Consider the following 245,719-nt stretch of genomic DNA (forward strand, 5'->3'; position numbering starts at 1 on the left):
GAGCGGGTAAACAAACACGGACGTGCACGCGCCCGTGACTTTTAAGGTCAATGCGCATGCGCATAAGCTTAATGCGCATGCGCATTGACCTTAAAAGTCACGGGCACTGCAAGGAATCGCCACGATTCCTTGCAGTTAGATAAAGAGTTGATGAGCCCCTATAGTCTCGCTTGCTCGATGCGCATGCGCATCGACAGGCGAGACCTAAAAATGATTAAAACGTTTCGGAAGAACTTTACCCTTTCCTCTCTCTCTCTAATCAAAGAAGGTGGGTGACATTTAAGAAAGTACAAAATTAAAACTTGCATTGTGTGCCAGATTAGCACCCCAAAAAGGCAGGGACATTTCACCCCAAATACCTCTCACTCCCAAAGGTAGTTCCAAATACTTCAGTCACAATCCAGGCAAGTCAGGCAATCCCTTTATGAAACTCACAGGAGATTAGATACTAAACACCTGACAATACAGAGCTTATATAACCAAGGTGTGATGATTGAAACTGAGTCATCGGTCAGTGTTCTGCCCCATTGTACCCCTCCTCGAGCTGTGCATTTAGCCTTCTCTCCCTAGTGCCCAGTCCTCCTAGACCATGGGTACACGCAAACATTTTGCCAGAGGCGAAACATAGGGCCAGATGCATCAAAGGGTTTGGCCCATTCTGTGTCTATGGGAAAATGTGTTCATGCATATGGCCCCAAGGTCTTTAGTGTGACCGAGGGCCGCACAGAGACCAGCAGGGTGTTTGGGGATACAGCGGCGTAAAGTTGGTGTAGGGGAATTGACGCACATACATCTAGAGGCTGAACTGAATTGCACAATATGGAACCTGAAAACCTGGGATGAATCCCGGCTTCCCCACTTGACCAAATTACGTGATCCTGGGCAATCATTTTATTTCAATTTCCCTCCCTGTTCTTTATTACCACGTATAAGAGACCTCGAAATACATGACTTCAGGATGTGTGCTGTACAAAACCTTCTCCTGGGTTTGAATTTAATTACTAATGGCATTGCTGTCAGGGTTTTGGGGGGGGGGGTAGCATGAATGTTTCTAAATTCATATTTGTAAACTAGAACTTATACAAATAATATTTCTGAATGGACTGCTATCATCTGATTTATTAAGGTGACACGGTTCTGCAGGTTAATGAAACACACTTTAGGAATTTTGAAGAGTATTATATATTTACACGTTTGCTGTCTTTAAAAATGAAGGTGTTTCTAAAGTTAAGGGGTGCAGTACGTCCTAGTTGCCTCCTTTCTTGAACTGCAATTAACGTTTAAATAAATACTTGCAGTTTATTTAATTTTTTTAAATGTTAATGCTGAGTTGAGTAAACAGCAGCCCAGTGCTGCTGCTGCCCAGGGGGGTGCATGTAAGGGTCAGGAGGGCCACATGCGGCCCCTGGGGCGTACGTTGAGTATCACTGTCCTAGACCTTCTCGATGCGGACCCCATATTGACCTATCCAAAGATTATACCACATCCACACTCTCTGACTCATACTTCTTCCTCCAGACTACAGTTCTGCCCCATGTCTTTTCCCAGTTCCTTCCTCCTTGCCCATGCCCTCGTTTTTTCCCTCTGCTTCTAGTATTTTCCTCTCCTGGGCCTGCTATTTGGGGGCACCCCAATGTCACTGACCACATTCTTCCCCAAGTATCCCTGCTCCCAGTTTGTAAGTTTTCCAGTGGCGGCCAACACAATGAAGAGGGGGTGAGGTGGGTGGAGGGGGCACAAGGAGTTCGGGACGGAGAGCGCATGGCGGTGTAATAATATCAAAAAATATAAACCACTTACCTGGAGCTTACGACTGCCTCCCGCCTCCCACATAGTGCGCCTTGGTCTTCCTGGTCAGCAGGCAGTGGGGCAGCATTAGACTCCCTGTGCAATCCCTGCACTGCTCTCATGCTATGAGGGCAGTGCGGGGATTGGTGGCCTGAGTGGGCTGAAAAAACGCTCCTCTCAGACCAAGGAATCTGTGCTGTTTCTCCAGCCCGGCTGTTCTTTACAGCCATCCTTGTGAATCCTAAGTGCACATGTGTGCTTAGGTCGGACTGAGACGGCCGGCCAAACACACATGCACTTAAAAGTGCACATAGCACTCCCCCTCCCATGCCCCAGCCCTCTCTGCACACACTTCCGCAGAGACGGCAAATGGAAAATAAAATGATTATAGGTAATCGTTTTATTTTTCACCTGCTGGCTCTGAGCCAGTGGGGCGACGCTCCCCTGAAGTTTGCACCATCTCCTGAAGTTTGCACCATCCCTGATGCCTGGCCTCCTCTATAATGCGAGGCAAGAACTGGCTGCAGGGCTTAAGTGACTGTGATAAGTGCAATGTCCCTCGAATGGCCTTCGGCATCCCTAATTCGACAGCACCGTTTCCTGCTCCTTCCGGGCTCCTTACAATCCCCCTTTCATCCCAAACTTATGTTTTCACCACCTCCTGCTACTGTTCGGCTTTCTTGATGTGTTGCCTCTGTGGCCCCTGTTTCGAATCATTGCTTAGGCCCCCATTCTACATCACTTCCTTGCCCAATCTACTTTTGCATGCTGCGCATCTCAACTTTAAGCATTTTACTAGTTACATGTCCTCGGAGCGTTTCTCTCAGTTGTTTTAAATCTCTCTTTAACCCAATCCAGTTAAGGTTCATATGCAATTGCTCTAACTTGTGCTTGCCCCGTCAGTGAATTCAATAGCCCTGTTAATATTATTATTATAGCCTTATAGCCCGCCGAAGAGGGCTATACCCGCTATTAAAGGCCCTGTCTAGTGCTAACAAAGGAGAGGGACTTTAATAGCCGGTATATCCCAGCTACGAAGGGCTATAAGGCTATTAGAACATTCTGACACTAGAGGGCAGAATGTTCTAACAAAAAAGAAGAAAGCCTTTTGGGAGAGTGAGGGGATTGGAATCCCCTCAGGTTCCCTGAAGCCTTTGTTCACAGCCAGAGCTGTGAACAAAGAAACATTGGAATGTTGGAGCTCCGGGCTTATACCAGCCATTATAAGCCCAGAGCACTCCATTGTTTTCAATGGAGCTCCCAACATTCCAAGGTTCTAATATTCTTTATATTTCTGTTTTACTGCATTTTCTGTTTTATTACGGATGAAGACCGTTTCCTCAGCTTTTTATAACCCTTATTACAATGGGCAATGTTTCAGAGAAAATGTACTTTCATCCAGTCATCTGTGACACAGCCAGTCACATCTTCAATGAAATATATTGCAAAAATATTGGTTTTTTTTTATGTCGCTAATGATTGAAAAACAATCAACTTTGCCCTGTACTGCGGGGAAAAACAGAAAGTGCAAGACTACTAAAGCTGCACAAACAATGTACTCCTTCAGAGCCCAATGGATCCAGACAGGAGTGTGTTAATATTGCAGCTGGGTTGTCGCTTTGCAGATAAAATAAAAATTTTGCTCAGTAGTCCGAGAATGTGGTGATGAAGGCTCTTTGTCTGTGAGACCTGTGAATCATGAGGTGAATGCTCAATTACAGAATCCTCGGTCTCCAATTGTTGTTGATAAATTGAATGCTACAGCTGAAAACAATTAAGACACAGATTACAATAATGATATCAATAAATTAGTTACAAATGATTCTAATAGGTTTGGGCCCCCAGAAAAAGAAACAATATATTTTTATATAGTTGACTTTGGGAAAGATTTGCACACTGTTATTTTTTACACTTCCGGAAAATCTATGTTTAATCCGAATTCTAGAGAACAAGTCCTTGTTGATCATGTAGATCAGTATATGGACACATATGCTCCAGATTAAAATCAGAGTGCCATTGTCCCTCTCTGTCTGTTAACATCATAGCTACTCATTGCCAGGATAAATTGGTCCCTGGGCAAGAAGTTTGAACATCGCTGAAGAGGTGCGATTAAAGGGCCCTGTGACTGTGACTAATCCTGATGACTTATCAAAGTAGAATCAGAGAATAATATGCCTTTTAGATAATTCTAACATTCCAAATGCATATGAAAGCTGAAATGGTCTTCTTTTGATGATTGACTCAAAATTAGGAGTGAGGGCTCCGAACAAAGCAGGCACCACCATGGGACCACCAAAGCACCGCCTACCTGACCAGGAGAAAACTGTAAATCTGGCAAGCGGTCAGTGGTTAAGTTTGGTGGTGTGAGAGCAGGACGCTGGTGTGGCGGCCCGCTTCCACACCGCCAAACTCGTAATCAGGCTCTTTGTCTCCAGAGCGCAATGAGGACATTCCAGTAACTCTAACTCCATCTTCTGCCACCATTTCAAGATGGAAACCATTCTCCATCTCGGAGACTCTGTATTGCTGGGAGACAGTGTGCCTATCTGGGGCTGTATTTCACAAGCGCCCCGGAGGTGCAACAGGCGTTTGTGCCTGCTTTGTGGGCCCCGATAATGGCTCAATTCTAATGCTGAACATACAAACAAAACAGGGTCCAGAGTCTGGGTACTTTAAGATGCCTTAGGGGAACTGCTAAGTTGGCCCTTTCCAATAACCACACGCAAGGTAGTTGTATGCTGGGGTTGTCATTATTTGAATATCCCCTAGCTGCCAGTGAGAGTGCTTTTTTGTGTGGATATTTGCTGAATACTACAATTTTAGTTTTATTCTGGTTCACCAGCAGATTGTTCGCTTGATTGTAGCGTTGGAGTGCCTTGAGGGCACTCTGTAGACCGAACCTGGTATGGTCCATGATCGCGGTTTCGTCCGCGTACTGCAAAACTGAGATATGTAGTCTGCCCACCCTTGGTGTCACTAGACTAGCTTCTTCTAGAGCTGCTCCCATATCTGCAGTGTAGAGATTTGTTTGAGGCCATTGAGAGTGGGCACTCTTGCTTTGGCTATGGTGGACTTGTTTTTACCCTGACCCGTGTTCCTTGGTGTAATGATGAGATTGCCCTGAAGAGCTGTGATGGAATTTCCAAAGTGATTAGCTTCCCTCAAAGCCTGCCCGATCCACTTTGTCAAAGGCAATACTATGGTACACAAAGCAGCAGAATAGGAGGGGTTGTTTCCCCCTAACGGCCTGTGTGGAGAGATGCGCCAGGGCCAGGATGTTGTCCATTGTGGAGCAGTTTGGTTGAAAGCCTGATTGATATAATGAGAGAATGCCCTTTTCTGTGGCCCAAAATTCCAGTTCTTTTAACAGGATGTGTGCATAGGCCTTGGATGGGGAAAATAATTGAGCCCCTCCAGGAGGCAGGTATTGTTGCCATTGCAAAATCAAAGTTATACAGAGGGATAAGCATTGTCCACCAGAATGAATTCTTGCACTGTTTTGAATATCATGGCTGAGATTCTGTTGGGCCCTTGTGCCTCGTCGTTCCTCATTTCCTTGATTATGGTGAGAACTATAGTTTCTGTTGTATTGGTTGCAGGATTAGTCGTGGCTAGTTGTGTATAGCCGGCTCACATGACTTAGCCAGTTCTGTACAGCCACTCCATTCTCTCTAGTGGACCCAGTATTGTCTAGGCAGTTATTGTGTCTCCATACGCTGGTTTGTTTTTTGTCTTTTAGTATTGTAAAAATGTTGACCCGCGCTTCTTTCTCGAGTTTCTTTTGGTGCTCCCATACTTGCTTCCTTTGGGCTGCCCTGAGCAGGATGATAGATTGGTTGTTTCCTAATTTGGAGCCTCTACTCCTGGTGGCTAGGGCCCTGTTGAGTGCCCGTTTGCTGGCAATGATCTCCTTTGAGTAACAGGAGCACCGAGTGGATGGTAGCCGATGTGGGGTATTTCATTCGCCATTGCCCAGCGCCTTCTAGAGACCCGCCTCAAAACCCTCCCAATGATCAGCTACAGTTGTAGAACTGGTTGGATTGATGGCAGACTTCCTTACTTCAGTCGATGCAGAGGGTTTATCCCCTAGCTCGGTTGACCATTTGATTCTATGTAGCACTCTGTGTCGCTCTTCCCCTGTGGGTTCCTCCAGCATAGGTAGTGAATTGGTAGAGGCTGGCTGCAGTGTTGTCCCTAAGGGTCTATGATCGCTTTCTTCCCATTTGTCTATTTCGAAGACGAGGGAAGTGAGGGCCAGCCCATCACTAACAAACATATAGTCAATTATGGAGATGTTCCTGAAGGTTTGTCTGAGGCTCCAGGAGGGAGAGCTGGCTCCCTTGATGCTTTGGAGCGAGAAGATTTGGTAATTAGCCAGGAGTGCCTGTATATGTGTAGCCGTTGCGGGCGTCTCGGGGCTGTTTTTTTGCGTAAGTCCCTAGTGGTGAAGTCCCCTTCTAAGATTGCCTGGTGTGACTTGTATTTGTTCAACAGATCATTTATGGTGTTTGCTAAAAGGTCCAGAGCCTTTCTCTTCAGGAGCGGTGCTGGATTGATGTAGCAGTTGCTTAGCAGCAGGAGAAGGGGTAGTGAGTTTAGGTTTGTGCCTTTGATGAGCAGGGCTTGAAGTGAGTTGGACTTGATGGGAATTGCTGTGGTCACTATTTTCCATGCATGTTTAATGAAAATGGGAAGTCTGCCAGATGGCTGGCTGAACAGGTTGTTTTTCATGGCAGCGGTCTCGAACACGTAGTATCCAGCCATATAGTTTATACTGGGTTTTGCCTCTCCAGGTAGGTGTTAGGAATGGCACCCAGTGGGGCTTTCGAGCCTCCAGTGTTCCTCTTTAGGCGGACTGAAGTAAGCTACTTGTGAGTTATTGCTGCATGTTATTTGGAGGTCCTTAGTGATCTTTGGCGGAGCATGGGGACTACTCCCATGGGTTTTGGACCTGTGGGTACCAAGCACAACGGATTGGACTTCCTTCCCTAGCGGCGGGGAGTAAAGGACATGTGGATATTTCTCTAAACATGTGGGCCTGATGTCTATGACCCATTCTCCGAACTGTGGCGCTTCCATGAGAACTGCTGCTGTTTGAAAATGCTGTTGGCGGAACCACACCAGCGTACATTCGCCAGAAGCACTGAAATCTTACCCACTCGAGGCTCTCTGATTGCATGTGGGCCAAAGATGGCATACGTTTGAAAAGACGCAAAATATTGCTCCTGTTCAGAATATCAAGGGGGCCCTTTGGCAAAGTACCTCAGGTATAGCACTACTTTGTACATGATATCTGCTGCTTTGAGGCAAGTTGAAATACTGGCTCCTGCCTGGTTGCTTGCTGTGGATTGGGAGAACTAGGCCCTAGTTGACCTGTTAGCAAGGGGCCTGTTAGGCTGTTGGCATGCTTTCCATCGATGTTTAGATGCTGGTGAGGTCAGGCTGGCGATGTACTAGAGTGGGTGTGGCCCACGAGTGCCAGACTGGGGCTACGTTTCCCTGATGTTTCGGGAGAGAGCTGTTTGAGCTTCATGTGTCCAGGATAGGGACATGCCACTTCCGGGGCCGGTTCAACAGTGCTTTCATGATGGGTGGGAGAGACTTTGTTCCTTGGGCATTGCCCCCGGTTGAGAGTGTTTGTTATGGGGGGTTTTAGATGTGAAGATTGGGTATAATGGTGCTTGGGAGATGGCTCTCTTTATAGGACTGCGGGGCAGGGGTCTGCTCGGTGGGGGTATCTGCTGTTCTACTTGTTTTGCTTTGGCTTTTTTGTGTTGCTTCCTCAGCTTTTTCTTGGCTCTTATGTACAGGGGGGGTCGAGAATTTCCCCTCGCCGGGTGGCGCCTTATTGGTGAGCGCGGCTTCTGGTGAGGCTTCAGGAGGAGGCTAGCTGCCAGTGAAGAAGATTTTAATGTTGCCAAATCGGGTTAAATTTCAAGATCATGTGCAGTAAATAAGCAGAAAAGTGAATTAGTGAGTGAGGTAGGGGGTGCCTCTACTGCAATTATTGGTGAATGGGCAAGAATGCCTCTACTGCAATTATTGGTGAATGGGCAAGAATGCCTCTTCTGCAATTATCGGTGCTTGGGTACCATGGGGTTCCAAGTTGGGGAATTCTGGATTGACATTTTTTCCCTTGACTATGTTTACTATCTCGCCGAGGACCTCAGGTAGTAGTGCCCAGTCGTCAATGATGGTGTCACATAGGCAGAAGCACCTTTTGAAGTTCTGGGTGACTAGGATGTTCTCTATGATAGTATCCATCCTAATGCTTAGGCTGACTAATGGCTGTGCTATGGATTCCAGAAGATCTATTTGTAGTTCCATTTTTAACGCTTGCAAGAGGAGTGCTCTTTCCATGGAGTTTTGTGTTGCATTGAAGGTTGAGGTGCATTAGTCCTCGATTCTTGTCTTGCGTTTCTGGTAGGGTTTCACAGGACTCTTCCTGAGCTCTAAACAGCTTTGGTAAGTTCCAGTGTTCTTTCTATTTTCATCTCAAGACTTTGTAGAAAGGAAGCTGTAAGTTTGTTTATTGGTGTTTTCGGCGGTTGGGCTGTCTACCAGCAAACTTGGTGTGACAGCTGCAATTGGAAGATGCGACTTCAGCTCTCCAGGGCCAGAAGGGTTGTGATGGTGAACTTGTGCTTGTGTGATCTGCGCTTTGTCCACTAAGTTCAGCTCATGTGTGCCCCTAGTGCCCGGGCAGGAGGTTGATCTGTGCTTCACATTAACGGACGTAGAGTTTGTGCTGGTCCTGTCTTTACTCAGACTGTTCTAATGGGTTGTCACTACTAGGGACCCCGAGCCCCCTGAGATAGGAATTGACAGGAAATGATGCATGATTGACCTATGTGAGGTTCCTTGGGTGTGGTTTTCAGTGAGGGTGGCTCTTGGACAGTGGTTTGCGTAGTTCGTAAGAGCGGAGTAGCTATCCCAATAGGTGCGGGCTTGGCTGTGGAGTCAGAGCTGATGCCAGACTTCCTTTCTGGGGTCATGGTTGGAAGCATTAACCACTTGATTAAGTCTGCTGTGTTTTTCCGGTCCGAAGTCACTTTTTTTTTTAATGAGGGTGCAGTTATTTAATAGTGTTGGCCTTGTTGCAGGCTTGCAGTGCTACTGGACTCCCAGTGTTCTCTCAGTGATCTCCTTGACCTCTGTATCGTCTAGGGTCTAAGGAGACCTCTAAGTAGGCAGGTCTCGCCTGAGGGATAGAGGTCTGGGGAGCTCTGTAGGAATAACCTTGGACTTGTTTGTTGGGCTTGAATGTTGACCTCTTATTTATCGGTTGCACCTAACCTGGCGGACAGGACTAGTGGCCCTGGAGGAGTGTGGTCCGTCACCAGTCCGAGCCCCAGCTAGTGGCTGGCTCTTTCACACCCCTGCTGGGTACGTTTTTCACGAAGTTAATTCATTTGCAGGCTGTTGCAGTCCGCAGTTGCTGTCGCTGTTACTTATGGCTTGTGGGTAGGATTTAGCTGGCATCACTGTGGTTCGATGAGAGGAGCATTTGTAGGTAGCGGCGGTAGGACAGGTAACCCCCTGTGGTGCAAGCCCCACCTGCCTGACACCAGCCGCTTCCATACCATGGGGTAGGACGGAGTACCGCGATGTTAGCCTTACCTCTCCGCAGCCGTTCCTGCTCACTCTGGCCAGCCTATAAGGGGTTCCGGTGTTGCCCTCGGGTTCGAGTGGATCAATCATCTTCATTCCGCTAAAACGGCTATCATGCCCTCCGGGGCACCGCGCTCCAGCGCTGTATCAGCCGAGTCTGTGCGGTATCTTTCGGCTTTGGCATAGAGACGGGGGGACACTGAGCTCCTGCTGCAGTGCCCCCCAGACGTTGTGGGTGCGACTGTAATTGCAGCAGTGGGAGGCTGAGGATTGTGTTCTTCGGCAGCCACAGTGGCACAGCACCTCTCGTCTCTCTCTGCAGCAGACAACGAAATGCCCTACAAGGCCTACCTTCTCTCTGGAAGTCGCCCCACTTCAGTAACCAAAACACACATTCGGTCTGTCCTGTATCACTTACTATACAGTATTGTAGGCGAGTGTAAGCTGCAAGGTAAAGGAGGTGGTGATGTGTCTTTCAAAGAGTATATGTGGTGTGTGAGAGGGGATGGATAAGAGTTAGGAGTGTTTGTGTTAGACTTGATTGCTGGAAGTGGTAATATGTGTGGTGGAGTGGAGTGTAAGGGTTGTGTGGTTGTATTTTTTGGTAAAAAGAGGAGGGTGTTGGTGGATGAAAAAATTGAAGGTTGAGTATAGGCTTGGTGGTGACAGAAAGGGGTCTGTTAGGAGTAATTAGAGGGTAGAGCTAGTGCTTTGCATGAGCAGGGAGTGTGTGTCTGGATGGGATACAGTTACGTATGGTATGGATTTGGGTTGTGTTGGCAAAAATGGATTGGGTAGTGGTATAGGATAGAGTGGTGTGTTGTGTATGAGTGAAGGTGCCATTGTGTTGTTGTTTGGGGTAGAAGGGTGTATAGGTGTGTTTAGTGAGGTTTTATAGTGAGTGTTGAGACATTGAAACATGTGAAGGGTTTGTTTGCAGTAATTGTGTGGAGTGAATTTGCTGTGAGTGTATTAATATGTTTGTGGATGTGGATCGGTTAAGGTGGGAGCTGGTGAATGGAAAAAAGGGCAGCACCTCTGGCCCTAGGCCTGACCAGCCACAAACAGGCGACCACCCTAGTCCTCTCCGCCCTTAGCTGAAATTCCAGGGCTGAGGCACCCTGAGCCCTGACCTTAAATAACCTAGTGATCAGGTGACCCATTCAGACAATAGGAACCCTACCCCTAGCCCTAACCAATCACACCACTAGCCCTCAACCCAGCCAATCAGAGACCAGACCTGTGAAAGGCAGGGGCAGTAGCGATATATTTGGCTTCTCGCCCAGTTTTTGCCTGCCTCCACTTCTCTTTCCATTGTGCTTTTTCTCGTTCATTCGGAGTGTTTTTTGCCTATTTTCTAAGCATGGGCGAATTTTGCGAATTCGCAATACGCAAATTTGCGGATTTGCGAATTCGCAATCTGCAAAATTCACGAATTCGTGCGAATTTGCAGATTTTTTTATTTTTGCGAGTTCGCGGGTTGTTCGCGGGGCACTTTGCGTGTACGCGGGTGTTCGCGAGGCGCTTTGCGTTTTTGCGGGGGGGGGGTTGCCTGGTTAATCACTGCCACCCTAGTTTTTATGCCCATCTGCCCTCTGTACCTCTCGTTTCTGTGCCCTTCTGCCCTCTGCCCCACTAATTTTTTGTCCCCTTCTGCCCTCTGTCCCACTTTTGTGCCCTTCTGCCCTCAGCCCCACTTAGAATGGCGCTGGCAAGCTGCCAGTGCCATTCTAAAATAGCTACAAATAGCTTCAACAGGAAGCACTAATAGATAAAGTAAAGCAGGTGCTCGAGTTGAAGGTCAAATTAAGTTACGCAATCATTAATCACCCCAAGTTTGGGGTGATTAATGATTGTGTAACTGAATTTGAGCAGCACCTGCTTTACTTTATCTATTAGAGCTTCCTGTTGAAGCTGACTTTTGACACTATTTTAGAATGGCTCTGGCAGCTTGCCGGCGCCATTCTAAAAGAGTTACAAAAGTCAGCTTGAACTTTTGACCCAATCCGTTCCGCTCGCGGATTTTGCGGGAAAATTCGCAAATCTCGCGGATTGCGAATTTACCGAAAATCCGCAAAATCCGCGAGCGGAACAGATTTTCCACCCATGCTTACTATTTTCTGCCCTAGTTTAGATTGGCTGTGTTTTGCTTTCTTTGCTTGTCATTCTAGTCTGGTTTTCCTCCATTTCCTTCTCTGTGCCTTTTTTTGGGCGCAGCTGCCCCTACAGCCCCTCCCGTCTTCCTGCTGTCACCACCCTCCCCTACCCTTACTTAATGGCAGCAACTGTGCGGCCACGCCGAAGACGGGCCAAAAACAAGCCAGTCTACGCCCGTCCAACCTTCCTCCGGTACAGCTCCTTGACTCTCCACGCACTCAACATCGACAAGAACAACTGCAGGCTCTCCTCCCCTCTCGACACCCACAGACCTTTCACATGCTGAAACTGCTGCCACTACTTCAATCGCGCAGAGACCCAGAATCCACCTTCACTGTCCAGCAACAACTCGATCGCACCACAAACTCTGCATTGCATCCTCCTCAACGTCCAGTCTCTCCACAAACACGCCACGGAAATCTATGACTTTCTGGACAGCACCACTCCCAATGTCGCCTTCCTTACCGAAACCTGGACGAATGCCAACTCAGGACCAGACATCGCAATCGCCATCACCGAAGGATACAATATCACCCAGAAGGACCGACCACATTGCCCCGAGGGAGGCATAGCCAATTTCCCTCAAAGACAACCTCCGTCTGAACACCTACACCGACTGACCCTCAGACCTAATGGAACACCTGCACTTCAAGATACAGGCCAACTCGTCCACCATCCTCTAAGACACCATCATCTACAGACCCCACGCACCTTTCTCCGACTCCATCACGGACATTATCACCCCACACGCCATCACCTCCAGCGACTCAACTTTCACCTCGACAGCCGACAAAACCTCAACTCCACCTCCCTCCTGGACAACCTCCACATCATCGGACTCAAACAGATTGTACCAGAACCTACGCACTTAGCAGGACACATCCTCAACCCCATCTTCACAGTAGGAAACTTCACCACCTTCAGTACTCCAATGGACGGACCACTGCTGCGTCCACTTTACCTTTAAAACAAACTTCTCGGGGGCGTGGCCAAGATGGCGGGCTGAGAGGACGCACTTGCCGAGAGCTCCCGAGCCCCTGGAAACCCTGCACCGCTTACACCCGCTGATCTCCCCCAGATCGAGCGACTACCACACCTGGCGATCCCCGTGGTGGTGCAGAGCAGTCGGTGAGCCCTAGTTGTCCCACTGAGGCGGTGGTTTCGCTCGGGTACCGACTGAGGCGGTGCCCGCTGAGAGATCTACGGGAGGCCCGAGAGCCGCAAGACCTTTTAGGCCTGCCGGCGTGCCCGTGCCGCGGTGCCTGGGTGGGTGCCGAGGCGGCCTTCATCGACGGAGCGGAGCCGAACAGACGGTGGCGGCGGAGGCGTAGCCGGCCTACGGCAACTACGCAAGACTGGGGCTCGAGAAGGCCTACCCCACGTGACTGCTCCGGTCCCCCCCTGGCCGCAACGGAGTAAGGTCGCGCTTCCAGCGTATTTGCACATCCCGGCGAGCCGGCCCTGGTTGCCTCGCGCCCTGCGAGCCTGCCCTTTGACTGTACGCCCTGCATGTGGTCCCGTGACGGGGGTCGGCCTCGTTCCCTGGGCGTTGGCCCCATTGACTGTAACAGGCGGCCATTTTGCAGAACTTTGAGCAGCTGCCCGGCCTCGACCGAGGTCTCTGAACTGCAGTGCCCCCTAACCAGCGACAGAGGGACCGGCCGGCTTCTGCTGCACGGCTGCCCCGACCTGTGGCGCCTGCTTGCCGAGCTGTGGACGTCGGTGATTCCAGCCTCTCCAAGATGGCGAATGCCAGGGGGCAGAGGAGAGGCGATCGGACTTTGCCGGACATGTTGGGGCGCGGTGCCCTGCGCAGCGGGGGGAGCCAGCCTGCCCCGAGCCCCCCGGCCCACTCCAGGGGCGCTGACGGCGGAGAGCCCCCAGTGACCCGGTCGTTCCTGGAGTCGCTGTTTAGCTCCTTGAGGGAGGATTTTCAGACTTTGAAGCAGGAGGTGGCCGGAGAGGTCCGGGAAGTCCTGAGAGAAGTGGACTCCCTGGGGGAGCGAGTTAACACTGTGGAGGCGGCTGGTCATTCTAGAGATGAGGAGATCACCCACTTGCAGCAGGAGGTCCTACGCCTGCGGGAACAACAGATTGAGTTACAGGCCCACGCCGAGGACCTTGAAAACCGGTCCAGGCGGAACAACATCAGGGTCCGGGGTGTTCCGTCCAACGAGGAGGGTGAGGACGTGGCCGCCTACCTGGGAGCCCTATTCCGTGAAATTTTGGGGGAGTCTGAGGACTTCCAAATACGTATCGACAGGGCGCACAGGGTTGGCCGTCCTCGCAGGGCCTCGGCGCCCCCGTGGACATTTTGGCCTTTCTGCCGGACTTCCCCTTGAAGGAGCGGATTTTCCGCGCGGCGGCAGCATCCTTTCCGCTTCAGAGATCACCCGGTGGCTCTATATCAAGACTTATCCACGATCACGCTGCAGAAGAGGAAAACATTTAAAATTGCCACGGACTTCCTTCGGGAGCATGAAACGCAGTATTCGTGGGGGCACCCCTTCCGATTGATTTTCCGGTGGAATGGAACATTGCATCAGCTTCGGTCCCTCCAGGATGTCTGCGGAGTGTTGGGGATCACGGCTTCGGACACGGACACCCCGGCGCCGCGCCGCAGGATAAGCACTCGAGACGGCTGGCAGCAGATCGGAGAGAGGCGATCACCGCCTCCTGTGAGGCCTGACTCGCCCACGATTCGAGCGGACATGTCGAGCGCTATCCAGGAGGCCTCCAGAGCGACAACGAACGGCGATGTGGCCTTGACGGCCTGAACTTACTCCGGGGGGAGTCTACATTAGCTTTTCATCATCGCAGGTGCGGGGGTTCTAGGGGTAGGGGGGGCGGGGGTGCTGGTGGTGGTGGCTGGACGTCCACTCGATCGACTTTCCACGGCCTTGTCCGATAAGGACCGGACTGGGACAATGACTTTTTTGAATGGCTTGGGGAGCGGGGGGGAGGAAGGGGAGTTGCTGGGGGAAGTTTTGAGTTGGGGGGTCTGTTGGGGGGAAGGGGGTTGGGGGGAGTGTGGGGCTGGGTGTGCGGGGTTCTGGGGAGAGGGGGGGTTCACACAGTTGGGGTGTTTTGGGGTTCGGGGACTGTACTGTGCCGTTGGGAAGATTGCTTTCGCTGTGAGATGATGTTTCTTGCTGTGGCCTCTGAGTTTTGCCCGGTGGGCCTTGCCCGCCTTCATGTGCGTTTCTGGTGTTCCCCTCCATGATGGCCCTTAAAGTTGTTACTCTGAATGTGAAGGGGCTGAATAATCCGGTTAAACGGCGGGCTGTCCTGTCCCTATTAGAGAACTCCCAGGCCGACATCTGCCTACTGCAGGAGACCCACCTGCTGGCCAAGGATTGTTCCAGAATGCGCACCCCTAAGTTCCCCACGCAACTCTTTTCTTCCAGTGCTTCTAAAACGGCAGGTGTGGCGCTCTTGTTCTCCAGAGGGTTCAGAGGGGAGGTTTTGCAGAAGGTAGCGGAGCAGAAGGGGAGACTTCTGGCATATAGGATCAAGGTGGGGGGCTTGGTGTTTACTGTAGGCTCCATATATGGCCCCAATGACCGTCAGGACCAATTTCTGCACAGGGCGCTGGAAGACGTGGCATCCACTCCTGACAGGCACATTGTACTAGGGGGGGACTTGAATGTGGTCTTTGATGCGACTCTGGACAGGTCTGTGCAGCGGCGCCACCAGTTGGGAGAGCTTTCAGGCTCAGTTCGTACCCGACTGGAGGAGCTTGACATGCACGACATGTGGCGCCGCCTCCACCCCGCGACTCGCGCATATTCCTATTTCTCCCATGCCCACAAGTCCTACGCGAGGCTGGATCATCTTCTAGTGACGGGCCCGATGTTCGAGCTAGCCTCGAATGCCGACATGGGGGTCCTCTCTCTCTCCGACCATGCGCCGGTGGAGGGCACCTTTCGTCTACCTCCGGTGGCTCGCCCGAGGGGGGTCTGGCGTCTGCGGGACACGTTGCTACACAGGCGATCGACGGTGCAACAGATTCGCGTGGCCATAGCGGACTTCCAGCGTGTAAACGATAACGGCGACACCACCCGAGCGACGCAATGGGCTGCCCTGAAGGCTGTGCTCCGTGGCAAATTTATCTCTATCTCCTCGGCGGAGAACAAGGATCGCCAGCTCAAAAGGGACGAGCTTACTCGACAGGTGCGGGAGCTGGAACAGGTACATCACAGAACGGGCGCCCCCAGAGTCTGGAGGCAATTGAAGGCCGCCAGGAAACTCCTGTCTGCTCTTGACACTGACCGCGCGGAGTACGCGGTGCTTCGCTTGAAGCACAAGTATTACACCGGTGGGGACAGGTGTGGCCGGCTCCTGGCGCACAAGCTCAGGGTGCAACACCAACGGCACCGGGTGAGGGAGTTAGTTGCCCCTACCGGAGGGTCGGTCACGGAGGACGGGCAGATCGCGGAAGTTTTCCGCAACTTCTACGCGGACCTCTACGCTGGCGAGGCCCCCTCTGCACGGGCGGAAACGGACTATCTAGATTCGGTGTCGCTTCCATCGTTGACGCCGGATCAGGCCCAATATCTGGAGCGGGAGATCCGGATTGAGGAGGTGGTCACGGCAATCTCCCGGCTCAAGACCGGTAAAGCCCCGGGACCTGATGGCTTCATCCCTCTTTTCTATAAAACCTTCTGTCAGGAACTCGCGCCTATGTTGACGCGTCTTTTCAACACATTTTCGGTGCGGGTGCCATTCCCCCTGAATTTCTTCAGGCTACGGTCTCTGTGATCCCGAAACCGGGCAAGGATTGAACTGCTTGCGGGTCTTACCGCCCCATCTCGCTATTGAACACAGACCTGAAGATTTTCACTAGCATTCTGGCGGCGCGTCTGGCGCTTCATCTCCCGGGCATGGTCGACTCGGATCAGGCCGGCTTCGTACCGGGCAGGCAGACTGTGGACAACACGAAGAGGGTGACTCATATCCTTGAGAAGGCCTCGAGGATTCCCGGGGAACGCATGCTCCTCTCCATTGACGCGGAAAAGGCGTTTGACAGGGTGCACTGGCCTTATCTGGAGAAGGTCCTGGGAAAGTTTGGTGTTGGCGAGAAGTTCCGGCACCTGATTTTCAACTGCTACCGTTTTCCATCTGCGGTGGTCCGGGTGAACGGGGGCGCTCTCGGCACTTTCCAATTGAGCGTGGTACAAGACAGGGGTGCCCACTGTCCCCCCTGCTCTTCGCTCTTTATATGGAGCCGTTCGCTCAAAGGGTCCGCCAGAACCCCGACATCATAGGGGTCCGGATGGGAGAGTTCCATCATGCTCTCAGCCTCTACGCGGATGATGTCATATTGACACTCGACGACCCGCGGAGGTCCCTGCCTGCGTGTATTGTGGAGCTCGACCTCTTCGCCACGGTGGCGGGCTTCAAGGTGAATCTCGGGAAATCTGCGGCCGAGGTGCAATAAATCATCAACCACTCCTTCGAAACCGCCTCCTTCCCTGAAGACTGGAAACACGCCCAGATCAACCCTCTCCTGAAAAAACTCTCGGCAGACCCCACTGACCTCAAAAACTTCATACAGATCTCTTACTTTGGTACCCGGCGAAAGTCATGAAAAAAGCGGTCAACAGCCAACAGCCAACTCGCCCCTTCATGGACTAAAACAACATCCTCAACTCCTCACAATCAGGCTTCAGATGTAACCAACGGCTGGGGGAGATTGGGGTTAAAGGCAAGGCTCTAGCCTGGTTTGAATCTTTTTCGTCTTTGGACTGGGTAAGAGTGGTCTGCTTAATTCAGACACTCTGTTCATCACCACCCCCTTTTCTGAATCATTTTGTCCACCATAAGCGTGGAAGGGTATACTCAGATGTGAGTCCCTTGCTCATTGCACCATCAGGAGTCAAGCAAGCCGGGCCGACGACGGCTGAAATGCCAGCAACCGGTCCCCGGAAGCTTGCTTCCTTCCCAGTATAAGAATTGGCTTGGTAGTTTGGTTTGCCCTGTTCCCATCATGCACTGGGACAGGAATAGACTCATTTGCATGTAGCCAGGTTCTGAGCTGGGATGGTGCAGTGAGCTAAAAAACGGTGATGGATCAAGCCCTGATCTTTGGACTGGGTAAGAGTGGTCTGCTTAATTCAGACACTCTGTTCATCACCACCACCTTTTCTGAATCATCCAAGCGCACCTTTCAGCTCCACGCCACCCTATCGATCCAGCGTCTGTCCCCTCAGCTGTGGTGTCCCGCAGGGCTCTGCCCTGAAACCCATGCTGTGTAATGTATATGTCCGTCCATTGGCCCTCTTGGCGAAAGCACAGAACATCAAGATGGTATCATATGCTCATGATACCCAGCTGGTGTTTACCTTTTCCAACAACATTAAACAGGATCAAGTGAAATTCTGGCCATCTCAGACTGGATGGCAGACAACTGCCTACAATTGAACTCCACCAGTCTGAGGTGATTTTGGTAGGTCGGAACATCCATCAATGGGACAACCAATGGTGGCCGAAGGCTCTAGGCACTCCTCCACAACCAAAAATGGCAGTTAAGAATCTAGGGGTCCTGATGGACAATGCCCTTTCATTCAAGAACCACGTGAAAAAAGTGACGGGGACTTGTTTCTGCCTCCTACGCGGTTTGAAACCCATCCTTGGATTCTTTGATGCATCTATCCCCCAAACGATTGTCCAATCAATTTTGCTGTCCCGTCTGGACTATTGTAATGGGCTCCTACTTGGAGTTAATAAAGCTGTCATCAAAAGACTCCAACAGGCACAGAATGCGGCAGCACGTACCCTTTTTTTCCTCCCAAAGCACTGTCATGCTTCCCATCTCCTTCGCTGTTTTCCCTGGCTGCTGATTGAACAGAGAGTCCAGTTCAAGACTCTTTGCACCACACATATGATCCTACATGGCCAAGTCTCTCAAATCCTGCAAGGGCTCTGTCCTTTATACGTTCCAGGGCGGGCTCTGCCAATTTTCACCTGGCTAGCACTCCAAGAGTGCGCAGGCAGAGAGCGGGTGGACGCTCCTTTAAGGCATTGGCCCCCCCTTTGGAATGCCGCACCTCTTGCTGTGCGGAGCACACAAGATCATTGGGCATTCCGGAAATTAATTAAAACTTGGCTTTTCTCTTTCATTTAGCTCATCCTGCTCTGACCTCCCTAGTTTGCTAGCACTGTGACGCCTCGATGTTGGGGTAGCCATGCGCTTTATATGAATCCACCTGACATAACATAACATAACATAACATAACATAACATAACCACAGCAACGAAACCCCCCTTATCGCTGTGACAGATGTAATCCGCTCCCTCCTTGACAGAGGAGAGACTGTTGCCCTCATCCTCCTTGACCTCCCTGCAGCCTTCGACACAGTCTCACACTGCACTAAAGCCCACAGACTCCACGACGGAGGAATCTGATACGAAGCCCTCAACTGGGTTCGCTTTTTTTTCCCTGGCTGAACGCAGCGAGTCAGACTCCCTCCCTAACTCTCAGGTCCTACACAGACCACCTGTGGATTTCCCCAAGGATCCTCCATCAGCCCCAACCTGTTCAACATCTATATGGTCTTCGACGAACCACCGTGAACGTCCACAAGCTGCGCACCCCCGCTCCTCCCTCGGGTGAGTAGTTGCGCCTAACAAACCCTTGATTGATTGATTGATTGACCCTAAAGCCTATATCTAATAGAAGCCCTAGCCCTAGGAACCAATAAGAACCCCAGACCTATCAGCCAATTAGAACCCTAACTCGAAGTCCAATAGAAACCATAAATATAGGAACAAATAAGAGCACAGATGTAACAACCAGTAGGAAACTTATATAAGGGGCATGTGACTTTCAGCTCAGGCTGCTGGGCTAGGGGCCGGGAGCTGCTCCTCAATCCAGAATCTCTTTGGAGACAGACAGGCTCAATCCACACTCTGGAGTTCCTCTTCAAACCTCTGCAGGTAAGGGCCAAATGCTGCTAACAATACTGCATTTCCCACACTTAAACAACTTACTCTCCTAGACAAAAACAAGTGCTATATACACTTTCCATTACATGTGAGGGAATACCTGGATGAGCAGTTATGTCCCTGTGCTTGTAAGTCCTATTACTACCAGTGTAAGTGGACAGGAAAGCCATTATAAAGCATGGGCTGGGCGCTGGTGAAAACAAGTTCCCCAGCTACACGAGTCTTCACTGCAAATAGGGATGTGTGGTATCAAACATCTCGTATTGGTAAATCCACACTGATGCCAGTGTTGGATTTATCAATACATGCACCCGGAGGGCCCCTTAGAGGTGCCCCCTGAAACCCTACCAGCTTTTGGTGTTCTTGCTGACTGGTTTCAGCCAGCCTGCCACCCAAGATGTTGTTCTGACCTCCTAGGGTGAGAGCCTTTTGCTCTCAGGAGATCCAGAACAAAAGCCTGTCTGGGAAGAGGGTGCAACCTGATGATTCCTTGGGAGGCAAGCTTCAAAGGGCTACTGCTATTGAAATGCAAATCTGACTCCCCCTGACTCCCCCTCACAGGATAAGAAGTCACTCCTTTTGTCCAGGAAAATTAGCTAGTCAGGTAGGTGTGCTATCGCCAGGCTAGTACCCTCCCTAAAATGGGCTACTGTGAGGTGGACATGATTTTTTCAGAAGTAGCCTTCTTTGTGAAGGCATGTGTAGGTATTCTGGGCAGTGTTATGATCACTTCCATACACTCCCCTAATGCCCCCAAATTCAATATTTAGTGTAGAGCCCCTGGCACCAGGGAAGGAGATCCTCAAGACCTACAAAGAAGGACACAAAGAGTCGCGAAAGCAGAAGACTGGAGAAAGCACCTGACTTGGCCACAACCCGGCTGTTCTGTTTGTCGATACCTGTCAAACCTGTACCAAAGAAAACTCGTCCTGCAGCTGTGTGCATCCAAAACCTGCCTTCAATAAAGACCAAGTCCTCCCAAAGGACAGCGGAACTGTTCCCTGCATCCTGTAGAAACTCCAAAAGAGAAGACTCTGAGGCCTCCAGACACCTGAAGCCACCACTGCACCCGTTGCCTCCGACCAAAGTTTAAGTGGGCCACCGGTGCCCACAAGGTCCACCAGCCTCCAGAGTTCGTGTCTAACATGGTTTTATCCCTTGTGGACTCCCTGATGTCGCCTGCAGAATCTGCATGTAGGCCCCCTTGACCGTGACTGTTCCTGGTAAGAAAACCCAATGCTTAACCCGTTGCCTGCGCCGCAAATTCCGCGCTAGTGCGGAACGTTCCATTGAGCGGATGGGATAGGAACGTTCAGCGGACGTGCGCAGCACTAGCGAGGTACTGCACGCGACGTCCGCTGAACGTTCCCCGCACTTAAGGGGTTAAGGACACCTCTGCATCTGTCACCTCCAGGCCTTGGAGAAGAGGGCCACAGGTGCCCTAGGTCCTCGAGCATCACAAGCCTTGAACCCCCCCTGTTGGTTTACTGTGACTGGCCTTCCAGACAGAGCCTGCAGCCTCTTTTTGCAGTGACCGATCTCCAAAGAAACCTATTGGGTTTCTGATGCTGTTTTGCACCCTATACCGGCCGCTCTCGTGCCACTGGTGGTCTGCTGTTGGTGCAGCCATGGACCTTGCCCACCACTTCCCTTAACTCCTGGAGATTGGTGTTGTAAATCGCTGTACTATACATAATTGCAGAAATTGTCTTTCTTCCGTAGGATAACATTGCAGAACTCAGAAATTGAACTGTATCCACTTTTTGAAGTGAAAGTAATTTATATTTGAAAATGTACTTACTTGAACAATTTTTTCTGATGCCTAAACATAAATAAAGGTGTTTGCTATTTCTATACATTGGTGCGGGCATCCGTCTTGAGTCCTATGTGTCATTTATTGTTCATTGTGTGTTTTTGCTAATATCTTGCACTTTTCTGTATTAAGCCCAAGGCTGATTGTCCACACTACCCTCTAATAGAGAACCTTGAGGTTACATAGAAAGCCCCTGTGCACTCATAAGGGAACCCTGGACTCTTTACATAGAATATCAACTTTTTCATATATCACATAAAGAGCCAACTTCCTACAACCAATTTGTGTTTTTTTACCGATTCTTATTTCACAGCAGGATGTTTTTTTATTTGCAAATGTAACTTTATAATACAAATACTTTTTACGTGTTCTGAAACAATTTAGTGCTTTGCCAATGCATTGGCTCTTAATAAAAAGTGTTATTAGTTTTTAAAAATGTTAGTAGTACATTTCTCACATTAAATAAATATTTCTCCAGATAATGAACCCGTCATTATGGTTCCTTGGTTGAAAGGCTGACTCTTTACAAATGGATGTAACCATTTCTAGTGGACTCCATCAAATCTTTGTTCTGTCAAAGACCTGTGATGAAATTCAGAATTTTTAAGTCAATAGTTACTCTTAATGAAATTGTCTAGACACTTCTGTTTATCAAGTTTTATCTGCGTGTTATGTGCTGGGGTTATTCCCAAGTAACAAAGCTGCACATTTTTTTACATTGTCCTAATTTTGCACAATAACATTTTGACTGTGACCTTTTGCATATATTCGCATGCTTGACAATGCTAGATTAGTTTCTGTTTACACATCTAGCTTCGCATAACATTATCACAATGCCTCAAACACTATGTACAAGGCCTTTTATGCACAATGTACATATGTTGTTCTATCTTCATCCACGGGGCGACAGGGCTATATGCATATCAATATCATTGCTAATCTATACGTCCATCACAAGGATGCTTTCTATTATAAATAATGAGCATCACAAAAGATTATGAGAGGAGGCACTTCAGCTGACACCGACGATCCCTGAATGCTGATACTTCACCACGCACCAGTCTGACATCTCCGTGAGGGGGTATCAAGTTTGTGACCAAGACAGGCTCCTACATTCTCTCCCGACAAGTAATGGGGGTTGGATCGTCCCTTGGGGGGAATCTTAGCTTCACACCTACACACACTCTTTGTACACACAGAGGAGGGTTTGCATAGTAGGTGTATTCCTGATTAATGCCTTGTTTATATGCCTGCATATATACACTGTTTTAGCACTATGGTAGAACTATATCTACTATTCACTCTTTTGGTGCTTGTAATCATTTTCATCTGCTTCCGTCTACTGATTATCGCGGCACATGTATTCTATTCAAGAATAACATTAGTTCTATAAACATATTGAAAACGTCCCAGTGTGTATTCTCTGTATATTCATCTGAGCTTAAGTAAGTACGAGTGACCAGGCAAAAGGTTCTGATCTGTTACCATGATATCTGAGGGGTTAGTGTTGTCATGTTCAGTGGTTGCCAGAAACCATTTACTCCCTGGTAGGGTTAGGGGGGCTTATGGTGGCACTGTGTGCCAGCATGCCTCTAGGCCAACGTATCCTGTGGAGGTGCCCGGAATTAGTTTGGGCACCTCACCTAAAGTTTATGTTATCCAGGTCCTACGGATTATTGGGAACAACATGACATGGTGCCACCAACATTGGTTGGGTTCTATGTAAAGGTTTATCTGAGTAGTTCAGTTGTGCTTTTTTCAGAGACCCCTACTCACCTCCAAACCGGAGATGTCTGTGGCAGTAAGAAAATCCGCCTAAGCTGAGTAGGTATACTCTGCTATTGGCTGTAGGTTATTTAAGCTTATAGGATTCAATTTTCCCACACTAAGCTTACCCTATCTCCATAAATAATTTTTTTTTAAATTCCTTCTTCATTTAAAATAATGTCCGTAAATTGAGAAAATGGAGATAACAATGGAAAAGAGGAAATCGCTCTAAATATTTCAGAAAATCGCAGACATGCAGTTACTATGAAATTACTACAATAGGGTCTCCTGGCAACGGGTGGAGACGTTACCTTCGTTGTTGAGGCACAAGAAGCATTCAGAAAAGAGGTTTTCTATTTTTGGGTTAAATTCTCAGCTGCGGATGCACGCACACAATTGTTTCACACTTACATTGAAGATGAAACACCAGAGGAATACATTCCATATGTGGACATAGAAATTCCGTTAACTTACCAAGAACACTTAAATTGGTTTAAAGGCGCCCTCTCCCACAACATAGGAAATGTGAGACTCGGTCCACTCAGTAAAGAAGGAGTGGCTTGGCTAGTCTTAGCTGCTTATACACCGCATCCTAATATTGCTCATTTAGATGAATCAGAATTAACAACACTGTGGGCTGGGGGTAGGTGCGGACCGGAATAACAGGCGTGGAGGCCGTATGTATTTCGCTATGGTAGCTGTTTTTATTCAAAGTTTTTATCCGGGGAGTCAAAGGGATTAAGAGACTGTTGAACCCTCTTGAACGGCCGCTGGCTGGGAGGTCTTCGGGCGTCCTCTGGTCACCAGGTGGATCCAGTGTAGCCTCGGAGGGAACAGAGAGATAGGGCAGTTAGTCCTTAGGCATGAACTGTCGGAGTACCAACACCAACACCCGGGTCGTGATGGAATATAGTCAGGGTGGAATCAGAGGTATGGGCAAGCACGAGAGAGGGGGGGGAGAAAGTGTCTAGGCGGGTGAGGGGTGATGGGCTCTATGGTACAAAGTGAGGTGAAATGACGCTACTAACTATAATACAGTGCTCAGTGCGATATCAGTGTGCTTCTACTACTTTACAGATACTTACAACTATCTACAGAAGGGCACGGAGAAAAGGTGACAGTGTACTCACGTGCCCCGCCGCAACTCTCCAGTGAGTTACGGCCGCTCTCCAGCCACCTCCTGAGGACTCCACCACTCCTCGGTCCAGACGTCCTCAGCTTCCTCCTCTACGCTTCTCACGCTCTTTCCGCTTTTCGCCTCCGGTGCTCTACGCGATGTCTCCTGCCACGAGTCCGGTGCTTGAGAGAGTTCCCTCCTGTTGTGGTCGTTTTTTCTGTGTCTCGGGCTGCTCTTGGGGGCGGGACTTCTGGGTACGCGGGAGGCCACTTCCGGTTCCTGACTTCCGGATCCTCTAGGGTCGCAGGGAGCCGTTTCCGGGTCAGTGTACGACCCTGCCGGTCTGTTGGTTTCCTGCAGGGGGAAAAAGAAAGGAGAAGTCCTGGTCGTCAGGGACGCAGGAGGGTTAGTGTGTATGGAGTCCCTGCTCGGGCGCCACCCGGTCGAGGTGAGTGGCTCTCCCCTTCCACATCCCCTTTCCCTAGCTGTCTTTCTTGTGGGGGAGATAGGTGGGGGATACCGGAAAAGATAGTCAGCATTGCCCTGTTCTACTCCCTTTCGGTGTAGTGTTTTGAATCGGTACGGTTGTAGGGACAAGAACCACCGAAGTACACGATCATTGTGTCCCCGGTTTCTTGCCATCCACTCGAGGGGAGCGTGGTCAGTATACAGCAGAAATTCCCGCCCGTCTAGATAATACCGAAGGCTCTCTATTGCCCATTTAATGGCCAGGGCTTCCTTTTCTACCACTGCGTAATTCATTTCCCGCGGGAAAAGCTTTCTGCTGATGTATAGGATAGGCCTCTCTACCCCTGTCAGATCTTTTTGGGATAGAACGGCTCCCAAACCATGGTCTGAGGTGTCTGTTTGCAGGATAAAGGGTTGTGTATAATCTGGGCTGATCAGGACTGGTTCTGACACTAGGGATCGCTTGAGGTCATGAAAGGCCTGCCTCATCTGAGGAGTGGGTTGCTGCAACAGGGCTTCTGTTCGGGTGCTTTTCTTCAGCAGATCTGTCAAGGGTACTGCGATTTGGGAAAAGTTGGGGATGAACCTCCGATAGTATCCTAATAGCCCAAGGAAGGCACGGAGGTCCTTTTTGGTTTGGGGGAAAGGGATGGTCTGGATAGCCTTTACTTTGTTGTCCTGAGGTCTAATAACACCCTCCCCAAGTAGGTACCCCAGGTATTTCACGGATTGGGCAGCCAACGTGGTTTTTGCGGGGTTGATAGTGAACCCGTATTCCCCCAGGGAGGTGATAACACGCTTCAGGTGGGACAGGTGCTCTTGCCAGTCATTGCTGTGAATGACAATGTCATCCAGGTAGGCTCCCGCGTATTGGGCATGGGGTTGTAGGACTATGTTCATGGCCCGCGGAAAAGTTGCAGGAGCCCCATGAAGCCCAAAGGGCATAACTCGAAATTGGAACAGGCCATCTGGCGTGGAGAACGCTGTTTTCTTCTTATCCTCGCTCTTCTGGGGAATCTGCCAGTATCCCTTGCAGAGATCTAACGTAATGATGTAGCGGGCCTTGCCTATCCGTTCGATCATCTCGTCTACTCTCGGTAGTGGATATGTATCGAAACTGGACACTTTATTGACCTCTCGGAAGTCAATGCAAAATCTCGTGGAGCCATCGGGTTTAGGGACGAGGACGATAGGAGAGTTCCAGCTGCTGATTGACGGCTCTATGATACCCATTTGTAACATTTGTTTGGTCTCTTCCCTGATAACATTTCGCCGTGCTTCTGGGACCCGATAGGGGCATTGCCTCACGGTCTTTCCGGGTTCTGTATGTATGGCATGCTCTATCACCGTTGTATGCCCGGGCAGAGAGGAAAAAACCGCCTGTATGTGCGACAGAGTGTTCCTTAGGTCTTGTCGCTTGTCTTCGGTTAGATCAGGGTCCAAACAACACTCAAATTGTAGAGCTTTTTGGCATTGTATACTGGCTAGTACCGGCTGTGGGCCTTCCCACTTTTCTAGAAGGTTTACGTGATATATCTGTCTCTGGTTGCGTGTGTGGTCCAGTTCAATCTCGTAGGTGACAGGGGTCACTTGCCTCATTACCGGATATGGCCCTTGCCATTGGCCTAGCAACTTGTGGTCAGAGGAGGGAATGAGGAGGAGAACTAGGTCCCCGGGAACAAAGGTTCTCGCTTTGGCTCCGCGGTCGTATTGACGTTTTTGGTGGCTTGGGCGGTCATCATGTTTTGTCTCACTATTTCTCGGATCTGCCCCAGGTGGGTTTTTAGATTTGTGACATATTCTGGCAGGGGTCGGGTACGGTCAGGCTCCGCCTCCCACGCCTCCATGGCCATGTCTAAGAGGGTCCGGAGAGCCCTCCCATATAGAAGTTCATAGGGGGAGTAACCCATACTGCTCTGGACTTTGCAACGTATCGCGAATAAGGCTAAGGGCAACATTTCCTCCCAGCGTCGGCTCTCTAAACCCAGCAGCTTCTTGAGGGTGGTTTTCAGGGTGGCATTATACCGCTCCACCAGCCCGTCGGTCTGGGGGTGGTAGGCAGAGGTCCTTATTTGTTTAATGCCCAATTGGGAACACACTTGACGCATAAGGGAAGAGACAAATGGGGTGCCTTGGTCTGTCAAGATCTCACGGGGAAAACCCACCCGAGTGAAGATGGTGATGAGAGCTTTTGCTATGTTCTGGGTGGTTGGGTGGCGTAACGGAATGGCCTCAGGGAAGCGGGTGGCATAATCCACGAGGACAAGAGCATATCTACACCCGCTCCTTGAGGGTAGCATGGGGCCTATGAGGTCCATTCCGATCCTACTGAACGGGTCGTCAATGAGAGGGAGGGGTTGAAGGGGTACTCTTGGGGGTCGGTACCGACTGTTCTTTTGACATACCGGGCACTCCCGGCAGTACTGGCTCACTTGCTTGTACACACCGGGCCAATAGAATTTTTCCAGGATGGTTTGTCCGGTTTTCTCATCCCCGAAATACCCCCTAACAAATGGCTATGAGCTAGGAACAGTACTTTATTGTGAAAGGGACGGGGAACGAGTAGTTGTGGGTCTTGTTAGGGTCCAACCTTCCTGTACAACAGACCGTTCTTTTTGAAGAAGTAAGGACATACGTGGAGTGGGTCTTCGCTTTCCAATGCACGCCCCCAGGCATCCTGTAGGACCGGGTCCTCCTGTTGGGCAGCTCGAAATTCTCTATCGGATTCCCAGGGATGGTTGTCCACCTGGACAGGATAGGCTGTGGTGTGAGCCCTTTTTTCTTTCTTCCTCTGTCCTCTCGACTTTGGGACCTTGGTTGTGGGTTCCAAGGGGGGAGGGTTACGAGAAAAGGGTGCCTCTGTCCACCACCTCTCCAGGGAGTCCGTGGCGTTATGTAGCAAACAGGGAAGACCGCTATAGTCACTACCCAGGATCACTTGCTCCGGAAGATTCGGCACCAGTCCAACAGTAAGGGGACTTTCTTCCTCCGAGGTATGCTGGACGTGGACGTGTGTAGTGGGATACCTCTTCGTATCACCGTGCACACATTGGATGTCCACTATGCCGGTCACAGGCCCCATAGGGGTGGGCATCTCCTGAGGCCATAGAACACTCTGCCTGCAACCGGAATCGGCGAGGGCCATCATAGGGTGACGGTCGATGTTCACAGGACATCGGAAAGGAGGAGGGCTGCCATCGGTGGTGAGACACACATAGTTCCTTACAAGCCCCACCTCCATGGGTTCCTCCTTCTGCGGGCAAAACCGTGCGATATGTCCATGTCCTCCACAGTGGTAGCATTGAGGGCCGGGTATAGGGGGTCGCGGAGGTACAGGGAACTGAAACAAGGGGACGGGTTCCGGTTTTCGGGGTACGGCAGGCCTTTGGGGTCACGGGTGACTTCCATGAGGCATCCGAGGTGGGTGTTCGTCTTTTTTCGGGAAGTCTTGGGCTCGGCTGTAGGCACTTGCAATTTCTACCGCGCTGTCAAGGGTTAGTCGGGCGTGTTGTCGTACCCACTTCTGGGTGGCGGGGTGCAGGGAGGCCAGAAATTGTTCTAAATAGATTTTGGAGAGGATCTCCTCCTTTGTGGCCGTGGTAGGCTTCAGCCAGCGGTTGGTGAGATCCTGTATGCGGAAAGACAAAGCCCGGGGCGTTTCCTGGGGCCTTCTCGGGCTTGCCGTGGGCGGACTCTATAGGTCTCATCGTCGATCCCCAACCTCTCCAAGATACAAGTCTTTATGTCCTGGTAAGGGGTTTGTCCCTGAATATTGGCCTGCTGGTATGCTGATTGTAGTTCCCTCGTCAGCAGCGGGCCCCAGTAGTGTCCCCAGCGATCGGCAGGCCATGAAGCAGCTTGGGCCAGACGCTCGAAGTTTGTAAAGAAATAATTCGGGTCTTCCCCCGGGACGTATTTCTGTAAGACCTCTGAGGGCAAGGAGGTCATTGGTCGCTGTTGTCCCATGACATCTGCTAGCTTCCCAAGGGCTTGATCCTGTGCGGTGCCCTGGTCCTTTAGGACATCGTGGAGCTGGCCTCGGTCATTTTCGGCCGTTTTCAGGAAGCGTTCCATCATTTTTCCTAGCAGCTCCTGGCTTTCTGCTAGCTGTTTCACTGCGGCCTCCATGCTTCCGGTTGATCCCACTTCTGACAGCAAGTGTGGACTGGGGGTAGGTGCGGACAGGAATAACAGGCGTGGAGGCCGTATGTATTTTGCTATGGTAGCTGTTTTTATTCAAAGTTTTTATCCGGGGAGTCAAAGGGATTAAGAGACTGTTGAACCCTCTTGAACGGCCGCTGGCTGGGAGGTCTTCGGGCGTCCTCTGGTCACCAGGTGGATCCGGTGTAGCCTCGGAGGGAACAGAGAGATAGGGCAGTTAGTCCTTAGGCATGAACTGGCGGAGTACCAACACCAACACCCGGGTCGTGATGGAATATAGCAGAACGTGAGGGCGGGGACGGTCAGGGTGGAATCAGAGTTATGGGCAAGCACGAGAGAGGGGGGGGAAGAAAGTGTCTAGGCGGGTGAGCGGTGATGGGCTCTATGGTACAAAGTGAGGTGAAATGACGCTACTAACTATAATACAGTGCTCAGTGCGATATCAGTGTGCTTCTACTACTTTACAGATATTTACAACTATCTACAGAAGGGCACGGATAAAAGGTGACAGTGTACTCACGTGCCCAGCCGCAACTCTCCAGTGAGTTACGGCCCCTCTCCAGCCACCTCCTGAGGACTCCACCACTCCTCGGTCCAGACGTCCTCAGCTTCCTCCTCTTCGCTTCTCACGCTCTTTCCGCTTTTTGCCTCCGGTGCTCTACGCGATGTCTCCTGCCACGAGTCCTCTGCTTGAGAGAGTTCCCTCCTGTTGTGGTCGTCTTTTCTGTGTCTCGGGCTGCTCTTTGGGGCGGGACTTCCGGGTACGCGGGAGGCCACTTCCGGTTCCTGACTTCCGGGTCGTCTAGGGTCGCAGGGAGCCGTTTCGGGGGTCAGTGTACGACCCTGCCGGTCTGTTGGTTTCCTGCAGGGGGAAAAAGAAAGGAGAAGTCCTGGTCGTCAGGGACGCAGGAGGGTTAGTGTGTATGGAGTCCCTGCTCGGGCGCCGCCCGGTCGAGGTGAGTGGCTCTCCCCTTCCACAAACACTATACGAAGATCTTGTAAAGATTTACAGAAATCTTACACAGTTCATAATGTGAGCATTAACAATTAACCCTGCGTGGACTGTTTAGGCTGCACAATCACAATTGGCTAGCATAGGTATCATACAGCAAATAGGGGTGGCTCCCCAGGTGGAAGATTTTGCCACTTGGGCTATAGTCTTTGCTGCAGGTTACACCAGAACTCATAGAATCCCTTCACTGAACGTTTTACCTGAAGTACTGAAACAGGTACAGAATTAGTATGGGGCAGCACCTGCCCTGGACTTGCCGATGAAACTGATGGGCAATTTCACTTCAGTATCAGCCATTATGTTAAGTAACATAAAGGGGGAAGCAGCAGCATAGGCTATACACCAACACCTGATGGAGTACACTCCTGCACAGCAGGAACGGTAATTGCCTAGAATTATCGAAGAAACCTATGCTACATTAGGTAGAGATCATTTGAGAGCCAGACCTGGGAAACCACAAGTTGAGAGTTATTCTGAAAAGGATAACTCTAAGCAAGCACTTGATTCTTTAAGAAGAAATTGGACAATAAACAAAAAAAATATCAAAACAAAACACAATTACAGGGTGGGTCTCCTCAACAGGAAACTCCTGAGAAGAAATACAATTTGAGAAACAAAAAAATTATTAGAAAGCCTGATAGGTATCAGGATACTGATACACATTCCTCTTGTTCCTTTCAAGATTCATCCAATACACGCATGGAGAGAGGTGGACGGTCAGATCACAGATCAGAAGAGCATGTGAAACCAAAAAGGGAAACACATCGCATCTTTGGACTACTGCCTTAAAAAAGAAGAGAAACTAAAGACTCATATACCTCAATTCAAAAAGAAGACGGTAGCTGGGCTAAAATAAGACATGCACAGGCTACTGAGGGCTCTGCTTCTTAACGGGAAATGGCCTGTGACGATACTAGACAGCGCTACAGAAGTCACAATAGCTCGCTGGAACCTGGATGGATTATTTGGCGGTAGTAGAACTGAGTGAGCATATAATGGTGGAAACACCGGATACAAGAGTAAGTGTACCTGATTGTTTATACAAAATTACAGTCCAATTGGAGGGGGACATACCCCGGAACATCAAGGCTCTCTTTTGGGAGAACCTGACATATGGTTACGATATTTTTTTGGCTGAAAAAGACTGGCCACCTGAGTTTGTAATGGAGTGCCAAATGGGGGAAACAGTAATTGGACCTGCTTTCTCTGACCTTGTTCCAGAATCTATTAAACATTCATGCGCCAAGGAGTGGGCATTAGCGCTAGCTCCAGCACTTTATTGCAATCATGTTGGATGGGATTATGAGTCACCTCATCACATGATCCCATTAAAATCAGTTCCTCAACCCCAGAGACAGTACCCAATTAAACATGAAGCTAAACAACAAGTTAGGGAAATCCTAGAACAACTTGAACACCAAGGTGTAATTGAAAATTGCACCTCATCCTTGAATAATCCCATGTTTCCCGTAATGAAACCGGACAATTCATACCGTCTGGTATTAGATTACAGACATTTAAACACATCCACATTTGCAGAACAAAATGCTCACAGTGTTGCACTAACGAATAACATTATGCGAAAGAAACACCAAATATCTCAAATGGATTTTTCTGCCAGAATGTAGCGCTTGAAAGCAGATATTTGACTGCATTTTCAGCACTAGGTTCGCAGAGGCAATTTTACCCTTCACCTCAGGGGTATAAGAATAGCCCTGGGCTACTTTCAGCCAAAGTAACAGAGTTACTTCAAAATTTTGAGGAGGAGGCATTGTCCTATGTAGCTGATAGGGACGATGAATTAATGGAACATTTGGACAGAGTGGATGGTATAATGTTAGGGTTTGCTCACTTAGGCTACAAATGTAATTTAAACAAAAAAAAAAGTGCCCATCTCAATGTCCGGTTTCTGGTAAACAAGTTGTCAAGTGAAGGCAAAAGCCTGGCAGCACATTTTTTAGAAAAATGCATATTGCTCCATTCTCCACTATCAAAAGACTACAATCTATATTAGGATTTAAACATTTTGGTAGAACATACATTTTGGATTATGCAGAACGAGTAAAACAGTTCTATGATTTAATTAGACCCGATTTTTCAGTCATCTATTGGACACAGGAATACAAACATTTCACTTTCCTTACAAGCTGCTTTGATAGCTTCAAAAGATTTACACACACATGCAAACTCAACTAACCTGCTGTTCCACGCAGTCGCTGGACCAGCGGGTACACCTATATCACTTTCAATGAAGGTGATACAGTAAGTACTCATTGCAGACATATCACATTTGTACACAAACGCTGAAAGGTGTTTTGCACCCACTGAGAAGATTCTCACAGCGGTACAGACAGCTGTCGTGAGAGGAAGAGCACTAGCCCAGGGAAAACGTATAATTGTTGTCACCTCGGTACCGAACTTAGATACCATTACCAAAGCGAGCGTTCCAAATGTCAAAGCATTACATCTGACATGGATTCAATGGGCTAACTCTGTCACTGCAACATATGTAGAATACAGATTCAATTCTACATTACAAAGACAAGCATTCCCGCAGTACAAACAAAAATATCCTCTGCTGAATTAAATAGTTCATCTAGATCAATATAATTACATCATTTACACTGATAAATCTACTCTACCTACCGTAGGGACGGGGGGCGTGGCTACGAGCCGAACATGGCGGACGTGTGGCGATCGAGCTCCGTCAATAGCCCAAAACACTAGCTAAATATCCTGCTTCCCTGAGGTCCCATCCACCCGACTCAGGCCCCTGAAAACGCCGTAGGTGTGAGAGACCTAGCGACGGCGATAACGAACCCTGTAGCACCAGCTGGGACCGTGTGAGATTACCGAAGCTGCTGCGGGCTGCACCCCTGGGCGGAGCCGCGACCTAGATTTTGAGCGCGGTCCGGGCCGACTGAGGACGACTGGCGGTGCGCCCAAAAGACATCAGAGGTGTGCGGTGCCGCTGGAGCCCGCCGTAGCACCCGGAGAGCAGCGCCCACTTATCCTGCACCTACGCGATGCACCTTGGGCGTCCCGAGGCACACGCTTCCCCTAGCCCGACCCCGGACGGCAGCTTAAGGTGACCGGGCTGGGCGTCGGAGGCGCTGCCGCCGGGGGGAATACACCCGCACACAGACCTTGGGAGCCTGCCGGTATCGCGGAGGGCAAGACTCGCACAGAGGCGGGTGCCGGGCATACCACACGGCACCCGGGAGTGCACTGCAGCCGACTTGGACAAGCCACTTGGGTCTGCGCCCAGACAGTGGCGTGCGGCGCCATATTGGTACCGCCGTACCGACCGGATCGTGCGGTGGAAGCGAGGCGACCTCGAGGCAAGTACACCAAGACACTGCCCACAGTGTGAAACATAGCCATTGCACAATTGCCAAACCAGCACCGGCAAGACGACTGCACACAGCAAGGCACAACCTGGAAGGGGAGGCACACGAATACAGGCTGCGTACGGAGTTGCCGCATTGAGGGCTGACAGCAGTGAAGAGTGAAAGAGCGGCGGCCCCTGTCTGGACTCAACGCAGCCCCCGAGAGTGCGGTAAGCGGCAACTGCCCGTACCACCGAGAGCCCTGCCGCGACTGAGAGAGGGGATAAAAACTGCGCCACTACACATGAGCGTGGGCCCTGCAGCACCAGTAAGATCCTCCGGCCTCACTTGAGATTGCGCTACCCGCAGCCCCTACTCTACTAGACGAGCTGATATAGGAACTACCTACACAGAGTAGGAGGGGAGCTGAAGATACACAGTGCCTGCTAGAGCGCCAGAGGGGCTGCTGAGACCAGTCCACCGCCAACCTGCAGACGAGATCCATGGGAAAGCACAGGGTCAAGGCCCAGGACCAGGGCATGAATGCGGACATGCAGTCGACTGGATCGGACGATCCACTTGCCTCCTCCAACGTGGATATTATACCGCCGACGGGAAAGGGCACACAAGATGCCAAACTGGACCTCATACTGACTGAAATAAGGGCCACGAGAGAAGCGCTGAAACTACGGATAGACAATATGGCCACTGGCCTGTTGCTACTTAGGGCAGATCACAACAAACTGGCTGAGAAGGTCTCGGAACAGAAGATTGCACTAGATGATCTGATACCGCAGCAAACGGACCACTCCTCAAAGATAGAAGGCATGGAAAAACAGATTAAATTACTGTGGAACAAGATGGATGATGCGGAAGGGCGGGCCCGCCGGAACAAAGTAAGAATCTTGGGAATTCCGGAGCGCAGTGAGGATAGAAATCCCACGCAGTTCGTGGAAGACTGGCTCAAGACAGTTGTTGGCCCGCAAGACCTAACCCCGCTGTATAGTGTAAAACGTGCGCACAGAATGCCTGCGAGACCGCCGAAGCCAGGGGCGCCACCACGTCCATGATAGCACGTCTCCTTCACTATAAGGACCGCGACTCAGTACTACGTGTGGCGAGAGAGAAGGCGCCGCTAAGGTACGAGGACAAAACTATATCTGTGTATCCGGACTTCACCCTGGCGGTGCAACGAGCCAGGTCTACATTTTAGGAGTGAAACGTAAACTACGGGACAGGAATTTGAAAAATGCCCTGCTATTCCCTGCTCGCCTTAAAATACTGTACGAAAATAAATCGCACTTCTTTGACACTCCTGAGGAAGCAGAGGAATGGATGGAGGTGACACTAATGCCGCCGACCACACAGGACCCGTTTGAAGATAACCGGAGTGACGGACCCTCACGTCAGACGGACCATCATCATCCTCAATCCAACGCGGGAAAAGAGCACGCGGCACATTCAACAGCGAGTGAAAGTCGACTAGGGGCCGCTCTGGGAAACAGGCGACGGTGGTCCAACTGACGGAAGCAGCACTGGCCGCAGGAAGCGCAACTGGCTTGGTCAGCACTTCGTGTACACACACGGAGGTATCCGGCTCTGCGATAAGCTTGCAGCTTTTTCCCAAAATCACAGCACAAATGGCAGAAGAACTCCGACTGCGCCCTTGGCGGACTCCAGGTGGTAACGTATGAACCTGTGTGTAAGAAAGAAGGGGTATCCCCGACTAGAGTTCCTAATTCGGGATAGGTATAGTATTTGGAAGAAAGGTAATTAGGAACTGGTTTTAAGTAGAGGACAAAGACGGACAAATGACAGCAAGAACTATAAGGGAACAAGGTGTGTGGTACAAAATTGTGGCTTTTATTTTATTCAAATGTTATTCTGATAAAAAGCATCATTATTTTATTACAAGTAGTTATCGTGTGCATGCCTCCACTATACATGTGACTTTCAATCTACATATATATACACATATTGTTGCATCCTATACACATTTTAAAGTAGTTCATTTAAACTTGAAAGTTGTGTGGAAGATTGTTTCAGCACACTGTACATAAAAACATGGCTAAGTATGACATCTACGCGCGTTTCGGCTGAGGGCCTTCATCAGGGAGCCATGTGAGTATCCAAATGGACCTATACATATAGAAAGATATAAACAATAGCAGTGCTTGTCAATGTCCGTGAAATGTCCTGAATATTTACATGTTAAAATACAGAGAGAAATCTTGTGATACATTTATACAGTGATACAAAACATGACAATAATGTCTGTGAAAATTCTTAAACCTGTCCTATTATTTACAGTTATATACAATTGGGTGCTCATTTATACTGGTACATTTCTGGTCTCGTTATATTGCTAGGCAGCAAGCTACAATACGGGGGCAATGAGATGGGAGAGGACACATGGGATGATTATTTAAACGACATTCTAAGATCTAAATGCTACCTACAGAAAGACACAATGCGCTAATGTTGTGCAGATCGGAATGAGCGGTGAAGGTTTGGAAAAGTGCGAGTGATAACGGAGGATGAAAGAAAAAGATTGTGAGCAACAAAGGAAAAAGGGGGAAAGGTGGAGGGTGAAAAGACAGATCAGTTGGGGACATAAGGAGAGCCATGGTTGTACCTGAGTAAATAGATGGTGCCGATTCTCACAGGAGGGAAAGGATAGAGAAATCTGGACCTACAGGATGCTTTGTCTTTGAGACGTGAGCGCTGCAGACGGACATGATTAAAGTGCGAGATTTAGTAATTCTAAACAATGAAAATTCAAAAGAGTATAGCAAGAGAATTACGTAATGGAAAAGTACCTGTATTGTTAATTATTATGTTTGTTATTTTCTTTTTCAATGGGTGTCCTGTTAAATAAGGGTAAGCTTCGAGTTTTTGAGCTGTTGAATGAGAAGGACATTGGGAGGAATTATATGGGTCATATTAGTATCATGAGACTCAATGGGTGGGACAGCGCAGCAATATTACCTGTAGAGATGGTGTTGTACAGTAGCAAGGTTACGTGCACCTGGCGCAGGAAAAATGTCATGCAGGTAACCTAAATGTCAGGAGACATTCATGGTAAACTGTTAGTAGTGGTTATCAAAAAAAGGGGGGGTTGCTGCTGGTCATGATAATAGAGGCCCAATAAGTACCTGTAAGGTAGGTTCATAAGTTCTCTGGGTGGGGGTCTCTGGACGTTTCTTATGGCGCTGACAATCTGTATGTCAGAAGGAATATAAGCAGTGACACTGCTTATATTCCTTCTGACATACAGATTGTCAGCGCCACTAGAAGCCCACAGACCCCCATTGTAAACACAGTGGACGCAGGCTAAAGGTAATTAGTTGTAAATAAATACCCGTTTTATACCACTGCTATAGAACAACACGCCATTCTAAAACGTTGTCACTGCTTATATTCCTTCTACTAATATGACCCATATAATTCCTCCCAATGTCCTTCTCATTCAACAGCTCAAAAACTCGAAGCTTACCCTTATTTAACAGGACACCCATTGAAAAAGAAAATAACAAACATAATAATTAACAATACAGGTACTTTTCCATTACGTAATTCTCTTGCTATACTCTTTTGAATTTTCATTGTTTAGAATTACTAAATCTCGCACTTTAATCATGTCCGTCTGCAGCGCTCACGTCTCAAAGACAAAGCATCCCGTAGGTACAGATTTCTCTATCCTTTCCCTCCTGTGAGAATCGGCACCATCTATTTACTCAGGTACAACCATGGCTCTCCTTATGTCCCCAACTGATCTGTCTTTTCACCCTCCACCTTTCCCCCTTTTTCCTTTGTTGCTCACAATCTTTTTCTTTCATCCTCCGTTATCACTCGCACTTTTCCAAACCTTCACCGCTCATTCCGATCTGCACAACATTAGCGCATTGTGTCTTTCTGTAGGTAGCATTTAGATCTTAGAATGCCGTTTAAATAATCATCCCATGTGTCCTCTCCCATCTCATTGCCCCCGTATTGTAGCTTGCTGCCTAGCAATATAACGAGACCAGAAATGTACCAGTATAAATGAGCACCCAATTGTATATAACTGTATATAATAGGACAGGTTTAAGAATTTTCACAGACATTATTGTCATGTTTTGTATCACTGTATAAATGTATCACAAGATTTCTCTCTGTATTTTAACATGTAAATATTCAGGACATTTCACGGACATTGACAAGCACTGCTATTGGTTATATCTTTCTATATGTATAGGTCCATTTGGATACTCACATGGCTCCCTGATGAAGGCCCTCAGCCGAAACGCGCGTAGATGTCACACTTAGCCATGTTTTTATGTACAGTGTGCTGAAACAATCTTCCACACAACTTTCAAGTTTAAATGAACTACTTTAAAATGTGTATAGGATGCAACAATATGTGTATATATATGTAGATTGAAAGTCACATGTATAGTGGAGGCATGCACACGATAACTACTTGTAATAAAATAATGATGCTTTTTATCAGAATAACATTTGAATAAAATAAAAGCCACAATTTTGTACCACACACCTTGTTCCCTTATAGTTCTTGCTGTCATTTGTTCGTCTTTGTCCTCTACTTAAAACCAGTTCCTAATTACCTTTCTTCCAAATAATGGTAACGTATGAACCTAACACACGGACACGTAAAGGGGTGGATGGAAGCGGGGACACATTAGCTAAGGGCTCGCTGTAACACCACCGACAGGTACAAGACAGGTGTACGTGGACTACACCCCCCACCGTATAGACATTTTCTGGTTTGACATTTGCCCACGTTGGGCAATTTGGTTTGGACCTCAGGTCTTTTTGCTTGGGGACCTTCACGTTAGGGAGTTACATGTTTACATGGCACTCGACTCCTCACATATGGTACGCATGACCTATTTGCCCAGAGGTCTGATGGACACACGCATCACGAACAGACATGGGGACCCTTAATACCTACAAAATGTGCACCTGGAATGTGCGTGGAATGGGGTCTATTCACAAGAGACACAGAATATTCGCACAACTCAACCGGAGAGGTGTCATGATGGCCTGCCTCCAAGAAACCCATTTGAACAATGCGGAGAGCACGAAGCTGCTAAAGAAATGGAAGGGACACATTTTTGCTACCTCTTACTCTGTATTCTCAAGGGGGGCAGCCATTTGGCTCCGGAACTCAGTACCCTTTAAGGCAGTGGAACAGAGGATAGATAAGGAAGGTAGATATGTCTTTGTGCGTGGTCTGCTGGATGACTCCCCTGTTGTGCTTGGTAGTGTGTATGCACCGAACTGAGGCCAGTCAGACTTTTTAGCCAGCGTAAGTGGGGTATTGGCTGACTGGGCAGAATGCAAATGGATCATAGGCGGGGACTTTAACGCGGTATTGAATACCTTACTTGACAGATCGCATCCACCCTTACACGCCACCGAGAGTAGAAGACAGGCAGATGCGCTGGCGCAGTGGGCAGAGGGTTGGGATCTGGCGGACACATGGCACAGTAAATACTTGTTCAGCAGGGAATACACTTTTTACTCCCCGCCCCACAATTTACACACTAGAATAGACCGAGTTTTCTGCTCCAAGCCCTTATTAGAGGCAGTACTCACGGCAGAACATATGGGTAAGACACTCTCCGACCACAACCCAGTGGAAATAACACTTCAATGGGGCAGGGTCCCAACACCGATACCGACGTGGCTGTTAAATGCGGAACTGCTAGAAGATACTGTCTTTAAGACGTCGCTGGCAGATACCATTGTCAATTACTTTACCGTAAACACAGACACTGCTAGTTCCAGGGAAGTGGAATGGGACGCATTTAAGGTGTTAATTAGAGGGGAAGCAATGGCCGCTCAAGTGGGCATGAGACGTGAGGTGATCGACAACCTTAGAGAGGTTGAGGGTTGACTAGCAATATCGGAGAGTGAGGCTGCGGGTACGAACTTGCCCTTCACACCATTATAGGAGGCACACATACGTCACGCTGAGCTACTAGAGGAACTAAGATTACTGGACAATAGGGAGTACACCTGCAGGCAACATACACAAGCTGACAGATCGGGACCCCTGCTAGCCCGCATTATACGTGATACCCTGACACACCTGCCCATCTTAGAGGTTATAGACCAGGGGGGCTTAATGGCCACGACACAGGTAGATGTTAACACTGCTATTAGGGACTACTATGCCACGTTATACGACCCACACCGACAACTCTCGCATACGGCATTTGAGGAATTTATGGGGGACCTAGACCTGCCACAGCTTGTGGACAGACAATGGGACGGCCTGAAACGCCATATCACGGTTGCAGAAATCCGACAGGCCATTCACGCTCTCCCGAGGAACAAAACCCCTGGGACGAACGGCCTCCCGGCAGAGTTTTACGAGGCATATATCGACCTGCTTGCCCCGCGCCTACAGGTTATCTATCAAGAGGCGCTGCGAACTCAATCATTACGGCAGTCGTCCCTTCAGGCTATGATAGTTTCCCTCCTGATACCAGGCAGAGACGGAATGCAACTGGCTAACTACAGTCCTTTATCTTTACGAAACACTGATTATAAAATACTGAGCAAGATACTGGCGACGAGACTAGCCCGACCAGTGTGGGTTCGTACCCGGCAGGAGTACGGCTATGAACCTACGGAGGTTGGCCCAACTCATGCTGTGCGACCAGGCAGAAGAAGAAACGGAGGGCTGTGTCTCCTTGGACCTAAAACAGGCTTTCGACTCCCTCAGATGGGATTTTATGTTTGCAACATTTGCAAAATTCGGGATACCACCCGAATATGTTGCCTGGGTCAGATTACTGTACACCCGCCCAACGGCACGGGTACGTACGATCAGGTGCATATCGGAGACCTTGAACGTTGCAAGAGGTACCAGACAGGGCTGCCCGCTGTCCCCGCTCTTATTTATTTTAGCACTTGAGCCATTGCTCTGTAAACTTCGGACATTGGCACCTCACAGGGGTATAACGAGAGACGGGGCAGTCCATGTGGCGTCTGCATATGCAGATGATATCATTCTGTACCTGCGGGATCTGAGAGGTGACTTAGACCCCATACCCAAGATATTTGAAGAATTCTGCACGTTGTCGGGCCTCACCATTAGTGAGCCTAAGTCATACGGATACTGTTTTAACGCCACTGGTGCGTCCACCCCATTGCCCTTTGCACCACATAAATTTCAAATGGCGGAAACCTTCCGTTACCTAGGGATACCGGTATATAGAGGAGCCGGGGACATGATAGACGGCAACCTGGGTAGATCACTGGTAGCACTGAAGTCGCAGATACAATTCTGGACAACACTACCACTATCTGTAGCGGGAAGAGTGGCTATCTCCAAGATGGTTGTACTTCCCCGCCTACTTTACTACTTCACTAGCCTACCAATTCTGATCCTGGCTACATTGTTTCAGGCGCTGGACACGACCCTAACGGAACTCATCTGGGGCTCGGGACGGAGGCGTATAAGTCTTGCCAAGCTACAGCTCACCTCGGAGGCTGGCTGTATGGGAGAGCCGGACTTCCGGGCATACAACTTTGCCTGCCAACTACAATGGCTTGCCTACTGGCTGGCGGGTCGGAATCTGCATGGAATTGGCATGTCAGAAGAGGACTGGTCAAGGGGGAAAATCCATACACTGCTATTACCTCGTTCGGAGATTCCAATGGCGTCATCCCCGCTATTCCGACTTGCAATAAACTATTGGAGGAAAGCGGTGAAATACATGACACCGACGACCTCATACGCCCCTACAATCCCACTGCTGGGTATCCCACTGGGGACGGGACTGTTATTAAACCAGACACTCACTGCGTGGCACGATGCAGGAGTAACACAAGCCAGGGACTTATTTGCAGATGGCCACATGATGTCCTTTGAGGACTTCCGAGCCACGCATCATACTCCGGGAGGATCGTTTCTCCTACATGCCGGTGTGCGACAGTACATAATGAGGACATGGGCGCAGAATGGGGACGAACCACCTACAAACCCACTGTTAACAATGCTGTATCTTATGGGAACGGGCAGCCATCTAACTAAATGGATTACAGTTGGTATTAGAACAGGAAAAGCGACATCGCTACAACCTCTAAGAGCGAAATGGGAGGGTGACATTGGTAGACCGCTTAGGGATAAGGAGAGGGAACGCATCCTTAAATTTCCAAAGAAAGTGGCTAGGAACTCGAAGTTCAAGTTCATACAACTGATGGTTCTACATAGGGCGTATCTTACACCTCACCGCATACACGCTATGTTTCCTAACACGGCTGACACTTGCCCCCGATGCGGAGAAGATGACGCAAGGCTGTTGCATATGCTATGGGACTGCCCAAAATTAGGCTACTACTGGAACACAATACATGAGGCGCTGACTGGTGCGGCTACCTCCAAGCCAACAGATACCATAGAATATGCCTTACTAGGACTAGGGCCAGTGGAGCGCAAGAGAAGTGTGGCTGCTCGTTTCACTGATATGGCTTTGTTACTTGCAAAACGCACAATAACAATGCGGTGGAAATCGGCCAGACCGCCTGACCCGGAGCTATGGAGGGCGGAGGTGATGCGCTGGGGTAAGGCAGAAGGTGAGGCACTACAACGCGAAGAGCGCAAGGGACTTAGGAAAACCCCGATTTACCTAGATTGGTATGCTACTCTGGGGTCATTCGAAGCGGGAGGGATCAGCGGGTCCGACCAGTCATCAACTGTCGGTTGAGGTGAGGAATGTATAGCTGGAGCTACCCCATACCTACATGGAAATTTACGATTCTAGGTGCAGCAACTGGAAACCTTATACAATTATTGTTTATATGGCCCCTGTACGAATGTGATAGAGTCTGACAAAGGTATAGACTGCAATGGGTGAAGCCATGTACTGAGAACTTTGAACGCAATAGCTTATGAGTGCCGGGGGAGGGAGGGCTGGGAGGTGGGATGTTTTTCTAGGGTGTTGTTTACATGAAAATAAAATTGAAAATGTCTAATACTTTATCATGACACTGTAAATATACGAGCATATCAATATACGGAACTCTTGAATGTAAAGTGTTGCATACAAATGTATTTACTATACCGGTAATAAACAGATTTTCCAAAAAAATAAATGCCTACCGTAGGGACAAGACAGCAATATTCGGCAGCATGCACAATAGTAAAAGGGTGAATGCATGAAGGAAAGTTCCATCCTGAAAAAAAGATACACGCAGTCCCTAGTACAGCCCAACTGGTTGAACTCAAAGCCCTGATACTGGCACTCCAAAGTACGAATCACAGATTCCCCACACTTATAGTGTGCGATTCATGTTATTGTTTTCAGTCCTATAATGAATATCTTCACTACTGGGACCAGAATGGATTTTGAGATCCCAAGGGTTGCACAATAGAGCACCAGCTGCTTTGGGGACAGGTGGCAAAGCTGAAAGAGTGCTTGCCACAGGCTCATGTTACCTGTGAAACTCAGATACCACTGCCTCTCTCTTAAAGGCTACAAGTGCATGCTCTCTATCTTTGGCTGAAAAAGACATACTTTGTTACTCCTTGGATACATCTCTGGATTACAATTGGATTACTCTTCCTGGCCCTCAGATTGGTTTGGTAACTGTCTTTTTCCCACTTATGAATGGACACTATCTCCCGGAATGCTCTGCAGTACAACTTGTCAACTTGCTTCTGAAACCACATGGACCATTGCACCAGGAACTAAGGCCCTGGCCCTGGTGAACATTACCGCAGTTCCAGTTTCAAAAGGAATAGTGTAGGACAGGGTATCATATGATGTGTATGGTCCTACTGAACCTTTACAAATACCATATTTGTTTAAAATGTCCTTAAATTATATCACCTCTAGTACTTTCTCTGATGATTGAGACATTGAAACTGTGCACAATTTGCTTGCAGACTTAGAGCAATTGGCTACATTTTCTTCTGATGAATTGTATGATGGTACATCAATTTTGGTGATATGTTTTGCTATCAACATTATGGTCACCAGTTCTTACACAAAGCCAGTATACCACGCGCTGTTTATAATTACACTCAATGGGAACACTGTCCAACATCACCGAAAGATAGTTCAAATACATTTGCAGAAACATTTGCTCCTTTTTCTGGTTTTGACATGTTAGACCCAGCCTCTTACTACTATAGGCTTGTACCTACACCTGCGATGAAAAATATGCTAACAAACACCAAGCTGATATACTCTGCTTCCTTTATTTCCCAATTGTCTGCACAAGGTTTCAACTTGTGGAGGACACGAGAGACACAAAATCTGTCTGGGGGGCAAACGATTGGCAGGTTGAGGGAACTGAGGCGTTATTCAGAGCATGCCTCATAATACATCAATTTTCCTGACCAAAAAAGTGCAACAAACTTCGTGTTTTGGAATAGCCAAGATGAAGGATTTGAACACCCCCCATATTGCTGCATTCTCACGCTTTGATAACTGGCAGCATTTCACACAAACCAGTGACGATACACTAGATCAGAGGTCTTCAAACTTTTGTCGGCCGAGCCCCCCCATCTAAACCTTTTTACACGTCAAGCCCCCCCACCGCCACCACCACCTGATAAAAAAGTTCTGGAAGCTGGTACTCTGCATCATTGATGGCCATTCCCTCCTACACAGCCCAGGTTTTATAGGGCAAATAATATTAAATAAAGTAAGAGTGTTTAGTAAACTGAAGTTTTTATAGTGCGTGTGCTTATTCTAAACTTCTAATGAAAAGAAAACAATTAGCACAAGAAATTTCATTGGTGCCTTATTTTTCACATAAAACACAAAATGTAGGATAGATTAGCAAAAACACTCCCAAAACACAGCTGTGGGAGTGCATGTTTTTCTCCACAGAGACAATGTGTGGATGGATTCTTGCTTCTGCCAACCTTAGGTTGTGCTCCACTTCCAGTCTTGAGCAGTGCCTGGAAACGGGTGTGCTCACAAAATGTTATAATATATTTTTTTCCGTTTTATGTAATGCGAACAAGACCCAAAGGTATTGGAACACTTTACAGGAGCATCTTTTACATTGCACAAGCACATATTCATTTTTTGTAAGCACAGGGAGATTTAGTGATTTGCCCAGAATCACAGGATGTTGAGCAGACATCAAGAATTGAGCCTGGTTTCCCAGCTCTACAGTCATCAGCTCTGGCTGTTGTGCCACATCCTTGCCCCTATATAAGATATCAGAAAAAGAAGTTTCACAAAACATGCTTTCTGACACAATTAAAAATGCATGATTATGTGGCTTTGCTGTTTTCTACCCCTTCTTAGAGCCCCTGAATCTCCACTCTTCCTATCACTGGAAGATAAACGAAAAATCATAATTTCTTACATTTCCTGTGACAGAAAACACACACACGTTCAGTAAAAGGCAAAAGTAGCACCATCCAATGATCTCATACTTCTCCTGATAAAAAGGGTACTCAGTGTGTGTGGATGGGCCTATAGCACAGAACATGGATATCCCAAAACGTAGGCATGTGACTCCCATCTAGATTGCATAGGAACTCCACACAGTCCCACTTCTTGCCTGTTATTGCCCATTATGGCACACTCCCCACACATGCGAGGTACTGTTTTTATGAGTAGAAGTGTTTGACACTGTGTGGTGAAACTTGTGATGCTTCCCAGAAATTCCAGAACATTCCAACGCAGAAATAAAGGGTAATTAAGTGACAGACAGTTTTGGAGCTGCCAGCCGCACCGAGTACTTCACAGGTCTTTCAAAGACCATTTACGCTTTAATGAGGCTTTGTTGTTTTTCATCCCTTCTTAAGAGCCCCTGAATCTCCACTCTTCGTATCACTGGAAGAATTAGCCCCCTCCCTCTCCCCAACCCCTCTGAAATCTTTCCGCCTCTGGCCTTTAAAGACCTGTGACTCCAGACACTCAGCCGACCTCGGAGCCGCTGGAGCTGCAGCAGCCCGGGCAGAGATGCACGACTGGCGCCTGGCACCTGAAAGGAACAATAGAAGGTGAAGTGCGCGCTCCCCCTGGAGGGATTCTGCGCCACTCCATGGGGCGCGCCCCACAGTTTGAAGACCTATGCACTAGATACTATGATACAAAATGGTTCTTACAACTCATCAGACCCCAATTGAAAGGGGTGATTGGTTTTGCCTATGGACACAAAAGGGTGTCAATCTAGATTCCTAGGCAACCCCGAAAAGTTTAAGCTCGATAGGCTTGATTAGCAATATGTACAGTCAGAACACTCTGGTGGTGCCATCATATAGTGTTGGGAAGTTGTGTCCTGATTGGCTAGAAACCTCAACACTTTCTCTGGTGAAGCAACACTTGTGCCTTTTTTCTGATTACATGGATCTCAGGGATTTCTTGTTAAGTCCCAGGAACCCAGATCAAAAGTGCTTCTTGTATACAGTATACAATGAGTTGTGGAAAGTTTCTCAAAAGAAGCTGCTGAGAGACTGCCCGAGATTGATAGGGCTAATTAAGAAAAGGCTTTGGCTATGGTTGACAATGGTATTACAACATTAACATCCAGAACATATTCACTGGGCAATGTAGTATCATCTGCAATTAACATAATACAGAAGAATATGTCTATTTTACTATGAACACAAAAGAAGTAGGTTGCCTTTACCAAAAATATGAATAGGAGCTCCACGGTTGGATATGAATGCTGTCTACTGCAGGTCATGTGAGGTCTTATTAGACCCAGGAGGCCACACTTAATGGAAGAGGATGCCTCACACACAATATTCTGCCATGCTTCATCATAGGCATCGTCTCTCCACCCTGGTAAGATGGTACTACCAGGGCGGACTCAACCTCCGCGAAGATTGGCGGTAAGAGGGAGTTCACTTGAAGGACAAATTTGGGATCCAGTTTAATTAAAAATACCTTTAGGTGCCTCAGCTATCACCTTCATTGATGAGGACGAGAGGTACACTAATAACAAATCCAATGATGGAACCTTAAGAGAATAATGTCTCTAGTCCATCTTACAGTCTGATAACATGTTGCTGCCCAAACGGTAGGGGATGGGGGAAGAGGGCAAACAAAACAAGGAAAGGGGAAAGGAGATGTGTCACTGTCGTATGCCACGAATATTCTGGTAGAGCGAGATGTATGCAATTCCTGGGTAGAAACAAAATATGTGTTACCATGTATATACATGTGTTGAGTCCATTTACCCGTCACTAGTGTTATTTCCTCTAAATATAACTACCTGGGTAGAGTCCCTCTTCCCTTGGGCAGTAAATAGAAAAGCAGAAAACAGATACAGGTTGATATATCTAGAAATAGAAGAACCAACGTTTAGATAATGTACTTAGTATAACAGCTCAATAATACAGGTAGAAATAAGTAGTGTGACTGACCTCAAAACATATCCCCAAAAAAATCCAATCAAGCCCACTTAATTCATATCCAACGCATATTAGGAAAAAAAAAAAAACATATTTTCCCATACTTGATAAAAAAAAGAAAATAATACATAAAAAGGTGCAGGTCCGGATATATACCCAATCAGCTCCTTAAGATATCATGAAACTAATATGTATATACATTGTCTTTTTCAGGCATCAAGTAATGCCAGCACAAAAATAGAATCTCCACTCACTGAGGAAAAGACACATCAGAAAAGTATTTTCAACAGAACACACAACTTTCAAAATCAACGTACCGCCTTTTTATGAGGGGATTCTTTAAAGCAAATCTGCTTTTTCTTTGTCTTGCAGGATAAACTAGAGGTTTTTAACCACGATGGACGCAGTTACAGGGACCCGAAAGAGACTGCAGTTTGGGAGCAGGCTGCCTAAAGATGGAAACGCTGAGCAGCCATGAGACCAATTAGAACCGGAACTGAAAGACGGACGTCAGACAAGGGATTGCCAACACATCCATGATCACAAGGGAAATCAGGTAAGTGCAAGAGGAGCAGGGTGAGGTTCAAGGAACACATTGGTCGGACCTGAACGCGAAGAGCTTCTTGCAGAACTCGCCCCCTTTTATTCTTGTTTGACTCCGTCCCGCGCACACTTGCAACAGGGAGCAGAGCAAGTGGGACAGCAAGAACCAAGTACAGCACTTTTGCCATCGACGTGATGCATCACCTACAGCTTCGATGCACCTCTGACTTTGCACGGCTTGGAACTGATGCATCACCTACATCCAAAGGACTGACAATGACGCATCTCCTCCTATGCTCCAAGCATTTTTGTCAACGGCGCGAACCAGGTACTTTGCAACGGGATAAGGGTTGTCCATGTATCCAACACACGCTCCATCGTGGTGGGCCTGAACCTTTGGGTTTGACCGGATCTAGCATGACCAGGTAGCCCCGGTTGGCGCTTTATGCTTTTAAGTACTACATTTCAGTATAGTCTCTGAAAACTCCAGTTATACTTATTGGATTTTGTTGTTTTGGTGTTGTTTTGTGTAACAAATAAGTACGCACAGTGGACAGGCACTGAAGTTCATATTAAGCAGCCTCTTATACTAATGCTTCAGTATTTGCCTGAAAGTTCCAGTCTAAAACATCAGTGTGATCTTGGTAAGGAAAGAAGTTATTAATCAATGACAGCACCACCATCTTGGATTGGGAAACATTTCAGAATGATTACTGGTGACTTCAGACTTCGAACAGTGTATAGGACCAGTGGCTCTGGTATCCCCTTTGATGCAGTGACAACCTTAAGTGCCTCTCACTGCAGCCATGTCAGGGAATGCCAACTTTCTGATGTGGTTTAATATTTTGTGTTGCTCTTATATGAGTAGTACTCTAATTGATTGGGGAGAATTCACATAGTTTCAGGCATGAAATACATTTTTCAAGTTATTGAAAACAAGTTATTGGCTATGAAGGAAGCATTCAAAGAGTGGCAACTTTTCTTTCTAGGAGCTCCACTTCAGGTGATGGGAAGAACAGGTCACAGACATGAACAAGTTACAACAAGTGGAATTTTGAAATAGTTGTCAAGCCAAATGGGCATATTTTTATAGCAATACGACTGTCATTACCTGTATTACTGGATCTTAAAACACAATGAATGTATGTCTAGAATGCACCCAGAAGGAAAATACACATGGATTAAAAGAAAGAAAAATGTATTCAAATCTGAAGTAATGGTTTGTGTAGATACAATTTATTTGATCTAAGGAATTGTAAAGGTTGTTTGTACAGCTAAGTCATGATTCCTTGATGGTAGGTAATATATTTCTACTGATTGTATAGTAGAGTTGCCAACATTTGAAGAATGCACTACTATAATGCCTACCATGGACTCAATTACTAAATCGGCAAATGTTTCTCCTTTTTACAAGATACCACATTCTGTTTAGATGGTAACATTCTTTTTTTCTGACATTGATCACTTGCATGTCCATCCTAGAAATATATTGTATTATTGAGGGGTCATATACATTCAAATTTTGGACACAGTTGTGCAACACACTAGGCATTCAAAGAGCTTGGTGCTCGGGCACATCAACAAACCAATGGACAAACAGAATTATTAAAAAGAACTTTAGAAGAATACATACGCTGTTTTGCAGATCCTGTGCAATCTAATTGAACGCCTTTATCAGCAAAAGCAGAGTTTGCCATAACGTTATATTCTCTTCCAGCAGATATAGATCATTTTTGCAAACTACAGCTATTATCCTAGAAAAATGGTCTTCAAACTTTTTAATGTTGTGAAACCATCATGCTAATAGCAAATCATAAGGCCCACCAGAATTACAAACATATGTTCTAATAATTCTAATAAATTGGCTGTTCTGAACAGCGGGCCCGATTCACAGAATGAATGTACTACTTTTGGTATTCACAGAATGCACTTACTACTTTTGGCATTCACAGAATGAACTTACTACTTTTGGTATTCACAGAAGTTAGGATTTTGTCTTAAGTGTGTCTTAAGACAGACTTAAGACAAAATCCCAAAAGTAGTAAGCTCATTCTGTGAATGCCAAAAGTAGTAAGTGCATTCTGTGAATACCAAAATAGTAGTAAATTTAGGATTGAGTCTTAAGTTCATTCTGTGAATCTGGCCCATAATTAGCAATTCACTAATTCCAGTTATCCCTTTTAAAAATGCAACTGAATACATGATTGCCAACAAGCTAATGGCAGACTGGACTACCCAAAAGTGTAAAAGTATTCATAGTGTGATCCGGCCACAGAAATGGTGATTATTTGGAGCCCTCCATCTCCCAATTTTGACACCTACTTCCAGCCAGGACCCATTTGAAGAAATCCATAAATGAGGCCCCAAAAGAGTGTGGCTCACTAAAATTCAGCAATGTTTTAAGCACAGTGTTTGTCTCTGTTCCCTAGGAGCATAACAAATTACTCCTATTGGCCAGAGTCTTGCTCTCCCCGAGATCAATTCTGTCTAAGCATGGGCGGAAAATCCGTTACGCTCGCGGATTTGGCGTATTTTCGGTAAATTCGCAATCCGCGAGATTTGTGAATTTCCCGCAAAATCCGCAAATTCGCACGCAGCGGATTTTTTTTCTTTGCGGTGTAAGTTCGCAATTGCGAACATGTAGGTGCGGCGGGCAGCAACAATCTCGCAATCGCGAAATTACAAAAATTGCAATTCCGCACAAGAAATCTACTAGCAAGCAGCATAGACCTTCTGAAAATGATTCTTTTTATCAGAATAACTCCTCAGGTTGACATTTGCCTGCACTTTTTTAGATTTGAGGCCTTTTGATTTTCTTTGGATAACTTTTGGATTAGAAATCAACTTTCTCATATAAACTTGGTGGGGCATTAAAGTTGCTGTAATGCTGCTCTGCAGAAAAACGAGTTTTGCAAAAGTGAAAGCAGGTTCAAAAGTTCAAACTCATCATTAGTAACCGTTCCCTGTAGTGCTTCCTGACAAGGGCCCCTCCAAAGTTCAGTTGCTAGTTGCAACAATTGTTCAGTTGCTAGTTGCAACAATTGTATGACCCTGCTCTGACCCTCACAGCAGGCTCATAGAATAGCTACAAGTAGGCCACAAAGGTCCTGGGAAAAAAAATTGCACTGCAACAGAAAGCAAATTACAGATAAGGATGCAGGTGCCAGACAGGAATTTTCAAACAGTGACACATTAATAAATCAACCCCAAATTAATTCATGTCAGTTGAAGCAGGCAGGTGTGCTTGCTTTTTCCCCCCATAATCTACAGTGATGATGAACCAGAGGGTGGCATAAGGCATTGATGTACCAGAGGGTGGCATGGGTAAAACAGAGGGTGGCAGGGGTGAAAGAGAGGGTGCTGGGAACCTATGATGATGAACCAGACGTAGAAACAACATAATCGTGACCGTTGCGAGCCGACATGTAAGTTCGCGATTGCGAACTGTTACAAAACCCTCGCGAACTGTCAGAAATCCTTGCGAACTGGCAGAAATCCTTGCGAACACAAAAAAACCAAAAATCCGCAAATTCGCGAGAATTCGCGGATTTTGCGGATTGCGAGTTCGCAAATTTGCAAAATTCGCAAACGCCAGATTCGCAAAATTCGCCCATGCTTAATTCTGTCCCCCTTTGGGGAAGCTAACCCCCAGCTTGAAGAACTCTGTCGTACAACTTATCCTTTTATTTCAGCTACAAACATCTCTGCTCCTCCAGTCCATAATGTGATTCACATCATTAAGATGAAGCAAAGTAATCTTTCTATTTCCAACCTACTTGCATACTAGGAGAGAAGGTTTGACTCTCTTCTAGACTTTTTTCCATTTAAAATTCATAGATCTAAATTGTCCCACAGTATTATGGACCATTTACGATAATGTGTATTCTAGCCCAGTTACAGTTTACCACCCGTAAGGCAAATTCATTCAAGTTTTCAAGAGCCTTTGCTAGGAGGAATCATTCTGCGAGGCTGAGGGGAAATAGTTTTTGTCACATGTTTTGTGGGTGTTTTGATTCTTTGCGGGCTGGTGTGTGGTCCAACATGGCGCAGACTTTTGCTGCATATCTTCTGCTTCTTCCCACTGGCCAATGGATATTTTAGGTGGCATCAGAGACTAGTGGGCATTCTGTTTTGGCTTCCTTCAGTACTCAGTTTACTTGTACGCCTAAGATTCTGGTTTGCCTATCCCTCGGGATCATGTTCACGCTATATAAAACTTTATAAATAAATGACTTGGGAGTGTCACAAATATTGGGAAAGATCACACTGGTACCGAATATTCTCCGAGGAATGCAGGGCTCAGGATTAGAAGAGGTCAGGCATGAAGAAGATGGAGAATAGGTTAGTGGAGGTGAGGTTAGCATTGAGAGTACCTCTCTACAGTGATGGGGACGGGAGACCCATGACCTTAAGTGTAGACAGCTATAAATGATTTTCACAGGCACTGGATAAGTGCCTGACCACATCTCCCAGTTATTTTGGCTTGCTCCACTCTCAACAGTTCATGACTGAGCTGCTGCGTTCCCTCACTTTAATTGTGTTCCCATTGTTCCTTATTTGGTTCCCTGCCACTTTGACTCATATTCCTCAAAGAATCTCTCATCTGATTCCCTGGTGTTTCAATCCTACATTCTGCCAGAATGTGAGCTCTCTTTCCTCATTGCTGCTCTGCTTCTAGAAGTACTGACTGTGTGCTACCTCTCTCCATCTGTCTTTACCTCAGTGGTTGTTGCATGCGGCCATCCTGCTACCACTGCAAACACATTTCAACATTGGCCTACTACCTTCATTTCACCTTAGCAGTTCTGAATTCTCTACTCTTCAAATCTGGCTCCAGGCCGGGTTACTGGAAGGGCTGGGGCTAGTCCCAGCACTTTGATCGTGAGCAAGTAAGCTAATAACACCACCTGTGCTAGACATTATGAGGCCTATTCACATTCTGTAGTACATTTAGTCAGATTGTTCTACAAAATGCTATTCACTAACCTTTGTACAGATTCAACGCTTCTGTCTCTCCTACCACTTATGAGGAGAAATCTCTGTCCCAACTGTGGAGATCTTTGCACACATAGGAATACAGTTGAATAGTAAATGTGGAGAAGTGGCAGGAAAATGGGGACTATCTACAACTAAAGGGGAAGGGTATTGGGCGAAGCAAGGAAGGGTTAAGTGAGGGCAAATGAAGAATTTAGGGAGGAACATGCACCCACCTACAAAAGAGTAAGCCTATTCTGTATTCACCAACTGAAGTTCTGTAGTGACTACAGCCAGAAAGCACCCAAAAAAGTCGTACATGCACTCCAGGTCAGAGCTGAAGCAGGTCTAGCACCACCCATGGCCACCCACAAGTACCGCAAAACCCTCCCATAGAAAATAATGGAGGTAGGGACTTAAAGTAAAACCACGTAGGAAATAAAGGAAATTAACTCATTCTAATTAACATATATATATAAAATATTATATATAGTGAGAACATTTTAAAGTACATATTAATTTATTTTAATATCATTTAATGACATTTTTATTTTAAAAATAATTGTAACTTAAAAAAGGAAATTTGAATGTATTTTATACACCATTGGCCCGATTCACAAAGGTAAACTGAGATGAACGTCTAACTTTACAACTTTCGGTATTCAAAAAGGGCATTTAGGAGAGATAAAGTTAGACCTTTGTCACATTTTACCTTAAGTTTTGTCTCAGTTAGACTTAAGACCAAAACGTAAGTTAAACTGAGACAAAAGTCTAACTTTACTACTCGTAAATGCCTTTTTTATGAATACCATAAGTGGTAAAGTTAGACTTTCATCTCAGTTTACCTTTGTGAATCGGGCCCAATGTTTAGTAACATTAATTACATAATAAATAAATGTGAACATTTTACTTGAGGAGTGCTATTTTCTAAATAAATCTTAAAAACTATTTAGATTAATATACTTTAAAAATTACATTTTTAATTTAATGTTTAGTAATTAGTGCTGTAGCATATTTTCTGCACACACTTAACTTACAAAGATTTATAATATTTTTTAAACTTTAATAAACTATCAAATGTTTACCTTTACTCTTTGCTTTATCATGGGGTAATCTCTCACTTGTAATCTGGTCCTATAAGGGCATTTTGCCAACATTTTCTTTTTTTTATAATTCTTTTTATTATTGCCAACATTTTCTAAATGAAAGTTACAAGTTCTGAATTAAGATAATATTTGGACCTAGGGTTCACACGCAGATTGGAATTGTTTGAGTGCCAAGTACTTGGAGTGGCTTTCAGACTCCAAGGTAAATATGAGCAGAGCCATGAGTACTAGTCCTAAAGCCTCCTGAGACTTAAAACCTTTAGCTGTGTTATTCCATATTGGTACATATACTAATGAGTTACATCTGATGGAAATAGAAATTAGTGGTAGCTAAGGGAGAAGAGAAATACCCCAGCAGATGTATAGCTTTGCGTAACTCTGAAAACTGCAACATTAATATCAATAAATCACCTCTAGAATTAAACAACCTTGAAAACATAAACAGTATTTGGACATGAACCCTTGCTCTTACCATCTGTTGGACTTGGCCCTTTTTGCAGGGTCATCCCTGAACTTTTTGCTTTCGCCCTATATGTTTCTGACCTGTTGTTGGCTGTTTTATGACTCTGTGCACTTTACCACTGCTGACCAGTGCTAAAGTGCATATGCTCTCCCTATGGTAAATTGATGTATGGATTGGTGACTCCATGATTGGCTGGTTTGGATTACTTGTCAGACCCTAGTACAGTGCACTCAGTGTGCCCAGGGCTTGTAGACCAAATGCTGCTAGTGGGCTTGCAGCACTGGTTGTGCCACCCATAGAACCAGCCTTGTAAAATGTCTCTAAGGTCTGCCATTGCAGAGCCTGCATGCAGTCTGGTACTGTCATGCTGACTGGGCAAGTGCACCCACTTGCCAGTCCCTAAACCTTCCCTTGTCTTCATATTAGTCACCCCTATGGTAGGCCCAAGGGCAGGGTGCATTGTAAGTATAAGGTAGGACAAGCCCTGGTGTGTGTGGCATGTCCGAATATGAATTACAGCCATTTTTGTTTTTCACTATTGCAAGGCTACCTCTTCCCCATAGGACAGAATGGGCAGTTAGATTATTACATTTTATAATCCTAACTGATTCAGGGAACTAGGTAGAAATTTGAGTTTAGTATGCCTGAACTCAGAATGATAAAATGCATCTTTTAGTGAAGTTTGTTTTAACATTCTGTGTTTGAAAATACCACTTTTAGAAAGTAGGTATTTCCTTGTCTAACTATCCAAGCCTGCCTTTTCTGGTGTTTGAGTGACAGGGCTGGGGGATTCCAGGAGGCAGGGTGAGTCAGCCCAGTGGTGAATAGAGAGATCTGCATCGAGATGGGAGGGAGGAGTTGCACCTGGGACCTGAATAGGACTGTGCCTTCCCTCCACAATGCTGACTCCACCTCCTGTGGTGTGTCTGATGTCTCTGCACTGCACTGTGAAATGAAAGAAGGAGTAATGTAAACAGAGTGCTCCAGGACTGACCAGTACTGGTTTGGACTAGGCAAAGGCCCCTCTGCCCTCAGAGGACAAAGGATTTTGGGGTATAAGTATTGGGACCTTGATCCCAAGAATGTAGATCACTTTTGGACACCAAGAAGGAACCTTTACTGAGGAGTGGAACCTGAAGAAACTGAGGAGAGACTATCCCTAAGCTGAAGTGCTGCTTGGGGGATTGGCCTGCAGAGGTTGCCTGACTGCCAAAGAAAGGAGAAAGGAACTTTGTGTGCTTTATTCAACTTGTGAAGGATCTCCAAGGGCTTCAGAGAAAAGCTTGCCTCCTGCTGAAGTCTCAGGGAAAACAGACTTCAACCACCAGCTCCCCAAGAGTTATTTGGAAGGGCCTGCAGCTGTTTTGGGCCTTCTGAGGGACTGCGTGTCGCAAGGAGCTGGAAGCATGACTCATGAAAAAGAAGCGTGTCGCCGCCGCTGCCGTCGCATCATGGAGATGTCGCCGCTAAAGCTGTCGCATTGCACCGCATCACAAGAAACGTCTCGCAACATCGAAGAAGCATGTCGCTGTTGCAGCCGCTGCATCACTGAGTAAGGGTGTTCCCGCTGTACCTGTCGCATTCCACCACAGAAGCGCCTCGCAAGCACGGAGAAGTGTGCCGCCGTTGCAGCCGCTGTCGTCGCATCACTGAACAAGGGTGTCGCCGCTGAAGCTGTCGCATCGAGCTGAAGCATCTTGCATCGTCAGAGAAGAGTGTCGTCGCCAAAGTCACTGTCGTCTCATCACGGAACAATGTTGTCGCCGCTGCAGCTGTCGCATCGAGTCGAGGCGTCTCGCAACATCGGAGGAGCATGCTGCATCAAGACGAAGACGCCATCTTTGTTTCTTTGCACCGGATCTTCAATGCATCACGTCTTTGTGTGTAGGGAACTACCACATCACCATCCCTGCAACACTTTCTTTGTAGAAGCGTTACGCATCTTAAGGTACAGTGACTCAAAGTGTCACATTTTAAGATCTAAAGAGAACTAACCTAATTCTACCATTTTAAGTACAGTATTGTGGATTTTGTCGATTGTGGTCTTGAGTTAAATCTATATAAAGAATACTTATTTTTAACATACAACTGGTATGGTGCCCATCTGTAGTGTTGTCCCTTGATTACTGTATGTGTTCACAAATGCTTTACACACTGCCTTTGAGATAAGCCTGCCTGCTCGTGTCAAGCAAGGAAGGGGGTGAGCAGGGGTTATTTTAGGAGTGTACCTCCTTACCCTGACTAGACTCAAGGGTCCCTATGTGTCACAGGTACCTGCCTATGCCAACTATAGACCCCCAAATCTAATACCATCCATGAAGCTAGTGATTGTTTGACCTTCACAGGTGGTTGTGAGGTGCAGATGGAGAAGCACTTGAAGTCTTGCAGGAATTAGACCTTTAGAGAACTGGTATATTTATTAGGGCAGAATCACTGAGGTAAAGTAAAGGAAAAAAACATAGAGAGGGCAAGGGTAAACCTAAAAAGGGAAAACGCAGGTAAAAGCTTTACTCAGAAATGTGGTTGTGAACTGGCAGAACAAGGGGGATCCACCAACTTGATGTTGCAATGCAGAAAATCTCTTTCACTACCTGCCTTTTAAGCATCACTGCCACGTATGACCTCGAACCAGAAAGCTTGCTCTCTCTGATTGGCTAGCAGGGTGAGTCACCTGGAAGTAACCTGTCACAATCTCGGATTTAGTTTTGACACTTAACTCAAAAACCCAAATAACCACCAAGCCTCCACTGTTCTCCGTAGAGACAAATCTCTCACTGCACATTGAGAAGACCTGACTACACTGCTAAATTGTTTTTGCATGGATCATGGGTAAATGACACAGGTTCCCACAAATGATCTGCTGAACCATATTCTTTCCAGTTAATTAAATAATGTAATTGACTGTTAACTGACCATGAGTAAACAATCACATGGACTGGATACTCAGGCATACCCCTAAGATAACTGGAAAGGAAATTAACTGAAGGTTTGATCAGTGAGACGTGAAAAGGTGGATGGATGCACCAGTAAGAAGATAACAGCAATTTTGTTAATAATTTTCTTCATTAACAAAGGACCAACAAATGGAGGTTTGAATGTATTATGGTACCCTGGAAGAGAGAGATAATATGTGGATTGTAAGTAAAATCTCCAACCTGATATTGTGTGGTTGCAGAACAATGTCTATCAGCAATTGTTTGTATACATCTGTGGCAGTCTTAAGGTGATTAGTGATCTCTTTATGGATTTGCTGTAAAGGCAGTATTAGGGCGGAGGCAAGTCGGTAACTTGATAAGAAGCATTTGGTAGTTGTTTCGATAAATGCAGTAGAAGGGTGAGAGTTTTAGAGAACAATGTTGGGAATTTTTGTATCAGCACTCCAAAATCAAAATCAGGCATAGCCAATCATACTGGTATTCCATTGAAAAACAACAAATGCATTGTTCAATTGTCTGGTTTACACTTTTAGTATGACCATCAGACTGAGGATGGTAGCTACTTGATTTGTGTCCTGAGATACCCAGAACAGATAACAAAGAGGACCAAAAAAGAGCTGTAATTGAGATCTCCTATCTATTCTGGTAAAGTATGGTAGATCATTCAAGTATAAAATCTCTTTTTAAAAAATACCCTACTAGTTTGGGAGCAGAAAATAACGTTTTCAAGAAATTAAAATGGCCTCATTAGTTGAATTCATCTATAATCACCAAAATGGCTGTGAATGAGGAGAATGGAGGCAGATCCACAGATAAATTTGTTCAAATAGCGGACCAAGGACCTGGAGGAGTGGGCAAACGGTGTTATAGGTCGAACGGTATCACATGAGAGGATTTAGCTTGTAAGTATACAACACATATCTTTACATAATCTTGTAATCTGTTATGTTATGTTAACAGGGTTTTTTTTTATAAAGCGCACAGCTACTCTACTGAGTGTCCCGGCGCTGGGAGAGTGAGACTGACATAAAAGGGAAGGGGTAGTATGCATGAAAGCGTAGTGCTAAGTTATTGCTGAAACATCCATTTCTTAAGGGCTTTTCTGAAGGGAAGCAGATCCTGAAGTAGTCTCAAAGCAAACGGTAGGTTATTCCATGGTTTAGTCACTTGTAGCTGAAAGGCGGGTCCTCCTATTCGGGAGTGCTTCATCACCGGAGTACGGATAAGCGCAAAGGAGGCGGAACGAAGAGAGCGTTGTGGATGGTAAAATTGAACTCTCTTCCTCAAGTAGGGGGCTCCAGAACCAGGTAAGGCCTTGAAAGCCAACACAAGGGCCTTAAACTGTATCCGCTTACGGATAGGTAGCCAGTGGAGAGAGTTCAGATGAACAGACACCAGAGTCTTGGGGCCAAGAGATAGGATAGCCCTGGGCGCAGCATTTTGCACTACCTGCAGGAGGGTAAGCAGATACTCTGGGAGACCAAGATATAGAATGTTCACATAGTCCAGCCTAGAACCAATCAAGGCCTAGACCACAATTTTCCTGCATGAGATCTGAAGTAGTGGCAGAAATTGTTTAAGCATTTTCAAAAAGCCAAAGCACTGACCTGCCACAGTCTGAACCTGTAGCTTCATACTCAGGGAATTGTCCCGCTTACACTAAGGTTTTTACGCGCAACACCGAGTTAGCCAGAGGGTGCATATCCTGAGGCCACCAGCTCTGCCACAGGTTGTTAGATGGGCAGCCCAAAAAAATTATTTCCGACTTGTCGGAATTACATTTAAGTTGATTCTGTTGGAGCCAGGAAAACACTGCAGACAGACAGGTCTTAATCGCTTCCCTCTTGAACTCAGTATCTTTGTTGCATGTAAAAAGTAATTGAGTGTCGTCAGCATAGAACGCTATTTTAGTTCCATGCGACTCAGCTAGACTAGCCAGAGGAGACATATACAGATTAATTAAGGTTGGGCTGAGAACCGAGCCCTGAGGTACTCCCACCTCCAAAGGGGGGATTAGTGCTGAAAAAGGGGGAGCCCAGACAGTTTGTTGGCGCCCTGACAGAAAAGAGGCAAACCATTTGAGGACCGTCCCTCCAAAACCAGACTCCTGGAGTCTCATTAGGGGTCGGCTATGGGGGACGGTATCATAGGCTGCTGAAAGATCTAATAGTATCAGCATAGCCTTGCCGCCCCTGTCCAAAACGTCCTTGATAGACTCCAAAATTTCCAGGAGTGCTGTTTCGGTGCTAAATTTTGGGGCAAAACCCAGATTGACTTTGGTGCAAAATGTTGTTTGTCTCTAGAGATCCAGAGGTGACTGAGTGAACGTATTTTTCCAGTACTTTGGAGAAAGAAGGCAGGAGGGATATGGGCCTATAGTTAGCGGGTGTCTCAGGATCCATATTAGTTTTTTTCAGGAGGGGAAGTATGTGTGCTTCCTTCCACTTGCCAGGGACAAACCCCTGCTGCAAGGAGGTACTCAATATCTGATTAACATAGGGGTTAATGGGCGTAGCTATTGCTGCCAAAATACACGCAGGACAGGGATCAGATGGAGTGCCTGATTTCAGATTCTTCAGAATACCTAATGAGGTCGCCAGCAGGAGAGGAGGGAACTCCGTAAAGAGAGGCACACTGAGCCAAGGGGAAGTATGGAAGGGGACCCTGTCCACATTTTTAGCTCAAAGGGAGAAAGGGAATGTACCCTGGATCTTTCTGATTTTTTCAGCAAACAATAAGGCAATCTGATCAACCCAAAGTGCTGAGGGGGAGAATGTCCTAGTTACTGCCTTGGGGGATGAGAATTCCTTTACTATTTTAAAAATCTCTTTATTGGTATTCCCGGCTGCCTCTATTCTTGATGAGAAAAAAAAATTCTCCTTGAGGATAAGTTTGTGATGCGACTTAGGTGCTTGTTTATACATAGGTTTCTCCCTAATCTCTCCTAAATCCTTGCCATCAGAAATTATGGATAATCAGTTCTACAAGCGTGTCATTATCCCCTGGGTCCTGGCACTTGAATGTCAGAGGACCACTATAGAAGTGGCTACTGCTATATTTCTTTGGATTTTAAATATAATTCATTTTCCTGAAATTAAAGACCTTGAATCAGTCATTTATTAGGTTCCACTTTAATACAGCCGTTATAATTAATGTCTCTGCAATGGGCAATGGAAGATATCTCACACCTATCTGGGATTTTCTTATGATGTTATTGCTATAAAAGTGTGTGGGAAATGCAAGTGATGGGATAGAGACACAAAAATATGGATCCTCTTGACTGTCCAGGATCTTCTTCCAACTTGTCTTTCAGAACGTCTGTGGATTTCTGCAGATCCAATTTTACCCTCAGAAAAATAAGACAGGAAAAGAGACTTTAATAATTGGTTCTTCATACTTTAAGTAAAGAATCCATCACCACACCGTGCCTTTCTTGCAAGTCTTGGCCTGATTAGTAATTACTGACATCCATCCGAGTAATTTGTATTATCAGGCTTGGGGCATAAAAATGTGCACAGATTAGGGTTTTTTCCCCCTGTGCGTCAAAGACTCCAATTGTGCCCGGTGCTCCCTTTCCCTCCCCTGTGCCTGTACCAATCAAATGGACCAAGTGAGCTTATGAACCCACTAAATAACCCTGTGAAGTGACCCACAAAATCATGTGCTACAAACCCAGCAGTGGCACTTGCCTGAAGCCGTGACTCAGCCTCAGAGTCACAGCAAACTCATCCTCCTTGCCTTTCCTTGGAGATCCCTTGCCAGCCTCCTCCTCTGCCAGTTTTTCCCTCTTCTTCAATAACTGTTGAATTTCCCTGTCCGCGCTCGGTATTTTCTCTGGGTTGGTGGTCGTCCTGCTACTCCTGTCATCCCAGGCTTCTTCCGGCAGTCTCTGTTCGGTGTCTAACTCCACGTCTTTCTGTACTTGCACCCTATAGGCTCCTGCTCACGGCCTGTTAAAGGCCACGTCTCTTCGTCAGAGGCGGGTTGGGAATAACAACTAGAACACGAGCTTGCATATCAGCCATGACCCTGGGGTCCCCGCTGTGGCTGCTTATTGTTCCATTTTCAGTTTCCTGATCACAGTCTCTAAATGAGGCCCATAGACATATCTAGAAGTAATGGCTTTAGTGTTGTTAATACCGACCCATGCAATCATCCCTCCACAGAAGGTCATAACTTAGGAACTATAAAAGGAGCTGTTTGAACAGATTCATCCTTTCATATTCTGGACAGGACATCTGTCTTTCCACATCTATGACCAGGCCTATATTTCTTGGAAAAGTTAAATCTGGAAAAGAACACAATTCACCTAGTATGATGATTATTTTTCCAAAGCACAGACTTTTAAAATCCCACATTCTTATGGTTGTTACATATGGTTACTTTGTGATTTGGTCTTTCCAAGTAATGCCCCCATTGATCAAATACCTTCTTGATGGTAAGAAGCTCTCTATCATAAAAAATTGTGTAATGCCGTTCCGCTAAATAAATAATTCTGGAAAAGTAGGTGATGGTATGTAAGACCTCACTACCTGCATCTCAGATGGCAAAATGGCACCAACTGCTGCAGCAGAAGTGTCAGTTTCTACCACAAAAGGTTGTGTGACATCCAGATGACAGAAAATCTGTGCAGAAGTAAATGCAGATCACAATACCTGAAAATCATTATCTTTTTCTGTTTGTCAAAAAAAGACTTATTTTTTCATTAACTCAGTAATGGAAGCACCAAATATCAAAAACAATTGAACATATTTTCCATAACAATTTATGAAACCAATACATCTCTGAACATCTTTAATCACCCTACATGGGGCCAACTGGAGGACAGCTTTAACTTTGGCTTGATCAATACTGAGAGACGAGATGTACCCCAGGAAGGTGGTTGAAACCCTTTATTCACAATTGGACATATAAGGAATTCTCTTGTACAGATTATAGAGCTGTGTTACATGTACTGATCTATGGGTAGTTATCAGAATGTCATCAAATAGGTAACAACAAACTGGTCTAGGATGTCTTGAAAAATGTCATTATTGAAATACTGTTAAGCTGCAGGCTCATTCACTTTACACACAGCATTACAGTGCATCTATAATACCTAAATTTTGTGTTAAATGCCATTTTCCATTCATCACCATGTCTTATCGTTACCAGATGATATACACTTCGTAAATCTACTTTGGAGAACCAACATGCTTTACACATCTGATCCAGGAAAGAACAGACATGAGCTGTAAAGTATAGCAATTTCTCACTGTAATTGTATTCAGTTCCCTGTAATCAATGCAATGTTGTAGTTCAACGTTAGCTTTGGAAAATTAGAGCTACTGCTGGCAATGAAGAAGAGCAAATAAATCAATTGCACACATTTCTTTCAAAATATCTTTTGGTTTCTGTGTTTTTATGCTGAGTCATTACATATATTCTTCCACAGGGATTAGAACCAGAAAGTAGATTGATGGAGCATTTGTAAGGCATATGCAGTGGTAATTGATCAGCTTCTCTGACTTCGAAAAAGTCAGTGAATTCTTGATAACCCTGGGTGAGTTTATTTTATTCCTTCACAGAGGTTTCGCAAGTACAACCGAATAATTCAATATTGTCTTTCCAGACTTCTGTTGTGTCTTTTTGGGTAGCAAAGCAGTTGCAACACATTTTGTAAACAAAATATGCTCCTGGATGTGTTGTCAATGTCATGGAGTCCATTATATGATTAAAAAATCAGGGCATCTTTAAGATTGAAATATACCACTTCTAGAGGGCCATCCTCTGTGGGCATGGGAGTTTGAATGGTGTCATGGGTAACATGACCAGAAGATAGAGGTTGACCATCTATGGCACACATGGGTTACGAGATATCTTTCTTAATCAATAGTATATTGTGCTTTTGAGCAAATAGCATATCCATAAATATTTCGATGACCCTTAGTCTAATAAAACCAAAACTTTCTAATGTGCCTGTGGAACCACCAAGATCACTGAAGCATATAAATGTGCTTTGCTAACAGCAGGTCTATTTTCAAGTTTAGCCAAAACGTGCCTGCTGTTTACGGCTGAGTGTGAGTGTTAATACCAGACAATTGTGCAAAATCAATCCTGATAATCCACAATACAGAGAATTCCTTTTCTTATCTTCCTCTCTCTCTTAAGGTGACAACTTAGGGCATACACTATCAACTTGCATGGGCTCTGTGGATGGGTTAGGTGTAGGATTAGCCTTAACACATTTTAGAGGCAAAAGTCCCAATCTGCAATTAACTTGCTTTTTAAAAAAAATTCTTGCTGTTAACTGTTATTCAATCTGAAGTACTGGTTCAATAAGAGTGAAAGTAGGTCTGCTTCACATCATAGAGATGTTTTTTATCCTCCCCTCAATTCTTGATATGTGGCTGCTGCTGACTTCTCAGCCTAGGCAGCTTTAGAACTTGGCCACTGAAAATGTGCTACATAAGAGATAATGTTTTTGATTTCCTTGGTGGAGAGTTAATAAGCCCAAGTGGGCTTCATGTGACGTATGCTTTTTCAGCCTGGAATTGGGTGACCAAGGCATCATATTGCAGTAATATGAGATGCAGTTTGAGGATCAGTAGAGTCGCCCAATTCAGTACTTCCTTACCTAGGTATCATAAGATAAAGGTTACTTTCGGCACATCCATTGGGAACCGATGGGGAAGACTGGGAAAATGCTGCTGTGATTATGCCATAAATTCAGCAAAAGTATTTTGCTCTCCTGTATATTTATGTGAAGATGCCATTATTTTTCCAAGGGATATCTTCAGTACAGCTCCTTGAGGTATGATATTGGGAAGTACTGGTTGGCCTGGAATAGTACTACTTCAAAAGCAATCAATTGCGAGGAACCAGGCAAAGGCACATTCCAACTTTAAAAATTTTGATTGATCTGTTAAAGTAGGTTGACTCTTTCAGCCAGTGCTGTTTGCATTGCATCTTAAAGAGCTTAAACAGCTTGAGTCAGGACAGCAATGGGACTGTTGGTAGGATCCGTAGTGTAGGAAAGTAGGACCTGCTTGGATGGTTATCCCCACTTTTTCCCTAATCAGGACCCCAGTCTCTATGTTTTCTCCCCTGAATTGTTATGTTTAGTACTTAGGTACATCCAAGATTGGATACTGAGGTACCCTGATCAGTCCCTAGTATATGGTTCTAAGGTACCCAGGGCATAGGTACCGCAGAGGCCCCCCATGGGCTGAAGAATGTATTATACCACCCATGGGAGACCATTCAAACTGTAACTACAGGCCTGCCATTGCAGCCTGTGCAAGCTGGTGTTAGCACCACTTACAACAGATATAGGTTTCCTATATCTAGGGTCACTGCACTTAAAACCTATAAGTCACCCATACAGCAGGCATTTGTAATCCTGAAGGCAGGGTGCTTGGTTCTAAGTGTGAGGGTGCCCCTGCATGAGCAAGACACCCCTACAGCTGTTGTATTTCTATCTAGCACCCTAAATCGATATTCCTGATTCATGCCCTTATGTGGTTATAATTAATAATATCCCTATAAAGGCATAAGAATCATATCCATATTCAGTAATAGCCCATGCAGTCCAAAACACAGCACGGCTACTCCCATCGACTCCTAGAAAGCACAACGCGTTCTTTAAACAAACCAAGCCTCCAGCAGCCCGGGAAATCCCCCCTGCTTTTGTTTTGATTTGAACAAGAACTCCTGGAGTCCTGAAAGACCAGAAAGAACTGTTAGTTCTTGGTGACGTCTTATGTACAACCTTACGTCAACCTCGGCACATTTCAGGTATAAATATACCAACAGTTGCCTTAAGCAGACACACAGTGGTTTGGAGCAGAGCGGCTGTCTACTTGCCCGAGAGCCCAGCTGATGCGAGAGCCCACGGAAGCCTCCCCTCCCTTTTGACGCACTGAGAGAGATGCTGTCTTTTTCTCCAGCCGAGAAAATCCAGCTCCGGTGTTTCCAGCTACCCTTGCGGGTTGCTGGGAGATTGAGTCCTGAAGAAAGAGATACCAGACCTCCCGCGTTCTATTACCAAGGTACGGAGCTGACTAAACCCTTAGGAGAATTCTTGATGCAGATTCTTGGCAAAACAATCTTAACCAACTTAACTTAAACTGCTACTTACTTACTCCTTCCCAAGTATTAGGCTTAGGTCAGGTACACCGGGGTAGGCGTAGTTAGAAGCACCAGTTGAGTACGTTAGTTAATGTTTTTATATATGTATATATTTTATCCATTTTAAAGTATCATATGGCTCAGAAACCATATCAAGGCTTTTACAGTATTATTTCATAATACTACTTTTACTGTACGCACTTTACTTTATATTGAGTATTGCAATTGTGGCAATTCATTTCTCTTGCATGAGAAGGAAGACTGCTCAATAAATAACACCTTTTTATTGAAAACGCCCGTCTCTCTATTTCTCTGCATTCTGGTGGAACTAAGCATGCACGATTGACTGAGTGAAATAACTGCCTATTGTTTTCACACGACTCTAGAGATACACTCTTTATTCTGAGGGAGCAAAGTTGTCATGTTTATGCTGTTGTCAGAAGCCGAATCCCTTCTTGTCTAAATCAGGGAAGTTCACTCCTCCCTGTTCATTCAAGAAAGTTTCTAGTGACCTCTGAGCTAGCTGGCAAACCTAAATTAAGTTTAACATAGTCAGTAGAGACCTAGATGACCTCAGTCCTACGTCTACACTGCTGTTTATGTTATTCCAATGCGCAGAGCCTATTGGGAAAATAGGAACTACACTACATGGCGCCCAACGTTTGGTAAGGCGATAATCTAACGCAAGACACTAGAGTAACTCAGTCGTGCTTTTCACACAGACCCCTTTTTCCCCGTAAAAACTCCAATAGACGTCTGGAGTGGGTGAAAGGTTAATATCCGCCGGAACTTAGTAGGATGAGAATCCTATGTATTAGTTTTTGGTTTAGTCAACGTTGAAGGATACAGTGTTCCAAAATATTATGCACCTAATCTTTGTTTCCTTGAAACTTGATCTGCAACAAAACTTTCTGTCAGTAAAATGGGAGAAAGTGACGACGAAAGGGAAAGAGCTAGAATAGCAACTCAACTCTTAGCGGAAGACACAAGTCTCCAAGAAAATGACCCGAATGCTATACTCATTCCGGTCAATGTAAGGAGAACTATAACTCTTAAACTTATAGAAAATGGACTGACATCACGAGGCGGTACACTCATATTCGTGGTAGAGGCCCATGAATATCGGCAGACAGAGGTATTCTATTCATGGATACATTTTCCAGCAGCACACGATGTGACAAAAGACTTCCACTATTACAAAATAGAGGAACCTCCGGATGAATACACTCCTTTCGAGGACGTTGAAATCCCACTAAATTACCAAGAGCACCTGCTCTGTTTTAAAGGCGCCCTAAAACATCAAAATCACATCACCAGGCACGGTCCACTAGGTAGACCAGGAGCCACGGGCCGGTTCTAGCCAGCTACGCAACACACCCAGACATTAAAACAATGTCAAGCGAAGAACTCCTGGTTAAACTAAAAGAATTAACAAAGGCATATAGAGAAAAACGGAGAGTGGGCCCAGACAATGCTAGACAGTGCAGCAGAAGTGACCATAGCTCGCAAGATCCTGATGAATCTTCTGGAGACAGTGGACACAAATGAATACATTCAAGTGGAAACTGCAGACACACGAGTTAGTGTGCCCCACAAACTATATGAAATAACATTACGTATAGAGGGAGATAAAACTAGGAAAATAAAAGGTCTCTTTTGGGAAAAACTTTCTAAAGTCTATGACATCCTGTTAGCTGAAAAAGACTGGCCACCAGAGTTTGTCAGGGAGTGCCCTCATGACGAAAAAAATGATTATGCCTGCCTTCTCAAATCATATTCCGATTCATAAAAAATACACACTAGCAAGAAAATGGGCAGTGGCTCAAGCTCCTGCTTTATACAAAAATCATGTAGGAGGGGTTGAGGACTCGCCTCACCACAAAATACAGTTAAAAATTCAGCCCACTGCACAAAGGCAGTACCCAGTTAAACAAGAAGCTAAAAAGCAAGTCAGGGAGATCTTAGATCAACTTGAATACCAAGGGGTGATTGAAACATGCACCTCACAAATGAACAATCCTTTGTTTCCTGTCTCCAAGCCAAATGATTCATATCGTCTAGTTTTGGACTACAGACACCTTAACTCCTGTTGTAAAACATTCGCAGTACAAAACTCACATAGTGCAGCACTAATGAATAACATTGGGCGCAAAAAATATAAAACAACATTAGATATCTCCAATGGATTCTTATGTCAAAACATTGCACCTGAAAGCAGGTATTTGACCGCTTTCTCAATAATGGGATCGCAAAAACAATTTTGCCGACTCCCACAGGGATTCAAGAATAGCCCAGGATTATTCTCAGCAAGAGTAACAGAATTACTCCAAATATATGATGATGAGGCATTATCATATGTCGATGACATCTATCTGACAGACGATGACCTGGAGACTCACTTAAAAAGAGTGAACACCATAATACTTGGGTTCGCATCAGAGGGTTACAAATTCAACTTTAAAAAGTCAAGAATTGCCCATCTAACAGTCCTGTTTTTAGCATATGAATTATCAAGTGAAGGCAAAAGCCTGGCAGACACTTTCTTAGAGAAATGTGCTGTACTCCAAGCACCAAAGACGCTGAAGAATTTACAATCAATAATAGGTTTCCTGAATTTCGGAAGAACATACATTCTAAATTATGCAGAGAGGGTTAAACCTCTCTATGAATTAATAAAACCTGATTTCAAACCCATACACTGGACTCAAAAACATACAGACATTTTGAGATCATTACAGACAGACATGTTAACTAAAACAAAATTGCAAACTCGCGACAACGTACGCAATCTTGTAATCCGAGTCATCCCAGGAAGATGCGGATTCACGTACCTGACCTCTAATGAGGGAGAAACGGTACCTATAGCATACAAATCACACTTGTACACACAAGCTGAAATGAAATTCAGCTCTACAGAAAAAATTCTGACAGCGGTTCAAACTGCTGTAGCAAAAGAAAGAGCCCTAGCCCATGGCAAAAGAATAACTGTTTATACAGCAGAATCAGCCCTTGAGGCATTAACAAGTCCACTGAACCTAAAAACAGTGTCATTAGATCCAAAATGGATACAATGGGAACATTCTCTTGCTACCGAAGAGGTGAAATACTATTTTGACCTGAAATTGAAAAAACTAGATGATCTAGAATATGAACAAGAATATCCTCTTCCAATCGAAATTCTGCCTCTCGAACAATATACATGTGTGATCTACATGGACAGATTTGCACACCATTACGATGTAGATAAAAAATCCTACAATGCAGCATGCACGACTGTTAAAGGTCGCTGGCGCTCTGGTAAATTCAAACCAATGATCACCAAAACTGAATCACTCAGAAACTGTTCAGCTCAGCGAGCTGAAATAAGATCTTTAAAGATGGTGCTTGAAAATGCGGATCGAGAATTCCCCACACTAATAGTGTGTGATTCGTATTTCTGCGTCAAGTCATACAACAGTGACATGCAGACATGGAGTAAAAAAGGTTATAAAGATGACACAGGTGCCACAATAAAGCATAAAACGCTTTGGGAACAAGTAGTTCTTTTAAAGAAAGAACTACAAAAGACTCACGTGAATCACGCACTGAGTCATCGATGTGATGGCGTTCACGTTGCAGAGAATTCATTGGCTAACACAGCCATAGCGGCAGCGGTTCAACCGACTTCCGTAGCCACAAAAAAGCGTTCAGAAAAACACATAGATGGAGAAACCATGCTGGCGGTAAAAGCGTCATTAAAAAGCGATTTTTCAGCATTACCTCTCAACTATCCACTCAGTAATACATACATAATTGATGCAAACTCCGTTCCTTTTGCTCGAATCCCTGGAGTGGGGGTTACGGTAATTCCAAACACGAACCGGAGAGGTTTCTTGATTGAAGAGGTACACATGGGATTGGGTCTGAGGCACCAAGAGATCCTGAAATCTCTAATAGAATTATAATCAAAGTACTGGTGGCCGGGAATGAGCGTAGATATCTACAAATTTGCAAGAAATTGTGAGGACTGCAACAGAGATCGCAGTTGTGAACCGGACCAGAGAACAGCCCAGACACCCCTATTAGACAGCATCAGGCTATCTATGCGCAGACGTCCGACAGGACGAATGCGGTCCCATAATCATTAAGACTTGATTCACTAAAAATGTAGGCCCCAGCGCTCGGATGACGCCAGAACTGTTATAAAAGATTTGCGAGTCTTTATCGGCACATACACAATTGGCATGCTACATTCTGATCAGGGTCCTGCGTTTAGCTCTTGAGCTTACAAAGAGGCAATGAACAGCATGGGCATTGCATTACAGTACTCTTCTCCCTTCCATCCTGAGGCAAATGAGGTAGTAGAAAGAAAAAACCGGGACATAAAGCAATCTATAACAGCGAGGGTATTAGGTTCGGGTGTTGGGTGGGTCAAACATTTAACAAGTGTCCAACGTAGGTTTAATAATCTGCCAAGAAATTCTCTAAAAGGTCTCACTCCATACGAACTATTGTTCGGCATTAGAATGCACATTCAGGATCTTGATTGTCACACTTCAGTGGTAGAAGAAAAATCCTTTGATATCAAAGACCGTTTGGCTGTTTTACAGAATTTAAATGAAACAAGGAAAAACCTGAGTAACATAAAGTTGAAACAACAGCCACTGAAGAAAAACCACCTGTCCCAGCAAGACCTGTCTGGATTCCAAAGACTGGGGATCTGGTCAGAGAGAAGATCGCAGTGAAGAAGGAATTTGGGCCTTCATACAGAAAAGCAGTAGCTGTCTTAGCTGTCAACGGAACAAGATCAGTTGTACTACCGCCGCTTGCTGGTAAAAAGGTGAACAGAGTTGTATCCATTGACCTGGTAAAACCACAATCATGTGGCCAATAATAAGTAGTAGGCCCAGTGGACTCCCAAGAAATAGCAGAATACCCAAATTTGCTACAATCCAAGAGGCTCATACTGAGAGACTAATCATATTTGATAAACCTGCAGTAAATAACAAAGGACTATGCAATAATGCCATGGAACTTGTGCCTCTTGAAACCCAAATTGCAACAGTTCGTCAAGAAACACCTGTCTATAGTGATGTAGCCTGTGACTATGCTAATGAAACAAAGAAAAATGCAAAAGCAAATGAAAATCCGGAAATAATTCCAACAATTGACAGAACTGCATCGGGCTACTTCATCAACTTCGACGATTTCTCTGAAGATCCAAACGAGCATGAAGAAAAGCCTGCAACAAAAACTTTCAAAGACAAAGTAATTGAACTTTTTCACCAACTAAAAGAAACATATCTGATTTCACCATGGATTAAAATTTGGATTGTGTTAGGTGTACTTACTCTCCTGCTTTGGCTCATCATGGTTCTATGTTTGGGAAAATTCATAGATGGAAAATATAGTACAATGGACACAGCAAGTCAGAACACCAACTTGGTCCTAAAGCCTCACACATCCTCCCACATCAAGAAAAGAGAACTGTCAACAGTAAACATCTCAGCCAATCTAATCCGGTGGGGTAGCATGGGACAGAACTGATTATGACATTTTTGGCCCGGTTGAGCTCTTGAAGTATCCACACCAGTTCAAGGTTTCGTTAAGTGACTTTGTGACACCCAGTACCTTCTCTGATGATTGGGACTTTGACAACATTAATAATATGATGTCAGATTTAGTAATGTCAGCCAAATTTACAGAACATGATTATTTACAGGGTTCATCAAATTATGAAGAGTTGTATTGTTATACACATTATGGTGATCACTATTTGCATAAAACTGCTCAGCCTAGAAATGTTTTATCTTTTAACCAATAGGAACACTGTCCAACTCCGCCGAAAGGCAGCTCGAAAACATTTTATGAGAAATTCCAGTACTTCTCAGGGTTTAATAACAGTGATCCAGAAACGTTTTACTTTAAAATGTCATTTAGGACAGCAATGAAAACAATGTTGACAAATACTAAATTGATTTATTCTGAAAAATTTTAGGACAAAATGTCTACATTTGGTTTCGAAGTTTGGAAAAACACCATTGAAACAAAAACGATCTGGGGTACCAAAGATTGGCAAGTACAAGGCCTAGGAGCATTATTTAGGTCCTGCATGATCACGGAACAAATGATATTCTTGAATGACACAATTCAACAAACTACTTGTCTTGGCCTAGCTAAGATAAAAGACTTAAATACACTGTCTATTCCGAAACCCATAACTGATAGTGAAAGCACTACAGATGTGGAGATAGACGTATCCCATATTTTACATCAAAACAGAACACATCCTGATTGGAAAAAGTGGTTGATCTGGCCAACAGACACAAATAACTGTCAAAATAGATTCCTGAACAAAACACAGGGGTTCAAAATGACCAGACCAGACCCAAGATACTCCCAGAGACAACATCCAGGGATAGTTACAACATACAGTGTAGGGAAACTATGCCTTGAGTGGCTAGAGAATTCCACACTGGCGGAAATTAAGCAACACTTGCCTTTACTTAAAGACGGTGCTGACTTGCGTGATTTCATAATGGGACCACACAAACAGCGTCAAAAACGTTATAGCAGCCGGTATATACGCTGCATACAACGAAGCTTGGAAAGTAATGCAAATTGAAACAGCAGAAAAAATATGAGAAATTGATCGTATAAATTTGGAGAAATCACTTTCTGTACTGGACAATGGGTTAACGACTCTGTCCTCCAGAATATATTCACTGGACAGCATTGTATCATCTGCTTTTGATATAGTAGAGCAGGACTTACTAATGTTACAACATGGTCAGTCTCAATTACGTTCTATTGTACAGCTTGGTTGGACGTTGCAAAATCTGCGTTCAGGCTATGTGCCATGGCGTTTAATCAACACAACGTCATTATTTTCTATCTTTAACCTTACTGATAAACAAATCAGTTTGGCACAAAAAGGAGCAGACTATACGATTCTGAGCATTGAAAAACTTGAGAAATTACCATTAACAATGTCAGAGAGACCTGTCATTGAATGGATAATACATGAAACGATTACAATTCCGATAACAACTTTCCAATTTAAATACTGTCAAGAGTATATACCTGCGGACCAGTATGAAAGGTTGGGTAAAGAATACATCAAATCAACCTGGGATTTACCTTATACACACAGATGTTATAGTGAAGGGAAAAGGGAGGTATTCCTTAGTGGTAACAATTGTAAAAATTCACTAAGCTGTACACTTCTGTGTCAAGGTATTAATTTGCATGGAGCCTGCGAAGGGTCTTCAAATAACCTTTCATGTCACCTGCATGGCATGCCTGCAAAACAGATAGAGCCATTTTTTAGACAACTTTCTAACGGCAGTTACGTTTTAATAAGTGACCACAGCTGTTGTGGCATGCTGCCAGGAAAAACCTATCTGACGACCGTAACTTCCAGGGCCGTTTGCTGTATGCAAGTATTGTATCCACACAGCAATCCAGATATGGGGGCTGCGTTATGGCCTTCCTTGAATATCTCTTCTATTCGAATTGATACTTTAAGCAGAATGAAGTCTATTCTTTTACAAACAACTGTGCCTTTAACGTCATCTAAAGAAACGTATGATCTGCAAATAGCAAGGACATCGGCAGAGATACATTCCCTTTTATCGACAAATTGCCCCGTGCATTTCACAGAAATGTTAAGCCAAATCTTAAACATGTCTGATACTAGTGGCATTGCACATGCATTTAAGACAGTTTTTTCGGGACTGTTAACACCCTTTGAAACAGTTCTGAGCATCTTCCCGAATTTTGTCCATTCTGTCTTTGGCGGCCTACCCTTAATCCTGGGACTCCTGGCAGGAATTTTATTTTTGCTCCTTCTGCACCGATATGGCAAGCCAATCCACAGACAAGACTCCAGCAACAATGGAAGAAACGATCCTAGCAATACGCTACCGGGACAGAATCACTAAAGTCCTCGGATTGCCTCGGCTAAGAGATCTGAATACAACCTTGTTTCTTTCATTCAGACCAATCTGGCAGGATTGTGTCTTACCTGTGCTTCGATGTCTGCTATGCGGAGAAGAATGCGTGTTGGACATCTGTCTTACACTACCATCAGCAGTACAAATGGATATCGATACTTTGCTAGGTCCTGTAACGACTCATGCATCGTGTTGTCCCCAGCGGCTACCGATTCTGATGACGGCATTCGTTGAGACTTCACCACTACGAGTAGGTGGCGGTGAGGTACGAGAGGAAAGCAGCACCAAACAGGTACAACCTTCTGTGAGCATTGCTGATCCTAACATCGATAATAGCAATCACACAGAGAACTGCTCAGTTGCAACATTTTCAAACTTGGTCGAACTTTCACCTGATGTTGTAGACCAATTTTTTGCGAGTCTGTCTGAAATAATGTTCTCCCCTGAGCAAAGTGAATGAAATTTTCTTTACAAACACACAGCGTTCCCTGAACTCTGAATTCAGCCTTCAGTTTTGATAAACAAAGCTACAGAAAATATTTGGAACCTGAAAGTAGAACCATTTTTTTTTTACATTTTCCCAAATATTTACTTTTTTGGCACATGGTACTCTGCTTAAAGTAGAACTATTCTTAGAGAACAGAGCTTCTATTTATAGGATACTAGAGACAATATTTTACCTCAGCCTCTAGCACATATATAGCATTTTGTATAAATATGTGATGGAATGGTCTCGGCCTTCTTTTCTGTATACAGAGCCATTTCATGTGTAATTTCGTTTCTAATTTTCGCAATTCATTCAGCTGAAATATATGTATTTAACTGAATGTTAATCCTGCTTAAAAAACATACAGTACCAAACACTCATTTTCGTGTATTTACCGTATACCATTTGAAATGCAAAAATATGTATTTTGGAGTTGGTTAGAAAACACACATGCATAATATGTTTACTATTGCTTAGTTTTAGTAATGATGGACATTAATCCGTGGAGTAGGTGTTGTATTTCTATTATGACCCTAATTCGATATTCCCGATTCATGCCTGTTAGAAACGGGACCCTGGCTGGCCAAGACTCGCGTCGAGGTCAGTCAGGGATCACCATTCCTAAGGTCAGGGCAAGGGAGTCACACACCAAGGTAACCCCCGCTCACCCTCTAGGTAACGTGGCGCGAGCAGTCAAGGCTAAACTTGGAGGCGGTATGAGTTAAGTATTTGCGCACGCACCCCAGCAACAACACCCAAGGCCCACCACAAAGGAAACTCCACACAAGGTTATATAAAAAATAGCCTTTGTATTATAATAAAAAACACATTAGATAACACACACAAACTTTACAATGTGCCAACAGGCACGGGCAGAATTTACAAGGGAATTATGTACAGGACAGGGCCACATGGACCACTGTCAGGGGTAGGCACTTGTTAAAAATAATACTTGTAGGTATACACTTAGCACATAAACATATAATGATTAGCACCAAAATAGTACATGTAGCACACAACCAGTAATCACTGGTAAAGAGTAAATACCTCCTACGCCACCCTAAACACTGTAGGGAAATCACGCAGGGAACTAGGACCTTATCATCAGGACCTAAGGAAGGAATACCAACACCTAAGCAGTTCACTCTTAGCAAAGGGAAGGAAACCTAAACATAAAATGGGACATCAACAATCCTCTATGCAGGTCACACCTAACAAAGGGGATAAACATAAAATACCTAATCAGGTCACTTTTAGAAAAGGTAAGCGGACATCAACAATCCTCTAAGCAGGGCACACCTAGCAAAAGGGATAAACATAAAGTGGGACAGCAACCTCTTGCAGTTTTTTACGAATGCACGTGGCTCACTGGGAAGAACCCGCGTTAATCTAAAAGGCCCACGAGGGTAGAGGTGTCCTTAATACAGTACTCGGCGGGGCGTCAAAGCGATCTAGTCAAGCTCGCGTTTGCATTCAGCAAACGCGGAAAGTGGCGACTGTGAGCTCCGTGACCGTGTTATTAAGACGCGGCGAGCTTGACTAGATCGCTTTGACGCCCCGCCGAGTACTGTATTAAGGACACCTCTACCCTCGTGGGCCTTTTAGATTAACGCGGGTTCTTCCCAGTGAGCCACGTGCATTCGTAAAAAACTGCAAGAGGTTGCTGCCCTCAACCCCGAGTATCGAGACACAAGGTGAGACTTATTCCTCTCGAACTAGTGATTGCCAATACACCCTTAAGTTGGTCTCAAAACTCCCTCCCCATTTCTCTGCTTAGAGATGCAGCACACCGAAGGCGACCCACAGTGACGCATCGTCGTCATTCAGATCTTGGGTGATAATAGAGATCCAGCCCAAGCACCTGATGTGAATGTGATCTATTCAACATCTTGTCCTTAAACTCAGACCAGTCACCTGATGACAAATGAGAATATTGCTCGGACTGAGCAGATACTGTAGTGCTCCTTTGTTGACCACCTTGTCCTGATGAAGACCCCGATGTAAGGCTAGACAAACGCCTACAGATGTAGCGTGGGGTCGAAACGTCGACGGCTACTTTTTATGTTCTGTTCAGTTGACACTCCCCCATAATTTTGAACTTTTCGGTGTCAACAGAAATAGTCCTTAACTTTTGGGATATGTTATAATCCCCCAACTTCTCTGGCTCAGGGATCTGAAGCCTTAAAATTGTATTGCATTCAAAATTAATATTGCAATATACAAGTTGTCACGAACTTTATTCCCTCACTGTCCTGTTTCCTGCACAGCATCACGCTATCCCCCTTCCTTTTCCTTTCTTGGGGCACTTTTATTTGACCAAATGATATGGATCATGCATTGTGATTAATTGACACTGTATGTCATTCCTTTTGAATTTTCTATAATAAATGCAAGCAAAATGTTTAATAGTTCTACTGGGACCCTTCTTTCCTACACCGTATAGTACCCAGGTCCCATGTGGATTCCCCGGGTTGAACCCCCCTCTTAGATCAATCGCGGACACGGCAGGCTGCTTGCTCCGTCTCCCGCCTGGCCTTGTCTCCGCTGCACGCCGCCTGACTTCCGCCGGGGCCGCTAATGGCAGCGCGGCCCTGGGGGTCAGGAGGCGGGACTTCCGGGTCGCTCTAGGCAGCGGCCCAGCAACAGTTTTCACTCCTCCTCGGCTGCGGCGGTGATCACGGGGAAACGCCGGGTGGGCTCCGGCTTTAATTCATAAAATAACAGCGGGGCAATGCCGGGTGGGCACCGGCTCTCAAATGAAATATAAAGCGAGGTAGGCACTCGCTATGCGCAAAAATCAGCAATTCGGCTCTGATGCCGGGTGGGCACCGGCAATGTCGATAAAGCGCTCCCAGCGCCGAAGGTCAAGGCACAGCGCTCTCAAGCGCCAAGGGAAGCAAGCTCAGCGCTTAAAGGAAAATAAAGCGCGCCTAGCGCTATAAATCAAAATCCAGCACAGCAAAGCTCCAGCAGGGTCTGGAGGCAGGCAGAGGGGCAAGGCAGGGCCAGAGCCAGCACACTGGGTCTCCAGGCAGGGAGACAGCCAAGTGGCGGTCCTCTTGGCCCCAGCAGCAGCAACAGCCCCCTCTGGCAAGGATCCTGGAAGAAAACCAAAGAACAAATTGTATGGGGACACAGCCCCTTCTTATACTGTAAAATCCCTTTGTCTGTAGGTGCAGGGTGGGGGAAAAAACAGTCGCAGCTGGTTTTGAAGTACTCTGTTTACCTCAACCACCCTCTCTATTCACTGGCAGGGCTAGGGCCATCAGTCGCACTACAGGGGGTGGAGCCAGCATTGTCTGGGGAAAGTCCAGGCCCATCAGGGACCAGGTGCACTCCTCCCAAGCCATCAAGCATGCTAATCTCACACTCACCACCGGGCAGACCCATCCAGCCTTCCTGGAGCCAGGCTCACCAGCCAGCTCCAGCCAATCACACTGCAGGCATATTTTACAGTAATATGCCAAGTCCTAGAAATGGCATTTCTACACATGACGCACACATACCACATACACCATTGCGAAGCATTCATTCTCACGAACTCGCACATACCAAATTCGAGCATGCACTCCCCACGCATCAGGAACTTCTAGGGACACAGACATTCCCCATGCATCCCTATGGGAGAGCAGGCCAGCCTAACTACATGCACGCACTTTACTCTGGGACACAGAGAAAAAGTGCGCACAGACCAAAAATCATCCACACAGATCACAGATCTAAAGCAAAAAGATTAGGGGTGAACCTGCCTTAAGGGCCAAGTCCAACAATGCCCTTATGTGGTTGTAATTAATAATATCCCTATAAAGGCATAAGAATCATATCCATATTCAGTAATAGCCCATGCAGTCCAAAACACAGCACGGCTACTCCCATCGACTCCTAGAAAGCACAACGCGTTCTTTAAACAAACCAAGCCTCCAACAGCCCGGGAAAACCCCCCTGCTTTTGCTTTGATTTGAACAAGAACTCCTGGAGTCCTGAAAGACCAGAAAGAACTGTTAGTTCTTGGTGACGTCTTATGTCCAACCTTACGTCAACCTCGGCACCTTTCAGGTATAAATATACCAACAGTTGCCTTAGGAAGATACACAGTGGTTTGGAGCAGAGCGGCTGTCTACTTGCCCGAGAGCCCAGCTGATGCGAGAGCCCAAGGAAGCCGCCCCTCCCTTTTGACGCACAGAGAGAGACGCTGTCTTTTTCTCCAACCGAGAAAATCCAGCTCCGGTGTTTCCAGCTACCCTTGCGGGTTGCTGGGAGATTGAGTCCTGAAGAAAGAGATACCAGACCTCCCGCGTTCTATTACCAAGGTACGGAGCTGACTAAACCCTTAGGAGAATTCTTGATGCAGATTCTTGGCAAGACAATCTTAACCAACTTAACTTAAACTGCTACTTACTTACTCCTTCCCAAGTATTAGGCTTAGGTCAGGTACACCGGGGTAGGCGTAGTTAGAAGCACCAGTTGAGTACGTTAGTCAATGTTTTTATATATGTATATATTTTATCCATTTTAAAGTATCATATGGCTCAGAAACCATATCAATGCTTTTACAGTATTATTTCATAATACTACTTTTACTGTACACACTTTACTTTATAATGAGTATTGCAATTGTGGCAATTCCTTTCTCTTGCATGAGAAGGAAAACTGCTCAATAAATAACACCTTTTTATTGAAAACGCCCGTCTCTCTATTTCTCTGCATTCTGGTGGAACTAAGCATGCACGATTGACTGAGTGAAATAGCTGCCTATTGTTTTCACACGACTCTAGAGATGCACTCTTTATTCTGAGGGAGCAAAGTTGTCATGTTTATGCGGTTGTCAGAAGCTGAATCCCTTCTTGTCTAAATCAGGGAAGTTCACTCCTCCCTGTTCATTCAAGAAAGTTTCTAGTGACCTCTGAGCTAGCTGGCAAAACTAAATTAAGTTTAACATAGTCAGTAGAGACCTAGATGACCTCAGTCCTACGTCTACACTGCTGTTTATGTTATTCCGATGTGCAGAGCCTATTGGGAAAATAGGAACTAAACTACACAGCCTGCGGAGTCCGACCTCCCGGGTTGTAAGTGAAGCAGCCATTTACCACATAGAGGGTCACTGCGTCATTACGCGATGACCATCTCGAAATTGGCTGCAACTAATCCTATCATGTTTGGTATCAAACATGTTGGAATCATATCTCCCACACCGTAAACGGTGTGGGAGGTATGATTCCAAGCACTGAAAGAGCCCTCTGTTAGGGTCTCAGTTTTACCGATACCAGTCTTCTAGACCCGGACAGCACAACATTGCTTTTCCGGACCAGAGACACGATTCTGCCCTCCTGCTGCTGAGTCAAGCTCGAGCAGGGGAAGGCAGAACAATAGGTATCCTGTCACAAGGAGGTGTGACCACCTCCCAGACAGGATTTAGTGTATTCGGCCGAGTGGGTGCTCTTGCCAGTGCCACCAAGTCTGCATGAGGGCACATTTGGTGCCTCCTTACATAGTCTAGTTCAAACCAGCTCTGGGAGCCGTTAGCTCCCACTCTGACACACAACTGGACAAAGGACATGGGAGTAACCTCCCCCCTGTCCAAACCCTCCCCTGGGAGGGTCCCCTGAATCGTCCCAACCCTTTCCTTAGGGTTCTTAAGGGCTTACCTGTTTGGGTTCCTAGATTCGTCGTGGGACACGATTCAATTTAGACACCAGTTCAACGTCTACCTTCTGGGCACTCTGGACTTCGTTTGGGCTCGACTTCGTCCCCCTTTCAGTCTGCTGCTTCATCTGTGTCTGTACACCATACAGAAACCTTCCAAGGCCTATTACAGAGAAACTAATTGAAAGGAAAATCTGGTACATAAGGACTCACCCATTTAGAATATTATTTGAATGCGTAGGAGTTGCACCATATAACAGACCTAGATGAAGCTGTGAAATTTCTGAAAATGGAACTGAACATTCCTGACCTAGAACTAACCACTCGAGGGACCACAAATGAATCCACCGTACAGCAAGGAATCCTACAAATTCGTGACAGAAGCAAATATCAAGAGAGCAGTGGAAGAACACAAGTAGACATGGAAGGAAGGGAGAACCACTCGGATCTTGGACTCAGCAGCTATTATTGAGCTGGATTGGGGCTCCATCTGGTCCCAGTGAAAGATAATGAATGCTGCCAGTGTAATTTGTCAACATCGGGACACAATTCCACAGAACCCGCGCATTGCCTGTTTTTTCTGTTTAGAGCACCAACATCCATGCAGAAAGGGGGCTTTCTTATTTTAGATTTGAGAGCGGCTCAAACCAAAGGCTGAATTTAAAGGGCCATCAGCCCTCATTTTTTTCAAGAATCATCCTGGTTGGGAGCAATCTGGAGCCTAACACCTAGTTGCCAATGCACTGTAAGAATGCCAGGTGTATCTATGTGCATGAGTAATAACACAAAAAGTATTTCAATGGCACTTACCAATTTATTTTATTGAATTCTTTTATATCGCTACTCCCCCCACAATAAGGTGTTTGAGGACTTTACATTACACATATACAAGTGTTTCCCAATTTGTGCGCCATGGCTCCCTAATGCAATATAATAACTAGCCAGGGGAGCCACGCACCAATACTTTAATGCATTTAATGTAGAAGGGTTTGTTGGCTTCATTAAATGCATGATGTCAATGATTTGTAAGTGACATGCCTAAAGCTGGAAACATAGTGCTTAATAGATGGCATGTCAAGGGGGATAAGAAAATACAAGCGTCACCGCTTGTCCTAATGCACACTGTTGCGTTTCCTGTTGGTACTAGATTGGATTAATGTTCATAATTCTAAACCATTTATGCATGTCATTTCAACATTCAATTAGAATTTTTTTTGATCCAACAAAGACATTGATGCATGATCATTTTACTTTAAATCTTTTCATAGAAAAACATATAGTTCAACCAATTGCAATTCTCATTGGATTGTGATGACACTTTCACATATCATACATTAAGCAATTTATGCATTTCTTAGTGATGCCCTATGCATTTCGGGCCCCCAGGCCCTTCTTCAGGGGCAGTATCTGTGAAAATCAAAAAGATAAACGCTATGTTTGACACGGTTCTAAGAATGTGAGGGGTATGCAGTAAGAACATGGTCAGTCATTAGAGATAAATACAAACAGAGGTTATACTACAGTTTTGGTAATGCAAGACAGGTTTAAGTAGTATTGAGAAAAAAAATAAAATAGAAATAGTAAAGAACCGCTGCACCAGAAAGGGTACCTGATGAAAATGTTTGAATCAACGCGAAAAAAGGAGTGAGTGTGAAGTGGTGAATACACTCTTTATAAATGGTGCAAAAAATACCACACCGAGTAGTGCACACGGCGCCAAATGGAATCACTAACCTTGAAAATGCGTGGATATGATGATGCGTAAGGAACGTGCCTTTAGAAGTGACGTAATCTATAAAGATGTATGAGCATCAGGGATAAACAGTCCGATAAAATAGAAAAACTACAAACAGGAAAGCATGAGGAACATACCCTCGGTTTGCCGTGTGGGTCAGCTGTATGTAGAAGAAAATCTTGGCTGATCAGAAACGGGACGGTCCTCGAGCTAAAATAGTGATAAGGGCTGGATTAGTTAAATGCTCAGTGCGGACGGGGTTCTGTGATGCGGGATTATTAATACGGAGTAACACCGAAGGTAGCTCACCTAGACGTAACTTGAAAACTCCGTGAAACTGCGCGGAGTGAAGTCGGGATTGCTGCTGCTGCAAAAAGTGATAATGCGAACGTGGGACTGCCGGTCAGGATATAGGAATGGAAGAGGGACTGCAAGGGTTCAGATTAGCTAGGTATGGTGGCGGCCATTGTAGAATGGTGTAAGAAAGTAAAAACACGATAGTAAGAAACAAAGCCAGGTGGCAGAAGAAAAGGTAGATAGTGCAATGCGATAGAGTAAGAAGACCACTCTGCAAAAAACTTACATGTGAATACAATAGTATGCTTGAAATGACTCAATCAAATAAATATAATAGTAACAAGTACTGAACACGAGTCGCACGCAGGCGACGGATGATACAATATTATAGATAGCATCCTAGGTCTACTCTGTCATTGATCCCCTTGGGATCTTGTGAATCTAGTCTTTTTATCCAAAAGATTTCCCTTTGGAGTAATTTTTTTGTAAGGTCTTGGCCAGGGGTGGGTTGAACTACCTCAAGCACCTGGAATTTGAGCTGCGCTATAGTATGTCTTTTTTCATTCCAATGTCTAGCTAAACTGCTGTTGGAGTTGCAGTTGCGGATGGTACTTTTGTGCTCCGATATGCGAGTTTTTACTTTACGTTCTGTTTTACCTATGTACAAAAGCCCGCATGGGCATTTTATAGCATAAATCAAGTGTGTGGAGTTACAGTTTGCGTTATGTTTGGTTTGAATGGCTTCGCCTGTATAGGGGTGTTTGATATTACACGCTTTGATTAATAGATTAAAATCTTGTCTCATAGGTTAAACAGTAGGTGTGCCCAGCTCCAGTTTTATATGTCAAGGGGGATAACCTCCATATTTCACTGAATCCCCACGTTCCAACACTAACAAAGTAAGAGGAATACGCCTGATTTTTCTTAGACTCATTGATAGTTTCGTTTTTTTCCAAATGTATTTTACACCAATGCACGTTATCAGGAAAGTAAAGTTGTCCTGTCTCTCAAACACACTAACGGGCCGATTATGATCTCGTCCAGAAAGCATTCCGACGATTCGGTTCTGGAATGCTTTCCGGATGACACAGATCCAGGGAGACGACCGAGCGATTATGATGCATCCGGATACGATTTGGTCGGACTCCCATTGACTTCAATGGCAGCATGTGTACCAAACGAGAACATAGGCTCCGATTGACAAAAGGGGTGGTTGAGGAAAACCTTGCACCCTGTGGCAGGCACCCAATGGTGCCTGCCACACTGTGCATGCATGGGTAGGGGGACCCAGGGGTATCCCCACGGGCCCGATTTGGAGTGCCCTGGGTGAAGGGGGACCTGCTATTGGCCCCCAAAGTCCGATTCCAACAGCTGATTCTTTTCGGAACAAATGATTCAGAAAGACTGTCTGAATCGGACACCCTAATCGCTCGGCTGGAAACGCGCTCCGTAGACCGCTACAATCCGGCTCCCAACGACTCGGTTACTCCCAATGCCTTTCGGAACCGAGTCGGACAGTTCGAATGTTTCCCAGCGATCGAAATATCTTGTTGGGAAACATGTCTGAGTTGGTCCGAAAGGCGGGTTCCGAATCGGATTCGATTAATCAAATGCCATTCGGAGCCTTCCTGGACGACATCGTTATTGACCCCTAAGTGTTATTAAGTATTGTGTACTTGAATCATAGGTACTTCCAGTACACATTTCTTTCAATATACACACATTTCCAGACAGGCCTGCTCTCTACATGAGCACAATTAAGTAAAACACCATATACGGCATAATGACAGCATTTGGAAGCAAGAAAAAGGGACATTTAAAAAAAAAAAAAATCTGAGGAGTTTATTTGGCTTCTAGATTGGATCCTGCAGTTAAAGGAATTCAACTTCACTGTAAAGTACCGGCCAGACACTTGCAATCCTGCAGACTTTCTGTTAAGGCATATGCGACTACCTACCCCCTCTGAAGTCAAGGAAGCGCAGGACACTGAGTATGTCCGCCTAGTAGTCAAGAGATCCAAGCCAATCTCCATGTTGGTATTGGACATTTCAGAGGCCACAGGAAGAGATGACTGCCTACAAATTACCATCCAAGCGGTACTAACTGGTGACTGGCGTGCCCTCTGCTGCCTCCGTGTGCATCATACTGAAGATGCGAGGTTAACACTCCAATCCCTACATCATGATCAGCAAGAACTCTCAGTGACAGGAGAGGGCTGTCTCATGCGAGGGGTATGATTAGTACTCCCCAGCTGTCTGAGTCACAGGGCTGTTCCCTTAGTTCATAATGTCCACCAGGGTGTGGTGAAGTCCAAGAACAGGTTGAAAAGCAAGGTCTGGTTCCTCAGCCTAGATCAACACGTGGAGGAGCTGGTTAGGGGCTGCCCCACCAGCCAAGTGACCAGCCAGCCAGACTCCTCAGCACCTGTCATCACAGATGAGGAACCCACAGCCCTTGGCAGTGTGCGAGCGTGGATTTTGGCAGTCTGCCTGACGGCTCACACATGCTCATCCTCGTAGATTACTTCTCCTGAAATCCAAAAGTGGAGATCGTGCCAACCACATCAGCATTGGAAGTCATCCTGGAAGTTGATAAAATGATGGCCTTCCATGGGCTAATTGGAGAAATCCATACAAACAGCGGCCCCTCGTTCAACGGTCCTGAGTGGGCTGAATATCTGCGTTCCATTAAATACAAAGCATCGTTCCATCATACCGAGGTGATCCAAGGCCAATGGGGAGGTGGAAAGATTTGTGAGGAATCTGCATTGCTGTAGCGGAAGCCAAGAATGTGGAGCACTCCATCTACACATTTCTACAAGAACACCAGCCTCATCTTCCCACAGGCATTGCCCCGAGCTGACTGTGTTATGGATGGATAATAACAGATACCATTCCACAACACACCCTGTGAGTAGATCAACCCAGCACCCCAAACTGCTCCAACTCCCGGCAAGCATGCAATAATGAATACGCCTCGTGCCGGTGGTGTGCCAAGTTTCTCACCTTTCACAAACAAGACAAAGTCTTGGTCAAATCCGACACTCAGGAGGAAAAATTCACCTTTCATTCGAAGAGGCACAAAGGACAGTCACAGACATCAAGAGTTCCATGATTACTGCCAAGAAAGGAGTAGAGACTGTCAACCGGAACATCTCTCAATTCAAAAGAGAGCCTTCTGGTACACAGTGGTGCACTGTCGGGCGGTGACGCCTCAGACTGCACACTCTGGGCAGCCTGCCCCGTTTCGATGGGCCGCTGAGAGGAGCGTTATTGGCCTCCCAGCTACCGATGGATCATCTCTGGCGCGACCGGTCCAATGCTTCCAGTCATTGTGCTGCCACCAAGCGAGCAGAGCCTCAGTGCAATCACTCCCCCCGAAACTGTGGAGGCCACCCAGGCATCAACCCAGAGGAGCGGCAGAGGGCAGTATCACCTGATGTCCAACCCCCACCCATCTCAACGGTATGCAGACTTTTTGGCTGGCTAAGAGAGAGGGTGAGTTGGTGCTGCTACTCTAGAGGTAAAGAAATTGCCTTTACCACCTTTCTGCCATGTTTCTATTGTGACTCTGTTTTATAAGAGTTCTACTTTTGTTGTTTAGTTTCTTCTACTTCATGTTAAGGGAGGGATGTAGTGTTGCGTCATGTTTGAGCAACACCATGTGGGATGCAGAGGGAGGTAGGTTAGAGACATTTCCTTGTATGCATCTTAACAGATGGTATATCCTGGCATCCAGCATCAGGAAGTCAATATATGTAACCCGTTGGACAGGTGTAGTCAGCGCAGTCACTACCAATTACCCACCACCCTGTGTCAATTCTCTCCTGTTTTTCTGCAGGAGCAATAGGAACAAGTGAATTAATGGCCCGACTTCCTTTAACCACCAAGACTGCCCAACAATGCCAAAGCAAATTATGGTGAGAAGGGGCAAGAGGGGAAGGGAAAGAGAACAGACACATTTCCCATGGAGTCAACGCAGGGAGATATATAGTTTTCAAAGTATCTCTAGGTGTCTCCTGCATACAAAGAAGAGAATAAGGACATCAGTGTATGTGTTGAGCCTTTCTGGTGATACAACAAGGTTAACAGTACTATATGTATGTATCCACACTTCTATATAGAGACTAACTGTATAATCCCCCTCTACCGAACTTGAGTAAATGACTGCATACACTGGAGTGGTTTACAATCTATAGAAACAGAAAAGAGGGGCATTTGTTTACAGAACATAACAGTATAGTGTTCATTTTATATGGAAATTACTTGAACATACGCAACACACCTAAAAGCATTCGGTAGCCTGCTTTAAATGAAAGCCCCAAAATAAAGCAATTCCATATACTGGAAGAGTGCATACAATCACTTCTTGCATTCTCTCTCTGTGACCAAAAAACAAAAGTAACACAAAAATTGGGCAGGGCTCTAATCTCCTCAAGACTATATAGTCCTTAATGCAGCAGCTAATATGTTATCTTTCTTTCTACCATAGACTCATAAAGCTAGTACTAGGCAAAGAACAGGATCTCCAAATGCCAAGAGCACCAATCAAATAAGTATAGGTTCAGAACATTCTGTAATGCAAGCGCTAAGCACGTTAATGCCTTAATAGCAGAAGTCGATACTTTAGAAGTGCTTTGTTTGTTTTCTTATGCAACAACGTCTCAACAGGAATCAATGAGGGAGTATAGTTTAAGACACGACTTAATTACAGTGTAAACATTAAATGATGGCCAAACAGTCCCAAGAACACGATTTAATGCAGTGATATTGTCATGAAGGAGAAACAGATTAGATGTACATGGATCAAAATGCAGCATCAACCATGTTTTTGAAGTTGTGTACTAAGTGAACAGGTGAACACTTTGTACTCGTGAATATATATTAAATGGCGCGAGTGAAACAAGTGAAAAAATAATAATAAAGGATGCTACATCGTAGTGGACCAGAATCCAAACCGAAGTTATGCATGAATCAGTACAATTATGAAGACGTTTATAAAATCATGTCATAATTCGAAATCCAAATTTAGCTTGTGCAAAAGATGGTGTTTCGTTCTGCATGACTGGAGGTTATCATCAGGACATAGATGCACTTCCCCCACTCAATCCCCCACCTCACCCCCTAAGGTCGTAGCAGCACTCATCAATGCTCGTTCAGTCCCCAAACATAAAGCTGAAATCTTTGAATTCATCGAGTCATATAATATAGACCTCTTATTCACCACCGAAACATGGGGCGACGACTCTTCAGGACCAGATTTTAGAGCAGCCACTCCCGAGAACTACAGTGTCTGTAGACTTGATAGAAAAAAACGTAAGGGGGTAGGAATAGCCATTATACACAAAAACCGTTTCAAAGTCAAGTTTACTGACTTTACCCACAGCGAGTGCGAGGCTTCTTCTTTTTCAATCAGCATCTCCGATTCCCAAACATTCACAGGTATTCTACTCTACCGCCCTCCAGGGACCAGATCGAAATTTCTCAATAATCTCAATAATATAATTGAGCTCTCCACAGGCGCACCTCATTTCACCATACTGGGCGATTTTAACTTTCATCTCGAGGCCTTATCTGACCCTGACACCATGGCGCTAACTAATGATTTAGCAGCTGCTGGCTTGCAGCAAATTGTCACTCAGCCCACCCACAAAGCAGGTCACACTCTTGACGGACTTTTTACTAGCAACCCAAACATCATGGTGTCAAATGTAACCCCCCTCATCTGGACGGACCATTCGGCAGTCTGTTTTGCCCTAAAACTGTCTACCTTGCCTTACCACCCACCATCCCACTCCCCCATCACCATCAGAAACTGGAAAAATATTGACCTTCTGCATCTTTCTGCCCTGCTGTCTGAGAGTATTATTACCACCGAACACGATCCTTCTCTAGCTTCTGCTAATTACCTTCATAGCCTAAATAAGGCCTGTCACACACTAGCTCCCTCTAAAACCTGTTTTCGCACCAGACTTTCCCCGTCAGCTCCTTGGTTTACAGAATCCCTTCGACTGCAGCGTCAACAGTGTAGAAATCTTGAAAGACGTTGGCGCCGCCACTACAACGAATCTGATAAAACTATCTACAAAAGTGCCCTCTCGATATACAAAGACCTTATTATCACAGAAAAATCAGCCTACTACACCTCTCAAATCACCCAGGCAAAAAATTCAGCAAAAGAACTGTTTCAGGTGGTTACTCACCTCTCCAACCCCCCCCCCCCCCTGCCACAGTGGCTTCCAATTCCTCTGCGACTCCCTCGCACACTTCTTTAAAGAGAAAGTCACTGACATTTTCTCAGCCTTCACTCTGGTCCCCTCAGCCACTTCTTCCAATCCTCCTTTCAACAACGACACACCCTGTTTTTCATCATTCGAAGCTGTTACGAAAGAACAAATCTATCGACTCATCCTGGGCACCAAATCAGGATCACCTCTTGATCCTTGTCCTCCTTCTATTCTGAACAGAATCCCGGAAGCCATTTCCCCTGCCTTGATGTCTATCTGCAATGCCATGTTTGACACGGGCATTTACCCCTCAGTTTGGAAGGAGGCCATTATTAGGCCACTCCTAAAAAAAAACCACTCTCGATCCCCTCCTTCCTGCTAGTCACCGACCCATCGCCTGTCTCCCCTTTCCTGCTAAGATTTTTGAAAAAGCGATGAACTTGCAACTATCCAACTTTATAGACAAGAACAACATGCTAGACGAGACCCAATTTGGCTTCAGACGGGGTCACGGAACTGAGACCGCGTTACTAAAAGCAGCAGACGAAATCAGAATGACCCTCGACAATGGGGGAACTGCGGTATTGATACTTTTGGATCTTTCTGCGGCCTTCGACGCGGTCGATCATGCCACCCTGATCGACCGTGTCTCAGCTATAGGAGTTAAAAACAAAGCGAAAGACCTCCTCGCATCCTTCCTGGCTGATCGTCCCCCAAACAGTCAAAATGGCCCACTTCACTTCCCAGACTTTCACCCTCCCTTGTGGCGTCCCTCAGGGCTCCTCGCTAAGTCCGACACTATTCAACATTTATGTTTCGGACTTAGCGAGAGTAATAAAATCTTATGGAATCGCCCTTACTACTTACGCTGATGATACCCAACTTGTGCTCTCAGTACATAATAACGGCACATCAGTGGCAGCAAACTTCCAAATGGGAATGAGGGCTATCAGCTCCTGGATGTCGTCTAATTGTCTTAAACTTAACTCTGACAAAACAGAGGTGATGACATTCGGGAGGCTGGACCCCATCTGGTCCCCTTGCTGGTGGCCTGCGGAGTTGGGAGACCCCCCCCAACCTGTCACCAAGGTCCGCAACCTTGGAGTCATCTTTGATGACAAATTGACATTTCAGCATCATGTCAATTCAGTGGTCTCTTCATCTTTTTATATCCTAAAAAGAATTAAAAAACTACTCCCTTACCTTCCAGCTTCAGCCGGTAGAACTTTGATTAGTACATTGGTTTTTTCAAAAACTGATTACTGTAATGCCCTTTTCCTCAACGCCCAGAAAAAAGTCCTTAATAAACTTCAACTAGTCCAGAACGCCTCGGCTAGAGTACTCTTAAACATCCCCAAATTCACTTCCATTTCCTCCTACATCCGCCAACTACATTGGCTCCCTGTCAGGAGCCGGACAATATTTAAGGCCCTGTGTATCACCTACAAGGCTGTCAACAATGTGGGTCCACAGTTCCTCAGAACAGCTTTCCGCCCGCTTGAGCACCCAAGAACACTCCGTTCTTCTTCTGCTCATTTGCTGAAAGTCCCTCGAACAAAAAAGGTCAACTGGGGTGACAGATGTTTCACCATTTCATCTTCTAAACTCTGGAACACACTGCCCCTCCACATCAAAACCGCTCCGACTCTCCTCAGTTTCAGGAAAAAATTAAAAACATGGCTCTTCCCAGTATAATTCCACCTCCTCAGTGACGGTTCTGCACTAGCGCCGAGACACCCCCGGGTATTTGCGCGCTCTAAAAATGCCACAAACATAAACATAAACATAGATAACACAACATTGGGTGATAGCTGCCTGGAAGGTTTCGGATGTACGTAGGAGGAATCTGGCAGGATCAAGAATCCACATGCCTGGGTGACAGTCACTGGCTTTCGTCCTTAATGGTATGGATGTCCGTGGTAGGATGGATACCAACCCATGAAGTGGGCTGTGATAGGGGCTCCCCCTGAGTGGCTGGGAGTGAGCATGTTCAACTAAAGGGTCCCTAATTAGGTAACCCGGGTCAGGAAATGAATTGGAATATGCGTCACAGGTCCCCCAATTTTACTTGGCTCCCGAGCGTCTCAGTATGGCAAGGAGGGAGAAAAATCCATTCTCAATATTAGGCATGGTGCAGAGATCAGGGGTAAAAATAATCTATCCTAAGACACAACTGCAAATTTCGTTGGCGAGTCCTGACTGGATTAGGATCTGAGCGCTTTCACCCCTAATCTCTGCACCAGACGACACCCAAATATACATGAAAATCTCATCCCCAGAAGATGTTGCCCTGCTTTCAACAATGCTCTTAAAAATTCAAAACTGGATATCTATCCAACATTTAAAACTCAACCCAACTAAAACAGAATTTCTTTTGATTTCGCCTCTCAAAGCAAAAACTCCATTAAAGGAATGGATAGCTAACTTTCACGTCCAGGAAGGCTCCCCTATCATTGTCCAGAGTGCCAGATCACTTGGTAAAAGCGCACAACACCAATTTAGGCAGCTTTGAGGCATCAGTCAATTGATCCCGGAACAAGACCTCAAAACAGTGGTACAGTCTCTCGTTCTCTCCAGACTAAATTATGGAATTTCCCTCCTATCAGGAATTCCAAAGGTTAACCTAATCCCACTGAGAGCAACGCTACATGCAGCAGCATGCTTCGTTTTAGGTCTAAAGAAATCAGCACACATTTTCTCTGTCATTCGGGCGGTGGGCAGGGCGGCGGAGGGGCAGGGTGGAGATTTTAGTAAACTCCGGCATATGGCTGAACAGAGTTAAATAAATAAATAAATAAAAAGAATTACATTGCGATGCAGCGCGTGCAATGTAATTTGTTTTGTTTATTTATTTACTTACTTAACTCTGTTTGGCCGTATCCCGGTGTTTACTACCCCTCACCCCACCCCTCCCCCCTGCTCACCACACTCCCTCGGGGGCCACTGCTGGTGTAGGCACAATTCAAAACTGCCTGCATTACCCACAGGGTGCTGCACTCCGCTTCACCCGCCTATCAAAACTAGGAACTGAACATTTCTGGAGCAAATAGGGTCCGAGGAATGGCCAGTCCCTGCTCCTGCACCACACCATCCCCTCAACCTTCACTTGAGTACCTTAGCCAGTCATTATCTGGTAGTGCTACAAGAATCGGGAACTCTCTGCCTCCTTGGACCTATCCCTGTGCCGGTTCACCTTCAAAAATTACCTCAAACTCCTCCTATTTGACGGGCACCTTGGTTAATCACCCTCGACCATATTTACGTACTCCCGGCACCAGGATCTGAACTAATGTCCTGGTAGTGCCATCTGCACGTTTAGGCCTTTTACAGCTGTGCAGCAAGTGTTACCAGCTGCACCGTTTAGGCCTTTTACAGCTGTGCAGCAAGTAGTGCCAGCTGCACCCTTTAGGCCTTTTACAGCTGTGCAACAAGTAGTGCCAGCTGCACCGTTTAGGCCTTTTACAGCTGCGCAGCAAGTAGTGCCAGCTGCTCCATTTAGGCCTTTTACAGCTGTGCTGCAAGTATTGCTAGCTGCACCGTTTAGGAACTTTATCCGTGGGGACATTTCTGATTGAGTTAGGACTCTCGCTGCATTGGCAGCAAACTTGACATTATGGTTTCAGGGCATTTGAGTCCCCTTCTAAGATGCCTGTTGGCCAGGGAGACTGCGAGGTTTGTACAGAGCCAGGCCCTTTTTATTACGTTTATGTGGTGCTAGGAAAAGCTTTTCATGTTGTATGATTTACACACCCTATTCTGAGTACCTCTAAAGGTGGCCTTATGATGACGAGGCTGTCGTGCATATTTTGATTTTGCTAGTCAGATTTTGTTCCACCCTATGCTCTTTGCCCCTAATGTTAGTGATTCTCAGGAGATTAGGGTCCAATAGTAGTCTGTTGAGATTATGGGCGTACAATGTGGTTGGTGCCGAATGTGCTTCTGTTACAGGCTGATGCTAAGTACAGTGATCACCAGTGGTCACTGGGTGTTCGTTTATGATCTGTTTTACTTTGACTAATTGTGCTTTGTGATGGTTTTGACAGTGGTCCAGTTGGTCCTATCATATGTGAACATTTCCCTTGTAAATATTATCTAGTGCCAGTTGTCTTCATGTATACCTAGATGAAGGGCCCAACAAATACCCACCTCTCTTCCCGGATGGCACATTAGTTCAGATTTCCTCATCCAACGTCTGGAATATGTGCCCCCTTTTTGTCCTTATACTTCTCTTCACCACCGCTTTCCTAGTAACACCCTTCTCATATCCCCCGCACTCCTTCTCCTCATTTTCCCAACATGGCCACCACTCGAGTTAAGGCTGGAATTAACTGCTACAAAATCATTTATCCTCCCGGCCAGACTAAAGCTTCAGTAAAACGATTGAAGTATAACACTATTGAACGTTTCTCTGATTCCCTTTTTGTTGATCAATTTTACAATGGTCGTTTTGGGAGGCGCAAAAACTATTTCATTTTCTTCACTCATGACACCCCCTCTTGGTCCACCAGCTTACATAATTCCCTTAACATCACCTCCTCCTCCTCTATCCCTCATGGGAAACAACTAAAGATTTCCCCCTCTGCGTATTTCAACGGCTCCCTCACCATCTCAATCTATAACAACGGTACTGTCATGATCCAAGGCAAAGACACCTGTCTCTCTCTCTCTTTGACCACCTCTTCCCCTCCCTACTCCCCTCCTCTGCGACCGGGTTTTCCCCTGACTCTCCATCTAGCTCCACCCATTACTCCCTTTCTCCTCCCCTGGTCCCCCTACACTCTAATAGGCTGCACCCTCGGGAGGCACAGGACGCTCTCTTCCCTCCCCCTCCCTTGTGCCCTCCTCCCCCTTTCCTCCCACTTCACAGTATGCCCCCCTTCATCACGTCAGCCTTACCACTAGCTAATACGCTCCTCGTCCAATCTGCATTGTCCCGGTACTCCAATCTCATTGGATGTATGACGTTACAACGTATACTTTTACAATGCCTACCTTTACAACGCAATTTTTACACCGCAACATCCATTACAACGCATACCATTACAACGCCTGCCATTACAATGAATTCTTTGGAACTACCTTTACAACGCATTCCACTGCAACGCATACTACCTTTACAACGCATACCATTACAACGCATAACATTACATTACATGTAAGGTAAGTGTTGGATAGTGTAGGGGTTAAAATTACTATTCTAACTCCAGGGGGTGCAACAGTAGGGTAAGTGTTGGATAGTGTAGGGGTAAAAATTACTATTCTAACTCCAGGGGGTGCAACAGTAGGGTAAGTGTTGGATAGTGTAGGGGTAAAAATTACTATTCTAACTCCAGGGGGTGCAACAGTAGGGTAAGTGTTGGATAGTGTAAGGGTACTATGTGTTGTAATGCTATGCGTTGTAATGGTATGCGTTGTAATGACTGCGTTTTAATGGCATACGTTGTAGTGGTGTGCGTTGTAGTGTCATGTGTTGTAATGGTTGCGTTGTAAATGCATGCGTTGTAATGGATGTTGCTTTGTAAAAGTTTCGTTGTAATGGTAGTGTGGTGTAAAAGTTCCGTTGTGAAGGTTGTTTCCCAATCTCATCTCCTCCCCCTATTCCTACCTGCTACTCCCTTTTTTAGTCCACCTCTTCTCCAACCTCCTTCCCCAGCTAACTTTCCTTATGCTCCCCTCATTCCTCCCTCTCCCCCTCTGCTCTACCCCCTCCTCCCCTCGCTTCTTACCCCGATTTCTCCACAATCCCATTGCATCTCTCTCCTTCCCCCTACTCCGCCAGCAATGCTGTGCTACCCCCTTTCCCCCCTTGGTAACCCTTTCCATCTCCCTCCATCGGGCCCAGCAGAACCATTTCCTTACTTCAACTTCCCCTTCTCCCAACCCCCCTCACTCTGCAAGATGCCCTTTCCCTCACAGCCACCTCTCCTAGCCAACAGGACCTCTCCAACCACCTCCGCTCTTTTCCTCCCAAACCTCCAACACACCTATGACACCTCACAGTCCTCCCCTCTCCCTCTCCTTCCTCCCCACCGCCTTAATACGCACCCATCGCCCCCAAAATATGTCCTTAATTCCTTTCCTTCGTGCAACGCCAACAAAGACAACTCTCCCTCCACCTCTGATACACCAACCCCCGCTCTCAACCTCCACCTTTCCCCACCTATGAACCCTATACCCCAACTCTCCTCCTGTCCCCCCACCTCTCCCTGCCTCCCACCACCACTTTCACCCCCTCCTGTTGCCATCGAGAAACCCAACCTTCTGTGCTCTGCCCTACTCTCTCTTGAAAATAAGCTAGGCTCTCTTATCACCTCCATCTCCCAGCTTGTAGATTCCATTTCACTTTTAAGCTCCAAGATTTCCACTTTCCCATTCACCTCAACTCTTTTGGAAAACTCTCACCTTCCCACGAGATGCACCTCGCCCCCTCACCCCATCATAGCCAAGCATAACCTGTCGTCTGCAAACATCGTTTACTCAGACAAGCCCTTGAACACCACCCTTCTTCAACTTGCATGTCCGAGTAACCCAACTATCTACACTATTCCGACCATCTCTTCTGTCAGAACCAAGCATCCACCTAAACCCTCCCGTGCACCCCCGTATAAGCGCAATATCCCTATCATCCTTCTTAGCCCAAGTGCCCCCGTCACCAAAACAGTCTCGACAGAGCTGCGCTGTCTGCTCCACAACTGCAGATCTGCAATAAAACACAAACTTGAAATCTCTGATACCATCACCCTTCACAATATTGACATGTTCTTCCTAACAGAGACCTGGTTCAACGATACCTCTCACTCTATGTTTGATCTCCTATTACCCACAGGCTATTCTATTTTTAGGAATGATAGACCTATCAAAGTTGGGAGAGGTGTTGCAGTCATCTTTAGAAACTCCCTTCAACTCAAGGCTTCTCCCATCAGCGCCTTCTGCACTTTTGAATGTCTATCTCTTGAGCTTCAACTACACCACCGCTCCCCCCTCAGATTCCATGCCATTTACCGCCTACCTGGCAGCAGCCCTTCATTTATGGAGGAACTCACTGACTTCATCAGCGACCAATACTCGCAAAGTGACAATCAGACCTTCGTGGGTGACTTCAATCTCCACTGGGGCTCTCTGCAAGACTCTTCCGCGTACTTGCTGGCCACCTTCCTCTCTACAAACGATCTTATCCAACACTGCACAGAATCAACACACTCTAAGTGCTCAATCCTGGACCTTGTTATTTCTAAAGCAGGCATGCTTTCTACCGCTACCCCTATTCACGTAGACTGGTCTGAGCACCTCCTCATCCCATTCTCTCTTCACCTAGCACACTCTATAACTCTTGGCCAACCTAAGAGGGCTACCTCCTGGTTCTGTGACACTAAAAACATTGACACCGTTTCCCTCTGTGAATCAGCTTTGCTGTCACTTCCAAGGCTAGACCCAAACCTAGATGTTGACGATCTCACCTCCCAATGCCTCTCAGTCCTTGCAGTCAAAATCAATAACATCGCTCCTCTCCAAAGCAAAAAGAAAAGGCCCATTCCCTCAGCACCTTGGTTCAACAAATCCCTCTATGAAGAAAGGAAGCACCAAAGACTCCTGGAGAAACAATGGAGGCAAGCACCCTCCACCGATATTTTGGCCACGCTTCGTTCAGCAAGTTCCAAGTAACTCAAGCACATCTTCCTTGGGAAAGCATCACACTTCAGAACCCTCCTTGACTCAGCCAAAAATAGACCCAAAAAACTATTTGATCTTATCAAGAATACTAACTGCTCTCTCCCAACCTCCAAGTTGGAGGATTCTACAAAGAAAGCAGCGGATTTCGCTGTATTCTTTGACGAAAAAGTGAAATCACTTGTGGATCAGGTCGCTCATCCTACCCCTCAAGTGGAGCGCAAATTACTAGCCATTTGGAAGAACTTCGACCTCATCTCACATTTCCGCTGGGATTGACGTCACACGCCGACAGGAGAGAGCCCGCAGCAGCAGATCACATACCGCGGAGCCGGGAAAACAAAAAACTTTTCACTGAACCGCGGCGATTTTCTACCGGCTCCTACTACCATCCGAAGCCCGGCACCCGCCTGCATCCTGCCTGGATTCCCCGCCTGCATTCCCCCCCCCCCGCTCGAGAACCAGCTTCAGCAGGGGACTGTTAGGGTTGTCAGGGAGCCGCTGGTCCGAACGGCGGCTTCAGGCTAATCACGCCGCTCCAGCCGGCTCAGCCCGCCCGCCCCAGCCTGTTCTGGTCCCGGCCCGCCCACCCTGGAAAAAGTGACTACAATGCCGGAGGCAATCAGGAGCTGTGGGCGTAGGGGCTACAGGGCTGTTTTGACCAAAGCCCAGTTCCCAGCCTGCCCCCTCTCCATTTGCCTCTCTCTATGTAAGGGGCAAAATAAGGCTGGAAAAAAGGCTGAGAGCATCGGAAGGCTGAAAGAATCGGGAGACCGAGCAAGCAAGGAGTGAGTTCGGGTGAGCGACGAGCAAGGAGCAGAGAGGTGAGCGGAGGATGCGGGGGCAGCAGTTGCTCTGCTGTCTTTGCTGGTGTCACCTGGGGGCTTTTCGCCGCTCTTCTCTGTTCGCTACAAGCCTCGCAATTTAGGTACCTTTGCTCATTTGCCCGGTACCGAAGAGAAGAGAAGAGGCGGAGCGGGGGTAAAAAAAGTGAGGCTGTACACCTGGAATCTTTTCTACCTATTAACCCCATTCACCTCAATCGATCATCGACCAGGCATAAGGTCTTCCGGGGGAAGGCGAACCTACAAGCGTGAGCACGGCTGCCGGTAGAGGCGGCCGCTAAGTAAGAGCCCAGGGGGTCTGACAGGCAGTCTGACTAGGTCTGACTGACCTACGGCCCCTTTGCGAGCTCCGCTCAGCTCAACCTAAAATGCAGCCAACTCACATCCAGCCTACCTAAGGCTGCAGACGCATACTGGAGTCTCTGATCTGGGAGCTCCAGGCTGCTCACCCAGTCGACCCCAGACGGCCGTCTTGGCATCTGGGTCGGGGGACTTGAGAATCTCACCCAGTCCACCACGGTTGAACCCTTTCCCCCTCCCGTCCTTTGAAGAATTTTGTAAAACGGCTCTTACGGTGTCATCTGGTTCCCCGCTTGACCCACTGCCCCCCAAATTTTGGAAAACTTTTCATGAAGAATTGTTCCCGCCTTTGTTTTCAATTTGTCTGCAATCTCTGAAATCGGCGTCTGTCCCAGATTGCTGGAAGTTAGCAGTGGTGTCGCCTCTGCTAAAAAAGCCAACCTTGGATCCAGCCGGCCTTTCCAACTATAGGCCGATCTCCTTACTTCCCTTTCCTATTAAGATCTTAGAGAAGTGGGTAACTCGCTCTCTTTCCGGCTATCTGGAACATATTGGGTGGTTCGATGAGGACCAGTTTGGCTTCCAACCTGGTCATGGGACGGAGACCGCACTTGTGACCGTGCTGGACAATCTGCGATCTCGTGTCGACACTGGTCGGGCAGCCTTTTTGGTGCTGCTCGACATGTCGGCCGCGTTCGACACGGTCTGCCATCGGACCCTGGTTCGGAGGCTGGAAGAGTGCGGGATTTGCGAGGGGGCCAGAGATTGGCTGGATTCATATCTTGAGGGCAGGCAACAGCTGGTGTCACTTCCGCCTTTCAGCTCGGAGCCAAGGAAAATCGGACAGGGGGTGCCACAGGGCTCGGCCATCAGCCCGATATTGTTCAATCTGTACCTTCGTCCACTTGTCCAGCTAATAAAATCTTTTGGGGTCTCGGCATTTAATTATGCCGATGACACTCAGCTGGTGTTTTCCTTGGAAGGGAACAATGCGATTTCGCTGAGCACCTTCCATCGCTGTATGGCAGCTACAGCGGATTGGCTTCGAGCAAATTCTTTGCAATTCAATAGCTCGAAGACGGAGGTGCTCCACTGTTCCACTGATCGGATCCCGCGGGCTCTACCCACCGATTTCTGGCCTAGCACCTTTTCCGAACCAGTGTTGGCATCGGAGTCAGCTCGTAATTTAGGGGTCATGTTTGGCCCTAACTTACAATTAGACCTACATGTCAACAAAACCACGGGAACATGTATGATGCTGCTCCGTATGTTACGCAGAGTTTTGCCTCTGCTCCCTGCCCAGTCCAGGCCGGAAATAGTCCGTGGGACTATTTTAAGCCGGCTTGATTATTGTAATGGTCTTCTCCTGGGGGCCCCAAAAAACTTGATAGGGAAGCTGCAGAGGGTGCAGAATATGGCTGCTAAACTGGCCCTCTCACGACCCAGATCTAGCTCTTCTACTCTTGCGCTTCGTGATCTGCATTGGCTCCCGGTAGATCTACGGGTCCAATTTAAAGCGGCCTGTTTGGTGTTTAGAGCGGTACACCTCCTAGGCCCTATCCCGTTACAAAACATGTTTGCATGGTATTCTGCCCCACGGCTTTTGCGGTCGTCATCGGCTCACCTTTTGGTGGTGCCTAGGTTTCAAAGAGTGAGGATGGGCGGCCGCTCATTTAGAGTGGCGGCAGCCAAACTGTGGAATTCTCTCCCACTCACTCTTAGGAGCTACCAGGACTATCTTCCATTCAGGAAGGCTTTAAAGACCCATCTCTTTCCCAAGTAATGGTTGTGCGTCTGTGCTTGTTTAGTGCGGGGGTTCTCTGATCAAAGCGCCAGGATGCCCTCTGGGTGACAGGTCTGCGCTCTATAAGTATGCTAAATAAATAAATAAATAAACTAAGGACAGAAAACTAGCGAGCCAACCATCATCGCCACTAATGACATTAGGTCAGGCAAGGCCAGGGGGTCCCTGGTAGTAAAACCAAAGCCTACAGCAAAAACGAATAAAAAACAGGGAAATGGGAAAGGGCATAAGAAAAAGAAAAGGAAAATGAGCGCAAACTCGACTACCAGCACGGTGCTGAAACTCTCCACATCAGATCAGGCACTGGAACTGAGCTATAATACAACAGAGCAAGGAGCCACAACGGTCCTGATACCAGAGACCAAGTAAGCACATCACAAACCGTCAAAAAACTCTATCAACCCAAAATATTCACAAAGTTTGAATTCCTAAAGGATGCGGGCGCAGCAATATTCTCGAGTAACAGGCACCTGTCCGGTCTGCAAACACCACTGCTTCCCGCTGTCTTGGGATCAGCATGCCCTTCGCCAACACTGCTTGTACCCGAAGGCCCGTTGGCACAAGGTGGCCCTTCGTCGGATCCTGCGCAGGGCAGAACCTCGGGGCACGGGAATGCTAGCACTCCTCTGGAGACCTCAAGCGAAAGAGGGAAGTCTTCTAACTCCGCTGCCTACAACCAGAAGATTCTGCACGCATACCCAGCTGGCTTGGTCCTCTGCAGACGGGAAAACATCTTATCACCCCCACTAGATGACCTCAAAGTCAACTTGAATGAAAAACTCATTTTAGTCCAAATACCAGCTGACAAACTAGACAGCTGCCCCACTGAAAGGGCTCCTGGGGCAGGCCTACAGACATCAGCATTGGTTCCAGCAAAAGAAACCGCACCATGTCCGGAGCTGGACTTGCAATTGAAGAGCCTTACTCATAGTACACCCATCAAGTCTTATCCAACGGCTGAATGTGCTATATCAACCACAGATCAGGAAACCCAAAACTCAGCAAGAAGAGCCTCTGGTAGGGAGGCTGTAAGTTCTCACGACTCCATTAGCAAAGCCTAAGCAAGAGCACCAGCGTCCCATCTCAGCACACAAGAATGGGAAGATATGCTAGCCACTCATACACCTGATCCCAAAGGGACTCATGCCCCTGACTCACCTTTGGCAGCCAAAAACCTAAACATGCCTGGCAATGACTCTAAAGAGAATGAGCGGAGAAAGGAACAACACAGCAGAACGTGGAATTCACTGCTAAATACAATCCAACTAGCAGTAGATATCCTGCAATACCAATCAGAGAAAATGGAGCTTCAACTTAATCTTTTCAATACACTGGCAGTCTTTACAGCTGGCATCGACGATAAGCTAGGCAATCTAAACAACCTGATTCTGAGAGCACAATCAAACACCTACCTGAGCTGCAATTGCAGCCAAGCATTAGACAAAGTAGCCTCACTGCCCTCAATGCTAACTGACCTAATAGGAGATATAAAGTCTCTACATAGAGGAAACGCAATTAAAGAAATGGGCATCACTAACCCTGAAGCAGGAGACATCAGGAGTGAAGCATCCAGAACCGCAGCAGAGCCAACCACCCACTCCGCACCCGCAAACGAAGAGACAACCCTAACGGGACAGGAGCCCTCGCAAAACCTCAACGCCAAACAAGTCGTCAACAAAAAAGAAAAGGGCGTAAGCAAAAAACTGAAATATCCACGTCTAAATATTTCCCAATCTTCTATGACACAAAGGAGAGATCTTGGGATAACGCAAACAATGCTAACCCCACAGATAGCGAATACCACTTGTCCCTAGGCACAAATCAGCAGCAGCACAAAACAAACAGTAGCCAGCCGAAACAAGAAGGGCAAGGGTCCCAAGGACTACGGGTAAGAGACCAGTCGGAACAAATAGTCGGAGCAAGAGAGGCGGCAGTAAAGATCAATCATCTCATACCGCCAAACTGCGCCAAGAACAAGACAGCAAGGGCCTCTGAGGATCAAGCGGGAGTCTCAACACTGCAAAGCAAGGAGTCTCCTCACCAAATGGAAAGGGGAACATCAGAACTAACTACCAATCAAGACTCGCCAAAAATAAATGTTAACAACCACCCTCACAGGCTAAATGTTGAGGTGGGGGAAAGGAACGGAAAACTTGGACCATCGCTAAGCCAAATTTATGGAGCCCCTGTCACAGACACATCGGACTTCACCAATCACCCCGTTTCTAATCAAACTAAGCGTTCCCAAGCAAAACGGCCATCCGAAACACGAATAATATCAAAGCAAACGACTTCATTCAAAGCATCAACCATCACCGCCAACATGCCAGGTGAAGGCTCAACCTTGGTACCTCGTGAAACTCATACAGGCCATGCATCATTAGCTCAAGTACATCACTCACAATACAAGGAGGGAGGAAGCACCAAACAAACAACAGAGATGTTGGTCTTTTTTCCGGAATATAAGTCACAAGGGCAGCATGACAGGCTAAACTGTGGCAACATTCTTAAACTAATGGGACATATTCCCAGCCTGGAGGGGATAAGTACCAAGGACTTAATCTCGGTTGAATTCTTGCCCGCCGCCAATCCAAATAGCCCGGAGGGGACCAAGACCACCTGGTCTTCCAACAATGTTGCGGAGTCCATTGCAGCAGAAGCAGAGCAATTTAAGACCTGGGGCATCAAGCTAGACCCCTTACTAAAACCAGCCTACCCCTCACCCCTTCAGAAGAGGACAAGCTCAAAATTGGAGGCAAGACAGGCTAATACCCTTAGCGTCCTTAAAGGCGCCTTGGGAAGCTCGCCCAAAAAAAGAGAGAACATACACTGGCAGCGTCCGGAAGATAGGCCGAGGGCGGTAGTGGGCTCTGAACTAGCACTCACATCAAGCGGGAGAAGTCCAGCGCAAAAGCACCATCAGATACGCACTCCTATCATGACTTAGCCCCTGAGAGGAAGTCTGCCAATTAAAAACACACGCAGCCCTCGGGGATGGACAGAAGCGAGCACAGGGGGTGGCGCTACATCAAAATCGAGCACTAACAAGAGAATCTCTCTCGAGAACGATCTTCATACGTCCTGATGCCACCAACAAATGAGAGATGGAATAAAGGGCAGTGCACCATCCATGGGCATCTGTTCTTGGAATATAAACGGCCTAATCTCAAAAATGGATGACCCAGACTTCCAAAAGTACATCTCTCTATTTGATATAGTAATGCTGCAGGAAACCTGGCTCACATCTACACAACACATCACAGGCTTCACTGGCTTTTCAACAGCAGCAGTTAGAACCAATAGATTTGGCCACCAGTCAGGAGGCCTGGCTACATATATATCCAACACAACATTATCGTCGGCAGTTCTCATGAACTCGACCACATCCTCAACCTTAACAGTAAAAATAAAACTGAAGCTCTGTAACACAGAAGAAGAGATATGCCTTGTCAACGCATACGTCCACCCTAAACACAGAGGTAAAGACTCCAACACAATTTCCAATCAACTCACGGAGTATATCTCCCAGATGGAAAAGCCACTCCTTCTCCTGTCAGGGCACTTCAACCAAAAACTCCTTGGCTCATTAGCAGAGGAAGAGGTCCTGGCTCTGAATAATATTTACACCATACCACCACAAAGCTCCCCGCAAAACAGGAGAAAGCACCAACACAACTCCTTTCTCAAAGACTTAGAACATTTAAATCTCCGGGCATTAAATGGTAGATTCATGACAGATCGTCCTCCAGTAGAAACATTCTACTCACATACAGCCAGCTCCATCTTGGACTATACATTTGCCAGTCTGGCACTCTTCTCCTACATCTTGGAATTTAGAATGGGGGACAAAGGAGAAAGTGACCACCGTCCCCAGGAAAGCCACCTGACCATAAAGTTGCCTATTACAATTAGGCCAGACAAAATGTTAGGGGCGATCTACACCATCAATCGAAAAAGGATCAAATGCACACCATCTAACCTAACAACTCTGGCCGATACTGCCTTTCAACGATATAACACACACAAACCAAATTCAGCTGGGCATATCCCACACTGGGAGCAATACACAGGATCTTTGCTAAAAGAACTGGCAACCAAGACCCCGGCAAAAACCAATTTGCACAATGTGAGCGGTAAAACCAACTCAAAAAAAGGACCAAGAGCAGAATTAAGGCAGCATAAAAGATTAGTAAATTCGACCTTACGAATGCTAAGATCAGCCCCCGACAACGCACAGCTTCGGACAGTGTTGAAGAAACAAAGAACTGAGCTCAAAAACATAAAATGGAACATAAAGAAAGATGCTGAAAATGAGACATGGGCAGAATTACTACACGACAGCAAAAGAAGCAACAGCGCACGCTTCTGGCAATCAGCAAACAGGATCCTCTGACCACAACATAAAGAACTAGGCTCGCACATTCTGAAAAAGTCATGGATCACTTACCTCTCTAGCCACTTTAATGACCAGCCGGAACACGCAGGAGCGCAAAAAACGAACACCACAGAGCCTAACTCCACAATGTTCGCTCTGAAGGCCCTGATCAAGAGAGAGCAAAGCCCACCCAAAAACTTCTCGGATACAACAGCCGGCCAGCAAACAGCAATCATAAAAAAACAGATTCGCAAGGGCAGGAAGGAAGGTGCTCCGGGTCCAAATGGCATTCCGCCAGCCCTATTTAAGGAAAAGATCACAGAATGGGCTACCAACATGCAACAGCTATTCTCGGATGTAAGACTCTTAAACAAAATCCCAGAATCTTGGAGAGGGTTGACGATTGTCCCCATATTAAAAAAAGGCGACAAAACGGACCCTAACAACTACCGACTAGTAGCCCTCCTCGATAATGAGGCAAAATATTTTGCGGGAACTCTCTTAGAGGAAATTACGCAATGGGTGGATACAAATCAGATCATACCATTGAACCAGACCAGCTTCCGGAAAAATACTGGAACAGCTACCAATATTCCGGCCATCTCTCTAATGATCGATGCAGCAAAAATGAAAAAACTGCCGCTGCACATGTGCTACATCGATTTCAGTGCAGCGTTTGACAACATCGAGAGAGGCAGACTTTGGGGGAAACTGACACAATGGGGAATACCGCAGCCGATCCTAAGCATGCTGAAGCTTCTACACTCTGATACCTGGGTGCAGGTGAAGCTAGGAGGCGGCACACACCTGTCATCTAAAGTTCGTACCACCAAAGGCCTAAAGCAAGGGTGCGTGCTTGCCCCAATACTATTCAATCTGTTTATGGCAGACTTATCAGACACACTCAACATATGCAACTCTGACTCCCCGAGGCTGGGGGGGAAAACCTTGAGCAACCTGCTGTATGCGGACGACGTTGTGCTACTTAGCCATACCTACACCGGCCTCCAGCAGCTTCTGATCCAAATGCACAGCTATGCCACGGAAAACAAACTTAAAATAAATCTGAGCAAGACACGCACCATGTCGATCAACACCAAGAAGAAGTTTCAGAAGTCATGGGCATTAGGCGGTCAAAAAATAGAGTCGGCGCTTGTTTATAAATACCTGGGAGTTCTCTTTGACAGAGATGGCACCTTTGCACAACAAAAGCAGGAAGCAAAAATGAGAGGGGCGTGCATCGCAGTCACACTAAAAAACATAGCAAATAAACTGATGGGGCCAATTCTAACCCCCTATTTGAGAGTTATCCAGGCTAAGCTACTCCCCTCTATCTGCTATGGCAGCGAGGCGCTGCGTGGGAGAGACTCCAAGAACCTGGACACAATCCAGACAAAAGCCTACAGAACAATGTTTTCCCTTCCGTCCTACACATCGCCGGCCCAACTTAGGCTGGAATTTGGATTGCAAAAGCAAGCCCTTGCCAGACAGGGAGCGTACATCAACTGCTGCCACAAACTCCGCTCGGCCCCCACTAACACTCTAAACTCGCTGCTATGGCAAGACATCCAAAATAGGGATACATCTCAGGCAAGATCCTACCTGAAGACAGCTCTGGTGGCTACTAATCTAACTGTGATTTGGGACATGCAACTCGGGCACAACCCATTCAAAAAACTAGTCTGGAAAACGGTTAAAACACTATCCTTACTAGAGGACAAGGCCACATTCGCTAAAAGAAACCATGCCTGGATGTCATTAAACTCTTATAAAACGCTGACACCACTATCCCTACTTCAGCCAGGGTTATCCTAAGACAACAAAACTGAAGTTCTTGAAACATAGACTAGGGGTTCTGCCCAGCGGAGAGTATCTTCCACCATGGCTCAGGAGTAATGGCCACGAGGTTTGTCCGTTTTGCAACACAGACAAGGGCGATATACTTCATCTGACCTGCCTTTGCGAAGAGCTACGGCCAGCCCGTCAACAGCTCTTAAAGGCCCAGCTTAAGCAGCTAGGGACTTGCACGAGAAGGCAAGCGGTTCTCGCCTGCCTGAACCCTTCGAACACAAAACTGAATTGCAGATACGTTAAGTTCCTTGCAATGATCGAGCAAAAACTGTCAAAACAAAAAACTACCGATCATTGACACAGACAACATGTAGGCGGCCTACAGGACTCACAGGAATATGCTGCCCCGCCTTAAAGACAATTGCTCCTGGCTAATCAGACTCGGTTCTTCTGTGTATGCTTTTTAATGACGTTAACAATGTACAAATCTTAATGATTTTTTAATGTCCATTTTTTTTACTGTTTGTACCACGCTTTGCACTGGTTTTAATTAACTATGCATAATAAACGTACTTACTTACTCTGAAGATGTCCTCCTCAAGTGCATCCTCGAAACAAAGCCCTCCAATCAATCTCTTGACCCCATCCCTAGTGCCATTGCCATTGAATTCTATACCCATTCTCTTCTCTATTGGACCACTCTGGTCAACCTTTCCCTGTGTCAAGGCTTCCTTCCTGTTCCCTTCAAAACTGGACAGGTCACCCCTCTGCTTAAAAACCTACTGCTGATGCGAATGACCTCAACAACTTCCGCCGCATCACTAAAATACCCTTTCTTGCGAAGATCACAGAAAGATGTGTTGCGAAACAACTCTCTCGTCATATCAAGGACATTGATCTTCTTGACAATTTTTAGTCCGCTTCATCCAAATCTGCTGCACTGAAACAGCCCTGCTGCAAGTGATTGATGACGCGCTGCGGATACTCGATTCGAGGGGATCTTGTCTTCTAATTCTCCTTGACTTTTCTGCAGCCTTTGACACTGTCAATCACAACACCCTCCTCAACACTCTTCAACAGAGAATGGGCATGGAGGGCACTGTGCTTAAATGGTTTGCTTCCTTCCTCTCTAATAGATCCCAAATTATCAAAATAGCGGACAGTCTTTCATCTCCTTTGGTGGTGGGTCAAGGTGTTCTTCAAGGCTCTATACTTTCACCCACATTATTCAATCTCTATTTGGAACCACTGGGAAATCTCCTAAGTAAATCCGGGGTCCACTATCATCTCTACGCAGCCGACACTCAAATCTACCTCAAGGTTGCCTCCACTCACGATCTCTCCGCCCTAAGCTCTACTCTGGATTCCATTCAAAACTGGATGTCAACATATCAACTGATTGTGAATCCCTCCAAAACTGAATTCCTCCTCCTCTCCTCCTCACTTTCTCCTCCCCCGGTTCAATCATGGATGGACCAGATGAATCTACTGAACAATAAACCCATCATTGTCGACAGCGCAAAATCCCTTGGCGTCATACTCGACACAAAACTCAATTTACTCTCCCACATTAATTCAATTGGAAAGTATGCTCGATACCAACTGCGCCTTCTTTGGGTGATTTGTCGCTTCTTCCCGGAGCATGACCTTAAAACCCTGGTCCAATCGCTGGTCCTCTCCAGACTGGACTACTGCAATTCTCTTCTTACTGGCCTCCCCAAATCCCACCTGCCCCACCTTAAGTCTGTTCTCCATTCAGCAGCTCGTTTCATTTATGGGGCCAAAAGAAGCAACCACATCACACCCATGTTATCCACCCTCCGCTGGCTTCCCATCGAGGCAAGATCTATCTACAAGACTGCCTGCATCACCCACAAAGCCTTGCACTCCTCCTCTCCTCGCTACCTGGCGAATAAACTGAAACTCTCTGAAGGCTCTAGACCGTCACGAAATACGGAAAATCTACTGCTTGAACCTCCCAATTTCAAGAAGGAAAGATCGATGGCCCAATCCTTTTCAGCCTCAAAAAAAACGGAGGATCCCCTTATGACAGATGTCAGGGAGGGGGAGTTGAACTTGTAGAAGGAAAGTCCCTGTTTGGCGCAGCAGACTGTGATTGCTGGGAAAAGCTATACCTAGGGGGTCTCTGCACGGTTATAGAGGTGATCTGAACAACAATCTAGTGTAAGCAAGCAACAGAAATGCACTATAATTGAGTAATGGGCACATACAAGGAAATAAAATTAATTGCGAAATTTATTAAAACCTCCCAACTGGGTTACAATCTAAGACAGAATTAAAAACCAAATAAAAAACACCTCCAAAAAAGGTGTCACAATAAATCAAATACAGTCAAAGTTTCCAAAGAAGTCGACGCGGCGTTTCGGTGCTATTCAGTCTTTACACCTTCATCAGGACATTAAAAATATTTGACGTGTCTGTGTTTTGACTAAAAATAAAGCTTATCAATTGCTTAAAGTCGTTTTCTTGTCGTGGACTTTGTTCTGATGGTTGTCACACATTTAAAAGCTTATAGTTTAAGCCACAGAGCCTTCTCTTTGCACGGAGGAACCACCGTTATTGGTAGAAGAGATTTCTAAAATCGGGATTTCTTGTTCCCCCACCAGGGATTGGTTAGATGTGACGATGTTCTCTTTCAATTGTGCACAAGGACTTGATAGTCTTGTCGTCAGAAATAGCGATATCTGTAATGTTTCAGACGGCCTCCCTGTTCCTCCGTGCGTTCGCCTTCGTGTTCATTCACCTTTGAATGAACACGAAGGCGAACGCACTAGGTATAGCTTTTCTCAGCAATCACAGTCTGCTACGCCAAACAGAAATTAGCAATGCTCTCGCAACCAAAATCAAAGCGTAACAATAATGTTTCAAATAAGGTACAACAATGTCTTAGTGAAATAAGCAATTGCAGATCTTTGTGTCTTTTTTCTTTTGGTAGGTTGTTTAATTAGTTCACAATTGTATCGATAGTCCACAATCAGCCTACATGTGTTTCGTCGTGTTTGAATTGAGTCAACACGACTCTTCAAGGCTGATAAAAATAGAAAACAACGTATATGTAGCATTTGTCACATGTATCACATATTTAAATTCATATGGTGCGTGACAAAGATAGGTCCTGAAGTGCATGGTTGTGAAACCTTTATTTACCCACGAATTATATTTGTGTCTAGCGTAGATTCTTGAGTATGTAGAAACAATCAAATTATTATCAAAATTTAAGATTTAGATTCCAACGTCCACTACCTCCAAATACGGGTAAGCGGATCATTGACATCCTTTTCGAATTACTCAGTCATATCCAACTTCTTGCCTTTTTCTTATGCCTCCGTTTTTTAACACACAGAACTCTCCACCCGAATTATAAGTGTCCATTATTTTCGACCTACTGACCTGTAGGTCGTACCGCTAGGTATGCATTTATTTAATTTTTTTACTTTTATATCAGAATCACGCACAAACCTTTTCACTAGTAATCAATGCACCTCGAATAATTTGATTGTCACAGACTCATATACACCTTTTCACCAATCAATAGTGATACTTGTCCACCCTGAGTCTTTCCACTGTAGGATCGTCGTGAGCACCATATTTTTCACGGCACCATAAGTTATAGCCACATCCTTGAATGCGTTTTCACCATACATTATGCGCCTCGATCTATTTAATAGAGTTTTGAAGAAGCATGTTTCTACATACTCAAGAATCTACGCTAGACACAAATATAATTCGTGGGTAAATAAAGGTTTCACAACCATGCACTTCAGGACCTATCTTTGTCACGCACCATATGAATTTAAATATGTGATACATGTGACAAATGCTACATATACGTTGTTTTCTATTTTTATCAGCCCTGAAGAGTCGTGTTGACTCAATTCAAACACGACGAAACACGTGTCGGCTGATTGTGGACTATCGATACAATTGTGAACTAATTAAACAACCTACCAAAAGAAAAAAGACACAAAGATCTGCAATTGCTTATTTCACTAAGACATTGTTGTACCTTATTTGAAACATTATTGTTACGCTTTGATTGTGGTTGCGAGAGCATTGCTAATTTATGTTTGGGAAAGTCTTCTGATTTTCTGTATGAACGGTTAAGGGCTTCTCCGTTCGCTCTTCACGCACCGCACCCTTACCATTTGTTCAATAACCTCTTAACGTTTAATCTAGGCAGAGCGCCCTTACTTTCTGAAGTTTCTAAAAAACCCTCTACAGCTATGCTACGCCAAACAGGGACTTTCCTTCTACCAATCCTTTTCAGGCAACGCAGAGAGAATCTGGAACTCACTTCCGCCTCAGCTCCGGAACCCCTCCTCCTCCCAGGCCTTCAAAACAGACCTCAAAGTTCTCTTCCTTCAAAGACACTTCCAAATTTAATCCATGACCTCTCTATTATCTGAAGGAAGACCTTTTATTATAGAAAATTTCTATTCTCCATGACTCTGGAAGTGCCTTCCCAGTGTGCTCTTGTGGTTTTAGAGTCTGCCATTTATTGCAGTATTACCCTTTTACCTGTGTTTGATACTCTTTTGTAACATGCACACATCACTTTTCTCTTGTAACACACTTTTTGCTACCTCTTACATTTCGTTTGCTTTCGATACTTGCAGAAGTGCCACCATTGCCTACGTAACGTTTGTTCTTGTATTTGAGTGTCCTCCATTTATTACAGTATTATACCTCTACTCAGGGCTTTAAGTGGGCCGGGTCTCAAGGGGTCTGAGCACCGGCAGTTTTTTCCTGGGGGCCTCGAAACGGGTCTCTATCGGGCTCTGTTTTGAGCCCTGACACAGGCAGACCGTGTTTTTTCCCGGACTGCAATGACCGCTGTTTGCTGTCACTACAGTCCGGAAAAAAGTGCCATGGCGCAAAACAAAGCTTGATAGAGTCCCATTTCGAGACAGCACCAGGTACATCGATGTGTGCTGCTCACACTGCTCACTTCTCAGTAGTAGAGAAGTTACAGCGTGACGTGACGTCATGCCAGGGGAGCGTTGTGGGGGAAGGGAAATCCTTTAAGAGTCATTTTCTCTCTGGATTTCCCTTCTCTTTCTGAAACTCAGGAACAGCAAAATTGTGGTAGGGTCACCAAGGATTTAATTGGAAGCTTTGTCAATATTATATACAAGTCCTAGTTGCAGCTTATTTATCTTCTGCTAGTAATAACCATTGACAAAGCCAATAGTCCTTACTTATTGTAGGTATGATGTTACTTGTATCAAATATCTGGATGCAATGACGGAAAATGCAAATTACAAGTCGGGCGGCACACTATGCTAAGCACAGATTTTTTGCGTAAGTTATTTAAAGCCACGCCCCTAATTACACTGGCCACGCCCCTTTGAGAGACCCCCCAGTTTTTTCATCCCACTTAAAGCCCTGCCTCTACTTGTACTTTGTACTCTTTTGTAACATGCGCACGTCACTTTTTCCTCCTGTACTGCACCGTTTGCTATCTCTTGTATTTTGTTTGCTCACGATTGTCACGTTTGCCTCATGTAATGTAACGTTTGCTTTTGTAATTTGTTCACTTGTAATGTTCTCATGTATCAGTTCTGTTCCTATTGTGAAGCGCTCTGACACCTTCCGGTAAAGTCCGCGCTATATAAAAACGCATAAATAAATAAATAAATGAACTCGCCGTATAAATCGATGCTTGGACTGTGTACGGCCTCTGACCAGCTGCTGTTTTTGTCCGAATCTAATTACTGTAACTCGTATACGGCCGTTGTTGCAATGTACACGCTCTGATGCCTTCGATCCATGATGCCCGCCCTATATAAACTTGCAAAATTAAGAATACAGTTGAGACACCGCCCAAACCCACTGAATTCTCTCTCTTTGGAGTGACTCGAAATATTGAGACATGAAAGCATCATTGGAAAAAATACACGAGCCTTTACCAGGAGAAGGAAGGTTCAGGGCGGACAGAATGTGTGTATTTCAGCTGCACACGTGTTTGTTGACTTATTTATAGAATGTGTTTCGGGCGCGCAGGCCCCCGCCGGGGGGCGCTGCCGGACGCCTGCTGCAGCCTGCTCGGGGACGGCATGCACTGCAGCGAGGCCCGCCTCCCAGCTCCGGAGAGGCCGCTCCCTGCCCGAGGGGGAGTTGCCACGTCCCCTGACCTGAGGCGGGGAGCAGAAGGAGGGCCGTCCGAGCGCCAGCCGCCGCCTGCGGGCAGAGGACAGCGCCAGGCTGCGGGAACAGCCGGTGGATCCGCCGGGAGAAGCCGAGGTGAGGGAGCGGGGCGACGCGCTCGGAAGGGGCGGTGCGGGGCACGCTGCCGCCGCGGACACACTATTCCCTGTGGTGGGGCACCAGAGCGGGGCTGCGGGCTGCACGCATTCTTGGTATGGGACCTTTGTGGCAGGACGGCGAGTGCGGGGCACTTCCTTTGGCGGAAGCGTGCACCAGTGCGATGGGCGTCTCCGAGTAAACTTTCTGCTACTTTCTGTTTAGCTGCTAAAGAAACTTGAGCAGGCTCCGCGGTGCCCGGGCCTCCCCCCTCCACAAACTCCTCCATACACTCGGGGTGGCAGACAGTGTGCACCAGGGCACTTCCTCCAGCTGCGCATATCTCTCGCCGACGATCCCCTTGTCACTCGGGAGCTGCTGTGTGCACCAGTGCGCCCCCCTCAATGTGCACACAGTCCAACTGAAGCTCCCCTGGGAATCCCCAGACTGCAGTGTGCACCAGTGCACCCCTTAAGGTGCACCCGGTCCAACTGAAGCTCCCCTGGGAATCCCCAGACTGCAGTGTGCACAGCCCCACTGGCCACCACCCCTCAGGGCACTCATAGCCCCACCATAGACCCCCCCCCCCCTCCCCCCGAAACTCCCGGGCTGCAGTGCGCACCCGTCCAGGTGCACTCGTGATTCATCCGTACTCCCCTCTTCTACAGTGCACAGCTGCACTCATGGTGCCGCTGAAGCTCTACCGGGCTGTATTGTGCACAGCCCCTCAGCGGCACTCCCCGGCCCATCTGTTCCCCATCTCAGCCACTGTCAACATTTGACACATCTCCTAGGGGGAGGGTGGGTGGGTGTGTGTTGCAGGAAAAGTACTATTACATTTGTTTTTTGATTCTGATTACTTCATTGTAGGTACTCTCAATACAAGTGAAACATAAAGTGCCCAATCACCATTAAGCGTATTCATCTCCCATTACTTGGCGAACAATTGGCTTAGCGCAGTAGTTTAACAACATTTCTCTAATAATAACCATCCCACCAGTAGTTAATGTATTTTGTTTAATTTCGTCGCTGTCGTAATCCCCCCCCTCCCCCTCTCGCCTCAAAGTTTGGCTAAGAAGGAAGAATCCGCCCTACTAATTCAGGGAGAGTTGTCACGTTGCAGGCACACCTGCTTTGTACACGAATGGCAACCCCAGGCACTGACGCTGTACACATCAGTTGTCCCCTTTGTAGTATTTTGTATGATCTGATCTTTGATGCAGATCACAAGAACACGAGTGAAGATACAAACGGCAAACCCTGAACGGGTTTAGATAACACTGCACATGACTAAAAGGCGTAACAGCCAGGGCTCACGTGCTGGACTTTTATGAAAACATTGGGGATTAAGCGCGCAAAGAAGCAGCTAAGTGTGTAATTTACACCTATGTCTGGTCCCCGACAACATCACAGCATTTAAGAAATACGCGTGCTGAGTTACTGCCTGTGCCGTGCTCAAGTACTTGATGTTCTTGTACTTTCTCTGCTGGGACCTGTCTTTCTAATCCTAATTTACTCGCTGTATAAAAGGCCAATGCTTCGCTTTTGAACGTTTCATGTTTTTTCACTTAACTTTTGTTTTCCTTCTATATAAATGTTTTACAAGAAATAGTTTCATTTATACCCAAAATCCGTTGAAATCGATTTTTTTTACCTTTCCTTAGATGCGTGGCCTGGTTAGTCAGGGTACATTAGCTGTAAAGAGAAGTGTGGCAAATGCCGTGTGAAGTATAACTGTGTGAGTGTTCCACGCATGCGTGTTGCAGTTACATTACTGGTTTTCCATCTTTGCTGTCTCCATTTGTCACTATTTTATTCTCTTCTCGCTTCTTTCCCCATTTCTTGCTCATGCTCTGGATTAGAAGTGACCTGTCAGTCCCCAACAGTAAGTTCTGGTGCTAACTACCTGCACGCACACATTTGCCTCTAGCCAAGTCACACTGTGCCCTCAGCTAAAGTCACCCTTTGTTTCCTCAGCTTCACTTCAGCCTCTTTCCCTTGAATGCTTAGAAGCATGTGCTCTTGGCATGCATGGTGCACAGGTATTCATTCTCCCAGGCCTCAGTGCACAGTGCCACTAGGGTTCAGTGTTATATACAACCAATGGTTTGTGTGCAGGAGCGTCTCTCTCTGTTGCAATCTCTCCATTGATGTATGTATATCTGTTGGTCTGTGTGCAAGGTTGCTTGTACGTGTTGTGTGTGCATGCATATCCGTGCGTTGTCCCTCTGTGCATGCAGTAACCTAAAGCCAGACCCACGGCCAGAAACTAAATTAGACCATATACAAAGTGCCCACAAGCGGCAAGTGGCCTTGACTAGAACTGGGCCATGGGGACATGGCTTGATCATAACAGCCAGTGCTTAACTTGAGCAGTTGGCTTCCGGTGCTCAGAACCAGCTCTTAATTGTCAACAACAGCGCTTGTGATAGTCTGCCACACGATGACGCTGTCTTGCTAATTTAGAGATGACCACAACAGTTAACTATTAATTCAATATACATCAAAAATGACTATTACCAGCCACCCAAGCCATTTTTGACAGCTTTGGCGGCCTGAACTAGTCCGAATTGTCACACTTGTAAGACTGTGGTGGTTAGTAAAGTTACTATCATTGGCAGAAGCAATATGTGGTGAAAGCTGCAGTGGTCTCCTAACAAGGTCCCAGGCAATTAATAATATTATTATTTTTTTTTTTAAACTAAGCATTGATGACCGCCCCTCCTGCTTTAAAAGTGTCCATCCCACTAGAAAACTGCCAGAGGCATAGCTTTCCCGGCTGTGGACAAACACATTGGATTGTCAACACAACAAGTGTCTGTGAAGCCCACATCCACACCTCAGTGCTGTTTAACAGATTCTATTTACTACCCCAAATGATTCTCATTTTATTGACCTTGGCCTCAGACCTAGGACAGCAAATTCAATCAATCAAATTATTTGTAGAGCGCACAAATCACTCATGAGTGTCTCAAGGCGCTGAGTGGGGGTAGGGGTGCATCTACTGCTCGAACAGCCAGGTCTTGAGAAGTCCCCTGAAGGTCAGCAGGTCTTGGGTCTGTCGCAGCTGTGTGGGAAGGGTGTTCCACGTCTTGGCTGCGAGGTACGAGAAGGATCTGGCACCGGTGGAGATCCTGTGGATGCGTCGGACTGCGGCAAGGGCGAGGACGGCGGAGCGCACCTGGCGATTCTGTGTGTAGAAGGTGAGACGCTTGTAGAGGTATGCTGGTCCGGTGTTGTGTAGTGCCTTGTGGGCGTGCGTGAGGAGCTTGAAGGAGATCCTCACCTTGACTTGGAGCCAGTGCAGGTCCCTCAGGTGGGCAGTGAAGTGGCTGTGGCGGGGTATGTCGAGGATGAGGCGTGCGACATTTACTTAGAGCGTTCACGATAATAATAAAGGCTTTCAATTAATGAACCATAAATTCAAGTTTAAACATCATTAACATATGGACAAAATATTACCTTAACTGCAGACAGTGCTCTTCCCTGAACCATTATGTGGTACTGCAAACTGCCAGCCAAAGGGGTTGTGCTGCAGGGGGTTGTGTCTACTTGTGCCAAGACAAAATACACAGGAAAACTTGTTGCCCTTGACCCCAAACAAAATGTCCTGAGAGCCACGCTATAGGTATTCCACATCCCTGCCCATCAACAAACTGACATTGATGCTGAAACTACAATAAGCACTTAACATGGACACTAAAGTAAAATACTAATCAAACTGTGACAAGGATGTTGCTTGCCATCACATGCCAGACAGCACTCTGTCAAACACAAAAACAGAGCATAAAAGGTATGAATTAAATCTTCACCTTGCTCTTACCAAAACCACAGAAACTGCTTGAAAGCATATCTGCACTGGAAAAACGTTGTGATTGTACTCATGGCGGTGAAGAACAATGGTAGTGGTGGTATGAAAGTGGCAAAGTGAATGGGACAACATGGTAAATAGTTACAGCACAGTTAGGTTCATCTCATATTTTTTTTAGTATTTAAGCACGACATTGCTCCTACTGCTCTGACCAGTGCTGTTGTCTTTTAAGTCCCCTGAACAGTTATCAACGTTGTCCCATGCTTTTTCTGTCTGGTTTGACAGTCCAGCTGTCTGCATTCCTGTTATTATCAGTCTGTACATAGACTGGCCTTTGGCTCCACCCAGAGGTGAATTACCCTTTCACCTCATGCTATTGGCCCTTTGGCGTTACCACTTGACCTCTTATGAAGTGTTTCCATTGTAATGCATGAGGGACTATCTGACTTCTGAAAATCAAGCCCTAAATTACCACACTTTTTTTTATCTCGTAGATGCATTGTATACAGGAAACAATCTTTTTTGTTGTTGTTGTGCTGCAGCAGGCTTTTCTTTAGGCACATAGGTTATTTGTGATGTATGACACTGAAGTGCGAATTGCTCACCATTCCCCCAATAATGGAATGTTTTGGGTTTGTACAGACAGCATTTCTAATTGTAACATACCTAAAAGGTGTGTGAACTCCAAATGCTCACCCTCGTATGCTGTAAAAGGTAAGGATTTGCCAGCCAATCCATATATTCATGGCCTGTCAACTCTATTGTTGGGTATGGTTGGATTGTGATATTGACTGAACGGTCCTTACTTGCTGACCCATGTAAAAATGCAGACTAGTGCAGTTATAAACATGCAGAAAGTTTTTGCTTCTGGTAGAACTCTAACTTGTATGATTTGTTTTCTTTTTTGTCTACATATATGCTGGTAATTAAAAGCATTAAGACTGCTGTTTGGGAGGCTCATGATGCATGGCTGTCAATCCAATTGAACCACATCATGTGTAGAACATGCTATTCTAATGCGGAGACTGAAATCTATGTATTACAACTTATTCTGAAGTTATTGATATTTTACACAGCAGAATACATAATTAATGATTTATTCATGTAATAACTTGGACAACTTCAGAATAGATTGTTATGGATAGGCATTGATGGACTTGTTATGAACAGGCAGCAAGGGAATTGTTTTTAGCAGAATGTAGAAGTATTAGATGTGTTTAAACTGCAAGGTTTTAGGGTTTAATTTTCGAAACTGGTGATAACCTACATTTAATCGACTGACCACTGTGCAAGTAAAAGCTGAATCTTGCAGCTTGAACTAATTTAAGCAACTCGTATACTGGTTTGTGTGTGATTAGAAGTGGGAGAAAACTTTGAGTATGTAAAAAAAAAATTGAACTAAAAAAAAAACATAACACTTTTTTTGTCATTGTCCATTACAGAGCTTTTGCCACCTACTGCCATATGAGCGAAACTTGGTATGAGGCTTTGTTTTGTACTCAAATTAAAGTAAATACAACCAGCCAAACAGTTGTTTCTGTAGACAAGGTAATTTGCTCAGTCTTGAAGCAACACAAGCTACAACTAATGTGATAGTTGTTGGACACACATTGCATTTCACAAGTGTAAGAAATGACCCCATTTTGTCATGCTCCATGAATGTTTGCATGACTGGATTTGCTGGCTTTAGAACTCTGGGCGCTTTACCACTGCTAAACTGTAGTTAAGTACCCGTGTTCCCCTCTAAAACATATTCTGTTATTGTGTCACTGATAATAATCTCTTTTGCGTGATTTAAAAGTAAACCATTGCAAGTACAAACATTTAAAAGGTTCAAGATTGCATTTATAATGTTAAATTCATTAAAAGTCAGTATGTATAGATGATAACAAATGAAACTCCAATTTAAAAAGTCATATTCATAAAAAGCCAGCAACAGCAAGTAAAATTTGGCAGCATTATTCCAATGGGGGGTCGCAGACTCTGGGCAGCTCAGTAAGTTTTTTTGCAGCGCGCTCCATGAATCTTACTAGGGCACAATTTAATTTAGTGTTCCTAGGGTCGAAACAGGCCAAAACTGCTGCTCTACAGCTTCTAATCATGTTTCTATTCCAATGATGCTTGAGTAGGGCCCGTCTGTCAATAGTAGAGGGCACAGGCATATGATGTGTATGATGTCTTCTTTGTGGGTCCCACAAAGTCGACATTGAACTTTTCCATTTTGGCCAGTGAGTCAACAGGTTAATAACTCCCAGTCTCAGTTTAAAAAAACTTAGTTTCATCCGAGCACTAAACAATATAGTAAGGTACGTCTGTGGAATTAGCAAGGCATAGGATTGAAGGGTCATCCACCCATGACTTCTTTTGGCAAGGCTGGCTTTGTCTTCCACTATTGATAATTGTTTGGTGCTGATTTTCGCTAGCCTTTTAAATTCCATCTGACTGGTGTGCAAGTTCCAGGGGTCATTTAGGCACGGGGTTTTTAAGCCTTTTGACCAGTATTCATGTCCTGCTCGCCATAAGTTATCAATGCTGGCCCACAAATGGTATCCTAAACTTCCCTCCTTTGATAACCTCAATTTGTGACAGCACACGAGGAAAGACATGGCTCTGGCCAATCGTTGTTTGCAGATGCCAAGTTCCAACCTAATTTGTGCTGGTGATATATGGTTTGGTAATTTGAACACAGACCTGTAGATCTTAGTAATTATTTTGGCCAGATGGTCACTGTCCAATCCTTTTAAAGCTTCGCTGCCGTAAGTTAAGGTAGGAATGATTTTTGCCTGAGCCACCTGTAGTGTGGGTGCAAGAGTAGGTCCTTGTAGTTTCTTTTGAATTAGTCCGATTGCAAAAGCGAGTGCCGTACCCTTCCTTTTTTGCTCTTCTAGTTGTTGGAAATCCCTATTTGGCCTGTTCATCTTCCCTATAAATCAGCTGTTAATGGTGTATTTAGAGCATTTACAGCATGGAGAGTAAAATGCCATATGTGGGCTGCAATGGGTATTTACACCACCCACCTTTGACAAAAATATATTTCTGCCAGGAACACTCCTGTGCTGTGGCTAGGCTGCAGTTTAAATACACTGCAGGAAAAGATGTCGGGGAAAATGTGTTTGCCGTATAGGAAAAGCATATTTTCATATACTCCTAAGTCACCCCTAAAGTATGCCTTATAAGCCCACAGAGCAGGGTGCTAGTATATAAAAATAGGGTACCCTACTTATAGGGTTTTGTGCCCTCCAAATGAAATAAAACGCAAAAGCCATTTCCACTTAAGCAAGGACTAGAAGCACGCTCCGAAGTAATTTCCTGCTTAGTTTAAAAAAACGAATTTAAAGGTGAAATCAGATTATTGATAACTTAAGCAGAAAATAACTTTAGCCTGCTTGAGCCAGAACGGGCTTAAAATCAGTTCTGCCTTTTATCACAGCCTAAAAGCTGGATTACATATCCTTGATGTGGAGCGTTATTTACTGTGGCTCAGACAACCGTGGTTTGCTTCTGTGCCCCGGAAAGTCATATGCGTGTTAACTTCTGACCTTATGCAGGGATCAGCTATCTGGGAGTGAATCCGAACAATTGGCAAATTTAAGAGCATTTTTTTAGCACAACCCCTTTTGACTTGAAGATGCCAGAGAGGGATTCTCTTATTCATCCCCAGAACCCTCCGAGACTGTTAGGCTCTGCCACAGTTGGAGGGAAAACCGGTTTTGGCCCTGGCAGGTGGGGCAGTGTGAAGAAGCAGAAGATAGGCCTGCCTGGTGGCAAACTCGGTCCTTTCGTCTTGACACAGGGGCTCCTTGGTAATTTTACAGTTGATCAAAGAGGAAATTCTATCATGGGAAATTGGGGGACTGCAAGAAAATTGTTTTTTTCCAGTCACTGTGTAATGTATAGGATAAATCTTGCACCTCTACCCCACCACCTCCTAAGAACATTCCTGGGTCTGGGTAGAATTGATCTGGTGAAGAAACACTCCTAAAAGTAAAACCTTGGACAAGGACACCCCAATTGTTGTATCTGACCTCTTCTTCATGGCTGCTGAACTGAGAGTATGCCTAGTGAACCTGTGCACTGCTGTTTTTAGGTCTCGCGTGGCGTTGGGTGCGCACTCGAGCTCGCGAGATTTAATGACTTTAGTGTACTTCACTAGCGAGGGTTAAGCCCCTCCCCTCTTCTCCATTGGCTGGCCTCCTTAATGGAGCCCTGTGGTTTAGTCGGTGCCCTGGGGTTTAGTCTGTGTAGGCCACATGTTGGGGTGGGACGGAGAGCTGCAGGCTTCGCGAGGCTCCCCCTCACTTGGGACTGCAAATATCAACAGGCCTCGTTACGACGGGGGGAGGGGGCAGTGGTGACGCGAGGCCCCCTCCCAGGGTTGCTAATCTGAGGCCTTGTCTGGCAGAGGTGGCAGCAGTTTGCGCTGCCAGGAGCAGTGTTAGGGTCCCCGGGGAGAACCATCTGCTCGCTGGGTGAGGTCATAGGCGTCTGCAGGCAGCCCGGAGCTTGCAACCCGGCGTACGCCCCAGCTACCGTGCCTCCTCCCGCATCAGTTTGCAGAGATACAATGATCAGCAGGAGTAAGTCCGACTGACTTTCTCGCCTGCCTGCGGTACCTGGAGGGACCCTTGGTAGCTGCTGTGCGGTGGTCGGGCAGCGCCAGTTGGGATACAACGGCTTTGGGAAGTGTCTGAGACTTCACCTAAGTGCGTGTGACAATAGCATCCGACAGTCCAGTGGACTGCGAGCATTGCAAGCGTCTATCCTACCAAAGTCGATTAATCAAGCCGCTACCCTAATTTGGGTTCAAAGGTGTGGACTGATTCAGAGGGCATTTGGAAGATAGTTAGGAACCTTGATGTCTTGGCTTCGGGGCGGGCACTGTTTGGCTGCATCAGGACAGGCCGTGTACCTGTGCGGGACAGGACAGATTGGCCTTTCAGTAAGTCGGCTGGTACAGTGGCTGCTGCTGCCTGATTGAGGCAGGTTTCCCGGCTTGGTAGGGGTTTAGAGAGCTGCTTTGTGGGGGCCCATGGCGTGGTCCGGCCATGCGTAGGACACATGGGCGGCCTACTGAGGGTCAGCTGGGGGTGAAGGTACAGTTGGTAGTCTGCGAGGCCCCTAGACGGCCTGCCCTTGTGATTTTTTCTGGCCGGAGTTCAGTTGAATCTTGCTTGCGTTTTGTCCGGCCTGGGAGCAAAGCGGCCACTCCTGACAAAAGACCACCACCACGTCCACCATCCCCACATCCACCACCATCCCCACATCCACCACCATCCCCACATCCACCACCATCCCCACATCCATCCCCACATCCATCCCCACATCCATCCCCACATCCATCCCCACATCCATCCCCACATCCATCCCCACATCCATCCCCACATCCACCACATCCACCACATCCACCACCACCGCCACATCCACCACCACCGCCACATCCACCACATCCACATCCACCACATCCACCGCGACATCCACCACTACATCCACCGCGACATCCACCACTACATCCACCACTACATCCACCACTACATCCACCACTACATCCAGCACTACATCCACCACCACATCCACATCCACCTCCACATCCACCACCACCCCCACATCCACCCCCACATCCACTACATCACTACATCCACCACATCCACTACATCCACCACATCCACTACATCCACTACATCCACCACATCCACCACACCCACCACATCCATCACAACCACCACCACATCCACCACCACATCCACCGCGACATCTACCACATCCAACATCACCACCCCATCCACCACCCCCACATCCACCCCCACATCCACCACCACATCCACCACCACATCCACCACCACATCCACCACCACATCCACCACCACATCCACCACCACATCCACCACATCCACCACATCCACCACCGCCACATCCACCACCGCCACATCCACCACCTCCACCGCCACCGCCACCTCCACCGCCACATCCACCGCCACCTCCACCGCCACCTCCACCGCCACATCCACCGCCACATCCACCGCCACATCCACCGCCACATCCACCGCCACATCCACCGCCACATCCACCGCCACATCCACCGCCACATCCACCGCCACCTCCACCTCCACATCCACCGCCACCTCCACCTTCACACCACATCCACACCACATCCACATTCACCGCCACATCCACATTCACCGCCACATCCACATTCACCGCCACATCCACATTCACCGCCACATCCACATTCACCGCCACATCCACATTCACCGCCACATCCACCACTGCCACATCCACTGCCACATCCACCACAACCACCACCACCTTCGCCACATCCACCTTCGCCACATCCACCACCGCCACATCCACCACCGCCACATCCACCACCGCCACATCCACCACCGCCACATCCACCACCGCCACATCCACCACCGCCGCATCCACCACCACCACCACCACCGCCGCATCCACCACCACCACCACCACCGCCGCATCCACCACCACCACCACCGCCACATCCACCGCCACATCCACCGCCACATCCACCGCCACATCCACCGCCACATCCACCGCCACATCCACCGCCACATCCACCGCCACCGCCACATCCACCGCCACTGCCACATCCACCGCCACCGCCACATCCACCACCACCGCCACATCCACCGCCACATCCACCACCACCGCCACATCCACCGCCACATCCACCACCACCGCCACATCCACCACCACCGCCACATCCACCACCACCGCCACATCCACCACCACCGCCACATCCACCACCACCGCCACACCCACCACCGCCACACCCACCACCTCCACATCCACCACCTCCACATCCACCACCACCACCACATCCACCGCGACATCCACCACCACCACATCCACCACCACATCCACCACCACATCCACCACCACATCCACCACCACATCCACCCCACATCCACCCCACATCCACCAGCACATCCACCCCACATCCACCACATCCACCCCACATCCACCAGCACATCCACCCCACAAGCACCGCCACATTCACCAGCACCGCCACATTCACCAGCACCGCCACATTCACCAGCACCGCCACATTCACCAGCACCGCCACATTCACCAGCACCGCCACATCCACCAGCACCGCCACATCCACCAGCACCGCCACATCCACCAGCACCGCCACATCCACCACTGCCACATCCACTGCCACATCCACCACAACCACCACCACCTTCGCCACATCCACCTTCGCCACATCCACCACCGCCACATCCACCACCGCCACATCCACCACCGCCACATCCACCACCGCCACATCCACCACCGCCACATCCACCACCGCCACATCCACCACCGCCACATCCACCACCGCCACCTCCGCCACATCCACCACCGCCACATCCACCACCGCCACCACCACCACCTCCACCACCTCCACATCCACATCCACCACCACATCCACCGCGACATCCACCACCACCACATCCACCACCACATCCACCACCACATCCACCCCACATCCACCAGCACCGCCACATCCACCAGCACCGCCACATCCACCAGCACCGCCACATCCACCAGCACCGCCACATCCACCAGCACCGCCACATTCACCAGCACCGCCACATTCACCAGCACCGCCACATTCACCAGCACCGCCACATTCACCAGCACCGCCACATTCACCAGCATCGCCACATTCACCAGCACCGCCACATTCACCAGCACCGCCACATTCACCAGCACCGCCACATCCACCACCGCCACATCCACCACCGCCACATCCACCACCGCCACATCCACCACCGCCACATCCACCACCGCCACCTCCGCCACATCCACCACCGCCACATCCACCACCGCCACCACCACCACCTCCACCACCTCCACATCCACATCCACCACCACATCCACCGCGACATCCACCACCACCACATCCACCACCACATCCACCACCACATCCACCCCACATCCACCAGCACCGCCACATCCACCAGCACCGCCACATCCACCAGCACCGCCACATCCACCAGCACCGCCACATCCACCAGCACCGCCACATTCACCAGCACCGCCACATTCACCAGCACCGCCACATTCACCAGCACCGCCACATTCACCAGCACCGCCACATTCACCAGCATCGCCACATTCACCAGCACCGCCACATTCACCAGCACCGCCACATTCACCAGCACCGCCACATTCACCAGCACCGCCACATCCACCAGCACCGCCACATCCACCAGCACCGCCACATCCGCCACCTCCACCACCACTGCCACATCCACTGCCACATCCACCTCCACCACATCCACCTCCGCCACATCCACCTCCGCCACATCCACCTCCGCCACATCCACCACCGCCACATCCACCACCGCCACATCCACCACCGCCACATCCACCACCGCCACATCCACCACCGCCTCCACCACCACCACATCCATCACCGCCACATCCACCACCACCACCACGCTCACCACCACATCCACCACCACCACATCCACCACCACCACATCCACCACCACCACATCCACCACCACCACATCCACCACCACATCCACCACCACGTCCACCACATCCACCACCACGTCCACCACATCTATGTGTGTGTGTGGCTCTGTGTGTGTGTGGGCACAAATGCAACAGGTCTCGCATTTGCGAGAGATTAAGGTATTGGTATTGTAAATGACAATGCCATTTATTTATCTGTTTTCAAAACCAACACATAAATAAAAAAATTGTCATATACAATGCCAATAGCTCTAACTTTTGCAAAGGCGAGAACGTTGCATTGTAAATGCTTGTTCTTTAATGCTTAAATTATTTTAAGTGCCTTTTGCCTTACAACTTACAAAAATCATGCCTCTGGTTCCTTTAACCAATTTTAGATATTTACATGCCGTTTTGTACATTAAAATGTTCTCTCTCGCTTTATTTTTTTAAATTGGTTTGGAGATTTTATTATGTTGTGCTCTTTGATTTAAAATTGCTGGTGCTGCTTGAAATTAGCACATACTTCTCTGTGCATTGCCCGCTACTTATGCTACAGTTACCCGGGTTTGAGCAGGGATTCTCTCAGAACTGTGTTTTGACCTCGCAAGAGAGAGTGTGAGGTAATTACTACCAGATTATCAAATGAATAACCCCATCCCTCACTACAAATTAGTATTTTGCAATTTCTTTCTGACAGCCTACTGGAACACTATTGAAACACAGGTATATCTCTCAGGATTTATTGTCTCACAGGCATGAATTCTAGAATCACGCCTTCTATCTTGGAATTGTAATTTGGCATTAGCATTTCCATTTGGACTTGACACTTTATCCAGGGAGCGACCAGATAGACATGTATATACAACTGCAGCACAAAGGGGACCTGCCGTGACGGTGCCTATATCAATCCAAAGGTTGCTGCAGGCCCTCTTATCAGACTGAAACAAGGCCGACAGCCTCTTCAGTGTGGGCGTGTCACCTGTCACCATCCTTTCATGAGGCCATTGACCCTGCATCCTCCCTTCATCGAGAAAGTCGTTCTTTATGGCCGGCGCCTGTCAGGCTCTACAGAAGAGGACACGCTGCTGCCTTACAAACATTATCTCGTTTTACTTCCTGAGATTGTCAATTCGGCCGTTTTCCATCCCAGTAGGACAGCGTGATATGCTTGTTTGCAAGATGAGTTAACAGGCAGTTGGGTTACCAAAGTAGATATCATTAGAGATGTTTTTTTATCGTCTTAGTACTGCAGCACGAGGGCTTTTGATCACTTATCCCCATCCATTTTATGGCCTCTTTTGTATTAGGTTTTGCCCTAAACTGGAGAACAACAAAGTGCCGGCAGCCTGTAGGCTCTCTCCTTAGGTGAGACTTGTCATCATCCAGGCTTGCATTGCTTTGCCAGTTCCTTCTCCACCCGGGGACACACTTCTTTGCAGGTTTATATGGCCGCACTTGGCCTTGAGGCTTCAGAACGTACATAAGCACCAGCATACCTTACAAGAGGTTATATTTTTATTTTGAGGTCCATGAAGTGTTGGCCCAAAATCTCCAGAGGTGGAGCCGACGCCGGGGAGCGAACCCGCATCGCCAGTTGCAAAATAGGGAACTCTGGCCTTTAGGCCACATCTCCCCGCAACTGTGAGAACTGGTACACCGTTGTGACTACCGATACCCAGACTTGGGATTCCTTTATTCTCACGAGACGGCATCCTTTCCTCCTGCTCCCTCCTCTTTTCCTGAGTAGGAGTGGCATGCTCGGGATTGGGTTGTGTGTAATTTGGGGCTGCAGGCCTTGTATGGCGTCGGTAGGTTTGACACGTGTAACCGAGGCGGAACTTCGAAACTGTCTGTGCCCAGGATCGCACGATTTGCAGTCACGTGCCGAATCAAGGATTAGAACCCAGGTTCCTATGTCCCAAAGTTAGGAGCTAGGAGGTTAGCCACTAGACCAGCGTTGGTGTGAGCGCTGGCACCTCCACCGCCCACACCCTCCCCAAGTTGTGAAATGGCTGCAGGAAATTGAACTCCTGTCCTGCAGTTGGTGAAATACAGTTGTTTGTTTCATACTTGTGCCAAGCACCATTGATGCACCTTTTTCTGTCATTTAAAGATCCTTGTCTGACCCTCCGGCGATCACCCCCTCTAAAGGGGCTAGTATAAGGGTAAGAAGGGTGGACTATTTTTCTTGGCCGAAAATAGGAGGCAATATTACATCGGAGCCGTCTTTGCTTTTGTCTGTGGTAGATGAAGTACATATTAGCTGCACTTTGCGCTTAGAAGAAACTCAGATTCACAGTTTTCTCAATACGAGCAAAATAAACCTAAAGTTCACTTCATTTTTTTAAATATTTGTATTCCCTAAATGCATATAATCATATACAACACAAGCAGGATAGTAAAAACAACATTTTTTCTAATTAAAAAAGTAAAACAAACTATGCCTTTAAAAATGATCTAAACTTCTTATCCTGCACCTATAAACTTACCATTCCTTTTAGAATTTGCAGGAACACAAAGAATACAAAAGTGAAGCTGGGAGAGGGCCTTGAAGATACTCTCGTCTAATGGTATCCCCTTTTAGTTGGACAGTCTTTAAAAAGTCCAGAAAATCTTACATGCAACATAGCATTTTTTTAACTTTTGAAATATAGTTTATTTTCATAAACAACACTCTTACTTGTTCTTCGATTTCATCAAGGTGCCTTTTGTTAGTACATTGTACCTTCACTGCTCTAATTTTGTCTGTTCTTTTTTTATTGTAATTATATATGCTGTTTTTTATCACTTTTTATTGTCTTTTAAATACTACAGCAAACATTGCATACATTGAGATGCTCAGCTGAAGAACAGCACCACGACAGAATGTGAGGATATGTGCAGTTTAATGCTCTATTAGACTTTGTCAGGATTTCAGCTATATAAAAACAGAGAATTCAATCTGAAAAACAAAATATTTATCGTCAATCGTTTATCAGAATATTCAAAACCCTATGAGGTCCGATCATTGAATATCATTATTTTTCTTAGGTAGCAGGCTGTCCAATTAAGTTAATTTTTCAGATTACTCATTCCAGATATTTATGCCAGGTTACATTTCTGAAGGGTTGCATTTGCAACTGTAGGTCTCATTATAAAGGTGTAACTTGTGCTATTGTTCCCGAGACAAATGGGATAGACACCCTATTCTTTGTCGTGTCAATCTCCGATTAATATCTGAGCCAAGTCTGTTAATTTATTAACAACTTTGTAGCTGTACCTCCAAATGTAGTTCCTTCACAATCATTGCTAACCAGTTAAAAATAAGGTTTGTAAACTAAATTCTGTTCTTGTCTTGGTCATGTGATTGTAGTTGTCACCAGGGCGCCGTGGATGATTTGTTGCTGATGCAGAAAAAATGATAGACTAAAGAATCAAGCTGTTTCTGTAGGACTAAAAGCTTCCTGGAGACATTCCATTGAAAGGACAGTTTCCACATACTTATTCATTTAGAATATAGATTTTTCATATTTGAATGAAAGGGCGTATTTTGACCGCTGACCAAACCTACCATAGCACTGCAGCTCATTTTTAGTCCTTTTTTCAAGTTGTTTAGCTTTAAACTATTAATTGTTGCATATTCGAATACAGATTAAGGGGCTGATTACGAGTCTGGCAGTCCGTGGACCTTCAGGTTTGCAGTGGTTCAACTAGCCGATTACGACTTTGTGTCGTTGTCACGCTCTGAGCGGGTAGTGACGCAGCAGATATGGGCAACAACCGGGCTCGGATTAAATGCGGTTTTATTGACGCTAGTAAATGGTCAGTACAACTCTTTCTGCCGGGTGGGGGCCTCCGTGGTGATCTGCTTTGACTTCGTCTCCGATGGCGGACTTTCTCCTTCTTGCGGAACCCTTCCGGACTTCTTTGGGATGGTTCTTCCTCTTCGGAGTCCGTCGCGGCTGGACTTGGGGCTCCCCAAGAAGGTAAAGAGAAAACAAGGGCTTCGTGAGACTTCTGTTAAGTCAAGTCTTTACAGGGGAAGGGAGTGAGTGGGGTTTCACCGGTGCTCAACTTTACAACAGTGCACTAATGTGAGGGAAGGAGAAAGTGCACAGGGAAAGGGTACCGGGATGTCAGGCTTCCCGTGATTTTGTACCTAGTGTACCTCTACTGCCTACCCAGCCCCGCAACCGGTCACGCACCTGTGTGAGCCACGCACCTCCCCTGGGTGAGTGGCTGGGCGGCTCGCGGGAACGGTGGCCTCCTGGCGTTCCTCCGTCCGTAGCAGACGCCGACTCTGCTTCTTTCAGGTGACTCTTCTCCTCGTCTCCCCCGGCCTTGGATGTTCCTCGCCGCTCTCCGTCTCCCTCTGTACTACACGATCCTTCCTCCGATGTTCCTCTCCTCCCGATCTCCTCTCCTCCTGACTCCTTCTTCGCCTCCTGTAACTCCGTACGCCAAACACTCCTCTCCTCCGACCTCCGGGTGAACAAGCACACCTGCGTCTCAGTGGTTTCTCCTTTTGTCAGGAATGCGTAGTAGGCCGGCTCCTCCCTCTCCGCCTCCTTCCACGAATTAAAGGGCCAATCCTCTTCTGCCGGATCAGCAACACTTGACTCAATGTCCTGTGGCGAGGAAGAGAGAGAGGGGGTGGTAAAAGTGCATGATCGTTCTCCGCCAAGGATTTCAGACCGTCCCGAGGGATTCTGGTACTGGTAGGCGGCGGGGCCAAGCCACATACCTGAGTCCTCCGGTACACCCCGTTACAGTCGTTCAGGCGGTGGATCGCCGGCTGCCATTCCCTGACGGTGGCACCGCGGAGAGGCGATACAATATGCTGAGCGGGTATTGGCGCAGTATCCCAGAGCATATTTCGAGTTTCTTCACGGCCAGCCCTTTCATGGCGGTGAGCCCGCCATGAAAAGGCTGGCAGTGAGTCCGCCATGAACAGGCTGGCGGTGAAGAAACAAAGGGGGCCCTACAGGGCCCGTCCTGGGGGATGCATTCCAGGGGGGGGGGGCACAACATGTGCCCCCCCTGTCTGCTTGCAACCCCAGTTCCAGCACGGCATGGACTTTGCAGTCCATGCCGTGCGAGAATATTTCTGCTTCCGATTACAGTTCAATTTTTCAGTGCACCGCCGTGGGAATGGCAAAAGGACCGTCTGCCTGCACTAGTTCAACGCATAATCAGGTGGGCGGTCTTTGCGTGGCTTTGACGCTGGCGGAGAGCGGGCGCAGGAGCGCCAAAGTCTTAATCGGGCCCTATGTTTCTTTCTTTGCTGAATTACAGATCTTCTTTTTTAAGTAGTTCCACAGTCCTACTTTTCTACTTATTCCCCTCTAGGTATTTAACATAAAACATGTTTAGGTGTCCCATCCTCTGATAAACAAATAGATTTTTGGTTTGCTGCAAGACGAATGTGCGATGGATATCGTGGTATGGAAAGCCTAATCCCTCTTGAGCTACAGTTTTTTAGTCTTTTAAAAGAAAACTTAATCTTGACACATGCCCTGTTAGTTAAAGAGGCCAACTGTTTGAATCATTTCATTGGGTACATCTCTGGCCCTTTCTGTGACACACACGAATTTGGGAAGCACTATCATTACAATCACATTTTGTATTCCCCAGTAACCAAGATTTCACCTTTTCGTGTTTCAGAATCAGATTTAGACTTCTCCATTAGTGGGTCCAAATTATGAAACCATAAAAAGTGTTTCTATGGCCCATTGGAATGTTGATCCCCGAATGTGTTACATATAGAATTTAAGATGGGTAACTGTGAATTACAGGGTTGTTTTTCACCAAGGGGGTTTGAGTGATATCAAATCGGCAACGAGTGCGCAGCGACCCAGATGTGTTGCTTGAGTGTTCTTCAAAAATCCTAAATTTTCTCATTGGTAATCTTGTTGTCATGCATTTCCCTATCTGCTTGCACTATTAATAGTAACTTTTGAAGCTTATCCCATATGATTAAAGTACGTCTTCACTCGACCAGCGTTTGGTCGACAATTTACTACTTATCTCTAATACCGAGCTACTGCTAAGTGCTTGGAGGATGGTGATGTCAGCTTGTCATTGCCTCTTAACATAACAATCCATTATTTTTTCTTTGCTACTCTGCATCTACCGGGTAGGCAAATAATCTGTGTGATTTGCTTCTCCCAGCTCTCCATAGACATAGAGCATTAAGTTAATGCCTTCGATAGGTGTGCTCTTTTAGCTATGCAAGTTCTGTTGCATTTCATCCACGCTTTCTTTCTCTGACAGAATTCAACAGTTCAATTAAGTAATCATTCGTGCACACTTCCTCTGTCTGCTTTGATATCAGATTGCTTAATGAAAAATGGTTTTAATATGGCCAGATTATATACTGTAAATCTCACCTTATGGCATAGAAAAGTTGCTTATTATTAAAGTTGTGTCCCTTTTGCATGAAGATATTTCTACAACCAAACTTACAGGGCCAATTGACCTCAGATCATATTTCAATGCAGTTCTTATTTTGGTCCCCTTGTTGGGAGAGAATCATACCTTTTCTCACTCAAAGTAGTTTGCTTAGAACTTGCAAGAGGCAGTAAACACTACTCTTGTAGATTAGCTCTGGGAGTTTAATGGTTGACTTGATGATAGACCCAAATTTAGGTCTCGGATACAGATTGCATTAGCCATCTCTTTGCAGGACTCTTGATACCAGTACGTAACGTATCCATAGAGTGGGCTCTCGGTCAGCATCTTTCTCATAGTCGTCGTGTTGTTGTCTAATCTTGATTCATTGTCTTTCCTCTCTCCCCGGCATCATTTTGGTCTCCCAGTGTTCTGATTGAGTGGTCTGTAGACTTTCACTGCCGATTTGAGGCGAAATGATTCTTCCTTTTTTTCTCCTTGCTTTTCAGCCTTCATATGAGTGCAGTCTCTCCCACATTGGTTACTCTAAACACCCCAGCGCCCTGTCTCTGGGAGGTCTCCATATATATGCTTCCCTCTGACTCTTTCACTCCCTGATGCTCTAGCACCTCTTTATAATTTTTAATGATTTTTTTTTTAATATAGGCCACACAGCTGCAAAGAGCTACCAGACCGCTCACCTGCAGCCATACACTTTATTTCTAAATTTTGGCTTACTTCTAATTCTTCTAATTTATTGTTCTTGTTCCTTGAGTTAGAGTTCCTTAGGAAAAACAGAAGACAGGAGGCGTTTGGCAAAATAGGAACAGTTTGTTTAATTAAACTTAGCGGCTGGGAGAACAGTTACAGGCATGAGGCCTGAGGACTGTCTCCGCTTATATTTGGTATAGGTCCTTCTTTTATACAAAAATACAACAGGTGCTTAAAGTTTCCACAAATGTGGTGAGGAATGTTGGTTGCTGCCTTTGGAGTCCTAAATTAATGGCCAAATGGTTACTACAAGTGGGTCTCGACCTCTCGTAGACACTGTGGCCAGTGGATACCGTTTCTATATGTCCGGCATGGAGAGCGCATGATCACTATGTGTGCTAGGTCTTGATTGACTATGTGTTCCTAAATCATGCGGCATCAGGCTTTTTATGGTGTTTTTAGGAGTGCATCCCCCCTCGGCCATGTGTACTTTAATAGGGTATACTCCACATACCATTGTAATATCGCTGCTCCTATCTGTGTGATTGATCGAGAGATTCTTGCTGAGAGTTTGCCTGCCCGCTATGCACCCTCTCATCTGTGACCTATCAATCAGTAATCATAGGCCTAGGTCTCATGGCCGGCTTGACTTCGTATTTGCGAGTTGAGGTTACTGTGGAGTTCAGAACAGGCCATTCTATTAATAAGGACGAGATTTAATTTTTATCAAAGAACGCATCGATTTCCATATTAATATTCTAAAAATTGTCATGGGTGTGTCGCAATCGATGCTTATTCATGAATACTCATTATTGGCCATCTTGGAATGGCTACATATGCTCACATGCATCACGTAATAATGTTTTTTTAGGTTTTCTCTTAAACAGAGCCCAGAAGATCCTTTCTGACCCTCAGGCAAGCACAGGCATGTACCAACTTGAGCAGAAGAAACGGGCTGCAACCCACACATTTCCCAGAACTTAACTGCAGATAATGTGTATTGTGCAGTCATCAGATCCTGCCAGAGTCTATCTGGAATAAATGTATATGGTGGCACTTGTTTCCTTAAAAGATGCATACACACAACATCTACACTGTTGTTTTTTAAAAGGCTTTATTACAATATTAAAGCCTGTTTTTAGTGCAGAATATATGTCAAAGCATAAATGAAAGCTATAAAACGTATGGTGGTTAATATAAAGGTGCTACGTTTTAATAGTATAAACACTGACCGCATGTTCTGTGATAATCTTTGTTGGAATACCGTTTTTCGTAGTGATACCTAATGTCTACATTAGCACAAAAATCTTGCCATGAATAAGAGTTATACAAATGGCACGCACATACCTGTTTATTATTTTTATTTTTCCAGTATGCCATCCTGCCGTGGGCAGGGCGGTTTTTGTCTCGTTTGTGTTGCTGATCTCAAAAGAATAAGATAGTTAGCGAGAAAGCGAAATCTTGATGCAGACTTTTTGTCGTGGATGCTCTCTCTCTCAAAGGTTTGAAGTCCCTCTACCCGTGAAAGGATTGCATACATGCTTTATATAGTATTTCTCAACCTTATTTTGGAGAAAAAATTAATCCCTGTGATGTTTGCTGTAATGTTAGAATAGAAACACATGAATTCCTTTGCATAGTGATCAAAAGCCACCCTGCTTTTGTCTGAATGTCTTGCTTCATGAATATGCAATACATTAGCTAAATACAGTATCAAACAATAACAAAACAGTTATATTGTAAATGCAAAAAAAGGAAATAGCAAATATACATTAAAAAATGTATGTAAACTGTTAGATCAGGATGAGCCTAACAAGAAAATGTTCCATATGATTGTTGCTTAGCTGCAGTAATAAAGCAAATCATAAGTCTTGTCGGCAATCCTAGAATGACTTTTCTTTAAAGAAAACCCATCCCAAGATGGCTGGCCATGCTTCCTCATGCGTTGTGAGGAATGCGTTCGCCGGTTTTATGATGTACTGGCAGCCAAGTTGGTTTAGTTCATGCCAGTGCTTAAAATGTCTTTGTAGAGCTCTGTTGGCATACTTGCTGCCTACCAAGAAAATTATTTATCGTTGTATTGAAAATCCTTGATCATTGTGGCACCTTGTTAGTTTGTAAAACTACAACTTCGTAAATATGCTGCTGAGCTTTTGCCATAGTCTGGAAAAAATCTTCTGTAGAAAACCTTTGGTATGTTTCACTTCAACCTTTAGCCAGCGTGTGCTCTTTTCCCGCTATTTAGCATCCCTGCGTTTGTGTTTTTTTTTCGTGCTTGGACTGGATTGCAGAATGTTGGTATTACTTTGCTTTATGGATCAGAAAACAGTGAATTAGATCCCCAAATCCTCTTGGAGGTATTGAAAAATAGGTCATATTTTTAGATTTTGCTTTATTGGTGGTTTGTTGACATTGATGGAAAGTCGGTTATTTTATATACGTTTTTAGAAGGGAGTCGCCTTTAATTCCTAGTAATAGGATTTTCGATTATTCCCCAAGGAGTAAATGAAGCTTAGATGGTTGCCCACTGGCATGGGATTTTTCTAGTCAATGATGTGCCATCTTTAGTGTGTGCCTAGATTGCCTTGTAACGTGAGTACATGTGTTGAAAATATTTGTTTGTCTCTTTCCTGTCTGGAAGAAGAGGAGTGTGCTTTTCTTCAAAAGTACAACAAATATTTCTCTTCTGAGGCATGTTCTTTTCAAAAATTAAATCATTGATTGATTATTTTCTTATACTGGTTTATCTCTTTGCAAACGGGTTAATAAGCTCGGTTTTCATTTTTTCACTGCTAATAATTTTTTCATCATTCGAAACCTTCTCTGGTTATTCAGGTACAATTTTGTACAGAATGTAAAGTATTTGAACTTCATAATTACTGTTGCAATGCTAACCGCAACCAAATGACACCCATTTAAACCTAAAAGCTGCAAAAGGAAAACAAACTAAACTGTCAAAACCATACACGCCAATTGTATATAATGTATTTGTAATCTATCACCACCCCATCATTATACCGATGTGTCTATATTTGAAAATGGAGGAATTACAATAGTTAAGCAGTCACATAGTCGAGTTTGTTTTGCTTTACACAGGTTTCTGTAGTTTGATTTATTTTAAGACCGTGGGTGAATGTTAAAAATCAGGTGTGCATTACAGAGCAGTCGGGATTTGCCTATTGAGGAATGCACTTCATATGTTCTTCTCTTTGTGTATCCATGGAGGCATTTTACATGCTCCCGGAGGGATCTACATAAGTTTACTTTGGTTTTATTGTCTAACGAATGGTACTTCAGCAGCATAATGCACTTCTAATTGTAATATTGTTCAGAGAGCAGCTCACGATGCTATCCATGAATTAGACTCATTTTGTACGTGAGTTGAATGATGTCTTTTATCATTGGGGAAGTTTAGTCGCAAAGTTTAGTAGCCTGAAGTAAAGAAAATGCGCTACATTTTATACAAATCAACACTGGACCAATTTCTTAGTTTGATGTGGATCAAGTGAGAAAACAAAAGAAAATCGATACAAAATAGTGCATTCTTTCTGAGGCAAGAATAGGACAGGAGGGTGTTGTTGATGAATATGACCATGTGCGCAGTGGCCACTGTTTGTGGAGTTGATGGATGTGCCCATATGCACATTGTTAATCTGCAGTGGCCACAGTTGTGTTTGTGTTGGGTAATTTGTTGCCGCAGTGTTCCCTCGGGTGGGTCTTGATGAAGTGCAAGAGGTTGTACATTCGATGTGTATCTCTTCTGGGAGAATCAAGGGCTGCTTGAGGTCTGTTGCATTAATGATCCAATCCTTGCACTGCGGTAGTTGTAATATTGACAATGCGAGGAAGAAATAAATCAAATTAAATTAGCAAGCGACATGAGGCTAGCCCTACTGTATGCATTTCGTTTAGTGTCTGTTCATTTACTCTCTGTGGGTCTGTAGGCTGATCGAAACTATATGCTTCTGCAATTTTGCAGGATCGTAAACAATGTCGGCTGTTTCTGTGAAATATGCAGTTTCCCAATATGTGCACGGTGGGTTAGAAATTAATATTTTGCTTACCCCAACATTCTTTTGAGTCCACATTAGCTTTACGGGTCTTGAAACAGCATACATTTTCAATACTCCTTTTTTGTTTTGATTAAAAAATGTAAATGCCCGTGAGTTTTTGATGGTCACATACTGCCAGTTTCCTGTTCTTGTACTCTTGTTTGTTTTCTGTTGTCTTTTTGCCTTTGCATTATTTGTCTTTGTACCATCAACCTCTCCTTGAGCCAAGGTATACTTGTTATCTCATCTTTGTGCTTGGTAAATGATTTGCAGTTTGCAGAAACATATATTTTTCTAGTTTTAGAGTATTTATCAAGTTTGCAATATATTTATCTAAATACATTTTTAAAGGTTATTATGTCAACCTGTGGTCACTTTGGAGCACTTTAACAATATACTGAATAGAACTCTACCATATGTGAGGGTTTTTCATTTAAATGGCAATTTGGTCAGCTCTGTTTTCAAGAGTTTTTTCATAGCAAGCATGGTTGGTTTCTGACATCAGGAGTAGATTCAATGTGCAGAGTTGGGTTCCATTTACTTTAAGGGACTTTATTCCATGATTTAGACCTGTAAATAGAGAGATTGCAATGTCAGTTTCACTTGCTATGGTATCTTGAGATTGAGACCTAATCTAGCAGGCTGATTCCTCACTCAATCTGGATATAGATTTCTTTTCTGGGGAAGCTCAGTGTGTATGATGTTGCAGCAGTCAGGGTGCATCATTGGCAAGGCTTGGCTTAGCACCTCTGTTAGGATTATGGAGAAGGAGGATTTGCTGCAACCTCTGTAGTTGGAAATTCTGAACTTTCCGCACTGCGTTGCACGGGAGGGTGGGAGGGAATGGAGACGGAGGAGATATTTATGTAAAACATGACCTCCATATTTTCTTAACTAAATGACACATTTTTACACCGGGATTTGGTAGGGATATCAAGTAGCAGGGGGATCAAAAGCTTGGATGATCTGAGACCAAAGAGAGTAGTCCAAGAGAGCCTTTGGTGGAAATTAAAGGACAGAGTTATTGGTAATTGGTTACTCTGGATATCATGAAAAGGAGCGAATAAAGGGTTTGAAGAATGGGGTAATAGAATGCGAGGAGTGGCTGTAAGAAAGGAAGGAGATCTGCAGAGGTAGATTGAGCTCTTTAGGGGTTTGGACCCCTCAAACCTTGATCGGTATTACTTCGAAGGACTTGTGTTTGAAAGTTTCTGAATTTTATCTGGCTCATTCAATTATAGTTTCACTGTTGTAGTCGCTTCTGGAACAAGCGCAGACAAACTAGTTCTGTAACAATTTAGTTTCTTGTTTTTGTGGAGGAAGGGTAGTGATGGTTGGTGAGGTGACAGCAATGTCTCGTGGTGTGCTGAGGCAGTGAATTGCTTGATGCCAGGGCTCTCCTGTTGAGGATGGATGGGAGTCTGACACATGGATTGCTTACTTCCTTTGTGTCTGTCCCTTTGATGCTGAGTATGAGGAGCATGTAAAGGAAGAGGGAATTTGTGGGAAGAGGGTCACATCAATTTTAAATTTGACCCTCTACGGGCTGTGCTGTTGTGCTTTCTGGGGCAAATAGTTGGTGAGGGTTATCCCCAAAACCATATTTGGTAAGCCAAACAGCTGATTCTTGGAAATTGTCATGGAAAACGAAGCATTGTTGTCATGGATAGTGTTAAAATAACAGTGGATTTTCTTTAAAAACAAAAACAAAAAAACAAGGATTATTTGTACATAGCAAAGTGCTATAGATGAAGATAAGTAATGCAGATAGGCTGACCTTTGCGTAGCATTGTTTACGCAGCGCCAGCCGAGGCCATGCTTGGTAATGTTGCTCTCCAGGATAACGGCTGATAAGGCTGCGAAAGGAACATGGGGCATTGAGAATGATGGCTGGGAAATGATAATGTGTTTTACTCTTGTGTTTTGGTTTGCAATGAGGGTTGTATTGAGTTCCGAGGGGGGAGTGTGTTGCAGTGAGTGGTTTAATGAGTGCAGGAGGATGTGTGTGTTGCAGTGAATATTTAGTGAGTGGTGCAGTGGCAGGGCATTGCAGTGATGGTTTTAGTGAGTGCTGGTGGGTGCGTGTGTTGCAGTGAGGGCTGTAGTGAGTACTTGAGTGGGAGTGTGTCTAAGTGAGTGTTGGAGTGGTAGGGCACTGCAGTGAGGCTTTAGTGAGTACCTGAGGGTTAGTGAGATGTGAGACACCTGGGAGGTGGTGAAAGAGACAGATATCTACTGAGAGACACAGAGGTTAAATGTAGAGTGCGCTAGAGAGGAAAAAGAGACCAGATGAGCAGAGTGAAGGGAAGATCTGATCAATCCCTTTGCAAACACAAAACAATTTCCTTTTTTTTTAATTCAAATCTTTTTTATTGAAGATTGAAGAACAGGAAAGCAAAGACAATGCAATAAATCATCCAATACATAGATAAATGCATTATAGGTCATAATGACGCGTACAAAAAGTCAAATTCCTATGGCACAGACAGCCTAGACCAGGCTCCCTGACCTGAACGAACACTCCGCATTTAGCCGCCTAGAAAGGCTTGGGTCTAGGCTTCCATTCCAGTCTGCACTCAATAGATAAGCAGAAGAGCTCCATTTCAATAGGGGTTTTGACTACGAGGCACCACTGTTTTTCAGAGGGGGCGGCTACAATGAACTCCGCCAGATTCAAAGACCACAAACAGCAGCAGCGTTGCATAAATATCTCAAAAGAGAAAAAAGTAACCCAAAATAAATAGGGGCAGGATCGCTGCTCATAACACCGTGGCTGACATGGTAGGTATAAAGCTTGAACATGGTTTTGTGGCTTGTGATGGCACTGGAAGCCCTCTAGGGGCAGCTGCAAAGTATAGTGAAGAACATCATTACCTGTAAGTGACAGTGGGTGTGTCTGCAGTATGCAAGGGCGGAGTCTAGTGCGAATCATGACCGCAAGGCTGCAGGGAATTGGCAGAGTAAGTCCAAGTGGTCTGGTGGTTGGTAGTGAGTCTACGTGACCGCATGAACGTCTGCACGTGGAGAGTGTGGCAGAGTGATGTTCCTTCAGGTGGATCTTGGCCTGGGAGGGGCCTCTCCAGGGGTGTGGTGTTTGGACAGAACCCTTAGCCAAACGCAGGAATGGATGAGTTTCTGGTACAATACCCTCTCCTCTACCCAGGGGTGAGTGACCACATCCACAGATTAGATTCAAGCCCATTGGTTTGGGACAATATTAGATCTTGTGTGCAGGATAGGACTGGTTGCATCGCTTGCTGGGAATTTGTAGGCATGCTCTAAATTGCAGTGACACATAACCGCTCATTGGAATGCCCATTGCATATGTCGCCTTTCAATTGCCTATTTCTGCATTTCAATGTTAAGCTGTTTCTGATGAAATGGAACCTTTCTCCAGACAGCGTTATATGTAAAAAAAAAAGACAAAATACTGTAACCAGATATGCAACATAATATGCATTTTCTTGCCACATAATTTAGTCAGTTATGCAGCACAATGTTATCCTCTCCTGTCGCATAATTCCAGTGACCCGCTTTTTAGGTCAGAGTAGATGTCACTCAGACAACCAACTAATCACGTGGGAGTCCTGAGTTCATAAGCATAATGTGCTGTAAGAGGCAGTGCTGTATTACCTTTTGAGGTAGTGATGTTCTGGGGCAGAATCTATATAAATAGGAATTAGGTAGGTGAACCCTCTACATATACATGTCAGTGCCAATGGCTGATGTCACCATGCATGATTGGTGCCACAGTACAGAGGCTGTAGCATATAGGGAACAAGGGAGTTTTCACCGGAAGCAATCCAAAATACTGTTTGTAGGGCTGTAAAAACAGGTGCACATGCGACTTAAATGTACCCACCAATGCCGGACACGACGACTCGGCACCATCAACTGGCGTTGTCATCCTGTAGCAAGGCAACAAGCAGCAAGCTCCATCCACCACATCACAGAGCATCCTCTTCTAGTCTGGCACAAACAGGGTGCCACGAGGGGGGCCAGTGTCGTCATGTAACCAGGCTACAAGCTGCTGAGGCCCTCCATGTCACACAGAACATCCTCGTTTACCAGTCTGGCACAAACATAATATAACATGTGTATTTGAAAAGCGCATATTCACTCAAGGGTATCTTGGCACTGAATAACAGATGTTTGTTACTTAACTCAATGGTACTAATTTTATCCATCTCACAAGGATGCAAGGCTGAGTGGACCAGCTGGGATTTGAACCTGTGACCACGAGGTCGAACACAGGCCCGTACAGTGAATGCATTAGTCCACTAAGCCATTAGACCCGGCTAACAGCCTAACACTAGGAGAGCCGGCATCCCATGCAGCTTCCAGGACACCACTCTGGCACTCACCGAGGTGGGAGTCAATAGCTTATTTGCTGAAGCAGAAACTAACCCACCGTGCGCCCCCATGCCTTACAGGCATGTGAAAATAAAGTGCAACGACACTCATCCTGAAGCAAAAATGTTCTTCGCAAGGATAATAAAATGAATCACTTGACCTCCGGGGTAAACTAAGATGGATTTAAAAAATATCTACAGTGCTAAGCATTTGCATATTGCAGAGCACGTCGGAACTGCAGATTTCAAAACTCGTAATTCAGGTTTGAGTCCCAGCGTGGGCTCTAAATCTGTGATTCTGGACAAATCACTCAATCTCCCGATGCCTAAAGATATCTCACATGACCCTGTTTAAAGTAAGTGGTGCATAAATGATGTACAGCGCTCCAAAACCTCAGCCAACATTGCCGCTTTAGTGAAGGAGGCCCCCACTGCTTAGCACTGCCGCGATCTACCTGGTTACAGTTATGGCGATGGAGCGTGAATTTGCATTTGGCTATGAAAAATGGCTAAAAACAAGCCCAATCCTCCTTAAAAGGAAGCCTGAAACCAAACTAATATCTTACCAAAAGAAGCCCAACTGACGTTCGACATCCAAAATTGAAAAAAAGGCACAAAACAAAATATACAAGCAACGGAGCGGGAGGCTCAGTGTGGGAGGCAGCTCTAACACAGCTGTGGCATTAGAAGGAGGTGAGAGGGGGGAATGCTATAATATAATGTAAGCAGCTATGGCGCTGAAGCTGAACACAGGCACACCATAACTGAGCTGGAAACCAAGAAAATATAGTCCCCCAGAGAACAGACAAAGAACCAAGGCGTAATGAGATAGTACTTGGTCCCTGCTCCTTGGAGGATCGGAAGAGAAAAAGGAGGGACAAAGAGGCAGAACTGACTGCTAACACGCAAGGAATTTTAAAGGACACGGACCTAGGTAAATGAAAAGCAATGGCAAGCTATGGGCGGAGTTGATCCCCACAAAGCATATAAAACAGGTCGCTAAGCGACAGTAGAAGCGCTGACTAGGCTTGACCTAAAAAGTTACATTGTTCTAATGGCCGAGTGGAATTTTCTGCAGCACTTGCTAAAAATTGGCAACCCTCCAGTGGATTGGGCCTGTGAAGGAATTGTTTGCACACAGCCTATTCTTTCAAGAAGGCAGCACAATGTTTAATGAGGGTGCCAATTATTGCGGCACAACAGGAACTATTTACCTCCTGTTCCGTGTAATCCACAAAGCCTTATTTAAGCAGAGTAAAATCCTGCTTACTTTGCAGGAGTGGAAGATAATAAGCACATTGTGGAGCCAAATCTCCTATTACTAATTGCAAACTTACATTTTTATGAAAATGATAGGCCACAGTGAAATGATTAGAACAGCTCCTTGGGACAGGCCGGTCTTCAAAAAATACATTTTACTCTAATTGGCAAGCAGTTGGTTACGGCTAAGAAGCACATTTTGGATTTGTACTTCACCTGTGCATCCCATAGTCCTACGTTTGGAGTAGACAGCAGCTTTGATGCTATCGTATTCGGTCATGCGCAGGGTAGCTTTACCTCTCCGAGCAGATGTTTTGTAATGGAATAAAATAATGCATTCGAAATAGTAGTGAGCGCAGCCTTTGGTCTGCCCCCTTCAGTTATTTGTCGCTGGAACTGTCAATTCCGTTTTGGATCAGTCCAGTCTTGTGTTAGGCGTGTCATTCATCTTGAGTGGTTGATATTTATTTTTTTTATTCAAATTTCCATTTTATGGTAGGGGGAATTTTACACTAATGATGTGTTAGCGTTATTCATGTCATATTGATTGTTGTTTAACCCAAAAATGCAAAAAGTGTACACCCGTTGAATCATTGCTTTCTGATGGAAATGGAATCGTATGTTCGTCCACCATACCGCAATAGTCCACGACATTATGTATGGCAAAGTCAATAGGATTACTTTTTTGTGTTGAGTCTAGAGTGATTTTGAAGCTGTACTTGCTCATTAGTTGGTTTTGTGTGGAAGCTAAGCCTGCCAATTTCTCGGTCTTCTGCAGTACTCTTCTTAGTGTCTAGACGTGCCTTTGCTCTCGTACCCTATATCCTTCATGTAACTAGGGACTCCTTTTACTCCATATTATTGGAGCAGGTATGTCAGCTCAATGGACTATGTGCCAAATATAGCCCACCCGGAATGTGATGCACTTGTAACGCCTGCCTGACTTTAGACTCTTCAGTCTCTAGTTCTGGTTTACTCTATGATCTTGGTACACTAAGTCAAACGACTCAACACCAGACAACTACATCAACACCCTCATTCCTTCCACTATGACGGGCTATTTTCTCAGTGCTTATTTTGTGCAGCACCAAGAATTGCTAAGTTTGCCTCCCAATACATTTAAAAAAAATGAATTTAGATACCAAGATTAAAGTGCCTATCTTGTGCTGAGTTTTCCTAAGTGTTTTATGTTAGGTGTAGACTTGGCTTCTTCTTGGAGGAAACTTGTTTTGTTGTCCTTTACTTGGGTACTGGGTTTAACCCTTTCGATGCTGATGACGAGCTCAGCTCGTAATCACCCACGGGTGGCGTGTGCTGATGACGAGCTGAGCTCGTCATGTAACGCGGTTATTTTAAAAAAGCGACACAGCGCAAAAATCGCAGCAGCAGCGATGCGGTTAAGGAGTGATGCTGTTTATTTTGTTGGTTTTTTTGGTCGATTGTTACCATTGTTACTTTTATTATTGCAGTATTTCAGATAACTCGTGTTGTAATGGGAACAGAAATGTAGAGCGTTTATGCAGGTGAAACTCTAGGTAAGCAGTGCACAGTGTGACTTTACGATTTTGGTTGTCACTAGGGGTAGGTGGAGTTTGGGTCCCAGGTTTTGGAACTGGCTGTCAAAAAATAAAACAAATTTAACCTTTTCTTTTCACCAGTGCTGCTGTTACGGACCTGCTCTTTGTACATCTTGTCATCTTCTGAAGTCACTTCCTTTTTCAAGAATTTGGGGCAGCTCGCAGCTTAAGGTACTAAAGCACAATATTAACATTAAGTCCAATGGGAAGATATTTGATAGAGTATGTAGTCAGATGATAAAATATGAATTGTAAGAAACAACATTTTATTTTTTTAAAAGTATTTTGTGGTATTGTGCTTGTAACACTCGGCCTTTACAAACAAACATTCTGATGTTCTTTTGTCTGCTCGTTAGCCCTGCAACGCCTTGAGGTGGTCATGGTGTTTATCTGACCAATCGTCTTGTAACTGGTTATGATGCCCTTTATAAAAATAGGACACGTGTTTGCCCCCTCACCCCCCGAAAATCATTTCTTATGCCCCAATAAGACCTGAACTTAGTCTCGAAGGACTGCCATATGAGAAGCATTGAGACCCATGTGCAGCTGTTCCACGAGGCTCTTACAGTTACCTCTTCTGGGTGAATTGCGGGCACTTTTGGTGCAGCCGCCTTGCATAGGGACCCGGCGTCCCGTATTCTCCTGTACAGTCCCGGTATTTTGTTATCCGACAGATTTTCAGTAAATTAAGTACTTGTTCTGTGTTATTAGAGAGGCCCCCTGAACAAGCTTCTATGAGTCTCGGTGCAGGAATAGGTGCTAGTCTTTTCAGCAATCAATTTAGTTAGCACCAGGGCACAAGTCCTATAAAAATAAGTAGGGGGACTGACAGTATGCGAATTACCGCATGACGTCATGTGTCCCGATGTCTGAAAATAACGTCCACCCTGTGGAAAGAGTGGGGGGACGCTGTGTACCTGCGTGGACCCCCGACTCGAGCCCTGCTTAGCACCCATGATAGTCTGTGAAGTAGCTGTATTTAATTTATGCCCCTTAGTGCCTCGTGATCTCTGTTTTCTACGTTGGTGAGTGCTGTCTTTCAAGTCGTTCTGCACCCCTCTCTGGTGTGAAATTGTAGACCTACTTCTATCTTTGTGTAAGGTCACGTTTTTGGTTGTAAAAAATCTGGTCACCCTAGTCATACACTAACACCTTTGCAGACAAATTGTTACTTAGGACCCTGACTGCCCTCCTACCAAAGTTGAGACTCCCGTCCATGCTGGCTGTTTGATCCCCCGCCAGCATTTTTTTGCACCACCTCACTCTTCAAAAGAGGAAGAAAGACTCCATCGCCTTGACCCTAATAGGATGCTCAGCTTTTACATCAACTGCACAAAGATACATTGCATGGATGGGCAGCTTTTTGTGGGGTTTTCTGAAGCAAAGAGCACAAGGCGGTACAAAAGAGGACCCTGTCAAGTTGGATATTTCCCCTCTTCAAAATCTGCTGCACAGTGGCCAAGAAGTAGCCCTCTGAAGGCCTACAGGCTCAATGGTACAACTGCTTTGGCATAAGGGGTATCTGTTCTAGACATCTGCCAAGCTGCAAAGTGGGCATTGGTGCATAAGTAGCCAAACACAACTGCCTTAACCATCTGGTCTGGCGGGAAGGTCACTTTGCACACTCAAATATGTCTGAGTCCACTCACTAGACCATCTACCTTCGGGAGATTCTGTCGCTGGATCCGTTCTAAATATGTAGAATCTGGGTTAGACTGATTCATCAGCAGAATAGGTTATGTACCTTCAGTAATGATGTCTTAGATGGATATTGTATCCATTCTGTTTAATGGTCTGTTTAATATCGTCAATGGTCACTACTTCGTCTTGTTTGTGTTTATTTTGAGGCACTTAGTTGTTATACATCTTGCAATTTTGAACTTGTAGGCAGAGAAGTTGGTCCGGGTGTTCAATGTTTTGTTGGAAAGGAAAAGCTTGGTGTCTCTTGTGTTGGATATAATGTTGATTCCATGGGCATGAGTGATGCTGGTGAGAGGGGCCATGTAGGTGCTGAATAGTGTGGGACTGTAAGGAAGGATTAGCCCAAGCTAGAATGTCAACTTTGTGTAGCCATTGAATGAAGATGGGGTGGGAGACTGTGTCTTAGGTGGCCGATAAATCCAGAAGGGCAGTGGTATCGCCTCTGTCCTTGGTCTGTAGGATGTCGTCCATTGCGGCAATGAGGGCAGTCTTAGCGCTGTGGTCGAGTCTAAATCCAGATTGAGTGTGATTGAGGAGGTGCTTATCATTAAGGTGGGCAGGTAGAGGTTTATTAATGACCTTCTCCATGACTTTTGCCGGGTAGGGCAGCAGAGAGAGAGAGAGGCCGGTGGACTTGGGATGCCGGCTGGGACCGAAGGAAATTTACAGCCTCCTGTGTGCACCCTCATTGCTGAGCAATACGTGAATTTTTGTTATACGTGTCGACTTCGGGCACGTAGGGTTGCACCACCCGACTATTGTTAATGGGCCACAGGCACGAAATTGATGTCGACACCATATGTGGGGATGCAGTCCTGAATCACAGGCAGACCTGGCACCTCACGGCGGGCCAACCTTATCTGCATTTCACCAATATTACTCCGTCCCAGAAAGGTAAGAGGCAGACCACGAACTACAATTCCCAGCAGACATTCGGACATTCTATCTAGAAGCCCATTGGAGGGCAATCATTTAAATAAAGTGTCAGTGGTTATGCAATTAATGGAGTCGTGTCTATGATTAAGGAGAGAATCCGAAACGGGTCAGGCAGAAGCAGAGATGCAGACTTGGGATGCCGGCTGTGACCGAAGAAAATTTACAGCCTCCCGTGTGCACCCTCATTGCGGAGCAATATGTGGATTAAAAAAAAAAATATATATATATATATATATATATATATATATATATATGTATATGTATATATATAGTATGTGCATGTGTATATATATATAGTATGTGTGGTTGTGTGTGTGTGTGTGTGTATATATATGTATATATATATATATATATATATATATATGAGTGTGTGTGTGTGCATATTTACATATTTTTTTTTCTCCCTAATGTATTGGCAAAGAGATGTGGCATTGTGTCTATTAGGAAACCCACAGGCCACAAGTACCCATGAAATCTTTTTCTCCAATTATTGAAGATGATGCAAACTAAGTTGAAATCTGGATTAAATGTACGTGGTGCTTGGAGGTTGGGAGCCGAGGAAAGTGGTGTCATGAGAATGGTGCCAAAAAGTTGGCCTGCATCCTGCAGTCCCGGATTCGTTTTTGGTTGTTTGATTGTGTTTTCCTTAGTCTCTTAAGTAAACAGAGGTGAAGCTCCTCAGCACAGCAAGGATGATTTTCCTTTTACTAAAGTGGCGTCTGTCGTCGTCCTCTTTCTTCTGCTTACACGCAAGCACTTTAAAATGGATTATTTGCCTGATAGCCCGTTGTATGTGTACCCTCTCAATATCAAGCAAATATGAACAATAAGTCTGAATGCCTACATTGGGTGTACTTAGTTTAACACCTGCGAAAATGCACTTGCTCGCCCATGCTTCTACTGGTGTTGCCTTTAGGGGTTTCTGTTTTTTTCTTCTAAAAGAGAAGGAAGCTAATCTTCTGTACATGCTCAGTCACTGTAGACACAAAGTGGTATCAGAACAAAACTGCTTCATCCTCTACATGTGAGAGTGAGGCTAATATGATCTAGCAGCAACCATTGCGAGGACAGTCATTGCTTACCTTGGGTCGTATAACGAAATCAAACCACACATGCCATTACCACGCATGCCGGTTCAATGCGGTCTTAACCACACATACACCTTTATCACACTTGCTTTTACAACGAAATATGCACTGTTAAGGCATGTATGGCAAAGACTAATGCGTGGTAAAAACAGAAGTTGTTTTATGTGTGTGTATGTGTGTGTGTGTATATATGTATGTATGTGTGTGTGTATATATATATATATATATAATATATACACACACACACGTGTGTTCTTTAGTGTGTGTATGTGTGTATATATATATATATATATATATATATATATATATATATATATATATATATATATATATATATTTATATATATATATAGTCCTTACAACCCAAAAACCCAAACCCGCCTTAAAAATTCCCTTCCACCCTAAACCCTGAAAATTCCCTTACCACCCAAAAATGCAAACCCACTGTGAACCCTAAAAATCACCTTACTACCCACCCTAAATCTTAAAAATCCCTAAAACGTGCTTACGGATGTTTCCCCTTACTTTGCGTTTGAAAAAGAAATGCAGGGTTCCAAAGTTTTCCTAGGAGCCCGCTGTCGAATGCAAGGTTTGCGTCATATGAAAGTGGACTACCATTGCTTCTGCCTCAAGTCTCTTTCCCTCATGTCCTACACATTCCGTCTCTTAATCTCACTCTTGCATATTCTTTGTATTAATCCCTGCTTTCACCCGTTGTCACTGTTTTCATTTTTTTTTAAAACAATTTTTATTAGCTTTTTTATATTGCTTTAGGCAAAACAGTTGATTTAACCCCTTCGAGGCTAATGACGAGCTGGCCTCGTCATGGCGCTTACCTGCCGTGCGCGGATGACAAGGCCAGCTCGTCATGAAATAAAGGAAAACAATAAAACTCAGCGCAGGACGGGAAAACGCCTAGCAGCCAAGTGGTTAAGCAATACAGTTGTACAGTACATTTCCCTGGACACCGCAAAGGTGGGGGAACACACTAAGGTAGCAGATAATGTGGCATAAAAGTGGACCTCAGTGTCTTTCTGGTAAGGAGCTGTTCTCTTGAAAGAGCACCCGGTCCTTTAAACTACCAGTAAGTGTGGCTAACTGGGGATTGGAACTTGGGGTATTCAGACCTGGGCGGGCTTGAAGCACCTCCGCGGGTAAAATCTATTCTGACTTTCCATGCATTTAGGAGTTGAGGGGGCTGGGGGCTTTCCAGTAGGATGGCTCGGTTGAGGCTGGGCACTTGATAGGTGGCTCTATACTCTTGGCGGTGCTGCTAGGTTATGCTTCTTGACGGGCGCTGGGAGTGACTACGTCGGTATGCCCTTTGTCACTGTTTTCATACGTTTCTATTCTCCCTCAAATGTCCCTTTTCTGCCCTTTTCTCTTTCTCTGCCTCTGCATATAGGTCTCGATCCCCAAAGATGAATAAAGAGCTCACCACCTTCTTTCGCCTTCACAAACTGAATATCTACACACACACACAAAACGCGATTTCTTAAATGCAATCGCAATTTAAGAATTCGCAAATATTTGCGAATTCTCAAATTGCGAGGGCCTTCACCCTTCATGCATTCCAAAAGCAGATTTTGCGATCGCAAACAGCCGATTTTTGCGATTCGCACCGTTTGCGATCGCAAAATCCTTTGATGCATGTGCCTGTAAGTCACAACCATCACCCTGTTTCTCTCAAACAGCTTAAATCGTATGATACTTTTTCATGTGAAAGAAATATTGATAAAGACCTGAAGAATAAAAGCACAATCTAGTGCATAACGCATCAAAAGGCAGTTTGTAGTTTGTTATAGAAATATATTCAGATCAGTTTAATATAGCAAATAAAAAATATGATGAGGCCCAAGATGTGTAGCTAACTGCATAGATATTAGATTGTTAGTGTAATTACCTATAATGCTCAGAAATAAACATGTTCCCATAAATATCTCCATTCTGTTCATTACTTTTTTTTTTGAGAAACAATACCAGAAGAATGAAAAGCTGTGTTCCATTTTCAGTGTTTTATTTAATATACTCTGGGACCCGGCTGTCACTTTGGCTGCAGACTCCAGCAGGAGGCATTGTGATATCAGAAATCAACAGTAATAGATTATTACAGCTGTGCAGCTACGTCATTTTTCTTTTTTTTTTAGGTAATCGAAGATGTTGCAGGTCACCTGTAATAAGGAAATTCGAGACGTGTTTTTATGCAAAGATTTCAGGCTTCCATCTATACCAGCATGTCATATACACCCCCACTTGGCACTTATTATTTCCAGCACCTGGTCACTAGGTACTCTCTAGGACTACCCAGCCACAGACCCTTGTGATGTTTAATTTCACCCTAATAGTTGACATCTTTTTACTTGTAGCTGTGCTTTCCCTTTATAGTTACGACGTTTGACCACTGTGCTTTTAAATGGACAATACTGGGTTTATATAAAAGGCCATCCTTCGAATTATGTCTCCTAATCCTACCAGGCATCATTAAGCAAAACAACATGCTGGCATGCCTGTTGTGGCTGATTGCTGGAGATGCAAGAGCAAGGATATTTTTGGTCTGGCCTGGAGACCACTTTAGTTGGTTATTATTATTATTATTATTATTATTATTAGTATTAAGCTTATAAAGTGCCTGGTTACTCCAATCGGAGTGTCCCCGCGCTAGAACACCAACAGATCCCTAACAACTGACCTAAGCTAACAGCCTAACTATGCCATTGACTACCAGACCGTCATGAGATACTACCTTCGTCCTACGAACGAATGTTGAAACAAACAGGTTTTTTATTGTTTCCTGAACAGACTTTCCGATACACACATCCACAGATCCAAGGGCAGATCATTCCATGCCTTAGCTGCCAGGAAGCCAAAGGATCTCCCTCCCTCTCGAGCCTTACGTACCCTGGGCACAGTCACTTTTGCTGTGCCCAACAATCTCAGGTTACGAGCAGGTCGATATACAGTCAGAAGGGGGAGCAAAAATCTCGGCCCCTTATGATTAAGGATCCTATGTCCAAAGCCTGATGCCTGCCTGGGGATATTCAGAATCAGCCGAGCTGTCGCATTTTGAACCTTCTGCAAGATATTCAAATTCCTGGCGGTCACCCCTAAATACAGAATGTTACAATAGTCAAGGCACGAAGTAACATATGCCTGTACAATGGTTCGGTTAGCATCAAGTGAAGTAGGTCCAAGATTTTTCTTAGCATATCAAGAAAGCAAAAGCAGGCTCCAGCTACCGCAGATATCTGCTCTGAGAAGGACAGATTGTCGTCAAACCACACTCCCAAATTTTTTACCTTAGCTTTCGTGACTGGAGTAAGTCCTGGTTCTCCAGCCACCATAACTGAGACCAGAGTGAGGGCTGTTAGCCAATAACCAACACCTCAGTCTTCCCTGCATTCAACTGAAGACAACTGTGTTTCATCCAATCACCAAGCGCACCCAAGCAGCTCTTAAAATCAGATGCCATTCCAGATTCTTTTTGCTCCCGAGTAACTATCAACTGATTGTCATCAGCATATGACACCAGTCTTACCTCATGCCTTAATACAATGTCTGCCAGGGGGCACATGTAGATATTAAATAGGGTCGGGCTAAGGGCCAAGCCCTGCGGCACCGCCTGTGACAGCGGGCAGACTTTAGATATGGAAGGATGTTGTTTAACCTGGAATGATCTGTTCTGCAGGAAATTTATCAACCACTCCCAAATACCGCAGCTGACCCCAGCCTCCCTCAGCCTCTGCAATAACAGATCGTGGGAGACCTTGTCGAAAGGAGCGCTCAGATCAAGTAGGATCATTGCAGCTGTCCTTCCTTCATCGACTGCGGTTCTCAATGCTTCCGCAGTCAGAAGCAGGTCAGATTCCGTGCTATGAAGTGGCCTAAAGCCAGAGTGCGTACCCGGCTTTCTTCCAAGAACACGGACAGTTGGCAGTTAAGATGTTTCTCCGCAATTTTTGCAATGAAGGGGAGCAGAGAGATTGGTCTCAAATTTTCTGGAAGGGCGGGGACTAAAGGAGGTTTCTTCAGCAAAAGTACCACCATAGCTTGTTTCCAATTGCTAGGTACCTGCCCCGAGCTGAAGGACATATTCAGTAATGCGGTGAAAATCGGAGCAATAGCTTCCTTCCCTAAACGCAGAAATTTAGGGGGAACTGGGTCCAATGGGGACACTCATTTAAGCACGTCCATCAATTGGCAGCTCATGTAACCAAAATATTTCATAGATTAAAAAACTACTTAATCTATGAAAGAATAAAAGAGACTTGGATTATCCCACTTTGATTGCTCTGTTTATCTCTCATTCACATTTTGCTTACACCTTCTTCCCTCCACTAGCATATAGAATGGGCCAATGGATCAGCCCATTTCAGTCACTAGCTCCCTTGCACTTTGACTGCATTGTTATCTGATCACATGTTCACTTCTGCCTATAAAGTGCACTTCTGTACCAGGGCAGCTGGCCCAGCGCTTTACTTTGCCATTGCTTTATTCTTTCCATTATTTTTCCTTTTTATATTTATTAGTTATCTTTGCATGTTTAAACTGTGTCTTCAGGTTACAGTAACTCAAAGCCAATAGTACCTTTTCTTTGTGCCAGTAAAAATCATATTGTTCCATGATGTGACTTAAAACAAAAAACAGGTTCTAGTGTGCTGCAAAGTAGAAAGCACCTGTGCTGTACTCTTATAGTTATATGCAGTGGCTAATTTATTTTGATATGTAAATGTTTTAATGCAAACATATTTTCGTTTTCTTCATTATGTTTGGGCATATGCTTGCAATAAGATAAGAAAAAATATAAATATTGCACCAGCTTGTTGAGGGCAGACCTGTTGGCTTTGCCAGTTTTTTTTTTCTCCAAATCCTTGGTTGGCCTGAAGCATTTACGTCTATACTTTTAAAAGCAGTTGGTACTAACAATACTGTCCTTGTCCTTCAAGGATACTGCAGCATACAAGGTTCAACATGTATTCACAATAGATTTTCTCAATGATTAAGTTAAGATTCTTACCCAGAACAGTAATTTTAAGGTCTGACATTCAAAACCTTTTGATTTTATTGTATGCAAATTATGGCATCTCTTTTTACACACTAGTTTATTATGTCATTCATGTTTTTCTTCCGCCCACTACAGCAGGGGGGCATTTGATCAGCCTGCTTCAGCCATTGGCTAACTTCACTGCCATTTCACAAGAACCACATCTACACAGTTAACATAGATTTCTTAAGTGCCTGGTGCTACTATGTTATGTGTTTTTGTAAAGCGCACTATTACATGAAGAGTGTATCCTGACCCTGAGCAGGTGTTTGCCTAGCCCTGCCTATGGCATGTTTGTTAATTTTAAAGGCAGGTCTTCAGCTTCTGCAGAATTCAAGAAGGGAAGAGGAGTGTTAGAAATGGGGTTCCTGGTTGTCCGAGTATGCACCCTGTACAAGCTTGAACCTCCACTCTAATCGGGGCAAGCTAGATAATGCTTAAAGACAACCTGTGCTCACCCTCTGGTAGCTTGGCATAGAGCAGTCAGGCTTGTCTAAAGAGGCAATGTGTATTTGTGCAACACAGACACACAGTAACACAATGGAAACACCACACAAATACCTCACATAGAGTTAGAAAAATAGATTATATTTTTATAAGCAAAACGATACCAAAATGACAAAAATCCAATAAGTTGAATCAGAGTTATGAATTTTCAAAGACTAAATAAAAAAATATTGATTACTTGAGGTAATGCTGGACCGGGGTAAATCCAAAGTTCAGGTCGACCATGTTTGAGGGCAGGCTGCCTACAGGACTCTCACAGGGCCCCAGAAAAAGGTGCCTTAAATGGATCAAGCATCGACGTCTAAGACTCTATGCATCGGTTCTGATCGGTTGAAGGCTTCGTCGATGAACCCCTTTACGATGCAGGCACTGCTTCATTGTGGAGCAGCGCTGTTGTCATTGTCAAGATGCACAGGCCGTCACAGCGATGTCGTTGATCAGCTCCTGTGTCGGTGTCGAATTGCAATACGACAATTCCGATCAGCTCAAAGTTCACTGTCTATTTTGATGGTTTTGTACAGCAGAAGTCACCCTCCAAGGGCTCAGGACTGTGTTGGCTCCACTTGGCAGGGCAGGACCCACAGATGACAGAGTCCAGGTGCTGTTGCAGGGTTGAAGTAAGCCTGAGACTTCAGAACAGCAGGCAGTGGGCTTTCGTGTCTGTCGGGGACCATGCATATGTCGTCTGTGGCAATGATGAGTTCTGTTTCTGTACTGTGGTTGGACCTGAATCCAGACTTGCATGGTGTTGAGGTGCTGGTGGTTGCTGAGGTAGTCGGTTGATTAGTTTCTCTAAGACCTTTGTTGGATATGGTAAGGGGGAGATCGGTCTGTAGTTTGAAAGCGTGGCTGGGTCAGCGGATGGTTTCTTGAGCAGGGGCATGATGGCGGCATGTTTCCAGGTTTCCGGAAATGTGGATGTGTCAATGGAGGCATTGAGGATGGGGTCTTTACTGATCAGTAGGAGTAATTTGGTGATGGCTTGGTGGGGGCATAGGTCAGCTGGAGCTCCCGAGTGGACGGTCTTCATGATAGCAGTGATTTTGATCGTGGTTGAGGGCAGCAGATCATTAGGTCACGGTTCATTCATCAGCCATGATGAATTGAAATGGTGACTGGTTTCTGGTTGAGGGTCAAAGTTGCTGTAAATGGAGGTGATTTTGTTACAGAAGAATTCTGAGTGCCTGTTGCACAGGTCTTGTGAGGGGGTGATGTTGCTGGAGGCGGCAGCAGGTGCTGTGAAATCTTCGATGGCGAATATTTCATTGCTGGTTCTAGTGCTGGGTCTGTTATTTGCAAGAGCCGTGCCCTTGCTGTTCAATATCTGCTGGTGGTAGCATCTTAGGGCTGATTTGAAGAGGTCTTTGTCTGGTTTGTAGTGACTTGTTATCCATTTGCGCTCCAGTTGCTTGCAGTGACCTTTTGGTCTGCCTGAGTTTCCTCATTGTACCAGCTGGCCTGGGGTTGGGCTCTTGTAGTTGAGGTGCGTTTGAGGCATGCCAGGGCATTGGCCCATGTGATCCAGTTGTTGAGGTTCTTGATGGCTTTCTGCAAGTTGCTGTTGTGCTCAGGCAGGTGCTCGGAGAAGACAGTAGCCCACTTCTCTTCTGATATGCCTTTCCAGCTGTGGCGGGTGGTTGCAGTGGGGGTATGTTTGTGGTTGCGCTGGATGGGTAGCCTGAAAATGAAGAGGGCGAGGTCTGTCAATGGCAGAGTGTGCTTTTTGAGACCTAGAACAATTTTGGCTTGTAGGCAATTTAACAAAAATGTTTTTTGATGTATGAGAGCTTTCCAACTATAAAATTCTATGACAAAATAAGACAGGCATTGACAAAACCAACAGGCTAGTGGCCAGTATGTTGGCTTTGCCAGTGCTTCTTTTCTGTCGAGCGAAGACAAATGTTGGACCATAAATCTTTCAAGCAAGAAAACATGTGCTTCGTAGATAATGTTCACATGTACACTTTAAATTGCCCTGTCAAATTTGTTGATTTCTTCATGTGGTAGTTACCCTGCTGCCATATTGTCACCTTCATTAAAATAGATACATGTATTTCCTTAATGTGAAAATTATTAGAAAATGAATAAATATATTTTAAATGTATCTTTACTTTTTATTCTCTATTTAGCATGGCCTTAAACTAAAATGAGAACTAAAGCTTAGCAGTTGGGGGTGCAACGTTTGTTAGTGCTGCAATAACCCTGATGGGTCACACAACCAATGTTCTTGTCTTTTTATCGTTATGACTTTGTTAACTTACTGCAGAGAAGATTAATTGGTTTGCATTAGTGTCACATTGTCTAACATTATTTGTAAATTGATGGAAGTTAATAGGATTTTAGCAACCTAAACCCCTGCTCTGTTATCTCATTAGGGCTGTTTATATTGATGAGTAATTGCAACGGTTCCAAATCAATCAGGGATGCGTGTTTGTTCTTGCCAAGGCATTTTCAGAGAAAAGAATCATAAAATCTGCATGCTTTAATTAGAAACAAGTTTACAGGTCATTTTTCCCGAGTTGGTTGGTATGAGAATACAAATGCGTTCATTACTTAAAAGCAATGTCAGAGGGGCGCGCCAGTGCCCTGCCACGCAGCAGGCGTGCTTGCGCAGTAGGCGTGCATACCGCGCGCAGGCGTGCATACCGCGTGCAGGCTTGGTTCTTACTTTACCCAACCTGTAAGTGATTCTGGTGAACACTGACTGACCTTGTTTCTGATCTCACACTGGTCCCTATGAACCAGGTTGGGCTCAAACCTCTTCGAATATTGTTCCTAGCGGTCTGAAAGATGAAAAATACCTGAAGGACACCCCAGTTTCCCTTTATTCTTAGGTGCCATTGGTATGGTTAAACAAATCAACTGTTTTGTTACTAGCCATCAATCCTGGTTGACTGGCCTTTCTTGAGGTAGCCTGCATGGCTTATGCAAAGGGACCTGCATTGCGGTCTGAAGCGTATTTATTTATTTATGATTGTGTACCACAAACTGACGTGCGTGCTGAGAAGAACGGTGAAAACCCATTAATAGGTCAGACTTTGTAATAGACCTGCTCTTAGCGTCGATCCAGAACACTAGCAGACCCTCCTGTTTCAGGATTAGGTGGATGTTCATTCCAGAATTTAGGGTCAGACACCTAAAATCTGCAGTTACCCTGAGATTTACTCCCACACAGTTAAACATTATTGTTTTCTGTTCAGTGATGATTCAGTTTAAGTGTGGCACACAGGAGGCTGAAAATCGTTGCTGTAAGGTGTTTTACTTTAGTTTGGTTACTCTCCGATTGTTGGGACACATATGGGACCAGTTGGAACATGTGTGGCAGGCTTCAGATTGTAAGTAACTTTGTGTTAGTTGCAAAGTTACAGGTGTCTGATGGGCTTACATAGATCGTGATAGAAACAAAGCGAGCATTTGACAGCGACTCACAGGATTGGCTGACCTTAGTATGTACAGAATAGTGTACCCCCTGCTTCAACTCTTGCCGACTTTTTAGGTCACCAAGAAGTGCTGCTTACCGGCTTCACTAGGACTTATAACATTTTAAATATACTTTTATGGGTATTCCGTAAACCAAATAATGGCAGGTTGGCTGCCACTAGTCTTATTGTGCAGCAGACAGTAGGTGGCTTGAAGTTAGGAACAGTGTGCAGAGTATGGGATGCACACCTTCTTGGGTTTTTAGGTCAAATACATCTTGGGGACATTCAGAAAGCTTCCCTGGGAATTCATTCTGCCCATTGTTTACCATTATGACCCGTTTGCAAGTTGTCCAGAACTCGGCAGCCCGTACCATCTTTGGACTCCCGAGGAGAGCTGGTGCCACTGCCTTACTGAACACTCTACATTGGCTACCCATCGCTAAGCGAATTACTTTCAAATGCCTGACTGTGGCCTTTAAGGCCCTTCATGGTATTGGCCCCAAGTATATCGGGAAACGTCTTTCCCGGTATGCACCGAGCAGGACTCTCAGGTCATCTGGTCTGTCTATGATGACTGTTCCTGTAATTCGTCGCGCACGATTGGGAGGTCGGTCTTTCCGCTATTTAACACCTAAAGTTTGGAACAACCTACCACTGTCCTTGAGACAGACTCCCTGTCTTCTTGCCTTTAGAAAGGACCTGAAAACATGGCTTTTTATGAAATAGACCCTCTTCTTTCTCTGCTTTTTTTCTGTTGTGTGACTGCCGTTTTATGCTGTTATTCTTTGCTAAAGCGCCGGGATGCTCCCTGGAGTAGCCGTGCGCTATAAAAGAAATAAAGTAACATAACATAACATAACATAACATAACCATTTGTAACTCACATTTGCTTGCTTTCTATTTGCTGGATCTTTGTTTTAGGTTGTCCAGCTCGAGTTCGTCCCCTACTTTGCCCAGATCCTATTTACTGTATTCGGTCACCAGTGCTCGATTTCATTTCTGTAAACAGGCCTTTAACTTTGGATGCATCGGACGGCCCCCGCACTGCGGGGACATTTCGCCGCATTTGAAGGGTTAAATCTTGTTCTTATCTTGCCACATTTGCTTTGAATTCAAGGACAGAGGTCAAATGTCAGGGTCTCTCTTCCAGGGAACTTGGTGATTACTTTTCTTTATCTAACTTCAAGGTGAGAGGATTTATGCAACAGTCATCCTGGCTCCAGAAGTGCTCGAGAGAGGCTGTGCAATGTTTTTTTATTTTTTTAGCACACAAAATAATTTAAATGTCTATAAATGAACTGTGCAGATATTTCAGAATTATAAAAGCACAAATGAAGCACGCTTTTGGTAATTCTGAAGTGTAGTGGAAACAAATATTTTAAAACTATCAAAACAAATCAATGACATTTCCACACATTATCGTTTGTGCGCTGTATACTTTTATCAGTGAAACTGTCTGTGCAAATGTAAATGTGATTTTAACTTAAGATGTGGTGTTTGTAGTGGAAGTGTGCTATTACACCATGCATATTCCACACTATGCCACTCCACTCTACACCACTCCACTCTATTCTGCACCAATCCACTTTACACCACACCACTGCACTCTGCCCCCACTGCACTACTCCATTCCACGTCACTGCACTCTATACGCTTCACTCTGCACCTCTCTACTCTGCACCACTCTACTTTATGCCAATACACTCTACGCCGGTGCACTGTACTCTGTATCACTCCACTCTTTGCCCAGACACTCTATACCAATACACTCTACGGCACTCTAATCTACTCTGCACAACTGCACTCTATGCCACTGCACTCTACACCACTTTATGCCATTATTTTACACCACTCTACTCTAGGCCATAGCACTCTACCCTGGACCACTATACACCACCTCACTATACCCTGCTCCACTCCACTCTGAGCCATTTGACGATACTCTGCACCACTGTAGTCTATGCCACTGCTGTCTACGCCACTCTACACCTATGCACTCTATGACACTCTACTCTGCAACACTGCATTCTCCACCACTGAACTCTATACCATTCTACTGTGCACTACTGCTCTCTACGCCTTTGCACTCAGCAGCACTCCACTCTATGCCACTCTACTCTGCACCACTCAACACTACTGCACTTAATGCCACTCTACTCTGAACCACTGCACTGTATGCCACTCTACACTGAACCACTACACTGTACGCCACTGTATTCTGCACCACTGCACTGTACGCCACTGTATTATGCACTGTACGCCACTGCACTCTACCATGCACCACACTAATCTATGCCACTGCATTCTACACCTCTGCATTGTATGCTACTGAATTCTATGCCGCTGTACTCCACACCACGCTAGTCTACGCCACTCTGCTCTACACTACTTCATTCTACTCTATGCCACTGCACTCTACCCCATGCACTCTACGCCACTCTACAACACTGTACTCTACGACACATTACTCTGCATTACTGCGTTCTTTGCCAATGCACTCTGCGTCACCATACTTTGCAACAAGGTGGCGAAGTCTGACCTGTCCTTCCTCATAAATTCACTTTTTTAACAATACCTGATCTTCCTGATCCTCCACTGAACCTGTATGTGAGTGATACCAGTGAAAACATGCTGGGGGCTCCCAAACACCATCCCTTTTTTCTGGTGTTAAGTGAATGTTCTGTCCTGTTAGCTCTTTCCACTCTTGTGCATATTACAAGGGACTTTTGGGAAATTGGTCATTCAGTTTGCCAAATTACCTACAATGTCTGGGTTGGTTGCTTCACTACATTAGTCCTCGTATGCTACCAGTTAGAACCCAACAAAAAGTATATAGAATCGTAGGATGTACGGATAACTAGTTTCTTCTGCTGGTTGGTAAACGAATACAAGTCTCATTTTGGAAGGAGAATGGGTTAATTTGTTGGGAACGGGCAGCGAATAAAAAAGAAACTGGGTGTAGCTGGGTTGTGCCCATGAGTGGCAGTAAAGTTGCCAACTAGATGTGAAGTGGAGGACATCTATTTGCTAGGAAGGAGATGGTTATGGTGTAAATTCCTTCCTTTAGGATTTGGGATTGAATGGGTTGTGGCTGCAGACTATATTGGGGTTGAGATTTTAGAGACTGGGCAAACCTGTGTGGAGCCACACTATATTGGGGTTGAGATTTTAGAGACTGGGCAAACCTGTGTGGATTCTGGAGACACATCTTTGGGATGCCGAGTTTAGGTGACTTCAAGATCTGATGCCAATGGCTTTCTGGCAGTATGCCACTGCCCAGTCTTTCTTACATCACACCATCATTGATGCTGCAAAAGCTTGGTTTGCATATAGGATGATGTGCGAAGACTGTCTATTATGAGATAATACATTATCACTTTCCCACCTCAGTGGGTTGTGTGCAAGGTTCTTGTTCATGATGTGGCGACCCAAGGCATCACCATAACGGGTGTTTGGTAATTTCTGCTCAGGGGATGAATAATGATCCAATCTTCTATGCATGACCAGTGTGGGTGACTTTCAGATTGGTTCTGTTTTTTTTTTTAGCTGCCATGTTCGATTACTTGGCCAGTATAAGCTTGAATCATCTGTGGTGATGTCTGGAACCGGTCACAAGACACCCCATGCTCAAAGAGATTGAAGTGCATCTAATGGTCACTTGTGTCGTGTTTGTCTTCAGGCAAAAAGTTGTGTATGGTCACTCTAGATTTCCACCCTCTGTCTCAACTATACAGATCATCTAGTTGATAGTTGGCATCATGTGCTCATTGTCATTCGTTAGCTTGCGGGTACCTGGGTTTGAGGCATTGATGTTGTATCCTGATTAAATTCAGGTTTTGCCAGTCCAGTGCTTGAAACAGTTCATAGGTGGTCGTAATTTTCTCTGGCTTGGGGTTCATTTCTTTGCCTGAGACTGGATGACGTTTGTCTCAGCGTAGTTATCAATTAGTTCAAGGAGGCTGCAGGAATTGGCACTGGTCCTCGCCCACCCGATGACCGGGATGTCCTCTGGGGGTGCCTGCTAGCCCTGGCAGCCCATCCTGGATCTAGTTCTAGAAGACGTTAGCAACACCGGTGATGCAGAAACGTTGGCATTTGTGTCACCTAATGGCGGGTTGAGAATATGGTCATGTACCAAGAATCTAGATCTTGCAGAAGCTAGAGAGATCCGGAATTGAAGTAAATCTTGGAGAACTATCTCGACCTGTTGACTTTAGCCACAAGACCATCTACTGTGGTGGTGTTGTGGTAGTCTTTTATTGATTGCTTGGTTAGGGAGGCGCATGTTTATTATTTTCTTTTCACATGCTTTGACCTTGGAGAGATCCAGTCGGTGAGCCCAGTTACCTTTTCGTTAAAGCCTGCTTGATTTAAGTTCTTCTAGTTCATCTTTGTTTTTTTGAATGTTAAATAGGGGCAGTGATGCTTTTTTGTGAAATGTACCTTGTCTTTCCTTTTAAGTAGCCCAATACCTTGTAACATTGTTAAGAATTATTTAACAAGATTACTTGGCTCATAGCTTTGACTTTGTGCAAGACATTCTTCTTCAATCTTCATTACTGTGTGTTGGTAATGAGTGCTCCCTAGGCGTGATTGGGCGTCACTGTGCTGTATGCATAGATGCTTTCATGGTTGGTAGGAGGTTGGCGAGTTGTGCAAGTCTGTTAACGGGTTGTGTAATCTATCTCTCACAAAGATACCTATGTATATGCGCGTTGTTACTGTCATTCAACGTATTTTCTTAGGCTTTTCGGTACAACCTTCTCACTTGCACATTGTTCTTCACCATATAAATGACTTGCATCACTTCACGCGTGTTATCTTAATCCTGCCTTCAGTGTATGCTCCTGACTCGTTGGGCTTCATAACCTGGACTTGACCAAGTGAGACGCTGCGGGGATTTGAGTAAGAAGCGCCGAAAGAGTTGAAGGGCCATGACTTACATTCTGAGGCTTTTAGTAACTTCAGAGTGTCAGTGATTTGTTATTTATTAATGGGTAGAGATATTGAGTTTGCAAGTTGGCACCCATAGTAACAGGGGGATAAGCTCTGTGCCTTTTTCTTTATGAACTGTTCGATGCTTTGTCTTGGAAAAATTCAGTGGGATTGCGATTTTAGTTCGACGCATATTTGAATCGAAGAATGACTACTTGTGACCCACTCGTGGTACAGGGGCGTATAGCACAGCCTGCATGGTATCTGCATACCCCACGTCAGTCTGCTACACATTTCGTAAGTATTCAGAGCTATTTTGGAGTTGTTTGTCAATTTTCTGCGTAGTTATTTTTATTGCGGAAGTTTGGTCTATTAATAAATCCAACCAACTATTATAAAGAAAAAAATCAAAAACATAAGGAATACAACCTGTTTTTAAAAGATGAACGCTTACCCTGTCAGACAGGAGAAAGTGAATGCTTAGGTGTTTTTTACTTAAAGTAAATAAGCAAAAAGACTTTGTGGCGATCAGAGAGGTCAATACCTTATAACCAGGCAACCATTTCCTCTCTCCATTACCAAAAAGACAATATAGTGTTTCTACTGGAGGCGCCCATTTTCGCTTTTGAACTATTTTTAGCAAGGAGGTTGCCTGTTATTTACAAAAACAGGAAAGCCCAGTTGCAGATACGCCTCGGTGAGAAGGAAGCAAGGCAGTCCCCTCTTTGTGGACAGTTAATCCCCATATACTGAGTGCAGCCCAAAGGATGGTGCTTTAAAAACGTGTTACACCTAAGCTGATAAAAACACGAAGCACAACCAGCAATAAATGCTATACAGGTGCTCAAAATACCCCTCTTTAGGAACTGTAGGAGTAAAGGCATAGTATACAGCCAGAACTACTCCCAAATACAGCGGCAGCGCCTTGCAACAAAGCTGCATTGCTCCTTCAGCTGAAACCAGTATATTGACCTAAGAACCATCAAAAACAGTACACCTCATGCATCGCTGGTAACCACCAAGCTGCATTTGTACTCCTATAAATGTTTATGCAAGTGCATGTGTACACATCAGTTCGTCTATGATAGCCTTTAACTAAACCCTGGGGGAAGTGTGCCCCTACTTATGAAGGTAAGACTTGTGCTAAGCAAAACAACGAAAAACAAATGCATGCTAAACAAACACTGCCAAAGCTAATAGATCTGGCCCTGTCAAGTCTGCAATGTTTTTTAAACATTATCACTACAGTATGCAAAAACAAGCATTTACAATGCAATAGGTCTCCCAGCTTTAAAGTTTGAGCTATTGGCATTGTATATTACAATGTGTTACATTAATTTGTTATCAAACTCTGAATTGTTGTATAAAGATGGTAAATGCTGCAAGAAAAAGCAGCACTGAAATTTATAGCTTTCGCAATCGCTATTGTAATGAAGCTGAACAGGCAGGGACAAAAGCATAGTCATAACAATCGATTTAAAAAATAAATGAAAAAAACACTCACTGAAAGTCTGCTTTCGATTCTGCGACTGTCCGCAAACCCAAAACAACGGCCTCCTCCTCCCCCGAGGGCACCTCACCACGCCCTCGCCCCCCCCAGCTACGCGGGTGCTGACGCATGCAACCGTCCGGGAGGACACCCACGTGTGAGGAGGAGCGGCCGGGGATCGAACCGCGGGCGCACGCACCCACGGAGAGAAGCCGCGCCCACGGAGAGAAGCCCCGCCCACGGAGAGAAGCCCCGCCCACGGAGAGAAGCCCATGCCCTAGAGAGAGCCCCGCGGTGGCAGCTGAAGACCGGAGTAGCGGTAAGTGGGGGGGGGGGGGGGCGCTTGGTGCACGTGTGTGTGTGTGTGTGTATGCGACAGCAGGGGTGAGTTCTCTTTATGTGGGGGTGCATGCGTGCATGGGCGCTCGTGTGTGTGTGTGTGTGTCTCTGCGTATGCGCATGCATGTAGGGTGTTGGAGCTTCCCAGGAGACGGCAGCTGAGCGTGTTCGCGCGCGCGTGGCCTACGCCGATCGCCTTTGCGCGCGGCCTGTGCTGTCTCCCGGGAAGCATAGTCAGCAACACAAGCATTTGCAATGCAATGGTCTCGGCATCATTAAAGGTAGAGCTATTGGCATTGCTCATGACATTTTTTTTCTTTAAATCAAAAATAAAACTCTGCCCTCACCACTCTGCACTCACCACCACTCTGCACTCACCACCACTCTGCACTCACCACCACTCTGCACTCACCACCACTCTGCACTCACCACCACTCTGCCCTCACCACCACTCTGCCCTCACCACCACTCTGCACTCACCACCACGCTGCACTCACCACCACGCTGCACTCACCACCACTCTGCACTCACCACCACTCTGCACTCACCACCACTCTGCACTCACCCACCACTCTGCACTCACCCACCACTCTGCACTCACCCACCACTCTGCACTCACCCACCACTCTGCACTCACCCACCACTCTGCACTCACCCACCACTCTGCACTCACCCACCACTCTGCACTCACCCACCACTCTGCACTCACCCACCACTCTGCACTCACCCACCACTCTGCACTCACCCACCACTCTGCACTCACCCACCACTCTGCACCACTCACCACTCTGCACCACTCACCACTCTGCACCACTCTGCACCACTCACCACTCTGCACCACTCACCACTCTGCACCACTCACCACTCTGCACCACTCACCACTCTGCACCACTCACCACTCTGCACTCACCACTCTGCACTCACCACTCTGCACTCGCCACTCTGCTTGGTCTCTGTGGAAGTTTGTACTCCCTCTCAGACAGCACACAGCGTAAACTTATAGACACTGTTGGCTGATAAATCGGCATGGTGTGTATCACTTTCACCTACCGAATTAAGTGATTTCTATGGTCTTTTCTCTTTCTGTTGCACGAACCGGTGATACTAAGTGTCATCTTTCAACCTTCCGTGAAGTGAGGGGCGCTAGGTGATGGCCGCACTGTAGTGAGGCTCCCGCTGTACTCCGAGAAACACGCATCATAAACCCCATCCCGGCAGCAAAACTTGGACCCCCGACATCACCGATCGAAGCAGGATACTGGGCTGCATCTGTCCCCCGACATTGACGCCGATCAAAGATAGCGGAGGGAAGCGACGAGCAGCGGAGTCTGGTGGCGAGGTGAGGGGAGGATTGACTGGAGCGCCCGCCTGGGAACATCACGCGAGCCCGAGGAGGTGTAGGCCGTGCCACGAGGCAACCTGCGGCCTGGTGTGCCCATCGGGTGAAGTCGGAGCTGCTCGCTGAGGTTGGTGTTTCTCCCCCCCCCCCCCACCCCCCCGTGGGGCACAGAGACCTACCCGCAAGCCCTGAAAGAACTGCCCAGGGTGCCGATTGCAAATTCGGCCCGAACTGGTAGATGGAGCACTGTTGTGGTTCTAGTTGTTTAAAGTTTCACTGCTGTCTTATTGGTTGCTAGGCACGCGCACATCTAGAATGTCTAGCAGGTATAAGAATGACGTCAGTGACGTTATCTGTGGATTTCACCCTGGCTCTGCGTAGCCATCACTCCTCGCACAAGCTCTTTTACCTTATAAATAAAGTTCATAAAAATACATTTCTTTCTTCTGCTGTTTCTTCATGTACGATTTCACAACAATTGGCGACGAGGATGGGATAAGAGAGTCAGAAGAGGAAAATCTAGTCAGATCCGGTGAAAGTATTTTCAATGCTCCTGCTCATCCTCTTCTGTTCCAGTATTGTTATTTAGCATTGGTCTAATGAGAATTCTTGCTTTTCTTATTGATCCTACAGCTTTCAGGAAATCGTAGATTAATATTTTGATTATTTCAAACACATTCTTAGCATTAAAAGTAGAAGTATCAAAACCTAATTTGATGCGACAGAAGGGGTAGAAACTCAGTAAGGCGGATAGATATGGACACAGTTAAGTAATCCGAATCATGGATATCTATCCCGTCTGTTAATTTATGGTGTATATATTTCAGAGTTCATAGGGCATACAGTGCAGAGAAAAAGTACAGCATTCACTAAACCTAATATTGAGCAATACTGTATGTATGGTATATATATATATATATATATATATATATTTTTGTATATTTCGATTCTAGGCATGGTAGCACAGTGATATGGAAAGTAAACTTTGGTCTCCTAATCGTATTCTGCTTCCTATTCTTAGAACATTGTGCATGTGGCCCAAGATGGGAATGTTAAAATTAGGAAAGAATTGCTCGTATTCATATAGAGTTACACTCATTTTATTATTTCTTTTGTACTATTTGTTATGTCGAGTCACATTTAATAATACACCTGTTGAAAATTGTGTCACGTACCACTTGTGACAAGCATGGTACACAAGGCACAGAAATACTATTTGTTTCCTTCTCAACTTGGCCCTTTTCAATGGTGGCTCAGACGGGCTGGCACAATTTTTCATGGTTATGCAAGTCGGTCAGCACAATAAGCCTGCTGTAGTTATGAACTTCCTACACTCATAATTCTCACCGAGGGTACCCTGTAATTCTAGAGAACTCTCTATTAGTTTCTCCAAAATCCTCGGACTCATTGGAAGTGGTAAAAGTTTTCTCATGGATGGAATTCCACAGGTGTTGACATCTTATTTAACATGTAAAAGACTTTGTTCATGAAATATTAATCCTCATTTTTATATGAGGTATGGATGTGTTGATCTAGGTTTCCTCAAGGAAAATTAAAAAAAAGATGGACATAAATGTTGGGTCGCTCTGTATCTGCCACGCAGCTAGTGTGGATGACAACGTTGTATTATTCACTTGTAGGAATGACAAAGTGTATTAAGCTATAGGAATATAGTTTGTTGGGGGTCTCGTAATGTTATCAAACGTATATACTCCGTGCTCACTATGTTCCCGGTTGTGCTTTGAGGGTTGGAAGGATCTTATGTAATTCATCATATATCCAAGGTTATCTCGTGCACTTAAATAATATGAATGTATGTGAATTGCTCTTCCATAAAAAAAGGGAGATAGGCACGCGCACATCTAGATTGTCAAGCAGGTATAAGAATGATATGTATTATTTATATATTTTTTTATATAAAGAAAATATATATTTATATAAATATAAATTATCCTGTGCACTTAAATAATATGAATGTATGTAAATTGCTTTTCCATAAAAAAAGGAGATGTTGTGGTTCTAGTTGTTTAAAGTTTCACTGCTGTCTTATTGGTTGCTAGGCACGCGCACATCTAGAATGTCTAGCAGGTATAAGAATTACGTCAGTGACGTTATCTGTGGATTTCACCCTGGCTCTGCGTAGCCATCACTCCTCGCACAAGCTCTTTTACCTTATAAATAAAGTTCATAAAAATACATTTCTTTCTTCTGCTGTTTCTTCATGTACGATTTCACAACAAGCACGAAGCTAGCTGAGGCCTACTCTGCAAAGGAGGTGAGAAGTGGCGGCCGCTAGGCGTGTGGAGAGAGCCATAAAGCGAGGCAAGCTACCGCGAGTGGGTTGGGCATGGCGAGTGGTGGCACGAAATAAGGACCTGCTACAGGCCCCTGGGACCGGACATCAGCAGCGCAGCTTTGAACTCGCGGCCGCCCCGGAAGTCAGGCACGGTCGCCTGTGACGGGGGCGGGGCCACGTTCACACCGGAAGAGGAGGCAGGCGGAGTCGTAGCGTCTCGCGGCCCGGGGCTCCTGTGAGCGGTGTAGAGCCCCGGGGCCGCGCCAGCAGGAGGTTGGGCGCCGCGTGCTGAGGTAAGGTAAGTTCTGGAGCGCGATTGGTGCACTTGTGTGTGTGTATGCTCGTGTGTGTGTGTGTACGTATGTGTGCGACGGTGACGGCGGGGGAGGGGGGCCTCGGTGCACTTGTGTGTGTGCGCGCGTGTGTGTATGAGTCAGGGGTGGTGTCTGCACTTGTGTGTGTGTGCGCGCGTGTGTGTATGAGTCAGGGTTGGTGTCTCTGTATGTATGTATGTGCGTGCGTGCATGGGCGCGTGTGTGTGTGTATGCGCATGCGTGTGTATGCGCATGCGTGTGTGGTGCTTGCGCTTCCCAGGAGACAGCGCCTGGCCACAGCGCGCGTTCCAGTTACAAATCGCCTGGAAGGATGCGCGTGGCCAGGACTGTCTCCTGGGAATGAGAGTCGCTGACAAAAGATCTCCTGGCGGACACAGCGCTGACGCGCTGTTAAACGCCAGGAGACCTAAAAAGGCAAAAATATCAGCAGCCTCGGCACGCCAGTCCGCCACCAAAAAGCAATCCATTTCAGGTACACGTGCACATGCAATCCGGTTCTTTCACAGTGAAGGTAGCGAGTGGGTAAATCCATCCCCCCACGCTGCACGCTGTGGTGGGAGGAAGCAAAGGTGAATGACACTTGAAGAGAGCCATGAGTGAAGAGGCTTGGCTGACAGCCCTTGTCTTTATATGTTTTAATGACGAATGTTTTGGAAAGCATAAGGTTGGTGAGACAGCTGCGCCTGTCACTAGGTGAATCCTACAGACGTGGTTCGATGTGGAATGTGCATGAGTGTGCATGCGTTCAGAATAGATCTCGCCTTGTCCGCCACACCGAAAAGTTTCCCTTGAAATGTAGCTTGCAGAAGAAGGTAGAGCAGCAGCGTATTGGGGCAGGTGAATAGTATTTGAACACACTTGTAATAGTGACCTTGTAAATCAGTTCTAGTATAGTAATTCAAGTTTCACATGTTGTTGCAAACAGTGTTGTGTTGTCCTGTCTAGCGGTGTCTTGTGTTTCGTTGTTTGCTTCTTAATCTGTGTTTTGCATCCATGAGTCTGCAACAAAGGTTTCCTTGTTGGTTTAAGCTGTGCCGCAGGGCTGTGCGATACTTATGGAATGAAAAGTGCTCATTTTCAAAAAGCGTTAAGTGTGTAATTGCCCAGTTTCTTATTAAACAATAGAATCCACTCATCGTGGCGCAAGGCATATTTTCAGAAGATATTCAATATTCACGTTTCAGATGTGCTGAACCTATTGACTCTACTTGGAGAACACACTGGGGCGTGGCTCTCCCTAAAAACAGCGAATTATTAATGCGACTGAAAGAAGGGACCCGGGGGCAGCCACATGGTCCACACTTATCTTAAAGTGCAGATACAAAGCCTTTCACACATAAGTGTGTTGTCACGGAATCTCCTAGCTAACAATGTAAAGTGTTTTAATTGCACGTGCTAGTAATGATAAAAAAAGTCATATAAAGCCACATTCGATGTAATCTTTTTCTCCAGGTTCAAATCCATCGAAAATCACTCTGAACCTTAACCCCCTTTCAAATGCGCTTTTGTGGTTTTCTGTGCTTTGCTGTGTGGGAGGCAGTGTCAGCCCCATTTAAGAACCAACCTGTAGATATTGTTTTTTACACTGTGGAAGAGAGGAATCTTATGGGGTTGATGTTTTTCAATGGACACTCACTGTTCTCGAAAGGACTTTCCATACATGCCCCTGGGAGGTTGTTTGTATCCTGGGAAGCCGAAGTTTTGATTTTGGTATTTTAATCTACTTTTAGAAGCTGGCAATGAAACGATTTCTTGGGGAATGAAAGGTACATTTTTGCTCCTAATGTGTTGTGTTTTTTTAGGAATAAATTAGAAGTATCTTCTACTGAAAACAAAAGGCATTAGTTTGCAATAATAGTAGCTCACCTTGTAGCTGAAAATTCAGAAAAATAAAGCTGTGTTTTTCACATTGCAAGCCCTCTCCCTTGTGACCCGCAGCAGCAATAGTGAGGCTGGTTTAGGCAAAACCACTACTGACGGTGAGATATTGTGTCATTATGTGATGAGTAATGTTATGGGATCAAATCTCGTCCAGGTCAACTCTGCATTGCATCATCCTAATGTTGGTATATTGAATGCCACCAAATGTGGCAGCAGGTATACCTGTAACTTACAGTGCTTAGAAACGACAAAGCTGCAGTATTGAGCGCCGTTGCGGAAGGCGAGCTATTACTTGCACTCTATCACCGATTATTTGGAACACAAAAGATGATTAAGCTGATTTTTTTTTCAGAACACACCATGATGTCCCTCCTAAGATATAGAGAAAGTAACGAAAAATATATTACCGAGCTGATCATAATGGTAACCCATGGCAAAAATCATTAGATAGTCCTGCTCTACCAGCCTTGTGCTTGCCACCTCCTACGAGGGCCACTGGTTTGTGCCGTAAAACCTGGTGGGAGGCTGAACCACCCAGTGCCTGGAATCTTCATGGTCTCTGGTGATTGCCACTTGTGAGACCGTTTTCATCAACCTCGGTTCTAGCCGGGTTCACGGGGTAGCTGGTCTTATATGGAAGTTCGAATAACATGATCACTATGATGAATACTCCCAAACATTATACAGAAAGGAGAGGGAGAACAGTCCGGCTTGGAATCAAGGAGGGTGTTTCATAAAGTTGGGCTTAGCTCTTCTGTTGGCTTTAACACAGCTCCATAGTGGACCACAAGGGCTGCTGAAGCTTCTGGGAAAATCAGAGTCACTTTGATGACTGGAGGCATGAGGCCGCTGCCTGCATCGCCTGCCTGGTAGAGCTGGAGAGCGACTACTTGATAAGATCTGGTTGTGCAAGAATCAGTCAGAGCTACTGTTTTAGAAGGTAGAAGTGCTAAAGAACCATTCAAAGGGTACAGGGGGAGGTTGGAGATCCCTCTTCTCCTGTCGAACATAGTTTTGGAGCTGAAGGCTGATGAGGAATTAAGAGAACCACTCCTAATGTCTCTGAGAAAAATATAACTCTTTATAGGTGTATGCAAAAACATATTGATCATGCATCTTCCCTAAATTGGGAGATATGGGTAAACAATCTATGTAATCCTCAGATTACATATTTATTAGGTAAAGAAATTGCCAGCGGTTACACTTAAGAAATTAAAATTTGTAACTTTAAAATTTTCTCATTAGATGCAGAAAAGCATAACCGATTGACCTCAATCATGGCGAAATATTCTTTACAAAGAAACACGCCTACTAAAATAGATACGTTCAATAAATGGGTCAATGAGTCTAAGGTATCACTTATGCTGGGCTCCTCAGATTATCTTAACTTCTTGTGCTTGCTGTTTCTCTAGGAGCAATCACTTCTCTGGCCTAGGTGATTGATTCACGGCTTTTGGGGCTCTAGTCAGCGTTGACACCTCTGTGAGAGTTGTTAATATGGGTCAGAGGTACTTGCCTCAGTTGTAATAGTAGTTTAGTTGATGTGGTCCTCGGATCACTGTACTATTGAACTTCTGACTGCATAATAACTTCCTTCCTGTGAGTATTAAACTCTGAGTTGAAAACAGAGTAGTTAAAGGCTTACTCAAGGAGGTGATGTAAGTGACACTCAGAAGACACTAGGACAGTAAAATACCTGTTAACCCTTTCCATGCGGCCGCGATTCCCCTGGTGTGCTGTAAACAGCACAAACAGGGGCGGGCCGTGACGAACCCCAGCCGTCATCAGCACACGAGCACCGTAGTGCATGACGGCTGGGGTTCGTCATCAGCATGGAAGGGGTTAATATCCGATGGTCCAGTCAGCCCTTTTCTTTGTAAGTCATTTCAGAGACCTAAGAATAATAAATATAGTGTTGTAAAGATGAACAAAGGAATCCAGAACGGTCTAGTTTCTCCCGGTCAGAAATACTGGGAGAAACTAGACACTAGTTGACTAGATACTAGTTGCACAAAATGCTATAAGAAGTTTCACATAAGGGCTAATGCAGTAAAGTAGTGTAGTTCCTATATTTGACTCTCCTATAGGTGACTCTCCTGACCCGCTCAGAAGAGGTCGCTCCCCACGCTCCCAAGGCTCTGTGGCATCGATGCACTTGAAGCTGCTCCCAAGGCACTGTGGCATCGTAGCGCTTCAATCTGCTCCCGAGGCTCTGTGGTATCGTAGCGCTCTCAGGATAATTTAAAGCACCACTCGCTCTGCTGCCATTATCTGTACCTGTAGCGCTATCTCATTGTGATTGTTTGCCATTGCCTGCATTGTAACTGTAGCGCTCGCATTGCTCTGCTCGCATTAAATTATATTTTAAAGTAATCTTTGCCCGATTGTGCATCTGCCCATACAGTCACCTTAGTTTGTGCCCCAGTCTCGCCCTGTTTCGCTTTCTTTTTGTTTCAGCCATTTTGTTGTTTTTGTTGCCTCACAGCCCGTCTCTCCACCCCGCTCCCGCCTCCCAGCTTCTCCTCCCACCCACAGATAGTTACTCACCGGCCCGCCTATCCCCGCGTTGTGACTCTCCTGACCCGCTCAGAAGAGGTCGCCCCCCACGCTCCAAAGGCTCCGTGGCATCGTAGCGCTTGAAGCTGCTCCCAAGGCACTGTGGCATCGTAGCGCTTCAATCCGCTCCCGAGGCTCTGTGGTATCGTAGCGCTTTCAGGCTAATTTAAACCACCGCTTGCTCTGCTGACATTATCTGTACCTGTAGCGCTACCTCATTGTGATTGTTTGCCATTGCCTGCATTGTAACAGTAGCGCTCGCATTGCTCTGCTTGCATAAAATTATATTTTAAAGTAATCTTTGCCCGATTGTGCATCTGCCCATACAGTCACCTTAGTTTGTGCCCCAGTCTCGCCCTGTTTCACTTTCTTTTTGTTGCAGCCATTTTGTTGTTGTTGTTGCCTCACAGCCCGTCTCTCCACCCCGCTCCCGCCTCCCAGCTGCTCCTCCCACGCCCCACCCCCCTCCACTATCCACTTATGACAGATTCTTTTGCGCGCAGCGTTCACGCGCAGCGATCGCGTCCAATGCGCGCCGAAGGTGCGCCAAAGGTAAGCCCGTTTGCGCCCCTCCGCGCCTGGACCGCGCCCAGCGCCAGACCCCCTGGTCCTCGCAAAACCCACTCCTCCCGCATTACGTATGACGCCGCTACCCTCTTTGCCCTTAACCCCGGAGGCAAACCACAATGCTGCAAAGCTACCCCAGGACACACCCATGGACCCTTCGCCTCCCACTCCTGCAAATTCACCTGCGTCAGGACCCACACTAAATCCATGAACTCCAAACATCTCCCACTCTAACCACCTGAAGTGCATCCTGCTGAACACCCGCTCGATCCACAGACACGCCACTGAACTCTGGGACCTACTCGACACTGCATCGCCTCACGTCGCATTCATTACAGAAACCTGGATGAACGCATCATCAGCCCCCGACATCTCCATAGCCATCCCGTACGCTTACAAGATCATCCGAAAAGACCGCACCAACCAAACAGGAGGAGGCATCGCCATCGTCCATAAGAACACCATCCGAATCACGACCAGCTCCGACAATAACCTAGCGACCACCGAACACCTTCACTTCCAGATCCACACCGACCCCAGGACCACACTTAGAGGCACCCTCATCTACAGACCACCAGGAACCCGCACACAATTCAACGAAGACATCACTGACTTCATCAGCCCACATGCCCTCACCTCCGAGAACTACATTCTTCTGGGAGACCTCAATTTCCACCTGGAAAAGAAAAACGACAGCAACACCACCACCCTTCTGGACAACCGCGCCAATCTCGGACTCAAACAACTTATTGACACCCCCACCCACCTTGCCGGACACACGCTCAACCCTATCTTCACCTCCAGCAAACACATCTCCTTCGATCACACCACAGCTCTCCATTGGACGGACCACAGCTGCGTTCACTTCAGCTACAAAAAGACCACGACCCACAACCCCCCACAACCTATTCCTCGAAGAAATTGGAACAAAATCACCACCGACCAACTCTTCACATCGCTTAACCAAAACCCTCCTGCCATATCATCGGACCCAAACCATGCTGCCACCAAACTCACACAATGGATCACCCACAGCGCTGACGAATTAGCACTCCTGAAAAACCACCAGATCAAACAAGGTATCAAAAAGGCCCCCTGGTTCAACGATGACCTCAAGAAATCCAAGAAGTTATGTCGTACTCTAGAGAAAACCTGGAGAAAAAACCCAACCACTGACAACCTGACCACCTTCAAGGACGCCACTTCAAACACCACCAATTGATCCGATCCACCAAGAAATCAGCATTCAAGGATCGACTCGACAACAACGTCCACAACAGTAAGGAACTATTCAACATCGTCAAAGAATTTACCAACCCCACCGCCGGCACCAACGACATCACTCCCTCTCAAGACCTCTGCGACTCTTTATCCTCTTTCTTCCACAACAAAATCGCCGACATACATAACAGCTTTGAAAACCAATCCGAAGAACAATTCACTCCACCCACCTCAGAACCAAAACAGCACTCTTACAACCTTTGCACCTGGAACCCCATCACCACTAGACACCATCCACCTGATGAACTCCATCCACTCAGGTTCACCAACCGACCCATGTCCCCACCACATTTTCAACAAAGCAGACTCCATCATCGCACCCCATCCCCGCGATGTCATCAACTGTTCCCTCAACTCCGCTACCTTCCCGGAAAGCTGGAAACATGCCAAACTCAGCGCACTTCTGAAGAAACCCACAGCAGACCCCTCAGAACTTAAGAACTACCGCCCCATCTCACTCCTCCCATTCCCTGCCAAAGTCATTGAGAAAGCAGTCAATAGTCAGCTCGCCGCCTTCCTTGAATCCAACAATTCCCTCGACCCCTCACAGTCCGGCTTCCGAGCCAAACACAGCACAGAAACCGCCCTCATCGCAGCTACAGACGACATTCGAACGCTACTGGACAACGGAGAAACAGTCACCCTCATCCTACTCGACCTCTCCGCCGCCTTCGACACAGTCTGTCATAGCACCCTCATACAACGCCTCAACAACGTCGGAATACAAGGAAAAGCTTTGGACTGGATCATCTCTTTCCTCGCCGGAAGAACCCAGAGAGTCCGCCTCCCCCCATTCAAATCAGAGGCCACCGAAGTCCTCTGCGGCGTACCACAAGGATCATCACTCAGTCCCACCCTCTTCAACGTTTACATGAGTCCCCTCGCATCCATCGCACGACAACACAACCTCAACATCATCTGCTACGCAGACGACACCCAGCTCATCCTCTTCCTCACCAAAGACCCAAACACCGCCAAAACCAATCTACACGAAGAAATGAAAGAAGTAGCCGAATGGATGAAGAACAGCCATTTAAAACTAAACTCAGACAAAACGGAGGTCCTCATCTTAGGATCATCCCCCTCATCCTGGGACAACTCATGGTGGCCACCGGCCCTGGGTACAGCACCCATACCTACAGATCACGCACGTAACCTGGGATTCATCCTGGACTCCTCCCTCTCGTTGACCAGACAAGTCAACGCCGTCTCATCTTCATGCTTCAACATCCTACGCATGCTCAAAAAAATCTTCCGTTGGATCCCCGTCGAAACAAGAAAGACAGTCACCCACGCACTGGTCACTAGCCGACTGGATTATGGAAATACCCTTTACGCCAGAACCACTGCCAAACTACAGAAAAAACTCCAACGCATCCAAAACGCCTCAGCCAGACTCATACTGGACATCCCCCGTCAAGCTCACATTTCCGGTCACCTGAAAGACCTCCACTGGCTCCTCGTCAACAAGAGAATAACGTTCCGTCTCCTCACCCACGCACACAAGGCCCTCTACGACCTAGGACCCGAATGCCTCAACACAAGACTGTCCTTCTACACACCCACCCGCCAACTACGATCATCCAATCAAGCCCTCGCTGCAATTCCGCGCATCCACAGATCCACCATGGGAGGAAGATCCTTCTCCTACTTAGCGGCCAAAACCTGGAACTCTCTCCCCACTCACCTCCGCCTTACACAGAACCAACTCTCCTTCAGAAAGAAGCTAAAAACCTGGCTTTTCGATAAGTAATTCACACTCCCTCCCTCAAGCGCCTTGAGACCCTCTGGGTGAGTAGTGCGCTATATAAATTCTTAAACTTGATATTTCCAATAGGCTCTGCGCATTGGAATAATATATCCCATAGATTTGACATAGGACTTATGTCGACTAGGTCTCTATCGGATATATTAGACTTAATTGTGAGTGCCAGCTAGCTCAGAGGTCACTAGAAACTTTCTCGAATACACAAGAAGGGATTAGTTTCTGACAGCCGCATAAACATGACAACTTTGTTTCTCCAAGAATAAAACTGATCTTCAGAGTCGTGGAAACAATAGATAGATATTTTACTCAGTTAATCGAGCATGCTTCATTTCATCAGAGGTGCAGAGAAATAGACGGGCGTTTTCAATAAAAATTATTGAACAGTCTTCTTTCTCATGCAAGTAGAGTGAACTGCTACAATCGTAATACTGTTTGCAAAGTATAATGCGTACAGTAAGAAGCGTATTATAAAATAATACTGTAAAAGCATTGTATGGTTTCTAGACCACAGATAAATATATACATAAATAACAAAGGCTAAAAAGTACTCAACTTGTGTTTCTAAAATAAGTCTACCCCAATGTACCTAACCTAAGTCTAGTACAAGGGAAGAAGTAAGTGAGGTGTAGCATTGCTTTAGTTTTTCTTTGCCAAGAATCTATCCAAGATTTCTCTTTAGGGTCTAATCAGCTCCGTACCTTGGTTTTAGAATGAAAGAGGTCTGGTATCTTTCTCGGACTCAATTTCCCAACACCCTGCAACGGAAACACTGGAGCTGGATTCTCAGTGAGAGAAAGGACAGCTTCTCGATCAGTGCGTCAGCTGGAGGGTCGGCTTCCTTCGGCACTTGCTGTAGCGAGCTGCGTCGGGCAAGTAGATAGTCGAGCTGCTCCGAACCACTGTGTGTTTCCTAGGGCAAGTGCAGGCATATTTATACCTTGAATGTGCCTAGTTTGACGTAAAGTCGGACAAAGAACCCCAAGGGAATGGTACTTCTTTGAAAACTCCATGATTTCTAGGAAAAATAAATATTCAAGCAAGGGGATGTCCCTGACTGCTGAAGCAGAGTTTTCCAAGAAATCGTTGTGGCTTTTTGGAACAAGTGGAAGTAGCCATGCCTGTATTTGAACTGGATGGGTTACATCTAAATATGGGTATGATTTGTATGCCTATATAAGGGCAAGGTGAATTATACCTATATAAAGGCATGAATCTGTAAATTACGCTTGGATCCTAAAATGCTACACAACAGTATGTTACTCAATGGAGGGGTTTACAAAGCCCAAGATGAGATAATGCTGCCTATCCAGAGCATGGGAATATTGCTCAGCAATTATAGTTCATGAACAAGAAGTGGGGGATGAGTTGGTGGCAAGTGAGAAATTTATTGCTGCCCCCTCGCTCCACATTGACCAGTTCTTCCCTCGCCCTTCCCCGTTCAGCTTGTTTACTTTTTTACATTTATAACCCCCCCATCAGCTCCTGCATTCCTTCCCCTCATTTCTGCTGCTCACTCCCCTCACTCTCCCCCTCCCCCCACTCCACTGTTGCTCCCCCTTCCCATTCTTGTATTTTATTTTTCTTTCTTGGAGTTTGGAGGGCTCTGCAGCGGCAATTTGTGGCCGGACCACTCCAATTTTAACTTCCACTCCACGAAAATTGATACTGCGTATTAAAACAAAACATGACTGCTATTTTATGACCTATGCGCACGCATGCGTCCCATAGCATCATGATCAATATGTACACATGCGTGAGGATGCATGCAGGTGTATACATCAGCGTGTTTTTTTTGTTCTTGACAATTCTGTTCTGTATCAGCAGACAAGCATTTTCTTTTTGTCAGTGCAGACCAGCATCAGCAAAAAATGTATTGGTAAAGGGCAGTTAATGCCATGGAAAAGCGAGACCTCTTGGCATTGCCAGTACTTTTTGCTTAGTTTAATCAACGTTGGATCTGGAAGCATTACATGTGTTATTGATTTGTATTTCTTTCCAAGAGCAAGGGATAATTCTTTCTCATATACAGTTTCTTTTTCAGATCTTCAGATATAGAATTTAAGTGTGGGAGGCAGGTGATTGGTAGTTTTGGATACTGTGAGTGAAGTCGCCTGACTAGCTGTTAATCGCCTTTTGTCCTGTTGTCATTTTTGACATCCAGTAAGAACGTTGTGCCTCTGATGGGTGGCGTGATTATTTCAAGCATTGTCTGTCATGTGTGGTTTCGTCTCAAATTGCGGAAATTACAGTTTTTGTACACCGCAGTAACAGGACACGAGCAGTCTGCACTGCATTAGAGTTTCTGATCTTATCGCCTCATAGTACTTAATAAAGCAAGAACTCCTAGTCCCTGCAGAAATACTGGTGCTTCCTGGAGTTTAGGATTATGCTGCTAAAGTCCACTACTATTCTGCATAAACTCAGAGGGTGGAAACATCAACGTAGTAACTTGACATGGAAAACTTTGACAAATCTTGCTATTTATAAAATAAACTAAGTAAATTGTTTTTTATTAAAAGTATAAATTCATTACTTAAGTAGGCAAGCACTCTTAAATAGCACCAATTATGAAGTGGGCTCCATCTTGTCTTCCATAGCAGTTCAGTGTGTTGTAGATTCTGTCCGACGTTAACCCGCTGCTTATAGCAGATAGTAGACACGTTATTGAAGTCCTATGGTAGAAATGTTGGGTATCCATTCCTGCCCCAAGTAGTCTCACCACCTTTGCATGAGCTGGAGGAGTCTTTCGGTGTCCTACCCTACCTATGGTTCCGAGGGACTTGAATAAGTAGGAGCAGCCACATGGAACCCGCGTCACCGTGCGTCTTTCCTTGTTTGCATGGGACAGTACTGGCAAAATAGTTAATCTTACTAATGCATTCTCAGGTGTGTGTTTTACAGAGAGTAATCAAATGAGCAGCAGTTATTTGGGCCATAGTAATGCCAGTCATTTACAGTTCTACAAGGTAAAGTAACTGCTGCCGCAGGTGTTAAAATTAATTATTGTTTACATTTCCAGTTGTATCCTTAAGAACAAAGGAAGGGATGCGGGAGTGGGCTTTCCATTGTAGGCAGAGAGCACTTCAGGTAAAACTAACTAATCCACTTAAAGAACTGATCAGACCCCTTTTTCGTGCTGTAGTCTGCAAGCATTAGATTCAAAAAGTTCTGTCCATTCCAGGCCAGAAAGTGGCTTAATATTTAGAGTTGCAGGGAAATGACAGATTTGAGTTCTGAAAAGCCTTACATTCACACCTGGAGTAAAGTTAAGGTCTGATATTCGTTTCTCACTCATTCAAGCAGATGTATTATGGTTTGCACAGAGAAATTCTTAAGCCCGCACTGTTCTCACACTCCGCTGCTATACCTAGTTAGAAGGTTTATAGGACTTTTACAAAATCGAGATAAGTAGTTTTCTTTATATGAGCTTGTCGTATACCCAAGTGCTGCAGATGGCCCAAATCCTGACCATACTGTGCTAACCCAGAGCAACCAAGGCGAAATCATGGCTGGCAGACCATGCTCTATTGGTGGGTCATGTGAACCCAGTCTCCTCCATAAACTAAGGGGAAATGTAGGCATGGAACTCCTCTAAGTGCATCAGTTGGAGTGAAACACTTTATTCCATTATTGTCCTTGTGGTCAGTCCTCCTACTAGCTCCTTTCCACTGCTACGGGTCATAGTTCACCAAAGTGGAAAAGGTAACTTGCTGCCTTCAAAAAATATATGGTTGTTCAAAGGTATTCAATCTGATAAGATCTTAATGGGAGTGTTTGTGTTATTGGTGCCCCAACAAAACTTGCAGCCAAACAAACCGGACAGTCCCTTCCCCGTTGATCCTCTGTGCTGCAAACCATTGCCTAAGGTTCGCATTAGGGACTGCATCGGTTAAATCAATTCCAGAGTTGCATCTTTAAAGCCTGTCCATGTTTTGACAGATAATGATAAAAGGGAAAACTTTTACCAATTTAGACCGAATAAGATGAAGCAATCACCATTGTAATCTTGAAACACATATTGGTGCAACTGATGGCTGGCTGGCAGACTTAACTGGTGGCGTGCTGTGGCTGGGGGCAGTCTCCTGTAGGAGTGCAGTAGGCAGGGACTTTGTACGTCAGTAGTGGTGAGGTTATCCTAGGTGTTCAAGGGAGTGGGAACTGTGAGGGAATGGTGGACCCACTTTCAGAGGATCATGGGCCGCGAGTCTGCTGAGAGGACAGACTGTGCTGCGGTTAGGATCTCTTTCCAAGCAAATGCTGCACATTAGTGCACTGTGTTCTCCATGGGTCTTTTGTAACATAAATTTAAAACACCGGTGTTGAGAATGTACAAAACAATGTTTAGCTATTTCCCAGTTTACCGTCTACAATCTTTTCTTCTGCTTTGTCGTCATTTACACAATCATAGTAAATTTAGTCTGTAGCCCAAAACAAGGATTGCAGTCTGGTTGACATGAGGTTTTCATCAAACTTGCTCTATACCCTTTCTGTCATCCGATATCTTGAGCAGTTTCTACCCCCCCCACCCCCCACCCCCCCCCCCCCACCTATTTACAGCCCTTAAGTATTGATATAACTCTGTGTTGGCTTTGGCGAGACCATCCTTTCTGGAAATAAAGGTGGATGGGACCCATAGGGACATCAAGGATTCAGTCTGAACTTGTCCTCCAAGGCTGACGTTCATAAAACTGTGCACTGTTTAGTAAGGAACTCTATTGGCTTGCAAGGATATATTCTCTAATATGACATGTCTTATGCAACTTGCACTTTGTGTTGTAATTTAACATTGTGGATCAAGACATTTTAATGTAAAAAAAAAATGCATCAAGGAGTTGTACAAAAGTTGCACTTATTTATATATAGGACACCGATGCAACAAGACTGGCAGGAATCACATTGTTATTCATTTCATTAAGAACCTTGTTCAAGAAAGGTGTTGAGATCTAATATTCATATTCTGTATTTTCAGGGAGAAACACAAAGTGGGCTTGATCCTTTCATACTTCTAAAAGGTATGTAAAAGAATGACCATTGGAATTGGAAAATAATACATAAAATGTTTTTTGTTCTCGCCGTAAGACTCACCGAAAGCTACTAACATTATTTGGTCTGAGTTTTCAGACTATTTACCGTTTTTTTATGTTCTGATAAACTGCTCTTAAAATTGTAGGGCATAGATTAGGAAATCTAGTAGCATCAGTTTGTGATTTTTACATTGTATTCAATGTCTGACATGTCCTTACTACTGTAACTAGTGTCCTTGTCGGTGCTACACTGTGTGGCTCCGTGATCATCATGTACCGCCCTGGAAGTGACCGAGCGGGCCTTCGTATATGTTGTTGACTTCAGTTTCTGTCTTTCTGTGCCCTTCCACACAAATCCAGCTCTGCTCTGAACTGTTGGTTTGCACTACTTCAAATGAATCCAGAAGTAACTAGGGTGATTGAGTGATTGACACACAAAATGCTCCTTGACTCCAGCATCTTCTGATTCCAATCCGGTGCGGCCGGAATTCCCAGGGCCATCCTCAGAGGCCATGCTGCAGGTCTTTCAGACACTGCCTGGTCCCTCTTGTGCCCCTTTGGGCTCCATAGACCAAACGAGGGCCTTCAGTTGGAATTCTGCTGGTCGGCCCTCCCATGATGCCAGCTAACCGCTCAAGACCTGCTTGCATGCCCGAATAGATGCAGGCTGAGGTTTCCACTCTGGCTACAGGGTCCACTCCAGGGTCTTCCATGCCGGTGCTGCTGTCAACTGTGTTGGTTCCAATCCCGACATCGGTCTCTGACTCCAAACCAACATCGGCCTGTGCCAGGCCTTTATAAGAGTCAGGACACAGCAAAATATGTTGTGTGCACTTGACTGGCCAATGATTGCATAGGCTGCACTGTCAGGACCAGGTAGTGCTTAGATGGCACGTTGGGATGCAGGCAGCTGGATTTTCTCTGGCCTTCTTGCCTTTGACGACTCTAGGCATTTGGCAGAAACAGCTGAATCAGCGCTTTAAGGATAGGGTAACCGCAGCAAGCGTTATTACTAATTCCACTAGCAGTACAGAAAATATGGGGGGGGCTTACTGCAGAAACCTAGCATGTGGGCAATGTCAAATGTCTCAGCTGGTTTAGCAACCTGCCCAGCCATTTTCAGGTAGAGGATGTGCACTTGAAGGTGGTAAAACCAGTTTACACCAGCTTCGCAGTCATCTGCTTACCCCTCCCCTGCTGCAGTGTCACCGAGCTGCTTTTATTTGCCATCACAATCCCAAAGTCAGCTGAGCAGGAGTCGGAATCCAACACTTCCTCGCCTGGCTGAAAATACATCACATAAGATCAATTGCTTTTTCAGTTTATTCTAAGGGACTCCTCCCTACCTTGCATTTCTTCCCCGCTTCATATACATCATGACAGATCAAATGTTTTTAGATCATGCCTCCATATTAATGCGGACGTCAGACTTCCACAACCGATGGGTTCTATCGAATGAATGTTGGGCTCTGAGAGGAGCAAGGGGTGCTACTTCCTTGTGCAGAGCAAGTGTGGAGGCCTCCGGCCTATGCTGGTTTGCAAAAACAACAGGTGATGGACCGAATGAGGATCAATGTCACACATTCAACCCAGTCAAAAGATCTGGGTCCTAATCCATCGTTTTTTTGCACTCCACACCACCCTGGGTTAGACAATGGCGATATGCAAATCAGCTCTGACCCTGTGCCCCATGGGAACAGTCCAGTCCGAACTACAAAAGCCATGTCCTTCCCAGAACGGAATCAAGCATCCGAGGACCGGACCGGTTTCGAGGTAACACCTCTCATCAGCCCGGCTAGCTTGACTCCAGTGGTGTGGAGTGCCTGGGACGTCAGACTTCCACAACCGATGGGTTCTATCGAATGAATGTTGGGCTCTGAGAGGAGCAAGGGGTGCTACTTCCTTGTGCAGAGCAAGTGTGGAGGCCTCCGGCCTATGCTGGATCACCAGCCATTGAAAGCCCATATGAGAAAGAACAAATTCAACATGCTCACCCTGGCAGATGATCTCTGCTCTGATCCGGGAGACTGGATGGTCTCCTTGCACTTGCAGGATGTATGATTTCATATACTCATCTTGGACCCTCATTGATGCTATTGAGGTTCCTAGTGGGGTGTGAACACATCCACTTTGAAGTGTTGCCCTTTGGCCTACCTTACTTCAGCCATGGGTGTACAGAAAAGTGGTGGCAGTGGTCACAGCTCTTCTTCAGAGGTCGAGGATATATGTGTTTCTTAATTTGTCAACTGGCTGCTCGAGGTGGCCTCACCGTAGTCTGTCGAAGACTAGCCCTCAAGGATGGCCACTTTCTTGACTTCCTGAGTATTCTCCATCAGCGAGCTGAAGTTGCACCTCAGCCCTTCCCTTCATAGGGGCTATTTTGGATAGACTGACGTTCAAAACTTTTCCACCTCAGTAGTGAGTCTGGCACATTCATTATATGATCCCTGTGCTTCGGGCTCATTTCTGAGTCTCAGTAAGGATGGTTCTGAAGCTTCTTGGGCTTCTAGCCGCGTGCATCCTCCTTTTCCTCTACACCAGATGGTATATATAGGCCTTGAGTGTATCCTCAGCATTCATTGGGGCCATCAAAGGGGATGTCTCTCCGATTCTATGCACATGTCGCCTGAGACGGCTTTGTATAATTTCTGGCAGCAGGCGAACACCAACTTGAGCTAGTTTAACGCCGTCTACCTTTTCCAGCTGGATGTCACCATTGTTACAGACATGTCACCTCTGGGATGGGGGTCACCTGGGAAAGGTTGCAAGCAGAGACCTTTCATTTCCAATAGATTGCTGGCTCCATATCAGTCTGTTTATGCTTTGTGCAATTCAGCTGGCTCTGTAAGCCTTCCTGACAACTATTAGAGGACACTGATGTAGGTCCTTATGGGCTACACCCCTGCCATATGGTAGTGCAACACACAGGGCAGAGTTGGCGCCTTGATCCTGTGCCAGGAAGCCTTCAGCCTTTGGAGATGGCTGGTCCAGCAGCACATCTTTTTGTTGGCCAGCCACCTGACAGTGTGTGAGCTGAGCAGACATTGGCTGGTGCACCATGAACGTCATTTCCATCTGAAGATTGAAATTGTCACCTTTGAACAGTGGAGTCTGCCCTGAGAGCAAGCAGTGTCAAAACATTTGTACAATCCAGTAGAGTCACTGGGAGACAGATTCTGTCTGCGATGGAACTCTGGTATTCTGTATGCATTCCCGACATTACCTGTCCTGCCTGAAGTTCTGTAGCAAATCAGGAGGCAAGCAATGGCGATAGCTTCAGATTGGGCCAGGAGAGTGTGGTACACAGATCTTTAGAGCCTGAACATTTGCCATCTAATCTTGCTACCTCTTCAGGGGGGGACCCCTGTATCCACAACAAGGGAGGGTCCTTAACACAAACCTCTGCAATCTGTATCTCCATGTGCGGCGATTGAGCGATGAAAGCTGAATTTTGCTTTCTGAGGTAGTGAATGTCCTTGCATCAAGACGTCCCTTACAAAAATCCATTCTAGCACGCTGGCGGAAATGTAATATCTTGTGTTGGGCTATAACCTTGATCCTTTGCAGGCCAACACCGCTGCTGCGTTGTTAGTTTGTGTGGGCTTGCATGGAGCACAGATAAGTGTTGTATCGGCCATTTCAGCATTTATGTTTGCCAGGTAGCCTTCCCTTTTTAAGTAACCTTTTTTGACTCTTTTTATAAAGGATTCCTCCAAAACCTTTTGGCATGCCCTATTGGGACCATCATTTGGTCCTTACATTCCTCATGTTCACTGGTTTTGAGCAGATGCATATTTGTTTTCTACTGCACTTTACAATCAAAGTGGTCTTGTTTGCAGTGATCACATAAGTGAACTACAGGTACTGTTGGAGAAACCTCTCTTCTCCACTTTCCTCCCTGGCAACCTGGTGCTAAGGACTTGGTCTTCCTGCCAAAAGTGGTGTTGAAAAGAGGAGAGGGCTTCATCAGCTTGACCCTAAAAGAGCTCTGAGCTTTTATATTTCCCGTACAAGGGACCACCATGTGGATGACCATTTTTTGTTGGGACAGAGAATTGCAGATCAGCCTAGAAAGGGACTCTGCCGATGTTGATAGTCCTTTTGTATAAAGGCGTTATCCATTGGCCATAAAGAAGCCCCCTGAAGGACCGCAACCCGCAACCCATTCCACCAGGTCCAAAGCTGGTGCACCTGCTCTGGCTAAGAGAGTATCGTTCTGTATATCTGCCAAGCTGTGATGTGGGCATCGCTGCATACTTTCACAAAGCACTACTGCTTTGACTGTCAGATTTGTATAGAGGGCAATTTTGCCAGCTTGGTCCTGCAAAACGTTGTGGTTTGAGTCCGTTTTTATTCTTTTCTGAGTTTTATATAGCGCAAACTTGACTCATAGGTATCGGGTATCGGAGCGCTTTACATGAGCACCAGTTGCTTACATAAGAACACATTCATTTTTGTTAGGCACGGAGAGATTAAGTGATTTGCCCAGAATCACAGGATGTTGAGTGTCAGTGCTGAGACTCGAACCGGGTTCCCCAGATTTGAGATCGACCTCCCTCGCCGTTAGGCTACGTTTTCTCCCCAGTTCCCCAGATCCTTCACATTTGGGAGGTATTGCTATTCTATCTATTTGATTGGTGAGCTTTAGAAGTATCCATAAGAAAAACAAGTTACTTGCCTTCAGTAATGCTCTTTCTGGTGGATACTCATCTGTGGAAAGTACATCTGCACAATGTAATATCCCACAGTAGGTTTTGTCACACTGTTGCCTGCAATTTGTTTATGATGATCCGCGTCCGGGTAAGCGGATGGAGAAAGATTAACCTCTTGCATGCGTTGGAGGACCCCCGGCCGTCCGACGCCGCAGTGCTCGTGTGCGTCGGACTGCCGGGAGCCGTCCGATCTGCGCACGTGTGGCAAAATTCCGGCCGCGCCCAAGGGGTTAAGAAACTAATGTTGTCATGCAGGAATGATCCCTTTATGTGCAGCCCTTCTTCAGTCAGGTTAGTATGAGATCGCTGAAGAGCTGGTGCCACCTGTCATCACCAGGAGTTGTTGCTGGGATAAATTGTCTAAATCCAGCCTAGCACCAGGTATATTCGAACGGTGATGAATTTAGAGTATTTACCAGTGAGAGTGTTACTGATGGTAAGTAGATTGTTCTTTTATTGCTTAGCACAAAAATATCACTGAGCAAATGTTCCAAGGTGCAACAGTTAAATGTGTGTGAAGGATCACATCTTCGCTAGAATGATGATACTCTGCCATGCAAGTAAATGGAGTGGATTCCAAAATTGTCTGCAACAGTAGCATGTCAAAACAGTGACTCAGACATAGATTGTAATATTCATACTGCCAGCTTTCACCTTGACATAATTTAGGATTTTAAAAACGGCTAAAATATACGATGGGAGATGGAAATATTTACACTCTGTTTTTGAGTAGATCTAGTTGCAGTTACTTTTCTCAACTTGCTACTTCTACATCTGTTATTGCGTCGCACCCTGAGTGAATTCTAAAGGCATGGGGCATGTGTATCTGCATCTCTTGTCCTAAAGTGAGGCTCAGAGGAAAAGCATACAAACACTTAGAGCGGGAGGCAAGGGCTGTGTAGGACATATGCACAGGACACCAACCGTACATTTATAGGCAGATAAATGATAAAAAGGTTACTTTGGGCATTCTATCTAAAGGATAATCAATACGTTTCAAACCTTATAAACAAATCTGTGTTTTCATCAGGATGGGATGAATTGACTCAACATCTTATGACTAAAGGGAGTATATAATACCAGGCATTAGACAGCAGTACTGTCACTGGGTGCTAATAGCATCTAAATTGATGATGGAAAAAGCAGCATGCAGATAAAGCCCAAGTACCTTGCCGGGGGCTCCAAGAAGATGTGAAATAACCATGGTTGTAGTGTTCATGCATTCTGAAGTTGAAACATTTGGAACCAATGAGTGTAGGGTAGAGAAGGTACTAAGTTCAAGTGTGTAATCAGGTCCTGAAAACACAGTCTCTTATCTGCAATAATGCCAACTACACCTTTAAAGAACCACACACATTCTAGCAGCAAAAATGTGGTGTGTGGTTGTTGGTGCTCATGCAAGTTCATTTATATTCGTCAAGCCACCCAGCCAGTGACATGCAGGGATTTACATCATCCAAAGTGGCATTAAATGTTGCATGGTAAATGCTCCTTTCAAAAATCACTTTTGTGAAGTTTGCCACACAGGGAATGATCTGGGCTGGGACATTGTTGGTGCAATTGGCTTAAGGACAGAGGTAGAGCTATTATGGCTCTTCTACACATGTGAATGCTGAGGAATTGACAGACTTGATTCTATCAGGAATGATCAGGTTGCAGATGACGAGTTAGATTTCCTCTCCTTTTAAGGTTAAGGGTTTTTGGACTCATGAACTGGAGCGTATGACCACCTTCAGATTGTATTTCAATTGGTTGTCTAGGGCTTTTCTTCTGATGGTTACTTGTAACTGTAGATTCCTCTCCCTTAGATATCCCAAGTACCCTGACTGGATCTGTAGAATTCTAACATTAGTGCTCCTGCACTTTATAAGGTCATGTTGAGTGGTTCTGTGGTGACTCCCTACCACCCCAGAAGAGTCAGAGCAGAGCCATATATTACTGCTGCCCTTTTGCGCTGATGTAAATTGCTTTTTTTCCACGCCCTTTAACGTGGATCCAGACTCTACCCTACTCCTGTGTACCCCAATCCAACCACCTTCACTCCATAATTTTAAGGCTTCACGTGTACAGCGCATGTACCATTCATGGCAAACCTAGCGTATTGTAAATTTATTTGAAGGTGTTTTGTGTCAGCCTCCTTCAGCTAGTGGCTTCCTTTGTTGCGGAATCTTCATACATTGGCTTGAGACATTTTCGCTCACATCTTGGAACAGCCCATAGCAGTATTTTAGTCTCCACATTTTTCTAGTGGCTGTTTGGGTTTGCCCTCCCACCCCCATTGGAAGGCATTAGGAATTATTTTGCATTCGAAATCAGTCAGCAAACTTCCAGGTAGCACAGGGGAGGGAATGCTGACAAAAGCAACTGAGAAATGAATGCCATAGGAAAATGGCTGCTTTGTTTTCTGTAGTATCTATTTTAGCTGCTTTTGTTAGCATTTTTGTAATGTAGGGTTGACTTTTGTACGGCTTGCGCATGGCAGACAAACGTTAAACCTATTGGCTTTGTCAAAGCTTGATTTTTGTCAAGGCTTGTATGAGGTCTAGTGCTGTCCCACCCTCTCCCTGGTTAGACAGGCAGACCGTCTGGAAATGCCCAGGAGGGGAATAGGAGACCAATGCTTTAGCAACAGTCTGCAGGGAGAACACGCAGATGTTCTCCACGGCTACTTATTGGCCCATGAGAATGACATCCTTGATGGATTTATAACAGTATTCCACTTTTTGGCATGAAATTCGTTATTGCTAAATATCCAATCTTTTCTTCTAAATGAAATGTGCTTGGTAATGGCAGTCTATATATTATACTTTTTTGCAATTTGACAGCAGGGGTGCTTCTCCTGAGAGCGACAAATTTGTGCAGAATTTCAATGAAGATAATGGCATTGTCTGCCTTTAAAAAAGCTTTTACCCTTCAATTTAGACAGTTTTGCAGCTCATAATTTGTTACAGCTAGCAGCAGTGTTGAAAATATTGATGGATGGATACTTTACAACAGAGTTCAGTCTCTTACTGTTGGCTCCAGTGAAGTTTCCGATACTTAGCACGTGCCAGTAGTCTGTGGATGTTAATCAGTTAATAAGGCACTGTGGCACATGGCTGACGTCATCCTGAGTCACACAGAATACACATGTCGTCGATATCCGAAATAAAACTTTGTTTTATTTTTTTAGAATAATTTCGTCTGCACTAGATGGCAGAAAAATGCACAGACTGTGACTATAGAATTGCCTCAAGCTTAAAAACCATTGTTCCAAGTAATTAGTTCCTTCTGCAGATTGGTTTGGCTTCGGCTTCATTTATTGAACTGGATTCCAGTTAAACAAGATGCTCCTCATAAGATATTCCAGGTCAGGCGAGAGCTGCTGACTGGTCCAGATTTTGGTTTTGTTGTTCTGATTCTTGAATCTTTGCATTTCCCATAAGAAAGGCACTGGAGAAGTTAAGGATCTGAGACTGCATCCCATACCTAAATGGAACAAGACCGGTTCAGCCCCATGTATCTGATCTGGACAACTGAGATCTGATTTCACTCCCGCACTCCCCCCCCCCCCCCCCCCCCCCCCCACCCCCCATCGAAATGCTGATTGCAGAAATTGATCAACAGGGCACAAGTTCCCTCTAGGTATCATTTACCTATATTAAGTAATGTAACAATTGGAAGATTCTCAATCCAATCATCCCCTATACCCTCTCTCCTCCCTAACACCATCCCGTACGCCGACACCACGGAGCCCTGCGTGAACACCAACCCACCCCCCCACTCGCACGATAATCCCCAGGTCAGCCACTCACCCATGACTCCCACCCCCAGCACTCACACTTATCCCACGCTGGACAAGATTATGTCCTCCCTCCTCCAGCTCGAAGAAGACATTCACACCATCAAAGAAGACATTCACACCATCAAAGAGCTACTCATCACACCCCCCAGACACACCTCACTCACCACCACCCCCCCTCTCAACCTGCTCTCCACCCGTCCTGATGACGCTTCCAAGTTACATCCATCACACAGAACCGCGATCCACACCCACAATCGCAACAACCGCACCAGTCGCCCACACTGGACAGCGATCCCTGCCCACAATCGCAACAACTGCCCCCGTCGCACATGCAACCCTCTTTCGGATCTCGACACTCTCACCCTCCTCCGCTCCTACGACCCAGCTGCCCTAATCCACCCAACCGCCACGCACCTCCCCATTCCCACGATACACTCAAATCCCTGTAGACCCGCCACACTAAACAACAGAATCTCCGTCTCGAATAACCTTAGAAAAGTCCCCCTCTCTCTAGTACCCTCTACCTCCCCTGACACACCCCGTCTCAAATGCACTCTCCTAAACTGCAGATCGGCTTCTAGACACTCCTCTGCCATCGCTGACCTAATCCTAACACTGGACCTTGACCTAATCATCTTGACTGAAACCTGGCTAACCGAATCTTCTACACCTATAATGGACATTCTGGTTCCCCCCAACTACCAAATCATTAGGCTTGACAGGTCTGGCAAGATAGGTGGTGGAATCGCATGCATATACAGGAACAACCTTTCTGTTCTGAAAGTCTCTGCATCGTCCCTACCCTCCCCAACTTCCTACGAATACATCTGCTTCGATATTATCAGTGAGGGCAAACCGATATGCTCTCTTCACGGCATTTACCACCCACCCAGAGACAACCTCTCCTTCGTCCAACAAATCATGGACATGATTTCAACCAACGCCGGACGACAGCTCACCCACATATACCTTGGTGACTTCAACCTCCACTGGAACGATCACAATGATGCGGTGGTAAATAGTCTTAAAAACATCCTTGACGCCCTGGACCTCACCCAAATATGCAACAGCCCGACCCACGAGAAAGGCTCTATCCTCGACCTTATCATCGCCAAAGAGGACGCTATCCAACTTGAGTCTATCCAACCATGTGACTGGTCAGACCATCATATTGTCACATTCTTCATCAATGAAAAAGTCAAACTCAACACGGGTAAATCCTCCAGACCTAAAGTCTGGAAAAGAGATCTGAAAAAACTCAACCCATACTCCCTACCCCCGAACAGCCGCGACCTCCTGCTCCCTCCTACGGGCGCTACAGATGTCCAATCCTTGACTGACCACTATCTCAACGCCATGACCTCAATAATTGAGGCTGCTCCCATGCAGCTAAAAAGAGTCTCCGCTAAAATCTCCAATCCATGGTACGACGGGAGTCTCAATGAAGATTGACGAGCCATGCGAATGGCAGAGCGCACCTGGAGAACAGCTCCCTCTGCACTGCACCTGAAAATCCTGAAGAAAATGAGAAAAGCCTACTTCAGGAAAATAAAGCGCTCAAAAGCAAACTTCTTCAGCCTCCAGCTCGACCAAGCAAAAAACCGACCAAGAAAACTGTTTGAGCTAATCAGAACACAATCCAAGGAACAACCCCAACCTCTAAGTACTTTGTGCGAAGCACCCTCCTGTGAAGACTTTGCCGCTTTCTTTACCCAAAAAACTGACAACATAAAGAGTGATCTCCGCACTGACGCAAGCCTCTTCGCCACACCCAACTGCATAACACCCACCGAACCAAAAAACAATGCTACATGGTCTTCCTTTGACACCTACTCCGAAGAAGAAATAGGCAAACTGCTCAGCACCTTGAAACCTTCCAATCACCTCACGGATCCCCTCCCTGCTAACGCTGTCAAAGATTTCACCCCATTGCTCCTTCCACTCTGGACTAAAATTATCAACAGCTCGCTCCAACAAGGAACCATCCCAGACTCCCTCAAAGTTGGACAAGGCACACCTTTACTAAAGAAACCTACCGCCGACCCATCCGACCTAAACAACTACCGTCCCATTACCAATATTCCCACTCTCGCTAAACTATCGGAAAAATGCACACAACTACAACTGACTAAACACATTGATCAGTTTGATCTCCTCAACCCTCATCAATCAGGCTTCCGAGCAGGACACAGTACTGAAACTGCTATGGCTCACATAATTGACGACGCCCTTCAAATCCTAGATCAAAATGATACCTGCCTCCTCATCCTTCTTGATCTCTCTTCAGCATTCGACACTGTTAAACATGAGAATTTACTCGAACTTTTGAACACAAGAATGGGTATATCTGGGACTGTTCTCAAGTGGTTCACCTCCTTTTTACACAACAGGTCGCAGAAATTCAAGAGTAACAACCTGATGTCCTCGCCAATACCCGTTTCGTTAGGCGTCCTCCAAGGATCCTCCCTATCACCAACTTTGTTCAACCTAGTTATGGAACCTCTCACCACCCTGCTACAAGCATCCAAAGTACATTTTTTACATGTACGCAGATGACACCCAACTATATCTCAAATTACAATCCCCCAATGACATTTTACTCCTGAACTCAACGATCAGAAGCACCCAATCCTGGCTTGCCGATAATCATCTCAAACTCAATGCTCTGAAAACAGAGTTCCTTCTGATCTCTCCTCCCGCGAAGATCTCCACCACTCAAACCTGGCTTAAACCGCTACCTGCACTCAATGTCTAACCCACCATAGTGGATTCAGCAAAATCTCTAGGCATAACTCTCGACTCCAACCTCAACATGCAGCATCATATCAGCAAGGCTACTAAGGGAGCGAACTTCCAAATCAATACCCTGAGGAAACCTAAACCCTTCCTGCCAGCCAAAGACTTCCAAACTGCAGTACAAGCACTAGTAATCCCGCGAATTGAATACGGCAGCATCGCCCTCTGCGGTCTTCCGTTAACGACTACTGCACCCTTAAGAGCTTCTCTAAACGCTGCAGCGAGACTCATCACTGGGTCAAAAAAACACTCGCATATCTCCCCTGACTTGAAATCCTTGAACTGGCTGCCTTTTGAAGCCAGAATACATCTGAAAATCGCCTGCATGACACACAAGGCTGTACACCTGAGCTCTCCCGGATACCTCACTCAGAAGCTGTCAATCTCTGGCGGTTCTAGAAACACTAGAGGCACAAACAATCTTCTGCTAAAACCTCGAAGATTCCGGAAGGAAAAAACTTATAAACGCTCTTTCTCAGGAATGGCACCCGGGATCTGGAACTCACTCCCTGCTGAAACCAGGCTCATCTCCTCCATCACACTTTTTAAAAAAGAAGTAAAAGCTATTCTCGTGGCCAAATACACTTGACCTATTAATGGGGATCTGTAAAGACTCTGCACCGATCTGTATTATTCTGCTCGATCCCTACGACTATGTGTTTTACCTGTATTATTGACTTACCTGACTATCTATGCACACATTTATTGATTGTATTATTATTATTATTGCATTATTGAGGTACCTGTTCTACTGTACTCCCTAATGACCTGCTTTTCACTCTCTTGTTGGTATTCCCTGCTTTGTAAAGCGCTCTAATATCTGCAAAGATCTTGTTCGCGCTATATAAAACTTTCAAAATAAATAAAAATAAATCATAAACTGGCGAATGTTACTACAGACCTATATCTAGTCCATAATTCCCTCATAAAGCGATATTAATCAGTACAAGTTTATGCACTGTACCACAAGGACCAATCGAAAGACAACTGCTGTGATTATACACAGTGCAAATAAGTGCCCATATAAACAGAACTTGAAAAGGTGATCTTAAAAATGGCAGTAGACAGTATAACTCGTATAGAACTCATATTATATTATCAGTGAGCAAGGCGGGAGCTGACCGCCGAAACGCGTCTGAGCAGCAACTGAGACCATTAAAGTTTCTTTGGATTATAATTCACGGAGTCTGTGCCATTCTTTATGTGGATGTTTGGACTGGTTTTCAATATCAATATATATATATATATATATATATATATATATATATATATATATATATATATATATATATTAATATATATATATATATTACCTACTGGCTATCGCCAGTAGGTATATATAGTTAGAATTTTCAGAAATCCCATAGGGAATTAATCCTATGTCTAATAACTTTGGCGTTTGTGGACGGAATCGGCTGAAATTTTCAGGAAAATGGCACATTTTGTTTCTGAGCAGCCCCTGAAAATTTGGTGGGGTTTCGTCAAGGGGGGGGCTGAGAAAAAAGGGGGGTCCCAAAACGCGTTTTTTACATTGAGTTTTCCATAGGGCGGTTGGACTCACTTTTAGCTCGAACGGCTGAATGGATTTGCACGAAACTTGGCAAAATTGTAGGGACTGTTAGCCCGATGTGCCTTTGCTAGGTCTCAATGTATGTGCTTCAGTGGATTTTGAGAAATTAACGTTTAAATCAAGATATATATCTGTAACAGCGCTCCGGGCAGCGATCCGGTCCGCTTACTTTTCGCGTTTCGGAACTTTGCGCGCAGAAAGCTGATTGGCTCTCCGGTGTCTGTCAACATTCTAAACAGTCCGGAGCGGCCGCCATCTTGTCTCTCGGTAGGATCGAGAGAGAAGAAGAGGTGAAAAACGAAAGGGGAATTTAATGAAAGGGGGCAAGGTATCCCCCTCTTGACCCCCTAGGAATGTTGTTGGGGTTATTAAAGGGTCCCGTGGGGAAAAGAAAAAAAAAATGATTTTTCACGGTAGAAGCGCTTCACGGGCCGCGAACTGGGCCGCAAACTGGTAGCGAAACGGGAATTCGCCATTTTGTGCTTCGTTTTAATTGTTTAGAGACAAAAATTATCGCCGCACATCGGCCACAATGCATGAATATCGTTGAAAAGTCAGCGATATTCATGCATTATCCAGCAAATGCTCTTAGCCGTGTTATCCACCTTCCATTGGATAACATGGTTAAAAACTGCTCTGTGCGTGAGCTTTTTTTTTTTTTTTTTTTTTTTTTTTTTTGCTGCGTGACGTTTGTTAACGTTCGATTCGATGGAAATCAGGAAGTGTTGACCACCATTTTGTCACTGCGAGTAAATATTTTGTTATAAATGAATCCTTATTGAAAAACATTGTCTGCGCCATCTTGCCTTTTTGTCCAATGCCACAATTTTGTCGTGCACGGCAGCCATTTTAGATGCCTTGACCAGGCCCACTCTCTGCACGCCGCCGATCCTCAGCATGGCTCCCCACCCTCGCAAGCATCTCCCCCACGCACTGGTCATCCCCGCTCTCTCTCTCATGCATGGGCCATATACTTCCCCCCATCTGCGCTGCTCTTCTCTGAGAATCACACCCTGTGCCCTCCCGACACCTCTCTTTCACCCTATTCACTACCGCACCCTCTGACACTCCTCTTCCTCTGTGTCAGATTGTCCAGGCCGGACCTAGGCTATCACCTACCCCTGCGGATGTAGTTTATGGCCCCAGCTGTAGAGAATTCAGACATGCCAACCCTCCCGATTCAGGCGTGTGACTACTGATTTCAGTGCTAGTCTCCCGCCTCCCGATTTCTGCAAGCAAAAACCCGGGGGCATATTACGAACAACTAGCGAAAATTATTGTCTCTAACTTGTTTAGAGACAAAAATTATCGCCGCACATCGGCGATTTTTATCGCAGATAAACCTTGCTATTATCGCAGAAAAGTCAGCGATATTCATGTATTATCGAGCAAATGCTCTTTATTTATTTTTTATTTATTTATCGCAATTTTTAGAGCGCATCAATTACCCATACGGGTGTCTCGGCGCTAATGTTACAGAACTTCACTTCAGTTGGGTTAGAATTTAGGAGGTAAACAGCCAGGTTTTGAGGCTTTTTCTAAATTTTAGCAGCGTAGGGGCAGTTTTAATGTGGAGTGGCAGAGTGTTCCATAGTTTGGCGGTTGCGATGGTGAAGCATCTGTCTCCCCAATTGGTTTTTTTTGTCCGAGGGACTTTTAACAGGTGTGCTGATGCTGACCGTAATGTTCTCTGATGTTCCACTGGGCAGAGGGCTTTTTTTAGGAACAATGGTCCGGGACTGTTCAAAGTTTTGTAGGCTATACAGAGTGCCTTAAACTTTATTCGGCTCCTGATGGGGAGCCAGTGTAATTTTTTGATGTAAGGGGAGGTAGGGGTGAATTTGGGGATGGATAGGAGAATTCTGGCTGCGGCATTTTGTACCGTCTGGAGCTTATTAAGTACCTTTTCCTGAGCATTCAGAAATAAGGAGTTGCAATAATCTGTTCTGGAGAACACTAGGGTACTGATCAATGTTTTACCGGCGGATTGTGGCAGATAGGGGAGGAGTTTCTTTATTCTTTTTAGGATGAAGAAAGCAGAGGATACCACAGAATTGGCGTGGTGGAGGAATGTCAATTTGTTATCAAAAGTGACTCCCAAATTTCGTACCTTGACTACTGGCTGGGGGGGGCGAGCCCATCTGTGATGGCCACCACTGTGGGGACCAGGCCGGCTGCAAGCTCCCGAATGTCATCACCTCTGTTTTGTTGGAGTTCAGCTTGAGGCAGTTAGATGACATCCAGGAGCTTATCGCCTTCATCCCTTCTTGAAAATTTGCTGCGACAAATGTTCCGTCATTGTGCACTGATAGCACTAATTGGGTGTCGTCAGCATACGTTGTGAGGGCAATTCCATGGGATTTTATTACTCTCGCCAAGTCCGACACATAGATATTAAAAAGTGTCGGACTTAGCAAGGAACCCTGTGGAACTCCGCAGGGGAGGGAGAAGGTTTGGGAGGTGAAGTTACCCATCTTGACTGTTTGTGGGCGGTTAGCTAAAAATGAGGCGATAAGGTCTTTGGCCTTGTCTCTTATGCCTAAAGCTGAGACACGGTCGATCAGAGTGACATGATCGACCGTGTCAAATGCAGCGGAAAGGTCCAGTAGTATTAGGACCGCCGCGCCTCCTTTGTCCATAGCTGTTCTGATCTCATCTGCTGCCTTGAGCAGTGCAGTTTCCGTTCCATGGCCCTGCCTGAAACCGAACTGAGTGTCGTCTAGAAGGTCGTTGTCGTTGATGTATTTGGAGAGTTGGGTATTCATTACCTTCTCGAAGATCTTAGCTGGGAAGGGGAGGCAGGCGATGGGTCTATAGCTAGCAGGGAGAAGAGGGTCCAACGTTGGTTTCTTGAGGAGAGGTTTAATGATTGCCTCTTTCCAGACCGATGGATAAATGCCTGTAGAAAACATGGCGTTACAGATAGTAGATAACGCGGGGGAGATGGATTCTGGGATAAGATTCAGAATAGCTGGAGGGCATGGGTCTAGGGGAGATCCCGATTTAGTGCTAGTTACCAGATGTCGGATTTGTTCTTGATTAGTCGGATGAAAAGATATGAAGCTGACATTATTGGTTATAGGAGGTGATGTCAGGGGGGGGAGAGAGGATAAATGGGAAAAAGTTGAAAAAATGGAGCTAACCTTATCCTCAAAGAAGCTGGCCAAATCATCTGCTAGGGATTGTGAGCCTTCTAGTCGTGGGGCAGGTGGATTGGACAGATGGGTAACCACCTGAAACAGTTCTCCTGCTGAGTTTTTTGCCTGGTTGATTTGGGCGATGTAGTAGCGACTTTTTTCTGAGTTTATAAGTTTTTTGTAAATGGAAAGAGCGTTTTTGTAGTTTGTTTTATCAATGGGGTTGTATTGCCGGCGCCACTTCCTTTCAAGGTTCCTACAATGCTGTCTCTGAATTCGAAGGGGCTCTGTAAACCATTGTGCTGATGGTAATTTCCTGTTTCGGCGTGAGTTTTTAGTCGGGGCTAGTTTGTTGCATGCCATGATTAAATTGTTCAAATAGTTAGAGGAAGCCAGGGTAGGGTCCTGCTCATTAGGGATGTGGGTTTCTTGCATTATCTCAGATAACTGAGATAGGTTGATATGTTTCCAGTCTCTATAAGTGGATTCTGAGACGGATGTGGGCGGGGATTTAGTAGGGCTCACTTCGATGGAAAAGCAGATCGCTGAATGGTCTGACCATATCAGAGGGATTACTTGTGTAACGGCTATTTGGGGGTTGTTGGTAAATAGACCGTCCAGGGTGTGGCCTGCTTGATGAGTGGGAGATTCTACTATTTGCATCAGGCCGGCGGCAGCTAGATCCGTGATTAGCTGTGTGGTATCCGGGTCATTGGAGTTTTCTAAATGAAAATTAAGATCGCCCAGTATGGTGAAATATGGGGAGCCTGCGGCCACTTCAATTATATTTCCTAAGTTGGCTAGGAACTTGGATCTCGATCCCGGAGGTCGATAGATTAGCATGCCCTTGAATGATGATTTAGCAGAGAGGCCTAATGTGAAAAGGAGGCCTTCGTATTCGGGGCATGTAGTTTGTGCCGTGGAGAGTTTGATGTGGTCTCTGTATATTATGGCTATGCCTCCACCTTTTTTTATGGGTCTGTCTAATCTGCACACATTGAAGTTGATAGGGGTGGCAGCTTTGAAATCTGGACCGGAGGCTTCGTCCCCCCAGGTTTCTGTAATAAACAGAAGATCCAGTTTGTAGGTGTCTATTAAATCAGCAATTTCAAGCTTGTGTTTGGGAAGCGATCTTGCATTTATGAGTGCTGCTGATATTGGGCGTGCGGCAGTGTTGGTCGGTTTGTTAGTGTCCAAAATGCAAGTAGGACAGTAGTGAGGGCCCATGAGAGGATTGGTATGCCTAAAACAGGGAGGAACATGGGGCCGTTCTGCTACATGTCTGAGGTTGAGAAGTTCGGCAGCGGTATAGATGTATCTTACCGGGTTTGCCGCCCGTGGTGGAGTTGAAGCGGCAGGGGAAGTGGCCCTTAGCCCGTCCTCGGCGCGGACGAGCGCAGACGAGCTTGCCTTATGCGCGCCTTCGGCGCGCAATCGGCGCGCCCGCTGCGCTCGTCCGCTGCGCTTCCGGTTGCAGCACAACATGTTATCCACCTCCCATTGGATAACATGGCTAAGAACTGCTCAGGGCAGGTGTTAGATTTTGGAGATATTCGCGCTTAGCGCGAATATCTCCAAAAGTTGGTAATAGAAGATAGCGATGTTAGGGACTGTTTCCAGTCGCTAACATCTTGGCACGCCACTTTGCATGTCATTAGTGATAAGTATCACTGACATGCAAAGCGGGGCCCAAGATGGTCGCTATCTCCTTTTAGCTGTCACTAACTGGTGTTAGCGACAGCTTGGTAATAGGGAGATATTTTTATCTCCGCTTTCTTGGCTTTTAAAGCCAAAAAAGCGGAGATAAACCCCCTTGATAATATGCCCCACGATTCCTTGGGGGTTTCAGCTGACAGGGCTTGGTATTGTGTTACATGGTAATTTTTCCAGGAAACGTCAGAGGGTCGATGCAGGGGTTCTAGAAGAGGTGATAAACCATTTAAGCCTCATTAACAAGCGCATGGTCTTTTAAAGATTTGTGAAGTACTCGGGGCGGCGGTGTGTGTGTGTCCTCTTTCAGGAGCGGGCGGGGGGGGGGGGGGCACTGCCAGCAACTTGCCAGGTCAGGTAGTGTTCAACACGTGCATCACCCTTTCTCTGCCTGCTATTGCGCTCCATGCTTCGGAAAGGTAAGAAAAAGAACGTGCATTTGAGTTTGAAATGTCCGATCCTGCAGCAGCACACTTCCAAAGCCCACACATGACAATAACCCGATTCAAGGCCCCATTCACCCGTTTTAAAAAAAATAGATAACACTCCAACAAAGTAAGATTATAAAACTTTATTAACTATTAACTATAACGAACGGAACAAAAACTAAAAACATTTAAACATTTTTCAACACAAAAAGCAACAATGGTTAGAAGCTGTCTTTTGTGCGAATAGTCCCAAGGCAGCACAACGTGCAGAGTTCTGGACGGCACCCAGGTGATGTCGCCTGGGTGCCGCACTGGTTTTGGGATCCTACAATGCAGCACAGAAAAACAGCGTGGGGCGTCCCGGGTGGTGCGAGGGGAGGCCTCGTCAGTAGCGGTCTGTTGTGCGAATAGTCCCAAGGCAGCAGAATGCGTTGAGATGTTGATGGGACTGTGTCCAGTTTCACATGGCTGACACAACATGTACGACAGGCACCCAGGTGATGTCCAGTAAACTGCCGCACTGGTTTTGGTATCCTACAATGCTGCTCCGCTAATTGGCGTGCGGCGGCCCGGGGGTGGGGGAGGCGGCGTGAACGGGCCTCCCCAGGTGGCGGCCATCTAGCCGAGTTGCGCTCGCTCTTGCGGCTACAGCGTCTCGCTCACCATGTTGTTGAGTTGCTTCCACTCTTGCAGTGCAGCGATAGGCGGCTGCCACGTGGCTCTTAAAATGGCGGACGGCTCCTCGGTTTTGGGCCTGGTCCACTGAAATGGCCCTGGGACACCTTGGAACTCGGACGCTTGCCTGCTAGGGCTTGGGCTCCATTCTCGAAAAGCGTCCCCTCAGCCGTGAAGATTCTACAAAAGTCTTGGGGGCCCCCGACTCCCGCAGGCTTCCGGTGGGGAGCGGCTGCCATGATTGCTCGCGGAATGACCACGACGGAGCCACGAGATGGTGGTGCTCTCATGCTGACGCCAGCTTCAGTCTGAATGATCCAGAAACAAGGTGGGGCTTTCATCGTTTGGGAAAAAAAAATGTTCTAAACCAATGAAAAGTGTTATTTTTAGGTCATATGACCAAGCCTTCCATCTTTAGGAAACCAAAAGTAAAATTAACCAATGAAAAGTTTTATAAACAAGTCACATGACCTGTTATGCGGCATAGGGCTACAAAAAGCGTAGAAAATCCGTTGGCACGTGAGGCGGCGTCAGTAGCGGACCGATGTGCGAATAGGCCGAAGGCAGCACAACGCGCCGAGATCCGGATGGCACCGAGGTGGTGTCCAGCAAATTGCCGCACTGGTGTGGCCATCCTACAATGCTGCGCCGAAAGACGGCGTGTCCAGCTGAGTTGCGGTCACTGTTGCGGTACAGTGACTCGAACGCGCCGAGATCCGGATGGCACCGAGGTGGTGTCCAGCAAATTGCCGCACTGGTGTGGCCATCCTACAATGCTGCGCCGAAAGACGGCGTGTCCAGCTGAATTGCGGTCACTGTTGCGGTACAGTGACTCGAACGCGCCGAGATCCGGATGGCACCGAGGTGGTGTCCAGCAAATTGCCGCACTGGTGTGGCCATCCTACAATGCTGCGCCGAAAGACGGCGTGTCCAGCTGAGTTGCGGTCACTGTTGCGGTACAGTGAGTCGAACGCGCCGAGATCTGGATGGCCCCGATGTTGTGTCCAGCAAGTTGCCGCACTGGTGTGGCCATCCTACAATGCTGCGCCGAAAGTCGGCGTGGGGTGCCCCGTTGGCTTATGAGGTGATGTCAGTAGTGGACCGATGTGTGAATAGGTCGGAACCAGCACAAGGCGCCAAGATCCGAATGGCAAGTCCTGGATGTTGAGTGCCTCAGTTGAGAGTTCTGAGCAGTGCTTGTAAGACTATCTGAAGTTTATTATAAGAATCAGAGTAAGTTGAAGACTGTCTGAAGCTTATTTGCACCTTTTGCAGCTTCACTATTGCCCAAGGTGGTGTCCAGCGGAACTTTTTTCCTTTTCCTTTCTGCTTCTTTTCCTACAATCCGTTTCATCTGAAGACACGACCAGGTCCCTGAATGTGTGTAGGGGGACGCTATTGAGTGAATGAAAATGGCGGCTTGACACAAAGCTGACTCAAGCGTTACTGTTGATGCTATACAGACAAAAATTGGTTTTCAGTTTGTACATTCTTCAGGTTTTTTTTTTCCATCCAAGTCTGATTGAGAGTTTGTAGAAAAATGGCTTCAGATTTTCCACATACTACTCTTCAACATTCTTCCTAAATGTAACAATGTGAAACTCACTAGGAGAACGGCTGTTTCTGTTTCCTTTCAAAATGCTGCCAACAATATTTTCTGAATGGAAGACACCATCTTGTAGCATAAAGGGCCGAAAGGGGTTCTGGTCTGGCCGATGGTTGGTGGAGACATTTTGACTATATCTTGGACCTGCCCGGCCTCGCCCAAAATGGCGCCGGTATAAATGGGACTCGTAACTCCTTGCCCGCAAATGTATATCTAGAAAATGTTATTGTAAGTGGCCCTGTCCTATTTTAATTACAAAATGTACGTCCACCGATTCCGCAACTGTTAGACACCTTAGTTCTTGCAACCTAATGGCCCGCTCGTTACGTTCCTCTACAGTGTAAATGTCTCCTCATCATATACGATTTCAGTTTGCTCCGTGGCCGGCCCACGTGGTTATAGGCCCGTATTTGTATACTGACATTTTCACAATAAAGGTTTTTAAAACAAAACACGGTAGTAGTATTTACATTGGTAAAGTTTTTACTTTTAGTCACTGTTTTCGAATCCGTAAAAGGCAAGTGAAATAAAGCAGTCCAATTACATGACGGATAAAAGGTATAATATGTAGGAACGCAGTAAAGATAAATGGTCAAGGGCAGTTGTGTTTTTCATGTCTGCAACATAAAGTGATCGATAAGAATCTGATAATCAGGCGTATCGGCGACTAAGACAGCAGGCCGAATCTCTTTTACTCAACGGCTCCGTCATGGAAGGAAGAAACGCCCTTTTTCTCGAAAAAGGAATATATTTTACTTGCAAGACAGTTGTAAATTTTCCGGGAAAGTACATTAGCCTGGAATATTATAACATATGTTTGAAAAAAAAATATTGTTCGAAAACAATAAAAAGCGTAATTTTTAGGTCATATGACCAAGCTTTTCATCATTAAATTAACAAAAGTAAAATGAACCAATGAAAAGTTTTATTAACAAGTCACATGACCTGTTATGCTTACGTTACGCGCTGCGCGCCGCGCCTCGGATCACTTCCGGGTGCGCTAACGCGGCGTGTCATATAACGCATTACGCGACAACGTAGGTCAAGAATATAGTCAAAATGTCTCCACCAACCAACGTTCAGAACACAACCCCTTTCAGCAGTCCAAAAAGTTCTGTTAAATGACAACAGAGGGGACAGGCAACAAGAACCATCAGTCAAAGAGGGGAGGGCAAGTTCTTCTCTTCCGGGTCATGTTGGGGCGCTACCGGAACTGATCGAATTGGTAGTCTACAGTGTTTCTGGATGTTTCAGACTAAAGCTGGCGTCAGCATGAGACCACTACCATCTCGTAGCTCCGTCGTGGCCATTCCACGAGCAATCATGGCAGCCGCTCCCCACCAGAAGCCTGCGGGAGTCGGAGGCCCCCAAGACTTTTGTAGAATCTTCACGGCTGAGGGGACGCTTTTCGAGAATGGGACCCAAGCCCTATCAGGGAAGCGTCCGAGTTCCAAGGTGTCCCAGGGCCATTTTAGTGGACCAGGCCCAAAACCGAAGAGCCGGCCGCCATTTTGAGAGTCCTGTGGCAGCCGCCTATCGCTGCACCGCAAGAGCGGGAGCAACTCAACTACATGATGAGCGAGACGCTGTAGTCGCAAGAGCGGGCGGTAAACAGCTGAATGGCGGAAGAGGCACAGTGTAGCAAAAGCGGGCGGAATGGCAACTAAAACGGTAAAGGGGCTCCCCACTACAGCTTGTCTTCAGGTCAAACGGATTGTGGGACAAGGTCCAGAATTGAAGAGTCATCAAAAGGCAAAAAGTTCCGCCGGACCCCGGGAGCCGGCCGCCTATGTCGGGGGCGATCTCAGGCTACACCAGTGCTATAAGACTTGGGGAGGGTGTCGGAGCCAAGCGTCTTCTCCGAGTCCATGGCCATCACACCGCCCCTCAGGGGCCTCCGTCAAGCTGTTTAGGAAGCTAACATATCACATTGTTTTCTAATGCAGTCAGGTCCACAAACGACACTCACTTACTTTGAGAATAGTGAAGCTGCAGTAGGTGGAAATAAGCTTCAGACAGTATAACAAGCACTGCTCAGAACTCTTAACTATGGCACCCAACATCCAGAACTTATGCTATTTGAGAATGGCAGTGACATCGAAGCATCTCAGGGACCAAAACCATTAACGTACTTTCACGTATGAAAATCTTACTTGGGGAGGGGGCAGGAGCGAAGCGCCCCCTCCCAGTCAGCGCCACCACACCGTATGTTGAAAATTTGAAGCCATCGTTCTACAAAGTCAACCAAACTTGGATTGAAAAATCTAGAAAAATGTACAAACTGAAAACCAGTTTTGGTCTGCATAGCATCAGTAGCAACGCTTGAGTCAGCTTTGTGTCACGCCGCCATTTTCATTCAACAAAGCACAGGCATTGAAAAAGGCTCAAATTCAGAACTCTAAACTATGGCACCCAACATCCAGGAGCTTGCCATCCGGATCTTGGAGCCTTGTGCTGCTTTTGATCTATTCACACATCGGTCCACTACTGATATCGTCTTATAAACCAACGTTGTGTAAATAGTTTTTTAATAAAATGTTTTACCCTGTTTCTTTGCTGGTGTGTTGTCTATATTTTTAATATTTGCATAGGGTTTGTCGTTATTTTGTGCGGGATGGGTGATGGAGCCGAGCTGTCTTGCAGCCCTCATGGTGTGGAGCTCAGTTCATCTCACTATTTTCGTATTTCTCATGAAGGGTTGTTCCTAATATTTCTATTTTAGCGAGGTCAAAAAGAGATCCAATTAGTGGCCTACTGATTTTGCTCGATTACTTTTATTTTTTTTACACGATTTTTCACTATCTGCAAAGACTAAACAGAGTATTGCGACTTTGTGCTTGTTTGTAAATAGAGAATGATCCAAAGAGAACCAATTCTAAAACAGTAAATGCTTGGACAACAATCAATCAAATGGAGAGACAAGCAGGCACGACGGATTACAACGGGGGCAAAGGCTTGCGTTAACTACCGTTCACTATCTGCAAAGAGAGAGTACTACTAAGACAAAAGAGGGGAGGGGGGGGGGTGCAGCGTTCAAAGCACATCAGCGTGCATAAATACGAAAATGTTTTTATCTATCACGTACTTGACATTTTAAAGCTTTTCATATTTGCTATTAAAAAACCAATGAAATTCACAGAAAAAACCATAGGTTATAGTGGATATATAGTTAGGAATTTGCATTTACAAAACCTTGAAAATTCAATGAAAAAACCATTGGTTTTAGGCCATATATAGTTAGGGATTTGCATTTACAAAACCTTATTTTACTCGCATAAAACCATTGAAATTCCATATATAGTTATAAGCGCTAACTATATATCGCGCACCCGCAATCCACTGCTGATGATGTCACATATTACATCATTCATGACATGGTTAGTGACATCACTGATGACATCACTGATGACATCTCAAATGACATCACTGATGACATCACTGAAAACATCTCATTTGACATGACTGATAACATCACTGATGATATCATTCATGTGATAATACGATGAACCTCTTCAGACTCTAATATAACCTTAGATACAATCAGTGTAAACAGACACTCACAGACTGTCACTCATCCATGGAGTTACTCACACACCTAGTCAGTCATGCAAAGAATCAATCACACCTCCATTTCCTCAACTATACAGTTATACAAAATTTACTTATTTAAAGATATACTAACACATATTTACTCTATTATACAATCCCTGATACAAGTTCACAATGATCCATACAGCCACTCACACATTCACTGGCTCTTATGCACAGTTATTTATATATGTCAACTCTCACATGTACTGTGTTTTACATATGTACTTACTTTGACATGTAGCACTGAGATATCCATTCACTCTCCAATGCACTCATGCACACAGTCAACCGCCCATACAGCTGTTTCCACATGCACTTTTGAAACCATACATCTAGTGAATCAACTGCTCACACATCTATGCACAGAGTCATACACCTCCCAGCCACCTACACACACACTCAGTATCCCATACAAATACTTGGGCAACCAATCAATAACCCATATAGTTACTCATATAGCTACTTATCAACACATGCAACAGTTTACAGAACAACAGACATAATGATGCACAAATTAAGACAGTTTAGTCACTAACCCATGCACTCAGTGAGACACATTTAATCACTCACTCATACAGTCAGTCATGCACCTACTAAATCCTTCATCCAGACACTTATATATCCACTCATTCTTCAATATGTAAGAGATATTTTAACTTTACAGAAACATACAGTCACTGCATGTTGTCATCAGTGATGTCATCAGTGATGTCATTTGAGATGTCATCAGTGATGTCATCAGTGATGTCACTAACCATGTCATGAATGATGTAATATGTGACATCATCAGCAGTGGATTGCGGGTGCGCGATATATAGTTAGCGCTTATAACTATATATGGAATTTCAATGGTTTTATGCGAGTAAAATAAGGTTTTGTAAATGCAAATCCCTAACTATATATGGCCTAAAACCAATGGTTTTTTCATTGAATATATATATATATATATATATATATATATATATATATATATATATATACACACACACACCGTCAGTGTTGATTGTAATATTCTCTCTGTCAAAACCGATTGAAAGCCCCTTCCCCCGATTTACATTTAAAGTGCCGTACTATGAATAATTCCAAAATAATATAAACTGTGATATTATTTTTTAAATGAGGGACCCTGGAAAAAAGAGCTAGAGAATCTGAAAAAATAGTAATGTTTGTGTATTGGTTAACCTGCCAGAACATGTATTTCATATAAAGTTTGAATTCAGATCAGAGAATGAAAAAACATTTTGTTAGGAATGAATCTGGTATACACTAGAGATCGAATGCTTGAGAATAGACCAACGAGATTCTAAGGGGCATATTCACAAACTGCATTTTGTAGTCTGTTTAGTAATACTTCAAAATGCAGAGGTCTCAGTGTCTGCTTCCACCTCTCCTATCTTTCCAATGCGGGGATCTCCACACAGGTGTGCCTACGTTTTCGTAGTAAATTTAGAAGGGATGGAGGAAGGCTGCAAAATGGGGAATACTTACAAATAAATGGGAGGGTTTTTGGGCAGGGGAACAAGGAGAGATTACAGACCTGCTAGGGAGGGACATGCACCCTCTCACTATGTCTCAGTCAATTCCTTATAAAAGCTGTGCTTCTAAAGTTACAACAGCCAGAATTGTGGTAAATGTATTCCAGCTTAGACCTGGATTGAGTGCAGCACCTGCAACACCCTTCATCGAAAATAACAGCGGTAGGGGCTCAAAATATCACTCCACAGGAAAAAAGTTTAACTAAATTCATTTATGCTATTGTAAATATATAATTATAATAAATATAATGTATTTTAAAATGTTTTAATGATTTTTTTAAATTTACAATGAATGTAACTTTTTTTAATTGAAATTAATTCTTCAGATCGTAATACACAATAATTCATTATGAACATTTTACTTCAGTTTTCTAAAGAATTTCTTTAAATATTTTTAAATGTAATTTAAATTTTAATTTTTAGTACTGTAGTTTGTCATACATTTAAAATAAATTTATGAAAGTTAATTTACATTAATATTCATAAACCTATTTTTAGAATTTTATTTTAAGTATAGTAAACCTTTTAACTTTCCCTATAATTTACCATAGGAATCTATCTGCACAGGTAGACGAAAACCCTGCCCATTTGTGAAACTACACAAGTAGTAACTTTACAGTTGTAAGTTAGTCCCCTACTCTCTTTTAGGGTGTGGAGACATGCAAGTCTACACTTTTTTAAATTTACTCTTGTAAATTGTGAATAGCCTTAAGTAGTACATTTACTACAAAGTGTAAGAGAAAGGGTACACATTTTGATGTACTCATGTGTAATGTTTACCTTTGTGGATAGCCGCCTCAAGCTCTAAAACTTTTAAAATATCCCTGAATTTCTTTGAGATCTCTACAAGTGAAAAGTGCTTTATTGGACCATTTTTAGAAACATGTGAACAAGAGTGGCATCATACGGTTACTGCTATAGGTTAACCAATGAAAAATGCTCCATCTGCAAATTCGTCTCAAATTTGTTAAACAGCATTACTTTTTTTCCTTTGGGAAATGTAGAAAGTTTCATGTTAGCTCTGCCCTATAACACCAAAAGAATCGTAATGCCTTCGTGAAGAAATTGAGTGTTGTACACAAATAAACCAGTTAAGTGCAAACTCTTAGATTTTGCGGTTCTTCCACATCGGAATTTAACTTTTTGAACATGGGACAGGAAGTAATCCATCCTCCGACATTCATTCAATGTTGTCATGTGTTTTTTACACTACACCAACAATTCTAATAGGACAAGTTAATATACCCCTTCCACCAGCTGTAAACATTAGGCTGAGGAGTAACTTCTAAATAATTTTTGGAAAAGCCCCTTTAAGGTGAATTAGAAGTAATAGGCAAGAAGCAGTTATTCTGCATATCCTTCACCAAGCTGTGAACACTAGTGGCCCCCCAGTGCTCTTTTTTTCCAGCCATGTTTTGCAGTCTCCTTGGCTTTGTTTTATCCTCCTTCTACACCGGCATGCCCAGCCCAACCAACCTTTGCAAACTCCCCCGCTTTAAAGGTCACGCCCTGTACATCCCTAGACATGCATTGCGTACCTGAACGCTACACAGCTGTGTGCCTCCGGGTGTTACAAAGGCAAATAATGTTTCTGGCTAGTGGTGGAGTTATAAGTGAGAGTGGAACTAGACAATCTCACCCATCTTAGGGAGGTGGAGTGAGTCCCACTAAGGTAGGATGAAATGGTCTGAGATGACTGCGCTGGGGAAACACCAGGAGAAAATATTATATATTTCTCCCCTTCTGGCCAGTGCCAGTTAACAACTTGTTGAGTACACGTTTGCCTCTTTCTTATTCACTATGTATAGAAATAGTTAAGGGAGTACCACACATCGATAGGTTCTGCCCTGAGTTCGTCCAGGCTGTGTCTTCAGTTCTTCACTCTGAATAAACCGAAAATGCCATGGCACCTCCTGATATCCGGCAAGGAGTCTGACCTGTAATCATGGAACTTCACACTTGTTTTTGACACTCCAGAGAGATATGGAACAGATAGGAGTTGATGACCCTCTTTGGGCCTGAATTTTAGGTCTCACCTGCGTGAACGTGCACGCCCTTGCGAGACTCTTATGTTCAGTAATGGGCTTGAAACCCACCCGTTGTTTACCATTATTTGGCATCATTGGCACTCTTCTTTGTTACTTTCTGATTGGGCAGAGCTTTCCATGCGTCACTTTCTTTTCTTTCTGTGAGGCACGGACCAAGCACAGATTGTGTATAGTTAGTTTCCCTCCGCTGCTCACACTGCGATTCAGAAACTGTTTCTTCTGGAAAAAAATAAATAAGTGCTATGACTTGATCAATGCTGGCTGCTTCAGTGTTTTTTAAACTTTCTCCTCCCCTCCTGTTTCTTCTCCGCCTTCCCACCCGCCCGTTTCTTCTCCAAACCCATCCCTGTTTCTTCAACCCCAAATCCCTCCCATCTCTGTTTCTTCTATGCCCCAAAGTCGGTTTCTTCTCCCCCTCCTGCCAGAAGGAACAATAAGCGCAATGAAGTGGCCAGCGCTGGCCGCTTCTTAAGGCTTATTTTTACTGTATTGTACTTCCTGACTGTTTAGGGGTTTGGCATTTAAAAAATAATTGAAGGGAGAGGTCTACGTGTTTCCAGGCCTTTGGAAGTATCCGCAAAGGAAATCCTGCTTCATTAACGTTAAAGCAACAGGGATTCTGCAAAATCTTTTAAATGTCAAATTTGCGCTGTCACAGAGCAAATCAAGAATAGTGCATCAGGACTCCTACACCTCTATATCTCGCACAGCAGAGGTATGTTTTCGTACACTGTACTGCGTTATGTTTTGCATAATCAAGTCCCAATCTACCTTGCAATTCTGGTGCTGTTGATTCCAGTTTAATGTTGTGATTGTAATTCATGAAAAACAAAATGTCTGTATGTCACCAAAACTAAAATTCCATGGACCACTAACATGCTCTTAAGTATGAACAACAAATGTAATTAAAAAAACCATAAGCACTACCACAGTCTGAAGCTGCTATTGCAAAGCGAGTAGTTTACGTGTTTGTGGCACCCCAAACAATATTAACTGCTCTAATTACACTTCTCAAATCTAAGTAAATATCCCTATCACACATAGAAATAAGTTCTGTTTGGTCAATGCGAAGGCCTAATTTTTAAACCAGCATTGGCATAGTCAATCAGTCTGGTCTTTAACACAGCGACAGTTACCGCAGGTAATCACTAGATGTCCATTCCAAGTCGGAATAAAACTGTGTGAATTCTTTAACAAGACTGCATCCCTTTAGAACTTTACTGGATATATCTTTCAAGTCAGATACAGCTTACTCTCATTGTTAAGGGGCAGATATACTAAGAAGTCACGCAACGCAGCAAGCCCACATGGAGAGGACAGAAATGCCCCTCATCTATTAAGATAATGCACAGTCCTGCTCTCCCTCTGCGCTGGCGTACTGAGTGCAGCCTAGTACCAAGGCAGGTACCCATGCACGATGATACAATGGTTCCTGCATCACATACAGGATTATTTGGATGCAGGAAGGGACCCTTTCCTGCACAAAAACAGTCCTCTGAGGCTTTTTCCTCTTAGAAAGGGAAAAAAATGAGAAGGAACAAACCTATTTGTCCTTGTTACGCCTCATCTGGGTAGGCGTAGCCTTTTGACACATTGCACTTATGTCTGGCTATCTTTCAGTCTACATGCTGATCTGTAAATCCTCCTGCCTTTCTGTCGGCCTATCTGACAGTCACGTCTGTCAGTCTGGCCATCTTCCAGTCAGTCAACCTGCCTGTCTGCCAGCCCTTAATTTATCATTTCAAGATGGTGGCTTCATAGAATTTGTTTTTCTTAGGGTAAATAAAATAGAATAATCCAAGACACAGCATAACTGCACATGCAGGCACATGCATCATCCTTTACAGGGAGCCATTTTCCCTTTTTCCACCCACTTTTGCTGAAGTCAATAGCATTAGCAATGAGCATCAGCAAATCCAAAATGTTGCCACTCACCTTTTAAAGGCATGACCTGTTGGCTTTGCCACTGCTAGTTAAAATTGCTTATAATTCACTTTAGCTGTATATCATGGATAGTTTCCAAGGAACTTCACATCTTATTAGGAATTTCACCTTTGGCTAGACCCTCCTAATAAATGTTAAACATTTTTGCCTTTTAGGACTTGCCTGAGACATTGCATTCCCTGCTGCTTTTGTTTACATAGAACATACAGGGGCTGCAGAGCCCATGTATTACTTACTGTTAGAAATTGGGTCTCTAGTTGGTAGAGGTTTGCACCCTGTCGAAGTGGGGACTACAATCCTAGTCGGGGTAAGTCAGATACACAACCTAAATTAACCTGTGCTCACCCTCTGGTAGCTTGGCTTAACTTAGGAAGCAATGTGTAAAGTATTTGTGCAACACTTAAATTACTGTAACACATTGAAACCACCACAAAAGGACTCCATGCCAGAAAATAGAGAATATTTATCTGAGTAAAAAAAAGACCTAAACGACAAACAATCAATAAGTAGAACTTGACATACAATTTTTTAAAGATTAAATTAAAAAACAGTGCTTAGAAGTAAATAACGCTAAAAGGTTACTTGAGGTTACGCTAGACCGGGGTAAATCCACATTCAGACCGACCTGAATGTTACAGTCAGGTCCTGCATTGCTGTCGTGCTGCGCAGGGAAGTCTTCAAATCGGCTCTTCCTCTTTGTCGACAAGCACTTTGTTGGTGCAGATGTGGTGATGCTTCAGTTTTGGAGCAAAACCGCTTCAGAACCCACTTCAGAGACCAGGACTGGAGGAGCACCTCAGCTAAGTGAGGACTCACAGACAGCAGAGTCCAGCAGCTGAAGCAGAGTTGAAGGAATTCTTTGATGGCCCTGAGACTTCAAGAACAAGGGGCAAGCCCTTGAAGAAACCTGGGTTCAAGGATGTAGAGAGCAGGACCAGTCCTTCTCACTCCTGGGCTTGAACCAGTAGGGAATGCACAAAGCCCAATTATCACCCACCCAGACGTGTATTCAGAGACCGGCAGAGGCACCGAATGGTTAAAGTAAAAAAATTGCAACTTTCTAAAAGTGGTATTTTCAGACTTTAATTTTAGAATCTGATTTCACTATACTTTGTGATTTTAAAGTGTGTCCAGAGACCCCAAACTCCATCTTTTCCCAATTGGAAATTACATTTAAAATATGTTTTAAGGCAATCCCATTATTAACCCATGGAAGAGATAGGGCTAGCAGTAGTGAAGGATGCATTTAGCACTACCAGGGCATGTAAATCTCAAACGTACATGTCCTATCTTTTATTACACTGCTCCCTGCCCATAGACCTGCCTAGGGCCTTCCTTAGGGGTGACTCCTATGTATTAAAAGGGAAGGTTTGGGCCTGCAAGTAAGTTACCTTATCAGGTCGAAATGGCAGTTTAAAACTGTACACACAGACAGGGGTAGTTTGGGTAGGAGAGTGGGAGGGAGAAGAAGGGGAGGGAGGAGGGTTGGGTGGAGTTCTGGGTTGGGGGGAAAAAAAAAGGGGAGAAAATCTATTTTTGCAGGAAGGCAGAATTGTTCAGATGTTTACAAATCAGATCTGTTTGTATTAATAATATGTTTTGTGCAGAGGACAGACAATTGTATGATTATAGGAAATGTCCAAAATTAGATTTCTAGTTTGGAATGTTGCTGGCCTCAATAACAAACAGAAAAGAAAATTAGTACAAGAGGAGTTGGATATGTATAAGCCTCATTTAGTATTTATGTCTGAAACTCACATTAGTTACCAAGATAGAAAACTATTGTCGCAAATGGGCTATGATTTGGTTGTTTGCTCCTCTTTAGGAGCTTCGATTCGTGGAGTTGCTATACTTAAACAGAAAAGTTTACCGATGGAAATTATTAAAACTGTTTCTGATGTACGGGGCAGATGGGCGATTGCGCAAGTTCAATTGGAAATTAAGAAATTTGTTCTGTGTTTGATTTATGGGCCTAATATTGATGATCCAAAATTGTATGAGCAGCTAAACATCGAGCTATTGGAGTGGGAGGGGGAAATTTTGGTAATGGGTGATTTCAATTGCGCAATGGACTATAAAATAGACACTACTGGTTTAGGCAGTGCTAAGAGGATGCGTAAGGTTAGGGCAGCTATTACGGAGTTGGGCAGAATCCACAACTTAAAAGATATATGGCGCTCAAAACATCCAAAATTAGCTGGTTTTACTTATTATTCTGCGCCTCATCGATCTTGCTCTAGAATTGATATGGTATGGGCTTCTGATCATATAATAGAAAATTGCACTATAGAACTATGCCCGAGGGTGACCTCGGATCACAACCCGATATTAATGGAACTTAGAATTACTGACCAAAGTCTGGGTGCACGACTCTTTACATTTCCAAGGTATTTGTTTAGTGACTTACAATTTGTTTTACTTTTAAAGGAACATATTAAAGAATATATAGAATTAAACATCAACACTGCTCAAATAAATACAGTCTGGGATGCTTGTAAGTGCACCATTAGGGGCTTTGCCCAACAGTATATTTATAGGAAAAATGCTGAAAGTCGTAGAGAAACTAACATAACTATTTCTAATATTTTGCGGGTAGAGCAACAGTTAGCAGAAACTGTCATTCAAAAAACATCAAATATTGAACTATTAAGGATGGAGCTGCTAAAATTACAATCTACCGTCAAAAAGTCATTAAGAGAAGGGTACAGTGCTAAAATCCATAAATATAAATTGGCTCAATATGAGGGAGGGGACAGAATTGGCAAAGTTCTTGCATACAAAGTTGCGGATAAGAAAGCTAGAACCAGGATTAAACAAATTAAAGGCACTGATCTATACAATTATGAACAAACAGATCAGATCCTTGACCAATTTACTAAATACTATCGCAAACTATACACACCTGACAATGTCCCCACTACTGCTAAAATTCTTCAGTACCTTGACGAGTATATGCCCACACCTATAGACACTCAAGCTGTGCATCAGCTTAACTCCAAAATAACCATGTCTGAAATAAATGAAGCAACATTCGCCCTACCCTCTGGCAAAGCGGCAGGTGAGGATAGCTTGCCTATAGAGCTATACAAAGTATGCGCACAAGAGCTACTCCCTCTTCTGGAAACAGTGATGGACTCTATAACTGAGACTAGAATGGCTCCTACGTCTTGGAAAATTGCAAAAATAGTTTTCTTTTTAAAGAAAAATAAACCCCCGGAAGAATGCGGCTCTTATCGGCCGATTTCTTTGATCAATTCAGACGTAAAAATATTTGCCAAAATCTTGGCTAAACGTTTAGCCCCCATAATGCCAGTCTTAGTTAACTCCCAGCAACACGGCTTTGTGACCGGGAGAGATACCACAGCCCATGTAAATATGGCAATCACTGCCTTTGATGTTGCCTCAACTACTCTCACCCCACTCGGGATGGTGATGTTAGATGCGGAAAAGGCATTCGACCGAGTGGGGTGGGAGTACTTGTGGGAGGTGTTGAAGAAGATTGGTATTGTGGGCCCTTATTTTGATTGGATATGCTCACTCTATGATGCACCTCGGGCAAAGATCAGCTATGGTAGAACGGAGTCACCCACGTTTCTGATAGAGAGGGGAACAAGGCAAGGTTGCCCTCTGTCCCCTCTACTTTTTGCGATATCTTTGGAGCCTTTTTTAAATGCATTAACAGCTCAGGATAGTATCACACCTGCACAACACGGGGGTAAAAATCTGAAGATAACTGCCTATGCAGATGATATAGCAATATACACTACCGATTTGGCTACAGCAATTCCGGCAATAATACAAGAGGCTGAAAACTTCGGAGATGTGTCTGGCTATAAACTTAACGTAAGCAAGACACAAGTTATTGCTAATTACAAACCTTCGGAACCAATCTTGGGTCTATGCCAAAGCGCAACTTACCTTGGAATTAAGTTGGCAGCCAATATAGAAAAGGTGATAACTATGAATTATGACTCCATGTTAAAGGAAATCACATCACTTCTAAAAAAATGGCACACGATTCCGCTTAGCCTAGTGGGGCGAATTAACTTAATTAAAATGAAGATTTTGCCCAAACTTCTGTATTTATTTAGATCAATCCCTTTACAAATTAACAAACTTTTCTTTAAGAAACTAGAAGGCATCTGTAGCAATTTTGTGTGGGGCTATAAAAAAGCTCGCAGATCTATCAAATTATTGAAGCTACCTATTGAAAAGGGAGGCTTGATGTTTCCTGATTTTAGATTATATTATTTTGCTACTTTTTTTTTACGTATTCGAAGCTTGCTGAAAAACGATAGTTCCCTATTCTACCACCATTACATGCTGGGACCTGACTGCAACCAATTCTTATTTCGTGCACACGATCCTAACTATTTCAAAAGAGTTAAATTCAAGACAGCGAGACATATCAAGAAAATCTGGGACCAAATTATGACTTACTATAATGCCGAGCTTAGACTGTGGGGCAATCCTGGGCTACCTGGTATTTTTTCAGACGGTGTAGGGAAGATATGGGCTATGCATGGAATTACTACTCTGGGAGACCTTTATGGCCCAAATGGTTTGTTAGATTTTGGCATACTTAGGCTTATATTTCAATTAAATGAAGACATGTATTTTAAATATATCCAAATCAGGGACTTTTTACTTCGTAAGATGAGGATTGTAGAAGTATCACACTCGGACACTTTAATATGTCTCTATTCAGATAAAGTTAAATCACTTATAAGCCTAAGCTATGGTTATCTGACTGCAAACAAACGGGATGACTGTGGGAATCTAGCGGCTAAATGGTCGACTAGACTAGGAGTCAACATTAACCCTAAACAGATCTCAGCCTCATTATGTCAAATAAACCGGGTTGTTCAATCCTCAAATTTAAGGCTCCAGCAATATCGAACAGTAACCCAGCTATACTATACACCACAGAGAATAGCTAGTTGGACATGTGATAACCAGACTAACGATCGTACTAAATGTCCGAAATGCGATATGGATGCAGCTGGCATCGAACACATGCTGGTTTTATGTCCGAAGCTATCTATATTTTGGAAAGGAATAACTGATGCTCTGCTGAAGAAAAAAATTATTACTCCGCCGATATCGCCACAACTGATCTTACTTGATATTCAAGACAACCATAGTCAATGTAGGGATTTATTAACAATTGTATATGCTTGTGCAAGGCTAGTCATAGCCAGATCCTGGATCTTAAAAGATCCTCCAAGCGTAATGGAATGGTGGAGCTTGATAAACGAAATTAATGTTATGGAACTTTCCTTAGCAAGACTTAGAGGACCGAATGCCTTGAAAAAGAAAGAAAAAATTTGGGGAACCTTCGTTTGCTTTGAACTATAATCATGTTTACAGGCCAGTGTTAAATCTATTGTTCTAACTATGGTTTTCTGAAAAGCATTTTTGAAACTATATTGGTTTATCCCCTGCTTTAGCTGTTAAATGAAAGATTGTATATAATTTTTTTGTTTTGAATGATGATGTTCTTCCTGCAATAATAAAAAAAATAAAAAAATAAATAAAAAAAAACTGTACACACAGACTCTGCAGTGGCAGGCCCAAGACAAGTTTAACTGCAGTGGGTGGCACAATCAGTGCTACAGGCCCACTAGTAGCATTTAATTTACAGGACCAAGGCACATGCAGTGCACTTTACTAGGGACTTACAAGTAAATTAAATATGCCAATTGTGGATAAGCGAATGTTGCCATGTTTTAAGTTAAGAGCATACGCACTTTAGCACTGGTTAGCAGTGGTTAAAATGCTCAGAATCCTAAAGACAGCAAAAATTAAGTCTGTAAAACAGGAGGTCAGAAGGCAAAAAAGTCAAGGGAAACCACGCCAAGGAGGCCAGGTCTAACGTGTACCCTTGGTTGGCTCCACTCTCGTCAGCACCCTAAAACTGACCACGTCAGATGCAAGCACCACAGCACAGAACCTCCAGCGCTGGATCACAAACTGCACTGACACACTCGCTCGCCTCAAGAAATCACCGGGAAAAAACATATAGAAAGCAAGCTGGTTCACCCCTGCACTCCAAGAATCCAGAAGCTCCTGCAGACAACAGTAAAAGACATGGAGTCACAACAAAACCCCGGAAACCTGCACCGCCTACAAAGCAGCCACTGCACCAACTCATCAAATGAAGAATCCTCAAAGAAGAAATTCCTCCAAGATAGAATCTTCACCAGCGACAAAACACCAAAGAGCTCTTCTCCATCATCAAGGAATTTGCCAAACATTGCAGTGAAGCAAGAAACATCCCACTCTCCCAAGACCTCTGCAACAGACTCGGCACCTTCTTCCACCATAATATTAAGATGATCTACGACAACTTCGACAACCAAGACCTCCTCACCAGATCCCCCATCATACGATGTCACCCAACAGACCCTGCTCATATGGATCCCGCTCACGACAGAAGACACCTTTAAGACCATGAAAAGCATCCACTCCAGAGCACCATCAAACCGATGCCAACACCACTTCTTCTACAGAGCTGCCTCTGCCCTTGCATCCAAACTACTTCAGACAATCAACTGCTCCTTCGAGTCCGCCACCATTCCCGACGACTGGAAACATGCCCTAAGTCAACCCCCTCCTGAAGAAACCCTCCACGGACCCGACTGACGGCAAGAACTTCGGGCCCATCTCCCTGCTTCCCTTTGCAGCCAAGGTCTTCAAAAAGGCTGTCAATTCCCAGCCAGCAAACTTCACCGAAGCTAACATCCTGGACATCTCCCAATCTGGATTTCGAAGCAACCACAGCACTGAGCCCGCCCTACTCGCCGACGACATACACTTCTTCCTTGACCTGGGAAAAACGGCAGCACTCATCCTCTTGGACCTCTCAGCGGCATTTAACACAGTCTCCCACCGCACCCAAGCCACCAGACTCCACGACGCCGGCATCCGTGGCAAGGCCCTCGACTGGATACGTTCTTTTCTCATCGTCAGAACTCAGCGGGTTAAACTCCCTCCTTACCTCTCGGAACCAACAGAGACCAGCTGTGGATTGCCATTAGGCTCCTACCGCAGCCCCACCCTCTTCAATGTCTACATGGGCCCCCTCGCAACCATCGTCAGGAGCCACGAGCTCAACATAGTCTTACGTCGACAACACCCAGCTGATAATCTTCCTCACCAGCAAACCCAACATCACCAAACACAACTTCCAAGAAGGAATGAAAGCCATCGCCACTTGGATGAATAACAGCTCCCTGAAACTCAACTCAGAAAAACCAGGATTCCTCATCCTTGGCTCAACTACCTCTGCATGGAACGACTTCTGGTGGCCCTCCGCCCTTGGAAATCCACCCACCCCGATGTACCATGCTCAAAACCTCAGCATCATACTAGACTCATCGCTCACAATGACCTGCCAGATCAACGATTTATCCTCAACCTGCTTCAACATCCTCTGCATTCTCTGCAAGACTGTCAGATGGACCACAACCGAATCCAGAAAAACCATCACGCACGCAATCATCAGCAGCAGACTGGACTGTGGCAAGGCTTTATGCTTTGGAATCAATAAGAAACTCCTTTGGAAACTCCAGACTCTCCAGAACGCCACAGGCAGACTGATCCTCAATAGCCCCCGTTGCAGGCACATCACCCAACACCTTCGCGATCTCCACTGGCTTTCAGTCGAAAGAAGAATGACCTTCAAACTCCTCACCCACGCATACAAGCCCTTCACAATACCGGACCCGCATACCTGAACAGTCTACTCTTCCACACACCCAAAAGACACCTGCGATCAGCCCAGCTATCTCTGACCACCGTCCCTCGCATCAACAGGACTAGAACGGGAGGAAAGTCCTTCGCCTACCTCGCAGCCAAAGCCTGGAACACCCTAACCACCACCTCTGGCAACCTCCCACATTGCCCCAGTTCAGGACGGACCTCAAGACCTGGCTCATCAGATGACCTCAGCACACTACAGAGCCACTCCCTCCCCCCCAGCGCCTTGAGACTCTCACAGGCGAGTAGTTGCGCTTAACCAACCTCTGATTGATTGATTCATCATCACTGTTATCCTCTGTTGCTCCTGGGCAATCTCTATGGGCATCTGCCCAGTTATCTGTCATCAGTGCACCCGATTGGCTGCTCCTCTGTCGCTCGTGAGACTACATTGGCACTTATCATGACTGCCGGTACTTGTATACCCCACAAGTTACTCCTTTGTTATCCTTGTGCGGACCGTGTATTCATTGATCCTGGCTGCCTGTAACCAGTGCATGCCTCATGCTGTTCCTATTATTCCGGAGTGGGCTATATTGTGGCAGTACTGTTCAAAATATAAACAGACATAAACAGGCATTGGCAGGTATGTCCTGGTTTAATTTTTCTAAAAATATATTTAGCAGAAAATGAAAAGTAAAACAAATACACAGTGCAACAAATGTTTTGCTCCCAGGCTCCCACTCTGCATAAGCTGTAATGTTTTCCCTGCCGGACCCACTTTGGTTCTCCTTTAGTTTTGCGTCTTAGACGTTTTACGCAGCTTCTGCTCTGCATAGCCACATATTATACATTTGTTTTTGCTGCATCATTCTGGGAGTACACAGTGCATGTTTGTTATTCAGGGACTCTTCTTGGGATTTAGTCTACACATTTTGTACAAGGTTGCTGGGAATACATAACAACATAGTGTACAGTTTTCTTTGCTTGCTAAGCAACAGCTCCTAATGTTTTAAACATAACCCGCTCCCACAGATTCATCTCCAGCCTCATAGTTTTTATAATATAAACTGTGTTCCATCCTCCTGGGGACAGAGAGGAGAATTCCAGCTGTTCTGGGAGGCAGCAGTTTACACTAATGATGCAAACCGCCTACCTACATACACTTGAAATGGGGTCTCAAGCCAGTCCCAAATCACAAATATATTCCTGTGCTCACCCAGTCAGGGCAGACCTAGACGGATCTAAATGTTGCAGTGGTTGGGATGTTTGTCCTAGACACCCTGTTTGTAATGCTAATTAGTTGTTGTTGCATCTGCCTAGTGATTGCAGCTCATTTGCTACATAATAGACTACGATAGTTTCAATAAATATATTGTAAACTTTCTCCTCGTCTTGTTCATGTTTACTACGGGCATGCATGCGTGAGTAACGAAAGGGGATGATTTTTTTCCACTGTTCGCACCTCAGGTGAGGCACTGTGAACTAGCCAGGTTCGGGGGAGTTACTGACGTTGTAGAGAGGCTCTGTCCTTACCTTCTCAGGTCCTGTCGCCCTAACGCACCGTTCTGCTTTACCAGCAGTCTGTAGAACAGCGCCTTCCTCATGAAGTGAGATATTGTAGATTATTGCTCTAAGAAAACTATTGACCTTCGATGCAGTTTGTTATACATTTTCAAATGGTAATGGATAGGGCACTGGCCTGTTAAGACAGAAAATGTGGTTTTGAGTAGCAGATGGAGTGGGAAATGTGCATTTTTTGTGTTACGAAGCACATTGAAGCAGAAGTGTAGTACAGTTGGCCTAAACAGATGAACACTGGCGTGCTGCGGCCTAGGGTCTGAGTTCAAGTATCGGAAAGGGCATAAAAAAATATATATTTTTTTTAAAGAGCACATTCAAGCAGTAATTGTGAATATTATTTTTATAGCATTAAATGTTTGTGACCAGCAAAACAGGGTGGGGCAGAGTTGCAAAAAAGGATGGGGCAGAGAAGCTGACCGGACTGCCGTGAGCCATAAAGAGGAGCAGAGGCAGATTTATTTATTTGTCGGGATTGCCATGAGCCACAGAGAAAAGGGGTGGACCACAGCAGCCGACAAGACTGCTACGAGCCTGGGAGGGTGCAGAGGAAGTCGTGACATTAACATCTTTTTTTTAATAGGAGATGTAAAGAAATTAAAGGTGGTCTGAGAATACAAAACAGAACTAATTGTTAGGCAGATGTGGGCGGAAAAAATGCTGAGCCTCAAAGGGAGGGATCTTAGAGCAGGAGTAGGGTGGCCAATATCCCTCTTGCTGTATGCTGCGGTAGGGTAAGCAAAGTAAAGAACAACTGAACCGACCAATGAATGAAAAAAAGCTAACAAAAAACTCATCTATATGGGTCTAATATACTATATTTTTTCTTCGAAACAGCAGTCTTGAAAGACAGCTAAAGCTGTGTCAAAGGCCAGACCTAAAAACCACACACGCCTTTGGTTTAAATAGAAAGGCAGCTCCTCTCGCACACGGCCGAGCACAGAATAGAGGTGTTTCAGGCATCAAGAACTCCTGTTTCACACGCACAAATTAGTCAATTGTAAGCAGCAGTGTAAGCTACTTTCACGCACATAAGTAGTGTGGGCAGTAACACTGCAGCTTCTTTTTTCTCCCTTTCCCTTACTCTTTTATTTAGCACTTTATTCCTATATGTAATAATAATTCTTCATTCACAAGCTCCAGAGATATTTTGATTGCTATATTAACAGTAGGATCCGCTCAGAGAGGTACAGTGTGGGTTCAGGCTGGTGTGGTCCATGCCAGATCTTCAGGGTAACTACAGGTTCGGATCATTTTAGATTTGCCTTAAATTCGGACATACGTAAAATCTAGCATGGATCCAGCCGTCCAGGATCTGCATTGAATTTACTTAGTTTATTTGGTCCGAAGAGCCCATACATTTAAGGTGGGGCTGAATTACTAAACGGTGTTTAATTATGTTTGGTAAAGCTAGCTAGTTAAGTTTGTCTGCATTGAACAGCTAAATGTTCAGTCCAAAATATGGGGCCACTTTCCACACAGGCTCACTCTACTCCACCGACTCTAGGCTGCAGTCTGTCCCTTACATTTAAATGTTCCCATGCAGCAACAAACTGCAGATGTATCAGAAAAGGATGAAACTTATATCCAAATGGTGACTCTTTTGAGCACCCCTTTGTTCAGAAAATATGACAACACACTCCCAGCATGAATTTTAATAAGCAAAAGGCTAGAAGTCTGTAAAGTAATAAAGACTGGGCTGTTCCTTTACTCCTGACCCATCCGATGTAGCTCACAAGCTGTAATGGTGCGTAAGTGCACCCTGGAATCTACCTCTCAATTATTTCATCACTTTCAGGCATAACATTGCTGCAAGTCTGTAGCGACATGATTGGTGCACACCACTGAACCTCAGGGAAAGTGCCCAACGTTCTAAACTATATGCAACGCCAGTGGTTCTCAATCTTTTGACTACCGTTGACCTCCACTTAATCATTAGTGGAACCCGAGGACACCCAACGAGTCATTACTGGAAGCCGTGGACCCCAGCCGAAACATTTTCAATGATTTGAACCACAAAACAATACACAGAAAATACATAAACATGCATTCATCAAATACCTAAATAATAAAATATTGACAAATAAATATATAAAAAAATAATGGGAAGGTTGGAGCATTTCTAAATTCAATTGAGGCCACTCATTAATTCACACTCTACCACCATTCATTATGGTCTGGCTTGATAGTGAAACTGTCACCAGACTATTATGTGAGGAGCACCTGAAGAGGGGCTATGGCTCCACCCATATTTAAAAAATATATATATTTTTATTGGCATTTCTGATCATGTATAAAACTTTCACATGAATAAATGTAAGATGTGATATATAACAAATATAATATATATATAATGTCTATCCGTTTGGGCAGTTGGCCTTAAGTAGAGTGTATTCCATGCAGTACAAAAATAAACTGTGAATCAATCAATGCAATCATTCGGTACAAATTCTACTCAGTACATGTGGCCCATGGTGAAAATATTACAAATCTACCCAGTCCTACATTTTAAGTGTGCCCGTGTCTTTCCTATCTGCGATCCCTGGGGCCCAATCCTGTCAACGAGATGCAAATTATCTGTGATCTAGTCCGATGTAGCCCACGTTCGTTTGCCATTGCAAAGAGAAAGCATTAAACTAGAATGTAAGAAAACAAAAACAAAACCAGTCCTAATATATGCACCGTCTCTAGTACTACTACACTTCAAGCGGGGGGGGTGAGGGGGGGAGTTCGCTCGCCACCACTGCCCCTGCCAAGTTGATTCGCCCATCTGCTGTCTGGCCAGGCCCGTTCACGAATAGTATCAATCAGCTACAACTACAGTGGAAGAAGGGGGAGAAAAGGGAAAGGGGGGTGGGGGGGAATAAGCAACCAGAGAGCGCTTTCTCAAGAGATGAGTGTTATTCGAGGAAAGCGAGTGGTCTGGGTCAGCACAGGTCTAGGCCCGAAATCAGGTCGTTGCTCCCCTGACTCCTCATTGTACATTCTCACAACGAGGTCTTCTGTTTTGGAGTTGTCCCACTCTCCTCCTCCTCGCAATTAGGATAGCTCGGTTGTTCCCAGTTGAATTATACCTCCCTCCAACCTTCTGCAATAGGAGACCTACGCAAGCCCTTCTGTTCTTCCTTGTGAAGTGCCCTGCTCTCTGCCGCCGCCCAGCGCAGGACCTCCTAATCTCAAGTCCCAAACTGTGGTCCAGCCGCGGATTTCCAAGTACTCGCGGTTCGCCTCTTGGCCAAGGCCAGGTCGATAAATCGACTCCCACCTTGCGCTTAGGAAGTCTGGGATACTGCCCCGGGAGGCAAACCTCAATCGATTGAGTCGATGCACGGCCCAGTGTGTCGATAATTGTCTTCACCACTGTATCCCAAAACCGTTGTATAATCCTACAGCTCCATGTCATGGGGAGAAAATCCGCATCTATTTGTCGTCATCATTAAACTGTAAATATTTAAGGCGTGAATTACGGGAGACTTTTTTGGGAGTTCTTAATACACGCCCCCACCCTGCGTCAGTTAGTGTTCTGCTAAGGCATCTCTCCCATTTCCCCCGTAGATCTAACAGCGGGTACAGGGATGCCTCTATCAAAGATGTATAATACCACTTCATTTGGTGCCCGGCTGTGCCCAGTGTAACCAATGAGTGAAGAACCTCATGCGTCCCCGGCTCCTCTGTTCCTGTGCCCCACAATTGTTCAAACGTCCTCACCAGCGTCTCGTACAAGAGAAACTGGCCGGGAGGCAATCCACATCCCTCCACCAATTCCACCAGAGGGAGCATGCATCCATCCTGAAAACAATCCCCGGTTGTGTCTATCCCCGCCCCAGTCCAAGCCGGCAGTTGATCTGCCCCAAAGACCACCTTGGGGTCTCCATGAGGTAGCCCTATCAATGGCAGGACCGGTGTTGGCTCCACCCATATGTTGGGAGACCAGAGTAAATGTTTTGATTGGGCAGACGTTGTGAGCTTACACAAAAAAGAGCTTGCCCTCCACACAGCTGTGATCATTTTGTATATTTAACCAGCTGCAGTGCTAGACCTTTCTGGGGCACACACATGCCATTGCAATGCTTTAAAAGTGTCTTAGATAGCGATATAATATTGTGTTTTTCTCTAGCAGCAGCATAGTGGGAGGCGGTCAGTCATTGATTTACTTGGATTTTTAGGTGTGGCTTGACAGTGCATCCGTATGTCAGACCTATTGCCATTGCCAACGCTTGTTGTAAAATGCAGGCCTCCTGTTGTATTTAGTGGGTGCCCCACCATCTGGCCAGGTGAGAGGAGGCCATGGCCTTCGCTCCTCAGGTGAAGAAAGCAGCTGACAAAGATAATTATACAGAAAATGTTTTAACTTTTTAGGTCGACGTATAGATAACCATAATAAGTTATCGCTAACAAATCTTAAGTGAATGTATCCAGCTACTACTCTTAGTGGGGGGGGGGGGGGGGGGGGAGGGTTTATATAGCCACCCCCTTTTTAGGTTTTGCCTGGCGAAAGATGCGCTCTGCGCATCTTTTTCGCGCAGGCGAAAAACCTAATGATTATGATAGGGGAGACAGGAACGGCCCCCCGTCTTCCAATGGCTAGCTTCATAAATGGAGGCTAGCCATTGGAAGACGGGCCTGTCCGTCAATGCCAGACCAGATTCGGGGGCGTTCCCGAGAATTTTAGGCTTTTGGCTACGTCACGCTACGTCAGCCAAAAGCCCTCGGGAACGCCCCCGAATCTGGTCCGGCATTGAGCCGGCACCCGCCTTCCTGCTCGCGTGAGTGCTTTGTTTTTTTGTTGCTTTATGTCCGTGTGTGTCTGTTCCCCCCCCCCCCCTCCGCTGTCAGTGTGTGGCCATCCCCGCCCCCCTCCCGCTGCATTGTAGGAGACGCACTTTTTGTTTCAACTTTTTTGCTTTGTGGGTTGTTAAGTCGTGGAAATGTAACCGCCACTGTCAGTGACCTATGTTTACATCTGCAACATACTGCCCGGCTACACTTTTTGCGGTCATAGGAAATATGGAAATAGCGAGATGTATGCTTCCCTGCCAACAATAAGCTGGTTATTTTAGTGCGAGCCAGGCTGACTTAGCCGTCCTTGAGAAGCATCAGGCGGCGTTTCAAAACTTTAATAGTTTGCGTTTAGAGTTTGTGGTGCTTGGGACAGGTTTGTCGCGTACAAAAAAAAGCCTCCTTCTGTGGAAATGATTGCGAGTGCCATTCAAACAGAGGGCTTCGGGTCACTTTTCTAAGCGCTATTATTTGCCCGAATGTCAAATGAAATCTATTTAAGTACAGCTGATTTTGGGTATAACGCCTCCTTTCTTTGTCTATAGTGTATTACCCCCACACCTAGTCCTTTTTAGTTGACGAAAATGCGTCTTTTTAAGTTTTTTTTTTTTTTTTAGCTCAAGGTAGTCTTGCAAACATTTCGCTGCTGCCCCTGTCGCGCCTGGGTGTTCGCAGTATCACGTTCTCCCTGGAGAGGAGGAGCCCCCCTCCACCTCACAGCTGGACCGTGGGGTGTAGCGCCTATTCTCGGCAGGCGCAGACACGTGCACAGCACTAAGTAACCCACTGCTGCATACAACTGTCACCTCTCCTGTTCTGAGGGGAAGATGCACCTCAAATCCCTCATTAAACAGTTGAGGGTGTCGTGTCCAGCATGAGACCGCAGCCAGGGCAGCCACAGTGTGTGATTATACAATACATGCACTAATACTGAGACACCGCGCTGGCAACAACGCTGTGGTATATGATTTCATATCCGGGGTTGGCTGTCCCAGAGTATTCTCCAAAACTCACTGCTCTCTGTATCACCCTCCCCCCGCTGGGTGTGTGCCCTTGGGGTGCCTGCCCCATGGGCTGCACTCTAGAAAGACCGGACTGTCCTAAGGTGGGATCTGGAACTCACTATTCTCAATATATCCCCACTCAGGGGTGGGCCGTCTGCCGGGTGCCCTGCACTCTGAGAAGGGCACGGTGTTCCAGATAGTCACCCACAACACCCAGTCCCCCTTATCTCCCACTCTGAGGTATGTAACCCTGCAGGGACGTCTGCCACCGTGGTCTGCACTCTAGAAAGGCCGAGCTCTTCTAGAGTTTGATCTAGAACACATCGCCCCACCCCCTTTATTGCCCGCTGAGGTGTGCATCCAGAGTAAGGACTCCTATCACCGTGTGCTGTCATGTAGAGAGTCGGCGGTGTTTGGTTCCTGATAAAATGCTCAGTACCGCCCGGTAATTGACTGGGACACACACACACACACACACACAGCCTAGGATCGCTGCATGTCTGGAGTCCGGAGGAAGCAAGGGAAAGGTACAACTGTTTGGGTACGTAATGTTTCTTTCTTTTTCTGTGCAACGTAATTTTAATTCCACGACGGGGTTTTCACTACACGTCATCTTCACATATGCCCTCTCCCAAGGAGGGTTTCCCCGTCGTCAACCTTGCTCTCTCGAAGGGTAGCTGTCCCATCTGCATGTCGACCTTTCGCAATGTTTACCAAAGTGGTTTGCCTACCTGATTTATCCTTCGCCCTACATTGCCAATGCACGTTAACGTTGTCTGACACCTCCATACAGTTCTGGCTATTCAGCTAGCGGCAGATTGGTTGCTCTTCAGAATTGGTGCTTAATAGCTTGAATAGTCTGAAGATGACGCTTATGGTGTGGATAAGTGACAGTACTCTCAGAATTATTTCTGTAATTCACCCAAACTTTCATCACTCCTCGCTCAGTTGGAAGTTGCCAAAACCCATTTTTTAACTTTAGACACGCAAATATCCGGTTGTATATTATTAGATATGTTGAGTAGCCCATCGAGTCTGTTTGTGTTTTTCCTTTTGCTTTTCATGTTAAAAATGCGAACTCGAGCAGCGGAAAACCCAGAAAAAACGTGAGCAGGCGGACTACTCGCTTGTAAAAAGCTTTCTGAACTTCCTAGTCAACTGCTATTAAACGCGTAAAGTGTATACATGTTGTATGTGGTCGTTTTTAGGGTGTGCAGGCAAAAATGAGTATTGGGGTCTACAGTGCTACACGGTGAGCTCTCCTAGATATCAAGTGTGTATGTTACTGTTTTAAACACATTTTTGGTCTGGCAATAATTGTCAGTATGGAACTAATTAAGTTCTATCAAGCCCTGTGTGTGGTGAGGAGGGCCCCTCAGTGTTACACATGCTTTTACGGAGGTTTAGGGACCTTGTTGCTTCACTGCTTATTGGGCTCTGAGACGACCATCCTGCCTAGTTGCCTGTTGTGAATGGGTATAAACAATAAACGTCCGATTATGGTGCAGGTTGGACCTATCCCCCTCAAGAACACAAAGAACCTACTGACATTTTCTACCTGAAATAGACCATCTAATTTGGAAAGACCACCCTGTGTCCTTCCTGATTTTATTTTCACCCAGTCACTAATCTCAAACTTATACTCCGTTCTCTCCATGCTCACATTTGTCCCCTTGCCTCCTACACCATTTCAACCTTTCAGCCATGTAGGGACCGATTTAGTACCAGGTAAGCATCACACATCTATTGAAATGGGGGTCGCAGTGTGTGGGGGTCTCGCAGTGTGTGGGGGGGCTCGCAGTGTGTGGGGGGGCTCTGTGTGGGTGTGTGGGGGGCTCTGTGTGGGTGTGTGTGGAGGGCTCTGTGTGGGTGTGTGTGGGGGGCTTTGTGTGGCTGTGTGTGTTGGGGGCTCTGTGTGGGTGTGTGTGTGGGGGGGCTCTGTGTGTGGGGGGGGCTCTGTGTGTGTGGGGAGGGCTCTCTGTGGGTGTTTGTGTGTGTCATTTGCGAGAGATAAAGCTAGTTGCATTGTAAATGACAATGCCATTTATTTATGTTTTAAAAAAAAACATAAATAAAAATAATGTCACGAGCAATGCCAATAGCTCTAAGTTTGACAAAGGCAAGACCATTGCATTGTAAATGCTTGTTATATTTTCACCACGTGCTCAGTGACAGCAGACTCCCAGGTCGAGGGGTTTACCAGGGTTGAACGAGCTGAAGATCAGACGACGGAGGAACAGATGATTTTACCTCCAACAAGTTACGGCAGGAACCTGCTCCACCGCACTCTAGATGTGTCCCCCTACTTTCTTATTCATCCATTCAGAAAGCACTTTTGGGGTCTTAAGCGGTATGAAGCCCAATATAAACACTACCATACCATACAATACCACCAATGATAGGTGAAACTTGAACACATTCCTTGCCCTCTAGCCGCCAGCATTGATGCACCACTTCCCACAGCTGACTAAAAAAGTGGCGGCTGGCTTGTAAGGAGGGTTGTGGCGTGGGAGGGAGAAAAATAAAAGTTATGAATAAATAAAATAAATAATTACACTTACCTTCAATCCTGGTGCAACACCCTCCTCGCTCGGGTCCAGGCAGGCAGGCTCCAATGAAGGACCAGGAAACTGCAGTAACCAACCCTGCCGCTGCTTTCATGCAGCATGAAAAGTGCCAGGATTGGAGGCAGTGGCCCCTCTCGTCGCTCCTGAGGGGCCTAGAGCCACTCGGGAACCCCTCGGGTCTCTAACCCAGCTGTCCTAGATAACTAGCTTAGAGAGGTTTAAGCTGCACATGTCTGGCCGGCTGTCACAAGACAGCCGGCCAAAGAGATGTGCGCACTTTAAACTTAAAGTGCCATGCCAATCACTACTCTCTGCTGATGCCTCACTGGCGGCAGCAGAAACCAGGAAGCCCCGCCCTCCGTCCGCTTTTGAAAAGTAAAATGGTAATAAATTAACTTTGTTACCATGTTTTTTTCCATATCTTGGGGCAATTTGGTTAGTAGGGTGACGCTCCTCCGCCCTAACTGAGGAGCCGCCCCTGGACATAAAACGTTATTCAGCAATCTTTAAAGTAACATAACCTTAATGTGGTCTTCCACTCGTTTTAGTGCCTGAGAATTTCAAAAAGTCTTTGCATGCTGTCAGCGAAATGTTAGACGATGAAAGCAAACGAAAAGGCAGAACAAAAAAAGCTCATTTTCTGGAAGAAAATATCGACATTCCAAGACAGAGCGATAATGCCACGCTGTGATGCTCTGTCTCAAAGCTCTGCTACTGTTCTTTCTGAGACTGTAATGGGGCTAACCTTTATTTCATAGTATTGTTTCTTAAAAAGGGGTCTCCATGGCAACAGTTTTTTCCAGTAGCGCATTGTAGTGCAACCTGAGCTACCGATTAATTGCTAGAGAGAATTTTACATATGTTGCACTGAATGGTGTCAGTGCAAACCAGGAGCATGCAAAGAAATTCCCGGATGCCCTTTAATTCAATGCAGTTCATGAAATGCTGTTTTGATTTTATGCATTGGTGTTTGTGTACAGAAAATAAGTCAGTAGAGCAAACAGCTTGACAAGCCCAAACAAATAAAACATCAGCCAATGACTGTAATGGAGTGTTGAGCGATTAAACTTGAACAAAGGACTGGAGCAGAGGGGAGCCAAGGGGATCATTATATGCAATGACCATAATAATGTACACTCCACTGAGCGTGCCTTGCCTAGTGTGCAAATCTGGTATTAGGGTGAGGGCATCCATTGCGGACTCGTTATGGGAAGTGGAAAGTGATGGATGTGTGGTAATTGAGTACTGCCGCATAATTTAAGGACACATTATCAAGTCAAGGAAAGGCAATGGAGTGTAGTGGGATCTGTGTAAAATGCACCTTAATATCAAACCCTGCTCTCCCTTTCTACCCCATCAACCATCTACCCCATCACATATGAAATGTGTTTTCATATGTGCTCCTTTACTCTAATTGTTTTCTGTTGTCTCATCTTGAGATCCAAGATATTTTTTCTGTGTTGTAGTTTTGGGTAAAGTGCTCTGTTGCCCTTGTGGCTAGGTCAGCGCGATAGAAATATAACAAATAAATGAATGAATCCTGTCCTTATGGCCCTGCTTTCAGCTCTTGCACAAAACCAATGTCTCCTTGTGTGATCTGGGGCAAATTCCCTTAACTTCATGTATTTTAATATATAAATACGTGTAAAGTAAGTATATAAAAGCCATATATACAGTGTGCTCTATAGTCTGCAAATGACAAAAATCCCCCCCTCCCTCCCTCTGTTTCGCCATCAGATTGAGGTTGCTGTAATTGGGGTCGGCTGGACTTCTCAAATGTGCACATACTATTCAGTGCTCGACTCCTCGAGCTCCAGTCGCTACTGGTACTATTATAAAGGTGTTCCCTGTAAATCACCTCACTGCTTCCTGGTGCTTGGATTTTGTTGTGTCGGTTAATAGCGTCCCTAATTCGATCCAATTTCAAGAGCCTCCCATCCCTAACACTCTTGATCTAACTCGCTTCTGCTTTTGACGTTCATTAGCTACTTAGGGAGGCCAGGGAAAAGCTGCTCTCAGAAAAAGTATCTTGGATGCACCTGCAGTTGGTGGAGGCCAACTCATGATCACATATGTGGCCACTCTGCAGTTCTAGGGCTATATTACACTAAGTGCCCCGCGAGTGAAACCGGCGTTTGCCCCTGCTTTGCATGCCCCCAGGGCACTTTGGTGTTACAGAAGGGGACGCACACGTTTGTGGTTCCCCTACAGTAATACAGATAGCGCTGGCGCACTTAAAGCGTCAGTGCTACCTTCAGAGGGCATCCCCTCATTTGCATAGGGGCGTGCCCTATGCAAATGTGGGCATTCCTTTGTCTCTGCACCCGTGGCATATTACAAACGTGGGCACAGAGGCAAAGACGCTCTCAGGGGGCACACTGACAAAGCACACCTTCTAAGTGGCGCACTGTGAGTGCGCCTCCTGATAGCAACCCTCTGGAGGGGAAAAGGCGGTCTGCTGGACTGTCCATAATCACCTTCAAAGGTGCAGGCGGGTTGCCGCCTGTACTGTGAAAACACGGAATGGGCAGCACGAGTGCGAGGCTGCCCTGGAGCAGTGCATTCATTGTAATAGGGCACTTTTTCATTGTTTGCACCGGACGCACCTTTTAAAAGGTGCGCCAGGCGCAAGTGATGCAAATGAGTTATACGGCCCCTAATGAAAAATAAAACATCTACAGCAACTTCTTCATCAGAAAAAAGAAGCGGACTCTGGCAATCATGTTTGTAAAGCCCAAGTGTCTCAAAGAATTTGTGATTTTTTTTTTTTACTGGCATTCTCAAACCTTTATTTGAAAAGTTTTATATAGCGCTGGCTACACCTAGAGGTATCAAAGCGCTTTACATGAGGAAGAACATTGCTCCAGAACATACTTACACAGTTACATTAGTTGCTGGAGCGTAGTTACATGAGTTACAAAAGCATAGCATAGGCATAAGGAAACCAAAGCAGGCAGGGGGAGAGAAATTCAGGGGAAAGAGGATAGGAGCACGGGAGGAAGACAAAGATTGAAATGAGGGAAGAGGTGGGGGAGGGGGTAGACACAACAGGGATATGAGGAAGAAACTGTGTCCGACGTCCGGCTGGTTAGGTGAAGGCTCCCAGCGGTAAAGGGTTCATTCGCAGTCCTCCGCTATGAGTGATTCCCTTGTCACTGTTGACTCTCTTAGAGAGGTCTCTGAGACTCCAGGGCATACATGCTGGATCCCTCCCATACAACGGGAGGAGGAGTGCTTTGGCCAGGGGTACAGTCTGAAGAATGAAGGATGGAAGAGGTGGGTGAGGGGGAAGGAAACACAACAGGGAGATGGGGGGCAAAAAAAAAAAGTGTCCAACGTCCGGCTGGGTATGTTGAAGGCTCCCTGCGGTAAAGGGATCATTCCCAGTCCTCCTCTATGTGTGACTCCCTTGTCGCTGTAGACTCTCCCAGAGGGGTCTCTGAAACTCCATGGCATAAAATGATGGATCCCTCCCCAACAAGGGGAGTAGGAGTGCTTTGGCCAAGGGCACACTCATGGAGGCCATTTTAGGGACCGTTAGGCTGGTAGGGAAAGGTCCTCACTGCAGAAGGGGAAACATTCTTCGTCTTCCTGAGACCTGCATTTAAGGGTCGGGCAGCATTCTGAGCAAATTCGCCAGGTATCTGACGTCAATTTCTCCCGGAGGCGCTACGCATAGGCCACACACAGTGCAGTCTCGGCATTATCGCATACGCACAGGCTTCCCTTCACATCCCTGCTGTATATTTGCTGGTCGTGCTCGTACCTGTGCAGTATATCTTGCGTGCCTCTTCGTCCGTCATGGATGTCTAATTTCGGGTTCTGTGGATCGGCTATTGCCTGTAAAGTACGCGTCTCACACCGGCGCCATCTTAAGGTCAGGCATGAAGAAATTTTCATTTGAGAGCTGTTAGGTCGTTCGTTTCCATTGCCTCTTCTCCCCTCGAAGCTAGTGATGTACCATACCACAAGACCTAAAACCAGTCTCTCACATTTGCTCCAGTAGCTACATCTCACCCCCACCCCCCATTGTGAGGAGCCAGTTCCCACTACACCTTGCTTTGTTTTGCTGGTGGTCCATGATCACAAATGTGAAGATTTTGCCTTAGACGACCCCAAAACTCTCAAAAACCCTGGCGTCCATGGTCTCTGCCCCTTGTTGGGATGACATCAATGCTTCTTTGGTTAGCAAGATTGTGCCCCCATGTTGACTAGGATTGTGCTTTCTATTGCTCTTCCAAAATCTTATTGCACTTCATAAAAGGTTGGTGAACTTATAGGAGTCGAGTAACTGTGAATCAGATCCATCCTTTCTAGACAGAATACCCTCAGCCGCTTCTTGGGCATAGATTCACTCATTCTTTTGGCTCTGGACAGTCTTTGAGGCCCATACAAAAGTCCAGACCTTTTTTCCTAATTGAGATCATGGGGGCAACAACCACCTTCTAGGCTCTAGCAATATCCCTCTTCGCTAAGGTAAAGCCAAAAAGCATAAGATGGTGCTTATAGATGTTGCCCGCGATCCCTTCCATCACATGGAGAAGGACAAGCTGTGGTGATTTAGGGAGCTCCCACCCCTGTACTTCGAAGACAGTCCAGAACCCCCTCCAGAATCATGTGAGCGCTGTGCAGCGCCAAATAGTGTGTAACAGGGTCTCCTCTTCATGCCTACAACTGAGACCACCCGGGGAAGCCACCAAGCCCGCCCTCCAGAGCCTAACCCTGGTAAAATAGACCCCGTGGAGGTATTTAAATTGAATAAGTCATAGGCTCAACGCAATAGCCGCCCGTGCAGGGAAGCCAAAGCCTCTGTCCAGTCCTCTTCCTCCATCTGACCCACATCTCCCTCCTATGCCTCCCTCAGATGCTGCAATGAGGAGGAACAGTGCGTAACCAGGGATTTATACATTTTAGAGATCTTATGGTCTAGGAGTTCCCCCATAAATACCTTGACCTCTACTGGGCTGAACTCCACAGCAAGTCCAGACCCTCCAAGCTGGGGGAGATAGCATGCCTAAATTGCAAATATTTGAAGAATTGAGTCTTTGGCATCTGGAAATCCTTCTGGATGTCTTGAAGGGATTTTAAAATCGTGCCCCGCATGACGTCCCCCAGAGTTAAAATCCCAATGTTGTCCCAATCACGAAACCTCGAGACACTCCGCAATTGCAGAACCGGCCGTTGTACCATAGTGGTGTCTCCCGATTCAATCTATTCCACCAGCCCATCCTCAGCAATGCCTGCATCCAAAACTGAAAAACACCAGACGGTAGGGGACGCCTCAATGGAGCAGAATAATGAAGACTGTGTAAGGACTGGTCACCCATGCAACGCTGCTCCACGACGTAGCCTGGGTCTGCTCTGTCTCCATACCACCACTTGTTTTAAGACCAGTAGGTGCGATGCAATATAATGAGACCAGATATCGGAGGTTGCTAGCTCCCGCAATACGTAAATAGGAAGCACGTCCCGACCGCCACCCTCACCGCTCCACCATCCCAAAGGAACTGCCCCAGGACCGAGTTCACCTGCGGGAACCACTGCAGGGGAATCGGGTAGGGATGATTTTGTAGTTGATACATTAGTCGCCGGAACGACACCATCTTAAAAATGGCTGACCGGCCGTAGATGGACAGGGTCATGTGGAACCGGGTCTTATTATCCCCACGTACACGCTCCCAAACAGGCGCAAGATTTCGCTCCCAGGCTGTGGTGGGAGAATCGGATACACTCCCAAATATTTCATGCCCCCATATACCACCTGTACTGGCGATGCCCAAGCACTGAGCTCGCCCCGACCTCACAAAAAGCATAGGGTGGACTTCAGAGGGTTCAGATATAGTACCGCCTTTCCCTAAAGATCTGCAGGGGCCTTATGTTCCAGGTTAGTAAGGAATACTATACATAGTCCGCATAAAGGGCGATGCGATCAGAGAGTCCGTGCGCCAATTCAAAACCGGACACCTGAGCGTCCATCCGCAGCCAAGGACTCCATTGCAAGAGCAAAAAGATATGGGGAAAGCGGACACCCCTGCCTGGTCCCCCGCCCAATAGAAAATGCAGGAAATGCGGTCCGAGTTTCAGCCACCGCAGGAGTGCAAATAGATTTACCCAACTCAAGGTATCGAACGCCCTGTCCATATCCGCCAGCAGAAGCGCTGCCCGTTCCCCCAGTCTCTGAACCGTTGCGACTGCCACATGTGCCTGCCTAATATTATGGCGGGTTGCACGCTGGGACATGAACCCAGCCTGGTCCGGGTGCACAAGTAGGGCTATATGGGGGCGTAGGCGGTTCGCCAATGCCTTAGTCTCCATGTTCAGGAGGGAGATAGGACGATACGAGGTGTGGTGTTCCGGCGGTCTACCGGGCTTGTGGAAAACTACTATCTCTGCATGCCACCAGTCACTGGGTAGACACCCCCGGTCGCTGACCTCCTCCACCACCCTGCGGTAGTGGGGCCCAAGCTGCAAAAAATATTTCTTAAAAAATTTGCACTGGAAGCCATTGGGGCCTGGAGCTATGTGCTGCTTTGTTTGAGCTGTTGTACAGTCCGTGCTTGTGATATTATCCTTGCCTTGTTTTGTTTACTCCCTTTGGCAGTGCAAATCCTTCAGCATTCCTTCTCAGAACTATGATACTTTATTTATTTACAAAGTTTTATATAGCGCGAACTTGACCCGAATCGGGTATCAGAGCGCTTTACATAGCAGCAGTTGCATTACATGAGGACACATTCATTTTTGTTAGGCACAGGGAGATTAAATGATTTGCCCAGAATCACAGGATGTTCAGCGTCATTGCCGAGAGTCAAACCCAGTTCCCCTGATTCGAGGTCGACCACCCTAGCCGTTAGGCCAATTCCTCTCCCCATGTTGCTCATTTACCGATCCCCACGATAAAATAACCTCTTGCCAGCTTGAGATACAGGTCTAGGTTAGTCCTGGGTTTGGTTTTAGCTGCCAGAAATTACCTCTTTGTCTGCAGCCATAGTTCTTGACATCATTGTCTTCCTTGAGTAAATAAGCAACTACTCCACTGTCCATTGCTGTACGGCATCTATGAGATATTACGTAGCTTATGTTGTACTATAGAAATAAAATAAATATCCAACTGCGGCGTGGTAAATTCCCACCCATTCTTTATAGACACTTATCTTTGTAGCATGCTGCAACACCAATCTCCCAAAATAACTAATGAGGAATTACGGCAGTTTCTGGATCTGAATATAGTAAAGTGTTCTACATTACAACTTGACATTTTTTACTTTAGAGTGGATTCTTCCCAATCTGTCCCTCCAGGTATCAGATACACACAAAAATATAAAGAGTTCCACGGGTCACCATCTCGGATAGGCTATAGTTCCCTGCATAAATGTTATTGTTAATTGGAGCCTGGTGCTCTATTCAACTGGGGGACACACTGGATCTTTCCAGGGGACAGCATGATACTTCAGAAGTTTATTCCACAGCGTATGACAAGGAAAGGTGCACATGCAGGCACACCTCTAACGAGCATTTGCAATGCAAAAGGTCTTGCAGTTGCAAGTGTTTATCTATTGGCATTGTTAATGACAATGCCTTTCATTTATGTTACAAAACAAAATCCTTAAATATAAGTCATTGTCATTTACAATGCTAATAGCTCAAACTGTTGCTAATGTGAGACCTAGTGCATTGCAAATGCTTGCTACTAATTAGGATGATTAGCCATAGTCTAACAAGCATATCACAGAGGATCTGAATCCCGAACAAAAATAGGTTCCAAGCTGCACGCCATATAAAATAAAGCTGTGCTGCGAGCTACAAAAAAAAATTGGAGGCTTAGTGAAAATATCATCGATGTATGTGCTAATTCGATAAGATCCTGATTTAAATGTGGGCCGAAATACTCACCAAAGCAAGGGATTTGTTTTGCAGTCTTGCTTATGGGGTGTATCCTAGCAGCATGTGCGCTATCAGTACTTTAACCCCTTCGATGCTCATGACGAGCTCAGCTCGTCATGAGGCACAGTGGAGCTGCGCTTATGACGAGCTGAGCTAGTCATGAACTGAGGCATTTTCAATTTTTTCAGCACAGGAGGGGAAAATGCACAGCAGCGATGTGGTTAAGAGATGATGTAAGGGCCGAAAGATGCACGTATGCTGATAGTTGGTACAAAAGGGGGTGGTGATGGACGGAGCATCTGAATCAATCAAACACTCACACCCAGTCAAAAGATCTTGGTTTAATCCATCACCGTTCTTTAGCCCACTCTGCCACCCCAGTTCAAACATGGCTATATGCAAATCAGTCTGACCCTGTGCCTCATGGGAACAGTCCTGCCCGAAATGCCAAGCCATGTCTTCCCTGGACCGGAAACAAGCTTCCGAGGACCGGTTTCCGGCATTCCAGCCGTCTTCAGCCCGGCTTGCTTAAATCCAGTGGCAAAGTGAGCAAGGGACTCACCTCTGAGCATACCCTGCCACACTTATGGCGGCCAAAAGCCGTACAAAAAGGGGTGGTGATGGACGGAGCATCTGAATCAATCAAACACTCACACCCAGTCAAAAGATCTGGGTTTAATCCTTCACCGTTCTTTAGCCCACTCTGCCACCCCAGTTCAGACATGGCTATATGCAAATCAGTCTGACCCTGTGCCTCATGGGAACAGTCCAGCCCGAACTGCCAAGCCATGTTTTCCCTGGACCCGAAACGAGATTCCGAGGACCGGTTTCTGGCATTCCAGCCCGGCTTGCTTGAATCCAGTGGCAAAGTGAGCAAGGGACTCACGTCTGAGCATACCCTGCCACACTTATGGCGGCCAAAAGCGGTACAAAAGGGGGTGGTGATGGACGGAGGATCTGAATCTATCAAACACTCGCACCCAGTCAAAAGTTCTGGGTTTAATCCATCACCGTTCTTTAGCCCACTCTGCCACCCCATTTCAGATATGCTATATCCAGTCCAGTCCGAACTGCCAAGCCATGTCTTCCCTGGACCGGAAACAAGCTTCCGAGGCCCGGTTTCTGGCATTCCCCCTTTTGTACCGCTTTTGGTCGCTATAAGTGTGGCAGGGTATGCTCAGACGTGAGTCCCTTGCTCACTTTTCCACTGGATTCAAGCCAGCCGGGCTGAAGACGGCTGGAATGCCAGAAACCGGTCCTCGGAAGCTTGTTTCCGGTCCAGGGAAGACATGGCTTGGCAGTTTGGGCTGGACTGTTCCAATGAGGCACAGGGTCAGACTTATTTGCATATAGCCAAGTCTGAACTGGGGTGGCAGAGTGGGCTAAAGAACGGTGATGGATTAAACCCAGATCTTTTGACTGGGTGTGAGTGTTTGATTAATTCAGATGCTCCGTCCATCACCACCCCCTTTTGTACCGTATACTGATTGTTGACATAATCTTGACCCTAAGCGAGCACCTTTTGCATACTTGAGGGTTCTAGTCGATTCAGTTTGAAGAGATAATGCCTGCGACTGCTGAATGAAAATAATTCATAGTGGAGACATTAGAGGCTCCTTGGCAGAGATAGTTATCGCTTTTCATTGTTAGTCTCCAATTTTATGAGCGATTCATATCCGGAGTGCGGTTACCATAATGTTATTAAGCACTGTCCGTGTTTGTGAATGCCATTTCCAATTCTGAACGAGGAAGTAAAAATAAATCATTCAAACGCGTGTCGCTAACAGGAGTCTACCACCTAGTGGAAGCTTATTAGATTTCACTTAGGTGTTGAATAAAACGATATTTGCGATCAGAGCTGACACGATTATAAAGAACATTAGAATGGGAACGGGTGAAAAAGGTGGGTTTAAAAAAAAAATGATTGTATATTTCGTGGAATTGTAAGTTTATTTGTGAAAATACCGGGCCTATAATATGCAATCCACCTCTTTGGACTGAGGGCTCGCAAACCATGCTTTCTTATTCGAAACGATGATACATCCAGAGACCCGGTCTTCACTATAATATTAACAACGAGGTGAAAGCAAGCAGTTCTCTCCTTGATGAAAAGCTGATCAGCCGACGTATAGAATATCCAAAAACGTTCACTTAACAAGACCTTGGAGTACCTGAAATGTACACACTTAACGACTTCTGTGTGACGGCGCAGAAAGGTCACAATTATCCAACAGAACGTAGGGGTGAAATTATTCATTGCCAGGTCTGTGGTGAAGATGTGCACCCAGGGCACAAGTCCTAAACATGTGGGAGGGGTGGGGGGAGTGCGGCCGGGAGCACACGGCATTTCCCTTGCGGGAACGAGCCTTGGGCACCATCTTTTTGGAAGTTAATTACGGACAGATGTTGCCAAAGCTCGCTTCCGCAAGGGAATCACCAAACGTGCAAGCGTTGCCATTGAAAGCAATGCAACGCGTGCACGTTTTTGGCATAAAAACAAATCGATTTCTAAAGGTCTCCTCCTATGCAGCGCATGCGCGCTGTGTATGCGAAACCTAAGAAGGGGGGGTGGACGTCACACTAATAATGGGCTGAAAGTAACAAAGTATGTTTGAGCAAAAATAATTATTAAATATAAGTAAAAAATATAAATTATATGTATACACAACTCTTCCACTTGCGTATTTAGTTTAATCATGTTCTGATCTGCGCCCTGTGGAGGATCACAGATCCTTGCTCGTCCTCCTGAAGGCAGGTCTTAGGCAGCTTCCGGAGCATCGTCTTCAACTTGAGGAGTAGTGCCATGTGTGCTGTAGAGGCAGGGGGACAGTTTAACGAAGGCTGAGAGCAGCCTGAATATGAAAAATAAAAACGCAAACACCTAGAAGCGGACGCCGCGCCCGGTAAATAAATAAATAATGAAGCCACACGCAGGGCATGGATGAGGAAGGCAGGGGGATGCAACATGGAAGAAGCCTCCACAGATGCCTTTAATAGCGTTCGTTTCACAAACCTTGAAGCGCGACATCTGTGCAGGGGGGGAGAGGGCAAGGAACGGATCATATTTACAAGTTATAGTGCTACAAACCATGAAGTGCGACATCGTGCAGTGGGGGGAGACGGCTAGGAACGGGCATATTTACAGGTTATAGCACAACGTCCATAAAGCGGGCCCTGCACTGAGTTATTAAAAAAAGTTTTGGCCTGCTGCGCATACCCGCCTAGCTACCAAAGTTACTAATTGAAGGGAAAACAAGTTAAGGCGTGCCTCGAGCCATAAATATGAAGAAAAAGCACCGGTTTGTGGTGGTGGGACACGACGGAAGCCTCTCAATGAAGGGGGGTTCAAGCGCGAGGCAAGGACACAACGCACGCATGACGAGCAACAGATGATGGGTGGGCGGGCCTACGGGAGACAGCCTCTCTGAGAAGGGAGGCTCGAGCGTGAGGCAAGAACACAACGCACGCATGACAACGGGTGGGCGGGGGCCCAAGGGAGACAGGGCGGTCACCAACCCCACTTCCAAAGAAGCCCGACAGAAAACCAACAACAATAGATCTTGCAAGCGAGCAGCGCATGTGCTGCAACGCTATGCGAGACCTAAAAATTAAGTCTGCAGACTAGAGGGTGTCAAGTTCCTGCAGGGCCGGACTGGGAACCAAAACCGGCCCCGGCAAAGTGCTCTGCCGGACTCCCTGGGGGAGGTTGGGGGTGCAAATGAGCTCTTTGCCGGGGCCGGTTTTCGACCGATTTTGTTACAGGGCCGATTTTGCAGCTATGCTGCATAAACGGCCCTGTAACAAAAATGGCCCCAGGGGCCAAAAACCGGCCCCAACCCATGCGGCACACCGGGGGATTGCCCAGTGCCCACAACGGTCAGTCCGGGCCTGAGTTCCTGTATCCCAGGGGGACGCTGACAGTCTTTCTATATGGCTTTTCCTAGTTTTAACACGAGGTCCCTGATCAGAGACATATAAATGTTTCACTCACTAAAAAACACATAACTCCACCAGTTGTGATCTAGACCGAATAGAGTAGGGTTTTATCCATTGGGCTAGAAGAAGCGCTATTACAGGCAGAGGGATTGAAGCATACAACATGTTGACCAATCTGTGTTCCAAGGGTCCAGATCCGTTTTTGATCTTGCCCCAGATACGGCTCAAGAATAAAAGGTGTTTTCTCAGGGTTGTTGTCGTAAAGCACTTTTACTGTCCTGTCACTATATCAACTCTTTTTCTACACCCCTGGCCTATTTGGGCAAGGGCGAGAAAAGATCTTCCCCAAAGAGTCCCTGTCGAGGGGCCTGCTGGGTATTGCACCGCTCAACCAGCACGAAGTATGACCCGATGATGAAGCATGGTCCCTCGTTGGGTGAGAGTTGGTGCATCCTGTAAAGAAAGATAGTTGTCTCGCTTCAACTCAATATAGGTGATTATCCACACAGAACGCCACTTGCATTTTTGATCAGCGCAGGAAATGTGCCTATCTCTGCAGGCCAGTAGGTTTCCAGCTAAAGGTTACTGGCCGGCCATTAACAATCAAAAGTTCTGTTTTATCAATTTTCAGCTTTAATTTATTACTTCACGTGCACTCCCAAATAAACCACACAGATTGCTGAAGTGATAGGTTGTTCTCTTGGCGAATTAAGAGTTGTGTGTCGTCTGTATACATTTATGCTCCAACACGGTTTCCACTAATGCATTTGCCAAAGGGGCTTGTGCTGTGCAGAGAAGTGATAATCCCCGAGGTACTCCACAGCAGACTGACAACTCTTGAACTGAATAGGAATCCAGTTTGACTACCTGTGATCAATTGGACCAAGAACGACTCCACCCACTTGAAGGCAGACGCCCTTACTTCATTTGCAGCAGCTTGAATTAATGGTTTGGTTGACTGTGCGAAGCCTGCAAATAAGTCTCATAAGAACAAGGCGTCTCAATGCTCCACATCAAAATCCACCCTAAGATCTCCAGTTATTAATCTGGTGATGACTATACTGAAGCTGGGCAACATGCTTTTCCAAGATGTTAGCAACAAAAGGAAGTGGGGAAATCGGGCGAAGGATCTTTCCCTGTTTTTTTCCACATGGCGATGATAGTGGCGCTTTTAAAGCAGTAGAGAACCTCCTCTAAATTGATCGAAATATTGATAAAGGCTAGAAGGGGTATAATTATATACTGAGAGACTTGTTTAAAAACATAACCGGGGCACGGATTTTGATGTGTGGTCTGTCTCAATTCAAGGATCTTAACATGTGTATTTATCTGGAAAGCTATGACACATCTCTAGGTACAGTGAAGTTGTTCATTGGGTACATATGAATGACGTAGGACACGTAATGCAACATGTGTATTTTACTCGACACATGTCAATTGTTATGTCTTTGAGTGTACTTGGTTACTTTTCAGTGAAGCAGCACCCATACACATTATGTACTGCCCCTGCACCCATACTATGTACTGCCCGTGCACCCATACTATGTACTGCCCCTGCACGCACACTATGTACTGCCCCTGCACGCACACTATGTACTGCCCCTCACCCATACTATGTACCGCCCCTCACCCATACTATGTACTGCCCCTGCACCCATACTATGTACCGCCCCTGCACGCACACTATGTACCGCCCCTGCACGCACACTATGTACTGCCCCTGCACGCACACTATGTACTGCCTCTGCACGCACACTATGTACTGCCCCTCACCCATACTATGTACTGCCCCTGCACGCACACTATGTACTGCCCCTGCACGCACACTATGTACTGCCCCTGCACGCACACTATGTACTGCCCCTGCACGCACACTATGTACTGCCCCTGCACGCACACTATGTACTGCCCCTGCACGCATACTATGTACTGCCCCTGCACGCATACTATGTACTGCCCCTGCACGCACACTATGTACTGCCCCTGCACGCACACTATGTACTGCCCCTGCACGCACACTATGTACTGCCCCTGCACGCACACTATGTACCGCCCCTCACCCATACTATGTACTGCCCCTCACCCATACTATGTACCGCCCCTCACCCATACTATGTACTGCCCCTGCACCCATACTATGTACTGCCCCTGCACGCACACTATGTACTGCCCCTGCACGCACACTATGTACTGCCCCTGCACGCACACTATGTACTGCCCCTCACCCATACTATGTACTGCCCCTCACCCATACTATGTACCGCCCCTCACCCATACTATGTACTGCCCCTCACCCATACTATGTACTGCCCCTGCACGCACACTATGTACTGCCCCTGCACGCACACTATGTTCTGCCCCTGCACGCACACTATGTACTGCCCCTGCACGCACACTATGTACTGCCCCTGCACGCACACTATGTACTGCCCCTGCACGCACACTATGTACTGCCCCTGCACGCACACTATGTACTGCTCCTGCACGCACACTATGTACTGCTCCTGCACGCACACTATGTACTGCTCCTGCACGCACACTATGTGCTGCCCCTGCACGCACACTATGTGCTGCCCCTGCACGCACACTATGTGCTGCCCCTGCACGCACACTATGTACTGCCCCTCACCCATACGATCTACTGCCCCTGCACAAACACTATGTACTGCACCTGCACCCATACTATGTACTGTCACTGCACGAACACTATGTACTGCCCCTGCACCCATACTATGTACTGCCCCTGCACGCACACTATGTACTGCCCCTGCACCCATACTATGTACTGCCCCTGCACCCATACTATGTACTGCCCCTGCACGCACACTATGTACTGCCCCTGCACCCATACTATGTACTGCCACTGCACGAACACTATGTACTGCCCCTGCACGCACACTATGTACTGCCCCTGCACCCATACTATGTACTGTCACTGCACGAACACTATGTACTGATCCTGCACGCATACTATGTACTGCCCTTGCACGCACACTATGTACTACCCCAGCACCCATACCATGAACTGTCACTGCACGAACACTATGTACTGCCCCTGCACGCACACTATGTACTGCCCCTCACCATGTACTGCCCCTGCACGCACACTATGTACTACCCCTCACCCATACGATGTACTGCCCCTGCACCCAAACTAAGTATTGCCCCTGCACGCACATTATGTAGTGCCCCTGCAAACACACTATGTAGTGCCCCTGCACCCATAGTATGTACTGTCACTGCCAGCAGGTGGGTATGTGTGCAAAGCATTTTTGGAAAGCACTTGGCTCTAGCTAGAGAGAGAATTGCAGTATCTATATAACAAAAGTACATGTCAAAAGCCCTCAATTTTTCCTTGATTCCCTGTACATCTTTATTGGTAGAATCACGTTCTCACTCAGAACTTTCCAAGACTTGCATTATTCGCTAGAACGGAGTTAGAGCCAAAGATGAAGTCTTGAGATGGATGACAGCCGTGGAGAGAATAATGCTCACCTCTAATTTCACATTTCTGCTCAGTGATGGCATTGGAGTGGAATTCTTTAAGAGCAGAATACTACTGAGACGAAGACTTCAGAGAGCTGTCTGATGTTATACATTGGAATCCAGAAAGGAAAGTGGTGTTTTAAGTAAATCTCTTGACAGTTTAAAAGCAGTGATTTCGTTATTTCTCAGATATTCACCCAGTAGTAGACTGAATTTTCCTTAACTTCGAACTTTTGTTTGTAGTAAATGTGATAATTGATACCCTACCACCACAACTATATTTGCTTTTATAAGGATATGGGCTTAGTGTATTTCCATCTGTCCACTGGTACTGTAGAAACACTTTCCCTTTTAGGTCTCGCCTACGCAGCGCGCATGCAGCTGCATGCGCTGCATGCGCTGCATAGGAAAGAGACCTTTAGCCATCGGCACAGCTTTGGGGGCAAAAACGTGCATGCATTGCATTGCTTGCAATGGCAACGCGTGCACATCTGGCGATTCCCTTGCGGGAGCGCTCGGCACCATATGGTGGCGCCATACGGTTGCAATCATCGCACCTTGCTGCATGCTCCTTCAAGGGAATCTCGCAGGCCCACCTTTTCTCCCCCACCCCCCCTCAACCTCCAGCCCCCCTCACATCACTACTCGCTTATAATAAATTTATAACAATTGAGTAGTGATGTTACAGTGACTAGTCTTTCAGGGAAAAGCAATGAGCGGAAAGACACTAAGAGAAGGTGTGCACCGCCTAAGCATACACACTCTTTGCAAGAAGTAGGGTATAAAAAGCAAACCCCTAACTTTTCCAGCATTCACAACTATGCTCGGTGTCTCAATACTAACACCTTCACAACTTCAGAGGAAAGATTTTTGCTTATCTGCAGGTTCATCTACACTGCGGTTACTCTACTAGAACAGATACTACAACGCTGGGCAGAGTGAAGCAGCAGCAGGCAGAGTCAAGACTCACAAGAGGGCACTACGATCATTCTTTGATGTTCACCAGTTTAAAGCAACCAAACGCAGAATCATTTCCCAAACAGCAAATTTTGTTTTATTTTCAGCAATTGTATTACATTTTCCAGCCAATGGTTATTATTTAGTTCAAGGGAGATTTTTCTTTCCTTGGAAACTTGTACCATAATTACCAAGAGACACACGCATGTATTGTGCTGGATAACTAAACACTTATAAGGTCCCAAAGGCGAGACCTATTGGCTGTGCCAATGCTTGTTACATGTGGTTTAAAAACAGCCGTAGCTGTCTACTAGGTTTTTTCTTTTAAGTGTAGAGATGGGGGGCTTTGACTGAGCCATTGTTTGTTTGGGCTCAGCCACCTTCAGTTACTGCTTGGTGAAAGTGTCATTTATACTTTGCCTCAGCCCACATGATATTTTCTTTACCGTCATGTTGTTGGGGCTGTTGGTCTGCCTATAGAGTGCTTCTGTGGTAAAGCATAGATGGTGAACCTTCCATTCCCTGCAGTGCTGGCCCCCTTTTATCTTTAAAGAATTATACATGAGAAAATTTGCAGAAACAAATCCACAGATATATAATGCCTCTCAGCCAGGTAAAGAAACTCTCCTTTAAAGACCCTCCGCCCTAAAAGTCGTCCTGTTCTCCATGTGCTCTTGGCTTGCATATGTGATCCAAATTCATAATATTTCTCACAGCTCTTTTTTTGTTTTCTTTTATTGCAGGAAAGAATTCGGCACCCAGTCCGAGGAGGGGCTACGCCTTTGTTCAGCTTTGAATTTTCAGCTTGATTCTTCCTGCCCATCTAAGACTTTGCCAAGAAAATGAGGCAGCTAAAGGGAAAACCCAAAAAAGAATCATCTAGAGACAAAAAGGAAAGGAAACAGGCCATGCAAGAGGCGCGGCAGAAGATTACAACAGTAGTACTTCCCACCCTGGCCATCGTCGTCGTTTTGATTGTTGTGTTTGTTTACGTGGCGACGCGTCCAAGCGTCATGGAATGATTCCTACCTACAACTTACCCTTCATCCCTGGTCCAAAAAAAAAAGCCAAAACAAAATGCCCTACTTTCCTAATCATTTTGAAATCATGGTAGCGGGTCTCTGTGGTAATTACTTCTCATTTTGATGTTTTTTGCCTTCTTCTTGTGAATGTATCACTATGAACTATTTGATCGAAAAATGTGCCATGCCAGCGATGGTCCCACTTGTGCCTTTTTAGAATTTTTACAAGTTGCTCTGCCGCCAAGAATGGAAAATTCTGTTGTTGAAATCAACTTTTTAATCTCTGCGCTAACATTTTGTGCGATTTTGACAAATCTTTCTCCACTTCTGCCAAATTAACATTCTGGTTGCTATAGTAATTTGAAGTGTGATGGCAAGAATCTGAAGTATTTATTTTTTGAATAAAGAATGTAGCAGTCAAACAAAAAACTTATTGTGGTGCCAAAGATTTAAAGTGGATGGGGAAATAAAGCATACAAGTGTGCCCAAGTGGTGTTTATTCATTAAACAGGGCTGTGAAAAGATTTAAAGCTGAAAGGTAGGACATGAGAAAAGGAGGTTTTGTAAAACGGTTGTGTTGTCATTTATCTGGCGATGTTGTTAGGGTTCGCGATTGCTCTGATGTCTTGACATTTAGACAGAACTTCTCCTTCATTGTAATAGTTGAAGAGTTACTGAAGCCAAAAGCCAGCTTAATCCTTTATACAGCGTATAATGTGTCCTGTGGGCTAGCACGGATGAAGAATGCTGCACCTGTAATAACATACCTGAGCAGGCGCCATCTTGAAGAGATGGTCCCTGCATCAATCTGTGAACCTCACATGTTTGTACACATTGTAACCAGTGCTTAATTTGTAAAAAAAGGAAGCGCCAGGGCCGTTCTCTGGAGGCCAAAACAGCTTGCATTGGCCATTGCCCCTGCCAGTGCTGCTAATGTCTGTACCAGCACAACTAACCATCTCATTCCTAAAAGTGTGAAAGTACAGACTATTCCAGGCCACTAGAAGCTATAGGAATGGCTCGGGCACTTGGAATGTGTCATGTTAATATTCAATAACTGTTGTGCTCATTTCAAAATTATCAAACTGCTCCCCAAGTGGCTGACTGCCATAAGGGTTGACTTTTAAGTGGAAGTGCTGAGTGCCGGAAACCACCGGCACAAATTAAGCACTGATTGTAACTTTGTCATTATGAAATCAACATTTTGTATGCACTCACACACAACAACAGGCTCATGAAACAAATCTCTCAAATGTTGCTTATTGGTTGGTACAAGGGCCGATTTTGTTCCTTCTCAGACGGGAAGAGGTTAGCAGATGTGGTGACTGTCCCATCGTTTCTCTGTCCCCACACACATTTCAGCATCACTGTGGAAAAAGACAAGCTGGATTCACTGGGTTCTGTCGCACTGGCTCCGCTTGTCGTTCTATTTAAACAAATGCACAAAAGTGCAACGTCAAGCTTACACAACCCAAAACACAATACACTCAAGTGTCTGCGTGCTTGTACAAGACCATAGCTTGGTTCTGTCACACCTCGAAGGGATTAGCAGATAATGTGATGGGCCTTGAGGTTCGAAATGCAAAGTGCACTGGGACATCAATGTAGCTAGCAGGTGTGGATCAATGATCTTTAAACAAAACAATTACACATATAATCAGATTAAAATACAAATGTTCAATTTTACATACAAATGTAACACTATTTAAAATTAATCTGCTTAATTATCGATAAAACCAGAACATCTTAAAAATGCCCGGTTATGTGTATACCACTTCAATGCTCATTATAGCTCCTTGTTATAAACAACCTAAAAACAAAACTAAAGCTGCTTTCCCATGTAGTGCCTTTTTAACTGCAGTCATGAACCTTCCAATAGCAATATCCAAATAGCGCATATCAATCTGACTGTGTTTCTATTTATAAATTCATTATCCCTGTCCTTTTTAAACCCAGTATCCCTTTCCTAGTAAGTTGATTTTTATTATTTTATCAGACTATTTGAGCTTATACAAATATTAGCACTAAGAGTGACTTGAGTTAAAATTGAGAAAGCCATCTTCCCCAGACCATCGAACACAACCAAAACATTTTGAGGCATGTACATATTTTCTCCTCTCACCACACCCTCCTCTGGGCCTTCTGTTTTTTCAGGCACAGACCCTGAAATGCTGCCAACCTGCATTTGGAGTCTCACGCCTGGTACTTCTCCTACTTTAACTCCTCCCCTTTTCTCAATGCTTATGCTGAAATTTTACAAAATGTACATAGACATATTAATCAATTTCCTTGTTCGCAATCCATGGTAGCGTTCCCTCTATTCATCATAATTATGTTGAAATTCATATATAAATGGAGGAATCAGTGGGATACCACAGTATGGCTAACCTCTTTGTGTTGAACAGTCATGACCTTGTATCACTAAGCAGACACTTGGCAGAGAGTGTTTTTATATATTTTTTATTTGTGAAAACTCTGATGTACTTTTTTGGAACTTATGCATAACGCTGAGTGTGTTGCATACGGGTGTTGGAGTTGAAGCTTACACCGCACTGGTATGTCACCTATTTTTCCTAGATGTGCATATTTTGATAAACACTTGAGAGATGTATCATGACTGTTTTTATGGGAAAACCTATAGACAACGCAATGCAATCCTAAAGTCATTTGTAGGTCCTTTTTAATGGTAAGGTAACTCTGAAGACAAGAGGAGCGTAGATTTGTCAGTTTCCCCTTCACATCGCCTGCTGCCAGCTCCATTTTACATATAAGAGGCCAAATAGGTGTAAAACAAACCAAAAGCATCTATGCAGGCTGTAATGCGAGTGGCACATAGTTTTGTGTGTAATCGAAGTTTGACATTTTCATTCTGTGGCTTTAGCTGCATATGGATCGTAAATACCTTGATTTTGTTAAAAATGCTTTTCATTGTTAGGGTAGAAGGAGACGTGAGATTTGGAGAGCTATTACGTTTTCATAAATGAAATGTAAATGACAGGCGTCACTAATACAGAAGCTAATGCTGCTCAGTTTATTGACCAGAAAGATGAGTGGTTGACTTTAAGTTGCTGTCCTTCAAACTTGTGACTTTAAGATGTCAGCAGTTGAGTGTTTACCCCACCTAATGCCGGCCTAGCAGACGTTGCCATACAGTACCTGTGTCTCGGGATCTTCTCGACAGTATGGTTAAAAAAAAAAATCTTTATTTTGATAAATGGAATTTTGATGGCTAATATTAATATACATCTGTTTTAGTGCATTATGGCACCAATGCTTTAGGAATTCAACAGGTGAAAATGTAAGGCTCTCCATACCAATTTAGTAGAGCAATGTGTAAAATGAACTTCATAAAGTTTCGAAGTCTGCCATCTTTGAAAAACTTGGTGTGCAGGCAGATTTTCCCTATTTCTAGGAAATTTTTGTGAAATTGTTTTTGCAGGACATTTGACAAACTATTCTTTTCTTAAAAGGCTGAAGAGATTTTTTTTTTAAGTTTGCGAAGGCCGTCTTGCTATTGGGGTTCATCGGCTTTATTGATGCATTTCACTACTGTCCCTTAACACTAGCTTTGGCAATCTTCAGATGTTTGCTGTCCTAAGGTATCTTGCAAAATTTCAAGTAAGGGACCTAAACATTAAAAGATTTTAGCTATTGGAGAGACAACCAACTTACCCAACTAGCAACCTGAAAAAGTGGATGGACCCTGTCAACATATCCTTCAAAGCAAACATTTTTTGGATCATGCCAATACTGGAAATACTGGAAAATACTGCCAATACTGGAAAAACACAAATTAAACCCAATCAACCAAGCCAACTACAGGTTGGTTACAACCCTACTATGGCTGGGGAAAGCCATTGAATGCTTCATGTGCAATCAACGTACCAAATTTGTCAATGCTATCAACTTATCACTTTCTACCAATAAGGATTCCGATCTGGTTCCAGCATGGAGACGGCTACAGCGAAGGTACTTGACACCTGCCTTATCATTAAGGTAGACTATTCCTGCCTTCTGATATTGCTGAATCTCGTAACCGCCTTTGACATTGTCTGTCCTTATAGTCCGCTAAAAGTAAGTAAACGCAGAATGGGGGTCCGTGATAAGGTTCTGACTTGGTTTACTTTCTGCCTCTTCTACCTAAACAG

The 245,719-nt window shown here is 45.6% G+C and overlaps 1 long non-coding RNA gene across 1 annotated transcript; it reads left to right on the forward strand.

The window, feature by feature from the left end:
• The first annotated feature begins 109,912 nt into the window (after positions 1 to 109,912).
• LOC147698740 (uncharacterized) lies at positions 109,913 to 242,060 on the forward strand. Its single transcript, XR_015299361.1, has 3 exons — positions 109,913 to 110,012; positions 177,064 to 177,106; positions 241,293 to 242,060. It is a non-coding gene; the product is annotated as an uncharacterized LOC147698740 (long non-coding RNA).
• The last annotated feature ends 3,659 nt before the right edge of the window (positions 242,061 to 245,719 follow it).

Source organism: Lissotriton vulgaris, chromosome 8 (genome assembly GCF_964263255.1).
Source record: "Lissotriton vulgaris chromosome 8, aLisVul1.2, whole genome shotgun sequence".
In the NCBI taxonomy this organism is placed as follows: domain Eukaryota; kingdom Metazoa; phylum Chordata; class Amphibia; order Caudata; family Salamandridae; genus Lissotriton; species Lissotriton vulgaris.